This window comes from Tursiops truncatus, chromosome X, assembly GCF_011762595.2.
Source record: "Tursiops truncatus isolate mTurTru1 chromosome X, mTurTru1.mat.Y, whole genome shotgun sequence".
NCBI lineage: Eukaryota > Metazoa > Chordata > Mammalia > Artiodactyla > Delphinidae > Tursiops > Tursiops truncatus.
In genome coordinates, this window is record NC_047055.1 from 77,751,111 (window position 1) to 78,007,594 (window position 256,484).

General features: G+C 43.8%; 9 protein-coding genes, 1 long non-coding RNA gene and 1 pseudogene across 14 annotated transcripts in view; 7 read left to right on the forward strand and 4 right to left on the reverse strand.

The window, feature by feature from the left end:
- Nucleotides 1-56,371, forward strand: part of EDA (ectodysplasin A) — a 386,114-nt gene extending 329,743 nt beyond the window's left edge. Inside the window, exons 3-8 of one of the 5 annotated variants that reach the window (XM_033849543.2) lie at nucleotides 39,884-39,907; nucleotides 45,413-45,592; nucleotides 46,580-46,614; nucleotides 47,540-47,591; nucleotides 50,445-50,575; nucleotides 52,366-56,371. In XM_033849543.2, the coding sequence (XP_033705434.1) occupies nucleotides 39,884-39,907; nucleotides 45,413-45,592; nucleotides 46,580-46,614; nucleotides 47,540-47,591; nucleotides 50,445-50,575; nucleotides 52,366-52,617 (674 nt within the window). In that variant the 3' untranslated portion in view covers nucleotides 52,618-56,371. Of the gene's footprint in view, nucleotides 1-16,887; nucleotides 20,034-39,883; nucleotides 39,908-45,412; nucleotides 45,593-46,579; nucleotides 46,615-47,539; nucleotides 47,592-50,444; nucleotides 50,576-52,365 lie in introns of those variants that run through there. The other 4 variants (XM_033849544.2, XM_033849545.2, XM_033849546.2 and 1 more) reach the window with 4 other exon arrangements.
- Nucleotides 26,208-26,950, reverse strand: LOC101323973 (general transcription factor IIF subunit 2 pseudogene; annotated as a pseudogene).
- A 1,032-nt stretch (nucleotides 56,372-57,403) lies between the features above and the next one.
- AWAT2 (acyl-CoA wax alcohol acyltransferase 2) lies at nucleotides 57,404-73,952 on the reverse strand. The gene is given in 9 exon segments (XM_019948891.3): nucleotides 57,404-57,917; nucleotides 57,920-58,012; nucleotides 58,230-58,277; nucleotides 58,280-58,428; nucleotides 59,011-59,185; nucleotides 59,404-59,608; nucleotides 59,849-59,919; nucleotides 60,285-60,392; nucleotides 73,868-73,952. Coding segments are annotated over 9 exon segments (990 nt in total). The 3' UTR covers nucleotides 57,404-57,861.
- An 11,931-nt stretch (nucleotides 73,953-85,883) lies between these two features.
- On the forward strand, nucleotides 85,884-86,778 carry OTUD6A (OTU deubiquitinase 6A). Its single transcript, XM_004331001.3, has one exon. It carries the CDS (start codon nucleotides 85,884-85,886, stop codon nucleotides 86,757-86,759), a length of 876 nt encoding a protein of 291 aa, XP_004331049.3. The 3' UTR covers nucleotides 86,760-86,778.
- Nucleotides 86,779-94,826: 8,048 nt separating this feature from the next.
- LOC117310322 (OTU domain-containing protein 6A-like) lies at nucleotides 94,827-95,721 on the forward strand. The gene has a single exon (XM_033849725.1). It carries the CDS (start codon nucleotides 94,827-94,829, stop codon nucleotides 95,700-95,702), a length of 876 nt encoding a protein of 291 aa, XP_033705616.1. The 3' UTR covers nucleotides 95,703-95,721.
- An 8,030-nt stretch (nucleotides 95,722-103,751) lies between these two features.
- Nucleotides 103,752-104,646, forward strand: LOC117310364 (OTU domain-containing protein 6A-like). Its single transcript, XM_033849871.1, has one exon. It carries the CDS (start codon nucleotides 103,752-103,754, stop codon nucleotides 104,625-104,627), a length of 876 nt encoding a protein of 291 aa, XP_033705762.1. The 3' UTR covers nucleotides 104,628-104,646.
- Nucleotides 104,647-116,952: 12,306 nt separating this feature from the next.
- Nucleotides 116,953-117,847, forward strand: LOC117310363 (OTU domain-containing protein 6A-like). Its single transcript, XM_033849870.1, has one exon. It carries the CDS (start codon nucleotides 116,953-116,955, stop codon nucleotides 117,826-117,828), a length of 876 nt encoding a protein of 291 aa, XP_033705761.1. The 3' UTR covers nucleotides 117,829-117,847.
- Nucleotides 117,848-129,944: 12,097 nt separating this feature from the next.
- LOC141277654 (uncharacterized) lies at nucleotides 129,945-147,123 on the reverse strand. The gene is made up of 3 exons (XR_012329401.1): nucleotides 146,777-147,123; nucleotides 145,159-145,346; nucleotides 129,945-136,204 (listed from the first exon to the last, which is right to left on the reverse strand). It is a non-coding gene; the product is annotated as an uncharacterized lncRNA (long non-coding RNA).
- Nucleotides 147,124-155,651: 8,528 nt separating this feature from the next.
- Nucleotides 155,652-193,985, forward strand: IGBP1 (immunoglobulin binding protein 1). Its single transcript, XM_019948975.2, has 6 exons — nucleotides 155,652-156,082; nucleotides 156,464-156,757; nucleotides 165,118-165,313; nucleotides 166,886-166,965; nucleotides 167,678-167,790; nucleotides 193,569-193,985. Exons 1-6 carry the CDS (start codon nucleotides 155,799-155,801, stop codon nucleotides 193,706-193,708), a joined length of 1,107 nt encoding a protein of 368 aa, XP_019804534.1. The 5' UTR covers nucleotides 155,652-155,798; the 3' UTR covers nucleotides 193,709-193,985.
- Nucleotides 193,986-194,071: 86 nt separating this feature from the next.
- On the forward strand, nucleotides 194,072-228,107 carry DGAT2L6 (diacylglycerol O-acyltransferase 2 like 6). Its single transcript, XM_073798886.1, is given in 10 exon segments — nucleotides 194,072-203,642; nucleotides 215,150-215,340; nucleotides 215,595-215,625; nucleotides 215,712-215,837; nucleotides 215,840-215,857; nucleotides 216,226-216,432; nucleotides 217,833-218,007; nucleotides 227,290-227,383; nucleotides 227,385-227,514; nucleotides 227,951-228,107. Coding segments are annotated over 10 exon segments (1,212 nt in total). The 5' UTR covers nucleotides 194,072-203,551; the 3' UTR covers nucleotides 228,100-228,107.
- Nucleotides 228,108-229,742: 1,635 nt separating this feature from the next.
- Nucleotides 229,743-232,653, reverse strand: LOC117310283 (semaphorin-6B-like). The gene is made up of 4 exons (XM_073799043.1): nucleotides 232,564-232,653; nucleotides 232,340-232,402; nucleotides 231,344-231,434; nucleotides 229,743-231,000 (listed from the first exon to the last, which is right to left on the reverse strand). The coding sequence occupies exons 1-4, from the start codon at nucleotides 232,582-232,584 to the stop codon at nucleotides 230,732-230,734; spliced, it is 444 nt and encodes a 147-aa protein (XP_073655144.1). The 5' UTR covers nucleotides 232,585-232,653; the 3' UTR covers nucleotides 229,743-230,731.
- Nucleotides 232,654-256,484: the final 23,831 nt, after the last annotated feature.

Consider the following 256,484-nt stretch of genomic DNA (forward strand, 5'->3'; position numbering starts at 1 on the left):
CTCAAACGACCTAACTTTACACCTAAAGAAATTTTAAAAGAACAAACAAAACCCAAAGTTAGTAGAAGGAAACAAATCATAAAGATCAGAACAGAAATAGATGAAATAGAAACTAAAAAAGAAATAGAAAAGAGCAATGAAAATAAAAATTGATTCTTTGGAACAATAAAATAGATAAACCTTTACTCAGATTCATCAAGAAAAGTGAGGGCCAAAATCAATACAATCAGAAATGAAACAGGAGAAGTTACAACAAACATCACAGAGATACAAAGGATCATAAGAGGTTACTACAAATAGTTATATGTCAATAAAATGGACAACCTAGAAGATATGAACAAATTCCTGGAAATATACAATCTCCCAAGACTGGATCAGGAAGAAACTGAAAATAGGAACATGCCAATTACCAGTAATGAAATTGAATCAATAATAAAAACAACTCCCCAAAAACAAAAGTTTTGGACCACATGGCTGCACAGGTGAATTCTACCAAACATTTAGCAAAGAATTAACACCTGTCCTTCTCAAACTATTCCAAAAAATTGCAAGGAAGGAATGCTTCTGAACTCCCTCTACAAGACCAGCATCACCCTGATACCAAAGCCAGACAAAGATATCACAAAGAAAGAAAATTAAGGGCAATATAACTGATGAACGTAGATACAAAACTCCTCAACAAAAATACTAGCAAACCGAATTCACCAGTACATTAAAAGTATCATACACCATGATCAAGTTGGATTTATCCCAGGGAAGCTAGGATGGTTCAATATCTGCAAATCAATCAATGTGATACAGGACATTAACAAATTGAAGAATAAAAATCACATGATCATCTCAATAGATGCAGAAAAAGCTTTTGACAAAATTCAATATCCATTTACTGCCAGAACTCTCAATAAAGTGCTTATAGAGGGAACATACCTCAACATAATAAAGGCCATATATGACAAACCCACAGCTAACATCATACTTGATGGTGAAAAGCTGAAAGCATTTCCTCTAAGATCAGAACAAGACAAGGATGCATCCCATAAATTTTTAGGTGTTGTGTTTTCATTTTCATTCCATTCCGTGTGAGTTTTTTTGTTTGTTTCCTTTGAGATTTGTCTTGCTCAATGGTTGTTTGAAGGGTGTTTTTTAGTTTGCAAGTGTTAGTACATTTTCATATTTTCTTTTATTACTTATTTCTAGTCTGATTCCCTTTGCTTGGAGAACACACTGTATTCTTTCAATGCATCTAGATTTGTTGAAATTTGGTTTTTGACCCAGGATATGAATGTTCCATGAATGTCTTTGTGAATGTTCCATGGCACTTGAAAAAAAAAATGTGTATTCTGCTGTTTTGGGGGGAGGGTGTTACATAAATGGAAATGAGACCCTGTTGGATTATTCTAGTTCTCAGTTCTGCTTTATCTTTGCTAATTTTCTGTCTAGTAGGTCTATCAATTGCTATGAGTCAGGTGTTAAAGTCCCTAACTATAATTTGGATTTGTCTCTCAGTTTTTTCAATTCTATCTTGGTTTCATGTATTTTGAAACTCTATTGTTTGGTGCATACACATTAAGGATTGCTATGTCTTCTTGATATATTCATTCTTTTATCATTTTATGTTGTCCCTTTCTGTCTCTGGGAATTTTTTTTTCTAAAGTCTACTTTATCTCATAATAATGTAGCCATTACTCCTTTTTTGATTAATATTAGCATGATATGTCTCTTTGCATCCTTTTAACCTATGTCATTGTGTTTGAAGTGAGTATTTGTTGACAGCATATAATTAGGTCATGTTATTTTTTAGTCCACTCTGCCTGCATCTGTCTTTTAATTAATATATTTAGACTGTTTATATTTTAAGTAATTGTTGATATGTTAGAGTTTGAGTATGCCATTTGTTTACTTGTTATTTTTGTTTCCTCTGTTTCTTTTCTCTTTCCTCTTTTTTTGCACATTTTTTTCTTTCCTGGAGTTTTTGCACATTTTTTAGGATCTCATAGTTCTATTTATACAGATTTTAGTATATCACTTAACATAATTTTCTTAGTGGTTGCTCTAGATATTAGTATATGTCTGTGTGTGTGTGTAAAACTTACCACAATCTACACCTATTAACAAGTTACCATTTTGAGTTAAGTATTGAAGCCTTACTATAGTTAGGACCATTTAAATCCTTCCCACTTTTTAAATATAATTGTCTCAAGTATTTCCTCTACATACATTGAGCACTGCAACAGACATTGTCATAATTTTTATTTAAACCATCAAATATGATTTAAGAAACTTGTGAAAATTAGGATAGTTTATTATATTTACCCTTATTTTTTCCCATTGCATTGTTCTTTTCTTTCTGAACTCTGAGCCTTCTGTTATCCTTTTTCCTTTTTGTTTGGAGAGCTTCCTTTAGCCATTTTAAAGGATAACTCTGCTAGCAAGAGATTCTCTTAATTTACCTTGAGAAGCTCTTTAATTTATTTTTATTCCTAAATGTTAGGTTTGCTGGATATAGAACCCATGGTTAACAGTTCTTTTCTTTCAGTATATAAATAATGTTGCACCACATCCTTCTAACCTCCATGCTTTCAGATAGGAAATTTGTTTACCCTCTGATCTGTGTTCCTTTAAAGGTAATGCTTTGATTCTCTCTAGTTGCTTTCAAAATAATTTCATTGTTTTTAGTTTTCAGAAGTTTAATTATGATGTTTATTGGTGTGGGTGTCTTTGGATATATCTTACTTGATGTTCATTCAGTTTGTTGAATCAGTATGTTTAAATCTTTCACCAAGATATGGGGAGTTGTCAGCCATTATATGTTTGAATACATTTTCAGTTCCACTCTTTCTCCTCTCCTTCTGGGCCTCCATTGATATTAACTTTAGCCATTTTGTTGTTCTACAGGTCCTTGAGGCTCTCTTCACTCTTATCAATGCATTGGTCAGATTGAATAAACTGTGTGCAGACTGAATAAACTCTACTCATCTGTCCTCAAATTCATTGTTGCTATCTTCTGTCATCTCCACTCTACTGTTGAGCCTCTTTAAAAGAGTAAGGTTCTTATTTTAGTTATTTTAATTTTTAGTTTTATAATTCCCATTTCATTCTTTTTTATAACTTTTCTTTGCTGAGGTTTTTTGTTTTTTTCATTTGTTTCAAAGGAATTTGTAATTAATTGTTGAGACAACTTTATGGTGGCTGATTTAAAACCTGTGTCAGACAGTTTCAACAATCTGATTCAGTATTATATCAGTTGATTTTCTTTTCTCACTCATATTGTGATGTTTATGGGTTTTGGTATGATGAGTTATTTTATTATATCCTTGGATGTTATATGAGAAGACTCTTGGTCCTATTTAAATCTTCTATTTTAGCAGGCATCATGCCTGGTTAGGTGTAATGTGTTCATTTTGGCCTACTACTGTGAGCTATAATTTCAACAACAATTTCATTTTCTGAGGGCTTACAGTGCTACTCTGGTCTGCTTCATGATCTAGCTCAATTTCAGCTCCTGCTTGGTCTCCACTGGTGCCACCTATGGGAGCAGAAGGTGCTTCTATGGCCCACCCAGTGTCATTAGGTAGAAGGCCAGGAATGCCAGAACTGTAGGGCAGAGAGTGTTTTCCCTTGCCTGTTCTCTGGACAGCCGGTGCTGGTGGACTCTTCACTTCATCCCTCCTGGTGCCTACAGAGGAAGAAATCACCTAACTGGGCTGCCTTATGCTGCCAGGTAGAATAGCAGGAAATACAGATTCTGTATGGGTCTTTGCCACCAGGTAGAGGTTTAGGAATTCCTGACCTTGATTCATCTTCTGCCATTCATTGAAGGGACAGGAAACACTTCGTATAGGAATGGATTTCATATTTTAAAGCTCCCTAATGTGATGCTGATGTGATATCTGCCTTTGTGTGATTTTTATCATATTGCCACCACTGGATGTTTGTTTCTTATTGAACTATCATTTTTTTCCCTGCTTTGAACCCAATATCTATTGCTTTCCAAGACTGTTACAAAGAAAGTTGTAACAAGTGGCAAAAATGAAAGATTTGGCATCAAATAACCCAAGTTTGAGTCTTGATTCTGCCTTTGACTGTGGGATACTAGACAAGTGATCTTCTCTTCCTTGAGTTTCTATTGTATTCCTTGTAAAATGGACCTACTGCCACCCACCCACAGTTAATGGAAAGATTAAGTCAAAAAATAATTGCAAATTCACTTTGTAAAATGATATGGAAAGGGGGTGGCACTTTTCTAACTCATCTGCTGTTCTCTGTAATCATTTCTGTTCTTGTCATCTCTGTACCATGAGCACCCCACTAGATGACCTTATTGTGCCAACCCTAAAGCTCTTGTTCTTAAATTCTAATCCTTGGACTGGTGCCAGGCTGACTACATAAGAATCATCTAGGGCTTGCTTTTGAAATACAGATTCCCTCGCTCTACCCCCAGATTTTATTTAGTAGATCTGAGATGAGGCCCAGATTTTTTTTTTTGCAGTACGCAGGCCTCTCACTGTTGCGGCCTCTGCCATTGCAGAGCACGGGCTCCGGACGCGCAGGCTTAGTGGCCATGGCTCACAGGCCCAGCCACTCCACGGCATGTGGGATCCTCCCGGACCGGGGCACGAACCCGTGTCCCCTGCATTGGCAGGCGGACTCTCAACCACTGTGCCACCAGGGAAGCCCCAGATTTCTTAAACTCTGTATTTCTAAAATTCTCTCCAGACAATTCTTCAGACACAGCCAGTTATGAGACCCACTTTGTCTGAAACACTTAGCACCATACCTTGCATATGGCAGACAGTCAGAAAATCATTATTAAATTAAAGAAATTCTGGAAAAGAGAAATCCATATGACTAAAAAGAAGTTGGATCTTAGAAAGAGAGGAGAAAGGAGCTAGAGTATATGAGACCAAAGAAAGGGAGACATTTCATGGCTGTTTTCTATTCCACGGTGAGTTATTTTGAAGACTCAGACAAGTTGTTCTCCATTTGTGGAATGAACTAAACAATAGACAATATGTGTAAATGATAGCAAGAGCAACTTCCATTATATATCAGGAAGAATTTATTGACCCTGGGTGGGATTCAGGGTTAAAGCAGATTACAGCAGCATGTTGCAAACTAGCCATCCATAATGTTTCAAACTCCTACCCCTCCTAGGTCAAAGGGGACCTAGCCACATGATCTCTTAACATTCCCTTCCACTTCTGTGATTCCAGCTACATCATGAGTCCTTACAAGCAAAGTAAATAAAACTAGCAATTATTGCCTTTTAAATGCTAGTGATTTTAAGAGTTTTCTTTGAAAAGTCTTAGTCAATAGGAACATAAGACTATGAATAACACCAAAATATTTAGCTGTCTATTGAAACTTATTCACAGTATCAAATAAAATGGGAACAGATGCAACTGGACCAGAGCTTGGTTAAGTAGGTAACAGATTTATTGGACTTGCTCATTTTTTAAATTAAGGTTATAAACAACATATGTCAAAAATCTTATAAAACTGCTCTGGAAATCATCTTCCTGGAAAGCCAGAATCCCTGCTAATGTTCTGAATTTGCTTTTCAGAACTGAAAGATGACATCGTATATATCTGCAGCACTGTTTGAAACAATACTTCTTTGAAACAGAGTTTACTCTGTGTGGGTGTGCATTCAGTAGCAACCCCAAAGTTTCAAACACCTGGTCTCTTCCCAGAATGTAATCCAGCCAATCCCTTGAGAGAAGACAGCTTTTCTATTTACAAATATAGGTGGTGTTGCTATGAGTTACAGTTTTCTGGAAGTTTTCATACATAGTTCATGATTTTAAAGCAAAAAGAAATCATATGAGAGTGAAATCACCAGATCTTCGGTCTATCCTGAAGGCTAGAGACTTGAGGAGAAACTCAGTTGGCTCTTTTTATTTTTGCTGTCACATATGTAAGTCTCCTGTTGAATCTCTCTGGTCCACTGTTCCCTCTAATGAAGTCATGTTCTGTGCTCAGGATAGTAATATCCTCAGAAGCAGATGTCTCCCATAAAGCATGACCTCATTCATTGGAATGGGAAGAGCGAGCAGTAGACTGCTAGGGTAAAATGGAGGGAAGGGCTTTGTTTAAAAATAGTTTTCTTAAATAATGTGTTCAACTTTTTATGAATTTCTATAAAAAGGCAAATCTAATTTGTTACAGTTTTTTGTTAGACTCATTCCTCAAATACAGAAGGGGCAACAACTAGGCCAGAAGGAACAGAGTCCTCACAGAGCAAAAACACTTCCATCCAGTTGTTTTTTATAGTGTGACAGATTTGGGTATAAAAGGGTGAAATTTGGGGTTTTCCAGATGCTAAATCTAGGCTCCGTATCGGACCCCACTGAATCACAGCCTAGATTTCAACAAGCGTTTTATAACAGCCCTGGAGCTCAGAAGAAATAAACTTAAGTGCTCAAGGAAAGTTACTGACCCAGATGCTCTCAGCAAATTAGGCAAGTGGGAACATTGCTAGAGAAGGAAAGGGTAGAGGAAAAGAGTGGACCAGTTAGAAAGATGCAGTTTGAAGCAATCCAAACTTGCTCAGGAGAATGGGCTTTCCAGGTTATTCCTGTTCCAGTTGTAGGGCAGCTCCTGAGCACTGACTTCTCAAATAATTAGGAATAATTGAAATTTATGACATCCTATAACCAGGCCTTTCAGTCACAGCCCACATGTTCTAGTGTGCTCTTTGCTTCTGTTTGTGTCTATACAGAAAGTGAGCATCCTAAGGTAAGAAGCTACAAAGAGCTACTTTCCTAGACAAAAGGCAAAGAACTTTCCACAAACAGCATCACAAGGAAATATAAGGTACTTATCATCAGAGCTCAGCATCTGTAATTTGTAAGTTTAATCACTACATTCCCAGAAGAAGTCTGTTTCGTGGAAGCTTCAAGATGGCAGAAGAGTAAAACATGGAGATCACCTTCCTCCCCACAAATACATCAGAAATACATCTACATGTGGAACAACTCCTACAGAACACCTACTGAACGCTGGCAGAAGACCTCAGACCTCCCAAAAGGCAAGAAACTCCCCACGTACTTGGGTAGGGCAAAAAGAAAAACAGAGACAAAAGAACAGGGGCAGGACCTGCACCAGTGGGAGGAAGCTGTGAAGGAGGAAAAGTTTCCACACACTAGGAAGCACCTTCGTGGGCCAAGATGGGGGAGTGGACGGGCGGGAAGCTTCAGAGCCACAGAGGAGAGCACAGCAACAGGGGTGCAGAGGGCAAAGCGGACAGATTTCCACACAGAGGATCGGTGCGACCGGCACTCACCAGCCCGAGAGGCTTGTCCACTCACCCGCGGGGGCGGACGGGGGCTGGGAGCTGCGGCTCGGGCTTCAGTCGGATCGCAGGGAGAGTGGGGTTGGCTGCATGAAAACAGGCTGAAGGGGGCTAGTGCGCCACACCTAGCCGGGAGGGAATCCGGTAAAAAGTCTGGAGCTGCCGAAAAGGCAAGAGACTTTTTCTTGCCTCTTTGTTTCCTGGTGCGCGAGGAGGGGGGATTAAGAGCACCACTTAAAGGAGCTCCAGAGACGGGCGCGAGGCGCGGCTATCAATGCGGACCCAGAGACGGGCATGAGACGCTAAGGCTGCTGCTGCCGCCACCAAGAAGCCTGTGTGCAAGCACAGGTCACTATCCACACCTCCCCTCTCGGGAGTCTGTGCAGCCCACCACTGCCAGGGTCCCATGATTCAGGGACAACTTCCCCGGGAGAACACACAGTGCCTCAGGCTGGTGCAACGTCACGCTGGCCTCTGCTGCTACAGGCTCGTCCCGCACTCCGTACCCCTCCCTGCCCCTGGCCTGAGTGAGCCAGAAGCCCCAAATCAGCTGCTTCATTAACCCCGTCCTGTCTGAGCGAAGAACAGGCACCTGAGGCGACCTACACACAGAGGTGGGTCCAAATACAAAGCTGAACCCCAGGAGCTATGTGAACAAAGAAGAGAAAGAGAAATTTCTCCCAGAAGCCTCAGGAGCAGTGGATTAAATCCCCACAATCAACTTGATGTACCCTGCATCTGTGGAATACCTGAATAGACAACGAATCATCCCAAATTGAGGAGGTGGACTTTGGGAGCAACGATATATATTTTTTCCCTTTTTCTCTTTTTGTGAGTGTGTATGTGTATGCTTCTGTGTGTGATATTGTCTGTATAGCTTTGCTTTTACCATTTGTCCTAGGGTTCTGTCTGTCTGTTTTGTTTTTTTTTTTTCCTTAGTATAGTTTTTAGCAATTGTTATTATTGGTGGATTTGTTTCTTGGTTTGGTTGCTCTGTTCTTTCTTTTTTAATATTTTCATTACTTTTTAAAAATAATTTTTAAGAATTATTTTTTATTTTAATAACTATTTTATTTTACTTTATTTTATTCTATTTTATTTTATTGTATCTTCTTCTTTCTTTCTCTTTTTTCTCCCTTTTATTCTGAGCTGTGTGGATGACAGGCTCTTGGTGCTCCAGCCAGGCGTCAAGGCTCTGCCTCTTGGGTGGGAGAGCCAAGTTCAGGGCACTGGTCCACAAGAGACCTCCCAGCTCCGCATAATATCAAACAGCAAAAATCTCTCAGAGATCTCCATCTCAACGCCAAGACCCAGCTCCACTCAACAACTAGCAACCTACAGTGCTGGACACCCTATGCCAAACATTTGGCAAGACAGGAACACAACCCCGTCCATTAGCAGAGAGGCTGCCTAAAACCGTAATAAGGCCACAAACAACCCAAAACACACCATCAGACGTGGACCTGCCCACCAGAAAGACAAGATCCAGCCTCATCCACCAGAACACAGGCACTAGTCCCCTCCACCAGGAAGCCTATGCAACCCACTGAACCAAACTTAGCCACTGGGGACAGACACCAAAAACAACGGGAACCACGAACCTGCAGCCTGCGAAAAGGAGACCCAAAACACAGTAAGTTAAGCAAAATGAGAAGACAGAAAAACACACAGCAGACGAAGGAGCAGGGCAAAAACCCACCAGACCTAACAAATGAAGATGAAATATGCAGTCTACCTGAAAAAGAATTCAGAATAATGATAGTAAAGATGATCCAAAATCTTGTAAACAGAATGGAGAAAATACAAGAAATGTTTAACAAGGACCTAGAAGAACTAAAGAGCAAACAAACACTGATGAACAACACAATAAATGAAATTAAAAATTCTCTAGAAGGGATCAATAGCTGAATAACTGAGGCAGAAGAACGGATAAGTGACCTGGAAGATAAAATAGTGGAAATAACTACTGCAGAGCAGAATAAAGGTAAAAGATTGAAAAGAATTGAGGACAGTCTCAGAGACCTCTGGGACAACACTAAACACACCAACATGCGAATTATACGGGTCCCAGAGGAAGAAGAGAAAAATAAAGAGACAGAGAAAATATTTGAAGAGATTATAGTTGAAAACTTCCTTAATATGGGAAAGGAAATAGTTAATCAACTCCAGGAAGCACAGAAAGTCCCATACAGGATAAATCCAAGGAGAAACACGCCAAGACACATATTAATCAAACTGTCAAAAATTAAATGCAAAGAAAACATATTAAAAGCAGCAAGGGCAAAACAACAAATAACACACAAGGGAATCCCCATAAGGTTAACAGCTGATCTTTTGGCAGAAACTCTGCAAGCCGGAAGAGACTGGCAGGACATATTTAAAGTGATGAAGGAGAAAAACCTACAACCAAGATTACTCTACCCAGCAAAGTTCTCATTCAGATTTCATGGAGAAATTAAATCCTTTACAGAAAAGCAAAAGCTGAGAGAGTTCAGCACCACCAAACCAGCTTTACAACAAATGCTAAAGAAACTTGTCTAGGCAGGAAAAACAAAAGAAAGAAAAGACCTACAATAACCAACCCAAAACATCTAAGAAAATGGTAATAGGAACATACATACCGATAATCACCTTAAATGTAAATGGATTAAATGCTCCAACCAAAAGACATAGACTGGCTGAATGGATACAAAAACAAGACACATATATATACTGTCTATAAGAGACCCACCTCAGACCTAAGGACACATACAGATTGAAAGTGAGAGGATAGAAAAAGATATTCCATGCAAATGGAAATCAAAAGAAAGCTAGTGTAGCGAATCTCATCACAGACAAAATAGACTTTAAAATAAAGGCTATCACAAGAGACAAGAAAGGACACTACATAATAATGATCAAGGGATCAGTCCAAGGAGAAGACATAACAATTGTAAATATTTATGCACCCAACATAGGAGCACCTCAATACATAAGGCAAATGCTAACAGCCATAAGAGGGGAAATTGACAGTAACACGATCGTAGTAGGGGACATTAACACCCCACTTTCACCAATGGACAGATCATCCAAAATGAAAATAAATAGGGAAACACAAGCTTTAAATGATACATTAAACAAGATGGACTTACTTGATATTTATAGGACATTCCATCCAAAAACAACAGAATACACATTCTTCTCAAGTGCTCAGGGAATGTTCTCCAGGTTAGATCATATCTTGGGTCACAAATTGAGCCTTCATTAATTTAGGAAAACTGAAATCATATCAAGTATCTTTTCTGACCACAATGCTATAAGACTAGATATCAATTACAGGAAAATCTGTAAAAAATACAAACACATGGAGGCTCAACAATACACTACTGAATAACCAAGAGATCACTGAACAAATCAAAGAGGAAATCACAAAATACCTAGAAACAAATGACAATGCAAACACGACGACCCAAAACCTATGGGATGCAGCAAAAGCAGTTCTAAGAGGGAAGTTTATAACCATACAATCCTACCTTAAGAAACAAGAAACATCTCAAATAAACAACCTAACCTTACACCTAAAGCAATTAGAGAAAGAAGAACAAAAGAAACCCCAAAGTTAGTAGAAGGAAAGAAATCATAAAGATCACATCAGAAATAAATGAGAAAGAAATGAAGGAAACAAAAGCAAAGATCAGTAAAACTAAATGCTAGTTCTTCGAGAAGATAAACAAGATTGATAAACGATTAGCCAGAGTCATTAAGAATAAAAGGGAGAAGACTCAAATCAATAGAATTAGAAATGAAAAAGAAGTAACAACTGTTACTGCAGAAATACAAAGGATCATGAGAGATTATTACAAGCAACTATATGCCAATAAAATGGACAACCTGAAAGAAATGGACAAATTCTTAGAAATGCACAACCTTCTGGGACTGAACCAGGAAGAAATAGCAATATGAGCAGGCCAATCACAAGCACTGAAATTGAAACTGTGATTAAAAATCTTCCAACAAACAAAAGCCCAGGACCACATGGCTTCACAGGCGAATTCTATCAAACGTTTAGAGAAGAGCTAACACCTATCCTTCTCAAACTCTTGCAAAATATAGCAGAGGTAGGACACTCCCAAACTCATTCTGCGAGGCCACCATCACCTTGATACCAAAACCAGACAAGGATGTCACAAAGAAAGAAAACTACAGGCCAATATCACTGATGAACATACATGCAAAAATCCTCAACAAAATACTAACAAACAGAATCCAACATCACATTAAAAGGATCCTACACCATGATCAAGTGGGGTTTATCCCAGGAATGCAACGATTCTTCAATATACACAAATCAATTAATGTGATAAACCATATTAACAAATTGAAGAAGAAAAACCATATGATCATCTCAATAGATGCAGAGAAAGCTTTCGACAAAATTCAACACCCATTTATGATAAAACCCTGCATAGAGTAGGGTTAGAGGGGACTTTCCTCAACATAATAAAGGCCATATATGACAAACCCACAGCCAACATCATGCTCAATGGTGAAAAACTGAAACCATTTCCACTAAGATCAGGGCAAGACAAGGTTGCCCACTCTCACCACTCTTATTCAACATAGTTCTGGAAGTTTTAGCCACAGCAATCAGAGAAGAAAAGGAAATAAAAGAATCCAAATCGGAAAAGAAGAAGTAAAGCTGTCACTGTTTGCAGATGACATGATACTATTCATAGAGAATCCTAAAGATGCCACCAGAAAACTACTAGAGCTAATCAATGAATTTTGTTAAGTAGCGGGATACAAAAGTAATGCACAGAAATCTCTTGCATTCCTATGCACTAATGATGAAAAATCTGAAAGTGAATTTAAGAAAACACTCCCATTTACCATTGCAACAAAAAGAATAAAATACCTAGGAATAAACCTACCTAAGGAGACAAAAGACCTGTATGCAGAAAATTATAACACACTGATTAAAGAAATTAAAGATGATACAAATAGATGGAGAGATATACCATTTTCTTGGATTGGAAGAATCAACATTGTGAAAATGACTCTACTACCCAAAGCAATCTACAGATTCAATGCAATCCCTATCAAACTACCACTGGCATGTTTCACAGAAGTACAACTAGAAAATCTCACAACTTGTATGGAAACACAAAAGACCCCGAATAGCCAAAGCAATGTTCAGAAAGAAAAACGGAGCTGTAGGAATCAGGCTTCCTGACTTCAGACTATACTACAAAGCTACAGTTATCAAGACAGTATGGTACAAAAACCAAAATATATATCAATGGAACAGGATAGAAAGCTCAGAGATAAACCAACGCACATATGGTCACCTTATCTTTGATAAAGGATGCAGGAATATACAGTGGAGAAAAGACAGCCACTTCAATACGTGGTGCTGGGAAAACTGGACAGCTACATGTAAAAGAATGAAATTATAAAACTCCCTAACACCATACACAAAAATAAACTCAGAATGGATTAAAGACCTAAATATAAGGCCAGACACTATCAAACTCTTAGAGAAAAACATAGGCAGAACACTCTGACAGAAATCACAGCAAGATCCTTTTTGACCCACCTCCTAGAGAAATGGAAATAAAAACAAAAATAAACAAATGGGACCTAATGAAACTTCAAAGCTTTTGCACAGCAAAGGAAACCATAAAGAAGACGAAAAGACAACCCTCTGAATGGAAGAAAATATTTGCAAATGAAGCAGCTGACAAAGGATTAATCTCCCAAATTTATAAGCAGCTCATGCAGCTCAATATCAAAAAAACAAACAACCCAATCGAAAAATGGGCAGAAGACCTAAATAGACGTTTCTCCAAAGAAAATATACAGCTTGCCAAGAAGCACATGAAAGAATGCTCAACATCGTTAATCATTAGAGAAATGCAAATCAAAACTACAATGAGATATCATCTCACACTGGTCAGAATGACCATAATCAAAAAATCTGCAAACAGTAAATGCTGGAGAGGGTGTGGAGAAAAGGGAACCCTCTTGCACTGTTGGTGGGAATGTAAATTGATACAGCCACTACGGAGAACAGTATGGAGTTTCCTTAAAAAACTAAAAATAGAACTACCATACTCCCCAGCAATCCCACTACTGGACATATACCCAGAGAAAATCATAATTCAAAAAGAGTCATGTACCAAAATGTTCATGGCAGCTCTATTTACAATAGCCAGGACGTGGAAGCAACCTAAGTGTCCATCAACAGATGAATGGATAAAGAAGAGGTGGCACATATATACAATGGAATATTACTCAGCCATAAAAGGAAACAAAATTGAGTTATTTGTAGTGAGGTGGATGGACCTAGAGTCTGTCATACAGAGTGAAGTAAGTCAGAAAGAGAAAAGTAAATACCATATGTTGACACATATATATGGAATCTTAAAAAAAGAAGGAAAAAAATGGTTATGAAGAACCTAGAGGCAAGGTGGAAATAAAGACGCAGACCTACTAGAGAATGGACTTATGGATACGGCTGGGGGAAGGGAAAGCTGGGACAAAGTGAGAGAGTGGCATGGACTTATATATACTACCAAATGTAAAATAGATAGCTAGTGGGAAGCAGCCGCATAGCACAGGGAGATCAGCTTGGTGGTTTGTGATCACCTAGAGGAGTGGAATAGGGAAAGTGGGAGGGAGGGAGATGCAAGACGTGAGAGATGTGGGGACATATGTATATGTATAAATGATTCACTTTGTTATAAAACAAAGTAACACACCATTGTAAAGCAGTTATACTCCAATAAAGATGTTTTTTACAAAAAATAAGAATAGAAATCTTTCCAAAAAAAAGTGTGTTTCAGTTACAGTTGTGTGTTAAAAAGTGAAGGCGTGCCAATTATTCTGCAAATATGAATTGATGGTGATACATACTGAAATTATATTTATTTCTCCAACTCCTCAATTAGTCATCTTGGCTGGCAACTAGCCCTCCTCCAAAGATCAATTTAAGCTCATCTCTACCATAAAGCAAACCTTCCCAGAGAAAACCTCCCAGACTTCATTTCTCATGCTCCTTGAGCCAATCCATCTCCTTCTTCCTTCCACATATCTCTCATCTTTCCCTCTAAAGGCAATGACATTGGTACCTGAAATGAAAATACACAGAAAACAGGTAAGAAGAGATCAATAGACTTTTTTCTAAGTTAGTGTGTTGGGTAAGCTGTTACAAAAAAACTGAGACTATATATCAGTTGTCCCTCAGCAAGTGCTACAAACCAGGAGTAGCTGTAAATGTTTTAAATGAAAGCTATTGTACATTTTTTTCCACCACGGAGAAAAACCACCCAATGACATCTTAGGGAATAAAAGGAGTTAGGCCCAAATCAACATATTATAGCACTGATACTTCCCTTGCTCTATAAACCTGCAAAGTAAACAAAGAGAAGGAATACTTCTCAATACAGTTAATGAAATTGGTATAACCTTGATAACAAACCCTTCCAAAAAGCAGCACCAAAAAGAAAACTAAAGTTGTCTCACATAAAAAAATCCTAAATAAACTACTACCAAATCAAACCCTGCAAAATATTTAAAGTATAACATGTCATGACCAAGTAGGGTTTGTCTTAGGAAAGCAAAGATGGTTCAATAATAGGAAATCTCTTAATATCACATTACATCATTGGCTCAAAGGATATGTTATATGATCAGTTCAGATAGATTTGATAAAAATTTAACACCGTTTTCTGATAATTCTTAGTAAACTAGGAATAAAATAAAATAAAGGGGTATTATTTAATATGATAAAGAATTTCTTGTGCTTTATAAGAAATAGCATAGTACTTACTGGCAAATATATTAGAGACTTTCCTGCCAAAATCAAATCAAATCAAAGATGCTCATTATAACTTCTGATGTTCAAATTATTCTTTTTTTTAATTCTCTTTTTAAAATTAATTTATTTATGTATTTGGCCACACCACACAGCTTTGGATTCTTAGTTCCCCAACTAGGGATTGCACCCGGGCCCCCTGCAGTAGAAGCATGGAATCCTAACCACTGGACCGCCAGGGAATTCCCTTCAACATTATTCTTGAAGTGGTAGCCAATGCAATGAGGCAAGAAACTGAAATAAGAAGTGTTAACTATTGAGCAATTATACAAGCTATCATTATTTTTACAGATATGATTCTATAGCTAGAAAACCCAAGATAGTTGATCGAAAAGATAAGACAAATTTGAGAGATCACCAAGGTGGCCAGGTCTTATATTGTCTGTTTCATGTAGTACAAATATAGTGTTAAACATCTTGTGTTCAAACAACATTTATGAGTTGAATATAATTGAAAGAATTAACTGAAAAGAAAAGAACTTTCTACAGGAAGCTGAATCCTTCAACACCATTTCATAATGTTGCTGTGCCTTAGGATTTTCACTCTGAACACTAATTTTTTTAGATTAAAGTCTTGGTTATTTGAGCTTTCTGTTTTCTTGGTTTGGGGATGAATTAAATTTATATGCTTATGAAATTTTGCAACGAACTTATATTTATTGTGTGCCTAAAGAATGTCTTGTACATGTTATTTATGTTATCTTTTATAATCCTTAAAACTCTCTAAGGTAAGTAGTAGTATCCCCATTTTACAAATGAGGGTGCACTCAGAGGGATGAAGCAATTTTCTCTGTGTCATTACAGCACTTAGTAAGTGGTGGAGCTGGAGCTTGAATGCAATTCTGTGGCTTACAATAATGTATCCAATATCCCTGCAAAGGAAAATGTATTTCCTGGAATAAAGTTCTGCAGAATACAATGTGTAGAACATGGCATGCACAATTGGGGTGGCAATACTGAAAATAGAAAAGCAAGCTCACATTTTCCATGTTGAAGGATAACCTCAGGTGAAGCCAGATAGGTATACCCTTTTTGGGAAAAAAATAAAATTGAATTGGCTCTTCCTAAATTAAAGTATTGAGCAGCACTTCCATCCTAGGGCAGGTACTAATGTAAATGACCAGAGAGTGTACACAAACTGAGCATTGGAAGTTCCCAGTTTGTCCTGTTATAAGAAGAATCCAATGTGACTCAGGTTGAGCCTTGTCTCTGATTAAAGGGACAGTATATGCACAGCAGGACAGCATCTAGCCATCTCGGACTATTCTGGGACACAGTCAAGAGCCATGTTGCATACGTGTGGTTCTCAATGTAACTGCTATGTGTGGTTTGGCTGGTCAGCTGTCATGGCTGCACTCCTCCCCAGTGAAAGGGAACCAGAGGACCACCCGCCCACCCTTAGCAACGCTGACAAAATTACTTCTGGGGATAGCACATGGCACCAGCCATCTGGGCCCATTGATGAGGTTGACCTGCCCACAGGAGGATAGGATAGCTCTGATGATTTATGTCATGCCACCAGATCAGATTCTCTCTCATTCCTCTGCTTTGCCAAACGAAAAGGTTAGGATGATAAATTGTCAGTATAACCTTTAACATGTTTAATGAGTTAACACATCTCAACTGCTAAAGCAATCCATATGATTCATGTGCATACTGCATACAACAATTTCTTGCATTTTCTTAGCACCTCACACTTTCAAAAATTTGATTCTGTTTCTATCTCATTTATCCCCAGAGCTGAAGGTTGAATGCCCCAGATTTCAAGCCCAAGTGAAGAGGAGAATGGTGCTACCGTTAACAGAAATGAAGGAAATGGCACTCAAGGCTTTACCTAGAGCACTGATTCTCAAGCTTGGCCACACATTAGAATCACCCCAGGCGCTTTTCAAAATTCTCATGTCCGTGTCCAGCTCCAAACCAGTTGCATCAGAATCTCTAGGGGTGGGGTCCAGGCATTGAGAGTTTTTGAAGTTTCCCAGGTCATTTCAATGTACAGCCAGATTTGAGAACCACTAACTTAGAAGATGAGTTCAATCTGAAGCATGTGAGTTCCAAGAAACAGGAATGTGTTCAAGAGGCAATGTCACAATGGTAGTTGGAGACATGGGCTGTGATTTAGGAAGTATGATTCTCCATAAGTGTTGAAGCCCTGGAAATAAATATACTCATGAGAGAGTATATAAGTAGAGAAAAGCAAGAGCCTGAAGGCTAACCTTTGCTATTCATAGTAAGATTTCTCTGTTAACCTAGTTTAAAAATTTTTTTTCAGCCATGTGGTTTCAAAATGAAAAAGACATACTTGACTAATAGAGGCCTTTGTGTAAGGAACTGTGCATGTATCCAAAGGTAACTAAGGGTGTAATGTATTTAGACATTAAAAAAACTTTAATTGAAGCTCTGCAGCAAAGGTTATCATGCTTTAAGTTGTGTCACCATGCACCATGCAATTAGAGGGGCCATCCTATGAAGAGGGCTTGAATGCAGGGATAAAGGGTAATGACAAGCACACATCTTACTTGGTTGGGAAGCATAAACAGTAGAGTTTCTATAATAGCTATTTCTGGTTTCATTTAACATTTTAATATATGGTCTGAATGAGAGTTTGCAGTGATATGTCTAAGTTCTTAGATGATGAATCATTTAGTCCAAACACCCATTCAAAGCTCTGCTACTTACTGGCTGTGTGACCCCTGACAAGTTACTTAACCTCTCCTGTCCTGTTTCCTCGGCTCTAAAATAATGAAATTGGACATAAACGTCTCAGCTAGAAATTCTATAGCTTAGCTTAACTTGGCTCCCCTCTCTGTATCTACAAAGAAAACAACACATAATCAAGTTCTTTAGTTGATTAGAGCAATGTTAGAGCGTGACGATTATGGGGTCAAGGATCAGAGAAAGCAATTGTTAGAATTATTCACTATACAGAGTTCATTGTAACCAGATTGGCAAAGCACTGTTTCTGCCAGCCATCTGCTGGATCATAAAAATAGCTTTGTTATACAGGACCATTGGATTTAACCTGTATCACAGATTTCTTCAACAATAAATTTATAAATCTCTTATACAGCATTTTAGAGCTGAGGTTCACAGGATTTTAGAGTAAGAGGTCACCTAGTCCATTCCTATATTTGGCAGAAGGAGAGAGAAATGCAAACAGGTGAAGTGCTTTGCCCAATGTCAGACAGCAAATAAGTCATGGAGCTATATCTCCAGGCAACTAGTCCAGTTCTCTTCTTACACTCAGTTCCCAAAGCAGTCAGAAATATAGCCATTTGTGTCCTCAGGCCCGACCTATTTTGAAGCTGTTTGGTACGCCTGTCAGGCACAGATGTGGCTTGATAATAATGGTGATGAGAAATGAATGTGATGATTATAGCTATTTCTTGAGTACCTATACATTCCAGGCATTGTGCTAAGTACTGTGCATTATCTCACTTAATCCTCCTGACATTTCTTTTGAGGTAGATATAATTGTCCCAGTTTTCATAAATGAAAAAATTCAAAGAAGTGAAGTAACTTGCCCAAGATCACACAGGCATTGAATGTTAGAACTAGAATTCCAGCCCAGTTATGAAAGAATAACAAAGCTCAAGCTCTTTCCACAATTTTAGTATTTACCAAACAGTATAATCCAGAACATTAATTCAACAAGAGATAGATAGGTCTTTTTCGAAAAACGTTCTCTGGCCAAATAGGTTTGGGAAATGCTGCATTTCATATTGCATTCTGGAGAGTCACATTTCTCGTTCGTGTATTAAAAGATTTGAGAAGTCTTCAGTGAAGAAATCTGTTTATTGTTCCTTAACCCTATTTTTTCCCAAACTCTTTTTGATCAAAGCATCCTTTTCCTGAGGACATCTGTTAATATCACACCGGACCCTGGTACTGTCTGGAACGTAGTGTAAAAACACTGCACTAGACGACACAATCCATTCCATTTATCTTTACAATCCTCCTCACAGACTGCTGCTCTTGGACCTGGCATTTTCATCCTAACCATGAAAGTGACAAAGACTTGATGTCGCAAAATATTTCTTTACCAAAAACATACGTTTGTCACTTTGGGAACATCTCTGGTGACATGAAGGAATCTATACTTCATGGAACTTTGAGAGACCATTAGGCGTCTAAAATGTCAGCAGTTAGTGTGACTGTTTTAGTGTTGCCTGAACCACAGTAATATTTTGATATTCTTGACAATATTTTTGAGTCTTTCCCAAACCAAACCAGAACTGAGCCAGAAAAGTTTCACAGCTGATCATAACTTAACTCATGGAGTCAATTGCTTTGTGGAGCCTGAGGCCTCAAGCATGAGCCTCTGCTGCAAAGGCTAGAGAGGAAATCCTTGGATGAAGAATGCAAGCCTTCTCACATCGGAAATACTTTAGAGATTGGGATGTGATGGGGTGGGGTGGGAATCAATTTGCACAGCCCTACCTTTTCTTGGCTTTTTGTCATGCTTAGAGCAGATGTTGGAACTGTAATCTGGGCTCTGAACATGGGCATTCCATGTGGTGCTCATTCAAAATTCTCACTCTTCTTTGAAGCTAATGGCTTCCATCTTCTTCAAATGTATTGAACTTGCCACATGTATTTGTGCATTCTCTCTGTTTACAATTCTTATGGCGTGAGATAGAACATGAAGTAAGCTCTTAAGGTTATAAGATTTGAAGATACAGAGTATGTTGAAGGTTGTTTTTCTTTTTTTTTTTCTTAATAAAAATTACCAATCCTCATCTGCCAGCCATTGTCCTTACTTTCCTCCTTATTGCTTATCACTGTAGAAATCTTGGCCATGTCCAGTTCTCTGGTGTAGCTCTCTATATAAAGGGAGGGAAGCATGAAAGTGGGGAGCCTACTACCTATATAACGAAAGAACAAATTAAATTAACGTTTATTGAGTACCTACTATGAGCACATCACTTTCACTTATTTAGTCTGCAAAACAACTCTGTAAATTGACTGGCAATTTTTGATGCTGTTATTGGTATTCTTAGCATGACTATGATTCAGTAGAAAGTACAATGAACTTGGAGTCAGAAGAATCTTTGTCCACTTCCTTCAGTTGTTCATTTATTCATTCAACAAACATTGTACTGAGCACTTACTATAAAAGATATGCTTTACGTGCTGGAGATACAGAGATGAATAAGGCATAGCCCTTGCCCTCAAGGAGTTAAAAATTTAGTAAATTGAACAATCACATAATCAGAAAATTATAATTTGATGGGTGCAATAGTTTATTAGGGGAACACAAAGGAATTGTGGCCTGAGCTGAGTCTTAAAGAATGAGTAGGCACTGAGAAAAAGATGGACTGAAGAAGGGCACTTCAGGCAGAGGGTATGGCATGAAGGAAGGTACAGAGGCAAGAGGTGTATGGAAGAGGGTAGGGAGGGGGCATAGTGGATATAGAGCCAGGGCTCAGAGGTCTATGTTGAACTATATGCAGTTTGGTGTTGCTTTTAAACTAGTGGATGTTTTATAAATTTATTTTCATAGTTAATAGACTATGTTTTAGAGCAGTTTTAGGTTTATAGGAAAATTGAGCAGAAATAGTCCCCATATACTCTCTCTCCCCCAACCCTTTGCAACCACTTATCTTTTTACTGTCTCCACAGTTTTGCCTTTTCCAGAATGTCACACAGTTGGAATCATGCAGTATGTAGCCTTCACAGACTGGCCTCTTTTACTTAGCAATATGCATTTAAAGTTCCTCCATGTCCTTGTGTGGTTTGATAGCTTATTTCTTTTGACTGCTGAATAATATTCCATTGTACGATGGACCAGTTTGTTTATCCATTCACCTATTTTTTTCTTTTTATTAAATTTATATATTTATTTTTGGCTGTGTTGGGTCTTCGTTTCTGTGCGAGGGCTTTCTCCAGTCGTGGCGAGCGTGGGCCACTCTTCATCGCGGTGCGCGGGCCTCTCACTGTCGCAGCCCCCCCGTTGCGGAGCGCAGGCTCCAGACGCGCACGCTCAGTAGCTGTGGCTCATGGGCCTAGTTGCTCCACGACATGTGGGATCCTCCCAGACCAGGGCTCGAACCCGTGTCCCCTGCATTGGCAGGCAGATTCTCAACCACTGCGCCACCGGGGAAGCCCCTATCCATTCACCTATTGAATGATATTTTAATTGCTTCCCATTTTTGGCAATCATGAATAAAGCTGCTATAAACATTCATATGCAGGTTTTTGTTTGAATATAAGTTTTCAACAAATTTGGGCAAACCTAAGAGTATGATTACTGGATTGTATGGTTAGACTATTTTTAGCTTTGTAAGAAACTGCCAAACTTTCTTTCAATGTGCCTATACTATTTTGCATTCCCACCCACAATGAATGAGAGTTCCTGTTGCCCTGCATCCTTGCCAGCAATTAGTGTTGTCAGTATTTTGGATTTTAGCGATTCTAGTAGGTGTGTAGTGCTAGCTCATGCTTAATTTGCATTTCCCTAATGACATATGATGTTGAGCATCATATGCTTATTTTTAATCTATATATCTTCTTTGGTGAGGTGTCTGTTTCAATCTTTTGCCCATTTCTTAATTGGATTATTCGTTTTCTGATTGTTGAGTTTTAAGTCTTCTTTTTATATACTGGATACCAGTCCTTTACCAGATATGTGTTTTGCAAATAATCTCTCCCAGTCTGTGGCTTGTGTTTTCATTTACTTAACAGTATCTTTCTCAGAGCAGAATTGTTTAATTTTAATGAAGTCCAGGATTAACAATTTTTTTCTTTCATGGATTGTGCTTTGGGAGCTTTACCTGAAAATCTACTGCCAAACCCAAGGTCAGGTAGATTTTTTTCATATGTTATTTTCTAGGAGGTTTTTTGTTTTGTTTTGTGTTTTGTTTCAAGAATAAGGAACTTTGGCTTTTTCATTCCTTTTGAGAGTTTCTGTAGTTGACTACTTTTTTCCTGCTATGCCATTCACTTTGAATCTGTATTACCTCAATTCCTCAGAGAGAAAAAGGACAAGGAGTCCTCATTTAGAAAACATTTCCTAATTTTTTTTATTTATTTATTTATTTTTTTTTGCGGTACTCGGGCCTCTCACTGTTGTAGCCTCTCCCATTGTGGAGCAAAGGCTTCGGACACACAGGCTCAGTAGTCATGGCTCACGGGCCTAGCCGCTCCACGGCATGTGGAATCTTCCCGGACCGGGGCACGAACCCGTGTCCCCTGCATCGGCAGGCAGACTTTCAACCACTGCAGCACCAGGGAAGCCCCATTTCCTAATTTTACATTTTAAAAGTTAATATTTAAAAATAAAAACCTTCTTCAACCCCAACCCCTAAGCCCATCATGAGTAATCTGGTTTAATACAAGTTAAGTCTATAAATAAATGTGTTCTTTTTCCTCAAAAATCACTTAAACAACTATACAAGAATTACTGTTTTAATAAAATTAGAAATGAAAAAGGACAAGTTAAAACAGACACCGCAGAAATACAAAGCACCCTAAGAGACTACTACAAGCAACTCTATGCTGATAAAATGGACAACCTGGAAGAAATGGACAAATTCTTAGAAAGGCATAACCTTCCAAGACTGAATCAGGAAGAAATAGAAAATATGAACAGACCAATCACAAGTAATGAAATTGAAACTGTGATTAAAAATCTTCAAACAAGGTCTTCCCTGGTGGCGCAGTGGTTGAGTGTCCGCCTGCCGATGCAGGGGACACAGGTTCGTGCCCTGCTCTGGGAGGATCCTGCATGCCATGGAGCAGCTGGGCCCATGAGCCATGGCTACTGAGCCTGCACATCCAGAGCCTGTGCTCCACATCAGGAGAGGCCACAACAGTGAGAGGCCCATGTACCGCAAAAAAAAAAAAAAAAATCTTCCAACAAACAAAACTCCAGGACCAGAGGTTTCACAGGTGAATTCTATCAAACATTTAGAGAAGAGATGCAATCTTTGGGACTTCCCTGGTGGCGCAGTGGTTAAGAATCTGCCTGCTAAAGAAGGAGACACGGGTTCAAGCCCTGGTTCAGGAAGATCCCACATGCCGCGGAGCAACTTAGCCCGTGCACCACAACAACTACTGAGCCTGTGCTCTACAGCACACAAGCCACAACTACTGAGCCCGTGTGCCACAACTACTGAAGCCCACGTGCCTAGAGCCTGTGCTCCGCAACAAGAGAAGCCACCCCAATGAGAAGCCCGCACACTACAGTGAAGAGCAGCTCCCGCTTGCCTCAACTAGAGAAAGCCCGCAAGCAGAAATGAAGACCCAACGCAGGTAAAAATAAATAAATCTATTAAGGAAAAAAAACATTTAGAGAAGAGCTAACACCCATCCTTCTCAAACTCTTCCAAAAATTTGCAGAGGAAGGAAAACTCCCAAACTCATTCTGTGAGACCACCATCACGCTGATACCAAAAGCAGACAGAGATACTACAAAAAAAGAAAATTACAGACCAATATCACTGATGAATATAGATACAAAAATCCTCAACAAAATACTAGCAAACAGAAACCAACAACACATTAAAAGGATCATACACCAAGATCAAGTGGGATTTATCTCAGAGATGCAAGGATTCTTCAATATATGCAAATCAATCAGTGTGATACACCATATTAACAAACTGAAGGAGAAAAACCATATGATCATCTCAATAGATGCAGAAAAAGCTTTTGACAAAATTCAACACCCATTTATGATAAAAACTCTCCAGAAAGTGGGCATAGAGGGAACCTACCTCAACATAATAAAGGCCATATATGACAAACCCACAGCAAACATCATTCTCAATGGTGAAAAACTGAAAGCATTTCCTCTAAGATCAGGAACAAGACAAGGACATCAACTCTCACCACTATTATTCAACATAGTTTTGGAAGTCCTATCCACGGCAATCAGAGAAGAGAAAGAAATGAAAGGAATCCAAATGGGAAAAGAAGAAGTAAAGCTGTCACTGTTTGCAGATGACATGATACTATACATAGAGAATCCTAAAGATGCCACCAGAAAACTACTAGAGGTAATCAATGAATTTGATAAAGTTGCAGGATACAAAATTAATGCACAGAAATCTCTTGCATTCCTATACACTAATGATGAAACATCTGCAAGAGAAATTAAGGAAACTCTCCCATTTACCATTGCAATAAAAAAATAAAATACCTAGGAATAAACCTACCTAAGGAGACAAAAGACCTGTATGCAGAAAACTATAACACACTGATGAAAGAAATTAAAGATGATACAAACAGATGGAGAGATATACCATGTTCCTCTACTGGAAGAATAAATATTGTAAATGACTATACTACCCAGAGCAATATACAGATTCAATGCAATCCCTATCAAATTACCAATGGCAGTTTTTATAGAACTAGAACAAAAAATCTTAAAATTTGTATGGAGAAACAGAAGACCCCAAATAGCCAAAGCAGTCCTGAAGGAAAATAACGGAGCTGAAGGAATCAGACTCTCTGGCTTCAGAGCATACTACAAAACTACAGCAAACAAGACAATATGGTACTGGCACAAAAACAGAAATATAGATCAATGGAACAAGATAGAAAGCCCAGAGATAAACCCACGCACCTGTGGTCAACTAATCTATGACAAAGGAGGCAAGGATATACAATGGAGAAAAGACAGTCTCTTCAATAAGTGGTGCTGGGAAAACTGGACAGCTACATGTAAAAGAATGAAATTAGAACACTCCCTAACATCATACACAAAAATAAACTCAAAATGGATTAGAGACTTAAATGTAAGTCCGGGCACTATAAAACTCTTAGAGGAAAACATAGGAAGAACACTCTTTGACATAAATCACAGTAAGATATTTTTTGATCCACCTCCTAGAGTAATGGAAGTAAAAACAAAAATAAACAAATGGGACCTAATGAAACTTAAAAGCTTTTGCACAGCAAAGGAAACCATAAACAAGATGAAAAGACAACTCTCAGAATGGGAGAAAATATTTGCAAATGAATCATTGGATAAAGGATTTAATCTCCAGGATATATAATCAGCTCCTGCCGCTCAATATTAAAAAAAACAAACAACCCAATCCAAAAATGGGCAGAAGACCTGAATAGACATTTCTCCAAAGAAGACATACAGATGGCCAAGAAGCACATGAAAAGCTGCTCAACATCACTAATTATTAGAGAAATGCAAATCAAAACTACAATGAGGTATCACCTCACACCAGTTAGAATGGGCATCATCAGAAAATCTACAAAGAACAAATGCTGCAGAGGGTGTGGAGAAAAGAGAGCCCTCTTCCACTGTTGGTCGGAATGTAAACTGATACAGCCACTATGGAGAACAGTATGGAGGTTCCTTAAAAAACTAATAATAGAACTGTCATACAGCCCAGCAATCCCACTACTGGGCATATACCCAGAGAAAACCATAATTCAAAAAGGCACATGCACCCCAATGTTCATTGCAGCACTATTTACAATAGCCAGGTCGTGGAAGCAACCTAAATGCCCATCGACAGATGAATGGATAAAGAAGATGTGGTACATATATACAATGGAATATTACTCAGCCATACAAAGGAACGAAATTGGGTCATTTGTAGAGACATGGATGCATCTAGAGACTCTCTTACAGAGTGAAGTAAGTCAGAAAGAGAAAAACAAATATCGTATATTAACGCATATATGTGGAACCTAGAAAATGGTACAGATGAACCGGTTTCCAGAGCAGAAATTGAGACACAGTAGTAGAGAAAAAACACATGGACACCAAGGGGGGAAAGCAGCATGGGGTGAGGGTGGCAGTTGATGAATTGGGAGATTGGGTTTGACGTGTATACACTGAGGTGTATAAAATGGATGACTAATAAGAACCTGCTGTATAAAAAAAATAAAATTTAATTTAAAAAATAATAAAATTTCATTTCAACTGTTAAAAAGAAAAAGAAGTATTGTTTTAAAAATTTACCTAGAGAAATTAAAGTACCATTCATTTTCCCCCTGTAACAGATGGTGCTCAAGGATTCACGTATCAAGGCCATTTGCTTATCTCATCACACTTTAGTTGTTCTGTTAGCAGGCAGGCTTTGAATGTGCTTAATCATTCTTTTCTCCTCCTTGATAATGTCTGTACTCTGGCTTCAGCTCTCATGTGTTTTTGTGGAGCCCTTTTACATTTTGAATACCAATTTCTTTTAAGATTTCCTTCAGGTACGACACAGGCTGTTTTGTGATGTCCACCAAGTCCTTAAGATTATAATATTGATGTTTCTCAAAAGCTGAAAACAGCATGTCTAAAATGTGTTATCAGCTCGAGCTCGTTTTCCATCTTTCTTTTTCCTTTCATATTCAATATTGTACTGATGATTAACAACAGGTTTGTAATTGGTTGTCACAGCTTTGTTCAGTTGCTGTAATAGCCTTACAGGTTTGGAAGATTCTTCTATTTGTAATCTCTTTAATCTCATGTACTTTTCACTGGCAGTGGGTCAACATTCAACTCTTTGTACCACTATTCCTTCCAGTGAAAGCTTATCCGATGAGCTCTTATTAGACACTGTTAATGCCTGTCCCCCAACACTTTGCAAGACAAATATATGTACTCTAGGAGCACTGCCTGAAGCTGATTTTCCGCCAATATCATGAATATTTGCAAGGGCCTCATTCAAAGTAAATGACACCTCCATCCTTCCTTGATTTTTGGCAATCCACAGTTTCCCAACTTCACCTCTTCCAGGACCTTTAGCCCATTGCTGTGACAAATATTTAGGAACCTTCACCAGCCACACTCTGGTGTTCTGTTTGGCGCCGGTCAGGCTGAGTTCCCCTCTTTCCTCCATGGGTCTGTCACCAACGGAGGCGTGCAGGCCACAGCAGCGGCCCCAGGAGCTGGGGGGCTACGGGGCAAGGGACCAGAGCACAGGGCAAGCCCTGGCCGGGAGCTGATTGTGAAGAGCCGGGGTCCACCTGCTCAGATGCTGGGAGCCCGGGGGCCTTCTAGGAATTTTAGAGTTTTCTGTTTTACATTGAGTTCTGTGATCCATTTTGAGTTTATTTTTGTGGAAGTTATAAGGACAGTGTCTAGATTCTTTTTTGCATGGGCATGTCCACTTGTTCCAACACCATTTGTCGAAAAAACTATTCTTTCTCCATTAGATTGCCTTTGCTCCTTTGTCAAAAATCAGTTGACTATATTTGTTTGGGTCTATTTCTGGGCTCCCTATTCTGGTCCATTAATCTATATGTCTATTATTCCACCAATACCACACTATCTTGGTTGCCATAGCTTTATGCTAAATTTTGAATCAACTTTGTTCTTATTCTTCAATATTGTGTTAAATATTGTGAGTCTTTTTCCTTTCCATATAAAATATAGAATCAGAGGTTTTTGTATCCACAAAATAACTTGCTGGGAGTTTTACTTGGGGTTACATTGAGTCTATAGATCAAGTTAAAAAGAAATGACATTTAACAATACTGAGTCTTCCTATCCATGAACACAGAATATCATTCCATTTATTTAGGCTTTTATTTCTTTCATCAGAGTTTTCCTCATATAGATCTTGTACATATTCTGTTTGATTTATGCATAAATATTTCTCCTTTTTTTGGTGCTAAAGTGTTTTTTTTTAATTTCAAATTCCAGTCATTCGTTGTTAGTATAGGAAAATAATTGACTTTTGTATATTGGGCTTGTATCTCACAGCCTTATTATATTTGCTTATTAGTTCCAGGAGCTTTTTGGTCAACACTCTGGTATTTTTCACATAGAAAATCATGTCATCTGCAAACAAAGACAGTTTTATTTCTTTCTTCCCAATCTGTATGCCTTTTCTTTTCTTGTCTTACCTTATTGCCTTAGCTAGGAGCTCCAGTGTGATGTTGAATTAGAGTGGTGAGAGAGGACATCCTTGCCTTGTTCTCAGTCTTAGGGCAAAGTCATCTAGTTTCTCAGCATAAGTATGATATTAACTATAGATATTTTTGTTGATTTTTTTATCAAGTTGATGAATTTCCCCTCTATTCCTAATTTGATGAGAGCTATTATCATGAATGGATCTTGGATTCTGTCAAATGATTTTTCTGCATCTATTGATACAATCATATCATTTTTCTTCTTAAGCCTGTTGCTCTATGATGGATTAAGTTAATTTATTTTTGAATATTGAATCAGCCTTGTGCACCAGGAATAAATTCCACTTGGTCGCGGTGTATAATTCTTTTAACATTGTTGAATTTGACTTGCTAATATTTTGTTGAGGGTTTTTGCAACTATTTTCAATGAGATGTTGGTCTGTAGTTTTCCTTTCTTATAATGTCTTTGGCTTTGGCATTAGGGTACTGCTAGTTTCATGGAATGAGTGAGGAAGTGTTCCATCTGCTTCTGTTTTCTGCAAGAGGTTGTAGAGAATTGGTATAATTTCTTCCCTAAATGTTTGGTAAAATTCACCAGTGAAACCATCTGGGCCTGGTACTTTCTATTTTAGAAGGTTATTAACTGTTGATTCAATTTCTTTATAGGCCTATTCAGATTATATAGTCAATTTCTTTAATATATAAACAAGTTATCCTTTACATATTATATATACAGATTATATATTTCTTCTTATATGAGTTTTGATAGATTGTATCTTTCACATAATTAGCCAATTTCATCTAAGTTATCAAATTTGTGGGCAGATTTGTTTTATTCATAATATTATTTTATTATCCTTTTAATGTACATGAGATCAGTAGTAATGGCCCTTCTTTTATTTCTGATATTAGTAATCTGTGTCTTCTCACTCCCTTTCTTGGTTAGCCTGGGTAAGGGTTTATCAATTTTATTCATCTTTTCAAAGAACCAGCTTTTCGTTTCATTGATTTTTTTTCTATTGCTTTCCTGTTTTCAATTTCAATTATATTTGCTCTGATTCTAATTGTTTCTTCTCTTGGGCTTACTATGAATTTAATTTGCTCTTCTTTTTCTAGTTTCCTGAAGTGGAAGCTTAGATTAAATATGTTCCAAAATCATTTAGATCTTTTTCCTGTTGTAATATATATGATTTTCCAGCTACTTTCTGTTATTGATTTCTATTTTAATTCCATTGTAATGTGAGTATATAGTTTGTATGATACCTATGCTTTTAAATTTGCTAAGGTATGTTTTATGACACATAATGTTTATCTTAGTGAATGTTCCATGTGAACTTGAGAAGACTGTATATCCTGCTATTGTTGGATGAAGTATTTTATAAATGTCAATTAGATCTAGTTGATTGATGGTGCTATTCAGCTCAATATATCCTTACTGATTTTATGCCTGCTGGATATTTCAATTACTGATTCAGGGATGTTGAAGTCTCTATAATAGTGGGTTCATCAGATTTTGCCTCAATTTTGTGACACTCTGTTGTTAGCCACATACACATTAAAGGATCTTATGTCTTGGAGAATTGACACCTCTATCACTATATAATGCCTCTCTTCCTTCCTGATCATTTTCCTTCCTCTGAAGTCAGCTTTGTCTGAAATTAGCTTGCTTTTGATTAGTGTTAGCATGGTATATCTTTCACCATTCCTTTACTTTTAATCTACCTTTATCTTTATATTTAAAGTGTGTTTCTTACAGATAACATATAGTTGGTTATTGCTTTTTTATCCACTCTGGCAGTTTCTGTCTTTTAATTGGTGTATTTATACCATTCACATTTAAAGTGATTATTGATATAGTTGGATTAATATCTACTATATTTGTAACTGTTTTCTATTCATTGTCCATTTCTTTGTTTCTTTTTCTGTCTTCCACTCTTTCTGCCTTCTCTGGTTTTAATCAAGCATTTTATATGATTCCATTTTCTTTCCTCTCTTATATCAGTTATACTTTTAAAAATTTTTAGTGGTTGCCCTAGAGTTTGAAATACACATTTATGACTTATTCAACTTTGCTTTCAAATAACATTATACTACTTCAGAGGTAGTGCAAGTACCTTATAGCAGAGTATTCCCAATTCCTCCCCCCATCCCTTATAGCATTGCTGTCATTTGTTTTACTTATCCATAAGCTATAATCACTGAATACATCTTTGCTATTATTATTTTAAGTAAACTATTATCTATTAAATCAATTAAGAATAAGTAAAATAAAAGATTTGATTTTACTTTCATGAATTCCTTCTCTAATGCTCGTCCTTTCTTTATGTAGATCCAAGTTTCTGACCTATATCATTTTCCTTTTCTGAAGAACTTCTTTTAACATTTTTTATAAGGCAGGTCTCCTGGCAACAAATTCAATCAATTTTTGTTTGTCTGAGAAAGTCTTTATTTCAACTTCATTTTTGAAGAATAATTTTGCTGGATACAGAATCCTAGCTTGGTGTTTTTTTCTTTTAACACTTTAAATATTTCACTGCGCCCTCTTCTTGCTTGAATGTTTTCTGAAGAGAAACCAATGTAATTTTTATCCTTTTACCCCCCTCTAGCTTCTTTAAAGATTGTCTCTTTGTCTTTGATTTTCTGCAGTTTGCATATGATATGCCTAGGGGTCAACTTTTTGGTATTTGTCCTACTTGATATTCTCTGAGCTTCCTGTATCTGAAGTTTGGTGTCTGTCATTACTTTTAGAAAACTCTTATTTGATATTACTTCAGATATTTCCTTTGTTCCTTCCTCTCTTTCTTCTTCTGGTATTCCCATTACGTGTATATAACCTCATTTGTAATTGTACCACAATCTTTGGACATTCTGTTCCATCTTTTTCATTCTTTTTTTTCAATCTTTGCATTTCATGTATAAAGTTTCTGTTGACATCTTCAAGCTCACTAATTCTTTACCATCAAAGGCATTCTTTTATAGTGCGTTGGGTTTTTTTTGATAGCCAACTTTTTATCTTTTAATTCAATGTATTTAAACTTTAAAAAAGTTCACCCATTTCTCCCACCCCCCAACCCTCACCTCTGGCAGCCACCAGTCTGTTCTCTGTATCTATGAGCTTGGTTTGTTTGTTTGTTTATCTATCTACCTTTTTAAATTCTGCATATAAGAGAGATCATACACATGGTATTTGACTTTCTCTGTCTGACTTATTTCACTTAGAATAATGCCCTCAAGGTCCATCTATGTTGTTGTAACTGACAAGATTCCATTCTTTTTTATGGCTGAGTAATATTCCATTGTGTATGTTATACCACATCTTCTTTATCCATTCATCTATTGATGGGCATTTAGGTTGTTTCCACATCTTGGCTATCATCAGTAATGCTCCAATGAACATGGGTGTGTGTGTGTGTGTGTATATAAATATATATATATATATATATATATGTTAGTGTTTTCTTTTTCTTCAGATAAATAGCCAGGAGTGGAATTGCTGGATTAATTGGTAGTTCTATTTTTAATCTCTTGAGGGACCTCCATACTCTTTTCCATGGTGGCTGCACCAATTTATATTCCCATCAACAGTGCACAAATGTTCCCTTTTCTCCACATCCTCGCCAACACCTGTTATTTCTTGTCTTTTTGATAATAGCCATTCTAACAAGTGTGAGGTGGTATTTCATTGTGGTTTTGATTTACATTTCCCTGATGATAAATGATGTAAAGCATCTTTTCATGCACTGCTTGGCCATCTGGATGTCTTTGGAAAAAAATGTCTATTCAGATGTCCTGCCCATTTTTAAATTGGGTTGTTTGGGTATTTTGCCATTGAGTTGGATGAGTTCTTCATATATTTTGGATGTTAGCCCTTATCAAATATATGACTTGAAAATATTTTCTCCCATTCAATAGGCTGCCTTTTCATTTTGTTGATGGTTTCCTTTGCTGTGTAGCAGCTTTTTAGTTTGATGTAGTCCCACTTGTTTATTTTTGCTTTTGTTTCATTTTCTTTTGGTGTCAGATTCAAAAAATTGTCACCAAGACTTATGTCAAGTAGCTTACTACCTATGTTTTCTTCTAGGAGTTTTATGGTTTCAGGCTTTCAAGTCTTTAATCCATTTTGAATTAATTTTTGTGTATGATGTAAGATAGTGCTCTGGTTTCATTCTTTTGCATGTGATTGTTCAATTATACCAACACTATTTATTGAAGAGACTATCCTTTTCCCATTGCATATTCTTGGCTCCATTGTCATAAATTAATTGACCACATATGTGTGGGTTTATTTCTAGGCTCTCTATTCTGTTCCACTGAGCTATGTGTCCATTGTTATGCAATACCATACTGTTTTAATTACTATAATTTTGCAATATAGTTTGAAATCAGGGAGTACGATGCCTCCAGCTTTTTTCTTCTTTCTCAACATTGCTTTGGCTATTTGGAGTCTTTTATGGTTCCATACAAATTTTGAGGTTGCTTGTCCTATTTCTGTGGAAAAAATGCCATTGAAATTGTGATAAGGATTGCACTGAATCTTATATTTCTTTGGGCGGTATGGACATTTTAACAATATTAATTCTTCCAATCCATGAGCATGGAATCTCTTTCCATTTATTTGTGTCTTCATTTTCTTTCATTAATGTCTTTTAGTTTTCAATATACAGGTCTTTCACCTCCTTGGGTTTGTTTGTTTATTTTTGTGGTATGCGGCCTTCTCACTGTTGCAGCCTCTCCCGTTTTGGAGCACAGGCTCCAGATGCACAGCCCCAGCGGCCATGGCTCACGGGCCCAGCCGCTCTGCGGCACGTGGGATCCTCCCGGGCCGGGGCACGAACCCACGTCCCCTGCATCGGCAGGCGGACTCTCAACCACTGCGCCACCAGGGAAGCCCTCCTTGGGTTTTTTTAAATGAAAAAATACTTTATTGCTGAAAAATGCTAACCACCATCTGAGCCTTCTGAGTGAGTCACCACCTCCTTGTTTTAACTTATTTTTAGGTATTTTATTCTTTTTAGTGCAATTTTAAATGGAATTGTTTTCTAAATTTCTCTTTCTGATAGTTCATTATTAGTGTATAGAAACAGAAGTGATTTTTGTGTATTGATTTTTGTATCCCGCAACTTTATTAGCTCTAAGAGTTTTTTGATGGACTCTTCAGGGTTTTCTATATATAATATCATATCATGTACAAATAGTGATAGTGCTGCTTCTTCCTTTCCAATTTGGATGCCTTTTATTTATTTATTTATTTTGCCTAATTACTGTGGCTAGGACTTCCAATACTGTGTTGAATAAAAGTAGCAAGAGTGGGCATCCTTGTCTTTTTCCTGATTTTAGAGGAAAAGCTTCCAGCTTTTCACCATTGAGTATGAAGTTAGCTGTGGACTTGTCAGCTAACTTGTCAGCTAATATGGCCTTTATTAAGTTGAGGTAACACACTTTTTGAGAGTTTTATCATGAATGGATGTTGAATTTTGTCAAAATTTTTTTCTTCATCTATTGAGATGATCATATGGTTTTTATTGCTCATTTTGGTAATGTGGCATATCACATTGACTGACTTGCAAATGTTGAATCATCCTTGCATTCCTGGAATAATTCTCACTTGATCATAGTGTATATGATCTTTTTAATGTATTGTTGCCTGGTTTCCTATTATTTTGTTGAGGACTTTTGCATCTATGTTCATAAGGAATATTGTCTTGTTTTTTTTTTTCTTATGACATCCTCATGTGACTTGGATATCAGGGTAATGCTTGCCTCGTAAAATGAGTTTGGGAGAGTTCCTTCCTCTTCAAATTTTTGGAAGAGTTTGAGAAGGATAGCTATTAATTCAATTATCTTTGAATGTTTGGTAGAATTCACCAGTTAAGCCTTCTTTTCCTGGACTTTTGTTTGTTGGGAGGTTTTTGATTACTAATTTAATTTCCTTCTAGTAATCGGTCTGTTCAGATTTTCTATTTTATCATTATTCAGTCTTAATACATTGTATGTTTCTAGGAATTCACTCATTTCTTCTAGGTTGTCCAAATTGTTGGCACGTAATTGTAGTCTCTTAAGATCCTTTTGTGTTTCTGAGGTATCAGCTGTAATATCTCCTCTTTCATTTCTGAGTCTGGTTCTGATGCTTGGTTTATCTCTCCAGACTGTATTTCTAGCCTTTTAATATGCCTTGTAATTTTTGGCTGAAAACTAGACATGATATACTGGGTAAAAGTAACTGAGGTAGGTAGGCCAGTAATGTAAGGTTTTATGCTCATCTAAGAGTTAAGCTGTGTTTACTGTTTGCTGTAAATGTGGTGTCAGAGGCTAAAATTGTCTCCATAGTTCTTGTCTTAGTCTCTTCATGTGGTCTTTGGATGTCCCTGGAAACTTCTTAAGTAGGGTCTGAGACTTGCAGTGTTTTTGTTTGTTTGTTTTTGTTTGTTTAACATCTTTAATGGAGTATAATTGCTTTATAATGGTGTGTTAGTTTCTGCTTTATAACAAAGTGAATCAGCTATATATATACATATGTCCCCATATCTCCTCCCTCTTGCGTTTCCCTCCCATCCTCCCTATCCCACCCCTCTAGGTGGTCACAAATCACTGAACTAATCTCCCTGTGCTATTCGGCTGCTTCCCACTAGCTATCTGTTTTACATTTGTTAGTGTATATATGTCCATGCCACTCTCTCACTTCATCCCAACTTACCCTTACCCCTCCCCGTGTCCTCAAGTCCATTCTCTCTACATTTGCGTCTTTATTCCAGTCCTGCCCCTAGGTTCTTCAGAACCTTTTTTTTTCTTTTTTTGGATTCCATATACATGTGTTAGCATACGGTATTTGTTTTTCTCTTTCTGACTTACTTCACTCTGTATGACAGACTCTAGGTCCATCCACCTCACTACAAATAACTCAATTTAGTTTCTTTTTATGGCTGAGTAATATTCCATTGTATATATGTGCCACCTCTTCTTTATCCATTCATCTGTTGATGGACACTTAAGTTGATTTCATGTCCTGGCTATTGTAAATAAAGCTCTGGCAGTGTTTTTAGCTGTAATGCCGTTATACAGGAGTGCTGTTAATGTGGTGATAAAGTGTGGGTAGAATGGAAGCATTCATGAGTCTTATGATTAATTCTCAATCTTTTAGTGTGCCTGAGTTGGGTATTTCCTATCCCCCAGGTCAGTTCAGCTCTGGTAAAACCCCAGTCAGTTAGGCTCTGATAAAAGTTTTCCTTGAGGGCAGGCCTTGTTAAAGAGAATAGAGAGGTCGGGATATATTTCAAAATGGCTGCTTTTCCTCTCCCCTTACTAGAAGGACAAGAGAATTTTTCTCCCATCTTCACTGTGAGAACCTGGTAGCGCTCTTGAAGGTAAAATGCATGAACGTGTGGAGAACCCCCTAAGGCTGGGCCCACTGGGGATTTTTAGCCCTTGAGCTAGTCCACACTGAGCATCTAGCAATTTGTCAATTACAGTTTTAAAGTCTTCTTACTGATACTGGCTTCAGCTTCAGGCTTCTTCACCCAGTCTGCTATGAGTCTCCATATCCACCGGTCTGTCTCTCCATATTACAGAACAGCAGTTTGCCTTGTGACCTCAGTTCTCTGATGGATCTAAGAAGTGATTTTAAGTTTGCTCAGCTTTTTTCTTATTGTGAGTATGGGAGTGATGGCTTTCAAGCGCTTGACACGTGAAGCCAGAAATTGGAAGTATATACATTTATTTTTTAATTTTCAAAACACATCTAGAAAAACATGAATCTTTCTGAAGTTTCAGCTTACCTGAAAATATTTACAGGCTGTGTGGCTTTGTGCAATTTAATCCATCTCTTCATCTATAAAATAAGCATAATAATAACTACTTTGCTGGATTGTTTAAGACCTAAATGAGATATGTAAAGCATCTAGCAAAGTGCATGGCTCATATATATTCAATAAATGTTAGCTTTAGTTATGGTGTCATTTATCTTCATCAGAACCCTAGGCTTGAATAGAGACAAAGTGTACAAAGTATTCCCTAATTTAGAAGATGAAGAATCAGAAGAAAATGGCCCACTTGCCTTATTGTCAGTTTGTGACTGAGTCAGGACCAGACTCAGGCTAGGACTGCTGCTGGCTTCCATGGCCCTGATGCTATTACAAGACCCCTTTTCTTAATATCAGATCGCAAACAGCCTGGCCACATAGATCAAAACCTGTCAGATCTCAAATTTACTACTATAAAAGCAGTCCCAGGGACTGCACATCTGTCCCACCCTGATGTATTTGTGGGGTTTGCCTGCAGAAAGCATGATGATTACAAATAGAGGGTATTAGAATGATAGAAAAATGTAGCCTGTTACCACGGAAACAGACATGTGACAGTGGTAGTGCCCTGAGTAGGTATGAAAAAGGTTCTGAAGCATATAGAGAAAATAAATCAATATATCTAAAATGTTATAGAACTCAGCAGATGTTACTGCTTTTGCTCTGGTCAAGATGCTCATATCTAATATGGGAGAGTTCTAGCTCCCTGATATTTTCTCTCTAGAAGACGGGAAACCACAATGGCCTCAAACAAAAGAAATGAGAATGGCGGATATAGAACCAGGGCTTAGGGGACCATGCTGAAACTCATAAGAATTATTTACTGGCCATGGTGGTTTTCCATCTTCTAGAGAGAAAATACCAGGGAGCTAGAATTCCTATACTGCTGAGATGATGTACTCACTAGCCCCTATGAGAAGTGCGATACAATTTAAGGATAATCTTGTCCATATTTTTTCATCCTCATTTTTTTCTGAGGGATATGCCAAATGTCCACTGAATAGATGGAAGCTCCCTGGGAGCCCTTCTGTGACACAAGAAGAAGTGGAAGATAGGGCTTTGAGCCCCTGTTATTCTCAGCACTCTTCATGGCATGGCCATTTTGGAAAATAAAGATAAAAATTTTAGTTAGCTCCTTGCCTCCCGCTGTATACCAAATCTATACCAGATTAATTAAAGATTTAAATATGAAAAATGAAATCATGAAAGAACTAGAAAAAAATATAAAGAACTACCTATATAATGCTGTTGTATCCAAATTTAAAATGATAATGTAGAAATGTAGCTATTGACATAGAAGAAAGTTATCAAACAACATTTTTATTTGATCACATTTTGTAAAAATACATATTTATATGCATAGGAAATTTCTAGATATGCAGAAAATGTTAATAGTGGTTATTTGTGAGTAGTTTTTTTAAGCTATTTTTTTCCTTTTTGCTCCCCTTTTCTATGTATGTAGGTGTGCATGCATTTAAGTATGTATAATGAGTAGTATTTCTGGTATAAAAATAATAAAAGTTAACAAAATTTTTTTAACATCTTTATTGCAGTATAATTGCTTTACAATGGTGTGTTAGTTTCTGCTGTATAACAAAGTAAGTCAGCTATACGTATACATATATCCCCATATCCCTTCCCTCTGCATCTCCCTCCCACCCTCCCTATCCCACCCTTCTAGGTGGTCACAAAGCACCAAGCTGATCTCCCTGTGCTATGCGGCTGCTTCCCACTAGCTATCTATTTTACATTTGGTAGTGTATATATGTCCATGCCACTCTCTCACTTCATCCCAGCTTACCCTTTCCCCTCCCCGTGTCCTCAAGTCCATTATCTACGTTTGCGTTTTTATTCCTGTCCTGCCCCTAGGTTCATCAGAACCATTTTCTGTTTAGACTCCATATATATGTGTTAGCATACGGCATTTGTTTTTCTCTTTCTGACTTACTTCACTCTGTATGACAGACTCTAGGTCCATCCATCTCATAAAAGTTAACGAAAAATGTTTAACTTCCCTTTCCCTCTTTTCCCTTGTAGATATAGGTCAAACTTCCCTTGTAGATATAGGTCAGACTTCCTCCAGGAATTTATTTTTCCTCAACTAGCCAGTATAATTCCTTAAGTCTCCCCCCTTTAGTACTTTCCTATTCAACTGTAAGTTCTCTGAGGATAGAGTTGTGTTTCATTATTTACTGTGCCTTCCCTAGGTGTGCTCAATAAGGACTAGGTGCATGGTGATCGTCTGATTTCCTCAAAGCCTGCTTTGAAGTCTGATGTAATAGTACTTACCCTTTAACCAGCTGAAATGGTCAGCAACTTGGCCAGGGCTAACACAATCTGTCTGTGAGGCCAGTGGCTGCAATGGCTGTCATCTCACTGCTTTCCCAGGCTGAGGTGGCTGACTGGTTGGCTGGTAGCTGGTTGATGGGGTTATAGGCCTTTCTGTGTAAATCCTTCCCCAGACAGCTTTCTGGTTCAAGGAGGTGGCCCTTCTCAGGCTGTCTCTTAGTCAGTAGTATCTGTGTAGCTGTGCTTCCTTGCCAGAACCTCTGTGTACATTCTCAGGAGCTCTCAGTGTTGTTAAAAACATACAAGATCGGCAGTAAAGAAAGAAGACCAAGAACTGGGAGGAGAGAAAGAGAGAAAAAAATGAGGATAAAAGAGTGGAGGATCATGACCTTAAGTGCAGCAGGTTGCTTAACCCAACCATAAACATCCCCTGCGCATAATAATACCTACTGTTGCACGTGAAATTACTTTGCCAGGGAAGTCTACACAGACATTGGTTTTCGAGGGACCTGTGCAAGCTCTGATGGCCACGCTGGCAGCCCTCCAAGTTAGAGACTTTACTGACTTCTGATTGAAGTCTGCTCAGACAGAATCTTTGATAGAGCCTGCTCTTATAGGTAAAGACCATTCCAAGCTTGTTGCAAGAATAAAATGAGATGATAAATGGAAATAGATTTTTTAGTCTATAAAAGAGTATACAGGGGCTTCCCTGGTGGCGCAGTGGTTGAGAGTCTGCCTGCTGATGCAGAGAACACGGGTTCGTGCCCCGATCCGGGAAGATCCCACATGCCGCGGAGCGGCTGGGCCCGTGAGCCATGGCCGCTTGGGCCTGCGCGTCCGGAGCCTGTGCTCCGCAACGGGTGAGGCCACAACAGTGAGAGGCCCGCATACCGCAAAAAAAACAGTATACAAATGCTGGTCTTTTTGTGAGCTCCTGAGGGCACTGACAGGGGTTTATTATTGTCCAGTAGGGTCTTCATGGGAGTTTGGAACAGATTTTTAAATATGTGCGCCTAAAGAAAATCAAATCCACCTACAGAATGAAGTGAATTGAGTCCCCAGTAGGGAAAAACATGCCTGCATGTCTGGGAGACACCTAAATTGTGTATGTCTGAGGAGTGATTGTTACCTAACTATATGAGAAAAGCCTTGGGTTTTCTGAGTGCCCTCAATTGATTAGAAATGTTTTCTTTAGAAGTAATTCCCCAGAAAATGCTTGTGATTTCATTGTCAATGAAACTGTTGGCACTTCTTTTAAAGTGTCTGTTAACTTATGTTAAATTACAGTGGGAATGCATGTGGCCCCCAGATGAATGTATTATGGTTGCACTGTTTTAATAACTAACGATTTGAATAACGATAAGGAAGTGACTAAAAAGTAAACTGCCGCTGCTCTGCTCCTTCCATGAAAATGACCCTTTTCTCCTTCCAGCTTCAACACATGAGACTTCACATCACTTCCTGACCTGAATGCGTGACTCTTCAATCTCAGGACTTGCATAATTAATGGAATGCCGTCCTAAGGTTGTTGAGTTCTGCATTTCTGGGCATTTCATCTTTATGGCGAAGTACCCATTCCCTCACTCCAAAGACTAAGCCTGAAATATTTTTCTTCCTAGGGAAGAATCTTCCTTGTAACTTTATTGTTACAACAGTCAGAGACAGATTGGGGAGGTTTGATAGTTGGGCGATACCTTGCCAATAACCTGACCCTTAGCATGGGGCTCCCTCAAATTTGCAGTGTCTTGGGGATTCCTCCTGTGACTGTCTTGAAGAATAAACACTTTATGTTAATTTCCAGTGACTTAGTTTTCCATTTTCTCTTTTTAACAGGTCCAGTTAAAAACAAGAAAAAGGGTAAGTCAAGCTCCTGATTTTGTAAAATTGCTGTCATGTCTTTTCTAAAATTAGAAGAAAAAATCAAGGGAGAAGGATTTTTATATTCGTTCAATGCTGGATGTCCATTATTTTACTCAATCATGTGTGATCTTCTTGAGTATTGTAGCTTCCAAGGAATAAGAAATATATATCATTTTTCAGTGATGATCCATGAAAGATAGAATTGCTTCCTAGCAACATGTGAAAGTTGTTTTTGCTTTTCTTCCTTGTTCCCTCTTCCATACAATTCATTTTACATCTCTTTCCTTCATTCTTCCTTACTCTTTCCCCTGCCCTTCTCCTTTCTCCTTTTTTCCCCCTCCTTTATCAAATCAGTGGCCAGGTATGAATGAAGTCCTGAGACTGCTTGTAGGGACTAGGTATACTACCTCTTGAGAGATGTCAGTACCCTATTTTTTGGCCTAAAAGCTATCCCTCTCCTATTTCTCAGAGAGTCAGGGAAGGTATTTCTTGCTCTGGGGTTTCAATATCATTTTCTCTGTGATGGAAAAACCTCAGCTGTAGTAGTACCCTGATCATTTAGTCTTTTCCAAGAATCTCCTAGTTGAGTGGATCCATTGTGCCACTGTTGGGTCTGTAAGTCTCCAGTGTACTTGCAATGGGAATGGCCCACGAGTTTGTACAAGTGCTTGCCTGCCTGAAGAGGAGAAACCAAAGACAGAACAGGTTCCAAAAGACAGGACCAGGGAATGTGGTCCACTCCTTAGGACTAAAAGAACCAACCACGAAACGAGTATTTTAAGTACCTATTTTTTTCTGTGTTCTGACCTGGGAGGAAAATAGAGTGAAATTCATGAGTTTTCATTAAAATGCTCTAAGCGAAATGATTCTGTCTGTTAACATTTCCGGAGCTTTACAGAGTAGATTATCAATCCCAGACTAGGCCCGAAAGACTGGCTTCAGCTGCCTCCTGCCACTTCTCTGAGTACTAGGGTACTCTGGTGGCTTGAGATGCCGTGGACCACATGGGAAACCTGTGTCCCTGTTGTAAAGAAGCTGAAGAATGGCCTGGCCCCTAAGGACCTGAGCTGAGCAAAATTGGAAAATAGCCAGAGAACTGGAGTCAGTGAGGAAACCTTTCTTTGTGGAGCCTGGGCATTCACCAAGCTATTCTGTCTTTTAAGAAAGTAAATGTGACTTTTTTAAAAAATAAATTTATTTATTTATTTTTGGCTGTGTTGGGTCTTTGTTGCTGCGCACGGGCTTTCTCTAGTTGCAGCGAGTGGGGGCTACTCTTCGTTGCGGTGCACGGGTTTCTCATTGCGGTGGCTTCTCTTGTTGCAGAGCATGGGCTCTAGGCACGCGGGCTTCAGTAGTTGTGGCTTGCAGGATCTAGAGCGCAGGCTCAGTAGTTGTGGCACACGGGGCTTAGTTGCTCCGCGGCATGTGGGAACTTCCCGGACCAGGGTTCGAAGCCATGTCCCCTGCATTGCCAGGCGGATTCTTAAACACTGCGCCACCAGGGAAGCCCAAATTTGACTTTCAAGTGTGTAGTTTTCTGTTCTTATCACATCCCTTTAAGACAGAAATTTTAACAAACCTAGAAAGCTCCCCTGGCCTGGACAAGGACACTCTCTGCTCCTAGCACAAGCCCAGGGATGACTTCCTTTATTTCTTGCTTTTTTTTAATAAATTTATTTATTTATTTATTTATTTATTTATTTATTTATTTATTTCTGGCTGCATTGGGTCTTCGTTGCTGCACGCAGGCTTTCTCTAATTGCAGCGAGCGGGGGCTATTCTTCGTTGCAGTGCGTGTACCTCTTATTGCAGTGGCTTCTCTTGTTGCAGAGCATGGGCTCTAGGCATGCGGGCTTCAGTAGCTGTGACACGCAGGCTTCAGTAGTTGTGGTGCACTGGCTTAGTTGCTCCATGGCATGTGGGATCTTCCCGGACCAGGGATCGAACCTGTGTCCCTTGCACTGGCAGGTGGATTCTTAACCACTGCACCACCAGGGAAGTCCCCTTCCTTTCTTTCTTAATAGGTAGACTTGAGAGCACTTTCTAATGACAGCTACTAAGTTTTTTTTTCCACTCACTCATTCACTAGACAGTGAATAAGCATCTTGTAATTGTCAGGAAGAGAGATACAGAGATGAAGAAAAATGGTTACTGCCCTCCAAAATCTCCCGGTATAGTTGGAGTCATGGAAACACACACAAATAATTGAAGTACAGTATTTTAAAAAGTGCAATTATAGAAGCATGAGCTTCCCATGCTTGGTCCCACATCTCAGAGAAAACATTATCTAACCTAGACTTTGAAGGATGAGGCAAAAAGAAGGGGAAGAATATTCCAGCAAAGAAAACTACATACTGAAATCTCTCAGAGGCATGAAAGAACATGTCATGTCTGGGGGAACAGCAAGTAGGCTAGTGATTTACCCAAATATAGGGCATGTGTGTGGTGGGGAGCAGCACCCATTTGAAGTGTCATCCAAGGGGTGAGCACCGAGAGAACACACTTGCTGGTGGTAATGGAAGGCAGCTTTCTAGGCGAGAAGCTCTGAAATTACAAACTCAAGAGATCCCAGTGCCTCTGGTAGTGACTTGGATCACTGCCCAGCACTGCTACCTTGTATGTGGGCCACTATTGGGAAGAGAATGCACATAGGCTTTAAACATTTGCCTTGGCTGAAAGCGATTTAGAAGCCATTTAATACTGATTTCCATGGACACAGTGAATAGACACATGCCTGAAGAGGTAATTGAGTTGTTCATTTAATTTCCATCCTTTAATGGAATTTTCCCCCTCCCATAACTTTCTCTCCCTCTCTCTCTCTCTCTCTCTCCCTCCCCCCCCATCTCTTGCTTTTAGTTCATTCTTTCAACAATTTGAGCTTCACTAAAAGAACGCGTGTATTCTTGCATCTAAGACTACACAGGGTAACTTGATAAGTACAAAAGTCTCTGGGCTTTTGTATCGTGGGGTACTCTGTTAGAGTAAGGAAATCCAGAGAAGGAATACAGTCCTCTAAAGTCATCTTCTTGGTCCAGGGGCCATTTTGTACATGCTCCTCTGTGGGCCAACTTTCTGTAAGGATGCAAGGATGACAAGCACAGTTACTTAAACCTGGTTGCAGAGGAGCAAAGAGGACCAGCTGCAGAACTAGATCCCAGCAGGAGCTTGTTCTCAGATGCCTTCTAGCATTTTCATAAGTGAACATTCTCTGTTTACACTGCAACCATTATTCACTTTCACTGCAGGAGTTTCTGGCTCTAATTCTTCCAAAATTACATTAACAATCACAGGAGACTCACAATCTTGACACTAAAGTTCACACTACCCACAGAAGCCCCTCTAGCTCAAAAATCACTGTTAGGCCTGGACATTCTGGGACAGAGGACAGCCTACTATGCACCATCCCCTGTGTCTGTGCCACTCAGAGAAGAATGAGAGAGAAGCAGACTTTATAACCAGGCTAGGGAAGTTTCCTGACTGCCAGGGGTACGCCAATCCTCCTTATGGAACCTCAGTCTTGGGAGGAAACTTAGAGAAATCATTGAGGCCAAGCTCCTTGTTTTACCAATGGAGAAACTAAGGCTCAAGGAGAGGAAGGGATTTACCCGAAGTATACATCCGTGGCAGAGCTGAGGCTTACAGCCTTATCTCCTGACTACAGATTCCTTGTTCTCTCCACTACACTAGCCGGAATTGAAACTTGGGCGCTGAATAAGCCTGACTTGGAAGCTGCCCAAATCTGAAGGGAGATGGCTTTCCTGTTCGGCATCTTAAAATTTGCTAGATCTCGAAACTGGGCAGATTCAGTCTTCTGCTGCTAAGTGCAGGGAAAACGCTAAGACTCCTGTCTCTCCGTGAGAGAGAAGCTCTATGGACCTTCCTTACTTTCCTCCCTGGGGAAGGGGCCCCGCAATGACCCTGTTGTTTCATTGCAAATGCAGATGTGGTTAGACATGGACAAGTGACCTCTTGAGTGGCATTGCCATGAGGACTGGGTTTCTTGAGCACGCGGCATTCTTCTTAAAAGAGGACCTGATAAATCAGAACAGGATTCTCCTCCCTGAGAGCCCAGGGAGCCAGGAGGCAGAGTCAGGAAGGAGGTATTTAAATGAGACTTGACAGGGTTATATTTAAAAAGGAAGAAAGAATCACAGGTGAAGACACCATGATGGAGTCTGGGGAAAGGCTCCCATTCCTGAGACTTCCACAAGATTGTGAAAAAGCGGGGAAGGGAGGAAGCAGTCACCCACCTGTGACCACCTGCAGTGCTTGAATTGGACTGCATGGAGCAGAGGAGGTTAAACAGGAGGAACTGGAGGGTTTGGTTCAAAACCACAGTTATGACTCTGTTAACATAGCTACATTCTGGCGGGGATGTGGGAAGGACTGGAATATGGAATAAGAAGGCTGAGACTGCTCTGAAAGGATAGCGAGGAGGAAACGGGGAGGATCTGGTGGCTTGATTAATAATACATTCAAGAATAGGGCCTCTGAGAAAAGACTTTGGGAAGCCAGATTATTTAGCCTATAAAAATAGAGGTTGATAGATGACTTAATGTCTTTGAGCACATGAGGGTTATTGTGTGCATGATGGTAGCTATTCTTCTCTATCTATACAAACAATAGAATAAGAGCTTAAACTGCCACAGGAGGAATTTCAGTTCAATATACAGAAGAACTTCCTAACAGTGAGGGGGTAATAAACATTGGAACATGTTACCAAGGGAGTTTGAAGAATTTCCTTTCCCAGAGATCTTTAAAACTAGGGTTTAGAGGGGTCAGCTGAGAAAGCAAAAACCTGCCTGCTGCTTCCTCCTCAGCTCAGCTCTGTGCTCTCCACTGCCCCTTCTTTCCTTATGGTGCTCTCTGTCTCTCTCTCACTCTCTCTCTCTCTCCCCCCCTTCCCTCCCTCGCCCTCCCCTCCCCCACCTCTCATCTCCCAGACTCCTTCCAATCCCACATTCCCACCTCCATCCCAAGCCCAAGTCCCTGTACATCCCGACTCCTATAGGAAACCTTCCTGGAGCCAATATTCTTCCTAAGGTCAGGCCTGGACAATAAATGTGAAAGCCACACTCTTCAACAATAGCCCAGTTCTCAATTCTAAAAAGTGACCCATAGGTCTAGCCACTTGGCAATTCTGATCCTTTGGACTTAGCCGAACTGTAACCTCCTTTTTGAAGCCTTCCCTGACCTCTCCAGCATTTTGTCCCTACCACTAATGCAGCACTTCTATCGTGTGACTGTGTCTGTTTCCCCACTAGACTGAGCTCCTTGAGGGCCATTATATCTTCAAACCCAACCTGTAAATGATTATTCATGAAACAGGGTAGGGAGTGTGTGTGTGTGTGTGTGTGTGTGTGACGTATGATAAAAGTATCCACCTCTTTAAGAGCAGGAACTCCCAGAGGGCCGACTTTGTGTCATTAGAAGGCTGAGGAACTCCTGACAGTACATTCTCAGTCAATAACTACAAATGTAATACCTAATCTTGTCTTTCAGGAAAGAAGGCAGGACCTCCTGGGCCCAATGGCCCCCCAGGACCTCCAGGACCTCCAGGACCCCAAGGACCCCCAGGGATTCCAGGGATTCCTGGAATTCCAGGAACAACTGTTATGGGACCACCTGGCCCTCCAGGTCCTCCTGGTCCTCAAGGACCCCCTGGTCTCCAGGGACCTTCTGGTGAGTTCTTCCATCTCTCCACCCTCCTAGGCTCCTTAAAAGTTCTCTAATAGAGCAAGAGTGGGTGATCCCAAGAGCATTTTCAAATGGTGGTGTACACTGGTGTGCACTATATCCTTCCCCCCACCACATTGCCCATTTGAAGAGCATTTAATCTCTTTGCATCTTTCCCTTTGGGCCCAGAAGGGCATCCAAAAGATATAGATCCAGATCCAAACCTGCCTAATTGAAGTTGACAGGAGTCAGACTACCTGGGCTTAGGTCAGTTGTTATTTCCTTCTCCTATTCCCCTCTTGTATCTTGGGGCTTTACAGAAATGGAGTCTTTACGGCTGATTTCTCTGGGTCTTTACTGCCACAAGACTCAGATTTTTTGACTCATAGTTCAAACAGGGCTAATCCGTGTCACCGTGGCCCCAAGAGATGCAGTTAGGGTTTTTTTTCCCATCCAATCTTTCCACAAATATTAATTGAGCACTTTCTATGTGCAAGAGATATATTGATAAGTGGTCCCTGTTCTCGTGGAATTTATGTCCTACAGGAGGAGAGAGACAAGTAAAGAAGCAAGGTATTTACAAATGGCAATGCGCTCTGTGAAGGAAATTAATAGAAAGGGAGCAAAAGGTTAAAGAAGCGAGCACCGTCGTCTCGGGGTCACGTGGTGGCAGGAAAACACTCTTCTCTGTCTCCATAGGTGCTCGGTGGTACTTCCCTTAGACCAGCGTTGGTGAGAGGCCAGTTTCCCTGCTGGTTGCTAGGCCCACTGAAGATGCAGGTCGGGAGCAAGTAAGAGAAGGAAGGAGTGTCCTCTCCTACCCCAGTGCCCTGCATCACACCCTGACTCTCCCTCCATTTCTGAGCCCTGGAAAATAACACTCAGACAGGGCTTCACTTACAGGGAGCAAAAGCTCAGTGCCACTGGCTGCCTAGGTGAGGAGTAAAGGAAGTAGAAAGAGACGCCCTCTGACTGGCCTGTCCTATTTTGCAGGTGCTGCTGATAAAGCTGGAACTCGAGAAAACCAGGTTGGCTGGGAATTGCTCTCTTGCTGGAGAGGAGGGAAGACCACAGGCTAGAGCCACCCTTGAGTTTGCTCCCTATTCAATTTGCTGAGGCTTTATCTTGTGAGGAGACCCTGGAGGTTCTGAGGTTCTTCATTCACAGCCTCCTCCATCTCTATGAATAGAAAAGCTTTGCCCCAGGGCCTGCCTTTAGCAAGGGAACTGAGTCTTGTCATGGCCATTTTTCCCCATTCCCCAGGAGACAGAGGGTCACCATTGCCAAACCCAATAGTCAGCTGCCAGTCAGGCCTATTCACCTGGATCTCTGCCTCCCCGGCCACCCCAGACACCTTGTCGGCCCTCAGACCACCTGACATCAGCAGCTTAGAAGTTTAAGAGTATGTCCTTGAAAATCAGCCAACCAGCTCTGGGTCAAGCCCAGCCTAGACTTCTGCCTTCACGGCCTGAAGGACTCCTCCCTAGTCTCTGAGCTTCCTGATCCGTCTATACTGGCAGGTTCCGCCGCCTCGCCTTGTCTCATCTCAGCCTCCCTCACTACAGCTGTTTGGTCACGGCGATCAATCTACACAGTTGCACGGTGCTTGACGGCTTGCAGGGCATTTTATATTCATCACCTCAGTTGATCTTCAGACATCCCTGTGAGAGAGGTCAGACAGAGATTCTCATGATCCCCATTTCACAGTTAGCGAAATGAGGCTCAGAGGCATAACATTTGGCCGAGGTCACACAGCTATGAAGTGGCAGAGCTACAAAATCATATTACCCTCTAGTAGAAATGTGGCCACTCGCATCCCAAGAAAGGGGAGAGGGATCAGAATTGGGATACAAATGAAGACTAGAAACCAGAGGTGGAATCCTGGCAACTGGTGGCTGAGCAAGCAGCCATTTCTCACAGTGACTACTCTCTCTGTCCTTCTTATCCTCCCAGCCAGCCGTGGTGCATCTACAGGGCCAAGGGTCAGCAATCCAAGTCAAGAATGGTAAGAGTCAAAGTAGGCTCTCTCCCTAAGGAGAGTTTCTCCTCCCCTTACCCCCAGCCTTGTTCCTCCCAGGCCCCTGAGGTACCCTTGACATTAGGGGCCATTCTCTACTCCATTTTGCCCTCTGCTGGCTGTCCTGAGTAATTGCTTGCCCTAAGGTTGCTACAAATTGCATTTAGAATCGCTGATGAGGAAGCTGAAAGGGACTTGAGACATTGTCTAAACCAGGGATTCTTGCGAGGTGGAGGCTGAATCAGAGTCACCCTTGGGGATATGTGTAGTTTTATCACCATTTTCACAATACAAATTAGAGAAAGTAGAACGACATAAAATCGAATCTTCTTGTCTGATGGGTCTACACAGAAAATGGGTGGAGGAGGCATTTCTCTCAGGGAAGTGGGGGGCATGTTGAGATGCTAGTGTCTATGAAAAAGGGGGGTGGATTTCAGGAGGTTAGAAACCCTAATTTAGTGTAATCCCTGCATTTAAAAGGTGGGGAAACAGAGTGCCAGACAAATTGGACAACACCATACTAAATCTACTGCCTTATATCTGTATGGTACTTTAGAGTTTTCAACATACTTTCTTTGTCTTTGATTTGATTTGATCCTCACGACAAAGGTAGGCATTAGCTCCTTTTTACAGAGACAGAAACTGAAGCTCAGAGAAGTTAATTAACTGGCCCAAGGTTTCCGTTAAGTGTAGGAGCTGGGATTCAAAACCACATCTGTTTGACTCTCTCCACCGCACTATGCCACTTCAGAGATGTGTGTGTATACTCCACTGAATGATTAGCTTCATTTTCTTCCTCAAAGAGACATGAACGTTCATTAAAGAACGGCGCTTTGAAATAATGTCCGGTCCCCAGGGTGCACAAAGCCTAAAATGCGTGAACCCCCAGGAGCCTCGGGAAGCAGCAAGCCAGCCAAGATGCCAGACGCTTACTGGGAGGGGCTGTGAGTACAGAAACAGTAAATGAAGGTTCAGAAACCTGCTGCATGGGGACAGCTTCTAAGAGCCCAGTCAGTCCTGAACTGGCTGTGCTCTGCTTCCTTAATGATCGGGCTTGGCTACATCCTGGAGTGCCACCAGAATGCCTGACTCAATCACCTCAGAAATATAAGTAGGAACAGAATGGCACCAAAACCTAAGCAGTCCTGCTGGGACCAAGTACCTTGGGCCCCAAGGCCCTGGATGGGCCATGATCACCATCTGTCCAGAGAAGGGTGAGACAGGCAGGAAATAGATTTGTTTGGGTGTCTCGATGGGTGGCCTCAATGTTATGCCAGAAGCTACTGATTTTGCTCCCACCACATAACAAGACTGGTTCCAACCCTTCTGGGCCAATCCCTAGTAGTATATGCTGATCTTTAGTTCCAACAGAAGCAAGAGTGAGAGCATCAGGGCTTCCCTGGTGGCTCAGTGATTAAAAATCCACCTGCCAATGCAGGGGACACGGGTTCGAGCCCTGGTCCGGGAAGATCCCACATGCTGTGGAGCAACTAAGCCCGTGCGCCACAACTGCTGAAGCCTGTGTGCCTAGAGCCTGTGCTCCGCAACAAGAGAAGCCACCGCAATGAGAAGCCCACGCACCGCAACACAAAAAAGTGTAGCCCCCGCTCGCCGCAACTAGAGAAAGCTCGCGTGCAGCAACAAAGACCCAACACAGCCAAAACTAAATAAATTAAAATTTAAAATAAAGAGTGAGGGCATCAGGGGTAGCAAGATACCATGCAGAGCGGTCCTCCGTGAGGGGCAGAGCCAGGGCATCTCCTCCAAACTCCTATCCCATCTGCTTATCACCTTAAGGGAAGACGGGCACCTTTTCTAGAAGGCCAGTTTCCTTACACCTCAGAAAGGCAGACCTCCTGAGACTAGCCAAGGATGGACTTTCAAAACATATTTTCTTGAATGAAGAATGGATGATTTTGAGGCTAGAAGGCTCCTTAGGCCTGGACTCCCTCCTCTTGAGGTGGGAAGGAACATCCCCCTTGCTGCAGGATGGAAAGGGAAGCTTTTCCTCCTCCCTCACATGCCAGCCCCCACCGTCCAGCCAAGGTGGAGTGACTGACCCTCCACCCCATATGGTGTATTACTGAGAGACATGCTTTGCTGGGGTGCCTCAGTGCCCAGACACCCTCTCCATCCCTTTGGTTGGTTCTAGTGCTGCGTTGCGGTCTATCCCTCACTCTCGTAAGGATCCCTCTCCCCTACCGGGCTTTATTACTGGTGGTCACTTGCTCCGGCTGCCATGAAGTCTGACTCACACCTGATCCCTAAGGTTCTCCGGGTAGACAGTTCCTTGGGCTGAGTGGTTTCCTGGGGGCCCAGCGAGGCTTTCCAGAAAGGAGTGGGTGTGGAGGTACTATAGAAAGGAATCTCTTAAGGACAAGGAGAAAACCCATGAACCTATAAGACAGGAGAGGGATTCAGGAGCTATAGCTGGTGAGATGAAATGGAATAATAAGACCTAGCCTGCCCCTCAGTGTCTGGATTTTGCCTGTGCAGGCCCCAGAACAACAAAGAAAATAGGGCAGCGTGCCCGCCCTCTTCTTACCTCCCCCCCAATTCCAGCTAGAAGATGTTGGTTAAATATCGTTCCAGACAGAGGGGTCAGGAAAGGAGAGAAGAAGAAGGACAGGCAGACCCCACGGGCCTGAGGCAGGCCTAGCTGCCACTTTACAAACAGACTGCTTTCTCTGCTTCCAGATGCTGTTCTTAAAGCTTGGCATCCTGGGCTATCCAGGTTGTATTGGGATGGGGCTGGGGGTTGTGTATGGCTTGATATTTCTTGTGTTTATTGCCCAGATAGTTCTGACATGTACTGAGTGACTGCCCTTCTCTCATACTGAGATCTTTCAGGTGGAGTGCTCAATGATTGGTCTCGGATCACCATGAACCCCAAGGTGTTTAAGCTACACCCCCGCAGTGGGGAGTTGGAGGTACTGGTGGACGGCACCTACTTCATCTATAGTCAGGTAGAAGTGAGTACGGTCTCAGGCCTAACTCTTCTTATATCCAGAATGCAGATCTCGTGCAGGCCACAGGGGGGCACTGTGGAGCCAGCCCAGCCCAGCCAATGGCTAACGTCCTGCTTTGGCGGGGGAGGGAGGGGAGCGGGCAGGGCGCACTGGGAGGGAGTTGAAAAGAGGGAGGAAAGAGAGAGGGGGCTGTCTGGGGTTTTTTCCTAGCCAGATATGACTGAAAAACTGAAAAGAGGCCCATCCCACGCCCTGCCATGTGATTCCCTCCTACGGAGCCCCAGGCCCTAGTTTCCCCACTGAGTTGTTTGGTTCTACTGCCAAACTTGAACTCTGCCTTAGTATATATTCTTTGCAAGTCAGTTCCAGGGCTGCTGAGGACCCCTTCCTCCCACACTACTGGCTTTATAATGAAGACTGAGAGTGCCCCTCCGGACCTTCTCTCCACCTCAAAAAGATTTCTGTCTTTCCTTCTTCTTTCTCCCATTTGTTTCTCTACCTTTCTGCTTCTCTGTCATTCTTGCCTTCCCCCTGCTGTCGTTCTCCAAGCCCTTTTCGCCCTCTGTTTTTGTCCTCGTCCTGGCCCAGGGCCCACTCGCCAGGTCAACCAATGCCCATCCACTTCCACCCCTGTTGTTTGTCTCCAATGGGGTGGCTCCTCAGAGCGAGCGGTGGGCGAGCCTTGAGGCCGGGGCTTCTGAGGGGCGGGCAGCAAGCAGGTGGATGGACAGAAGGACGCTGGAGCCGGCAGAAGGGTCTCCCAGGAGAGTGGCCGGAGAAGGTGGGTTCACGAGCATTTGCTGAGCCTACTGAGCATCTTGGCACAGCTTGGGTCCTGACCCAAGAAACTGTATGGCGTCTGAATACACTGCAGCCTCCTGAACAGGCTGTGGTGGGAACAGCCTTCCACAAAGTGAGTTAGGGCAACAGATGAGTGTCCCAGTCCCCAGGGGTATGATCCCAACGTCCTAAGTGCCATTTGGTGGGGGTGGGGATCAAAGCTGGGAGTGGGGTGTGAAGGATAAGGGTAGTGAAGAAGAGAAAAATTAATTTTCTGGGCCTGGTATAGAACTGGGAGTGGCCTCAGGCCTTGTACCCCACGCAAACTGGGAAAATGCCCTGGACATCATGCCACTGAACACAGCTTAGCACTTCCTTCTGGCCACGAAGTTAGTTTTGCCCTTCCACATTCTTTATCTCATTTGTGATGGATAGTTCTCCATCCCTCTGCATCTGTTTCCTCAATCATCAGACGAGAGCGCCAAGGGGCACTGGGAGAATCAGTGAGAGAAATTCAGCCGCAGGGGAGCAGGGTGTAAGCGGAGAGAACTGAAGAACTCGCAGATTGTTCCTGTGCCCTCTCTGGGGAATCAGTAACTGCTAAGTTTATCTACAAATGGTCCCTGGGGCTGGAAATTGGAAATTGATTCGCCTTCGTTTGTGTCTGTAGCACTGATCCAGCACCTAATGTGTGCCGAGAACTGTGCTGGAGGGCAGGGGGCAGGGAGGGGGCGCTGGGGGAGGTAAAGGGGTGAATGAGGCATGGTTCTGGCTCTTGCAGAGTCTCCCACCCGTGTGCTGTTGAAAGAGGTTTGCTTAACCCCCTGAGCCCAGTGGAGGGGAGGCAGGACAGCGAATAAGCCTGTCGCCCCGCCCGTCCTGCTGGCCGGCTAGCGTGCCTTCAAGAGGTGCAGTGGCAGCTCGCGTGAGCAGGTCGCGTCTGCTGGTCACCGGGGAGGGCCCACCCTCTCCTTCCGCTCGCCCCCAATCCCTTCTCGTTGCCTCTCCCCCAGGTATACTACATCAACTTCACTGACTTTGCCAGCTATGAGGTGGTGGTGGACGAGAAGCCCTTCCTGCAGTGCACCCGCAGCATCGAGACAGGCAAAACCAACTACAACACGTGTTACACGGCGGGCGTCTGCCTTCTCAAAGCGCGGCAGAAGATCGCCGTGAAGATGGTGCACGCCGACATCTCCATCAACATGAGCAAGCACACCACCTTCTTCGGGGCCATCAGGCTGGGCGAGGCCCCTGCATCCTAGATTTCCCCCCCCAATCCCGTTTTGCCCCTGCCCGTGCTCCTACCCCAGGTTAGGGAGCCGGGACTTCCAGAACCTAAGTGCTGCTGTGGAGTGAGGTGTGTGGGTGTAGCAGCCACAGAGAAAAATGCCCTAGTGCTATTTATTCCCCGGTGACTTCAGGATGACAAGGTCTGCTTGACTTTCCAGAATGACCTTGAGTGAACAGGACATGAAGCAGAACCTTCCTCCTTGGCTCCGTGTTGACTGCTTCCGGCATGACTCTTCAACCTCGAGGTCCCGGGTGTCATTTTGTTGCACTAAAGTGAGGGGCTCAGGCAGCAGGCGAGAATTAGCAAAGGTGCAGCCCAGACTGTGGGGCAAGCCTCTGACCCCGAAGGGCGGGGCGGGGGCGGGGCAGGAGGGGAGCATTGCAACCTAAAGAGAGGGGCAGGGACGGAAAGGCAGGTGCTTGTGGCAGAGCCCAGGGGAGAAACCTGCCAGATGGTTTTCCCACTCTCACTGAGCCGCGTCCCGGCAGCTGGCAGGGCTTTGAGGACAGGAGGTTTGCTTTTCCTTGGAGCAATTGCAGGGCATGGCCAGAAACCTGCCTGCATAAGAAACAGAGGCCGTGCTTGGGGCCACATGTCTTTCACTTTGTTTACAGCTGTGCTCCAAGCTCAGAAGACTCCTTGGGTCCCCCCGCAATTGTCCCCTTCCCAACCTGGCGAGAACCTCCGTTTTCTTCCTCCCCAGAGCCTACCTCTGTCTGAGACAGGTGCCTATCCTGGGACCTGGGTTTATGTGAGTCTGGGATACTCTTTAGATTACCTGGGCACAAAGAAAATTTTCCATTTATTAAGCAACACAAATATTCATCTAGTCGAGTCGTGTCTGGGGGCAAAGGGTTGGACTGGATGACCTCCAGAAGTTCCTTCAAATTCTAATATTTAGGCAGCTGCCAGGCTAGCCTGCTAACATTCCCAAACCCTAGACTGACCCTGGGCCTCGGCAAGACAGAGCTTTTCTACCTGACCTGGAAAGGGTAAGAGCTGAGGCTAGGACAGGGTTTTCTTCAAGTGTGTTGCAACCCAAGTGGTCATTAGCCCAGGCCTTGTCCGAAAGGACAGCAGCTGATGCCCTACTAACCACATTCCCCTTTCTTCTCTCTGGCTCCGGAAAACCACAGCACAGCAGAGTCACCATAGACTCCAGGGCTGCTCCCCTGAATCCAGGCTCAGCAGGAGGCAGCGTCTAGGCACGGGGCAGGGCTCTGCCCTCTAGTCAGGCCCAAAGACACCTGCCTCCACAACCCCAAGCTTCCCATCGAATCATATGACAAGATCATTCAAGGGCCTTATTTCTAACTGCCTGGGCCCAGTCTAGGTGCTGAGTCTAACCCAAAGCTGGGAGGGCCAGTCTTGTAGAATCTGCTACTCTTACTCCTGAAACGTTTCCTTTTGAGGAGAGAGGGAATAAGCTCCTTCAGGCAGCTGAAATCCACCAAGAACAAGAGGTACTCATCTCTCTGCTGTGCCTTCCCTTTCTAAGCAAGTACACTGCTTGACCCTTCAAGGGTCAGGGCTAGAGGGGGTGAGCTACGCCACCATCGTCTGGTTGCTAGTGATAGCCTTGCCACCCCAGCTGAGGCAAACTTGAGGCATGTGTTTGGCCCTAGCTCCTAGAAAGTGCCTTAGACAGTCCTCAGTTATAGCAGGATCTGATGAGAACGTCTCCTTAAAGTCTGTAAAGTGCTTTCTCTCGTATCTCCTTTGATAATATTACCAATCCCATTGTTTAGACGAGGCTCAGAGAGGTTAAGTGCTTTGACCAGCTTAAGTCACAAACCTGGGGCTTTCAACCAGGTCTGATTACAAAGCTATTCTGTTCTGCCCCAGCATTGTGTTGAATTTGGAATCTAGAGAGAACCAATAAAAATGGTAATATGGAGCTCAAATCCTTGAGGGACCTAGGGAGAAACCCAAAGAGGCTAGTTTTCATTCCTTGATGGTAACGCCTCTTCTCTTGGCTGCCAGGGGCTCTGGGGCAAAAGAGTAGGCAATTTCTTTGGAAAATACCCATCAGCCTTAGAGCTCTTGTGTTCAGAAGAATCCCCTTGGTACCATGTCCAAGCAGCAAGCCTCCAGTACCCACAGAATGGATGCCCCTCATGTTCTTTCATCCACCCAATAAACCAACCAACCACTGTGTATGGAGCCCCAACTGTGGACAAGGACCTCCTCTGGTTACCCTTCAGCCAGGTTATAGGAACTAGCCACTTCCTGCAGCTACTAAGTGACTCCTTATCTCTTTCTGCCATACCACAAAGACCTCTGTACTACCAGGATCTCTCAGGGATGCAGGGAAGACCTGAGAGAGGTCTGCTTCTAAAGCCAAAAGGGTGTGAGATGAAGGAAGGAAAAGGCTTCTTAACTGTTCCCCTAAAGGAACATTCTGACATCCACCCTATTCTCCGGATACGGAGGGGATTAGAGGGGAAGTAGGATTCGCACAGGACTCCTTTATTCATTGCCACCCCTCAAAAGGAACCCTGGAGGGAGAGGGGTGATGAGGGAAGCAAGAAGTAGCCCTATTGCTGCAAGGTTATTGAAGCAGGTTACTCTTGAGAGAATGTGGAACTAGATTCCCACCTTGGAATTACACAGATGTGGCTTTTCCAGAAGGCCAAAGCTAGCATAGAGAATGGGATGAGGGCATTTGTGAGCAAGTGGACGACAGAGGTTTGAAGGAGAATTGCATGGCGGGGGCTTTGCCAGCTGCTTTGGCTTCAGCAGCCAAAGCTGACACAAAAGGCAGCTATGGCGGGCTGTTCAGCTACTGGTTCCTCAGAAAATGTTGTCTTTGCCTTATTTCCCCCTTCATCCACCCTGAGCCAAATTTCTTTTGATGAGCAGTAAAGGGCTAGGGACCCTGAAGGTGAACAAAGACTTTGAGCCACGTGTGAGTATGTGTGTTTTATGTAACTTGTGGTGGATGCAAATAGATTCAGAGAAACAGAGTTTGAGAGGCCCTTAGAGGGAGTCTAGCCCAACCTACGTTCTACCCCATGTTACTCATGTGGAAACTGAGGCCCAGAGATGGAAGGCGAGCAGCCCGAGGTGAAGGAGCCCCAACCTCCAGGCTCAGCAGGGTGAGGGGGGAACAGTCCATGTCCCACACAACCCCCTTATTTCTACCACCCACAGACTCGAGGCTGGAAGTTCTTGGCCCCCATCAGGAGCCCGGCCAGGCGGGGAAAGCATAGCCACAGCTTTGGTCAGAGTGCTTCCTTCCCCAGGGCACTCTCCCAGCTTCTGCCTCTGGATGGAAGGCTCCAGATGGGCCCAACGCCACGGAGTCCTGAGGCCACTCTGGCGCTGCCTCAGGCGCCGTCCCTGCCTGGAGGCTTCCCTAGGCCATGTGAGCACAAAGATGGAACTGGAGTTTTTTTTTTTTTTTTTTGGTAATCCTTTTCAGGGCTCTCTCCAAGTAGAGTTGGGGTATGTCATTTCTTTAGTCAAAAAGCTTCCAGCTGGGGTGTAGGGGTGGGCTTTGTGGTGAGGATGGCCTGAAGCAGGCCCAGTGCTGCTTTGGGGGTCAGCATTCAGTGTGAGATACTGTGTATATAAACTATACATAATGTATATAAACTGGGATGTAAGTTTGTGTAAATTAATGGTTTATTCTTTGCAAATAAAGCTTTTTCCCCTTGTTCTTAAGATAGCTTAAGCACTTCCTACCTGCTAGGTGCTGCTTCTTTTTTTTTGCTGTTGTTCTGGTGGTGGTGCTGGCGGTTGGCCGTGCCCTGTGGCTTGGGGGATCTTAGTTCCCCGACCAGGATTGAACCTGTACCCTCAGCAGGGAAAGCCCAGAATCCTAACCACTGGACCGTGAAGGAATTCCCACTAGGTGTTTCTTTGACACCACACATGAGCTTGGGGAAGGACCGAGGCACCCATTTCAGAAGGGGCAGCAGGAGGAAGGTGGTCTGAATTTCCTGTCAGAACATCCCGCATCTTCTCTGCGCCCCAGCTCACACGCACCCATCCCCATCACCTAGGTCTTTTCCTGTAACCGCATGTCTGATAGGCTAGAGGTCCTGCAAAAAGGAACATTGTCCTGAGGCAAAGACACAGCAGGGAGTCACCCTCAGCTTGAGACCGCAGCATCTATAACATTCTTCAGGCCTCAGCCTAAAACAGCTTTGGTAGATCCTGCCTCCAGCTCCCCATGATGTATCGTCCCATTTTGCAGATGAGGGGACCAACATTAAAGAGTTTAAGTAGCTCCCCCAAGGTCACCCAACTAGAAAGGTTACTTAAACTTTCAAACAACTGTTGACAAGATCCTACACTGTAAACTTTCTTTTTTAAAAAATAGATTAGGGATTTCCTTGGCAGTCCAGTGGTTAATTCCCCATGCTTCCAACGCAGGGGGCACGGGTTCAATCCCGGTTGGGGAACTAAGATCCCATGTGCTGCACGGCCAAAAAATAAAATCAAAAGACAAACTTTAAAAAATAAGAATAGATTAGAATGTTTTTTTAATTGGATAAACTTTCTTTTAAACATTGAGATGCCATGAAGTTTAGGGCATTGCTTGCTCAGGGACAGGAAGTGGGCAAAATGGTTGGTGGAGAATAATTTTGTGTAGCTCTCCAGTTTACAAAGTTCAATCACATTCGATATCATCATCCCACCAGCCTTTGAGGTAAGCAGGGGAGGGACTATTTGTCCCATTTTACAGATGAGGAAACAGGCTCAGAGAAGACTGATCCAAGTCACAGGGCATGAAGGTGGAGGGGCCTAAACTCAAAGCCTACTGGACCTCAAGGCCGCCAGTCCTGGAGGAGCCTTGATGCCAGAAGATGGGGCTGCTTAAGAGCTGGAGAAGAAGAGACAAGTGCAGGGATACTAGGCCCTCAGAACAGGCTGGGTGGGGCCAGGCAGTATCAGAAGGTGGGCTTTTTGTTCTGTGCCTTGTTTTCCTCAGTGCTGATGCTGAGTGGGCATGTGTGAGGGAGCTTTCAGGACCCCTCTCCCCTAGGGCCTTCCCTGGCTTTGGGGCCGTCTCCTTGTAACGCCGAGGAAAAGGCAGAGAAGAGCTAGAAGGAGAGAAATGGAGGAAGAGGGATCCAGAAAACAGCCCAACAGGCACCCACACGCACGTACCTGTCACAGTGAGGACTGGCCGAATCAGGACTTTTGTCCTCCTGTTCACCTGTTACGCTCCTTCCAACCAGGCTGAGAGACCTCGGGGGGATGTCTGTCAAGTTAGCACCAGCTCCTGGGTCTCTGCGAAGCCAAACTTGGTCTTGTGCTGGCCAGTTTGTGCAGGGCATCGATATAGACCACATGGTATTTTACCACCGTCTCCTTGCTCGGGTTCTCAATCTTGGGCAGTGGTAGAGGCTTCCCAACTGCCAGGGGAGACGGAGAAGGGAAAGGGAAAGCATCAGGATGGCTCACTCTTCAGAACAGGCCTCAGCCCTCGAGCCCGGGTTCTCCCCACGCTTCCCCCACCCCAGCGCTCATCCTGGCCAGTGACCTGCCTCTGGACATGGCCAGAGCCAAGGTTCAGCCTTGGAACTGGATCCTGTGTACCAGATGAGGCCGCCAGCACAAGGGCCAACTCACCAATGGTGGTTACAGGCCGAGCGTAGGGCAGAAGGCCCCAGGAGTTCCAATGAAGCCATGCCCGTAGAAAGCACAAGGGTAGATGTGTACCATACTCTGGAACCACTTTTGGAAGCGATTAACGAAGCCCCCGGGAGTGAAAATCTGCTTTATGTAGAGTTCTGTCTCCCCAAAGGCATAGGCAAGGATTAGAGCCACCCTGCAGAGGAAAAGCATGTTCTCTGATGGCCAGAAAGGTAGGGACCCTGCTGAAAGCCAGACACGCTGACCACTAGTGGTCCCTGGGTCTCCCTGTAAGCTCCTCAGCCCCTAACCCAGCTGGGCCCAGGTCCAGGCTAGGTGGGAGGGCCTCGTGGTCCACCCCAAGCTGCCTCTGGGGGCAAAGTAGCAGCAAGCTAAGGGAAGCGAGTCCCAGACCCTCCTGTAAACCCACAAGGTCTGAAACACTGGAAGCTAAGACCCAAGGACCATTTATTTGCGGTTTCTTCCCTTCAGCCCACACGGTAATTTTGGCTTTCTCTGAGATAGGGTTGCAGCCAGTCACCTTTCACAAAGGGACTGGTCCAGATGAGATGCTAGTCTGAGGCAGATCAGGTTCCAGTTGGCCTGCTGGCCTTTCTTCAGAAGCAGAAATGCCTCTAGAACGTGACCCAGGCTCTACTCCACCACGGAAGCGGCTTTCCCCCTCCCTCTTTATATATCATTTCCTCAAAACCTCTTCCTCCTTCCCCACTGGGCTTTTGGAACCCCTCTCCCCAGTCAGGACCAGAAGTGTCCTTACCCATGCCGAAGGGCCGTGCGTACAAAGCCGGTGAGGTTCTTCAAGACCAAGGTGGCAGATCCTGGCAGGCTGTATCTGCACTCAGCCAGGCCACTGACCACCACGATCAGCATGTTGCCTGTGCCTCTACGGGTAAGCAGGAAGTCCATGGAGGACTGGCTCACAGAGCAGGCCCCTGGTGGGCAGAAAAAAACAAAAGATCATTGGTAATCTCCCAAACCTGCTAACTTTCCTCCCTACCCTTCAAAGAGCCTCACATAAGGCAGCTGAACCTATGGTAGCTTTTCAGACCAGAGGGAATCAGAATTGGCCTTGTTCTCACCCATTCACCCAACACCTCTTTCTGGGGGAGCCATTTATTTCTTTGGCTTTACATCCTAGGAGCCAACTCACCTGTAGACATGACATATTCTCTGAGGAAAGGCTCCCAGAAAAAGGCCCCCAGTGTGAGGACATAAGGAGTGATGCCAGGAAAGATCTTGGAGAAGCCTGACTTCTCTGTGGCAAAGTGGCCAAAGCATGAGTGGGACATGAGCCCATGAGGATGGCAGGCGAGGATGTAGTTGAGGCTAGGGGAGAGATCGTGAGTCTTCAAAAGCTGTGGAGGAACGTGGAGTCAAGAGGGGTATAGCCAGGGAAGAGGACGCCTCTTCTGGCCAGAGACCTAGAAAGGAAAGGGCTGTCGTGTCTGGCTGGCCATGCGGGTAGGATAATACACAGCTCCGGGGAGCGTCATCCCCATGGGCCTCGATGTGAATGATGCCCCACCCTGACCCAGCCACTGCCACTGGAGTCGGGGCTGGGCCTGGGGCCCAAGTGGAGATCTGCAGCTCCTCACCTTGAGTGGGAAGTAATCACAGTACTGTTTCCACAGGCACCAGTGCCTTACGCAGGTAAACCGGCAGCCACCTGAGAACACAGCCAGCGTAGCTGAGCTTGGGCCACCTCCGTTGTCTCCTTCAGAGCCCTTTAAGGCCTGCCTCAGGGTGCCCTCACCCCCTGCTGTTTCCTGCCCTCTTAAGTAACACCCAGGCTGGGAATGAACATCTGGGCCAGTTTAGGACAGGCCTAGCTCTCTCCTGTACTAGCCGCCCCTCCCCTAGCCTACTCCAGTTCCTATCTGGGCCTCGCTGGTGCCTTGAAAAGACCCCTTCCCTCACCTTCTCCAGCCCAGACAAGGTCAGGCTGAAGGACTGCCCGGAATTGGCCACAGTATAAGAAGAGAAAGAAAGAGCATGTGGCGGGTGGCAACACAGCCCTCGCAGGGCCCTCACCTCGCTCAGGGATCTTCCAGTCAAAAGCCAGCCATGTGAGCAGCACAGTGACAGGCCAGTATGGTGTGAACACTACCAGGTAGAGATTGACAAGGATCACAGTGCTTACTGGAGGAAGCCCAGGCCAGAGTCAATGAACTGTGAACAGTCCCTCACACTTGCCCGCCCTCTGGGGCTCTGTCCACCCCAAGGTCACACACCCCCTCAGCCAGGCTCACGCGACACTCTTACCTCCTCACCCAGCACATGGCCTGCATGCCTGTGGCACCAGCATCCCCGCTCTGGCCTTGGGAACCTGTTTTAGGTCTAGAAGGCAAGGTGTTTTCCTCCCCCACTTTGCTCGATGCAGTTAGCCCTCTCCCCCCAGGACCTGCTCCAGCACCACTCTGGGCTGCATTCAGTGACAGGGAGCCAGCGGTGGGTCACGCTGATTTGGCCACCAAAGGTTGGGAGTCCTGGAAAGACAGAGCCAGGAATAGTCTTCCTCCAACTCACATTTCCCTCTTCACATCTCTGCAAGGCATCAGTGGAGGGAACACCAGAGAAAGAGGATACCCAACTTCAGCCAGGTTTGGAGCACACGAGTTGGCAAACAAGAAACAAAGGAGAACCCACGCTGGGCTAGAATAAGGTATGGACCATGTTAAGCTCCAACAAGGCAGGAACAATGTAGGTTAGAGTAGTTAGGACAGACTTCATGGAGATGAGTCACAGGGAGCCATGCTCAGGATTCTTACTGGACTCAGTTTTTAAAACAGCTGTGAATAAGACTGTGTGAGAGAAAGTGGGTCAAAAGAAAGTTTAGAAAAGACAGAAAATACTCCTAATTGAATGTGGCAGAATAAACACACGTTTTTATCGTGACTCCTTGCTGGAGCCTCATGAAAATTACCACAAGGATGTTTTAAAAGATAGAGATTCTGCAAGGAAAAGGAGAATCAGAGAGACGCTAACTGTGGGTGAGAGCTAGCAGCAAAATGTTTGCGTGCTGGACAGTGGACGGAAGAGGGATTAACTGAGAACCAGAAAGTTGAAATGTAGTTACCTGCAAGGGGTATGCGCACAAGAGCAAGCCTGTTTCCGCTGGAGAATCTAGGAAAGACGCAGAATTTGGAACAACCAGATGTCACAAAAAGCAGATGTGGGGCACAGGGCTTGATTGAAAGTCTATCAAAGAAGTAGTTAAAACCCCAGACCCCTTTCCCTCCGCTACACAGCTGGGTGATGGGAGGATAATTCTCTGAAAAAATGAACCAAAGAGACACTAAACTCAGATACTTACACTGGACACAGCTAAGATATTCTATATGCAGCCAAATTATTAATCAAGTATGAAGGGAGAATAAAGACAATCTCAGACATATAGTCTCAGAGAGTTTGTCTCCCATGTTCCCTTCTCAGGAAACAGCTGGAGGATGTGCTCACCATAATGAGGGAGTATAAAGCAAAACAGGATGGTATGGGATTCAGGTAAAGAAATCCAACAAAAGATGGAAGTGAGCAGGGCCAGGACTAAGGTGAGGAGAGCAAGGCGCCTAGGGCACAAAATTCAAGGAGACATTCACTCTCAGGGTCAGGCAAGTACTGATCCAACACTTGTGCAACCCTGAGAATGAATACCTTCTTAGATTGTGTACCCAAGGTGCCTCACGGGCCCTGGAGGTGACAGCGGTGCATGAGATCGGACTGTAACAGGAGGATGCTGGGCTCCAGCAGCGAGGTCCTCAAGGAAATTTTAAAAACGGTGGGGGTGGAGCAGACGAGACTTCCAGATTCTTGATGTGTTTGTGGAGAGTTTGGGTATGAATTAGTGACAACTGATAGATATCTAAGAGATAACTAAAGAAATTTAAAATGAAGCAATTATCCCAATCAAAAAATGTACAGAAGACCTAGACATTTCTCCAAAGAAGACATACAGATGGCCAAAAAGCACATGAAAAGATGCTCAAGTCCGCTAATTATTAGAGAAATGCAAATCAAAGCTACAATGAGGTATCACCTCCCACCACTCAGAAGGGCCATCATCAAAATATATACAAACAATAAATGCTGGACAGGGTGTGGAGAAAATGAACCCCCCTACACTGCTGGTGGGAAAGTAAATTCGTACAACCACTATGTACCGATTTACAGTACAGAGACTGTACAGTACAGTACATAGGACAGTATGGAGAACAGTATGGAGATTACTTAAAAAACTAAAAATAGAACTGCCATTTGATCCAGTAATCCTACTCCTGGGCATATATGCAGAGAAAAACATGGTCTGAAAGGATACATGCACCCCAATGTTCATTGCAGCTCTATTTACAATAGCCAAGACACGGAAGCAACCTAAATGTCCATTGACAGAGGAATGGATAAAGAAGATGTGTAGTACATATGTACAATGGAATATTACTCAGCCATAAAAAGGAACAAAGTTGGGACTTGACTTTTTCAAGAAATAAAGGGACGCATGGATTTGTTCCATGTATCTTTCAGGTTTTGCTTGAACCCAGACAGAGTTGGGGACATCTTGGGAGGCAGTGTGGCCTCAGGAGGGGTGCCCTGTGGTGACACAAATCCTGGATCTGCCCCTTAGCATGAGTGTGACCACAGACAAGCCGTTGAGCTTCACCAGCCAAGTGGGGATAAGCTTCCACCTTATCTTTCTCACAGACTACGTGCGAGGGTCTTCTCTCAAGGCCATTAGGGTCCAAATGGATACGATTCCATTGCAAACTCGTAGGGTGAAGAGCTGGGAAGGCTCTGAGGGACAAACCCTGCAACTGTCACCTCCTGGGAGCCCAGGCCCAGCGCTCTTCTGCCTGCTCCAGGTTACCTCTCCATACAGCCCAAAGTCGAGCTCTATTGAAGAGGCCTCGGGGACACTTCTCCGTCCTCACCCCTCTTTCAGCCACTCTCCTTCTCTGCTCCATCTGCCCCTCGTCCAACTCACACATACACCTGAACTCTCAGTCTCGCCTCCTCTCTTTCGCTCTCCCACATCTTCTGATCATCAGGTCCTTCTAATTCTACTCCAATTTCTTGAATCTCTGCTCTTCTCCCCTTCACAATTACTTCTGAGCTGGCTGAAATCACCACAATCTCTGACCTGAACTAGAGCGACAGCCGCATCCTATAATCAGTTTGTGGGACAAGGGGAAGATGGCGGAAGAGTAAGGAGATCACCTTCCTCCCCACAAATATATCAGAAATACATCTACATGTGGAACAGCTCCTACAGAACACCTACTGAACGCTGGAAGAAGACCTCAGACCGTGCAAAAGGCAAGAAACTCCCCAGGTACCTGGGTAGGGCAAAAGAAAAAAGAATAAACAGAGACAAAAGAATAGGGATGGGACCTGCACCAGTGGGAGGGAGCTGTGAAGGAGGAAAGGTTTCCACACACTAGGAAGACCCTTCACTGGCGGAGACGGGGGTGGAGTGGGGGGAAGCTTCGGAGCCACGGAGGAGAGCGCAGCAACAGGGGTGCAGAGCGCAAAGCGGAGAGATTCCTGCACAGAGGATCGTTGCCAACCTGCACTCACCAGCCCAAGAGGCTTGTCTGCTCACCCGCCGGGACGGGCAGGGGCTGGGAGCTGAGGCTCGGGCTTCGGAGGTCAGATCCCAGGGAAAGGACTGAGGTTGGCTGTGTGAACACAGCCTGAAGGGGGCTAGTGCACCACAGCTAGCCGGCAGGGAGTCCGGGGAAAAGTCTGGACCTGCCGAAGAGGCAAGAGACTTTTTCTTCCCTCTTTGTTTCCTAGTGCTCAAGGAGAGGGGATTAAGAACGCTGCTTAAAGGAGTTCCAGAGACGGGCGCGAGCCAAGGCTAAAAGCGTGGACCCCAGAGACGGGCATGAGACGCTAAGGCTGCTGCTGCCACCACCAAGAATCCTGTGTGCGAGCACAGGTCACTATCCACACCCACCTTCCGGGGAGCCTGTGCAGCCCGCCACTGCCACGGTCCCGGGATCCAGGGACAACTTCCCCGGGAGAACGCACGGCGCACCTCAGGCTGGTGCAACGTCACGCTGGCCTCTGCCGCCGCAGGCTCGCCCCGCACTCCATGCCCCTCCCTCCCCCAGGTCTGAGTGAGCCAGAGCCCCCGAATCAGCGGCTGCTTTAACCCCGTCCTGTCTGAGCGAAAAAGAAATGCCCTTCGACGACCTACACGCAGAGGCAGGGCCAAATCCAAAGCTGAGCCCCGGGAGCTGTGACAACAAAGAAGAGAAAGGGCAATCTCTCCCACCAGCCTCAGGAACAGCGGACTAAAGCTCCACAATCAACTTGATGTACCCTGCATCTGTGGAATATATGAATAGACAATGAATCATACCAAATTAAGGAGGTGGACTTTGAGAGCAAGATTTATGATTTTTTCCCTTTTCCTCTTTTTGTGAGTGTGTTAGTGCATGCTTCTGTGTGAGATTTTGTCTGTATAGCTTTGCTCTCACCATTTGTCCTAGGGTTCTATCTGTCCATTTTCTTTTTTTCTTTCTTTCTTTTTTAAAAAAATTTTGTTTTTTAATAATTATTTTTTATTTTAATAACTTTATTTTATTTTATCTTATTTTAATTTATCTTCTTTCTTTCTTTCTTTCTTTCCTTCCCTCCCTCCCTTCCTTCCTTCCTCCCTCCCTCCTTCTTTCTTCCTTTCTTTCTTTCTTCCTTTCGTCTTTCTTTCTTTCTTTCTTTCTTCTTTCTTTCTTCCTTTCTTTGTTCCTTTCTGCTTTTTCTCCCTTTTATTCTGAGTCGTGTGGATGAAAGGCTCTTGGTGCTGTAGCCAGGAGTCAGTGCTGTGCCTCTGAGGTGGGAGAGCCAACTTCTGGACACAGGTCCACAAGAGACCTCCCAGCTCCACATAATATCAAATGGCGAAAATCTCCCAGAGACCTCCATCTCAACACCAGCACCCAGCTTCACTCAACGACCAGCAAGCTACAGTGCTGGACACCCTATACCAAACAACTAGCAAGACAGGAACACAACACAACCCATTAGCAGAGAGTCTGCCTAAAATCATAAGTCCACAGACACCCCAAAACACACCACCAGATGTGGACCTGCCCACCGGAAAGACAATCTCCAGCCTCATCCACCAGAACACAGGCACTAGTCCCCTCCACCAGGAAGCCTACACAACACACTGAACCAACTTTAGCCACTGGGGACAGACACCAAAGACAACGGGAACGACGAACCTGCAGCCTACCAAAAGGAGACCCCAAACACAGTAAGATAAGCAAAATGAGAAGACAGAAAAACACACAGCAGATGAAGGAGCAAGATAAAAACCCACCAGATGTAACAAATGAAGAGGAAATACGCAGTCTACCTGAAAAAGAATCCAGAATAATGATAGTAAAGATGTTCCAAAATCTTGGAAATAGAATAGACAAAATGCAAGAATCATTTCACAAGGACCTAGAAGAACTAAAGATGAAACAAGCAAGGATGAACAACACAATAAATGAAATTTAAAATACTCTAGATGGGATCAATACCAGAATAACTGAAAAACGGATAAGTGACCTGGAAGAAAAACGGATAAGTGACCTGGAAGATAAAATAGTGGAAATAACTACTGCAGAGCAGAATAAAGAAAAAAGAAAGAAAAGAACTGAGGACAGTCTCAGAGACTTCTGGGACAACATTAAATGCACCAACATTCGAATTATAGGGGTCCTAGAAGAAGAAGAGAAAAAGAAAGGGACTGAGAAAATATTTGAAGAGATTATAGTTGAAAACTTCCCTAATATGGGGAAGGAAATAGTTAATCAAGTCCAGGAAGCACAGAGTCCCATACAGGGTAAATCCAAGGAGAAATACGCCAAGACACATATTAATCAAACTGTCAAAAATTAAATACAAAGAAAACAGATTAAAAGCAGCAAGGGAAAAACAACAAATAACACACAAGGGAATCCCCATAAGGTTAACAGCTGATCTTTCAGCAGAAACTCTGCAAGCCAGAAGGGACTGGCAAGACATATGTAAAGTGATGAAGGAGAAAAACCTGCAACCAAGATTACTCTACCCAGCAAGGATATCATTCAGTTTGATGGAGAAATTAAAACCTTTACAGACAAGCAAAAGCTGAAAGAGTTCAGCACCACCAAACAAGCTTTAAAACAAATGTTAAAGGAACTGCTCTAGGCAGGAAACACAAGAGAAGGAAAAGACCTACAATAACAAACCCAAAACAATTAAGAAAATGAGAATAGGAACATACATATCGATAATTACCTTAAATGTAAACGGACTAAATGCTTCCGGCAAAAGACACAGGTTGGCTGAATGGATACAAAAGCAAGACCCATATATATGCTGTCTACAAGAAACCCACTTCAGAACTAGAGACACATACAGACTGAAAGTAAGGGGATGGAAAAAGATATTCCATGCAAATGGAAACCAAAGGAAAGCTGGAGTAGCAATTCTCATATCAGACAAAAGAGACTTTAAAATAAAGACTATTAGAAGAGACAGAGAAGGACACTACATAATGATCAAGGGATCGATCCAAGAAGAAGATATAACAATTGTAAGTATTTATGCACCCAAAATAGGAGCACCTCAATACATAAGGCAAATGCTAACAGCTATAAAAGGGGGAAATCGACAGTAACACATTCATAGCCCCACTTTCACCAATGGACAGATCATGCAAAATGAAAATAAATAAGGAATCACAAGCTTTAAATGATACGTTAAACAAGATGGACTTAATTGATATTTATAGGACATTCCATCCAAAAACAACAGAATACACTTTTTTTTCAAGTGCCCATGGAACATTCTCCAGGATATATCATATCTTGGGTCACAAATCAAGCCTTGGTAAATTGAAGAAAATTGAAATTGTATCAAGTACCTTTTCTGACCACAACGCTATGAGACTAGATATCAATTACAGGAAAGATCTGTAAAAAAATACAAACACATGAAGGCTAAACAATACACTACTTAATAATGAAGTGATCACTGAAGAAATCAAAGGGGAAATAAAAAATACCTAGAAACAAATGACAATGGAGACACGACAACCCAAAACCTATGGGATGCAGCAAAAGCAGTTCTAAGATGGAAGTTTATAGCAATACAATCCCACCTTAAGAAACAGGAAACATCTCGAATAAACAACCTAACCTTGCACCTAAAGGAATTAGAGAAAGAAGAACAAAAAAATCCCAAAGTTAGCAGAAGAAAAGAAATCATAAAGATCAGATCAGAAATAAATGAAAAAGAAATGAAGGAAATGATAACAAAGATTAATAAAACTAAAAGCTAGTTCTTTGAGAAGATAAACAAAATTGATAAACCATTAGCCAGACTCATCAAGAAAAAAAGGGATAATACCCAAATCAATAGAATTAGAAATGAAAAAGAAGTAACAACTGACACTGCAGAAATACGAAAGATCATGAGAGATTACTACAAGCAACTCTATGCCAATAAAATGGACAACCTGGAAGAAATGAACAAATTCTTCGAAATGCACAACCTGCCAAGACTGAACCAGGAAGAAATAGAAAATATGAACAGACCAATCACAAGCACTGAAAATGAAACTGTGATTAAAATCTTCCAACAAACAAAAGCTCAGGACCAGATGGCTTCACAGGCAAATTCTATCAAACATTTAGAGGAGAAATAACACCTATCCTTCTCAAACTCTTCCAAAATATAGCAGAGGGAGGAACACTCCCAAACTCATTCTATGAGGCCACCATCACCCTGATAACAAAATCAGACAAGGATGTCACAAGGAAAGAAAACTACAGGCCAATAACACTGATGAACATAGATGCAAAAATCCTCAACAAAATACTAGCAAACAGAATCCAACAGCACATTAAAAGGATGATACACCATGATCAAGTGGTGTTTATTCCAGGAATGCAAGGATTCTTCAATATACGCAAATCAATCAACGTGATACACCATATTAACAAATTGAAGGAGAAAAACCATATGATCATATCAATAGATGCAGAAAAAGCTTTTGAAAAAATTCAACACCCATTTATGATAGAAACCCTGCAGAAAGTAGGCGTAGAGAGAACTTTCCTCAACATAATAAAGGCCATATATGACAAACCCACAGCCAACATCGTCCTCAATGGTGAAAAACTGAAAGCATTTCCACTAAGATCAGGAACAAGACAAGGTTGCCCACTCTCACCACTCTTATTCAACATAGTTTTGGAAGTTTTAGCTACAGCAATCAGAGAAGAAAAAGAAATAAAATGAATCCAAATCGGAAAAGAAGAAGTAAAGCTGTCACTCTTTGCAGGTGACATGATACTATACATAGAGAATCCTAAAGATGCTACCAGAAAACTACTAGAGCTAATCAATGAATTTGGTAAAGTAGCAGGATACAAAACTAATGCACAGAAATTTCTGGCATTCCTATACACTAATGATGAAAAATCTGAAAGTGAAATCAAGAAAGCACTCCCATTTACCATTGCAACAAAAAGAATAAAATATCTAGGAATAAACCTACCTAAGGAGACAAAAGACCTGTATGCAGAAAATTATAAGACACTGATGAAAGAAATTAAAGATGATACAAATAGATGGAGAGATATACCATGTTCTTGGATTGGGAGAATCAACATTGTGAAAATGACTCTACTACCCAAAGCAATCTACAGATTCAGTGCAATCACTATCAAACTACCACTGGCATTTTTCAGAGAACTAGAACAAAAAATTTCACAATTTGTATGGAAACACAAAAGACCCCGAATAGCCAAAGCTATCTTGAGAACGAAAAAACGGAGCTGGAGGAATCAGGCTTCCTGACTTCAGACTATACTACAAAGCTACAGTAATCAAGGCAGTATGGTACTGGCACAAAAACAAAAAGATAGATCAATGGAACAGGATAGAAAGCCCAGAGATAAACCCACGCACATATGGTCACCTTATCTTTGATAAAGGAGGCAGGAACGTACAGTTGAGAAAGGACAGCCCTCTTCAATAAGTGTTGCTGGGAAAACTGGACAGGTATATGTAAAAGTACGAGATTAGATCACTCCCTAACACCATACACAAAAATAAGCTCAAAATGGATTAACAACCTAAATGTAAGGGCAGAAACTTTCAAACTCTTAGAGGAAAACATAGGCAGAACACTCTATGACATAAATCACAGCAAGATCCTTTTTGACCCACCTCCTAGAGAAATGGAAATAAAAACAAAAATAAACAATTGGGACCTAATGAAACTTTGAAACTTTTACACAGCAAAGAAACCATAAACAAGACCAAAAGACAGCCCTCAGAATGGGAGAAAATATTTTCAAATGAAGCAACTGACAAAGGATTAATCTCCAAAATTTATAAGCAACTCATGCAGCTCAATAACAAAAAAACAAACAACTCAATCCAAAAATGGGCAGAAGACCTAAACAGACATTTCTCCAAGGAAAATATACAGACTGCCAACAAACACATGAAAGAATGCTCAACATCATTAATCATTAGAGAAATGTGAATCAAAACTACAATGAGATATCATCTCACACCGGTCAGAATGGCCATCATCAACAAATCTAGAAACAATAAATGCTGGAGAGGGTATGGAGAAAAGACAACACTCTTGCACTGCTGGTGGGAATGTGAATTGGTACAGCACTATGGAGAACAGTATGGAGATTCCTTTAAAAACTGCAAATAGAACTACCATATAACCCAGCAATCCCACTACTGGGCATATACCCTGAGAAAACCATAATTCAAAAAGAGTCATGTACCAAAATGTTCATTGCAGCTCTATTTACAATAGCCCAGAGATGGAAACAACCTAAGTGTCCATCATTGGTTGAATGGATAAAGAAGATGTGGAACATATATACAATGGAATATTACTCAGCCATAAACAGAAACGAAATTGAGCTATTTGTAATGAGGTGGATGGACCTAGAGTCTGTCATACAGAGTGAAGTAAGACGGAAGGAGATGGACAAATACCGTATGCTAACACATATGTATGGAATTTAAGAAAAAAAATATCATGAGGAGCCTAGGGGTAAGACAGGAATAAAGACACAGACCTACTAGGGAATGGACTTGGGGATATGGGGAGGGGGAGGGGTGGGCTGTGACAGGGCGAGAGAGAGGCATGGACATGTATACACTACCGGACGTGAAGTTGATGGCTGGTGGGAGGCAGCCGCGTGGCACAGGGAGATCATCTCAGTGCTTTCTGACCGCCTGGAGGGGTGGGATGGGGAGGGTGGGAAGGAGGGAGACACAGGAGGGAGGAGATATGGGAACGTGTGTTTATGTATAGCTGATTCACTTTGTTGTGGAGCAGAAGCTAGCACACCATTGTAGAGCAATTATACTCCAATAAAGACGTAAAAAAATTAATTAATTAAAAAAAATCAGTTTGCTACCCAGAAATAACTGTAGTGATCTCTCAAAAACACCAATCTGATGCTGTTGCCCTGTGCCCAGCCCAGTTATGGCTCCACATGGAAAAAGTCCAAACACTTTTCCATGGTTGACAATGGCCTACACAATCTGTCCCCTGCCTCTTTTGCCAGTCTCCTCTGTCTTCTCTCTCCCATTCATTCATTCACTATGTATTGAGCGTCAGTTCTGTGCCTCTTACCCCCTCATCCCACTTAACCACTGGCTACTTCTTGAATGCTTTATGCTCTCCCCTCATCCCAGCCTTGTCAGCTGTTGCCCGGTCTCTGCCCTGAACACTCTTCCTTCTTCATTTATTTCTTATTTGTCCTCTAAGAGTCAATTGAAATTTAATAGAAAAATGGACAAAGGTCATGAATGGGCCCTTAACAGAAAAAGAAATACTAATTGCTGATAAATACATGAAAAGATCTCAACCTCATAATTAATGAGGTTCAGAATAAGGCTCATTGTTGTTTACACCTGCCGTTCTGCTGGTGGCAGAAAGGAGTGTGCATGAGGCCTCTGTTCCCTTTCCTGCCAACTTGGTGGTCATCTCTGAAGCTGCATTTTGCAGCCTCACAATTTGGCGGGGCCTCCATCAGCCTGAACATTTGTGTCCACAGAGAGCAGAGATTCCCACCAACCTGTGTTGGATGTGTAACATGAGCAAGAAATAAGCATTTGTTGAGTTAAGCTGCTGAGATCTCCACATTACTTGGTTACACAGCGTACATGGGCCAGCCCAATTAATACACTCTCACACTTCATTTTACAAATGAAGAAAACAAGATTCAGAGAAAATCAATAACCTGCTAAAGGAACACAGATAGTAAGGAGTAGAGCTGGAATTTGAACACAGGCAGTCTGGCTCAAAGACTGTGTTGGGTTTTTTTGTTTGGTTTTTTTTGTTTTTTGTGGTACACGGGCCTCTCACTGTTGTGGCCTCTCCCATTGCGGAGCACAGGCTCCGGACACGCAGGCTCAGCAGCCATGGCTCACGGGCCTAGCCCCTCCGCGGCATGTGGGATCTTCCCGGATCAGGGCACGAACCCGCGTCCCTTGCATCGGCAGGTGGACTCTCAACCACTGCGCCACCAGGGAAGCCCAAGACTGTGTTTTTAACATCCATATTTTTCTGCCCCTTGGCTATATGTGTATGTGCATGCACACGCATGCATGTGGTGAAATATATATATTTTTATATCCATAATCTCTGGCTACATACACACAAACTATTAACAGTGGTTACCTCTGAGGAGCAACATTCTGGACAAGACTGAGGAAGGGGAACTACCAGTCTAAAGGCTCCAGGCCCCAACGTGGGCCTGGCCTGGGCTGGCCGTCCATAATGGTCATACTTCTCCCTCAACGCAGTGTCAGCTCCTAGGCCTTGGGGACTCTTCTCTCTCATGGGAACATGGTGGCAGTGAGGGGAGGCAGTGGTAATGAGGCAAGTCTGTGGAGATAGGACAAGAGCTCAAGAAAGGGAACTCAGCTCTCACTGAGGAGAGGGCCCCAAGGCCTGGGCTGCATGGAGGGAGAGAGCAGAGGCCCGGCTGGGGCCCTGGTCCTCAGCAAGAGGCCATTCGGAGCTGACCTTTTTCCCCTTTCAGTCGAGAATGTTTACATACGCAGAAGGCCTGGCTTCCTCCTTCCTCTCTGGCCTAACATGTACTCTAGGGCCACGTCCACACCCAGCCTCCCAGTCAGCAGTAAGTAAGGAGATGCAGGAGCTAGGGACAGGAGCTCATAGGCCAGAATCAGGCCCCTTGTGGATTCAGCTCCCAGGCCAGCTCTTCCACTTGCTAACTATGCAGTCTTGGATGGCCCACTTGTACTGCATGTACCTCAACTTCCTCATCTGTACAATGGAGATGATTAAGCATGTCAGATGCTTAGAAGAGTATCTGGCATGAAAAAAAAAGTGCAGTAGATGTTAGCTAATACTATATGAGTGCAAGCTATCATTATGTGTGTGTGTAGCTATTAGTTGTATTATTATGCATAACAATAGCTTCTACCTCATAAGGTTGGCAGCAGGCTAAAATGAAACCATAGGTATGCAAATGCCTGGCACAAAGTAAGTAGCTGGTACATATGAATTCCTTTCTCCTGGTCTCTTCCAGCTCTGATTGCCCATAATTCCTAGGTTAACACTGATCTTTTTAGCATTCAGGCATCCTGATACCCACCGCAGGCAGGCACCTGAGCCCCCCAATCCCTGTTCTCCAGCTCACTCTCCCTATTGACTGGTAAGTCTCAGGCTCCCAGAGCCCACCTGCATTCTTCCTTCCCAGATACCTTCCAAGGTCATTTAGGTCATGACCCTGCCTCCAGACAAGTACTCACCTAAACCACTTAAAAAATGAGAATTTTGGGCTTCCCTGGTGGCGCAGTGGTTGAGAGTCTGCCTGCTGATGCAGGGGACACGGGTTCGTGCCCCAGTCCGGGAAGATCCCACATGCCGCAGAGCGGCTAGGCCTGTGAGCCATGGCCGCTGAGCCTGCGCGTCCGGAGCCTGTGCTCCACAACGGGAGAGGCCACAACAGTCAGAGGCCCGCGTACCAAAAAAAAAGAGAGAATTTTGTTCCAGGCCCCCCCTCCCATAGGGATGGTTTGCTTCAGCACCTACAGTACCATAGCCAGCATCTAAAGAACTTTCACAAAATATTTGTGGTGTGGATAGAAGGGGAAAACGGATGGATAAATGGATGAATTCTTTTGGACAAGAGGTTTTCAGAGCTCCCTCTGCCACCAGGACAACTGTCTCACACCGATGGTCTGCTCAGGTCCCCAAGGTTGCAGCTAAGCCCATTTCCTTGGCAAGCCTCAGTGGACCTGCTCCCCATCTCCCCCAGACATGCCTTCCAGGCCCCACTGACGACCCAGGAGGGCTCACTACACACACCGGCCACAGGGCTGGCTCACACACACGTGCACACACATTCCTGCACAGGCAGGCACCCATACCCATGTGCGCACTCACAGATTCCACGTGGACCATGCCCAAGTGCGTCAGGCTAGAGGCCCGGGTGGCCAACTGTCCTGCTTTGCCTGAGATAACGCAGATTTCAGCATCGAGAGTCCCGCTAAACCCTATAAGCTCTCAGTCCCAGGCAAACCAGGACTTTTGGTCACCCTGCCAAAGGCCGAAGACTCACCGATAACCAATGCGCTGAGGGCCCACTGGAAAAGAGCAAAGACCTCCAGGGCGGTCTTGAGGTCCTTCTTGGAGGGCAAGAGCATTACGGCCAGGGTCCCAGTGGCTCCCGGTAAGTGCAGTTAGGCTGGCCAGTCCCACGTGCTCAGGGGCTGGTGGGGTTTCCTCCCTTTGTGCTTTCTTCTTCAGCCCCTGCCTAGTCTCCACCCCTGTCTAGTCTCCACCCCCTGCCTAGTCTCCACCCCCTGCCTAGTCTCCACCCCCTGCCTAGTCTCCACCCCCTAACCTGCCCTCCCCCCACCACAGGACCACAGGACTACACTCTGCGGCTGCTTGTCCAGTTCCTTCCAACCGTCTACCCACCTGCACTTTACCCACTTGGGCATGGCCCGGGCTATGATTGTGACACCCTCTTGCACACTTGTGCAGAGAAGTGTAGATGGAGCTCTGGTGTGGGAAGTGAGTGGAGGTGAGGATGGGGCTGCTGAGAGGCCTCCAGAGCCAGTGTGGATGAGGGGAGAGGGGGCAGGGAGGAGCCCATGGCACACATGGCACCCCGAGTCTACATTTCGGTTTATGAGGCCCAGCTGTCTATGGTCTTTCGGTGACAATGTGATTGGGGAGGAGGAGGTCACAGGTGGGGTGTGCCTGGCAGGTGCGGAGGAGCAGAAGCCTGGAGCTGAGTGAGTGAAAGGAGCTGAGGAGGTGACGTCAGAGAGCTTGACAGGGCCAGAGGGTGTAAGGCCTTGGCCTTCTCCTCTGACTGAAATGGGGTGTCACTGTGGGGTTTTGAGCAGAAAGAGGAAAGGATTGCCTTCCGGTTTTAAAGGGCCATGGAAGAAGAAGGAGCCTTTTGAGGGAGGATGGCAATAATCCATGCAGATATGACGGTGGCTCAGGGCAGACTGGCGGGAGTCAGGATGGTGGGAAACGTTTGGATTCTGGGTGTCTCGTCTGATGCAGAGGCCCCACGTAAGCACTGTCCTCTCTGAGGCTCAGAAGCCTCTACAGGGGAGCCTCGCTGGTGAGCAGCCACCATGCACTCCACCTTGGCCTGCAAACCTTCCTTGCTTTCAGTTTCGTCCCATCCAGTCCTTCAGGAAATGTGTGGAAGGGTGTTGAATGGTGGTGAAGGGGCTGCTGGGAAGGGAGGCTGAAAAGGGCAACGGAGACAATTTCTGAGTCAGGACACGGGGATGAGGAGTTTGGGCTTAATCCTGGGGACCAGGACGAGGTGCCATCAGCTTCTGACCAGGGATGGTGACTTGTGCCAAATGCCACAGGACGACTGTCAGGCCCAGGGTGACTGTCAGGGCCCAGGGACCTAGTTGCCCCCATGATAGACACACAGGCCCATCCCCCTCCTCCTCTCTAATACCTACTTGCAGGCCCAGTTCTGCAGCCACATAATGTAAGTGCATGGGCTCATGGGGACTTTCCCCAGCGCTGCAAGGCCTGCTGGCCCACATCTCTCGCCCTGCTAGACTGACTTCATTGTTTGGGGTAAGGGCAGCCCACTCCTTAGTCCACCTCCTGTTGGGGAAACTTCCTGAGACTATCCCCCAACGGGGAACAAAGCTCCATAAACACTGAACACAGACGAGAAGCAAGGGACAGAAACAGCTCTGGCAGGTAAGAAACAGTCCCCCTAGGAGTTTAGGATTAACAGATACACACTACTATGTATGAAGCAGATAACCAACCAGGACGTACTGGACAGCACAGGGAACTCTACTCAATATCTTGTAACAACCTATAATGGAAAAGAATCTGAAAAAGGATATATATGCATATATATATGTATATACATGTAATATATGTATACATATGTATCTATATATACCCACATATAACCAAATCACTTTGCTGTACACCTGAAACTAACACAACATTGTAAATCAACTATACTTCAATAAAAATGTCTTAAATTAAAATTAAGAAAAAAAGAAAAGAAACAGTCCTGCCTGGGCCTCTGGTGTGGAGGGGGTGGGGGATAGGAGTCACTGGTAATGGCCAAGGTTCTGACTCGGTCTCTGGATGGATAGCAGGGAAGGAAATGCAAGAGGACGAGACTTCTTGCAAGGCTGACAGAGCAAATTAGAAGCTTAGCTCGGGCCACCATCTGTGAGAGGTGCCTGTGGGGCAAGCAGGCCCTGTGATGTCACATGAAGCCGGCTGCCGGTTTCTAAAGTGTGTTCTGCTGACCCTGGGCTTCCAGAGACCTGCTGCCGGGGCAACTGCAGCGGGGGCTGAGCAAAGGGCTCTGGAGTTGCCAGCTCCCACTTGAAAGAGAGCACTAGCTCTCTTTTACTCTGCTTCCAATTGGAATTCCAGGAAAGATTCTACTGGACAAAAGGATGGGGGTGGGGGCGGGGAAGGAGAAGCCTCCGCGAGGCCCTGGGGAGCCTAGCAGGGAAAAGATCTGCACTTCCCTGCCAAGGAGAAGCTGCCTCCGTCTGGCCCAGGTGGGCTGTGGGCCAAATGCACGGGGCCCAGGGACACGTCCAGGGACAGAGCCAAGGCAGCAAGTGGAGACTGCAGCCAGCCCGAAAAGAGAGGACCCTCTGCCCGCCACAGAGGAAGAATGCCTGGCTGCTGAGTGGTCTCTGTCTCCACAGAGCTGGCCCTGAGGGGGATCCTCACTCGTACTCAGCCAGCCCTGAGGACTTGGGTTTTGTTATTCTTGCCTCTTCATGCATCTGTCCATCCACTGACCTTGACTCCTCCACCTCCCACCCTGGTCTGGGAGCTCTCAGGGGCAGAAACTGGGTGGTACTGGGTCTTACTCTTCTCACGTGCTCAGCCCCTAACACAGGCTACATGGCAGGCACGCACTGGTGTTCATTATAAAAATTCCTGAGCGGGTGGAGGCCTGACCCATTTGCCTGGCACTGGGCAAATCTCTGGGGTTTGTCTTCCTCAAATGTAAATAGGAGATGAATACTCCCTCTCGGACTTGTGAGAATCCACATAAGGAACAGATGGTCAGTCACTTTGTGAGCTGTGAAATGGTGTCCACATGTAGGTTGCTGCTGCCACTGTCCTTAAGAGGAGGGGATGGGCACTGAAGAAAGAAAGCCCAGAGTCTGGGCCTGCCCTGGGATGGGTTTCCCTCCAAGCAGTGTTACCTTGGAAAATGGGTGTCAAAAACGTAAGAGCAGAATCAATGACAGCAAGAGTGTTTGGAATATTATAGAAACTCTGACTTCCCATCTGCACAGAGAAAGCCATGTGCCCAGCTGATGCATCTGCATGCATCCCACCATCCTAACACCAAAGAGAAAAATGGTGAAGGCTCTTTGGGGGCTTCTAATTCTTAGTCTTATCCTCCTCCATCATCTCCCCACCCCATCCTTTTAAAATCCCTAGAGATTCTGAGGCTCACAGACTGTCAGAGCTGGAAGGACTCTCCAAGGTTTCTAATTCCAAGTTACTCATGGAGGGCTCCTCATGGCTGTCATCGAGTGCCCTGCCAGTGAAATCCTTCTTCCTGCTCTCAGACCGAGGCCCGGCTCTCCACTGGTCCTACTCTACTCCCCTGGAAACAGACAAAAAAAACAAAGTTAGTCCTTCCCTAACATAGCAGTTTTTACCCCACCCTCATAGGGTTCCCAGATAGAATACAGGATGCCAGTTAAATCTGAATTTCACATAAACAACGAATAATGTTTTAGTATAAGTATGCCCCAAATATTGCATGGGACATACTTATACTAAAACATTCACTGTTCACCTGAAATTCAAATTTAATGGTGTCTTGTGTCTTTATTTGCTAAACTTGGCAACCCTCAGTCCCAGGATCATGTGGTCAGCAGTTGACTTTTTCTGTCACATCCAGAGAGCAGACCCCACTCAGTGACCTAGGGAGGCCCGTGGGTCACCTCCAATTTCTCAGCTGACCCAGAGATCATGGTAGCTCCCATCTTCTGCACTTAATGGTTTAGTCAAATTCTTTCAAAGGTGTCCTCACTATGCTAGGGGGTTTTTCCTGCACACTTCACACCCACACCCATCCCATCCAACTCTTCTGCTTGTTGGGCAGGGCTTTCTGGTTCAAGTTCCAGTCTCCCTTTCTCACAGCTGGCAAACTAAGAATGATCAGGAGGTGGAGGCTGACCAAGAAACCAAAACAGAACGTTAGGGATGGGGGCAGGAAAGGCCAAGACTGACTCAGCTGGAAGGTGCCAGAGGACTGGAGATGGCTGCTCTCCTCTGCCCTGGTGGGCAACAGGGACCTTTCCTATTTCCAAAGGGACCCCAGGATTTGGGGGGCTCACATGGCCATTTTTCCCAGAAGACTCACCCTTACATCTAACCTCATGCCACTGGTGACAGTAACGAGTCTCACACTCTCCTACATGAACGCATGTGATCCCTTAGCAGATGGGGAAGGAGAAGCTACACTGAGTATATAGACCATTGATAAGGAGGAAAAAAGGAAGAAACAGGGCTGGGACCCTAGTCAAGAGCAAGATTGTTCCAAAGCTCAGCTTTAATTTTGCATGCCATTCTGCAGTTCCTTGTTTTTTGTTTTGTTTTGTTATTTTAGGTACAGTTCTTATTTTATTGCAAGGCACACAATCATATATACAATGCATAATTATCACCTTCTAAGTACAAGATATAAAGAATATACATTAAAGACTATATGGATATGCTTCTGTTTCAGAGAAGAAAACTGCCTTAGGGCAAGCAGGTTCAAGCCCTTTTGGGAACAGATTTTCATATTTATGCTGAATCTTCCAAACAGTTCTTGCTTAGAAAATAAATCTCACTGAGTGGACATACAATCTTGTCACAGTTTTCTCCTTAAAAAGCTCTAATTTAAAGCCAGCCAATGTATTCCTGTTATTCCAGTTATTCTTCTTATGTCCCAGTACTAGATAAAACACCTATAAATTGCCTGATAACAGTTATACAGATTTAAGAACTTTATTTCTCAGTAATGCATCACAGAATGAAACCATTTTCTTAAGACTTATGTGAATTTTCCTTGATTTTTTCAAAACTATCTTTCCAAACTATGCTTCCTTTTTAGTATTAAGTCTGGAGTTTTGACTTAAACTCTACATAGGGGATACATCCAGATTCATAAGAGTAAAACAAGACGCTAACAGTAGTTCTACTCTTCTTCCAGTCGGAATTATGATTTTTCATCCTCATTGCCGCCTTCTGCACAGTTTTATTTCTCTGCAATTTTCTGACCCCTCACTAGGTCCTGTTTTCCAGTTCTTGCCAGGGACGGGAGAAGGGACTCATGAAGGAAGCTGAATTCAAGGCTAGATACGTGCAGTTCTGGTCCCAAAGAGACACAATGGACAGTACACTCCTTGCTGTGACTGGAGAACAGGAACATGACGAGATGGGACACAGACACACACTCTCACACACTGTGCATGCACACAGTATCCACACATGCACACACACACACAATGCACACGCACACATACACTCAACTCTCACACACACGCATACACACCTTTGACAAAGAAATATATTTGTGTAAGAGATATTTTTCCTAACATACATGATTCACTTTAACATCCTTTAAAGTACTGCCCTAAAATGACCCTAAAATTACATACCCGTCCTCTCGTCTTCTGCTTTGGGGTCTCTGGTGCTTCCAACAATGGAGAAGCTTGGAACACCGTGACCTCACGGGCACTGAGAGCTGTATCTCTCTCTCCTGGGGCTGCAAACTTAGCCACGAAGAGATGCAGGACGCTCAGGTTAATCTTTAGACTGCAATAATGGCAAGATGCTATGAGGGCATGTGGAGTGTGAATTTAAAGAGATTGTCATATTTCCCACATCAACAGGGTTTGTTCCTGGAACCCTCCATTTAAATATCCCTCCCGTATGATGGCCAAAATTTTTAACCATGGGGTGAATGTCAACCAGTATTTAAGCCATGCCTATGTACTTTTAGTTATAAGAATACAAGGACACCTAAGAAAATCAATGAAATGTAAGAAATGCTCAAAAGAGCACTTCATTTTCATCAGGGAAAACCTTGCCCCGCTGCCTTCACTCAGCTGTGCTAGGTGCCATGAAAATCTGCAAAGTAGACAAACATCATCACAGTAAAATTCTGAAACCACGTACAAACTCTCCCATGCAAGGTATGTTTCCAAAAGGAAAGAATACACACACAAGAGAGAAAGTACTCGGTGAACAGAACCTATCGATGTAGTGATGGCGGTAGTTATATAGTCTATACATTTGATTTTCCTATAAGTTCCAGAGGATGCTGCCCTAATAACATACGAGCTTAAAGAAGAGATGGCTGTTATTTCTAAATTAGCCCTTTCTTCTGCCCAGGCAAATTGCAGAAAAAGCCATTACCTTGAAACCATACGTTTCTGCAGTTCCTTGTTTTTTGACTGTCTTCCCCTACTTGGCTATAAGCTCCTTGAGGTTAGGGATCTTTGTCTACTGTGTTCATGGTTATATCCACAGTGCCTAGCACAGTGCCTGGCATCTCGTAGGACTGATAAATGGTGGCTGACCGAATGAGAAAAGCAGTTCAAGCATAGGAGTACAGTCAAGGACAAGGCTGGGGTCAGTATAGAAACCCAGCATGAACAGAGCAGGAAACTCTTATGACCTTAGAGCCTGAAGGGACAGGTGGGAGGGTGAGGAAAGAACAAATCCTCAGAAAGATACCCAAAATACCTTCAGTGAGGTTGGCTTCCTGTTGCTCAATCTCCCGGCCTCCTTACTCACACTCCAACACCTATACCCCAGCGATATAATCCTGCATCTCCGAGTGCTGGGGATTCTCCAGATGCATAGGAGCTGTGAGCATCTGTAGCATCCAAGATGAGATGATTTCCTCACATCTTCTCTCTTTACACCAAAATATCATTGTATGCTATTGTTTCTAATTAGGAAAACTTGAATATAATGGCTTGTGTTTGACAATTTCTCAGCAGCCCTTGAGCTCACTGGAAATCTCCCTCTGATGTGAGCTAGGAACCCAGTCCAGGCAGACACTTAAGGACCAATAAACTCTGAACTAATGAGTATGCTGATTACCATGGAAACTGCTGTCTCTACTGGCCTATGAAGGGCAGGAGGACTGGCGGTGATGAAATGAAATGGGGAGGATGTGTGAGAATGGAGTGGGGGCAGGAGCTGGGAGGTAGGGACTGGGGTAAGGTAGAGGAAAGGAACTTCCATTTATTACTGTCTTCCTCGGAGCCGGACACTGAACTGGGTGCCTGACATACATTTGATCATCACAGCCCCCTGCAAGACAGGCATTAATTCTTTTCCCCTCCCACCTCACCAACGGGCAAAGCATATGCTGTTGATCAACAAGATGACCTATCACCATTCCCAATGCTTCTTATTGGAAAAGATAGCCTTGAACTCCCTGCCAACTAATCCTTATCAAAAACTCAGCTGTGGACGTTACTGAGCTCTGCCGACCAGAGCAACAGCCAGCTCTACACACCACCATTCTCTCCCATCAGGAAACTTGCACAAGCCTCTTAGATAGCCTCATCCACCAGAGGGCAGACAGCAGAAGCAAGAAGAACTACAATCCAGCAACCTGTGGAACAAAAACCACATTCAAAGAAAGATAGACAAGATGAAAAGGCAGAGAGCTATGTACCAGATGAAGGAACAAGAGAAAACCCCAGAAAAACAACTAAATGAAGTGGAAATAGGCAACCTTCCAGAAAAAGAATTCAGAATAATGATAGTGAAGATAATCCAGGACCTCAGAAAAAGAATAGAGGCAAAGATCGAGAAGATGCAAGAAATGTTTAACAGAGACCTAGAAAAATTAAAGAACAAAAAAGCAGAGATAAACAATACAATAACTGAAATGAAAACTACACTAGAAGGAATCAATAGCAGAATAACTAAGGCAGAAGAACGGATAAGTGACCTGGAAGACACAGAGATGGAATTCACTGCTACGGAACAGAATAAAGAAAAAAGAATGAAAAGAAATGAAGACAGTCTAAGAGACTTCTGGGACAACATTAAGCTCAATAATGTTCACATTATGTTGTGAATAGGGGTCCCAGAAGGAAAAGAGAGAAAGGACCGAAGAAAATATTTGAAGAGATTATACTTGAAAACTTCCTTAACATGGGAAAGGAAATAACCACCCAAGTCCAGGAACTGCAGAGACTCCCATAAGGGATAAACACAAGGAGAAACAAGCGAGGCACATAGTAATCAACTTGGCAAAAATTAAAGACAAAGAAAAATTATTGAAAGCAGCAGGGGAAAAACGACAAATAACGTACAAGGGAACTCCCATAAGGTTAACAGCTGATTTCTCAGCAGAAACTCTATAAGCAAGAAGGGAGTGGCATGACATATGTAAAGTGATGAAAGGGAAGAACCAACAACCAAGATTATTCTACCCAGCAAGGATCTCATTCAGGTTCGATGGAGAAATCGATTAGCCCCACAACTATAAAGGAAAACAATTTTGTAATTTTAATGCTCCCCCAACAGCAATCTTTTGGCCCAGATGTTTTCACTGAAGAATCCCACCAAACACTGAAAGCATTAACTCTGTTACATAATCTCTTCTAGAAAAACAGAAGAGGAAGGAAGACTTCCAAATTCATTTTATGAAGCTAGTATTACCCTAATATCAAAACCAAACAAAACAGTACTGAAAGAGAAACCTACAGGCAAATATCTCTCATGAAGGTAGATTTTTAAATCCCTAATAAAATCTTAGCAAATAGAATTGAGCGACGTATATAAAGAATTGTAAACCATGACCAAATGGGGTTAATTTCAGGGATGCAAGACTGGTTCAATACTTGACAGTACATCAACGTAATCCACCATATTAATAAGCTAAAGAAGAAAAATCACACAAACAATTCAATTGATACAGAAAAAAATATTTGACAAAATTCAATACCCATTCATATTACAAAAAAAAAGTCTCAGAAAAATAGAGAGGGAATTTCCTCAACTTGATAAAGATCATCTACCAAGAAAACCCAAGAAAACCCTGCAGCTAATTCATACTTAATGTTGAAAGATGAAATGCTTTCCCCCAAGACCCAGAACAAAGCGAGCCTGCCCGCCCTCACCACTCTTATTCAATATAGTGCTAGAAGTTATAATCAGTGCAATAAGGCAAAAAAGGGAAATGAAAGGATACAGACTGGAAATATGAAATAAAACTGTCCCTATTCACAGGCAACATGATTCTCTACATAGAAAATTCCAACGAATCTACCAAAAAGAAATAAAATATAAAACACCTAGAAATAGTAAGTCAGTTGAACAAGGTCATAGAATACAAGATGAACATACAAAAGTCAACTGTATTTCTGTATGCTAGCAATGCACATGTGAACACCAAAATTAAAAACACAATACCATGTACAATCACTCAGAGAATGAAATGCTTAAATGTAAATCTAACAAAATATGTGCAGGACATATATGCTGAAAATTATAAAACATTCATGAAAAAAATCAATGAAAATTTAAATAAATGGAGATACATACCCAGGTGTTCATGGATTGGAAAACTCAACGTAGTAAAGATGTCAATTCTCCTCAAATTAATATATGGCTCTAACACAATTCCTATGAAAATCCCAGAAAGATTTGTTTGTAGATATAGACAAGATTATTCTAAAATTTATATGGAAAGACAAAGAATTAGAATAGCTAAAACAATTTTGAAAAAAGAATAAAATTGAAGGAAAGGGTCTACCTATATTCAAGATTTATTCCATAGTAATCAAGACTATGGTGTTGGAGGAGGGATAGACACATTGATCAATGGGAAAGAACAGAGAATCCAGAAATAGACATACACAAACATGCCTAACTGATTTTTGACAAAGATGCGAAACCAATTCAATGGAGGAAGCATAGCATTTCCAGCAAATGATGCTGGAGGAATTGGACCACCACAGGCAAAAGAATGAACCTTGGCTTAAGCCTCAAACTTTACATGAAAATAAACACAAAACAGATCACAGGTTTCAACTTAAAACGCAAAACTATAAAACTTTTAGTAAAAAAAAAAAAAAGGACAAATTCTTTGGTATCTAGAGTTAGACAAAGAGTTCTTGACACCAAAACCATGACTTAGAGAGGAAAAAATGGATAAATTGGACTTCATCGAAATTTAAAACTTTTGCTCTGAGAGACACCAAGAGATGAAAAGACAAGTTACAATGTGGGAGAAAATACTTGCAAAGCACATATCCAACAAAGAACAAGTATCTAGAATATAGAAAGAAGTCTCAAAACTCAGTGGTAAAAAACAGTCCAGTTATAAAATGGGCAAATGACGTGAAGATTTTACCCAAGAGGATACAGCACAGATGGCAAATGGGCACATGAAAAGATGAACATGATTAGCCACCAGGGAAACACAAATTAAAACCACAGTGAGATGTCACTACACATCTATCAGAATGACTAAAAATAAAAAATTATGACAACACCAAATGCTGGTGAGGATGCAGAGAAACTGGATTCCGCATACACTGCTGGTGAGAATGCACAATGGTACAATCACTCTGGAAAATAGCTTCTTAAAAAACTAAACATACACTTATAATATGACCCAGAAATTGCACTCCTGGGCATTTTTTCCCAGAGAAATGAAGCCCTGTGCTCACACAAAAAACCTGTATATGGGTGTTTATAGCAGGGATTGTAACAACCCCAAACTGGAAATAACCCAGAGGTCCTTCAACAGGTGAATGGTTAAATGAACTACAGTACATCCATATCATGGAATACTATGTAGCAATAAAAACGACTGAAGTTTTGATATATGTAAAAACTTGGACAAATGTCCACTTTCCTCCTTTGTAACAAGGAGGAGGTTGTCTCAAGAGCCTTCCCGTTTGGGAGTTCAAGATACAGATGAGCAGAGTGGGGCAGGATGAGAGCATGTTTGAAAGAGCTTAGGGATTTTATTTTACTTTATTTTATTTTATTTTTTAGAACTTTTAGAGATTCAAAATAATCAGAAGGAAGTGGCTTGATGAAGGTCAACTGCCGTGCTTCATGGGAGCCCATTTTGGAAGCTGGGAACCCAGGAGAAGGGGAGTTTAGGGTAGGTGCATTCTGTTGGCACAAGACGAAGTCTGCTCAGCTGTAGTGAACTTTCAGGTTGTTGCTTTCTCACACTGAGATGGGACAGGGTGGATTTGAGACCTAAACTGAAAGGATTCTGTGTTCCCAGGTACATAAGGAAATATCTTTGTTCTGATACACAAAATTAAGGGTTCAGGGCTTCCCTGGTGGCACAGTGGTTGAGAGTCCGCCTGCCGATGCAGGGGACACGGGTTCGTGCCCCGGTCCGGGAAGATCCCACGTGCCGCGGAGCGGCTGGGCCCGTGGGCCATTGCCACTGAGCCTGCGCGTCCGGAGCCTGTGCTCCGCAACGGGGGAGGCCACGACAGTGAGGGGCCCGCGTACCACACACACACACACAAAAAAAATTAAGGGTTCATCAGTCAAGGCAGCTAAAGAACTGGAGAGAGCCACATTACCTCCTGAACACTGGGAACAATGACAAGTCCAGTGTCAGAGCACATTCAGCTGGTGTAACAGTATTTGTCATGTGATTCTCAAGCAGGACCAGTGTCTGCATTGTGTTCAGGCTAGGAAGTGAAGTACGCAGTTCAGAGTCCACGAAAACCTCCACAAGCTCAGTTGCTGCACATAACGCACAAAGGTGGGATTGTACATCCGGGACAGGAACCCCGCTGAAACCGGAAGCACGTATTGCCACGTGGTCTAATGGGAGCATAGGTAGGGTCTCCCAACAGCCAATCCTAGTGCCAGGAGTGTTTAGGAGGCGTAGCCGCGGAGAGACAGCGGCCAATGGCAGAGAGGTCCGTTAATAGAGTGAGGGCAACGGCGGGTGAGGGGAACAGAGTACAGCCGCCAGGGGAGGCTGAGGAGCTCTAGGCAGTTCGGTGGTCAGACTGTTCACGTGAAGTGTAGCGGTACTTCAGCCACCAAACTTCGATTCTCGCCCGCCCTTAAACATCATGGGAGATTCACAGAGTGAGCATCAGCGGATGTTACGACGCCACAGCCGCGAGAAGACAGAGCTGCAGGCCCACATTCAGGGCATGAAGAGCTCGATCCCCAAGAGCGACAAGCAGAGAAGAAAGCAGTTGCTCCTCGATGTGGCTCGCCTCGAGGCCGAGATGGAGCAGAAGCACCAGCAGGAGCTGGAGAAGTTCCAGGAGAGTTTCCCTGATAACAGCAGCCTCGATTCTGTCACTGAAGATCTGGCCAAGCTGGATCTCGAGAACAAGCCTCCTCACCTCTGGAGGGCACAGAGAAAGCACAAAAGAAAGGAGGCCTTCAATAGAGAAAGCCAGGATTGGATGGACAAGGCTGAGAGGGAGCATCTGGCCAGCTTGCGCCATGACGAGGAAATGAAGCTCGGCGCCATCCTGCGGGCCAAGCATCTGGAGGTGAAGGATATCCCGGCCGACGACCACTGCATGTACCGCGCCATCCAAGACCAGCTGGTGTTCTCCGTGACCGTGGGGAGCCTGCGGAGGCGCACCGCCGAGTACATGCGGCAGCATGTCGACGACTTCCTGCCCTTCTTCAGCAACCCCGAAACCGGCGACGCCTGCAGCCGCGACGACTTCTTGAGCTACTGCGACGACATCGTGTTCAGCGCGTCGTGTGGAAGCCAGCTCGAGCTGAGGGCCCTGTCGCACGTCCTGCAGACCCCCATCGAGGTGATCCAGGCCAACTCGCCCGCCGTCGTCATCGGAGAGGAGTACACCAAGAAGCCGCTCACCCTGGTCTGCAAGCAGTACTCCTACAGCAGCGCGGAGCACTACAACTCGGTGAAGCCACTCGACACCGGCTCCGGCGGGAGCGTGGCCCGGCGTCTCATCTAGGCCCGCTGCCGCCATCGCCGTGGCGGCCGCCGTTGGAGCCGAATCTGCCGCCGCCGCGTCTCCTCAGCAGGCTCCGCTTTTTTCCTTCGGTTTTCTCAAGGTTTTGTTTATTCATTTTACTTAGAGCTCACCCCTCTCTCCTCCCCCGCCCCCCCTTCTTCCTCCCTCGCTCTTCTATCCTCCTCGATCGTCCCTGGGTTGCTTCTTTCACGGGGTAGGGGGACCGGAGGCCGGTGACCAGGAAGAGATCTGTACCGTGCTACCCTAGCGGAGTGAGTTTGCCAAGTTCTCACCTTTCTTGCCCTGAAGGGTCTCTGCGCCCGCACCCATGAGAACTGGTCACGTTGCAAGTAACTTTGGGGTTCAAAAAATGGCAACTTGGTTTGATGCGTTCTTCACTTGGGGAAAAAAATCAGTTTAGCTCAGAATCTTCCGGTTGCCCCGTGAATGTATTCATTACTTAAAGTTGGAGTTGATGTGAATGAAATGATTTGGGAATGCCTTTTGCTTAGTTCTTTGGGGAAAAAAATGTATTGTGGGCTGTTTGGGGGTTTTGCTTTCCACTTCAACAGGGCTACTCAGGAGACGTCTCAAGTTACAAACAAGACCTCCTCTAGTTTTTTTCTTTTTTTTTTTTTTGGCTGCACTGGGTCTTCCTTGCAGTGTGGGGGCTCTAGGCGCGCGGGTTCCAGTAGTTATGGTGTGTGGGCTTAGTAGTTGTGGCTTGCAGGCTCCAGAGCGCAGGCTGAGTAGCTGTGGCTCACAGGCTTAGTTGCCCCGCGGCATGTGGGGTGGGGTCTTCGCTGACCAGGGCTTGAACCTGTGTCCCCGGGATTCTTAACCACTGAGCCACCAGGGAAGCCCTAGTATTTTATTTTGTTTTTTCATAAAACCTTGTATGGTTGCAAATTAATTACAATTGTTTAGATGTTTCCTGAATTCTAAATAATGTTTGTTAACTTTAGAAGTTAAATGTAAGCGTTAAATGTAGAAAGTACATTTACCTAAACTGATAGGCTAGATAAGGCTTGCTCTAAGATGTGAAAGATCTCAATTTAATTTCCTTTATTAAATATAAGAAAGGACATGACTTTATTCAAGTAGTTGATTCATTTCATTATATCTGCAACTGATGTGAACTAAGAAGAGGCAAACTGATAGGTAGTTTAACTTGCCGTGAGGGGTGACATCAACTACTAAGTTTCCTTTATTCTCAGACATAAAAGGGTATAACGTTGTTCAAGCAGTTGGTCCACTTTGTTCTATCTACAACTGGTATGAATGTGAAAGATCTGAACTTAGTCGTTTTCCTTAATTCTTAGAGATAAAAAGTATTTAAAGAGAGATTTTAAAAAGTATTAAAGTAGTTGATTCATTTTGTTATATCTGCAACTGGTATGAAGCAAAAAAAAAGTGAGCAATAAACTTTTGTTGATATTTGAGACTTGTTGATACCTTGAATTTGCCAAAAAATGTAAAAGTGAAATGATTTGCAGTAAACAATTTAAAAAATTTAACCTTTAGATCCTATATTTCAGTGAGATTACTTAAATTCATTTAAAAATTCTTTGTACACACCAAATGTTCTAAAATGAAATATACAAAGGGGAAAAGGGGAACCGTAGTTTGTTTAAAGAATAAAAGCAGTTTAAAAAAATACCCGGTTTTCCATTTTTGTATAGCTGACTTAGTTCATATAGAGTTTGTATCCCAGGATCGACTTCAGCAAAGGAATCCTGGAGGGTTAGGGAGCAGGAGTGAAGGGGGAGGACACAGTGACAGATGAGGCTTTTGGAAGGAGGAATGGGCCTGCAGTCTTGATGGTGGCCTGGAGTGGAATATCTCCCAGGGAAGGATTTAGGGAGTAACAAGATAGTTGAAGCTATCCTGACTTGATGTTTCACTCAGTGCAAACATCATGAAATGGCTTCAGTTAAGGATGTTCTCATTGCTATGCATGAAAAAGAATTCTCACTTTCAAAAACTTGCCAGTCCAGGGCTAGTTGCAGGAGGAAAAGAAGTGCCACTGTTTTTTTTTTCTTGAAGGCAGGGGGTGGGGGGGGTAATCTGTTTTCAAAATACAAATATAGAAATCCTGCCAGATAGCTCACTGTGTAAATGTGTGCATCACATACATTTTCAGATAGCCAGCTGGCTGAGAAGAGGAAGTCCCTGAGAAAACTAGGTATTTGGATGCATTGTGAGAAGAGAGCCTTTTATAGGGATGAGAATGCTGGCTGGGGAAGGAAGAATAGGCCAGGAAGGGAGGCATAATCTGTAGAAGGGGGCCTGGCTGGGAAAAAGGGTGAAAACTGGGGAAGGGGTCAATCTAGGGGGATGAATGGGACGTGGCAGGGGAAAGGGGAACAGGCAGAAGAAGGGGAGACGGCTAGGTAAGGACACCTGTGTGGACTGGGGCACAGGGTGAAGAAGGAGGCCAGGCTAGGAAGGGGATCATGGAGTGCGGGCTGCCTATGGAAGGAGGACTTGGCTGGTCAAGGGAAAGAGGCTTAGTTGAGTTAGGAGGCAAAGGATGAGAAAGGAATCCTTGACTGTTCAAGGGGGAAAAGCCTGGGGAATGGCACCTGAGCAGGGAAAGAGATCTGGCTGGGAAAGTAGGCTTAAGCTGGGGAAGAGGGTGAGGCTGGGGAAGGGGCCTGGATGTGGGAAGGGGCCTGTCTTGGAAAAGGAGCACAGACTTGATAGGGTGGCACAAGCTGAGGATGGGAGACTGGCTGGGCTGGGGGAGATTGGGGGGTGAAAATATCCTGGCAGGGAAAGGTGGCCTGCCCGGGGAGGGGCTCTGGCAGGGGAATGGGGCCTGGGAGGGAGGCACAGGCTAGGAAAGGAACCTGGTGGCGGGAGACGTACGAATGCTGAGACCGACATAGGCTGGGCATGGGATAATAGGTGGGTTGATGGACCTGGCTGGAAGAGGGGCATTAGCAGGTGGAGAGGGCCTGCTAGGGCAGGGATCCTGCCTGGGAACGAAGGCGTGTGTCCTGGCTGAGGGAGGGCACGTGGTTGAGGAAAGGGACCTAGCTGGGGCCACAGGCTAGGGATGGGGAGAAGGTCTGGCTGAGGAGGGGGAATAAGCTAGGGAAGGGCTTTGGTTGAGGAAGAGGTATACCGGTTGAGGAAAGGTACCTTACTGGGAAGGAGGCCCGCCTGGGAAAATGAGCTTAGACTGGGGGAGAGGCTGTTAGGTCCCTGGGTGAAGAGAACCTGGCTGTGGGGAGGAGTCTGGCTGGGAAAGAGTTCCCAGCTGGGGGCATGTGTGAGTGAAGGTGTGCTGCCAGGGAAACATCACATGGTTGGGGAGGAGACTTTACTGGTGATGGAGAGCTGAGAGAGGAGGCTGCGTGGCCAGGGAAGGAGGCACTGGCTATGAAAGGCCAGTGAAGGGGGAACTCCTTGGAAAAGTGGTCCAGCTGAAAAGGGAAAAGGCTGGGCACAAGCACCTGGCTGTCAGAAGGAGGCCTTTTCTGGAGAAGGGGTCCCGTGAGGGCAAGGGAACAAAGGGTTGCAAAGGGGCTTTGCCCGGGGAAGGGTAGCCTGGCTAAGGAGGCTGTCAACAGGGTCTCAGGTCGGGGAACAGGCCCTGGCTGGGTGAGGGACCTGCGAGCAGAAGGGTCCTGCATGGGGAATAAGACAGGCTGGGGTTGAGGCCTGCCTGGGGAGGGGAGGCTGGCAGCATAGGATGGTAAAGAGGCTGGGCTGTGGCCCAGGGTGGGAAAACTTCCAGACAAGTGGCTAGAGGCTGGAGAGTTGGACACAGGCTGGTAAGATGGCTGGTTTAGAAAGGGGGCCAATCCAAAGAAGGAGGCATAGGCTGAGGAAGAGGCTCTGGCTGGGGAAAGGGGCCTGGCTGGGCAAGGGGACATAGGCTGGGGAAGGAAAACCAAGTTGGGTCCGGGAGCCTGGGCACGGGCTGGTGGCGGTGGGTGGGTAACAAGCTGGGGCAGGGGCCTGGGTAGGGTTGCTGCAAAAGAGGATACTGGCTGGGAATGTGACTCCGCTGGGGTGAGGGTCTAGGTGGGTATAGGGGAAGCCTGCCTAGGAGGGGAAGGGAACCAGGCTGGGGAGCTAGCCTTGGCCAGGGAAGGGGGCATAGGTAGCTGGGGAGGCAGGTATAAACGGACAAAGAGAGCCCGGCTGAGAAGAGGGCCTGGCTGGCTTCGAAGCACAGGCAGGTTAAGGGTTTCTGATGGGGGAGGGGCTTATCTGCTGGGGCAGGGTGCATAATGTGGGGAAATGGGACTACCTGGGGAAGGAGGCTTGGCTCCAAGAGGGTATAGAAAACGACAAATAACGTACAAGGGAACTCCCATAAGGTTAACAGCTGATTTCTCAGCAGAAACTCTATAAGCAAGAAGGGAGTGGCATGACATATATAAAGTGATGAAAGGGAAGAACCAACAACCAAGATTATTCTACCCAGCAAGGATCTCATTCAGGTTCGATGGAGAAATCGATTAGCCCCACAACTATTAAGGAAAACAATTTTGTAATTTTAATGCTCCCCCAACAGCAATCTTTTGGCCCAGATGTTTTCACTGAAGAATCCCACCAAACACTGAAAGAATTAACTCTGTTACATAATCTCTTCTAGAAAAACAGAAGAGGAAGGAAGACTTCCAAATTCATTTTATGAAGCTAGTATTACTCTAATATCAAAACCAAACAAAACAGTACTGAAAGAGAAACCTACAGGCAAATATCTCTCATGAAGGTAGATTTTTAAATCCCTAATAAAATCTTAGCAAATAGAATTGAGCGACGTATATAAAGAATTGTAAACCATGACCAAATGGGGTTAATTTCAGGGATGCAAGACTGGTTCAATACTTGACAGTACATCAACGTAATCCACCATATTAATAAGCTAAAGAAGAAAAATCACACAAACAATTCAATTGATACAGAAAAAAATATTTGACAAAATTCAATACCCATTCATATTACAAAAAAAAAAGTCTCAGAAAAATAGAGAGGGGAATTTCCTCAACTTGATAAAGATCATCTACCAAGAAAACCCAAAAAAACCCTGCAGCTAATTCATACTTAATGTTGAAAGATGAAATGCTTTCCCCCAAGACCCAGAACAAAGCGAGCCTGCCCGCCCTCACCACTCTTATTCAATATAGTGCTAGAAGTTATAATCAGTGCAATAAGGCAAAAAAGGGAAATGAAAGGATACAGACTGGAAATATGAAATAAAACTGTCCCTATTCACAGGCAACATGATTCTCTACATAGAAAATTCCAACGAATCTACCAAAAAGAAATAAAATATAAAACACCTAGAAATAGTAAGTCAGTTGAACAAGGTCATAGAATACAAGATGAACATACAAAAGTCAACTGTATTTCTGTATGCTAGCAATGCACATGTGAACACCAAAATTAAAAACACAATACCATGTACAATCACTCAGAGAATGAAATGCTTAAATGTAAATCTAACAAAATATGTGCAGGACATATATGCTGAAAATTATAAAACATTCATGAAAAAAATCAATGAAAATTTAAATAAATGGAGATACATACCCAGGTGTTCATGGATTGGAAAACTCAACGTAGTAAAGATGTCAATTCTCCTCAAATTAATATATGGCTCTAACACAATTCCTATGAAAATCCCAGAAAGATTTGTTTGTAGATATAGACAAGATTATTCTAAAATTTATATGGAAAGACAAAGAATTAGAATAGCTAAAACAATTTTGAAAAAAGAATAAAATTGAAGGAAAGGGTCTACCTATATTCAAGATTTATTCCATAGTAATCAGAACTATGGTGTTGGAGGAGGGATAGACACATTGATCAATGGAAAAGAATAGAGAATCCAGAAATAGACATACACAAACATGCCTAACTGATTTTTGACAAAGATGCGAAACCAATTCAATGGAGGAAGCATAGCATTTCCAGCAAATGATGCTGGAGGAATTGGACCACCACAGGCAAAAGAATGAACCTTGGCTTAAGCCTCAAACTTTACATGAAAATAAACACAAAACAGATCACAGGTTTCAACTTAAAACGCAAAACTATAAAACTTTTAGTAAAAAAAAAAAAAGGACAAATTCTTTGGTATCTAGAGTTAGACAAAGAGTTCTTGACACCAAAACCATGACTTAGAGAGGAAAAAATGGATAAATTGGACTTCATCGAAATTTAAAACTTTTGCTCTGAGAGACACCAAGAGATGAAAAGACAAGTTACAATGTGGGAGAAAATACTTGCAAAGCACATATCCAACAAAGAACAACTATCTAGAATATAGAAAGAAGTCTCAAAACTCAGTGGTAAAAAACAGTCCAGTTATAAAATGGGCAAATGACGTGAAGATTTTACCCAAGAGGATACAGCACAGATGGCAAATGGGCACATGAAAAGATGAACATGATTAGCCACCAGGGAAACACAAATTAAAACCACAGTGAGATGTCACTACACATCTATCAGAATGACTAAAAATAAAAAAATTATGACAACACCAAATGCTGGTGAGGATGCAGAGAAACTGGATTCCGCATACACTGCTGGTGAGAATGCACAATGGTACAATCACTCTGGAAAATAGCTTCTTAAAAAACTAAACATACACTTATAATATGACCCAGAAATTGCACTCCTGGGCATTTTTTCCCAGAGAAATGAAGCCCTGTGCTCACACAAAAAACCTGTATATGGGTGTTTATAGCAGGGATTGTAACAACCCCAAACTGGAAATAACCCAGAGGTCCTTCAACAGGTGAATGGTTAAATGAACTACAGTACATCCATATCATGGAATACTACTTAGCAATAAAAACGACTGAAGTTTTGATATATGTAAAAACTTGGACAAATGTCCACTTTCCTCCTTTGTAACAAGGAGGAGGTTGTCTCAAGAGCCTTCCCGTTTGGGAGTTCAAGATACAGATGAGCAGAGTGGGGCAGGATGAGAGCATGTTTGAAAGAGCTTAGGGATTTTATTTTACTTTATTTTATTTTATTTTTTAGAACTTTTAGAGATTCAAAATAATCAGAAGGAAGTGGCTTGATGAAGGTCAACTGCCGTGCTTCATGGGAGCCCATTTTGGAAGCTGGGAACCCAGGAGAAGGGGAGTTTAGGGTAGGTGCATTCTGTTGGCACGAGACGAAGTCTGCTCAGCTGTAGTGAACTTTCAGGTTGTTGCTTTCTCACACTGAGATGGGACAGGGTGGATTTGAGGCCTAAACTGAAAGGATTCTGTGTTCCCAGGAACATAAGGAAATATCTTTGTTCTGATACACAAAATTAAGGGTTCAGGGCTTCCCTGGTGGCACAGTGGTTGAGAGTCCGCCTGCCGATGCAGGGGACACGGGTTCGTGCCCCGGTCCGGGAAGATCCCACGTGCCGCGGAGCGGCTGGGCCCGTGGGCCATTGCCACTGAGCCTGCGTGTCCGGAGCCTGTGCTCCGCAACGGGGGAGGCCACGACAGTGAGGGGCCCGCGTACCACACACACACACACAAAAAATTAAGGGTTCATCAGTCAAGGCAGCTAAAGAACTGGAGAGAGCCACATTACCTCCTGAACACTGGGAACAATGACAAGTCCAGTGTCAGAGCACATTCAGCTGGTGTAACAGTATTTGTCATGTGATTCTCAAGCAGGACCAGTGTCTGCATTGTGTTCAGGCTAGGAAGTGAAGTACGCAGTTCAGAGTCCACGAAAACCTCCACAAGCTCAGTTGCTGCACATAACGCACAAAGGTGGGATTGTACATCCGGGACAGGAACCCCGCTGAAACCGGAAGCACGTATTGCCACGTGGTCTAATGGGAGCATAGGTAGGGTCTCCCAACAGCCAATCCTAGTGCCAGGAGTGTTTAGGAGGCGTAGCCGCGGAGAGACAGCGGCCAATGGCAGAGAGGTCCGTTAATAGAGTGAGGGCAACGGCGGGTGAGGGGAACAGAGTACAGCCGCCAGGGGAGGCTGAGGAGCTCTAGGCAGTTCGGTGGTCAGACTGTTCACGTGAAGTGTAGCGGTACTTCAGCCACCAAACTCCGATTCTCGCCCGCCCTTAAACATCATGGGAGATTCACAGAGTGAGCATCAGCGGATGTTACGACGCCACAGCCGCGAGAAGACAGAGCTGCAGGCCCACATTCAGGGCATGAAGAGCTCGATCCCCAAGAGCGACAAGCAGAGAAGAAAGCAGTTGCTCCTCGATGTGGCTCGCCTCGAGGCCGAGATGGAGCAGAAGCACCAGCAGGAGCTGGAGAAGTTCCAGGAGAGTTTCCCTGATAACAGCAGCCTCGATTCTGTCACTGAAGATCTGGCCAAGCTGGATCTCGAGAACAAGCCTCCTCACCTCTGGAGGGCACAGAGAAAGCACAAAAGAAAGGAGGCCTTCAATAGAGAAAGCCAGGATTGGATGGACAAGGCTGAGAGGGAGCATCTGGCCAGCTTGCGCCATGACGAGGAAATGAAGCTCGGCGCCATCCTGCGGGCCAAGCATCTGGAGGTGAAGGATATCCCGGCCGACGACCACTGCATGTACCGCGCCATCCAAGACCAGCTGGTGTTCTCCGTGACCGTGGGGAGCCTGCGGAGGCGCACCGCCGAGTACATGCGGCAGCATGTCGACGACTTCCTGCCCTTCTTCAGCAACCCCGAAACCGGCGACGCCTGCAGCCGCGACGACTTCTTGAGCTACTGCGACGACATCGTGTTCAGCGCGTCGTGTGGAAGCCAGCTCGAGCTGAGGGCCCTGTCGCACGTCCTGCAGACCCCCATCGAGGTGATCCAGGCCAACTCGCCCGCCGTCGTCATCGGAGAGGAGTACACCAAGAAGCCGCTCACCCTGGTCTGCAAGCAGTACTCCTACAGCAGCGCGGAGCACTACAACTCGGTGAAGCCACTCGACACCGGCTCCGGCGGGAGCGTGGCCCGGCGTCTCATCTAGGCCCGCTGCCGCCATCGCCGTGGCGGCCGCCGTTGGAGCCGAATCTGCCGCCGCCGCGTCTCCTCAGCAGGCTCCGCTTTTTTCCTTCGGTTTTCTCAAGGTTTTGTTTATTCATTTTACTTAGAGCTCACCCCTCTCTCCTCCCCCGCCCCCCCTTCTTCCTCCCTCGCTCTTCTATCCTCCTCGATCGTCCCTGGGTTGCTTCTTTCACGGGGTAGGGGGACCGGAGGCCGGTGACCAGGAAGAGATCTGTACCGTGCTACCCTAGCGGAGTGAGTTTGCCAAGTTCTCACCTTTCTTGCCCTGAAGGGTCTCTGCGCCCGCACCCATGAGAACTGGTCACGTTGCAAGTAACTTTGGGGTTCAAAAAATGGCAACTTGGTTTGATGCGTTCTTCACTTGGGGAAAAAAATCAGTTTAGCTCAGAATCTTCCGGTTGCCCCGTGAATGTATTCATTACTTAAAGTTGGAGTTGATGTGAATGAAATGATTTGGGAATGCCTTTTGCTTAGTTCTTTGGGGAAAAAAATGTATTGTGGGCTGTTTGGGGGTTTTGCTTTCCACTTCAACAGGGCTACTCAGGAGACGTCTCAAGTTACAAACAAGACCTCCTCTAGTTTTTTTCTTTTTTTTTTTTTGGCTGCACTGGGTCTTCCTTGCAGTGTGGGGGCTCTAGGCGCGCGGGTTCCAGTAGTTATGGTGTGTGGGCTTAGTAGTTGTGGCTTGCAGGCTCCAGAGCGCAGGCTGAGTAGCTGTGGCTCACAGGCTTAGTTGCCCCGCGGCATGTGGGGTGGGGTCTTCGCTGACCAGGGCTCGAACCTGTGTCCCCGGGATTCTTAACCACTGAGCCACCAGGGAAGCCCTAGTATTTTATTTTGTTTTTTCATAAAACCTTGTATGGTTGCAAATTAATTACAGTTGTTTAGATGTTTCCTGAATTCTAAATAATGTTTGTTAACTTTAGAAGTTAAATGTAAGCATTAAATGTAGAAAGTACATTTACCTAAACTGATAGGCTAGATAAGGCTTGCTCTAAGATGTGAAAGATCTCAATTTAATTTCCTTTATTAAATATAAGAAAGGACATGACTTTATTCAAGTAGTTGATTCATTTCATTATATCTGCAACTGATGTGAACTAAGAAGAGGCAAACTGATAGGTAGTTTAACTTGCCGTGAGGGGTGACATCAACTACTAAGTTTCCTTTATTCTCAGACATAAAAGGGTATAACGTTGTTCAAGCAGTTGGTCCACTTTGTTCTATCTACAACTGGTATGAATGTGAAAGATCTGAACTTAGTCGTTTTCCTTAATTCTTAGAGATAAAAAGTATTTAAAGAGAGATTTTAAAAAGTATTAAAGTAGTTGATTCATTTTGTTATATCTGCAACTGGTATGAAGCAAAAAAAAAGTGAGCAATAAACTTTTGTTGATATTTGAGACTTGCTGATACCTTGAATTTGCCAAAAAATGTAAAAGTGAAATGATTTGCAGTAAACAATTTAAAAAATTTAACCTTTAGATCCTATATTTCAGTGAGATTACTTAAATTCATTTAAAAATTCTTTGTACACACCAAATGTTCTAAAATGAAATATACAAAGGGGAAAAGGGGAACCGTAGTTTGTTTAAAGAATAAAAGCAGTTTAAAAAAATACCCGGTTTTCCATTTTTGTATAGCTGACTTAGTTCATATAGAGTTTGTATCCCAGGATCGACTTCAGCAAAGGAATCCTGGAGGGTTAGGGAGCAGGAGTGAAGGGGGAGGACACAGTGACAGATGAGGCTTTTGGAAGGAGGAATGGGCCTGCAGTCTTGATGGTGGCCTGGAGTGGAATATCTCCCAGGGAAGGATTTAGGGAGTAACAAGATAGTTGAAGCTATCCTGACTTGATGTTTCACTCAGTGCAAACATCATGAAATGGCTTCAGTTAAGGATGTTCTCATTGCTATGCATGAAAAAGAATTCTCACTTTCAAAAACTTGCCAGTCCAGGGCTAGTTGCAGGAGGAAAAGAAGTGCCACTGTTTTTTTTTTCTTGAAGGCAGGGGGTGGGGGGGGGGAATCTGTTTTCAAAATACAAATATAGAAATCCTGCCAGATAGCTCACTGTGTAAATGTGTGCATCACATACATTTTCAGATAGCCAGCTGGCTGAGAAGAGGAAGTCCCTGAGAAAACTAGGTATTTGGATGCATTGTGAGAAGAGAGCCTTTTATAGGGATGAGAATGCTGGCTGGGGAAGGAAGAATAGGCCAGGAAGGGAGGCATAATCTGTAGAAGGGGGCCTGGCTGGGAAAAAGGGTGAAAACTGGGGAAGGGGTCAATCTAGGGGGATGAATGGGACGTGGCAGGGGAAAGGGGAACAGGCAGAAGAAGGGGAGACGGCTAGGTAAGGACACCTGTGTGGACTGGGGCACAGGGTGAAGAAGGAGGCCAGGCTAGGAAGGGGATCATGGAGTGCGGGCTGCCTATGGAAGGAGGACTTGGCTGGTCAAGGGAAAGAGGCTTAGTTGAGTTAGGAGGCAAAGGATGAGAAAGGAATCCTTGACTGTTCAAGGGGGAAAAGCCTGGGGAATGGCACCTGAGCAGGGAAAGAGATCTGGCTGGGAAAGTAGGCTTAAGCTGGGGAAGAGGGTGAGGCTGGGGAAGGGGCCTGGATGTGGGAAGGGGCCTGTCTTGGAAAAGGAGCACAGACTTGATAGGGTGGCACAAGCTGAGGATGGGAGACTGGCTGGGCTGGGGGAGATTGGGGGGTGAAAATATCCTGGCAGGGAAAGGTGGCCTGCCCGGGGAGGGGCTCTGGCAGGGGAATGGGGCCTGGGAGGGAGGCACAGGCTAGGAAAGGAACCTGGTGGCGGGAGACGTACGAATGCTGAGACCGACATAGGCTGGGCATGGGATAATAGGTGGGTTGATGGACCTGGCTGGAAGAGGGGCATTAGCAGGTGGAGAGGGCCTGCTAGGGCAGGGATCCTGCCTGGGAACGAAGGCGTGTGTCCTGGCTGAGGGAGGGCACGTGGTTGAGGAAAGGGACCTAGCTGGGGCCACAGGCTAGGGATGGGGAGAAGGTCTGGCTGAGGAGGGGGAATAAGCTAGGGAAGGGCTTTGGTTGAGGAAGAGGTATACCGGTTGAGGAAAGGTACCTTACTGGGAAGGAGGCCCGCCTGGGAAAAAGAGGCTGTTAGGTCCCTGGGTGAAGAGAACCTGGCTGTGGGGAGGAGTCTGGCTGGGAAAGAGTTCCCAGCTGGGGGCATGTGTGTGTGAAGGGGTGCCGGCAGGGAAACATCACATGGTTGGGGAGGAGACTTTACCGGTGATGGAGAGCTGAGAGAGGAGGATGCGTGGCCAGGGAAGGAGGCACTGGCTATGAAAGGCCAGTGAAGGGGGAACTCCTTGGAAAAGTGGTCCAGCTGAAAAGGGAGAAGGCTGGGCACAAGCACTTGGCTGTCAGAAGGAGGCCCTTTCTGGAGAAGGGGTCCCGTGAGGGCAAGGGAACAAAGGGTTGCAAAGGGGCTTTGCCCGGGGAAGGGTAGCCTGGCTAAGGAGGCTGTCAACAGGGTCTCAGGTCGGGGAACAGGCCCTGGCTGGGTGAGGGGCCTGCGAGCAGAAGGGTCCTGCATGGGGAATAAGACAGGCTGGGGTTGAGGCCTGCCTGGGGAGGGGAGGCTGACAGCATAGGATGGTAAAGAGGCTGGGCTGTGGCCCAGGGTGAGAAAACTTCCAGACAAGTGGCTAGAGGCTGGAGAGTTGGACACAGGCTGGTAAGATGGCTGGTTTAGAAAGGGGGCCAATCCAAAGAAGGAGGCATAGGCTGAGGAAGAGGCTCTGGCTGGGGAAAGGGGCCTGGCCGGGCAAGGGGACATAGGCTGGGGAAGGAAAACCAAGTTGGGTCCGGGAGCCTGGGCACGGGCTGGCGGGGGTGGGTGGGTAACAAGCTGGGGCAGGGGCCTGGGTAGGGTTGCTGCAAAAGAGGATACTGGCTGGGAATGTGACTCCGCTGGGGTGAGGGTCTAGGTGGGTATAGGGGAAGCCTGCCTAGGAGGGGAAGGGAAGCAGGCTGGGGAGCTAGCCTTGGCCAGGGAAGGGGGCATAGGTAGCTGGGGAGGCAGGTATAAACGGACAAAGAGAGCCCGGCTGAGAAGAGGGCCTGGCTGGCTTCGAAGCACAGGCAGGTTAAGGGTTTCTGATGGGGGAGGGGCTTATCTGCTGGGGCAGGGTGCATAATGTGGGGAAATGGGACTACCTGGGGAAGGGGGCTTGGCTCCAAGGGGGTATAGAAAACGACAAATAACGTACACGGGAACTCCCATAAGGTTAACAGCTGATTTCTCAGCAGAAACTCTATAAGCAAGAAGGGAGTGGCATGACATATATAAAGTGATGAAAGGGAAGAACCAACAACCAAGATTATTCTACCCAGCAAGGATCTCATTCAGGTTCGATGGAGAAATCGATTAGCCCCACAACTATTAAGGAAAACAATTTTGTAATTTTAATGCTCCCCCAACAGCAATCTTTTGGCCCAGATGTTTTCACTGAAGAATCCCACCAAACACTGAAAGCATTAACTCTGTTACATAATCTCTTCTAGAAAAACAGAAGAGGAAGGAAGACTTCCAAATTCATTTTATGAAGCTAGTATTACCCTAATATCAAAACCAAACAAAACAGTACTGAAAGAGAAACCTACCGGCAAATATCTCTCATGAAGGTAGATTTTTAAATCCCTAATAAAATCTTAGCAAATAGAATTGAGCGACGTATATAAAGAATTGTAAACCATGACCAAATGGGGTTAATTTCAGGGATGCAAGACTGGTTCAATACTTGACAGTACATCAACGTAATCCACCATATTAATAAGCTAAAGAAGAAAAATCACACAAACAATTCAATTGATACAGAAAAAAATATTTGACAAATTCAATACCCATTCATATTACAAAAAAAAAAGTCTCAGAAAAATAGAGAGGGGAATTTCCTCAACTTGATAAAGATCATCTACCAAGAAAACCCAAAAAAACCCTGCAGCTAATTCATACTTAATGTTGAAAGATGAAATGCTTTCCCCCAAGACCCAGAACAAAGCGAGCCTGCCCGCCCTCACCACTCTTATTCAATATAGTGCTAGAAGTTATAATCAGTGCAATAAGGCAAAAAAGGGAAATGAAAGGATACAGACTGGAAATATGAAATAAAACTGTCCCTATTCACAGGCAACATGATTCTCTACATAGAAAATGCCAACGAATCTACCAAAAAGAAATAAAATATAAAACACCTAGAAATAGTAAGTCAGTTGAACAAGGTCATAGAATACAAGATGAACATACAAAAGTCAACTGTATTTCTGTATGCTAGCAATGCACATGTGAACACCAAAATTAAAAACACAATACCATGTACAATCACTCAGAGAATGAAATGCTTAAATGTAAATCTAACAAAATATGTGCAGGACATATATGCTGAAAATTATAAAACATTCATGAAAAAAATCAATGAAAATTTAAATAAATGGAGATACATACCCAGGTGTTCATGGATTGGAAAACTCAACGTAGTAAAGATGTCAATTCTCCTCAAATTAATATATGGCTCTAACACAATTCCTATGAAAATCCCAGAAAGATTTGTTTGTAGATATAGACAAGATTATTCTAAAATTTATATGGAAAGACAAAGAATTAGAATAGCTAAAACAATTTTGAAAAAAGAATAAAATTGAAGGAAAGGGTCTACCTATATTCAAGATTTATTCCATAGTAATCAAGACTATGGTGTTGGAGGAGGGATAGACACATTGATCAATGGGAAAGAATAGAGAATCCAGAAATAGACATACACAAACATGCCTAACTGATTTTTGACAAAGATGCGAAACCAATTCAATGGAGGAAGCATAGCATTTCCAGCAAATGATGCTGGAGGAATTGGACCACCACAGGCAAAAGAATGAACCTTGGCTTAAGCCTCAAACTTTACATGAAAATAAACACAAAACAGATCACAGGTTTCAACTTAAAACGCAAAACTATAAAACTTTTAGTAAAAAAAAAAAAAGGACAAATTCTTTGGTATCTAGAGTTAGACAAAGAGTTCTTGACACCAAAACCATGACTTAGAGAGGAAAAAATGGATAAATTGGACTTCATCGAAATTTAAAACTTTTGCTCTGAGAGACACCAAGAGATGAAAAGACAAGTTACAATGTGGGAGAAAATACTTGCAAAGCACATATCCAACAAAGAACAAGTATCTAGAATATAGAAAGAAGTCTCAAAACTCAGTGGTAAAAAACAGTCCAGTTATAAAATGGGCAAATGACGTGAAGATTTTACCCAAGAGGATACAGCACAGATGGCAAATGGGCACATGAAAAGATGAACATGATTAGCCACCAGGGAAACACAAATTAAAACCACAGTGAGATGTCACTACACATCTATCAGAATGACTAAAAATAAAAAATTATGACAACACCAAATGCTGGTGAGGATGCAGAGAAACTGGATTCCGCATACACTGCTGGTGAGAATGCACAATGGTACAATCACTCTGGAAAATAGCTTCTTAAAAAACTAAACATACACTTATAATATGACCCAGAAATTGCACTCCTGGGCATTTTTTCCCAGAGAAATGAAGCCCTGTGCTCACACAAAAAACCTGTATATGGGTGTTTATAGCAGGGATTGTAACAACCCCAAACTGGAAATAACCCAGAGGTCCTTCAACAGGTGAATGGTTAAATGAACTACAGTACATCCATATCATGGAATACTACGTAGCAATAAAAACGACTGAAGTTTTGATATATGTAAAAACTTGGACAAATGTCCACTTTTCTCCTTTGTAACAAGGAGGAGGTTGTCTCAAGAGCCTTCCCGTTTGGGAGTTCAAGATACAGATGAGCAGAGTGGGGCAGGATGAGAGCATGTTTGAAAGAGCTTAGGGATTTTATTTTACTTTATTTTATTTTATTTTTTAGAACTTTTAGAGATTCAAAATAATCAGAAGGAAGTGGCTTGATGAAGGTCAACTGCCGTGCTTCATGGGAGCCCATTTTGGAAGCTGGGAACCCAGGAGAAGGGGAGTTTAGGGTAGGTGCATTCTGTTGGCACGAGACAAGTCTGCTCAGCTGTAGTGAACTTTCAGGTTGTTGCTTTCTCACACTGAGATGGGACAGGGTGGATTTGAGGCCTAAACTTAAAGGATTCTGTGTTCCCAGGAACATAAGGAAATATCTTTGTTCTGATACACAAAATTAAGGGTTCAGGGCTTCCCTGGTGGCACAGTGGTTGAGAGTCCACCTGCCGATGCAGGGGACACGGGTTCGTGCCCCGGTCCGGGAAGATCCCACGTGCCGCGGAGCGGCTGGGCCCGTGGGCCATTGCCACTGAGCCTGCGCGTCCGGAGCCTGTGCTCCGCAACGGGGGAGGCCACGACAGTGAGGGGCCCACGTACCACACACACACACACACAAAAAATTAAGGGTTCATCAGTCAAGGCAGCTAAAGAACTGGAGAGAGCCACATTACCTCCTGAACACTGGGAACAATGACAAGTCCAGTGTCAGAGCACATTCAGCTGGTGTAACAGTATTTGTCATGTGATTCTCAAGCAGGACCAGTGTCTGCATTGTGTTCAGGCTAGGAAGTGAAGTACGCAGTTCAGAGTCCACGAAAACCTCCACAAGCTCAGTTGCTGCACATAACGCACAAAGGTGGGATTGTACATCCGGGACAGGAACCCCGCTGAAACCGGAAGCACGTATTGCCACGTGGTCTAATGGGAGCATAGGTAGGGTCTCCCAACAGCCAATCCTAGTGCCAGGAGTGTTTAGGAGGCGTAGCCGCGGAGAGACAGCGGCCAATGGCAGAGAGGTCCGTTAATAGAGTGAGGGCAACGGCGGGTGAGGGGAACAGAGTACAGCCGCCAGGGGAGGCTGAGGAGCTCTAGGCAGTTCGGTGGTCAGACTGTTCACGTGAAGTGTAGCGGTACTTCAGCCACCAAACTCCGATTCTCGCCCGCCCTTAAACATCATGGGAGATTCACAGAGTGAGCATCAGCGGATGTTACGACGCCACAGCCGCGAGAAGACAGAGCTGCAGGCCCACATTCAGGGCATGAAGAGCTCGATCCCCAAGAGCGACAAGCAGAGAAGAAAGCAGTTGCTCCTCGATGTGGCTCGCCTCGAGGCCGAGATGGAGCAGAAGCACCAGCAGGAGCTGGAGAAGTTCCAGGAGAGTTTCCCTGATAACAGCAGCCTCGATTCTGTCACTGAAGATCTGGCCAAGCTGGATCTCGAGAACAAGCCTCCTCACCTCTGGAGGGCACAGAGAAAGCACAAAAGAAAGGAGGCCTTCAATAGAGAAAGCCAGGATTGGATGGACAAGGCTGAGAGGGAGCATCTGGCCAGCTTGCGCCATGACGAGGAAATGAAGCTCGGCGCCATCCTGCGGGCCAAGCATCTGGAGGTGAAGGATATCCCGGCCGACGACCACTGCATGTACCGCGCCATCCAAGACCAGCTGGTGTTCTCCGTGACCGTGGGGAGCCTGCGGAGGCGCACCGCCGAGTACATGCGGCAGCATGTCGACGACTTCCTGCCCTTCTTCAGCAACCCCGAAACCGGCGACGCCTGCAGCCGCGACGACTTCTTGAGCTACTGCGACGACATCGTGTTCAGCGCGTCGTGTGGAAGCCAGCTCGAGCTGAGGGCCCTGTCGCACGTCCTGCAGACCCCCATCGAGGTGATCCAGGCCAACTCGCCCGCCGTCGTCATCGGAGAGGAGTACACCAAGAAGCCGCTCACCCTGGTCTGCAAGCAGTACTCCTACAGCAGCGCGGAGCACTACAACTCGGTGAAGCCACTCGACACCGGCTCCGGCGGGAGCGTGGCCCGGCGTCTCATCTAGGCCCGCTGCCGCCATCGCCGTGGCGGCCGCCGTTGGAGCCGAATCTGCCGCCGCCGCGTCTCCTCAGCAGGCTCCGCTTTTTTCCTTCGGTTTTCTCAAGGTTTTGTTTATTCATTTTACTTAGAGCTCACCCCTCTCTCCTCCCCCGCCCCCCCCTTCTTCCTCCCTCGCTCTTCTATCCTCCTCGATCGTCCCTGGGTTGCTTCTTTCACGGGGTAGGGGGACCGGAGGCCGGTGACCAGGAAGAGATCTGTACCGTGCTACCCTAGCGGAGTGAGTTTGCCAAGTTCTCACCTTTCTTGCCCTGAAGGGTCTCTGCGCCCGCACCCATGAGAACTGGTCACGTTGCAAGTAACTTTGGGGTTCAAAAAATGGCAACTTGGTTTGATGCGTTCTTCACTTGGGGAAAAAAATCAGTTTAGCTCAGAATCTTCCGGTTGCCCCGTGAATGTATTCATTACTTAAAGTTGGAGTTGATGTGAATGAAATGATTTGGGAATGCCTTTTGCTTAGTTCTTTGGGGAAAAAAATGTATTGTGGGCTGTTTGGGGGTTTTGCTTTCCACTTCAACAGGGCTACTCAGGAGACGTCTCAAGTTACAAACAAGACCTCCTCTAGTTTTTTCTTTTTTTTTTTTTGGCTGCACTGGGTCTTCCTTGCAGTGTGGGGGCTCTAGGCGCGCGGGTTCCAGTAGTTATGGTGTGTGGGCTTAGTAGTTGTGGCTTGCAGGCTCCAGAGCGCAGGCTGAGTAGCTGTGGCTCACAGGCTTAGTTGCCCCGCGGCATGTGGGGTGGGGTCTTCGCTGACCAGGGCTCGAACCTGTGTCCCCGGGATTCTTAACCACTGAGCCACCAGGGAAGCCCTAGTATTTTATTTTGTTTTTTCATAAAACCTTGTATGGTTGCAAATTAATTACAGTTGTTTAGATGTTTCCTGAATTCTAAATAATGTTTGTTAACTTTAGAAGTTAAATGTAAGCATTAAATGTAGAAAGTACATTTACCTAAACTGATAGGCTAGATAAGGCTTGCTCTAAGATGTGAAAGATCTCAATTTAATTTCCTTTATTAAATATAAGAAAGGACATGACTTTATTCAAGTAGTTGATTCATTTCATTATATCTGCAACTGATGTGAACTAAGAAGAGGCAAACTGATAGGTAGTTTAACTTGCCGTGAGGGGTGACATCAACTACTAAGTTTCCTTTATTCTCAGACATAAAAGGGTATAACGTTGTTCAAGCAGTTGGTCCACTTTGTTCTATCTACAACTGGTATGAATGTGAAAGATCTGAACTTAGTCGTTTTCCTTAATTCTTAGAGATAAAAAGTATTTAAAGAGAGATTTTAAAAAGTATTAAAGTAGTTGATTCATTTTGTTATATCTGCAACTGGTATGAAGCAAAAAAAAAGTGAGCAATAAACTTTTGTTGATATTTGAGACTTGTTGATACCTTGAATTTGCCAAAAAATGTAAAAGTGAAATGATTTGCAGTAAACAATTTAAAAAATTTAACCTTTAGATCCTATATTTCAGTGAGATTACTTAAATTCATTTAAAAATTCTTTGTACACACCAAATGTTCTAAAATGAAATATACAAAGGGGAAAAGGGGAACCGTAGTTTGTTTAAAGAATAAAAGCAGTTTAAAAAAATACCCAGTTTTCCATTTTTGTATAGCTGACTTAGTTCATATAGAGTTTGTATCCCAGGATCGACTTCAGCAAAGGAATCCTGGAGGGTTAGGGAGCAGGAGTGAAGGGGGAGGACACAGTGACAGATGAGGCTTTTGGAAGGAGGAATGGGCCTGCAGTCTTGATGGTGGCCTGGAGTGGAATATCTCCCAGGGAAGGATTTAGGGAGTAACAAGATAGTTGAAGCTATCCTGACTTGATGTTTCACTCAGTGCAAACATCATGAAATGGCTTCAGTTAAGGATGTTCTCATTGCTATGCATGAAAAAGAATTCTCACTTTCAAAAACTTGCCAGTCCAGGGCTAGTTGCAGGAGGAAAAGAAGTGCCACTGTTTTTTTTTTCTTGAAGGCAGGGGGGGGGGGGGGGGAATCTGTTTTCAAAATACAAATATAGAAATCCTGCCAGATAGCTCACTGTGTAAATGTGTGCATCACATACATTTTCAGATAGCCAGCTGGCTGAGAAGAGGAAGTCCCTGAGAAAACTAGGTATTTGGATGCATTGTGAGAAGAGAGCCTTTTATAGGGATGAGAATGCTGGCTGGGGAAGGAAGAATAGGCCAGGAAGGGAGGCATAATCTGTAGAAGGGGGCCTGGCTGGGAAAAAGGGTGAAAACTGGGGAAGGGGTCAATCTAGGGGGATGAATGGGACGTGGCAGGGGAAAGGGGAACAGGCAGAAGAAGGGGAGACGGCTAGGTAAGGACACCTGTGTGGACTGGGGCACAGGGTGAAGAAGGAGGCCAGGCTAGGAAGGGGATCATGGAGTGCGGGCTGCCTATGGAAGGAGGACTTGGCTGGTCAAGGGAAAGAGGCTTAGTTGAGTTAGGAGGCAAAGGATGAGAAAGGAATCCTTGACTGTTCAAGGGGGAAAAGCCTGGGGAATGGCACCTGAGCAGGGAAAGAGATCTGGCTGGGAAAGTAGGCTTAAGCTGGGGAAGAGGGTGAGGCTGGGGAAGGGGCCTGGATGTGGGAAGGGGCCTGTCTTGGAAAAGGAGCACAGACTTGATAGGGTGGCACAAGCTGAGGATGGGAGACTGGCTGGGCTGGGGGAGATTGGGGGGTGAAAATATCCTGGCAGGGAAAGGTGGCCTGCCCGGGGAGGGGCTCTGGCAGGGGAATGGGGCCTGGGAGGGAGGCACAGGCTAGGAAAGGAACCTGGTGGCGGGAGACGTACGAATGCTGAGACCGACATAGGCTGGGCATGGGATAATAGGTGGGTTGATGGACCTGGCTGGAAGAGGGGCATTAGCAGGTGGAGAGGGCCTGCTAGGGCAGGGATCCTGCCTGGGAACGAAGGCGTGTGTCCTGGCTGAGGGAGGGCACGTGGTTGAGGAAAGGGACCTAGCTGGGGCCACAGGCTAGGGATGGGGAGAAGGTCTGGCTGAGGAGGGGGAATAAGCTAGGGAAGGGCTTTGGTTGAGGAAGAGGTATACCGGTTGAGGAAAGGTACCTTACTGGGAAGGAGGCCCGCCTGGGAAAAAGAGGCTGTTAGGTCCCTGGGTGAAGAGAACCTGGCTGTGGGGAGGAGTCTGGCTGGGAAAGAGTTCCCAGCTGGGGGCATGTGTGTGTGAAGGGGTGCCGGCAGGGAAACATCACATGGTTGGGGAGGAGACTTTACCGGTGATGGAGAGCTGAGAGAGGAGGATGCGTGGCCAGGGAAGGAGGCACTGGCTATGAAAGGCCAGTGAAGGGGGAACTCCTTGGAAAAGTGGTCCAGCTGAAAAGGGAGAAGGCTGGGCACAAGCACTTGGCTGTCAGAAGGAGGCCCTTTCTGGAGAAGGGGTCCCGTGAGGGCAAGGGAACAAAGGGTTGCAAAGGGGCTTTGCCCGGGGAAGGGTAGCCTGGCTAAGGAGGCTGTCAACAGGGTCTCAGGTCGGGGAACAGGCCCTGGCTGGGTGAGGGGCCTGCGAGCAGAAGGGTCCTGCATGGGGAATAAGACAGGCTGGGGTTGAGGCCTGCCTGGGGAGGGGAGGCTGACAGCATAGGATGGTAAAGAGGCTGGGCTGTGGCCCAGGGTGAGAAAACTTCCAGACAAGTGGCTAGAGGCTGGAGAGTTGGACACAGGCTGGTAAGATGGCTGGTTTAGAAAGGGGGCCAATCCAAAGAAGGAGGCATAGGCTGAGGAAGAGGCTCTGGCTGGGGAAAGGGGCCTGGCCGGGCAAGGGGACATAGGCTGGGGAAGGAAAACCAAGTTGGGTCCGGGAGCCTGGGCACGGGCTGGCGGGGGTGGGTGGGTAACAAGCTGGGGCAGGGGCCTGGGTAGGGTTGCTGCAAAAGAGGATACTGGCTGGGAATGTGACTCCGCTGGGGTGAGGGTCTAGGTGGGTATAGGGGAAGCCTGCCTAGGAGGGGAAGGGAAGCCAGGCTGGGGAGCTAGCCTTGGCCAGGGAAGGGGGCATAGGTAGCTGGGGAGGCAGGTATAAACGGACAAAGAGAGCCCGGCTGAGAAGAGGGCCTGGCTGGCTTCGAAGCACAGGCAGGTTAAGGGTTTCTGATGGGGGAGGGGCTTATCTGCTGGGGCAGGGTGCATAATGTGGGGAAATGGGACTACCTGGGGAAGGGGGCTTGGCTCCAAGGGGGTATAGAAAACGACAAATAACGTACACGGGAACTCCCATAAGGTTAACAGCTGATTTCTCAGCAGAAACTCTATAAGCAAGAAGGGAGTGGCATGACATATATAAAGTGATGAAAGGGAAGAACCAACAACCAAGATTATTCTACCCAGCAAGGATCTCATTCAGGTTCGATGGAGAAATCGATTAGCCCCACAACTATTAAGGAAAACAATTTTGTAATTTTAATGCTCCCCCAACAGCAATCTTTTGGCCCAGATGTTTTCACTGAAGAATCCCACCAAACACTGAAAGCATTAACTCTGTTACATAATCTCTTCTAGAAAAACAGAAGAGGAAGGAAGACTTCCAAATTCATTTTATGAAGCTAGTATTACCCTAATATCAAAACCAAACAAAACAGTACTGAAAGAGAAACCTACCGGCAAATATCTCTCATGAAGGTAGATTTTTAAATCCCTAATAAAATCTTAGCAAATAGAATTGAGCGACGTATATAAAGAATTGTAAACCATGACCAAATGGGGTTAATTTCAGGGATGCAAGACTGGTTCAATACTTGACAGTACATCAACGTAATCCACCATATTAATAAGCTAAAGAAGAAAAATCACACAAACAATTCAATTGATACAGAAAAAAATATTTGACAAATTCAATACCCATTCATATTACAAAAAAAAAAGTCTCAGAAAAATAGAGAGGGGAATTTCCTCAACTTGATAAAGATCATCTACCAAGAAAACCCAAAAAAAACCCTGCAGCTAATTCATACTTAATGTTGAAAGATGAAATGCTTTCCCCCAAGACCCAGAACAAAGCGAGCCTGCCCGCCCTCACCACTCTTATTCAATATAGTGCTAGAAGTTATAATCAGTGCAATAAGGCAAAAAAGGGAAATGAAAGGATACAGACTGGAAATATGAAATAAAACTGTCCCTATTCACAGGCAACATGATTCTCTACATAGAAAATGCCAACGAATCTACCAAAAAGAAATAAAATATAAAACACCTAGAAATAGTAAGTCAGTTGAACAAGGTCATAGAATACAAGATGAACATACAAAAGTCAACTGTATTTCTGTATGCTAGCAATGCACATGTGAACACCAAAATTAAAAACACAATACCATGTACAATCACTCAGAGAATGAAATGCTTAAATGTAAATCTAACAAAATATGTGCAGGACATATATGCTGAAAATTATAAAACATTCATGAAAAAAATCAATGAAAATTTAAATAAATGGAGATACATACCCAGGTGTTCATGGATTGGAAAACTCAACGTAGTAAAGATGTCAATTCTCCTCAAATTAATATATGGCTCTAACACAATTCCTATGAAAATCCCAGAAAGATTTGTTTGTAGATATAGACAAGATTATTCTAAAATTTATATGGAAAGACAAAGAATTAGAATAGCTAAAACAATTTTGAAAAAAGAATAAAATTGAAGGAAAGGGTCTACCTATATTCAAGATTTATTCCATAGTAATCAAGACTATGGTGTTGGAGGAGGGATAGACACATTGATCAATGGGAAAGAATAGAGAATCCAGAAATAGACATACACAAACATGCCTAACTGATTTTTGACAAAGATGCGAAACCAATTCAATGGAGGAAGCATAGCATTTCCAGCAAATGATGCTGGAGGAATTGGACCACCACAGGCAAAAGAATGAACCTTGGCTTAAGCCTCAAACTTTACATGAAAATAAACACAAAACAGATCACAGGTTTCAACTTAAAACGCAAAACTATAAAACTTTTAGTAAAAAAAAAAAAAAGGACAAATTCTTTGGTATCTAGAGTTAGACAAAGAGTTCTTGACACCAAAACCATGACTTAGAGAGGAAAAAATGGATAAATTGGACTTCATCGAAATTTAAAAACTTTTGCTCTGAGAGACACCAAGAGATGAAAAGACAAGTTACAATGTGGGAGAAAATACTTGCAAAGCACATATCCAACAAAGAACAAGTATCTAGAATATAGAAAGAAGTCTCAAAACTCAGTGGTAAAAAACAGTCCAGTTATAAAATGGGCAAATGACGTGAAGATTTTACCCAAGAGGATACAGCACAGATGGCAAATGGGCACATGAAAAGATGAACATGATTAGCCACCAGGGAAACACAAATTAAAACCACAGTGAGATGTCACTACACATCTATCAGAATGACTAAAAATAAAAATTATGACAACACCAAATGCTGGTGAGGATGCAGAGAAACTGGATTCCGCATACACTGCTGGTGAGAATGCACAATGGTACAATCACTCTGGAAAATAGCTTCTTAAAAAACTAAACATACACTTATAATATGACCCAGAAATTGCACTCCTGGGCATTTTTTCCCAGAGAAATGAAGCCCTGTGCTCACACAAAAAACCTGTATATGGGTGTTTATAGCAGGGATTGTAACAACCCCAAACTGGAAATAACCCAGAGGTCCTTCAACAGGTGAATGGTTAAATGAACTACAGTACATCCATATCATGGAATACTACGTAGCAATAAAAACGACTGAAGTTTTGATATATGTAAAAACTTGGACAAATGTCCACTTTTCTCCTTTGTAACAAGGAGGAGGTTGTCTCAAGAGCCTGGGAAAGTAGGATTAAGCTGGGGAAGAGGGTGAGGCTGGGGAAGGGCCTGGATGCAAAAGGATTCACAGACTTGATAGGGTGGCACAAGCTGAGGATGGGAGACTGGCTGGGCTGGGGGAGATTGGGGGGTGAAAATATCCTGGCAGGGAAAGGTGGCCTGCCCGGGGAGGGGCTCTGGCAGGGGAATGGGGCCTGGGAGGGAGGCACAGGCTAGGAAAGGAACCTGGTGGCGGGAGACGTACGAATGCTGAGACCGACATAGGCTGGGCATGGGATAATAGGTGGGTTGATGGACCTGGCTGAAGAGGGGCATTAGCAGGTGGAGAGGGCCTGCTAGGGCAGGGATCCTGCCTGGGAACGAAGGCGTGTGTCCTGGCTGAGGGAGGGCACGTGGTTGAGGAAAGGGACCTAGCTGGGGCCACAGGCTAGGGATGGGGAGAAGGTCTGGCTGAGGAGGGGGAATAAGCTAGGGAAGGGCTTTGGTTGAGGAAGAGGTATACCGGTTGAGGAAAGGTACCTTACTGGGAAGGAGGCCCGCCTGGGAAAATGAGCTTAGACTGGGGGAGAGGCTGTTAGGTCCCTGGGTGAAGAGAACCTGGCTGTGGGGAGGAGTCTGGCTGGGAAGAGTTCCCAGCTGGGGGGCATGTGTGAGTGAAGGTGTGCTGCCAGGGAAACATCACATGGTTGGGGAGGAGACTTTACTGGTGATGGAGAGCTGAGAGAGGAGGCTGCGTGGCCAGGGAAGGAGGCACTGGCTATGAAAGGCCAGTGAAGGGGGAACTCCTTGGAAAAGTGGTCCAGCTGAAAAGGGAAAAGGCTGGGCACAAGCACCTGGCTGTCAGAAGGAGGCCTTTTCTGGAGAAGGGGTCCCGTGAGGGCAAGGGAACAAAGGGTTGCAAAGGGGCTTTGCCCGGGGAAGGGTAGCCTGGCTAAGGAGGCTGTCAACAGGGTCTCAGGTCGGGGAACAGGCCCTGGCTGGGTGAGGGACCTGCGAGCAGAAGGGTCCTGCATGGGGAATAAGACAGGCTGGGGTTGAGGCCTGCCTGGGGAGGGGAGGCTGGCAGCATAGGATGGTAAAGAGGCTGGGCTGTGGCCCAGGGTGGGAAAACTTCCAGACAAGTGGCTAGAGGCTGGAGAGTTGGACACAGGCTGGTAAGATGGCTGGTTTAGAAAGGGGGCCAATCCAAAGAAGGAGGCATAGGCTGAGGAAGAGGCTCTGGCTGGGGAAAGGGGCCTGGCTGGGCAAGGGGACATAGGCTGGGGAAGGAAACCAAGTTGGGTCCGGGAGCCTGGGCACGGGCTGGTGGCGGTGGGTGGGTAACAAGCTGGGGCAGGGGCCTGGGTAGGGTTGCTGCAAAAGAGGATACTGGCTGGGAATGTGACTCCGCTGGGGTGAGGGTCTAGGTGGGTATAGGGGAAGCCTGCCTAGGAGGGGAAGGGAACCAGGCTGGGGAGCTAGCCTTGGCCAGGGAAGGGGGCATAGGTAGCTGGGGAGGCAGGTATAAACGGACAAAGAAGAGCCCGGCTGAGAAGAGGGCCTGGCTGGCTTCGAAGCACAGGCAGGTTAAGGGTTTCTGATGGGGGAGGGGCTTATCTGCTGGGGCAGGGTGCATAATGTGGGGAAATGGGACTACCTGGGGAAGGAGGCTTGGCTCCAAGAGGGTATAGAAAACGACAAATAACGTACAAGGGAACTCCCATAAGGTTAACAGCTGATTTCTCAGCAGAAACTCTATAAGCAAGAAGGGAGTGGCATGACATATATAAAGTGATGAAAGGGAAGAACCAACAACCAAGATTATTCTACCCAGCAAGGATCTCATTCAGGTTCGATGGAGAAATCGATTAGCCCCACAACTATTAAGGAAAACAATTTTGTAATTTTAATGCTCCCCCAACAGCAATCTTTTGGCCCAGATGTTTTCACTGAAGAATCCCACCAAACACTGAAAGAATTAACTCTGTTACATAATCTCTTCTAGAAAAACAGAAGAGGAAGGAAGACTTCCAAATTCATTTTATGAAGCTAGTATTACTCTAATATCAAAACCAAACAAAACAGTACTGAAAGAGAAACCTACAGGCAAATATCTCTCATGAAGGTAGATTTTTAAATCCCTAATAAAATCTTAGCAAATAGAATTGAGCGACGTATATAAAGAATTGTAAACCATGACCAAATGGGGTTAATTTCAGGGATGCAAGACTGGTTCAATACTTGACAGTACATCAACGTAATCCACCATATTAATAAGCTAAAGAAGAAAAATCACACAAACAATTCAATTGATACAGAAAAAAATATTTGACAAATTCAATACCCATTCATATTACAAAAAAAAAGTCTCAGAAAAATAGAGAGGGGAATTTCCTCAACTTGATAAAGATCATCTACCAAGAAAACCCAAAAAAACCCTGCAGCTAATTCATACTTAATGTTGAAAGATGAAATGCTTTCCCCCAAGACCCAGAACAAAGCGAGCCTGCCCGCCCTCACCACTCTTATTCAATATAGTGCTAGAAGTTATAATCAGTGCAATAAGGCAAAAAAGGGAAATGAAAGGATACAGACTGGAAATATGAAATAAAACTGTCCCTATTCACAGGCAACATGATTCTCTACATAGAAAATGCCAACGAATCTACCAAAAAGAAATAAAATATAAAACACCTAGAAATAGTAAGTCAGTTGAACAAGGTCATAGAATACAAGATGAACATACAAAAGTCAACTGTATTTCTGTATGCTAGCAATGCACATGTGAACACCAAAATTAAAAACACAATACCATGTACAATCACTCAGAGAATGAAATGCTTAAATGTAAATCTAACAAAATATGTGCAGGACATATATGCTGAAAATTATAAAAACATTCATGAAAAAAATCAATGAAAATTTAAATAAATGGAGATACATACCCAGGTGTTCATGGATTGGAAAACTCAACGTAGTAAAGATGTCAATTCTCCTCAAATTAATATATGGCTCTAACACAATTCCTATGAAAATCCCAGAAAGATTTGTTTGTAGATATAGACAAGATTATTCTAAAATTTATATGGAAAGACAAAGAATTAGAATAGCTAAAACAATTTGAAAAAAGAATAAAATTGAAGGAAAGGGTCTACCTATATTCAAGATTTATTCCATAGTAATCAGAACTATGGTGTTGGAGGAGGGATAGACACATTGATCAATGGAAAAGAATAGAGAATCCAGAAATAGACATACACAAACATGCCTAACTGATTTTTGACAAAGATGCGAAACCAATTCAATGGAGGAAGCATAGCATTTCCAGCAAATGATGCTGGAGGAATTGGACCACCACAGGCAAAAGAATGAACCTTGGCTTAAGCCTCAAACTTTACATGAAAATAAACACAAAACAGATCACAGGTTTCAACTTAAAACGCAAAACTATAAAACTTTTAGTAAAAAAAAAAAAGGACAAATTCTTTGGTATCTAGAGTTAGACAAAGAGTTCTTGACACCAAAACCATGACTTAGAGAGGAAAAAATGGATAAATTGGACTTCATCGAAATTTAAAACTTTTGCTCTGAGAGACACCAAGAGATGAAAAGACAAGTTACAATGTGGGAGAAAATACTTGCAAAGCACATATCCAACAAAGAACAACTATCTAGAATATAGAAAGAAGTCTCAAAACTCAGTGGTAAAAAACAGTCCAGTTATAAAATGGGCAAATGACGTGAAGATTTTACCCAAGAGGATACAGCACAGATGGCAAATGGGCACATGAAAAGATGAACATGATTAGCCACCAGGGAAACACAAATTAAAACCACAGTGAGATGTCACTACACATCTATCAGAATGACTAAAAATAAAAAAATTATGACAACACCAAATGCTGGTGAGGATGCAGAGAAACTGGATTCCGCATACACTGCTGGTGAGAATGCACAATGGTACAATCACTCTGGAAAATAGCTTCTTAAAAAACTAAACATACACTTATAATATGACCCAGAAATTGCACTCCTGGGCATTTTTTCCCAGAGAAATGAAGCCCTGTGCTCACACAAAAAACCTGTATATGGGTGTTTATAGCAGGGATTGTAACAACCCCAAACTGGAAATAACCCAGAGGTCCTTCAACAGGTGAATGGTTAAATGAACTACAGTACATCCATATCATGGAATACTACTTAGCAATAAAAACGACTGAAGTTTTGATATATGTAAAAACTTGGACAAATGTCCACTTTCCTCCTTTGTAACAAGGAGGAGGTTGTCTCAAGAGCCTTCCCGTTTGGGAGTTCAAGATACAGATGAGCAGAGTGGGGCAGGATGAGAGCATGTTTGAAAGAGCTTAGGGATTTTATTTTACTTTATTTTATTTTATTTTTTAGAACTTTTAGAGATTCAAAATAATCAGAAGGAAGTGGCTTGATGAAGGTCAACTGCCGTGCTTCATGGGAGCCCATTTTGGAAGCTGGGAACCCAGGAGAAGGGGAGTTTAGGGTAGGTGCATTCTGTTGGCACGAGACGAAGTCTGCTCAGCTGTAGTGAACTTTCAGGTTGTTGCTTTCTCACACTGAGATGGGACAGGGTGGATTTGAGGCCTAAACTGAAAGGATTCTGTGTTCCCAGGAACATAAGGAAATATCTTTGTTCTGATACACAAAATTAAGGGTTCAGGGCTTCCCTGGTGGCACAGTGGTTGAGAGTCCGCCTGCCGATGCAGGGGACACGGGTTCGTGCCCCGGTCCGGGAAGATCCCACGTGCCGCGGAGCGGCTGGGCCCGTGGGCCATTGCCACTGAGCCTGCGTGTCCGGAGCCTGTGCTCCGCAACGGGGGAGGCCACGACAGTGAGGGGCCCGCGTACCACACACACACAAAAAAAATTAAGGGTTCATCAGTCAAGGCAGCTAAAGAACTGGAGAGAGCCACATTACCTCCTGAACACTGGGAACAATGACAAGTCCAGTGTCAGAGCACATTCAGCTGGTGTAACAGTATTTGTCATGTGATTCTCAAGCAGGACCAGTGTCTGCATTGTGTTCAGGCTAGGAAGTGAAGTACGCAGTTCAGAGTCCACGAAAACCTCCACAAGCTCAGTTGCTGCACATAACGCACAAAGGTGGGATTGTACATCCGGGACAGGAACCCCGCTGAAACCGGAAGCACGTATTGCCACGTGGTCTAATGGGAGCATAGGTAGGGTCTCCCAACAGCCAATCCTAGTGCCAGGAGTGTTTAGGAGGCGTAGCCGCGGAGAGACAGCGGCCAATGGCAGAGAGGTCCGTTAATAGAGTGAGGGCAACGGCGGGTGAGGGGAACAGAGTACAGCCGCCAGGGGAGGCTGAGGAGCTCTAGGCAGTTCGGTGGTCAGACTGTTCACGTGAAGTGTAGCGGTACTTCAGCCACCAAACTCCGATTCTCGCCCGCCCTTAAACATCATGGGAGATTCACAGAGTGAGCATCAGCGGATGTTACGACGCCACAGCCGCGAGAAGACAGAGCTGCAGGCCCACATTCAGGGCATGAAGAGCTCGATCCCCAAGAGCGACAAGCAGAGAAGAAAGCAGTTGCTCCTCGATGTGGCTCGCCTCGAGGCCGAGATGGAGCAGAAGCACCAGCAGGAGCTGGAGAAGTTCCAGGAGAGTTTCCCTGATAACAGCAGCCTCGATTCTGTCACTGAAGATCTGGCCAAGCTGGATCTCGAGAACAAGCCTCCTCACCTCTGGAGGGCACAGAGAAAGCACAAAAGAAAGGAGGCCTTCAATAGAGAAAGCCAGGATTGGATGGACAAGGCTGAGAGGGAGCATCTGGCCAGCTTGCGCCATGACGAGGAAATGAAGCTCGGCGCCATCCTGCGGGCCAAGCATCTGGAGGTGAAGGATATCCCGGCCGACGACCACTGCATGTACCGCGCCATCCAAGACCAGCTGGTGTTCTCCGTGACCGTGGGGAGCCTGCGGAGGCGCACCGCCGAGTACATGCGGCAGCATGTCGACGACTTCCTGCCCTTCTTCAGCAACCCCGAAACCGGCGACGCCTGCAGCCGCGACGACTTCTTGAGCTACTGCGACGACATCGTGTTCAGCGCGTCGTGTGGAAGCCAGCTCGAGCTGAGGGCCCTGTCGCACGTCCTGCAGACCCCCATCGAGGTGATCCAGGCCAACTCGCCCGCCGTCGTCATCGGAGAGGAGTACACCAAGAAGCCGCTCACCCTGGTCTGCAAGCAGTACTCCTACAGCAGCGCGGAGCACTACAACTCGGTGAAGCCACTCGACACCGGCTCCGGCGGGAGCGTGGCCCGGCGTCTCATCTAGGCCCGCTGCCGCCATCGCCGTGGCGGCCGCCGTTGGAGCCGAATCTGCCGCCGCCGCGTCTCCTCAGCAGGCTCCGCTTTTTTCCTTCGGTTTTCTCAAGGTTTTGTTTATTCATTTTACTTAGAGCTCACCCCTCTCTCCTCCCCCGCCCCCCCCCTTCTTCCTCCCTCGCTCTTCTATCCTCCTCGATCGTCCCTGGGTTGCTTCTTTCACGGGGTAGGGGGACCGGAGGCCGGTGACCAGGAAGAGATCTGTACCGTGCTACCCTAGCGGAGTGAGTTTGCCAAGTTCTCACCTTTCTTGCCCTGAAGGGTCTCTGCGCCCGCACCCATGAGAACTGGTCACGTTGCAAGTAACTTTGGGGTTCAAAAAATGGCAACTTGGTTTGATGCGTTCTTCACTTGGGGAAAAAAATCAGTTTAGCTCAGAATCTTCCGGTTGCCCCGTGAATGTATTCATTACTTAAAGTTGGAGTTGATGTGAATGAAATGATTTGGGAATGCCTTTTGCTTAGTTCTTTGGGGAAAAAAATGTATTGTGGGCTGTTTGGGGGTTTTGCTTTCCACTTCAACAGGGCTACTCAGGAGACGTCTCAAGTTACAAACAAGACCTCCTCTAGTTTTTTTCTTTTTTTGTTTTTTGGCTGCACTGGGTCTTCCTTGCAGTGTGGGGGCTCTAGGCGCGCGGGTTCCAGTAGTTATGGTGTGTGGGCTTAGTAGTTGTGGCTTGCAGGCTCCAGAGCGCAGGCTGAGTAGCTGTGGCTCACAGGCTTAGTTGCCCCGCGGCATGTGGGGTGGGGTCTTCGCTGACCAGGGCTCGAACCTGTGTCCCCGGGATTCTTAACCACTGAGCCACCAGGGAAGCCCTAGTATTTTATTTTGTTTTTTCATAAAACCTTGTATGGTTGCAAATTAATTACAGTTGTTTAGATGTTTCCTGAATTCTAAATAATGTTTGTTAACTTTAGAAGTTAAATGTAAGCGTTAAATGTAGAAAGTACATTTACCTAAACTGATAGGCTAGATAAGGCTTGCTCTAAGATGTGAACGATCTCAATTTAATTTCCTTTATTAAATATAAGAAAGGACATGACTTTATTCAAGTAGTTGATTCATTTCATTATATCTGCAACTGATGTGAACTAAGAAGAGGCAAACTGATAGGTAGTTTAACTTGCCGTGAGGGGTGACATCAACTACTAAGTTTCCTTTATTCTCAGACATAAAAGGGTATAACGTTGTTCAAGCAGTTGGTCCACTTTGTTCTATCTACAACTGGTATGAATGTGAAAGATCTGAACTTAGTCGTTTTCCTTAATTCTTAGAGATAAAAGTATTTAAAGAGAGATTTTAAAAAGTATTAAAGTAGTTGATTCATTTTGTTATATCTGCAACTGGTATGAAGCAAAAAAAAAGTGAGCAATAAACTTTTGTTGATATTTGAGACTTGTTGATACCTTGAATTTGCCAAAAAATGTAAAAGTGAAATGATTTGCAGTAAACAATTTAAAAAATTTAACCTTTAGATCCTATATTTCAGTGAGATTACTTAAATTCATTTAAAAATTCTTTGTACACACCAAATGTTCTAAAATGAAATATACAAAGGGGAAAAGGGGAACCGTAGTTTGTTTAAAGAATAAAAGCAGTTTAAAAAAATACCCGGTTTTCCATTTTTGTATAGCTGACTTAGTTCATATAGAGTTTGTATCCCAGGATCGACTTCAGCAAAGGAATCCTGGAGGGTTAGGGAGCAGGAGTGAAGGGGGAGGACACAGTGACAGATGAGGCTTTTGGAAGGAGGAATGGGCCTGCAGTCTTGATGGTGGCCTGGAGTGGAATATCTCCCAGGGAAGGATTTAGGGAGTAACAAGATAGTTGAAGCTATCCTGACTTGATGTTTCACTCAGTGCAAACATCATGAAATGGCTTCAGTTAAGGATGTTCTCATTGCTATGCATGAAAAAGAATTCTCACTTTCAAAAACTTGCCAGTCCAGGGCTAGTTGCAGGAGGAAAAGAAGTGCCACTGTTTTTTTTTTCTTGAAGGCAGGGGGTGGGGGGGGGGAATCTGTTTTCAAAATACAAATATAGAAATCCTGCCAGATAGCTCACTGTGTAAATGTGTGCATCACATACATTTTCAGATAGCCAGCTGGCTGAGAAGAGGAAGTCCCTGAGAAAACTAGGTATTTGGATGCATTGTGAGAAGAGAGCCTTTTATAGGGATGAGAATGCTGGCTGGGGAAGGAAGAATAGGCCAGGAAGGGAGGCATAATCTGTAGAAGGGGGCCTGGCTGGGAAAAAGGGTGAAAACTGGGGAAGGGGTCAATCTAGGGGGATGAATGGGACGTGGCAGGGGAAAGGGGAACAGGCAGAAGAAGGGGAGACGGCTAGGTAAGGACACCTGTGTGGACTGGGGCACAGGGTGAAGAAGGAGGCCAGGCTAGGAAGGGGATCATGGAGTGCGGGTTGCCTATGGAAGGAGGACTTGGCTGGTCAAGGGAAAGAGGCTTAGTTGAGTTAGGAGGCAAAGGATGAGAAAGGAATCCTTGACTGTTCAAGGGGGAAAAGCCTGGGGAATGGCACCTGAGCAGGGAAAGAGATCTGGCTGGGAAAGTAGGCTTAAGCTGGGGAAGAGGGTGAGGCTGGGGAAGGGGCCTGGATGTGGGAAGGGGCCTGTCTTGGAAAAGGAGCACAGACTTGATAGGGTGGCACAAGCTGAGGATGGGAGACTGGCTGGGCTGGGGGAGATTGGGGGGTGAAAATATCCTGGCAGGGAAAGGTGGCCTGCCCGGGGAGGGGCTCTGGCAGGGGAATGGGGCCTGGGAGGGAGGCACAGGCTAGGAAAGGAACCTGGTGGCGGGAGACGTACGAATGCTGAGACCGACATAGGCTGGGCATGGGATAATAGGTGGGTTGATGGACCTGGCTGGAAGAGGGGCATTAGCAGGTGGAGAGGGCCTGCTAGGGCAGGGATCCTGCCTGGGAACGAAGGCGTGTGTCCTGGCTGAGGGAGGGCACGTGGTTGAGGAAAGGGACCTAGCTGGGGCCACAGGCTAGGGATGGGGAGAAGGTCTGGCTGAGGAGGGGGAATAAGCTAGGGAAGGGCTTTGGTTGAGGAAGAGGTATACCGGTTGAGGAAAGGTACCTTACTGGGAAGGAGGCCCGCCTGGGAAAATGAGCTTAGACTGGGGGAGAGGCTGTTAGGTCCCTGGGTGAAGAGAACCTGGCTGTGGGGAGGAGTCTGGCTGGGAAAGAGTTCCCAGCTGGGGGCATGTGTGTGTGAAGGTGTGCTGCCAGGGAAACATCACATGGTTGGGGAGGAGACTTTACCGGTGATGGAGAGCTGAGAGAGGAGGATGCGTGGCCAGGGAAGGAGGCACTGGCTATGAAAGGCCAGTGAAGGGGGAACTCCTTGGAAATGTGGTCCAGCTGAAAAGGGAAAAGGCTGGGCACAAGCACTTGGCTGTCAGAAGGAGGCCCTTTCTGGAGAAGGGGTCCCGTGAGGGCAAGGGAACAAAGGGTTGCAAAGGGGCTTTGCCCGGGGAAGGGTAGCCTGGCTAAGGAGGCTGTCAACAGGGTCTCAGGTCGGGGAACAGGCCCTGGCTGGGTGAGGGACCTGCGAGCAGAAGGGTCCTGCATGGGGAATAAGACAGGCTGGGGTTGAGGCCTGCCTGGGGAGGGGAGGCTGGCAGCATAGGATGGTAAAGAGGCTGGGCTGTGGCCCAGGGTGGGAAAACTTCCAGACAAGTGGCTAGAGGCTGGAGAGTTGGACACAGGCTGGTAAGATGGCTGGTTTAGAAAGGGGGCCAATCCAAAGAAGGAGGCATAGGCTGAGGAAGAGGCTCTGGCTGGGGAAAGGGGCCTGGCCGGGCAAGGGGACATAGGCTGGGGAAGGAAAACCAAGTTGGGTCAGGGAGCCTGGGCACGGGCTGGCGGGGGTGGGTGGGTAACAAGCTGGGGCAGGGGCCTGGGTAGGGTTGCTGCAAAAGAGGATACTGGCTGGGAATGTGACTCCACTGGGGTGAGGGTCTAGGTGGGTATAGGGGAAGCCTGCCTAGGAGGGGAAGGGAACCAGGCTGGGGAGCTAGCCTTGGCCAGGGAAGGGGGCATAGGTAGCTGGGGAGGCAGGTATAAACGGACAAAGAGAGCCCGGCTGAGAAGAGGGCCTGCCTGGCTTCAAAGCACAGGCAGGTTAAGGGCTTCTGATGGGGGATGGGCTTATCTGCTGGGGCAGGGTGTGTAATGTGGGGAAATGGGACTACCTGGGGAAGGGGGCCTGGCTCCATGGGGGTATAGACTGAGAAACAGGGTTAGGGAAGTGAGGAAGAGCGAATAGGCTGGTGACAAGGACCAGGGGCCTGGTTGTTAAAGGGTATGCATTGGTATAAGGTGAAAAAGGGATTCCTGGCTTTTGGATGTGGAAGGGCTAGGGAGTGGCACCTGGCTAGGGGAGGAGGCACTCACTAGGGAAGTTATCTGCACATAAATTTGGGAGGGGCTGGATGCAGACGGGGCACTGTTGTGAGGGCAGGCTGCACTGGCCAAGGAAGGGGGCATGGGCCGGGCAGAGGCCCAGAATGGGGAGGAGGGCATAGGTTGGTGGAGAGGGCACTGCCTGGATAATGTGGGCCTTGCTGGGAGTGGGGGGAGGGCCTGGTGCTGCCCACTGAATTCTTTGGCAGAAGGCAGCAAACAAACCAGCAGAGTCCCATTTTACAGGCTTCTTTCTCCCTAAATACAAGAGAAATAACTATTTCTGTCCAGGGAGCCCTTAAGATCTCACTGGGCCTGTTCCAGCTTCCTCCACTGGGTTTGCCTTCAGCTGGAAGGATGGGGAAGAGTAAACCCAGGCCAGATTCCAACCAGGCCCAGAGCACAAGCCAAGAAGGGGCCTTCGCTGTGGGATCTGGCAGGGCATGAGGGATTTGCAGTCTGTTCCATTTTGTAACAGTGACCACAGTCACTGAGGACAGTGACTGTTCTGGGCAATTGTGTGCAAAAGCCATGGGGTACTGTTCCCAAAGGGATTCAATTCCAGAAGCAACTTTCATTCATTTACTTACTATTCTTCATTTACTACTCATTAACATGCCCTTTTGCCTTAGCAGCCAAAGACAAGGACATCTATCTGGATTTGAAGCCCAGCTCATATGCCCGCTTCCTAGCTTTGTGACTTGGATTAAGTCATCTAATCTTTCTGGGCTTCAGTTTCCTCATCAGTAACATGGGACAGTTAATGCCTGTCTTAGAGGTATCTCTTGGGATGTTAGGTACATTAAATGAAAATATGTATAAAATGTGCAATAAATGTATCATTACCTAGGAGCCTAAGACTATAACACTATCAGCTGTGGCAGCAACCACCCCTTCATTCTGTCTACAGTAACTTTTGGAGCCACTTGGCCTCTTCCCACAGGTCCTACAGTGGAAGCCAGAACTTCTTGGGCTGTAGCGTGAAAGCAAAAGCCACTGGAGCTTACCAGAGTGCCCTCTTGGGGACAGGGTGGCCTGTGTGCAGGGACTCCTCAGGCCAGTCAGTATCTTCCTTCCTTCCACGCTTTTTCTACACACACACGTAGACATGCATATTTTAAAAAACCAAACTGGTATCATTCTATCTGAACTACTTTTTTTTTTTACTTAACAATACATTATAAGCATTTCCCTCTGTCCTTAGTCTTCAATACGATGATTTTAATGCCTGCATTCTTAGCCTGTGAATGTACCATAATTTATTTGTCCTATTCTATTGCTGGACGTTTAGATTGCTTTCAATTTCTCACTGCTACAAATATGCCACTGTAATATCCTTGTAGCTGAGTCTTTGTCTATATTTCTGATTATTTCCCTTTGATAACATTTCTAGAAGTGATCTAGGTCAAAAGGAGAGGCTTTTAATGCATACTGGTAAATTGCCCTCCAGAAAGAGTGAGCCAATTTGCACTCTCAGGGTGTGAGAGTGTTATTTTCCCATATAGTTGCAAACACTGAAAATTATCATCTTTGCTAATTTGTTAGGTGAAAAATGCTGTATTAGTTGACCCTTTGTTGATCACTAGTAAGGTGGAATATTCCTCTAAGTATGTATTACCCTGTCTATTTCATTCATGCTGGAACAAATAATTCTTAATTTATTGCCTTTTCATGACATTTGCTTAATTTTCTATGGGTAAGTTTGTCTTCTTCTCATGGATTTTTAATAGGTCCTTCCACTTTTCATTCGGATTTTTTTTTTTTTTTTTTTTTTTTTTTTTTTGCGGTACGCGGGCCTCTCACTGTTGTGCCCTCTCCCGTTGCGGAGCACAGGCTCTGGACGCGCAGGCTCAGCGGCCATGGCTCACGGGACCAGCCGCTCTGCGGCATGTGGGATCCTCCCGGACCGGGGCACGAGCCCGTGTCCCCTGCATCGGCAGGCGGACTCTCAACCACTGCGCCACCAGGGAAGCCCCCAGATATTTTTTAAAAATAGTTTTTCCCATACATTATTACCCTTTCAGTGTTATTTCTGACTTTTTGCATATGCTAAAGTTTAAAATTGTAATGGAGTCTATCTATCGATCTTTTTCTTTATGGTTTCTGTCTCGGTATCTTGCTTAGAAAAGGCTTCCCCATCCCGAGGTTGGATCAATATTCGTATATACTTTAAAGTTTTTAATGCTTTCTCTTTATATTTGACACTATTTAACATATCCACCTGGAAATTACTTGGGTGTAAGATAAGGACATAAATTGATTTTCTCCAATTATGGTAATTAACCAGTTAGCCCAACACCACTTACTGAACAATCCACCATTTCACCACTGATCTGAAGTGCCACCTTCCGCATATATTACATTCTTATGAGAGGGTAAATCTCGTTTCAGCCAGTCACACAGAATGACTGCATTCCAGTGACCTCCATGTGAAACTGCCAGCTGTCCATTCATCCATTCACTCCATATTTACTGAAGAGAATGGTGATGAACAATAGAGGTAGAGAGATAAAGATCCAGTCCCAGTGCTCACCATCTAGTAGAGATGGCAGATAGGAAAATAGACAGAAATAAACAGAAAGCAGCATGACCAGTGCTGTGATGAAAGGAAGCACAGAGGAAGGACACTTCATCAGACCTGGGGTGACAGGGAGGCTTAGGAGGAGCTCGCAGAGGACAGAGCCAGAGCAAAGGCAGGAGTGAAAGAACAGGGTGTCTCCGTGTTCAGTGGAGCTGGAGGATAGAGGTGACAGGTGGGAAAGAGGCTGCAGAGGGAGGCTGGCATGGTCTCCCAGCTTTAGTAACCATCGGTTTTACTCATAATATTACAAATTAAACAAATACAAATTAAATGAGATACCATTTTTCATCAGTCAGATTAGCAAGAAGTCAAGTTTGATAATATGCTGTGTTGATGGGAGAATGCAGAAACAGGCATTCTCAAACATACTGTTTCCCTTGTACATGACTAAAGAATATATTTTAAATGATACTATTGGTTGCTTTTGAGGAGGGGAACCAAGTTGCTGGGGGAAAAGGATGGGACGGAGCTTTACACTGTGTAATCTCTTAAACGGCTGATATTTTGAACTATATGAGTTAATAAATAAATCTAAACCTAACTAACTCACTAAATAAAACGCACATAGCTTTTGAACTGGCAGTCTATATCCAGAGATCTATACTACAGATATATGTATTATACAGCAGTATATTTCAAGGCTATTCCTTAGAGTGTTGTTTGTGCAAGTAAAACTCTAGATACAACCTAAATATCCTCAGTAAGGACTAGCTGAGTAAATTTTGGATTATCCATATGAATTGTTTCCTCTAGGGAGAGGGAAAGAAATGGGTGGGTGGAAGGAGGAAGGTGTTGAGCTTTTTACTTTTAAACTATGTACTTCGATATAGTTGGATTTTTTTGTTGCAAGGCTATATATCTCCTCATTCTCTCTCCTGCCAGCCCCTGGCAACCAACACTCTACTTTCTGTCTCTCAATTTGACTACTCTGTGTACCTCATATAAGTGGAATAATACAATATTTGTCCTTTTGTGACTGGCTTATTTCACATAGCATAATGTCTTCAAGGTTCATCCATGTTGTAGCAGGTGTCAGAATTTTCTTTATAAAGCTGAATGATATTCCATTGTGTGTATATACCACATTTTGTTTATCCACAATATCATTGAATTTTTAAGTAGAAATTTGTATCTATGTATCATCTAAAAACTAGAAAAAAACTATTTCCTTTCTTCCTCTTCCTCTGGGATAATTTAAATAGCATAGGAATTATCTGCTCCTTGAAAATTTGAAATAGTCCATTCACTTGTGAAACTGCGCCTGGGCCTTTTTTTGAAGTGAGACTCTTTGACAGTCAGGTACAGTCCTTGGAAGAAAAGCTATGCTGTGTAAAACAACCATAATTTATCTAAAATAGATAGGGACAAAAATTAGACAAAAAAATCAGGAGGTAAAGAGTAAATGTGAAATTTTTCTTATCTCTCAGAGGGTGAATCAAAGATACCATTTCAGTTTTGAAGTTGAAAAACTAAGAATTATAGGCTTAAGCATGGTGCTTACCATCAAAAAAATAACCACCAGTAGAACTAAAAGCGAATTGCCTATGCTCCCATTTAGAAGATTAAAAAAAAAAGAATAAAGGAAAGAGAAAACCTAGCCCTTGGAACAACAGATAGAAAACAAAGGAAAGAGAAATAGTGAACTGGCCTTTTGTCATGGGGTCGGGGAGGGCGTGGGAGGAGCCAGGTAGCTTGTGCCTTTTTTTCCTGGTGTCTTCATTTTTACTTTGGTTTAAATTATTTTGCATATGGAGATACCAAGGTTGTGCTCTGTGTCTGTGGTCTGTTCCTAGTTTGAAAAAGAAGACATCTTCTTATCTCATTTTGATTCTTTTTTATTTCGGTGGGTATCTCCTAGGGGGATTAGGCATATGCTCATTTACTCAACCATCACTTGACTTTGAATCGGAAAAATGTGCCCCCTAAATATGTTTACTGCTCCTGAATTAATCTTGCCAAAACACTTTGTTAACCACTGACCGAGATGATCTCTGTAGGCCCTTCCAGCTCCCTCTGTGTCTGTTTTGGTTTCTCTGTCTATCTCTCTGCCTCTGTCTCTGTCTCCTTCACACACACACACACACACACACACACACACACACACAAATCTAGGACCTGTCTCTGAACATTGTGTATGACCCCACAACACTACATGGCAGAAACAATAGGGAAGCAGTCTTGGTTTGGCGTAAGAAAGAATGTTTTGATAATCAGAGCTATTCAAAGATATGGAAAACCATCTCACAAGGTGTTGAGTTCTCTGTTATTGGAGATGTGTAAGCCCAGGCTGGATAACCACCACCTCAGAGGTTTTCAGGCCATTCAAGCACCTAATGGGGATTTAGAAGAAATCTGAAAACAAAAGAGGTTTCTTTTACTTAGAGGTGGGGAGTGAGCCAGAAGAGAACCACAGAAGCCCCAGGGCATGGGGAAGCCTGGGCTGGGAGCTGGGGGAGCAGTAAAGGAGATTTGCTAGCCCTCTTTTACTCAGTTGAGTCCTCTTTCTAGAACCACAGAAATGTTCATCCCTCCCCCAGGCCCTGATCAGTCTTGAGTTTGGAAACACAACAGTATTGTGGAGCTGCAGGAATAGCCTAAGGTGGAGACACCACAGCTGCAATGTTGACTCCAGCCCTTGTTCCTAAGTGCAAAACTACTGGTTCAGCGGGCTTGGAGAGTTGCCCAAGGGACCTGTTCTAATGAATAGTCTAGAAACACTGGAATACATTCTCAAGTGTGTAAACAGTGCTTCTGACATATTTGAGGGGGCTTGAAAACAGTTTAAGTTTTAAAACAGTTTAACTGATCCTAATCAGTTCAACCAAATACACTGAGTATCTCTAATAGCAGGCACTGCTGGCTGGGTAGGGGCCCAGGAAGGCCAGGGTAGGGGCCCCAAAATAATTAAGACTGAGTTTGTGCTTTCCATGGCAGCCTCACAGCCTGGGAGATGAGAACCACACAAATCCAAGTGACTGCCAACCCAAGGCCCACCCTTAAGTGCTGTGGTCCAGTAAGAAGATGAGGAAATGAAGTAGGAATGCTCTGGGCCAGCTTGGAGTAGGGAGGAAGAGGGCAAGGGAAGCTTGGAAAGTTCATCTCAGATTTAGGGGGGAAGCCCTAAAGGGAAGAGCGTCCCAGGCTGTGAGGACCCCAGTAGGCAAACACCAGAGGTGGCAGTGGGCGAGACACGAGTAAAGAAGGGTTGTTCGCATCTCCAGCGTCTGTTTCCCTCCATTACCACAAAAGCCTCCAATCTCCTTTCTGGGGGTGCGAACCCCTGTCACCCTCTTGGGGTGACAGCGGCTCACCTCCAGGACCCTCCCCTTTCAGGTCTGCCAATCAAAGCACCGATTCTTCCAGGCTACAGTGATTGGCTCAAGGTGAATCTATGGCTTGGGCCTGCCCAATCAGAGTGAAGCCCATGAGCACACGCGCTTTGTTGCTCCTTTGAACCTGTGAGAAACAAAATCCGGAGCCCCTGCCATCTTGCGTCTGTGGGAGCTGGCGGGGGAGGGACTGCAGTGACCCGGGTGGCCGAGGTGAAGCCACCAAGGTTCATCACCAAATTGAATCACCTCCTAGAAAGAGGCTAATAAGGCCTTCCTGGAATTGGAGGTGAGTTCAGAGTTCTTGGAAAATCACGTCAGAATTTTGTTTGAAACAAAAGAAGGAAATGGGTAGCAGCAACAGTGTTTTCCCATGTCCACGAAGCCGCTTTATCTGGGTTTCTCAGCTACCTTGAAACCAAGAACGGGCTACTCGGGGTATTCTAGCCCCTGGGGAGTGGGCTCTCTAAGAAGTAAGTGAGAACTCGGGGGCCTGTGGCAGTCTGATGTGAATTAGTGTTTGTCCATTCCCAGGAATGCAAGCATCACTGAGGGGTCCTGGGAGTAACCGGTTTCTGATCCCGGTCAATGAGTTTCTGATCATGAGCTGCCTTCCCGTAGGGCCCAGATTCAGTGACCAGCCACACCCGAGAAGAGAGAATGTTTCTGCCACTTGCTCCATCCTTTGTGGAAAAAATCTTCTGTACAGAGGAGTTAGAATGTTAGCCTAGAGGCAGTAGAATCCATTAAAAGTTTGTTTTTCAGAAGGAATGAGACATCAGAGCTATGCTTTAGAGATAAGGAATCTTAGGGGAAAGAATGGATTGCAAGGAGAGAGATTGGAGGCAAGAAGATGATTTGAGAGGCTGTCTTTTAATCCATGACAGACAACGCTGACCTGGCCTGGGGCTGTGGCAGCAGGGAGAGAACAGAGGACCAAAGTGATGGACATTGGGAGTAGAATTAACATTTGTTTTATGTGGAGGGTAAAGACAAAGACAGGATCAGAGGTGATTCCCTGGTTTCTGGCTGGAGTAACTCAGGAAATGGTCCACTGAGATAGGCCCTTAAAAATCCCTTCAATTACCAGTCAAGTAGAGCGTCCTCAGTTTCACGTATACAACCTTTGTACACTAAAGCTTTTTGTACCTCTGAGCCAAACTGAAAGGAGCATGTGAGTGAGCACAGACTACCTTAGCAAGGATACACAAGAAACTCCAAGGAGACAAACTCAGCGGCTGAGAATAGGGTGTGAATGCACTGATTATTCAAAATATAAATATAGTTTAAAATTTTAACTATATAATCAAATTTTAAGAATAAAAGCAGTACGGGATTTCCCGGGTGGTCCAGTGGTTAAGACTCCACGCTTTCACTGCCAAGGGCCCGAGTTCAATCCCTGGTCAGGGAGCTAAGATTCCACAAGCCGCGTGGCACAGCCAAATAAATAAATAAATAAAAGCAGTAGCAAGACAAGCGTGTATCACCCATCAGTACTGTCACCAAGCTCAGAATTTTTCAGTTGATAATAATAAGACAGGAGCTTCAGCAGGACAAGGCAGGGAGGGCTCTACATCCTTCCTCCTGTAGTTCTCTAGTAGGTAACTATTTGACCACAGTTCACAGCCTCTCTCTTTGTCATACACACATCCCACTGCTTTCAAGGAAAGCAAATAATCCTCAGAGACAGTAAAGTCTAAATTCCACATCTTTTGGTTAAAATGGTAAATTGTATTTATTTTACTGTAATAAAAATCATATTATATATACATATGTATACATATACATTTATACAGTACATATACATACAGATACATGCATATATAAATGAAACACTAAAAAGCTACAAGCCAAATGTCAGCAGTGAATTGTGAAGTCTGAATTGTGAGATTATGAGATTTTTACTTTCTTTGCATTTTTCTGCATTTTAAAATTTTTCTATCATGAGCACATTACTTTTTTTTTTTTTTTTTTGGCTGCATTGGGTCTTTGTTGCTGCACGCGGCTTTCTCTAATTGCCCTGAGCGGGGGCTACTCTTTGTTGCATTGCAGTGTGCAGGCTTCTCATTGCGGTGCCTTCTCTTGTTGTGCAGCACGGGCTCTAGGCGTGCGAGCTTCAGTACTTGTGGCATACGGGCTTAGTTGCTCCGTGGCATGTGAGATCTTCCTGGACCAGGGCTTGAACCTGTGTCCACTGCGTTGGCAGGTGGATTCTTAACCACTGCACCACCGGGGAAGCCCAAACACATTACTTTTTCAGGGAAAAATGTGTGTTTCTTTAAATCCACTTGAGTTTGCTTGAACAGGCTCTTTGCTTTGGCCAAGGAGGAAGCAGGCCCTAGGGGCAGATGCACGTGTGTTCCACACCAGGAATTTCTCCTCTCCAGGCCTGCCCTCCACCTTTACAAGGTGATTTCAGGCTTGCAGAGCTCATAAAGAGTCTCTCGCCCACACATGGGCATTGTCGGAGGGCATGTGCAAGGTCTCTTTGAATCTCATAGATGAATTTACGGCCGTTTCACGAGGGATTCCTCCCGATGGCTCCAGAAGCTATGTTGGGACTGTTCTACCTGACTTACAGCCAACATGTCAAGGCTGCGTGTGGCAGCAGCACAGGGCAGTGGGAAAAGTGACACAGACGAGTCAGCCGTGGAATTCTGCAGGGTGACCATCAGCCCAACACTCCCCCTCTCTGGCCCTTCCTTCCTTCATTGATAAGATGAGGGGATCATTAATTCCACATTTTAAAAGCAGTATAATTTTTTCTGAAATCGGACCCACAGTGGATTTTGAGTTGTGCATCATTTGCAAAGCAGTTTCTGTTTCTTTCTTCTGCTTCTACTGATGCAGAGACCTGAGGCCCACTACAATGCCTTGTGTAAACGCAGAACCACTAAACCTTGGTGACACAAAGAAATTGCCACAGAAACTTGGAAATTTAAGAACTTTCTGTATTGCTTTGTTGTTTGTTTTTTTGATTTTTTACTTTGAGCCAGGTCAAATTTTTAGCCTTGATGTATTTCCCTCACTGATCTTTGAAGATAGAAGGGAAGTTCCCAGAGGCCAAGGTGGGGAGGGTGATAGGCAGACAGGATGGCGGGGAGCACGGCTTAGAGTTCTGTTAAAAAACAAAATTCACCTGAGTAAATTTGAAGATCAATTGGCTTTATTCAGCAATTCATAAATCGGGCAGCATCCCATCTAGCAAGTAGAGAGGAGCTCCAAGGAATTGTACAAAATGGAAGGTTTTGAAAGGCAGAGAAGGGGTGGGACAAAGAAGTCATAAACAAAATAAAGGGTTATTTCAGGTGACAAAGGTCACCTTCCTTTTGGGGAAGGCAGGGGTCTATGTGGCAGACTACCTCACTAGTGCTGGCCAGGAAATTCCAGACTGACTGGTTAAAGTCACTTTCATGGGATGGGTTAAAACTGCATTTTGGTTACATATTAAGTCTTGGTTTACTGATGTGGGGCATAGCACAAGTGACTTCATTTTGGGCCTGTTGTTTCTTTGTTTAACAGTTCTATTTGAGTAGAATAGGCATGGCAAGAATAAACACAAAATGTTAACAGAGGTTTTCTCCCAGTGGAATTATGGAATTTAATTTCTCCAGATTATTGACAGTGAGCATATACTACAGTTTTATTTTATATTGTATTTCAATAAAAACAAATCAGTGTAAAGATTCCTAGATACTGTGAGACTCATTAAAATCATTTTGTAGTATTTTTTTCTGCAAACAAAAGATGTTTTTTCAATTAAGAAAAAAATCATTTAAAATTGCAAATGGGGCTTCCCTGGTGGCGCAGTGGTTGGGGGTCCGCCTGCCGATGCAGGGGACGCGGGTTCGTGCTCCGGTCCGGGAGGATCCCACATGCCGCGGAGCGGCTGGGCCCGTGAGCCATGGCCGCTGAGCCTGCGCGTCCGGAGCCTGTGCTCTGCGACGGGAGAGGCCACAGCGGTGAGAGGCCCGCGTACCGCAAAAAACAAACAAAAAAAAGATTGCAAATGCTTTTCTTTTTTTAATGAAAAAACAATTAGCCATGATTTTTTTCCAGTGAATATAAATTTCCCTAACAGGCTTGCTCTAAATGTTAAATTAAAAAATTTCAGTATTGTAGTGCTACCTCCATACACAATAGCTAGCGTGATTAAGAGTTAAAATCTTTCTTGAAACACAGAAAATCATTATAATGAATAATTCAAATTAAAATTTTTTTAATTCATTGTTTTCCTAAAAGTAGCTTCATATTTTAAGTACTCATTAGAAAAATGAAGCTGTAAAGTAATTTGTAAAATGAGACCATGCAAGTAAATAGGTAATTTACAAGAAAATTAATTGTCCTTCTAAATTTTTAGGTGTCATATAAAAACAAAAAATGTTAAAAATAAATTTTTACAATGGCAGAAGTGTCTAAGAGAGTGGGGGGAGGCTTCTGAGGGTAATGATACTACTACTGTATTTCTTAATCTGAGCACTAGTAATACAGGTATATTCACTTGAAAAAACTCATGGAGTTGTGCCCTTATGAAATGGGCACTTTTCTGTATGTGTGTTATTCTTCAGTAAATAATATTAAAAACAAAAAGAGGGAAGTCAATCAAAATTGAAGGTCACAGAATTTCAGGATGAGGACTGAGACTAGATTTTTCACTATTGTGAATAATCATAATAGCTAGCATGTACATGGCTGATAATTATTATATTGAACACTTACCACGTGCCAGGAATTACTCAAAGCACTTTGCATATATTCATAAATTTAATCCTTCCTTATCCTATGAGGTATGTACTATCATAATCCTCATTTTACAGATGAGAAAACTAATGTAAAGAGTGGTTAAGTAACTTGTCCAAGGAGGTTATAAAGTACTCTTTCTAAAAGTGTATAGTGAATGAGAAGAGAGAACAGTAATTCATGTAGAAAGCAGAAAGGTTTTTTTTTTTCTGTTGTTCTAGGCAGGGTTGAGTGCATTTATGGTTCGAGGAGAGAAGCCAGAGAGAGTAGGGGAAAGAGAGCAAAAGTGCTCGATCCTCCCCTGGAGGCCAGAAGGGGATGGATCAAGAACCCATACTTGTACAGTTTTGCCCAGGGAAAGACACCTTCTAAGATCTGAAGAAAGGAGAGGTCTGTGCAGTGGAGAGCCGAGAGAGCCTCACATCAGGAGATGGTGAGAGCCTTTGCTGAGCCAGAAGGAGGCCCAGAGTGGGTAAAGAAAGCTGGAGAAAACCTGCAGTGAGGATTACTCAGTGTTTATGACAGTTAAAATGATGGCAATTGCTCATTTCTGCATCCCACCTCAGGCCTGCTGAATCAGACTCTGGAGGTGGAGCCCCAGTGCCTGTGTTTTTAACAAGCTCTGAAGGGGGTTCTGATAACCCCTGAGTTTGAGACATACTGGCTTATGAGATCCACAGGCCTCAGAAGATGAAGGAAAGATGCGTCCATCCACCCTGTGAGACAGCATGAAGGCATAGTTTTCCCTGGGATTGGAACTTTTTAATAGGCTCTCCAAGTGATTCTGATATAGGTGGTCTGTGGATACACTGGGGAAATTTTGCCTCTATAGTGACAGTGACTAAGCATGTGGGCTTTGGAGCTAGATTCTACATACTACTATATATCTCCCATGCCACCTTTGGCAAGTTAGTTAACCTTTCCATGCCTCAATTTACTCATCTGGAAAATGGGGCTAATAATAGATAGTACCCACTTCGTAGGGTTGTTGTGAGGATTAAATAAGTTAATGTATGTAAAATGCTTGAAACATAATAAACACTTAATGCTCAATAAATATTAGCTATTAATGTTGCTATTTTTATTATTCACCGTAGTTGGGGGGGCCCAAGGCCACTGAAAGTATGATCTATGAAAAGTAGCTTAGGCAATGGGATGTTCAAGCAGATTCATGAAAATCACCCAGAGAGTAGAAAAGACAGTCTTGTGACCAGAGAAGAGCTCACGAGGAGACAGGAGAACGGTGGCAAAATGAGGCCTGTACCCTCTCCTGGCTGGTCTTACTAGGGTTCCTGGCTGGCAAAGACAGTCACTGACCAGGTGTACTGGAGCTACATCCTACAGAGGTAGTGAAGGAAGGCGCAGTGGGGATAGTGGGAGTGGCAGAGAGATAAAAGTGCTGGTATACCCTCTCCAGGTGGATAGGAACCAGTACTGCATCAAGGACTAACTACTTAAAACCTGCCTTGTTTTGCCTCTGGTGGGAAGTAGCAGGCTCTAAAAATGTTCTCAAAAGAACAAAAGTCCTTTATTATTCAACTGACTAAAGGCCTGCTGTTAGATTCTAAGCCGAGCCTCTTGGACGTGCACTTGGATCCCTATCTTCAGCCATGGGTTTAGGCTGATGCTTAGCCTCTTGATCTCTCTTTTTGCACATTTGCACTTAATCTTGCTAAGGTTCCAGTTAAGGGGAGCCCAGACGGCTGGGGAGAGAACTGGAACCCAGGTCCCATGAGGAGCAGTTGAAGGAGCTGGAGCTGTTTAGCTTGGAGAAGAGAAGACCGAAGGCAGTGTGGTTTCCATACCTCTGAAGGGCTGTTATAGGACAGCAAGAGCAGATGGGGTACAGGCCCCAAGGGGCAGAGCCAGGACCCATAAATGGATAGAAACCGTGGGAAAGCATATTTCAGCTCAACACAAGGAATTGACTTTCTAACAGAACTGGTCACCCATGAATCAGAATAGATACCTCATGAGGTAATGAGCTCCCTGTCACTGGAGTACAAGCTGAGATTGGATGACAACTTGATAGCAGAGAACACTGAAATGTCTGGTTAATCTTTATAGCTAAAACACTTGCTCTGTGCTTGTGTTCAACAACCTGATTTCATTCCATAACCATTGGTGTTCTTAACCTTGCTTTAGTATCCGGTAACCAGGTCATATCTAAATATACTAGGGAATGGTTATTGGGGAGCACTCTGAGTTTCTCGTAGGCCCCATGTGGGTCCATGCGTGTCTCTGCCTTCTAGCTACCATCACCTCTCCCCGCCCAGACTGCCTACAAAGTCAGATACGCTGCTCGAGTTCCCAGCTTTTTTGCTGTCCCTGAAACAGACTCATAGGCTCTTTAGGATATAGGGTATAGAGTCAATGATAGAAGGTGACAAAACAGGAAACATGGCAGGTAATCCAGAGGCCCAAGAACTTTGACCAGGTTCCCATGGCAGTTGTTAATGGTCTACTAAACAAGTGCTTCTCAAGCTTTAGTGTGCATCAAATCACCTGGGATCTTGTTAAAATGTAGATTCTGGGACTTCCCTGGTGGCGCAGTGATTAAGAATCCGCCTGCCAATGCAGGGGACGCGGGTTCAATCCCTGGTCCAGGAAGATCCCACATGCCGCGGAGCAACTAAGCCTGTGCGTCACAACTACTGAGCCTGCATTCTAGAGCCCGCATGTCACAACTACTGAAGCCTGTGCACCTAGGGCCCGGGCTCCACAACAAGGGAAGCCATTGCAACGAGAAGCTTGCACACCGCAACAAAGAGTAGCCCCCGCTCGCCGCCACTAGAGAAAGCCCGTGCGCAGCAACAGAGACCCAACGCAGCCAAAATTAAATAAATAAAATGCAGATTCTGGTTCAGGGAGCCTGAGATTCTGCATTTCTAACAAGCTTCCAGGTGCTGCTGATGCTGACGGTCCATGGATCTAAATCATTATACAAATAGGAGGGTCGTTGCTGTGGTTATAGTTATCATTGTGATTATCATTCATTGTTCTGTGGCAGAGGTATAATAAGAGTTGCAAACTCAAATGCCCATCAGCATTAATATAAATGGGTGAGAGAAGGCAGGTGTAAGACAATGAATTCTAAAGTATTTGGATTGAGACCCAGCATAGCACCAAATACAGAGGTAAGCCACCAGTCCAGGAGCTCTGTGAGTCTACATCCACTCTGCATGTGTGTGTAATTCTTTGTGAGAAGCTTCTCATCTTGATGTCAGTTTGGTAGAGGTCCCAGGGGTTCTGAGAGGGAAACAAAAAGTGAAATCAGTTGCTCTTCAGGTGCCGCTGGACTCCCTGGGGCCTAGACCACCCCCTTTTTGGCCCAAGTGAAGGCCTCCTTGGTACTTTGCTCAAATTCCTCCCTTTGAAACAGAGGGCTCATTTTTCTTCATTCAACACAATGAGCAATGGGTGTCTCTATTTCAAGCCCTCCCCCTCCTACATGTACATTAAACAGAAGGTTTGCTGCAGTCATTTTTAGCCAGTAGACTACAGGATAGAACCTAGGTCAGAGGGCTAAGAGGCGAACTGGGCAAAGGCCAGAGTCAGGCTCTGGGCCACAGGAGAGTCCCAGACCAGTACTCTGTCCCTAGGTTTGGGGAGAGAAACTCCTCTGGAAAGGGACATGATGATTTCTCAAGCTGTCACTCAAGCCAGATCAAAGGATCCCTGTGAACATTTGCCTTTGCTCTGAATCTCCCAGATGGAGGAGATCTTAGAGAGTGCCATTTAGTCCAGCTCACCACTGCCACCTCCCACCCAGCAACACCTTAATGTCTTCTCTATTCCCCAAGCATATTTTTGAGTTGGCCTTTATTTTCCTGAGTGAGCTTTCTTCCCCAAACAGAATTTTATCTGCCAGGAAAACACTGTTCTTGGGCTCAGTTCTTGGGTATAAGTTAGTCTTCAGGGAGTGTGAGCTCTTTAAGATTTCAGGGCCTAATGTCTCTGTCAGGGTCAGGTGCTAGAAGTCACAGTTCTCAGTGAAAGTATTGTTCTTCCACAAGAGGCCCATCCAGTAAGAAAAATGGCAGTAGGGCAAAAGACTTAAGCCCAGGTGTATAATCAGGGATAGGAAACCCCACCTCAACCCCCTTGGTACCCTTGGGAAGTGGCCCTGGAGAGTAAAACCCAGCTTATTCTACAGAAGAGACAGGACGTTTGTTGTGCTTCATTTTCTCACACAGCCCCCAACCCTCTTTCATGATGCAAGCACCAATACCTCCCCGAAAGGGATTGTGCTGACTTTCAAGAGTGAGCATCCCATCATTGCACACGAACTGGGCACAAAGCCAAATGAGCCAAGAGTGGGAAATATGGAGGATGGCAAGAAGGGAGAAGCACTCGGAGAATTAGCTGCCTCCCCCGAGGAGAAGGAAGGCTGCTTCCAAGGCTCTAGGGCATATGCCTCTCACGCTTTGTTCTGGACACATAGGAGGAGTCTATCCCCCCAGGGGCATCAAGTGAGACCTCTACCAGCCTGTCTCTCCACACCCTTCCCCTTAACTTGCACCTCTGTGCTGGATCAAGGCTGATTAGAACTTAGAGGAGCTGAGGTCTCTGCCAGCTGGCCCTTCACAGGTGTGATGAGAATAGTGATGGCCGCCCCAGCTGGGCATGAAGGTAGGCCCCAGGATGGAGAACCAGAAGGACCCAGTTGGGTCTACTCCCAGGTGGACTGCTGCTTGGTAGGAACGTCCAGCTGTTGCAGAGAGACTGAGTTGAACTGCGGGAAAAGCTTGCTTTGGGAATCAATCCCATTATGTTGCAGTTCAGCTCCCCCACTTTCTAGCTCTGCGACCTTGACCAAGTTACTTCACTGCTCTGTGCCTCAGTTTCCCCATCTGCGAAAACAAAGAGGTACCTACCTCTTAAGTGTACCGTGAGGATTTAATGAGGTATTTGTAAAAGCACCTGACACGGAGCATGTGCTCAATAAGTGTTTCTTCCCTTTCCTTGGCTTGGCAGAATATGTTTACTGAGGACAGGTGAGATCCACAGAGGCCAGCCCTATCCCTTGGACTGTTGTCAAACTGGAGGCCTCTAGATGCCATGCCCAATAAACAAAGATAAGACCAGAAGAAGGCTAAGTAAAGCTGCTGTCTGCCTGCCTGCCAGCATAACAGTGTCCTGCCCATCAAATCCATCGTTGATCCTCTTGGATCCATCCATGGGCATGTTTGAGGGAGTAATACCTCTATGCCAGGCTTGTCATAGTCTGGTCTTCTGGTGACCAAAAGCAGTCATTTGCAAGACAGCTGGCCTGAGGAGCGGCTTTTCTATGTGAAGTTAACTAGTCCATGAAGTAGTTGGAACTTTGCTCCCTCCTGCATTGAGCCCCCACAAATCCCCACCCCACACCCTTCTCCTAGCTAACCCCTCCTCCTGCTGGCCTCGACCTGAAACATTAATTCTGCAGGGAAGCCTTCCAGACTACTAAACTAGGCCGAGTAGCTGTACTTTCCCTGAGAACTTTGCACACCGACAAGTAATGAAACAATTGCACATTTCTGTATAAAGACTGTTTTCCCCGCTAGACTGGAAGCTCCTGAGGGAGGGACAAGGCCTGTTTTGTTCAGCTCTATAACCCCAGCATCATGGTATGTGCTCAAAACATTTGTTGACTGATTAGACGATGCCTGCAGTCCCTCTCAGTCTTAGGATTCTAGGGTCACACAGGTAGGCTGTTCCTCTGCAACCCGCAATGGCAAGGCCGTGGCTAACTAGCCAGAGTCAAGTCTGAGAAGGGTTTGGGATACCCTGAAATATGACCTTTTTTTCCCCTCTTTTTCTCTCCTTTCTCATCACCATCTCTATTGAGGTGGTGACAGAATCTTGAGCAGCCATTCAGCCTCTGCCACAGTGGAGGCGCAGAATTAGCCAGCAATCCTAACAGGTCTTCTGAGCTCTGACAAAGGAGAGCAAGCCAGGATACACGCAGCACCAGCTCTGGGTGTTTCGGATCCCAGATCAAGGTCCTAAGTCCTGGGTGACAAAGATAAAGTCCCTAATTGCCCAACCTGGCATACAGTCTGTGGCTGGCAGATGTGTAGGAGAGGCCTGGATCAGAGAGTCACGATAGCTCAGACTCTGACTGCCGGGAGAAATGTGGTTTCTGGAGTCAGAGGTCAAGAAGCTTCCCTCCCGCTGAGAGCTGGAGGAGAGTTCCAGAATGAACAGGAAGTTCAGCACAGAGAGAGCCAGCCGAGAGGCAGCCCTGAAGGAGCCATCCATCAGAGGCTCAGATTGCAACTGCTCTTCTGTGCGTTGGCTTAAAAAATCAAATTCCATTCTAGACAAATTTCCTTATTGCATGCAAGCTGCTCTAATTTCAAGAATGTCAAATATGTGGCCAAACGCAATTACACTTTAAGCACAGCACTCACTTGAAGTATAGCACAAATTTCTAAACCAATTTTAATCACATTACAGAGAGGGCAGACATGCTCAGAAATCTGAAATTCCACCTTATCCAGAGAGCCTCTCCTGATTAGTTAGAAGAGTGGCCAATTTGCTGGCTCTGCCCTGCCTATTCTCTTGTTCTCTCTCTGCTGTCAGGTATGCATTTATCTATCCTTATTCTTGTACGTAATGTAGATGTGTTTGTCGATTATTCATTCTGCCCTGGTTACCTGTTGGCTTGGTTAATCACATGGCTTTATGCCTGAGCAGCCTTTTGGCTGTTTGTTTCTGGTTCCCCTCTGTGAGCCTAGGCCTGGCTGTGGATTCCTTTCATGCAGGGCTTGCCCCAGCCCCAGCCCTGCCCAGGTGTTTAATAAGGGTTCTTTGAGAATGAAAGCTCTAGGAGCCATAGACCAGACCAGGTGGTGTCTGGGCCAATACGTGGCAGTGAGTCCAAGCTCCCCAGAATGTAGGCATAGGTGATTTCTGTCTGGGCATTGGGTCCAAGCACCTTAGCATCGCTCTGGTCTTGGAGACTGGCACACTCCTTGTGGGCCACCATCACTAGAGATGCCTGTATATATTTTTCTGCCATGGGGTGGCTGGAGAAAGGACCATCTGGGTGCTCCCTACGATTCCCAACCCACTGACCAAGACCTGAAGGAATCACACTCGGGGCGGGGTGGGGGGGCGGGTGGCTGATAGTAGGGAGACCAGAAACTAGCCAGTTACAGGGTCTGCAACTGACCTTTGGAGTTCTTCCAGGTGGAAAAATCTAGGTTGCTGATCGCTGGGTTGCCCCAAAGGCTTCAGGACAATCATTCAGGTGGGAAAGGACTCCAGGCTCCACAGACAGCTTGAATCTCATGCTCACTTGTTCTTACTGGCTCGTGTGTGTGTGTGCGTGTGTGTGTGTGTGTGTGTGTGTGTGTCTGTCTGTCTGTCTCTGTCTCTCACTTGCACTCTGTTTCTGCCTTCAACTGTATGTGTGTGTGTGTGTGTGTATGTGTGTGTATACTTATATACCGTCTTCTCCTTTCTCTCTCTCTTTTCTCTCTTTCTCTGTGTCTCAGTCTCTCCTCTCTTGCTTCATTTCTATTTGTGTACATGTGTCTCTTTAGTTTCTCTGTATCACTATCTCTCGCTCTCTCTTCTCTCCCCCTGTCTCTTCCACCACCACTCATTCCTCTCTCTGTCTCCTCTCTGTCTCTTTTCATCTGTCTCTCTCTCTGTGTCTGTCTGAGTGTGTGTCTCTCTCTCCTCTCTCTCACTCTTTGTTCACTGCTTACTTCACATGCCCAGATACAGAAACACCCATTTTTTCCCTTTGACAAACCCACACATTTAAAAAGGTAATTTCACTTAGAAATGAAGGGAAAGGAATCTGACCCAAAGCACAGATGCTGCCTCAGTCAGGATGCTAAACCAAGCCCCTTAACTCTTCTTTTTCTTTTTTTTTTTTTTTTCTAGTATGCGGGCCTCTCACTGTTGTGGCCTCTCCCATTGCGGAGCACAGGCTCCGGACGCGCAGGCTCAGCGGCCATGGCTCACGGGCCCGGCCGCTCTGCAGCATGTGGTATCTTCCCGGACCAGGGCTCAAACCCGTGTCGCCTGCATTGGCAGGCAGACTCCCAACCACTGCGCCACCAGGGAAGTCCCCAACTCTTCTTCTGGTGTGTGTTGAGATCACAGGGCTTGAGCTCCCACAGAAACTGCTGTCCTCCCAGAACCTGGCTCACTGGGGTATTCACGCATTGGATGACAACTTCCTGGGGCCGGTATAATCAGATGGAGGAGTTGGGAGATGAGGGTAGACTCGATGGAGTAGATAACAGACTTTTAAAGTCCATCCCTGATGTGAGATTCTGGGATTCTGGGATTTTATGCCTGTAACTTACTTGAACCTGAAATAATCCGACAGTATTCAGTTCTGGGCTTCATACATTAAGAGGAACAAACTAGAATATGTCCAGAGGAGAGTGAGTAGACTGGAACAGGGACTCGAGACCATGTCACCATCTCACAACTGACATGAATTAAGTGTCTACTGTGTGCAAGACACTGGACTAAGCACTGGCCATACAGAGATTAATAAGGCGCAGGCTTTTGACTTCACAGAGTGACCCAATCTAGCAATATGAGTTTAATAATAATAGCCCACACTCACCAACTGCTTCCAATATGCCAGACACTGTTATAAGATTTTTGCATGTATTATCTGGTTTAGTCCCCATTTTACAGGTGAGGAAACTGAGACACAGAGAAGTTACATGTGGTGACAGTTTAGTACCTGAAGATTTATTGAAAGAGTTAGGGCTGTCTAGCCTGGAGAAGAGAAGATTCATAGGTCTCTTGTCTTCAGACTTCTGTCAGAGTCGAAGAGAATTTGGATGTGGACCCAAAGGGCAGAGCTGGAACCCAGGAATAGAAGCAGACTTGGACTCAATACAAGGAAAAAAAATCTGTCTTAGGAATCACAGTGGTCCGTGGCTAGAACAGGCTTCCTGGGGAGGGAGAGGGATGTCTAAGCAGAGGCTGCATGGCCATTCAGGAAGTGGGGAGGGGAGGATGTGTCTAAAGTTCTCTTGTAGTGCCAGTGGGCTGGCACATCTCCATTTTCTGGCTGCACAAATGTGGGGACTTCCATGGTGGTGCAGTGGTTAAGAATCCACCTGCCAATGCAGGGGACACGAGTTCGATCCCTGGTCTGGGAAGATCCCACATGCCACAGAGCAGCTAAACCCGTGCACCACAACTACTGAGCCTGCACTCTAGAGCCCACGAGCCACAACTACTGAGCCTGCACGCCACAACTACTGTAGCCTGTGTGCCTAGAGCCCGTGCTCTGCAACAAGAGAAGCCACTGCAATGAGAAGCCCATGCACCGCAATGAAGACCCAACGCAGACAAAAAAAAAAAAAAAAGACCCAAATGTGATACCTTTAAAGTCCTCTGGGAATCCACACTTCAGCTGCTAGAGAGAAACATGTCTCCCTCTGTACACAGGAAGCCCCCTGTGGCCTACTTATGGTTATCTTCCTTCACATGTTTCTCAATTCTCTTAGCCCCCTCCAAGAGGTTTGGGCCGTGCCTTGCAAAAGAATCCCACCCACAGTCTTTCCCCGTAGTTTCCTACTCAGGCCTTGGGCTGATATTGTTGCTGTGGAACTGCAGACCAAGAGCCAAGCAATGACTCTTTCTCAGTAGGGTGGTCAGACCACACCAGATGACCAACAGGCCAGTCACCACCAGCCAGGTCCACATAGCCCAAAGGCTCCCATGCCTCATACACGGTAAACTATGGTCACCCATTAGTCAAGCCCAGCAGCTGTTCTGCTACCAGGATAAATACTATGGCCTTCCTCTAAGTCTGGCCCTAAGCAGAGCATCCAGCAGTGGAGAAGATTGCTAGAAGTGGTCAAGCTCGTGAGGTGGTCAGGCACAACCCTCAGGGTCACCCCTTTCACAGCTTGCAGGCTCTGGTAATGAAGGTCCAGACTGGCCAAGGGATAGCAGCCAAGGCCCTTGGTTGGGAAGGCTGCTCAGCTTGTAGCCAGAGAAGTCAAGGCACTGAGCTCCTGTAGGCAGGGAGGCTATGCCTGGGAGTCCCTCATGCTATTGTCGTACAGAGAGAGCTTCCACGAAGAGAAGTGCAGGCCTCGGAATGTCCCTGCAGTTAAAGTCAGCCCCGTATTACCCGAGAGGTCCAGGGATCAAAGGGTGGCAGGGGCAGATTCCTGAATGTAAGACCCTGGGCTTCATCCACAAAGGCCCAGCTGCTTCACTAGGAAGACTGCCCTGAAAAGACTTTGGGCGGGGGGGCTTTTGAGGGGCTCTTCCCCCATGGCCCCATGCCTCCAACACAGGTGCAACCCCTTGTTCCCCAAGTCCATGGCTCCCAGCCTGGGCATAATCTCAAAGAACCAGGTGGGCAATGACTAAATAATATTCCCCCAGAGATCCAGAGATGTCAAGGGCAGAAGGACACTGGAAAAGTAGGGACCAGCCTCAGAACTGGTGATGCCATGGGGCAGTGGGTTATCACATTCTGGAAACAGTTCCAGGCCATTATGAGGTGCTGGAAGGGCAGGAAGCCTACCAAGGAAGTCTCCTGGGAATGCTGCCTACTTAGGTCAAGTGGGATATGCCAAGATAATGTGTTCAGGTTGGATGTTATATCATGGTACCAACTGCAACCCCCAAAGCTGGGGATAGGGGATTTGATTCTAGGAAGGCCAGGGAGTTGTCAGAGAGGTTAAAATAGAGGAGATGGTATTGGGTGGGTAGAAGCGGGAAGGTACTCAGTCAGTTATGACTCGAGTCTAATACCTGAGACTGGTGTGCCCTCAGGTATGGATAACTGCAGGCCACTGGGGCTCAAGTGGAGCTGCCACAGGTTGGGAGGCTGAAGGTGGAGATGCAATGAAGAGAATTCCTGGCCGAGATGAGCTCCTACAGCACGGACAAGCCAGCAAATTTCCAGAATGTAGCTGTTGCTCAGGTTGATGCCCAACAGAAAAGGGGATCCAAGAAGGCACCCCAAGCCAGGTGAGTCATGTGGTTGTCTGAGAGATTTAGGCTCTCCAGTGAGCTGAGTTTGGTCACCTGGTAAGCAGTCATGTCACTGATGAGGCAATTGGCTGAGAGGTCCAGAACCTGAGGGTGACACAAGAACTGGAGTGCTCTGTCGTTAGCCAGGCAGTTATGGTCCAGGAGACTGGATGCCAGGGTGAGGGAGCTGAGCCAACAAAGCTGGTCGAGGGCCTCTGAGGCCAGAACCTCCAGCTGGCTACACCTAAAGTCCAGGCTTTGGTCGGGTCTCAGTTGCACCATCCCCTCTAGGGCTTTTACAAGGTTGTGAGAGAGGTCGAGTTGTTCCACACTCACTGATAACCCTGCCAGAAAAGTTTGGAAGCCAAGGCCCTGGCAGGAAACACTCAGCCTGGCTGTCAGGGTGGAGGAGAGAAAAGAATATCCTGTGAACTAGACAGAGTGGGGTGGAGTTGGGGAGGAAGAGCCAAACCCCATTTACACACACACATACACACACACACACACACACACACACACACACACACACACACACACAAGGTCTTGAGTACCTCCCTTGGCACTGTCATATACATTACCTCACTCCAAGAAACAGGAGTAGTTTTTCCTGCTTTATAGATGATGAAAGAAGTGCAGAGAAGCAAAGTGACCTGCCCAGTGTACAGGATTTTAACCCAAGTCTGGCTGACTCAAAGCCTATGCCCTTTCCACTATTTATCTTGCCTCCTTGAGCGAATCTTTTTCTAGTTCAAAAAGCCCTTGTTCTCTATGGCAACAGGAAATTTGTTTCTATACATGAATGAACCAGGCAATCCTACAGTACAGTACAATCAATACAATCCTTGAATGTTAGAGCTGGAAGAGACCTTAGAGACCATTTCTCTCTGACAATACTCTCATTTTATAGCTGGAACAACAAAAGGCTCAGAGAGGGGAAGAGGTTTGTCCAAGGGGACAGCAAACCCGAGTCTGAGTCTGCCCGCTCACCCTGTTTTCCAGGAGCTCACCAAGTGGGGGTGAAGAAAGGAGGGAGAGGCAACAATGAATCCATGTATAGATTCCTTAGGTAGACACCGCCTACCCCTGGTTACTCTTTTTTTTTTTTTTTTTTTGGAGATGGGGCATCCACCCAGGACAGGAGAAACCTATTTCTAGCCTTTTCTCTTGGAAAAAAGGTCAACCAGGGGGGTTCTCCTCCCACCCCCCAACCCCACCCCACTCCCCACCCCAAAATAACTTACTGGGTACAAATGCATTTTGAGGTTAAAAACACATGGGTCGGGCTTCCCTGGTGGCGCAGTGGTTGAGAGTCCGCCTGCCGATGCAGGGGACACGGGTTCGTGCCCCGGTCCGGGAAGATCCCACATGCCGCGGAGCGACTGGGCCCCTGAGCCATGGCCGCTGAGCCTGCGCGTCCGGAGCCTGTGCTCTGCAACGGGAGAGGCCACAGCAGTGAGAAGCCCGCGTACCGCAAAAAAAACAAACAAACAAACAAAAAAACACATGGGTCTAATTCCTGACTTACCACTAACTAACCTAATAATCTTGGGCAAATTCTACCATTTCCCTGAGCCTCAGTTTCATCCGTAAAGTGATGACACTAATACCTCCCTCATTGGGTTGTTGTGGAGATGCAATACAATGACATCTACAAAGCACTTAACACAAAGTACCCGTATATAAGTATTCATTTGTCCCTTTCTTACCCACCACAAACTCCTATGTTTTCACCCCAGATTTGCCAGGGAGGCAAAAGTCCCCAGCATGGAGAAGATAGCAGCCTTGGGGCAGAGGGGCAGAATTTCTACCACTGCCCATGAGGTGCACAGACAGCAAGGCCAAAAGCAGGCTGAGTTCTGAATGGCCCTTGCTGTTGGACTCCTTTCGTTTTCTTCCAAACTGTGGGCCTGGGCTGGACCTTGGGTAATTTTAAATAGTCCCATGCCGAGTAGGAAGTACTGATAAAAGGTGGGAGAAGCAAGAACCAACAATTCTCCCTGGGGAAAGATAATGCAGAGAAGGGGGTGAAGGTCTTCGAAAGTGAAAAGGAAATAGAGGAGAATTGCTGGGCTCTCCTACCATATTGGCGTGCCAGCAAATGAACAAACTGGGATACCTTCTCTGACTGGCTTATAAGTTTCCCTCAGTCCTTGGGGACCATTACAGGGAAACCCCTGAAGTGGAAGGGAAATCCAGGCTCTGAGTAAATTCACCAGCCTCTCAGCGGTTGTGTCATGGGACTCCGGCTTAGGGATGAGAGGGAAGTCAGAGGATGGGGTCCACGCTGAATCTGGGATAGGCCCCTACCACTTGGCAGGTATTGGGCTAGGTGCCCCTCCCTCCAGTCATTCAATTAATTGGTGCCAGGTGCTACGGAGAATAGAAGAGCCTCAAGTCTCACCTGTATTTAAAAAAAAAAACAACTGTACCATAATTTCCTTCTCTGGACCTAGCACTCCTTCCTTTTTCAGGCAAGCTTTTAGAAAAACTTGGTTGCTGATTTCTTCCTCTGAAAAAAATCCATGGTCTTCATCCATTGTTCTCTATCCCCACTACTTCTCCAATCTAAGCCCAGCTAATCTCTAACCCGCCTCCAGTCTCTGCCCTCCTTCAGGGCAGCTGAATCTCCAAGGCAGCAAGTGTAACCATCATTTCCTTGCTTTAAATTCTTTGATGGCTCCCCACTGCATGCAGATCAGGTCCCAATCTTCTTCTCCATGAGGCCCTTTGTGATCTGGCCCCTGTCTTTCTTTCTTGTCACTTCCCCACAGGAAACATGCATTTCAGCCATATTAACTACTTACAAGTTAGTCAGGGATATACACATACTGTTTCACGCCTTTCTTTATTTGCACATACCATTCTTTCTTCCTGGGATTCTCCTTCCAGCTTGACTGTCTGGCAGATTTTGACCTGACCTATGAGCTACAGCTGAAACGTAGTCTCTTATGCAAAGACTTCCTGGATCTCTCACCTTTTCTTGGCTTCAGCCTTCTAGTCACCTAAGCGGCACCCTCCTCATACTCCCTAGTCAGTTCTTGTCATGTCAGGTCTTATTTATCCCCACCCCTGCCCCTGATTTTTCTTCAATTGAGCCTTCTTCCATACCAGGCACTCTGCTAATGTTGTATACATACATTATTCCATTGAATCTTTCTATCACCCAGTGAGTCTGGAACCATTATTATCCTCATTTTGCAGCTGAAAACACTAAAGCTTGAAGAATCTGGGTCAGTTACCCAACATCACCCAGGATACAGGGTTAATAAGCAGCACAGTAGAGATTGAAACCCAGGCTGACTCAAAAGGCTTAACCCTGGCACTAAAGTACCTAGCCTTTACCCCTTTAAGGAGTGTAGTAACACCCCTTAAGGGAGAGGCTTGCTGGGCTGGGCAGAAGTGGAGACGAAATCTCTTTAGGTCCATGTTCCCTGATGTCCTAGAGGCTGCAGACAGTGACCTTGGAGCAGCCCAGTGGCTGCTATCTATGGTTTCTTCCATTTGAGACAGAAAGCAGAGGGGGATAGGAAAGAAACTAGTACCTTTCTAAGGAGAAAAAGATGCAAAGCTTCAGGTACTAACACTGCCTACTTCAACAGCTCACACAAAATCCCCTGGCCAAGCCTTGGCAGAGAAGGTCAAACAGTCCTGGGCAAGACTGACAGGCGGCAGGGAGAAAGCTGGAGGTGGGGAGCGGGGGCGGGTGTGTGTGTGCGTGTGTGTGTGTGTGTGTGTGCGTGCGTGTGTGTGTGTGTGTGTGTGTGTGTGTGTGTGTGTGTGTGTGTGTAAGCAAATGAAGCCAGAGTTCAGGCTCCAGCTGCCACCTGGTGGTCAGCCTTAGAAAGGCAAGTAGATGGGGGCTGGCTGGAGCCCTGTCTTGGCACAAGCTACAGGGCAGAGAGACTGCTCAAGTGAGCTGGCCCTGGCTCACAGCATTCTTTCAGTCACTCATTCATCCATCCATCTGTCCACTCATTCCTTCATTCATTCAACAAAGGTGTATTGTACCAGGCACAGTGTAGGCACTGGAAATACAGCAGTGAACAAAACAAAAATGCCTGCTCTCCTTGAGCTCGTAGTCTAGTGGTGGGAGACAGACAAAGAATAAATACGTAGATGACATTGTGTATTAGACGGTGATGAATGCTGTGGAGGTAAAAACACATGGGAAAGGGGAGAGGCAAAAGCTTTGCCATTTTAAGTAAAGCCTCGCTGAGAAGATGAAATTTCAGAAAAGACTTGAAGGAGGTAAGGGAGGTAGCAATGGAGATGTCTGTGGAAAGAAGGTTGTGGGATAAGGAAATAGCCCAAGAAAGATTCTAAGGTGGGAACATATGTGATGTGATTAAGGAGCAGTTAGGAGGCCAGTGTGGCTGGAACAGAGTGAATAAGAGGAGGAGTAAGAGGAGATACGCACAGAGAGGTAGGCTGGGGTTAGATCAGGCGGGGCTCTGTAGGCCTTCTTATATACTAAGTGAGATGGGAAGTCATGGAAGGGTAACTTGCCCAGGATCACCCAAGCTAAAAACTGGCACTAGGCATTCTGTCTCAAAAGCCTGTGCTCTGCACTGACAGGGATATACACATAGACCAGTGGAAAAAAGAACCTAGAAATAGACTCATACAAATCTCCCCAGCTGAGTTTTGACAAAGGTACAAAGCAATTCAATGGAGGAAGGATAGTCTTTCCAACAAATGGTAGTAGGGCAATTGGACAACCATAGGCAAAAAATAAACCCCAATCTTATACAAAAATGAGCTCAGAATGGATTACAGACTTAAACGTAAAACATAAAATTATAAAACTCTTAGAAAAAAATGGGAGAACATCTTTTGGACCTAGGGCTAGGCAAAGAGTTTTTAGGCTTGACTTGAAAAGCACAGTCCATAAAAGTAAAAATGGATAAATTGGACCTCATCAAAATTAAACATTTTGCTCTGTGAAAGACATGTTTGACTTACACAAAAAGACATGGATGTTCATAGCAGCCTAAAACTGGAAACAATCCAGATGTCCTTCATCAGGTGAATGGTTAAACAAACCGGTACATCCGTACCATCAGATACTTACTATTCAGCAATATAAAGAATGAACTCTTGATATATGCAACAACTCGGATGAATCCCCAGGGAATTATGCTGAGTGAAAAAAACCAATTCCAAAAGGTTATATACTATATGATTCCACTTTTATAAAATTCTTGAAATAACAAAACTGTAGACATGGAGAACAGATTTATGGTTGCCAGGGATTAGGGATGAAGGGAGGGAAGTAGGTGAGTGTGGTTATAAAGGGACAACACAAGGAATTCCTTGTGGTGATTGAACAGTGCTGTGTCTTGCCTGAGGCTGTGGATACATGAATCTCCACATGCGATAAAATTGCATTAGAACTACACACACACACAAATGAGTTCATGTAAAACTGGTGAAATCTGAATAAGCTCTGTGGATTGTATCAGTGTCCATTGACTGGTTTTGATATTATACTGGTAGTTAGGATGCCAACATTGGCAGAGGTGGGATAAAGGATGCACAAGACCTCCCTGCAGCTTCCTGTGAATTACTTCAAAATAGAAATTTCAAAACAAACAAAAAACCTTAGAAGAAACCATCAGAGATTCTAAACAATAAACTTATAGAGTATTCAATCCTAAAATTTTGAAGACCTCCACTATGTCAGTTTAAAAAAACAAAAACACCTTAACAGATTTATTAGCATTCATACCTAAAAAAAATCAGTTCCTCAAGAGAAGATCAGAACTACTTATGGTCTGACATTAATAATGGGATATTCAAGGTGACAATTAGTCCAATACTGTTATTTTACAGATGGGGAAAATGAGGCTCAGAGACAGGAGGCTACTTGCCCAGGGTCATATAGGAAAGAAGAATGGTGGAAATAAAATCCTCTTGGTTCCCGGTTTCAGTGAGGATGATAAGAGGCTCAGCAGAGGAAACAAGGTCAAGTGCCTCCCCCTCTGTGAGCCTTTCTCCCTTAAACTCTGTAAAATGTCTGGTTTGAGTATGTAAAGTGCCTAGCCCAGTGCCTGGCACCTAATTGGTACTTATAAACTGTAATTTCCCTACCGCCTTTTTTGAGAGAGGGGCCCCCATGCCTTCATTCAAAGCCAGAGGGAAAGAGACAAAGACTGCAGCCACAGCAGGGAGTCACCCTCACCTTCCTTCCAGCGCCCCCTGATTTCTAGACCTCTAGTAGGGATTGATTCTGGTTATGTCCTGGGGGTAAGGTTGAGGGTCACCATGGAGATGCCTGGGGGGATGGGGACGACATTTCTGTTTCTATGGTGACAGCCTGAGAAGCAGGATGTGATTTGGAAGAAAGGTTGGGGAGAATGGAGTTCTTTCCATGGAGATGGGGAGGGGGCTCTCTGAGTCTCACCTAGGGGTGGAGGTAGGGGAATTAGAGAAGTGAAGCCACTCATCTCCATGGCAACAGATGGGGAAGGGGTGGAGTCACCTAGGGAACAGCGGGAGGTGAAGCTTTCTATCTGCGATGCTAGAAGGCTGCTAGGGGTATCGCTTAGAGATATTTAAATGTTATAAGTGGTCCTCCATGTACCACCTAAATTCATCTCTCATATCACCAGTATGCCTCCACATTTTGGAAAGCCTGACCAGTATACCTACTGTAGTCTCTGTCAGAGCTACTGTGGGGCGCAGTTAAGACATTGTCTAAGTTCTTTGGAAATAAGTGCTATACAAATGGGCATGCAGTAGTAGCTCCTGCTTGCCTTGCGATCCACAAGGGCAGGGGTTTTGTCTGTCTCATTCACTCCAGCGCCTAGAACCGTGTCTTGCACATAGCAGGCATTCAATAAATACATGTTGAATGAATTAATTACCTACCTCTTGTTGCTTCCAACTGTAAGTTCCAATAATAGTGAAATGCTTCAAGTTCCCTACACATCCTATCACCATTCAAGACTCAGTTTTGACATCATCACCTCTGAGATGTATCACTCTCAATGTATCACTAGAAAATCATATACCACTTTACATTGACTTGTTGTCTGTCTCCCTCACCTGGCAGTTAGAGCTTCGGGAAAAAAGACTATGCATCTTTACATCCCAGCAGCTAGCACAGTGGCTGGCACATAATAGGTCCTTAATAAATATTGAATTAAACCAAATGCCTCCCTATTGCTTACAGCACATCAAGTCTACCCACTTCTGGCTGACTCCACATCCTCCATAATGTGGGCCAGCCTACTGATTCAGCCTTGCTTCCTTTTACTTTTTAGCACAATCTGTTACATGTTCATTTCCCCTTTCGTTCTTCACTAGGTCTGTAACTTCCCCCCTCTTTTGTAGTATAGTATAGTGGTTAAAAGCATGGGCTCTGGAATAGGATCTGGATTCAAAGGAGTTGGGTTCAAATCCCGTGGTAAGGAAACACTAAAGGGCCAGTTACTTTAACCTCTCTGAGCCACAATTTCCTCATCTGTAAAATAAGGATATAACAACACCTATTTCTTACGGCAGTTGTAGAGAGTCATTGAGAAAATGCATATAAAATACTTACCACATGGGCTTCCCTGGTGGCACAGTGGCTGGGAGCCCACCTGCCGATGCAGGGGACGCGGGTTCGTGCCCCGGTCCAGGAGGATCCCACATGCCGCGGAGCGGTTGGGCCCGTGGGCCATGGCCACTGGGCCTGCGCCTCCGGAGCCTGTGCTCCGCGGTAGGGGGGGCCGTGGCAGTGGGTAGGCCCGCGTACCGCAAAAAAAAAAAAAAAAAAAAAATACTTAGCACAGTCATCTGGCAGGAAATAAGCACTCAAAGAAGGTAAGGTATTATTGTTTTGTAATTCATTTAACATTGAGTCCCTACCTAATGACCCCACAGCGCAAGGTGCTGTGCTGAGGTCAACAAAGTCAAACAAGACACTCTCCCTGACCTCAAGGAGCTCTCAGGCTACTGAGAGACAGCTGTGGATAAAGAAAACCATAGTCCAGTACTGTCATAAGAAGATGAATAAAGTCCTGTAAGAGCTAAGAGGAGGGTACCTCACCTGGGTAAACGATCAGGAAATGCTTCCTGGAGGAAGTGATCCTTCAGCTAAGTTGTCAGTACTAAATATAAATTTGCCAGGCAGACAAGGGAGAGAAGGACATTGCAGGCAGAAGGCACGACCCATGTAAATGCATGAAGGCCTAAGAGGACATGATAGTTTGGAGAACTAGGAGAGTCCGCTAAAGGTGGAGCTTAGGGTCCATGGGTGAACAGAATGAAAAGGATGTCAGCAGCAGGTCAGAAAGGATCAGAAAGTCAGGTATGGAGTTTGACCTTTAACAGAATGCCCCCCTCAGGGCTAAAGTTATTCCCTCCATTCTTACCAAATTCCTATTTGATTATTTGTTCACTGGTCTTTCCCATTGAACTGTGGGCCCCTTAAGGGCTCAAACCCAGTGTCTTGTTCTTTGAATTTCCAGTGCCTAGAATTTAGGTAGCACATAACTAATGTGGAAAGGAAGGGACTTCTGCAAGGTCACACAGCTACTCAGTAGCAGAGGTAGGACTCAAATATCAGTCTCCAGAGTGTTTTTAACTGTTTTACCACACTCCTCAGAGTTGGATATAAAAGTAGGAATTTAAATCTTTCATTTAATTCAGTCTTCACTGTACTGGAGTTTTTCCTTTCATGGCTTAATGAACTTCTTGCTACTAGTCAGGCAAATTCAAATCTCAGAAATACTTAGTGAAGATAGTTTGAACACTAGGGATTAAGTCATTACTCCATATATAATTTTTGGCAAGTTACAGCCTGCTCTTGGCTTTACACTGTGCACAATTTGATCTCATCTAGTGTTACTGCTGGCATTACAGGTACAAATAACAGTAGAACATTACTCACTCAAGACAAAACAGCAGTAGACCAAAGAAGGTCTAAATTGCCAAGCGCCTCAATTCGGACAGGCAGGAAAAGGTCTACTATACCATTTCTCTCATGACTCACAAAATTTATCTAAGAGAACAAATCTGTGTTGATCCAAACATGACAAATGAACATCCATCATTTCGATCGGGGAGTCACAACAGGAAATACTTGAAAGGTCATCTCATTTCTATAGCTATGCACAGATTACTTAAAATGCTTTCTACTCCTTTCCTGGACTTTAGTTTCTCCCCATTCCGACTCACTCTATATACTGTTGACCAGTTAGTCATCCTAGCTCTGCGACTTCGGACAAGTTACCTAACTTCTCAGGGTCTCAGTTTCTTCATCTGCTAAATGAGGGGGCTGTGCTAGATGAGTGCTTTTTATACTGTGTTACTTAGAGCCCTCGAGTCCCTCAGAAGTGCTTTGGTGCCTTGGGTGCCACTGCACAAGTTGGGGAAAAGATGGGCTGAGTTGGCAGGCTTCTGTGTATCTACTTCAAACACAGCAGCCCTTTTAAAAACTATGGGCCTGTCTAAAATTTGGTTTGGAAAAAGAGTTCTGCTATTACAAAAAGTTTAAGTGACATTATACTTACAAGATTTCTAAGGGCCCTTCTGGTTCCCCTAAACTAGGATTTTTTAAAAAATCTCTCATACACAACTGGGATTTAATGTGATAAAGTGTTTACACACAGAAACACAATAAATGACTCATTTTTATTATTACTTTTTTCTAACCACTTTTTAATCTTGGTATTATCTCAATAAGATGCAATTCAATATTTAAAATGATGATGTGAATATATGATATGCACTCTGAAAGTAACTGGCGATTCTCATGAGGACTGTCATTTTGAAAGCCATAGAAAAATGGCTTACAAAGTTCAAGACCAGATTCAAATTCTGCATATTTTTTTTTCTCTTAGGCAACAGTAAAGCTATGTCTTAATCCAAGCAAACGTGCAGGAACAAATTATCTTTAGTCTCACAATTACTGTTTCTAAGTCTCCTTCACAAGTACTATCTTTCTTCTTTATATTCTTGGCCAAGGCTGACCCTGAAAGTTCAGTTTACAAGACTCATTAGAAGCACCAGACAAATCAAATTGGTGATTCACCAGAGCTTCCTTTCCTCCTCAGCTTCTAAAGCAGGTTGCAAGGGAAGGCGTATTAGAATCACCTGGGAAGCTTTTTCAACCCACACTTATGCCCCACTCTCCTCTCCTTCTTGCCAAGCACTGGTTTAGCTTGGGGCTTCATTCTGTCCCACATGAAAGGCCTCTCCATCTTTTTAATTCCTACTCAATTTAAGATAGATGGAGTAAAAACAATTGAACTTAGAAGACACTGGCTTTGTCACAAATCGTTGGGCAAGTCACTTATCTGATCTCAGGTTTTTTTCCTCTGATTTTTGAGATCCTCTTCCAACTTTGAAATTCTGTGACTGCATGTCATGTCTAAGAAGCTTTCTGACTACTAACATAAAATGACTTGTCATTTCTTGGGTTTCCAGAAACCTATGCAGTACAACATATCCCCTAGTTATATACTGTCCTATATTGCCCTCTAGTTGTTTTTACATGAAAAATTTTTTCTCCTCAATGATAGTGTAAACTACATTTAGTTTAAAAGCTTATTTTCCAGGGCAGGCAACATGCATTTTACTTAAATTAAATCTCCTAGGACAACTCGGGGTGTGTCCTATGGTAATCAGTACATATTTATATTGATTTGTTCAAAGCAATGAGGTCCCTTCTTTCAAAGTCCTGGAATTATATTTTTACATCAGCGCTGTACAGTAGCTGTTAGCCACAAACGTGAACCTAATATGTAATTCTAAGTTTTCTAGTAGGCACATTATAAAAGTGAAAAGACACAAGTGAAATTAATTTTAATAATATGTTTAACCCAATATATACAAAACATTAGCATTTCAACATGTAGTCAGTGTAAAAATTATTGAGATGTTTTACATTATTTTTTCGTAATAAGTTCTCAAAATCCGGTGTATATTTTACATTGAAAGCACATCTCAATTCAAAATAGCCACGTTCAAGTGCTCAATAGCCCCATGTGGCAAGTGGCTACCGTGTTGAACAGCGCAGTTCTGCGTAATTGAGCTGCTTTCCAAACCGATCACTTATTTTTCTATTCATATAATGACACTGGGCACTTAATAAGTACCAGGCACTGGGCTAGCCGGAGAGGTGCAAAAATTAATCAGACTCATAGTGGTAAGGGAGACAGATTTGTAAGTCACTAGCTGTAATACAATGTGGTAGGTGTTCTGATAGAGATGCACAGAAAATTTTCATTTGGCGGGGGAGGCTCAAGGAAGCTTTCACAGAGGAAGTGTGTGTGTGTGTGTGTGTGTGTGTGTATAGGAGGGGTAACAGTAACTTTTGAATGTGTGTGTGTGTGTGTGTGTAAAAGGGGTTGGTAACAGTAACTTTTAAATGTGTGTGTGTGTGTAAAAGGGGTTGGTAACAGTAACTTTTAAATGTGTGTGTAGGAGGGGTGAAGCGACGGGAAAGAGAGCAGGCGAGGATTGGCTGGGAGGAACCCAGAGCTCCAGCTGCTGGGTGTACGGAAGCCGGAGGGGGGCGCTACTTGCACGACCCTGGCCGCCCCAGCCCTTCAGGCAAGGGACAGCCTTGCGAGGTAAGGCGCACGCCTGGCCGACTCCGTGGGCGCGCCCGCGCCTACCCTCTCGCGCCCGCCCTAGCTCCGAATTCAGCCTCGTCACACCCGCGCTTCAGAGCCTACGGCACTGCCCAGACCCGGATCGGCGACGAGTAGCCACGCGAAAAGCAGCACCTAGGGTTTGCTTGTTTGCGCGTTGTGTGTCTGTAACAGATGCCTACTACCGGTAATAGGCAGCCTGGTAAAATGAGTCTATGGAAACAGTTGCTCGGTTTAGCTAACAGCCGCTTCTGGCAGTTGTCCGACGCTTAGTTAACAGTGGAGCCGCTGGACCGATGCTGCGCCCCTTCCGGTTTCGTTGCTGGCAGCCCAGCCCATCTGTCCCAGGGCCGGAAGTGAGCTCTTCCCGTGTTCGTCCCTTCCCCAAGATGGCAACAGCCGGAGACGAGTTACTGCTGCCGCGGCTCCCCGAGCTGTTCGAAACCAGCAAGCAGCTTCTGGACGAAGTGGAAGTCGCGACTGAACCCACCGGCTCCCGGATTATCCAAGATAAGGTGTTCAAGGGACTGGACCTCCTGAAGAAGGCTGCCGAAATGTTACTGGAGCTCGACTTGTTCAGGTATGGCGAGAGGGTAGTATGACTGAGAACGTAGGTAATAACAGTTACCAATGGCGGAACCATTGATCCTGGGTGCAGGAGACCTTTAAAACCCGGAGCCTTTCTTTCCTACCTCCCACTGCGACCTTGTGTACATTGTTTACATTCTCCACCTCTCTTCCGAGATACTTAGTATCACACGATTGTGCTCCCTAGTGTTGGCTATTTGCATAGGCATTGGGTGTGAGCGCACAGCCACTGTCAGTGAAGAAAACTGGCAGCTGTTCCCGGTGCCTCCTCCCTTTGTCCCACCCACACCCCAGCCCTTCCCTCCCCCAGGAAGCCAGGGCCACAGTTTGAATGCCCAGCCAGACTTCACAGCCTCCTCTTTGCTCTTTCCAGCCGAAATGAAGATTTGGAAGAGATTGCTTCCACCGATCTGAAGTACCTGATGGTGCCAGCATTTCAAGGAGCATTCGCCATGAAACAAGTCAACCCCAGCAAGCGTCTAGATCATTTGCAGTGGGCTCGAGAACACTTTTTAAACTACTTAACTCAGTGCCGATACTATCATGTGGCAGAGTTTGAGCTGCCCAAAACCAAGGCCAACTCTGCTGAAAATAACACTGCTGATTCCTCCATGGCCTATCCTAGCCTCGTTGCTATGGCATCTCAGAGACAGGCTAAAATAGAGAGGTGGGTCATTTGAAGACTGCCCAATGGCAGTGCTGTTGGCGGGGAGGGGTGCATGTTTTTTTTTTCTGGGGGGGTGGGAAAAAAATGGTGTGTGTCACTCTTTGGGTTCGTATTTAGCATAGGCCCTGGTGATAGAAAACTCCTGAGTTTTTCAAGAAGCCTCTGCCTTGGTTGAAATGACTATACCTAACTGTCAGACCCCTAGCACCTTATGGTTGCCAGCAACAGCAATGTAGTTTAGCAGAGTGTCTCGCAGTCTCTCCCACATCACAGCATAGCAATACTCACATGGTACAGTGAGATAAGTATCTCTGAAGGGCACAAATATCTTGTAGCTATAGTCCATTTATGGTCAATTGATTGAGAAACTCTGTTCTAACAATATTGGATCAGGTGTATAACATCCTGAACTAATCTTAGTACTGGCATAGCTTCATTATGTGACCTTGAACACCTTGCTTACTCTCTTAGTTTAGTTTTTTAAAAAGAGTGCTCACAGTGTTTAGGAGCTATGCTAGGCACCGGGGATTCAAACTGAGTATGGGCGTTTGTATGGATATGGGTGGTGTCTGCCTTGGAGGAGCATACAGTGTGGTGAGGAAAAGAGGCATAGAAACAGTATAAATTATAAAATGATGTGATAGGGAAATGTACAAGGTATTGGGAGAGCAGACAGGAGGGGCACCTAACCAAAGAGGGAGCAGGAGAGACCAGAAGGCTCCCTGGACGAGGTGACTCCTGTGATGAGTTGTTTAAGGATGCATAGGAGTATCATCTAGAGGAAGAGGAAAGGAGGGCCAGCAGAGATAATAGCATTAGTAAAGCTACAGGGACATTGAAGACCACAGTGCTGGGGTGGGGAACAACCGTAAGCAATTAGGTGATGCTAGAACACAAAGTGGGTGGTGAAGAAGGGGAAAGAATGATGCTGAAGAATGTTGTAGGGTTCAGACCAAGGAGAGCTTGGGGTGTGAGGAAGGTGAAAGAACGACCTTGTTCCTGAGAACTTGGGAAGGGGGTTTGAATCCCAGCTCCAAAATTTAATCTTTCTGATTTTGGGTAGGTTGCTTAATCCCTCAGTGCCTTAATTTCCCCAGATGGCAAATTGGATAATCATAGGTCCTATAAAATAGAAGAGAAATGCATAAAAAGCTCTTACCACATTGTCTGATACAGTAAGCACTCAAAGTCAGCTATTGTCGTATCTTTGTAGCTGAGTACAGGTCGTGGAATGAGAGACCTGGGTTTGAGACCCAGCTTTACTTATAAGCCATTGGATTTTGGGTAACTTGTGTAACCTGTCTGAGCCTCAGGTTTCCTCATATGTGAAGTCTAAGTAACAGTGGTACCTATCTCATAGGGTTAAGAGGCATTAATAAAATAAACCACATAAAACAGCTAGCACAGTATCTGTTACATAGTAAATATTCTATAAATGTTACCTATTATTAGGCCATGCTAAAGAGCCTGAGATTTGTTTGGTGACTAGGGATCCACTGGAGGTTTTTTTTTTTTTCCTTGAAGAGTCGGAAGGTCATATTTGCATTTTAACTAGCATACTCTAGCAGCAGTTAGGAAGCATTCTGAGGGAGAAATTAGATCCAGTTAGGTCACAGAGGTGATGAGACTTTACTACTGCAATGGCAGAAGGGATGGAGGGGATATATTTATTTATAGGGTTGAATCTGCAGAAAACGATCAGTTGGTTGTGACAGGTAGGGTAGAATGAAGCAGCAAGGAAGATGTCCATGTTTCTGATGTAGGTGGGTGGCTGTGGAACTCATTGAGATGGGGGAATAGAAGAGGAAGAACAGATAGGGGAGAGTATGAATTGTATATTGAGACATGTTGCATTTAAGGTGCCTGGGAGACATCCAAGTCAAGGTATCTGTAGCATGAAGCTCAGTGGAGAGGCCTGGTCTAGAGAGCTGTAAACTGATTGATTCATTTAGCATATTTATTGAGCCTTTACTGTGTGCTGAGTAATGGAGACCCAGACAAAGTCCGTGCCCTCATGGAGCTCTTGTTTTGGTGGAGGAGACAGACAGTAAGCTAGTAAATAAAAATGTGATTTTAGGTGGTAAGGGCTTTAAAGAATAATAAAGTATGGTTAAGAGCTGGTGAGTGACAGAGAATGATTTTTGAGGAAATGGGATAGACTGATATGAAGTGGAATTCAGTATCATGTCCTTTGTGAGAAGGTAGGGGCAGCCCGTTGGCATATAACAGATAGTTTAAACAGTGAATTTGGTATCCAAATAATCATAATATATCCAAAAAAAAAAAAAAGACTGTAAATGCACTAGAGAGATACAAATGGTGTTGTGGACAAAGACCAGGGAGTGATCACATCTGGTTGGAGGGTTAAGGAAAAGGTTTCCGAATGTAGTAGCATTTGAGGTGAGACTAGAAGGATGCAAATTAAAAATGCAAATTACAGGTTAGCCTGAATGTAAAAGTAATAATACTCATTGTAGAAAGTTGGAAAACAGAACATTTTTTAAATTAAAAATAAGTCTTCATCCTAGCACTCAGATGAGCTTTGTTAACTATCTGATGTATTTCCTTCCAGATACATAGTTATTTTAGTTAATAAATTTGGAAGAATACCATAAATATAGTTTTTTATCCTTTTTTTTAAACCTAACATCCTGATTTCCCCATGTCTTTTGAAGCCATGGTATTTAATGGTTAAATAGTATTTCAGCTTACAGTCATATCATAATTATTTAAACTAATCTTTTATTGTCAAATGCTTAGCCTGTTTATGGGTTGATTTTTTATTTGCTATTCTAAGTAATGTTATGAGGAAACATAACTGCATCTGTCACTGTTCCTGTAGGACAGATTTCTAGAAGGACCAGTGCCTAAATCAAAAGGTTTGAATATTTTGACTCTTGATGGTAATTATATTGCTTTCCACAAAGTATGTCCCACTGCAATAGTACTGAATGGCAACACTTAGAAAATCCAGATGGGCAAGCAGGAAGGATACCTCATTGTTTTGATTTGCATTTCTTTGGTTAGAAAGCTTGATCTTTTTTTTTTTTTTCTGTATGCGGGCCTCTCACTGTTGTGGCCTCTCCCGTTGCGGAGCACAGGCTCCAGACGCACAGGCTCAGCGGCCATGGCTCACGGGCCCAGCCGCTCCGCGGCATGTGGGATCTTCCCGGACCGGGGCACGAACCCATGTCCCCTGCATCAGCAGGCGGACTCTCAACCACTGCGCCACCAGGGGAGCCCAGAAAGCTTGATCTTTGAATTTTTTTTTTTTTTATGCCTGACAGACGGGATACCAACACTATCTTTTCGCTAATGGCTCCCATATTTATATCACTAACCCAGACCTCTCCTGACTTTGAACACCATACGTGGATGTTTCACAGACATCTCAAACTTAACATGCCCTAAATTGAACTGCTGGCTTTTTAATCCCCCAATGTGCCCCCACACTCATGTCTTTACCATCTCAATAAACAGACCACCACTCACCCAGGTTTTAAGCTAGAAACCTAGGAGTTAGCTTCAGTTCCTCTCTTCTGAATTGCCACATCCAGTCCATCAACAAGGCCTGCCATTTCTAGCTACAAAATGTACCTTATGTCCTTCTGTTTCTCTCTTTCTCCACTATCATACCTTCATCTAGGCCACCAGCATCTCTCACCTGAAATATCCAAGCCATTAACTATAAAGACCTGGATGATCTGGCATCTGCCTCTCTCCAATCTCGTCATATATCACACTCCCCTTGTTCACTAGACTGCTGCCATAATAGCCTTCTTTCAGTTCCGAACAGATCCAGTTCTTTCTTTCTACAGAGTCTTTGTACATGTTGTTCTCTTTGCATGGAATGCTCTTCATTTATCTCTCTTTCTGGGTTTTGTCTTTCTCCCCTACTAGAATGTATACTCCATGAGAGCAGTAGCCATTTCTCTCTTGTTCTCTGTGTGGTATGTCTAGCACAGGGCTTGGTATATAGAAGGTGCTCAAAAAATATTTATTCTTGACAAGCAGTGGGGAGCAACATGAGCAAGAGCCCAAGGCAGGGTAGTTGGAGGTATGTACAGGAAATGGAGAATAGTCCGATTTGGCAGAAGGTAAGAGTAGTATGGTTGGAGGACTGTAAGGAAGTGATGTGTATGGAACATTGAAAAGGAAGAGAGGGGCAGAAAGACAAGTTAACGTGTTATAATAGTACTTCAACTGGGAAGAAGTGATAAAAATGAAGTTACAACTATCAGAGATATTACTTTTGCAAGAAGCATTTATATGATTAGAAAACAAATTGTTCAAATCCTTATTTAATTTCTGTAAGTCCTCCATCCCCCACCTCATGACTTTACACAGTGAGGCCATCCGACATAAAACACCTAAATGGTACGTCCTCTCTCTCCCTCAAAACCTGTTTCTTCACATATCTTCTCTACTCTAATTCCCATCTTTGAGGCGTAAGTGTAAGTCTTGATTAACTGTACCTACATTCTTTTTTTTTTTTGCAATACGCGGGCCTCTCACTGTTGTGGCCTCTCCGGTTGCGGAGCACAGGCTCCGGACGCGCAGGCTCAGTGGCCATGGCTCACGGGCCCAGCCGCTCCGCGGCATGTGGGATCTTCCCGGACCGGGGCACGAACCCGTGTCCCCTGCATCGGCAGGCAGACTCTCAACCACTGCGCCACCTGGGAAGCCCTGTACCTACATTCTTTTGACAGAAATGGAGAAGTAGAAGCTGGGTAAGTAATGAGTCTAGTTTTAGATTTACTGAATTTAGGTCCTAAAGTGACAACTGGACAGCCATGTCCATAGACAGATGGAAACGTGTAACTAAAACTTATCAGGCTGTTTTGCTGCTAGTGGTAAAAATTCAGGAGTGTTGCTGGGTGTGGATAGTTTGCCAAGAAAAAACATGTAGAGAGAAAAAAAAGCCAAGGATAAAACCTTGGGGCAAATTAAGGGAGAAGGAAGAGGAAAGAAAGAACAGAGGTAAGAGACTCAACAAGGTACAGGTAAAAGTACTTATAGAAAGAAGCCTGGGGAAGAGAGAGGACAAATGTCATGTCCTCTATGAAGCTTCTCTCTACCTGTCTCCCCTCCCAGATATTGTAGCACTTAGTTTATGTTACTTATCAGGCCATAACAATCTGTTATGTTCTAGACTTGGAACTTCTAAAGGTCAGAGACCTTGACTAATTATATCCTTAATATCCTAATTATATCATCATATCCTTGGTACCCAACCAGTAATTGGATCATAGTAGATACTTGAGGTATCTTTGGGAAGGACAGATAAGAGTGGTCATCAGAAAGATGGAAACAATATGGTATAGCAGAAAAAGCCTGGGCTTTGGAGTCAGACCTGGGGTGACCAGTCCAATTTCTGCCACCTAGTAGATGGGGCATCATCTAGCCCCCCTTAACCTCAATTTTTCCCATCAGATAACAATATATTGCTGCTTACAAAGCACTTCCGTGAGTATTGTTCATTTGGTCCTCTTAACAGCCCCATGAAGCAGATATTATCCCATTTTAGAAATAAGGAAATGGGCTCTGAGTACTGACTTGTCCAAAGTTACATGGCTGGTAAGTGGCCAGGCTTTAAACTTAGGTCTTCAAATTCCCAGTTCTAGTGCTGTTTAGAAAAGAGAGAAGAGTGGTCATTTGAAAAGGCAGAACATGGATTGAGGGAAGGTGTTTCTAGGATAGGGGAAAGGCACCAGTAGGGTGAAAAATTGTAACTGCTAATGACAGGGAGGATGATTGATTGAGTGAGGCTTGGAAGAGTGTGGGTGGAGACAGGATTGATAGCCAAAGTGGAATGGTAAAGACAACATAAGCTCCTTAAAGGCAAGAGGAGAGGAGGAAAGGTGAAGCTATAGAGATTTTAAGGTAAAAAGGGAAATTGAATTTCTACATTGGCTGGCCATCTGGTGAGCATGATGTTGGCATGGATCCACAAAAGATGAGCAAAAAGATAGCTGAACAAGAGTGACCGTTCCGCTGAAGTTTGATCAGATGAATTTGTAGTTGACTCATCTGACACAAATTTGTAGTTCGTTACCTCTCTTCAGCAGCTTGGGAACAGAAAAGGGGAATGAATGATGAAAGTGGCCCAGAGTCAGAAGGGTGACAAGCACTGGGGGATTCTAGGGTGATAGGGAGTGTTTGCATGCAACAGCTCACCATAGGAAATCTAGAACAGTGACAAAGGTCTAGGACAGTGGTTTACAATCTGTTCCTTCGAGCCCTAAGATTTTACCACAGTGCCTGGGTAGGGGGCATGTTGGGAGCCCTCCTCTGATTTAACCAAGGCGGATTTTATCTTTTATTACTTTCTGGAGTTCCAAATAAGCTCTCATAAGAAGAAAGGGTTCTTCTGCTAAGACAGAAAGGTTTAAAAAACACTGGCCTCAAAGAATAGGAGTTCAGGAACTTAGAAGTCCCAAAGATGACTAGGAGCAAAGTCATAGAAGCAAAGGAAGTAGAGAAGAAGGAAAGACCAGAGAGTGTGACTAGACCACATGCATGCAGAGGATGGGAAAGGAAGCACAGGAACCGAGTGGCACCAGAGTTAAATGTTCTCAAGTGATATCTGTAATAGCATTCATGAACTAGGAATTGACCTGTGTAGTGTTTTACTCAGAAGGCCACCTATGATGGTGCTGTGACAGTTATTTATAACATTACATAAAGTGCCCACTTGTTGATTAAAAGGAGCAGAAGAGCCTAAAAGTTTTTATAGTAAAGAATGTTTCCAGAGTGGAGGTTCTTGACTTTTTGTGGGTCATGGACCTCCTTAACCTCTCCCCAGTAAAAAAAAAAGAAGAAGAAACATACATGTAGAATTCTATACAAAATTTGGGGGAGTTCAAGAACACCCCTCCCTCCAAACTCTGTCCGTGGACCTCAGGTTAAGAACTTCAGATTTGGGTGAACACCCACAGAGGAGCATCTGATTCTGGAGGTCTAGAGTGGGGTTCCAGACATAGACATTTCAAGATACTTCTCTTGGGAGTTGTGGAGTTTTCCCTTGATTCCTCTCTTTGCCTCAAGACCTTACATCCAATAAACCAACAAATACTGTTATATTTTAATTATGTCCACATCTCACCACCTCCCTATTTCAAGTCGCTGTCTCTCGCCTGGATTGTGGCAATATCCTCTTAATTGATTTTCCTGCTCCACCCTTGCCTCCCACCACCCCCCACAGTCTACACACAACAGAGTAGTCCATTAAAAAAAAGTTCATTTCATGTATTCTATTTTAAAGCTTCCAGTGGCTTTCTCTTCTCAAAATATCATGACATTTGATATTTCGTGTATTCTTGGCCTACAGGATTCTACAAATTATGGCCCTGGCTATCTCTCTGACCTCACTTCCTATTATTCTTCACGCCATGCCAGCCACACTGACCTCCTTGCTATTTCTCAAACATGTCAGGCCAGCACTCTCCCACCCCAGGACCTTCATATTTGCTTTTCCCCCTTAGAACACTGTTTCAGATACCGGCATGGCTTCCATCCTTATTTCCTTGAAGTCTGTGCTCAAATGTCATCTCTTCAAAGAAGTCTCTCCTGATCACCCGTACTTTCACACCATCACTCTATCCACTTTACCTTGCTTTTTTGCTTCTTCAGAGCACTTCACCACCACCTGACTCATCTATTTCTTTTTGTCTGTCTTCTCACACTAGAATGAAAGCTTCAGGAGAGCAAGGACTTTCTTGTATGCACTGTTGTGTCTCAGGCACTGAGAACAGTACCTGTCACACAAGAGGTACTCGGTAAATAGTTGTCCAATGAGTGATAGATGACATACTAGAATGCATCTTGAAAAGGGCAGGCAGGGTAGATATGAGTCTTCAAATTATACTAGGATGAGTTAGAGAAGCTGGAAATGTTTTGCCCAGAAGAAAAGAAGAGATGACCATTTTTTAGGCTATTTCACAAGGAATTCCTGCATCAATGGCAGGTAAATGACCCCTAAGATCTTATGACTATTTGAAGCTGTAATTCCCAAGTGGACATTGTATATACTAAGCACCCAACCTAGTAAAGGTTGATGTCATAGAATTACTAAGGCACTCCCATCTCAAAATACGATGGGAAGAGTTGCTCATATCAGGTTACTTCGATTTTTTTCTGGTTTCAGGATGTATTTCTCAGCTTCTGCTGATCCCTTCCTTGCCTTGTAGTCTTGAGAGAACTGACTTGGTGGCAAATTCTGAGGTATAGAATCTGTATTTTTGCCTAAATGGAAATCGGTGTACCTGGTCATTTGTAAAGGTAAAATTGTATTGTGTCCTTCTTTTGAAGGAACACCTCTTTATTTTTAAGTTCATGGCTAATGCGTTTCTGTGGAACAGATACAAGCAGAAGAAGGAGGTGGAGCATAGGTTGTCTGCACTGAAATCTGCTGTGGAAAGTGGTCAAGCAGATGATGAGTGTGTTCGTGAATATTACCTCCTTCACCTTCGAAGGTGGATTGGTATCAGCTTAGAAGAGATTGAGAGCATTGACCAGGAGATAAAGATCTTGAGAGGAAAAGACTCTTCAAAAGAGGTAAGCCTGGTCACTGCCTATATCCCTAAAAAAGCTACTGTCAGAGATTTGGATCTTCTACAAGAGAATAATCGAATTAAAATCCTTTTAAGTCTCCATAAAATCATTGTTCTTATTAAGATTAGTGGAGGAAGGCTGAAGGTTCACTAGGATAGCTTTCTTTCTAGTTTATAGTATTGTTCCCCAGTGCTTTCTAACCTGTAACACACTTCCAGTCTTTTGTAATTTTGTGACATGCCAGGAGGGAAGGAGGCTTCTCTGAAGTGAAAATTGGTTTGGGCTGTGAGCACTCATGACTCCTGAAAGAAGGCATAGGGAGGTGGGCCTTGAAAACCTGTGCTTGACTGTAATAAACAGGAAGAGGGATAGGATGGGAATGAAGAAGAAGAGTGTAACTGGAGAAGAGAGAGAAAAGAGTAAAAAGATAAAGCAAAAGACATGGAATGTGTTTAGGTTGGGGGAGAAACCAGGATTTAACATTACACAATGATACACCCTCACACCTTAGGTCACCCAAGTATGAAACACAGCAAGGACATCTCTGCACAAAATGTCGGGCATATTGGTAAAGAAAACTTGGTGTAACCCCACTTTGGCTGTCTCTGAAGATCATAACTGTGTTTTGGAGCTGCTACTTCAAAATATTAGGCTCTGCTGCCACTTATTTTTTGGTTCAGAATATAACATGAATTGAGTTGAATTTATCAGTTAGTCACAGGCATTTAAGTCCTCAGAGAAACCTCTTGCTAATTCGATTTGCACTAATTAGCCCAGGAGCTTTTGCCTCAGGGTAACATCAACCTAGTTTCTCTGTGTGAAGGGATCAAAGAATGAACAATTAGTATTCTAAAGCCTTAAGGCCCCTTGGGCATATCTAGATGAGTGGTTTTCAAGCATCATGAGGCTGGACTCCTCTGGATCCTCCCATCTCCTTAGTTTTTTGTTTTTATGCTCTCTCATTTGGTATTGGGATTGGCTCTGGAAGTGATGGAGTTTAGAACCAAGTGAACATTTTTCTTGACCATAGTTTGTTTTGGTGTGCCCCCGGACAGCCAAGTTTCCTTGAAACATTTCTGTGCACCTATATATGAAAGATACTAACCCATTCTTCCCCCCTTGCATTTAGGAACATCCACTTCTAAAACACCCTAGGGAGCTCATGACAATTAATAGCAAAATTACATTGGACAGGGTTTTAGCAGAAGGGTCTTCATAATTCAACTTTAGCACTGAAGGCCAGGCTAAGGAAAGGGGCTTCAAATTGAGCTCAAGGGTTTTAGATGGAACATGGAAGAAGGCTTTGGAATCTTCCTCTTTGGAGGGGAGTATTTTAAAGTCAGGTAATTTTTCACTTGTGGTGAAATGATTCCTGGGAGAGCTTTCTCTTGCTCCCTTTCCAGCAAGATACTTGGGCCACCTCAGGAGAGCTAACCAACCTCCACCATTAGTATTCTGCAAATATATCTTAGAGACTGATAAATAGGGCTTTTCAAGCACCTAAAGACATAAGAGCCTGCAAAGTGGGATGGGCAGAATGACAAGTACACTTCTGATAATTAATTTCCTTTTTAGGCATCAACTTCTCACTCATCTCGTCAGGACAGGCCTCCAATGAAACCGTTTGTTCTCACTCGGAACATGGCCCAAGCCAAGTAGGTAGTATTAAAAAGTGGGTTGCCTTTGCAAGCCCCCTGCTTTTATGGTTCATTTACAGTGCATGAGTAACAGAAGGTAATGGCTTCACCTGGGGAGGCTGTTCTTGCATCAGAGGTATCTCCTCTGATACTTTCTCTGTCTGTCTTCATCAGACATTTCCCTCACAAACTTGAGCTTAAAAATAGGCTAGAAAGGAAACCAACAAAAATTAATTAATTAACTAATTAAAAACAGAAAGAAGAAAAGAATCTAAGGGAGAATTGTAGACCTTAAAATTGTTTCCCACTGTTTCCTTCAGCTGCAGTTCTCAAAAGGACATGTTTGCCTATCTAGGTTTTAATTCTGAGTTTTGGGATGCTTTTCCGTAGGGTGGCAGAAGAGTCTTCTTCCTCTGTGTATCTTTTATACCCTCCAAGTATAAATACTCCTTCCATCGTATCATCACTCCTCTGTGGGGCATTAGCCTCCAGGATTGCTTACTGGGAGATGATTCTGGGCTATTTATCTTCTCATGAAAGCTCTTGCCTTTAATTCTCCTTCCTGGATGCCTCATTTTACATATCGTAACAGGAGTTTTCACAAATCCTCAGAAGATAGCTGGGTAGGGGAGCAAGGATGAAACAGACACAGGCTTTATCACTAAAGAGAAGAGGCTTTTTAATAGAGCTCTTTATGTTTACTTTTCTAAATGCAGTGTGATTCTTGCAGAGTATTTGGAGCTGGTTATCCAAGTCTGGCATCTATGACAGTGAATGACTGGTATGAACAGCATCGGAAATTTGGAGCATTACCTGATCAGGGTATAGCCAAGAAAACATCAGGTATGGAGGGGTGGGAGGAGAGTCGTTATACTACTACACTACCGGTCCCTAACTCTCGAGCAATTAAATTCAGACCAAGTATTGTTGCCCTTTAGATGCAAAAGAAATCTGGACAAAGATTCTGAGTAATAGAAAGATTCTAGTCAGTATTTTGTTTCATTTATTATTAAATAGCACATGATTTTGGGAGGATGGGGGCAGTGGGACAGCATAGTTTTTTAATTTCTCCAAATATCATGGCATAAAAACAGACTGAGCAGCTAGACAGCAAAGCCAAACATCCATAAATAGCAGTTCTGCTTCTGGTAACAGCAGAGTAGGTTGTATCAGACCAACCCCTCCTATAGATAACAATTACAGACTGGACAGAATATATCGAAACAGCTATCTGAAGGCCCTGAGAGTGACCAAAATCAGACATAGACTGTAGGGCAGTCAACACTTATATAAGAAGGGAACGGTACTTGGAACTTCCTGAGGGCAAGGACTTTGGCTTACTGTGTTCTTGGTGCTCAGTTTGGTAATTAGATCATGGTAGGTACTTGGAGGTGTCTTTGGGAGGGAAAGGTGGAGCTGGTAGTCATTAGAAAGATGGAAGCAATATGGCATAGCAGAAAAAGCATGGACAGATCTGGAGTAACCAGTTACTCCTACCACTTAGATAGGACATCATCTAGCCCCTCTGAGCCTATTTTCCTTATCTCATGTATGATCTCACTTGATACTCTTTAACAACCCCATGAAGCAAACATTCTTATTCCCATTTTAGAATGAGGAAATGGTGTCTGAGGACTAACCCAAAGTAAACATAGCTAGAAAGTGGCCAGGCTAGGATGTTAATACAGGCCCTAAAATTCCCACTTCCAATGCTGTTTCCACTGTAGCAAAGAGAATAGTGGTCATTTGAAAAGGTTTCCTGGTTTTTTTTATAGCTTTTCACCCATGGGCAGGCTGCACTTGCTGTAATATGGAGGTGGGTAAAACTTGGATAGAAACCAGTCTTATCGTATGAGGAAGGAGAGAACTGAGTTCAGGGTGACTGTAGCAACTGAAACCTGAGAAGATATCCCAGGAGAGAACCACAGAGGAGGAGCCCTAATTGTATAAAGCCTGCCCAAATCTCTGGCAGACTACTAAGCTATACAGGATCGACTCCAAGCACCCTAGATAGAGCTAAAATAACTGAATGGATAATCCAGCTACTGCCCAATGCAGAGGAAACAGAATTTTGAATTTTCGTTCTAGACAAATGAAAACTAACTAAAATGAAAAATCAGTATGTTTTAGAGGAACAAAACGGAATTCATAATCTCTACAACATAACCATTCAAAAAGTCTGGGATTCAGTCCTCAACTACTATACGTATGGGAAAAAAAAAGAAAGAAAACGTGACTTATACTCAAGAGGAAAAGCAATCAATGAAGACCAACCCGAAGATGACTCAGATGTTGAAATTAGCAGATAAGGACTTTAAAGCAGCTTATTTCTATGCTCAAGGGCATAGGGGAAAATATACTTGTAATGAATGAAAAAGTAAGAAATCTCAGAGAAGTAGAAACTATGCACAAAAAATTCTGGAACTGAAAAATACAATATCTGAAGTTTAAAAATCAAACCAGCCTCATAGATACAGACAAAAAAACGGGTGGTTGCCACAGGAGAGGGAGGTTGGAGAGGGGAAATAGGTGAAGGGGATTAAGAGCTATAAACCTCTAGTTATAAAATAAATAAAGCCACGGGGGTGTAATATACAGCATAAGAAACGTGGTCAATAATATTGTGATAACTTTGTGTAGGCACAGATGGTTACCAGATTTATGATGGTGATCATTTCATAATGTATGCAAATGTCAAACCACTGTAATACACCTGAAACTAACATAATATTGTACATCAACTATATTTCAATTTTTTTAAATTGGATGAGATTAATAGCAGATTGGCAATGACAGGAGAAAGGGTTGGTTAACTTGAAATAAGCCAATCTGAAGAAAAAAAAAAGATTGGTTAAAAATGAAGAGCCTCAATGACCTGTGGAACAATGTAAAAAGGTCTACCTTATGTACAATTGGAATACCAGTAGGAGAGAATAAAGAGAGAGAAGGGGCCATTAAAAAAAATTGAAGAAATAATGGCTGAAATGTTCCCCAAATCTGTGAAACACAAATTTAGAAATTTAGAAATAGCAGTAAGCCCTAACTAAGCAGGTTTTAAATACAGTGAAAACCAAGCATAGAGACATCATAGTCAAACTGCCGAAAACAAAAGAAAAAGAGAATCTTAAAAGCAGCCAGAGATAAAGTACATATTACACACAGAAGAACAGTGATATGAATTGTTGTCACCTTCGCATTTGAAAGTGGGTCCCAGAGATAGTGAAGTAATGCCTCAATTAAACACCCCAATTTTATTTATTTATTTATTTATTTTTCATTGTGTTGGGTCTTCGTTGCTGTGCACGGGCTTTCTCTAGTTGCGTCGAGTGAGGGCTGCTCTTTGTTGTGGTGCGTGGGCTTCTCATTGCGGTGGCTTCTCTTGTTGCGGAGCACAGGCTCTAGGCACTTGGGCTTCAGTAGTTGTGGCACGCGGGCTCCGTAGTTGTGGCACAGGGGCTTAGTTGCTCTGCGGCACGTTAGATCTTCCCAGACCAGGGCTCGAACCTGTGTCCCCTGCGTTGGCAGGCAGATTCTTAACTACTGCGCCACCAGGGAAGTCCCTAAACACCCCAATTTAAAAATGAGTAAAAGACCTTAGACACCTCACCAAATAAGATTATAAAGAGGGGAAATAAGCATATGAAAAGATGCCCAACATCATATGTCATTAGGGAATTGCACATTAAAACAACAGTGATCCCACTACACCCCTATAAGAATGGCCAAAATCCAAAATACTGACAACACCAAATGCTGGCATGGATAATGGAGCAACAGGAACTGTCATTCATTGTTGGTGGGAATGTAAAATGGTACAGACACTTTGGAAGACAGTTTGTCAGAACTAAACATTCTCTTACCATACTATCAAGCAGTCATGCTCCTTGGTATTTACCCAAATGAGTTGAAGTTAGGTTCACACAGAAATTGCACACAAATGTTTATAGCAGCTTTATTCATAATTGCCAACATTTGGAAGCAACCAAGATGCCCTCAGTAGGCAAATGGATAAACTGTGGTACATACAGACAATGGAATAATATTCATTGCTAAAAACAAATGAGCTATCAAGACATAAAAAGACATGGAGGAACCTTAAATGCGTATTACTAAGTGAAAGAAGCTAATCTGAAAAGGCTACATACTATATGATTCCAGCTACATGACATTCTGGAAAATGCAAAACTATGGAGAGAGTAAAAGGGTCATTGGTTGCCAGGGATTAGAGGAAAAGGAGGGATGAATAGGCAAAACACAGGATTTTGGGGGCCAGTAGACTATTCAGTATGATGCTGTAATGGTGAATATATGTCATTATACATTTGCCCAAATCCATAGAATGTACAACACCAAGAGTGAACCCTAATGTAAACTGTGGACTTTGCATGATAATGATGCATCAGTGTAGGTTCATTGATTATAACAAATGTACCACTGTGGCTCAATGTTGATAGTAGGGGGGAGGCTGTGTCTGTGTGGGGCAGGGGGTATATAGGAACGCTGTGTTCTTTTAATTCAGTTTTACTGTATACCTAAAACTGCTCTAAAACTAAGATCTATTTTTTAAAAATAATGCAAAGAGAGAAAGCTATAAAGTCAATGGAGAAATTAAAAGGGAGGAAGGCAAGAAAGAATGGAGAAACAAAAAAACAGATGAGATGAACAGGAAACCAATAGCAGAATGGTAAATCCCAATCCAGCCATGTCAGTAATTATGTTAAATATAAATGGAGTAAACCTTCAAATTAGAAATCAGAGATTGATTACCAGACTCAACTGCATGCTGTCTACAAGAGGTGCATTCTATTTGGTTCTTTTTGGGTTTTTTTTTTTGCGGTGCGCGGGCCTCTCACTGCTGTGGCCTCTCCCGTTGCGGAGCACAGGCTCCGGACGCGCAGGCTCAGTGGCCATGGCTCACGGGCCCAGCCTCTCCGCGGCATGTGGGATCCTCCCGGACCGGGGCACGAACCCGTGTCCCCTGCATCGGCAGGCGGACTCTCAACCACTGCGCCACCAGGGAAGCCCCTCTATTTGTTTTTTAATTGAAGTATAGTTGATTTACAATATTAGTTTCAGGTGTACAGCAAAATGATTTAGTATTTTTGTAAATTATGCTCCATTATAAGTTATTACAAGATAATGAGTATCATTCCCTGTGCTATACAATATATCCTTGTTGATTATCTATATTATACATAGTAGTTTGTATCTGTTAATCCCATACCCCTAATTTGTCCCTCCCCACTTTCCTCTGCCCCCTTTGGTAGCCACAAGTTTGTTTTCTGTATCTGTGAGCATGTTTCTGTTTTTCATATCCGTTCATTTGTATTACTTTTTAGATTCCACATATAAGTGATATCATACAGTGTTTGTCTTTCTCTGTCTGACTTATTTCACTGAGCATAATACCCTCTAGGTCCATCCATGTTGCTGCAAATTTCAGAATTTCATTCTTTTTTATGGCTGAGTAGTAGTTCATTCTCTGTGTGTATGTATGTATACATATATACATATATATATACCACATCGTCTTTATCCATTCATCTGTTGATGGACACTTGGGTTGCTTCCATCTCTTGGCTGTTGTAAATAGTGCTGCTATAAACATTGGGGTGCATGTATCTTTTCGAATCAGTGTTTTCATTTTTTCTAGATATATACCTAGGAGTGGAATTGCTGGATCATATGGTAGTTCTATTTTTAGTTTTTTGAGGAACCTCCGTACTGTTTTCCATAGTGGCTGCACCAATTTACATTCTTACCAACAGTGTAAGAGGGTTCCCTTTTCTTCACATCCTCTCCAACATTTGTTATTTGTAGACTTTGTGATGATAGCCATTCTGACAGGTGTGAGGTAATACCTAATTTTGATTTTGATTTGCGTTTTTCTAATAATTAGTGATGTTGAGCATCTTTTCATGTGCCTGTTAGCCATCTGTATGTCTTTGGAAAACTGTCTCTTCAGGTCTTCTGCCCATTTATTGGGTTCTTTGTTTTTTTTGATGATGACTTGTATGAGCTGTTCATAATATTTTGGATAGTAATCCCTTATGGGTCACAGCAGTTGTAAATATTTGATCCCACCATCTAGGTTGTCTTTTCATTTTGTCAGTATTTTCCCTTGCTGTGTAAAAGCTTTTAAGTTTAATTATGTCCCATGTGTTTAGTTTTGCTTTTACTTCTTTTGCCTTAGGAGACAGAGCCAAAAAAAATATTGCTACGATTAAGTCAGAGTGTTCTGCCTATATTCTCTTCTAGGAGTTTTATGGTTTCAGGTCTTATATTTAGGTCTCCTAATCCATTTTGAGTTCATTTTTGTATATGGTGTGAGGGAATGTTCTAATCTCATTGTTTTACATGTAGCTGTCCAATTTTCCCAGAACCACTTGTTGAAGAGACTGTTTTTGCTTCATTGTATATTCTTGCCTCTTTTGTCATAGATTAATTGACCATAGCCTATTTCTAGGCTCTCTATTCTGTTCCATTAATCTGTATGTCTGTTTTCGTGCCAGTACCATGCTGTTTTGATTACTGTAGCTTTTTAGTATAGTCTGAAGTCTGGGGGCACTATACCTCTGGCTTTGTTCTTTTTCCTCAAGATTGCTTTGGCAATTCAGGATCTTTTGTGGTTCCATATGAATTTTAGGGTTATTTGCTCTAGTCCTGTGAAAAATATCATGCATATTTTGATAGGGATTGCATTAAATCTGTAGATTGCTTTGGACAGCATGGCCATTTTAATAACATTAATTCTTCTAATCCAAGAGCACAGGATATCTTTCCATTTCTTTGTATCATCTTTAGTTTCCTTCATAAATGTTTTATAGTTTTCAGAGTATAGGTCTTTCACCTTCTTAGTTAAGTTTATTCCTAGGTATTTTATTCTTTTTGATGCAATTTTAAGCAGGATTTTTTTTTTTACTTTCTGGCATTTTATTGTTAGTGTATAGAAATGCAACAAATTTCTGTATATTGATCTTGTATCCTACAACCTTGCTGAATTCATTTATTAGTTCTAATAGTTTTTGGGTGGAGACTTTAGGGTTTTCTAGATATAGTACCACGTCATCTGCAAATAATGACAGTTTTACCTCTTCCCTTCCGATGTGGATGCCTTTTATTTCTTTCTTGTGTGATTGCTGTGACTAGGACTTCTAATACTGTGTTGAATAGAAGTAGCGAGAATGGGCATCCTTGTCTTGTTCCAGAATTTAGCAGGAAGGCTTTCAGCTTTTCACCATTAAGTATGACATTGGTTGTGGGTTTGTCCTAAATGGCCTTTGTTATGTTGAGATATGTTCCCTCGATACCCACTTTCAGAGTTTTTATTATTAATGGATGTTGAATTTTGTCACATTGGTCTTTCTGCATCTATTGAGACGATCATGTGATTTTTATCCTTCCTTTTGATAATGTGGTGTATCACACTGATTAATTTGCATATATTGAATTACCCTTGTGACCCTAGAATAAATTCAGCTTGATCGTGGTATATGATCCTTTTTATATATTTTTAGATTTGGTTTGCTAATATTTTGTTGAGGATTTTTGCATTTATATTCATCAAATATACTGGCCTGTAATTTCCTTTTTTTGTAGTGCCACACTGTGGCATGGAGTGAGCAGGGCCAGAACATTCAGCTTGGGCTAGGGTACACACGCAGCAAAGCGGCTGTGGGAAACCCAGCAGCTCTGCTGCCATCAGAAGTCTGGGCTGCTTCTGGGGCACCTCTTGAGTAAATTCCAGCAATGGTCACCACTGCTGCCCCGCCTGGGCTCCACCCCAGAGCTGGGTCACCTCTCCATCTCAAGGTCAAGTCTCTTCCCAGGTCCTGGCCACCTTAGATCCAGTGTCATGCTTGTGGCATGAAGTGAGCAGGGCTAGAACATTCTTTCAGCTCTGGCTTGAGAGCGCAGCATGGCTGTTGCATGAAACCAGTAGCCTAGGACAGCAGGCTACTGGTTTCTCTACCCTACCTGGGGGCAGTCTACCCACACAGTACTCATGAGTGGAGCCCAGACTTCTCTGTGGACTTCTGTGTATCTTTCTTACAACCTTGGTTGTACAGGAGTCTTTCTGCCAATTTCCAGTTAGTTTTTGGTGAGAATTGTTCCACACGTTGATATATTTTTGATGTGTTCATGGGGAGAGGTGAACTCCACATCTTCTTACACCACCCTCTTGATCTCCTATCAAGAGATGCATTTAAATATAAAGGTACAGATTGGTGGAATGTAAAAAGATTTTTTAAATATACCATGCTAACAGTAAACATAAGAAAGCTGCAGTAGCTATATAATGTCAGATAAAGTAGACTTCAAGACAAAAGGTGTTACTGGACTTTCAAAAGGACATTTAGTGCTGATAAAAGGGGCAGTTTATCTGGAGGACATAGCAATCATAAACATGTTTGTGACTAATAACAACCTTCAAATTACATGAAGAAAAAATTGACAATTAAATGGAGAAATAGAGAAATCTATAGCCATAGTTAGAGATTTTCATACTTCTCTTTCAATAACTGAAAGAATTTCTGGACAGAAAATCAGTAAGGACGTAAAAGGTCTGGAGAAAACTCGCAGCCACCTTAACCTGTTTGACATTTATAGAAAAATATATCCAATAGCTGCAAAATACACCTTTTTTCAAATGCACATGGTACGTTCACTAACTTAGACCATATTCTGGGCCACCAAATAAGTGTCCATAAACTTTCTTTTTTTAATTAATTTATTTTTTTTATTTTTTTTTATTTTTTTTCTGGTACGCGGGCCTCTCACTGTTGTGGCCTCTCCCGTTGCGGAGCGCAGGCTCAGGGGCCATGGCTCACAGGCCCAGCCGATCCGTGGCATGTGGGATCTTCCCGGACCAGGGCACAAACCCGTGTCCCCTGCATCGGCAGGCAGACTCTCAACCACTGTGCCACCAGGGAAGCCCTAATTAATTTATTTTTAAAATTAATTAGTTAATTAATTTGGCTGCATTGGGTCTTAGTTGTGGCACGTGGGATCTTCATCGCGGCACGCGAGATCTTTCGTTGCGGCGTGTGGGCTCTTCATTGCAGCGCTTGGGCTTCTCTCTAGTTGTGGCGCATGGGCTCTAGAGCACGTGGGCTCAGTTCTGGCGCACAGGCTTAGTTGCCCCGTGGCAGGAGGGTTCTTATTTCCCCAACCAGGGATTGAACTCTTGTCACCTGCATTGGAAGACAGATTCTTAACCACTGGACCACCAGGGAAGTCCCTCCATAAACTTTCAAAGATTGAAATTGCCCTGTGTTCTCTGACCACAACCTAATTCAGTTAGCAATCAATGACATAGGAAGTCCCTAAATATTTTCAAATTAAACAACATACTTATAAATAACCCATCAGTCAAAGAAGAAATCACAAAGAAAATTAAGAAGTATTTTTAACTGAATGATAATGAAATACATTAAAACTTGTGGGATACAACTAAAGCAGTGCTGAGAGAGAAAGGTATAACTTTCAGTAGTTATATTAGAAAAAAGAAAGGTAAAATCAGTTACTAAGGTACTAACTTAAGAAGTTGGAGAAAACAAGAACAAAATAAGCTTAAAGTATATGGAAGAAAGGAAACAAAGATGGAGAACCTCGGGGGGGTTGGTGGTCGTAATGTTGCACAAAAGTCAAACATATGTATACCCTCATGACCTGGCAGTTTCACTCCCACGTATATACCTAAGGGGAATGAGACCATATTTCCTCAAAAGGCTTGTACAAGAATGCTCATAGCAGCATTATTTGTAATACCCCAAACTGAGCACTACTTAAATGCCCATACATAGTAGAATGGATAAATAAATTTTGGCATATTCACACAGTGAAATACTATTTAGCGATAAGGTTAAACAGACTATAGTTCTTTACTTATAAGTAACAAATATAGCTAAGTTTTACAAACATCATTTGAGTAAAAAAAGTCAGACACAAAAGAGAATAAAGTTCAGACATGGCTGAAACTTGTATATGCTGGTTAAAAGCCAGTATGGTGCTCACCCTTAGTGGGAGATCATGAATGGAACTGGACCTGAGGGGAACTTCTGAAGAGTTAGTAATGTTTTGTATCTTAATCTGGGTACCGATTACATGGATGTGTTCAGATGTGAAAATTGACTGAGCTATACTGTGTCTGTGTATTTTTCTGCATGTATGTTACATTTCAGTAAAAAGACAAAAGAAAAAATTCATGGGTAATATTTACAGCAAAACTAAGTGACAGTGTATCCCCATGAAACTCAAAATAAAAACAGTTAAGGGCAAATCATTCATAGCCACAAGATCAACAAGGAATGGACATCTGTGTAGGAGAAAGCAGAAGGAGTTGACAGACCATGTGAAAGACCTGACAAACAGGAGAATTCCAAAACAGCAAACAGGTATTCACTAAAAAGCGTGGCATTCTGACAAGTGTGAGGTGGTATCTCATTGCATTTGAGGTGGTTTTGATTTACATTTCCCTTATGATTAGTGATGTTGAGTACCTTTTCATGTACCTGTTGGCCATCTCTATGTCTTCTTTGGAAAAATGTCTATTCAGGTCTTCTGCCCATTTCTTATTCAGATTGTTTGTACTGAGTTGTATGAGTTCTTTATATATTTTGGATATTAACCCCTTAACAGACATATTGTTTGCAAATATCTTCTCCTATTCAGTTAAGTTGCCTTTTTGTTTTGCTGGTGGTTCCCTTTGCTGTGCAAGTGTTTTAGCTTCATATGGTTCTGTTTGTTTATTTTTGGTTTTGTTGCCGTTGCCTGAGAAGACAGATCAAAAAAATATTGCTAAGACCAGTTTCAAAGAGCATACTGCCTGTGTTTTCTTCTAGGTGTTTTATGGTTTCAGGTCTTACATTTAAGTCTTTAATTCGTTTTGAGTTTATTTTTGTAAATGATGTGAGAAAATGGTCTAGTTTCATTCTTTTACTTGTAGCTATCCAGTTTTCCCAACAACACTAACCCATAAAAAAGAATGAAATCTTGCAATCTGTGACAACATGGATGGACCTGGAGGGTATTATGCTAAGTGAATAAGTCAGACAGAGAAAGATAAAACAAATGAGTCCTAGGCTTCCCTGGTGGCACAGTGGTTGAGAGTCCGCCTGCCGATGCAGGGGACACGGGTTCGTGCCCCAGTCCGGGAAGATCCCACATGCCGCGGAGCGGCTGGGCCCGTGAGCCATGGCCGCTGAGCCTGCGCATCCGGAGCCTGTGCTCCTCAACGGGAGAGGCCACAACAGTGAGAGGCCCGTGTACTGCAAAATACAAGCAAACAAACAAACAAACAAAATAAATGAGTCCTAAACAACCCAGAAACAGACTCATAGATACAGAGAACAAACTAGTGGTTGAGAGAATGGGAGGATGGGTGAAATAGGTGAAGGAGATTAAGAGATACAAATTACCAGTTATAAAATAAATGGGTCACAGGGATGTAATGCACAGCACAGGGAATATAGTCAATAATATTATAATAACTTTGTATGGCACATAATTGATACAAATATAGAATCACTATGTTGTACATCTGAAACAAATATATTGTAAGTCAACTATACTTCAATTAAACATTTTTAGTGAAAAAAATAAAAGTGTGGCAGTTCAGTTTAAGAACATTAGTTGAAATGGGGAGGGGTTTTTCCCTCCAATAAAAACTGAATACAAGGAACCTGTGGTCAGAAGGTCTGAAAGGGATGGAGCAGGCTAACCCTTAATGAACTCCTGAAAATGAGCCACCAGATCTCCCTACTCATACACGGTCCCACACTGAGGAGAAATTGCTGAGAACAGAATTCAAATTGAGCAGAACAGGGACAATAAAGAATAAGGAAAGAAAAGGTCTAGATAAGAATGGCATAGAGGACCAGAACCAAGAACTCTCATCAAGCAAGTCATCCTATTCCTTTAACATACATAAAAACAGCAGAAAGGGAGCCTCTGTGAAGTTAGAAAAGCCACCCTGAACCATACTTCTTTCTAAAAGTTCAGGAAAGCTTAGTACACATAAGAATGAGCAACAGATTGTGATGATGGTTGCACAGTTCTGAATATACTAAAAACCACTGAATTGTACATTTTAAATGGGTAAATTTTATGGTATGTGAAAAATATCTCAATAAAGCTGTGAGAAAAATGAATGGAAAATTAATCAAGGTCAGATCCCACACAAAATTATTATAAGGAGAAAAAGGAGAGAATCAAAAGCATTCCATGTTCCTTATCTATTTTATGTATAGTAGTTTGTATCCGTTAATCCCATACTCCTAATTTGTCCCTCCCTCCCTCCCTCCCTCCCTCTCTGCTTTGGTAACCATAAATTTGTTTTTTATGTCTGTGAGTCAGTTTCTGTTTTGTATATAGATTCATTTGTATTATTTTTTAGACTCCACATGTAAGTGATATAAAGGATATAAACTGAAAAAATATATGTATATAACTGAATCACTTTGCTGTACACCTGAAACTAACACAGTATTGTAAACCAACTATACTTCAATTAACAAAAAAGAGAGAAAAAGGGGGGAGAAAAACATTCCAGAAAGACACACTCAAAAAACAACAAATTTAAAATATACTGTTTAAAAGTGAGTTGGAAGACATTAAGAAAATTAAATAAGACATGGAAGAACAATACAAAGCAGGATTAGAAAAACTCAGAAATGTAGTGACAACTTGGGGGAAGTAAGAAGAAAGAATCACTTTAGAAATGAAGGCTGAGGGACTTCCCTGGTGGTCAGTGGTTAAGAATCCGCCTTCCAGTGCAGGGGATGCGAGTTCGATCTCTGGTCGGGGGACTAAGATCCCACATGCCGTGGGGCAACTAAGCCCATGCACTCTAGAGCCCATGAGCCACAACTAGACAGCCCACGTGCCGCAACAAAGAGCCTGCGTGCCACAACTAAGATCCAATGAAGCCAAGTAAATTAAAAAAGAAATCAAGGCTGGGACTTCCCTGGCGGTCCAGTGGTTAAGACTCCATGCTTCCACTGCAGCAAGCGCAGGTTCGATCCCTGGTTGGGGAATTAAGATCCCACATGCCATGTGGTGTGGTCAAAAAATAAAAATAAAAACAATAGAGATGAAGGCTAAGGCAGAATGCTCTTTGACATAAATCATAGCAATATTTTTATGGATCTGTCTCAGACAAAGGAAACAAAAGCAAAAGTAAACAAATGGGACCTAATTAAACTTAAAAACTTTTGCACAGCAAAGGAAACCAACAGCAAAATGAAAAGACAACCTACAGAATGGGAGAAAATATTTTGCAAATGATATGCCCAATAAGGGGTTAATATCCAAAATATATAGATAGCTCATATAACTCAAATAAAGAAAACTTAAAAATGGGCAGACAACCTGAGTAGACGTCTTTCCAAAGAAGATATACAGATGGCCAACAGGAACATGAAAAGAGGCTCAACATTGCTAATCATCAGAGAAATGCAAATCAAAACCATAATGAGATAACACCTCACACCTCTCAGAATGGCTATCATCAAGAAGTCTACAAATAACAAATGTTGGCGAGGATGTATAGAAATGGGAACCCTAGTACACTGTTGGTGGGAATATAAATTGGCGTAGCTACTACGGAAGGCAGTGTGGCAGTTTGTCAAAAAATTGAAATAGAACTATCATATGATCCAGCAATTCTACCCCTGGGGGGTTTTGGGGTTTTTTTTTTTGCGGTACACGGGCCTCTCACTGCTGCGGCCCCTCCCACTGCGGAGCACAGGCTCTGGACATGCAGGCCCAGCGGCCATGGCTCACGGGCCCAGCTGCTCTGCAGCATGTGGGATTCTCCCGGACCGGGGCACAAACCCGCGTCCGCCGCATCGGCAGGTGGGCTCCCAACCATTGTGCCACCAGGGAAGCCCCTACCCCTGGGTTTTTATCCACAGAAAATGGAAACGCTAATTCAAAAAGATACATGCACCCCAGTGTTCATAGAATCATTGTTTACATTAGCCAGTATATGGAAGCAACCAAAGGTGTCCATCAGTAGATGAAAAGATATAGAAGATGTGGTGTATATATATACAGTGGAGTATTAGCCCTAAAAAGACTGAAACTCTGCCATTTTCAACAACATGGATGGCCCCTCGAGGGTATTAATGCTTAGTGAAATAAGTCAGAGAAAGAAAAATACTGTATGATATCATTGATATGTGGAATCTAAAAAATAATCTAATAAAAGTATAACAGAACAGAACCAGACTCACAGATATAGAGGACAAACTAGTGGATACCAGTGAGGAGAAAAAAGGGAGGGAAGGGCAAGATGATAGGAAATTGAGGTACTAGCTACTATGTATAAAATGAATAAGCTACAAAGATACATTGTACAGCACAGGGAATATAGCCATTTTTTTAACATCTTTATTGGAGTATAATTGCTTTACAGTAGTGTGTTAGTTTCTGCTTTATAACAAAGTAAATCAGTTATACATATGTCCCCATATCTCTTCCCTCTTGCATCTCCCTCCCTCCCACCCTCCCTATCCCACCCCTCTAGATGGTCAAAAATCACCGAGCTGATCTCCCTGTGCTATGCGGCTGCTTCCCACTAGCTATCGGTTTTACATTTGGTAGTGTATATATGTCCATGCCACTCTCTCACTTTGTCCCAGCTTACCCTTCCCCCTCCCCATGTCCTCAAGTCCATTCTCTAGTAGGTCTGTGTCTTTATTCCCATCCTGCCCCTAGGTTCTTCATGACTTTTTTTGTTTTAGATTCCATATATATGTGTTAGCATATGGTATTTGTTTTTCTCTTTCTGACTTACTTCACTCTGTATGACAGACTCTAGGTCCATCCACCTCACTACAAATAACTCAGTTTCGTTTCTTTTTATGGCTGAGTAATATTCCATTGTATATATGTGCCACATCTTCTTTATCCATTCATCTGTCAATGGACACTTAGGTTACTTCCATGTCCTGGCTATTGTAAATAGAGCTGCAGTGAACATTGTGGTACATGACTCTTTGAATTATGGTTTTCTCAGGGTATATGCCCAGTAGTGGGATTGCTGGGTTGTATGGTAGTTCTATTTTTAGTTTTTTAAGGAACCTCCATACTGTTCTCCATAGTGGCTATATCAATTTACATTCCCACCAACAGTGCAAGAGGGTTCCCTTTTCTCCACACCCTCTCCAGCATTTATTGTTTGTAGATTTTTTGATGATGGCCATTCTGACCGCTGTGAGGTGATATCTCATTGTAGTTTTGATTTGCATTTCTCTAATGATTAACAATGTTGAGCATTCTTTCATGTGTTTGTTGGCAAACTGTATATCTTCTTTGGAGAACTGTCTATTTACATCTTCTGCCCATTTTTGGATTGGGTTGTTTGTTTTTTTTGTTTGTTTTTAATATGTATAATTGTGATAGAAATTTTTTTAATTAATTAATTTATGGCTGTGTTGGGTCTTCGTTTCTGTGCAAGGGCTTTCTCTAGTTGCAGCGAGTGGGGGCCACTCTTCATCGCGGTGTGCATGCCTCTCACAGTTGCAGCCTCTCTTGTTGCGGAGCACAAGCTCCAGACGCACAGGCTCAGTAGTTGTGGCTCATGGGCCTAGTTGCTCCGCGGCATGTGGGATCGTCCCAGACCAGGGTTCGAACCCATGTCCCCTGCACTGGCAGGCACATTCTCAACCACCAGGGAAGCCTGGGTTGTTTGTTTTTTTGATATTGAGCTGCTTGTAAATTTTGGAGATTAATCCTTTGTCATTTGCTTCATTTGCAAATATTTTCTCCCATTCTGACGGTTGTCTTTTCATCTTGTTTATGGTTTCCTTTGCTGTGCAAAAGATTTTAACTTTCATTAGGTCCCATTCATTTTATTTTTGTTTTTATTTCCATTTCTGTAGGAGGTGGGTTAAAAAGGATCTTGTTGTGCTGTATGTCATACAGTGTTCTTCCTATATTTTCCTCTAAGAGTTTTATAGTGTTTGGCCTTACATTTAGGTCTTTTATCCATTTTGAGTTTATTTTTGTGTATGGTGTTAGGGATTGTTCGAATTTCATTCTTTTACATGTAGCTGTCCAGTTTTTCCAGCACCACTTGTTGAAGAGGCTGTCTTTTCTCCATTGTATATTCTTGCCTCCTTTATCAAAAATAAGGTGACCTATGTGCATGGGTTTATCTCTGGGCTTTCTATCCTGTTCCATTGATCTGTATTTCTGTGTTTGTGCCTGTACCATACTGTCTTGATTACTGTAGCTTTGTAGTCTAATCTGAAGTCAGGGAGCCTGATTCCTCCAGCTCTGTTTTTCTTTCTCAAGATTGCTTTGGCTATTCGGGGTCTTTTGTGTTTCCATACAAATTGTGAATTTTTTTGTTCTAGTTCTGTGAAAAATGCCAGTGGTAGTTTGATAGGGATTGCGTTGAATCTGTAGATTGCTTTGGGTAGTAGAGTCATTTTCACAATGTTGATTCTTCCAATCCAAGAACATGGTATATCTCTCCATCTATTTGTATCATCTTTAATTCCTTTCATCAGTGTCTTATAGTTTTCTGCATACAGGTCTTTTGTCTCCTTAGGTAGGTTTATTCCTAGGTATTTTATCCTTTTTGTTGCCATGGTAAATGGGAGTGTTTTCTTAATTTCACTTTCAGATTTTTCATCATTAGTGTATAGGAATGCCAGAAATTTCTGTGCATTAGTTTTGTATCCTGCTACTTTACCAAATTCATTGATTAGCTCTAGTAGTTTTCTGGTAGCATCTTTAGGATTCTCTAGGTATAGTATCATGTCATCTGCAGTGACAGCTTTACTTCTTCTTTTCTGATTTGGATTCCTTTTATTTCTTTTTCTTCTCTGATTGCTGGGGCTAATACTTCCAAAACAATGTTGAATAATAGTGGTGAGAGTGGGCAACCTTGTCTTCTTCCTGATTATAGTGGAAATGGTTTCAGTTTTTCACCATTGAGGACGATGTTGGCTGTGGGTTTGTCATATATGGCCTTTATTATGTTGAGGTAAGTTCTCTCTATGCCTACTTTCTGCAGGGTTTTTATCATAAATGGGTGTTGAATTTTGTCAAAAGCTTTTTCTGCATCTAGTGAGATGATCATATGTTTTTTATTCTTCAGTTTTTAATATGGTGTATCACATTGATTGATTTGCATATATTGAAGAATCCTTGCATTCCTGGGACAAACCCAACTTGATCATGGTGTATGATCCTTTTAACGTGCTGTTGGATTCTGTTTGCTAGTATTTTGTTGAGGATTTTTGTATCTAGGTTCATCAGTGATATTGGCCTGTAGTTTCCTTTCTTTGTGACATCTTTGTCTGGTTTTGGTATCAGTGTGATGGTGGCCTTGTAGAATGAGTTTGCGGGTGTTCCTCTCTCTGCTATAGTTTGCAAGAGTTTGAGAAGGATAGGTGTTAGCTCTTCTGTAAATGTGTGATGGAATTCGCCTGTGAAGCCATGTGGTCCTGGGCTTTTGTTTGTTTGAAGGTTTTTAATCACAGTCTCAATTTCAGTGCTTGTGATCGGTCTGTTTATATTTTCTGTTTCTTCCTGGTTCAGTCATGGAAGGTTGTACTTTTCTAACAATTTGTCCATTTCTTCCAGGTTGTCCATTTTATTGGCATATAGTTGCTTGTAGTAATTTCTCATGATCCTTTGTATTCCTGCAGCGTCAGTTTTTTCTCCTTTTTCTTTTCTAATTCTATTGATTTGAGTCTCCTTCCTTTTTTTCTTGATGAGTCTGGCTAATGGTTTATCAATTTTGTTTGTCTTCTCAAAGAACCAGCTTTCAGTTTTATTGCTCTTTCCTATTCTTTCCTTCATTTCTTTTTCATTTATTTCTCATCTGATCTTTATGATTTCTTTCTTTCTGCTAACTTTGGGGTTATTTTGTTCTTCTTTGTCTAATTGCTTTAGGTGTAAGTTTAGGTTGTTTATTTGAGATGTTTCTTGTTTTTTAAGGTAGGACTGTACTGCTATAAACTTCGCTCTTGGAACTGCTTTTGCTGCATCCCATAGGTTTTGGGTCGTAGTGTTTTCATTGTCATTTGTTTCTAGGTATATTTTGATTTCCTCTTTAATTTCTTCCCTGATCTCTTGGTTATTAAGTAGTGTATTTTTTAGCCTCCACATGTGTGTATATTTTACAATATTTTTCCTGTAATTCATATCTCGTTTCATAACGTTGTGGTCGGAAACCATACTTGATACGATTTCCATTTTCTTAAATGTACCAGGGTTTGGTTTGTGACCCAAGATATGATCTATCCTGGAGAATGTTCCAATACACTTGAGAAGAAAGTGTATTCTGTTGTTTTTGGAAGGAATGTCTTATAAATATCAATTTAGTCCATCTTGTTTAATGTATCATTTAAAGCTTGTGTTTCCTTATTTATTTTCATTTTGGATGATCTGTCCATTGGTGAAAGTGGGGTGTTAAAGTCCCCTACTATGAATGTGTTACTGTCGATTTCCCCTTTTATGGCTGTTAGCATTTGCCTTATATATTAAGGTGCTCCTATGTTGGGTGCATAAATATTTACAGTTGTTATATCTTCTTCCTGGATTGATCCCTTGATTATTATGTAGTGTCCTTCTTTGTCTCTTATAATAGTCTTTGTTTTAAAGTCTATTTTGTCTGATATGAGAATTGCTACACCAGCTTTCTTTTGATTTCCATTTGCATGGAATATCGTTTTCCATTCCCTCACTTTCAGTCTGTATGTGTCCCTAGGTCTGAAGGGGGTCTCTTGTAGACAGTATATATATGGGTCTTGGTTTTGTATCCATTCAGCCAGTCTATGTCTTTTCGTTAGAGCATTTAATCTATTTACATTTAAGGTAATTATCGGTATGTATGTTCCTATTACCATTTTGTTAATTGGTTTGGGTTTGTTATTGTAGGTCTTTTCCTTCTCGTGTGTTTCCTGCCTAGAGAAGTTCCTTTAGTATTTGTTGTAAAGCTGGTTTGGTGGTGCTGAACTCTCTCAGCTTTTACTTGTCTGTAAAATTTTAATTTCTCCGTCAAATCTGAATGAGATCCTTGCTGGGTAGAGTAATATTGGTTGTAGGTTTTTCCCTTTCAGCACTTTAAATATGTCCTGCAACTCCCTTCTTGCTTGCAGAGTTTCTGCTGAAAGATCACCTGTAACCTTATGGGGATTCCCTTGTATGTTATTTGTTGTTTTTCCCTTGCTGCTTTTAATATGTTTTCTTTGTATTTAATTTTTGATAGTTTGATAACTATGTGTCTTGGCGTGTTTCTCCTTGGATTTATCCTGTATGGGATTCTCTGTGCTTCCTGGACTTGATTAACTATTTCCTTTCCCATATTAGGGTAGTTTTCCACTTTAATCTCTTCAAATATTTTCTCAGTCCCTTTCTTTTTCTCTTCTTCTTCTGGAACCCCTGTAATTCGCATGTTGGTGCGTTTTAATGTTTTCCCAGAGGTCTCTGAGACTGTCCTCAGTTCTTTTCATTCTTTTTTCTTTATTCTGCTCTGCAGTAGTTATTTCCACTATTTTATCTTCCAGGTCGCTTATCCATTCTTCTGCCTCAGTTATTCTGCTATTGATTCCTTCTAGAGAGTTTTTAATTTCATTTATTGTGTTGTTCATTATTGTTTCTTTGCTCTTTAGTTCTTCTAGGTCCTTGTTAAATGTTTCTTGTATTTTCTCCCTTCTATTTCCAAGATTTTGGATCATCTTTACTTTCATTACTCTGAATTCTTTTTCAGGTAGACTGCCTATTTCCTCTTCATTTGTTTGGTCTGATGGATTTTTACCTTGTTCCTTCATCTGCTATGTGTTTCTCTGTCTTCTCATTTTGCTTAACTTACTGTGTTTGGTGTCTCCTTTTCGCAGGCTGCAGGTTCTTAGTTCCCGTTGTTTTTGGTATTTGCTCCCACTGGGTAAGGTTGGTTCAGTCGGTTGTGTAGGCTTCCTGGTGGAGGGGACTAGTGCCTGTGTTCTGGTGCATGAGGCTGGATCTTGTCTTTCTGGTGGGCAGGACCATGTCCGGTGGTGTGTTTTGGGGTGCCTGTGGCCTTATTATGATTTTAGGCAGCCTCTCTGCTAATGGATGGGGCTGTGTTCCTGTCTTGCTAGTTGTTTGGCATAGGGGTCCAGCACTGTAGCTTGCTGGTCGTTGAGTGGAGCTGGGTGTTGGCATTGAGATGGAGATCTCTGGGAGATTTTCGCCATTTGATATTATGTGGAGCTGGGAGGTCTCTGGTGGACCAGTGTCCTGAACTCGGCTCTCCCACCAGAGAGGCACTGGCCTGATGCCCTGCTGGAGCACCACGACCCTGTCATCCACACGGCTTAGAATAAATAGGAGAAAGAAAAAATAAAATAAAGTTATTAAAATAAAAAATAATTATTAAAAAATTTTTAAATTTTAAAAAGTAGTAAAAAAAAAAAAGAAAGAAAGAAGGAAGAGAGCAGCCAAACCAAAAAACAAGTCCACCAATGATAACAAGCACTAAAAGCTATACTAAAAAAACCCCAGAAAAACAGACAGAACCCTAGGACAAATGGTAAAAGCAAAGCTATACAGACAAAATCACACACGGAAGCATACACATACACACTCACGAAAAGTATGTATATATCATTGCTCCCAAAGTCCACCGCCTCAATTTTGGGATGATTCGTTGTCTCTTCAGGTATTCCACAGATGCAACGTACATCAAGTTGATTGTGGAGATTTAATCCGCTGCTCCTGAGGCTGCTGGGAGAGATTTCCCTTTCTCTTCTTTGTTTGCTCAGCTCCTGGGGTTCAGCTTTGGATTTGACCCCGCCTCTGCGTGTAGGTTACCTGAGGGCATCTGTTCCTGCCCAGACAGGACAGGGTTATAGGAGCAGCTGATTCAGGGCTGTGGCTCACTCAGGCCCAGGGGAGGGAGGGGTACGGATGCTGGGCGAGCCTGCGTTGGCAGAGGCTGGCGTGACATTGCAACAGCCTGAGGCGTGCTGTGCATTCTCCTGGGGAAGTTGTCCCTGGATCAGGGGACCCTGGCAGAGGCGGGCTGCACAGGCTTCCGGGGGGCGAGGTGTGGATAGTGACCTGTGCTCGCACACAGGCTTCTTGGTAGCTGCAGCAGGAGCCTTAGCGTCTCATGCCAGTCTCTGGAGTTCGCGCTGATAGCCCAGGCTCGCGCCCATCTCTGGAGCTCCTTTAAGCAGCATTCTTAATCCCCTGTCCTCGCACACCGCGAAACAAAGAGGCAAGAAAAAGTCTCTTGCCTCTTCGGCAGTTCCAGACTTTTTCCCGGACTCCCTCCGGCTAGGACTCCCTCCGGCTAGCTGTGGCGTACTAGCCCCTTCGGGCTGTGTTCACGCAGCCAACCCCAGTCCTCTCCCTGGGGTCTGACCTCCAAAGCCCGAGCCTCAGCTTCCAGCCCCCACCCGCCCCGGCGGGTGAGCAGACAAGCCTCTCAGGCTGGTGAGTGCTGGTCGGCACCGATCCTCTGTGCGGGAATCTCTCCGCTTTGCGCTCTGCACCCCTGTTGCTGCGCTCTCCTCCGTGGCTCCAAAGCTTCCCCCCACTCCACCCCCGTCTCCGCCAGTGAAGGGTTTTCCTAGTGTGTGGAAACCTTTCCTCCTTCACAGCTCCCTCCCACTGGTCCAGGTCCCGTCCCTATTCTTTTGTCTCTGCTTTTTCTTTTTTCTTTTGCCCTACCCAGGTACGTGGGGGGTTTCTTGCCTTTTGGGAGGTCTGAGGTCTTCTGCCAGCATTCAGTGGGTGTTCTGTAGGAGCTGTTCCACATGTAGATGTATTTCTGATGTATTTGTGGGGAGGAAGGTGATCTCCACTTCTAACTCTTCAACCGTTTTCCCAATATTATTAATAACTCTAAATGGAATATAATATATAAAATATTAAATCAACATGTTGTACACCTGAAACTAATATTGTAAATCTATTAGACTTCAATTTGAATAAAAGAAAAGAAATGAAAGCTAAACTAGAAGAAAACAAGAATGAGTGAATATAACAGAAAATGCCTTTCTAAAGTAAAAAGGAAAATGTTTTAAATCAAAAAGAAACAAAGATGAACAGATTTCTAGAAAAAGTGACAAATATGAAAGATAGCAAAGAAGACCTGACATGGATAATAAGATTATCTGAAGAAGAATACTGAAGCAAGGAAAAAGAAAAAAATGCTTAAAACTAATATTGGATGGACCTAGAGACTGTCATACAGAGTGAAGTAAGTCAGAAAGAGAAAAACAAATACCATATGCTAACACACATATGTGGAATCTAAAAAAACGGTACTGATAAACCTAGTGGCAGGGCAGGAATAAAGATGCAGATGTAGAGAATGGACTTGAGGACATGGGGAGGGGGAAGGGTAAGCTGTGACAAAGTGAGAGAGTGGCATGGACATATATACACTACCAAATGTAAAATGGATGGCTAGTGGGAAGCAGCCGCATAGTACAGGGAGATCAGCTCAGTGCTTTGTGACCACCTAGAGGGGTGGGATAGGGAGGGTGGGAGGGAGATGCAACAGGGAGGGGATATGGGGATATATGTATACATATAGCTGATTCACTTTGTTGTACAGCAGAAACACACAACACTGTAAAGCAGTTATACTCCAATAAAGATATTTTTTTAAAAAAACTAATATTGAGGAAACTTTAGATTGGCTTTTAAAAAGCACACCGTGTACCTACGAATTTTGACCCAGAATGACCAGCAGCAAGACACATTCTAATAAAATTACTAGACTTTTTTTAAAAAAAGAAATGCCTTGGATACTTCAGCAAAAACAGCAGGTGGGTTGTAAAGGAAGGAAAATCAGATCATCTTCAAACTTTTTGACACCAACACTTTATGCCAGAAGAAAATGAGTAACATTTAAGATACTCAAGGGGAAAAAATGTGAGCCAAGGACATTATATCTGGTAAAAGTGGCTTTTAGGTATAAAAGGTACAGGTATTTATCAACATGCAGGAACTCAGGAAATATTCGTCCCATGATCCCTTTCTGAGAAATTTGCTAGAGAATGAGCTTAAGACAACCAAAGTGATGAGAGAGACATTGATATAAGGACTATCAGTCAGCATTAAATATATAGTTACTTGTAGAACTAAGACTAAATGAGATTTGAAAGAGAGAAAGTATTAATGCTTATATGCCCAGTGCTCTGGTAATGTAGATATAGTGTAACTTTTAATGGAGAAATGGGGAAAGAATATGCAAAAAAAGAACTGTTCTCAGCAATTATATTGGTAACAGTATTAGTGTTATTCCAGGACTGTGTAACGTGAGATAATGTTAACTGAGTAATTATGAGATATTCAAATTCCATCATCCTCTGTCTTTGAGAGCTAAGACTTTTAATGTGGAAGAATACAGATGTAATTCAAAAGAATTTGAGTTAGAAACAAAACACCCCTGTAGTCCTGAATATGAACTCATGAGAAATTTTATTGAAAAGTACACACACACACACACACACACACACACACACACACACACTTTTGCTTTATCCACTGAAAAGGCTTGAAACAATGACCAGCCCAGAAGCAATGAGCACACCTAGTAACCCAGGTTCTGTTCTTGAAATACCATTCCCATTAAAAGAAACCAGGATGTCTTAGAGAAATAGCTAATTCCAAGCTTGCAGCAGGAAATAAATAAGATGAGCTTGGAACATCTTGTCATAAAGGATAGGAAAGAAGCTTTCAAAGACTACTATGGTCATATCAAAAGGACTCACAAGCCACTTTGAAGACGTTTCCACTGGCCAGAGACAGTTTGGCTTGAAAAAGGATAATTGCCAGTAGCAACGAGCACGTCTAGTGCCCAAATCTTGGTTTCTAATACTATTCTCCAATTAAAGGGCTCCTTAGAGAAATGGATAATTCTAAGGCTGGACAGGGAATATACAAGATGAACCTGAAATATTTTGTAGTACTAGAAAATAAAGAAGCACTCAAAAAACAACAACAGCAAAGAAAAAACTATTGAGGTATGTTAATGTGACACAGGGCCTTCTGAAAGAACTGTTACTGGCCAAAACTGGAAGAATATGAGCAGGAAAATAACAGTATTGGATTATAACACAAGGAATAAAATGTGTCCGTGAGTCTATAGTGATAGAAATAAATGATTACATAAATAGATGGGGGCGAAGAGACCAATCTCCCCTACAGAAAAATTCTAAATAATTTGTGTGTATACACCTGTCTCAAGGAGGTGCAGCACAACTCCTCACCCCTTAAGTGTAGGCTATGTTTAGTTACTTGCTTCCAAAGACTATAGTATAGAAGGAGGGGGGAGCAGTTGGGAACCCTACAAACACTACCTGAAGTGATCCCAGTTAACATCAGCAGTGATGTCATGTAGGTGGTGTGTAGCCTTGGTTTGATGTGATAAGGAGGAAACTTCACTGTTATTCTCTTCCAAAAGTCATAACCCTAGTCTAATTATGAGAAAAATAGGAGGCAACCCCAGGTTGAGGGACATTCTGCAAAATACCTGATGAGTCCCCCTTAAAACTGTCCAGGTCATCAAAAACAAGGAAAGTGAGAAATTCTCACAGCCAAGAGGAGACAAAGGAGACAGAGGACTAATGTAATATGGAATATTTGATGGGATCCTGGAACCAAAAAAAAACGGACATTACGTAAAACCCAAGGAAATCTGAATAAAGTATGAACTTTAGTTGTTAGTTATATATGTATCAGTATTGGTTCATTAGTTATGACACACAAACCATAGTAATGTAAGATGTTAACAATAAGGGAAATTGGGTACGGATGTATAAGAACTCTGTACTATCTTCTCAATTTTTCTGTAAATTAAAACTAAAGTTAGAAAGCTTATTTGGATATTTTTTAGAAATCATTGCAATTCATCGAAACCCATCAAATATGTTTAAATCCATGAGTTCATAACTATAGTTAAAACAAAAATTGTTCAATTTCAGAGGATGATAAGGAACCAATTTATTACCTTGAGAAATGGTAAATTAAAGCAGAAGAATCAAGCATTAATCTTGTTTTCTTTTCCTGGGTGACTAAATAGTAGTAGATGAGGGAAAGCCTCTCTTTATAAAAGCATTCTACTTAATAAAAAAAGAAATGTTAAAGAGTATCACCATTTTGAAATCCTGGGAAAATTAATGAATCTAGGCATTGAGCATCAACAGCTGCTAACATCACAACATATGAGACACAGATACTATGTGCCACCTGCTGGGGGAGGACAGCACCACCTGTATTCATGAGAAGGGATCAACCCTGAGTCATATCAAGCTCTGTGTCCACTTGCCAATCTGCAGAAATACAGAAGAACATGTTGGACTCCGTCATGACTATGCGGTCGGCAAAATCCAGATTTGGGGAAACTACAGGTCAAATGCCCCAGCCTCTTCAATAGAGAACTTGTAAGGAAAGAAAGGGATGGAAGAAGAAACCTGTAGATTAAAAATATATCAAAATATTTGAAAATGGATAAGACTAACCTCAAAAGCATTATGCTAAGTGAAAGATGTCAGACACAAAAGACCACACGTTACTTGATTGCATTTATGTGAAATGTTCAGAATAGGCAACTCTATAGAGATAGAAGGTAGATTGGTGCTTTCCAGGGAGGGAAGGAATGGGGATTAACTGCCAGTGAGCACAGGGTGTCATTTGGTAGATGCTCATGGAGAAGCTTTGGGGATGGGTACAGAAAATCTATATCTTGACCCAAGTGAAGGCTATAAAGGTATAGCCTCCTTATCAACTTTTAAGTTATATATATTTTTGTATGATTTCCAGTATCTTTTATTTTACAGTAAAAGGGTTTAAAAAAAAAGAAAAACAGAACACAAGACTCCTAAGCTGTAAGGAGAGGTCAGATTCCCCACATATTTCATTCTTTATCATGGTAATGAGAGTGTTTCTCGTGGGCAAATTCAAGGTAGCTAGGAAATGTTCCTTTACCCCACAAAGGAAAGAAAAAAATAGTGCAAAAGAGACCTAGTATTTGGTACACTGCATGACAAGTGCCATTTGGACCTCAGACCCTGTTCCAAACGTGCAAAATAACACACATTCTTTTCTGGTAGGTTCAACTGCCCCGTGATTTCCAATTTTATACACACACAGAATTGTAGAACTGTAATAAAGGAAATGGATGAAGGAGGAGAAGTCACCTATAGTCCCACCTCCCTGGCAAATCACAAATCATAAAATCATAAATATTTTTTACTTCAGTGTTTTTGTCAGGCGAGTGTGATAACCACTATACTATGGAAACACTTCAGTGTTTTTGGTTTGCTGGGGTTCTGTTGGTCAGTTGGTGTTTTCGTTTTCTGTTGTGAGGGGTTGGCCATTTTAGCAAGAATTCTTTCCCAAAATAGAATTCATTTTGAGGGGCAACTTTTATGTTTTTGCCTTCTCGTGAAAACCACTCAGGGGATCCTGTCTCACTATTATTTAACATGTCACCTGTTAAGTAATAGTAAGTACTCTCCCCAGTTCTGCTGGCCCCAGGGTAGGCAGCTAGGTATATATTCCTTGTTCTCTTGTTACGTGGTCGTATTCAGAGTGGAGCTGGGGCCCGTGACAGTCGCTCTTTCCCTCACCCCTGCTTTCTCATTTTTCCACTTGGGCAGAGTTCAAAACAGCAGCTCAGCAACAAGATCAGGAACAGGAGGAAGAGGATGATGAACAGGCAGTCCACAGAGCTCGGGAGTGGGATGACTGGAAGGACACCCATCCTAGGGGCTATGGCAACCGACAGAACATGGGTTAGTCTCCCCACAACAAGACAGGACTACAGGGGCTTCTGTCTTCCCCACCAAGGAAAGCTGTGCAGTCTTCCCCTCCCTGGGCTCCTGCTTCAGCCATGTACAACGAAGGCAGAGATGCTTAATTAATCATGCTTTGCGTTCATTAAAATGTCAATTAAGTGTGTATTTGTACCCTACATGATGAGCCAACAATCTTGTCTTGGAATTATAATCCTATCATGGTATATTCCACTTTTCTTAAGTGGAAATAAAAGAGTACTGAGAAATGGTTCTGTATAATCAATGGCTGTATGAATTCTCTTTGAAAAATGAAAGTCCCCTCTATCATGTGAGCCTGTGCAGAAATACGAGTATCAGCTGCTTTCTTCCAGGGGGTGAGAGGAGGGGGTCAGCTGTGGGTCCCTGGGCTTATGGAGAGATCCTCGTCATCTCCCTTTGATGTGGGCAGTGAGTTAGCCAGCATCAGAGCTGCCCAGACTGGCTGGAGCTTGCTTTCTCCTTTCTACCCCAGTGCTGTGAACTAACCCAACACTTGCTTTACAAGGGACAAGCACAAAAGCCAGGACTTGCCCTGCCACACGGCTCTATTTTCAGGAATTATAGCTGTAAATGAACAGAACAATCCTATCTACCCAATCTTCCTTGCTTCAGCCATGAGAAATGAGGAAACCGATAAGGCACTATGAGAGCCATCCTTGTATGAGCATCTGAGGCCAGGGCCTTTACTCTGGAACTACCTAGAACCCTGAGGGTAAGAGCAGCTCAGGCCGTAGCCTAGCTCCTAAGTGGGCTTGCTGGAAGACCATTTTGGCCCTCTTTGCCCATGCTGTGCCATACCTGGCACAGTCCCAAGCGGTCAGTGTGCCATGGCAGTCATTTTGCTAGTTAATAAGGTACCTGCAGTCATGCCAATAACTGGGAGTGGAGGAGGGGAGACAGCACAGATGACAAGGGAGGGTACCTACTTTCTGCGGTAAAGAGAAGACACGTCCTCAGCTCCCGGGTTGATACCCTAGAAAAGCAGCCATGTGTTAAAACAAACGATCTAGAAAACATACTTTTGTTCTATGTGGCTTTGGTACACTTCATTTTCTTTTAAGATGACTCAGCCTTCCTATTCTAGCTTCTGCAGCCTAGTTTAGGACAGGGGTTTGAAAAGGAGACTCAGATCCCTCTCCTTTGTAGGGTGGTAAATGGAGGGCTGTCAGACGATGAGTAGGACGTTATGTTTAGTGGAGATGACAGAAGACCACCAATAATATATTTATTGCTAAATACATACTGCTTAATAAAGGATTCATGGTACCCTCACAGCATAAGCTCCTGAAACTGGTAGAGCACAGATTAACTTCCCCACAGATTTGGGAAGCAAACATTCATTTGTAGTTCTCTTCCAGTTATTGCCAGGCTGCCTCTAGCAATGGCCTATTTCGTGCCCCTGAAACTCCACCCTGAGCTCATTCCCCAAATGGGCCAGGTTGGGGTTATCCCCTTGGCCTGAGTCTACTTAAAGATGGTCCTTCCAGAAGATCCAGCCTGATGAAGCCCCCTCACATTCTGATATCTAAGAGGCAAACTAGACAAAGTGGGTTTGAATCCTGGCTTTAAAAGTTGAAAGCTGTGTGACCTTGGGCAATATAACTTCTCTGAACTGCTCCTCTGTTTCCTCTATGTTTATAGATGAGCTGTTTCATAGGGTTGTTGTGAGAATTAAATGAATAATGGCAGCCATTATAATAGGCTGAAGAATAAGTATTTTCGTCTGAGCTCAGTGACTATGGTCTGTCCACTAGGAAGGGAAAGGAAATGGACAGGTAGGTGTTGGAAACTCTTTTCTGTGCCAGGCACCAGACCTGGCACTTTCACATGCTATTAATACTCACAATGACCCTGCAAAATAGGTAGCATTATCCCCATTTTACAGATTAGAAAACAGGCCCAGAGAAGCTGAGTGATTTCTTCAAGTTCACATTAGCAACAAGCTGTGCTGCTGTCATTTTCCATGTGCTTCCCAATTGCGTGTGCTTTTAGTTCTGCATCTTAAAGCAGCTTAAAAAGAGGGAGCAGCTTGAAAAATCCAAACCCAAACCACCACTTATACGTTATTGGAGCTCAAGAAATTTCTTTTTAGCTGACTCACCGAAGAAGAGGTTATGACAGCCCGCTTCCCCCCTGCCATTTCCCCCTCAGCTGGGGGATAAGACTGAGGCAGTGAGCAAACCCATCTCCCTCCATTTTCCTCCCCAGTTCAGGAGAAAACAAAAAGAGAACCACCTTCTTTACTCCCACCGGAACAAGGCGTTTCAGGGTCCTAGAGTGAGCTGGGTTTGATGGACTTCGGGAAGCTAGGACTCAGAGCATTCCACGGATAACAGTACTGCTTCATCGTTTGCACTATGCTTATTTCACATATGCTGCATGTTTCATTCTCACAACCCATCAGGCAGGAGATGATGCCTTCGTTTTACAGGGAAGGAAACTGGCTTGGGAAATGCAGTGAGTGACTTACTTCAGCACACAGCTAATACATAGACCATGCAAACATATCAGTGTAGCCAAAATATTTGCCCTCTGTAGCTCTCACATGGAGGCCAATTAGTTATTTGGAAAAGGTGAACGCTGGGCACTACTTCTTTTAATGCCATCATGCGGTGATTTGTCCTTTCCACTCTTATTCTTTTCAACACCCCTGTGAGAAAGACAGGGCAGGGGACCGAATGAGCTGATTTCAAGCCCAAGAAGTTGGAGTTAAGGTTTCTGAATTGAGTCTCAATCCTCAGGGCTCTGCCCCTCCCTAGCCGGGTGAGCCAGGGCCACCCAGGTCACCGGGGTCACTGCTGTCATCTAAAACAACGTGCAAAGGATAAAACTTTTGAACCTAAATCCACCTCTCTTATGGCAACTGAATTCCAAAGTCCTCCTCTGCTTACTGTGGGCCTCCGGTTTGCTCATCAGCACAACAGATACACTGCCACCCGGCTCTTTCAGACACCCAACAACAAGACGGCACTGTGACCTTCCTTTGTCTCCTTGCAAAACAGCTCCCTCCAACACCTGCACATCATTTCCTCACAGATTGCTTTTCACCCATTCATCCAAGGTTTAACCTGGCTCAGTTCACTCATGCTCCATAGCAAGGAGGTATGGGTTCTAATACCAGCTCTGTCAGTTTTAGCCCCTCCCAGATGCTGACAACATCTGGCCTACTTACCTCACAGGCCAGAGAAAGGAGCAAATGAAATCAAATATGGAAAAGGACTTCGAACAATTAGAAAACATGGCACAAATGTAAGTTTGGCGGCCAGAGGAGGGGATGCATTGTTTTTTAAATTCAGTATTTCACAACTTATTTTAACCCCTGCCCCCCTATTGCTTTCTCAGTCTTCTATCTATATCACCACCAGCGAAAAGGTTTGTGAACATGCTTTTCTTTGTGTGCTAGAGATGACCAGCTCAGGAGAGAATTGTTACATGCAGTGGAAATTGAGAACCGGTTTTTACTTATCTGCCCACCAGGCCGCCTTTGACAAATGTATGTGAAAAGATGGTAAACAAAAGATTTCAGTTTCTTGTCCCAACTGGCAATAAATCCCTCCAAGAGAGTACAACTCAGCAATGACTTAGGCCATCCTATTCCCATGTGGTAGCACAAATAACAGGAATTCGTGTATTGAGCACCTACTGTATACTAGGAGTTGACTATTTCTAATCCTCACAACGTCCCAAGGTAGATATTATTATTGCCTCAATTTGTAAATGAGGAACTTGAGGCTCAGAGAAGGGATTTCCCAAAGATCACTCAGCCCTAAGTGTCGAGCTGGGCCTGGATTCCAGGTGGGCCTGATTCCACAGGCCACGTCCTTCCAGTCTGCCACACTCCCCGGGAAGCACAAAGCACAGGGGACATAGGAAGGTGGGCGAGATACCCCGCTGGCACACTGCTCTGGGGATCACCCCTCCCCTTTCTCTGTCTAAATTTTGAGCAACGATTGTATCAGCTTTGCCGGCCAGGCCCTTTAAGGGCACATCTGAGACCTGCTCACTGGGGGAATACCCCGGACTCAGAACTCTCCCCTTCCTGGGGCCCTACATCCCTCAACCTGTAGAAGATTCCTGCTCCCAGTGCCAGGCCCACCTGTTTCCAGCCCTATCCGATCTTGGTACAAGTGAATCTTTTAAACCCTCTCTCTATTCCACCCTCTCACTTAACGGTTCCTACACATTTTCTGAGCCCGTCAAAGCCCCCGCTCTTGATCTACCAGGCCCTCCTGGACAGCTAAGACCAGACCCAGGTTGTGAGCGCATGAGACTTGGCAGCCAGGGGCTGGGAGGGAGGATTTCTGCCTGAACTCTGAGGCCCTTCCACAACTCAGCGACAGATACCGCCTCTGCTACCCTGGTGCCCTTGTCCCCGGCTCAGGGACATTGAGTGATTGGCAGAAAGACTCCTCACCCGCTTTATGGAACCTGTCTTCTCCTTTCCTTGTCTACCTTCTGCCTGGGTGAGCTCACCCCACCTCCGGCTTCCATGACTCACCACATGTATGCTGATGGCCAGTGCTAGCCCTGACCTTTCTGCTGAGCTCCCTGACCCATATCCTGTCATCTACCACACCGCTCCTCTTGATGAACAAAAACTCAAATTCAACAGCCTGGCAATGAACTCATCACACTCCCCACCCCTCTGGCTCCATTAGAGTTTCTTAGGGCCTGTTGCCTACTTAGTGCTCTTCCTGGGAAACTCAGCACTGTTTCTGGCCTTCTCCTGACAAAGCCGGCATTCAGTGTCTGCAGAATGAATTACTGAATGAATGAGTCCCATCATGAATCACGCTTCTTCGTCAGGCAGATTCACAATAATGCAGCCTCTTTCTTTTCATATTCAAACAACCTTACATAAAAGGAAACCCAGAATCCCTTCACCTTAAAGCAGCAATCATTTCTCTCTCAGACCCCCTTTCATCCTATCACGGAAGGGACCACATTTTCACAAAGTGTATTCAGTGGAGAGGTCTGCTTTATACTCTGCTTTGAAAGCTTACCATATCATATACTACAGAGTCTACCTTATAATAATTTTAATGACTGCAGATTGTCTATAAGATTGCTATATAATAGCTTACTTAGGCCCCCCCAGATTTTGACCATTTGGATCGTTTCCCGGTTTCTACTGTTATTTCCTTTATTCATTTAACAAAGCAAATTACCTTATTTGCTTGGGCACGCATAAAATTTCCCTGGAGGAGGAGGAGGGGTGTGGGATTGTTAGAGGCCAGGAGTGGGAAGGAGACTTTTCACTGAATTTCCCTATAGACCCTTTTGAATTTTGAATCATGTGAATATGCTGACTATTCAAGATATATATACCAAAAGCTTACTGTACATGAAGCATCTCACTAGAAGCTGGATATAGCAGTGGGGTCTACACTCTCAAACTAACTTCCTGATATGTGCTCTCCCAAAAGTATGTATAACGTACCTTGGGAATCCAGAGGAGAGAGCAGGGTGGAGAATCTCAGACAATGACATTTTCACAGTCACTTGAAGCATGCGTAGGACTTAGGCTGATGAGAGACCACCGTGGGCAAAGGCCCAGAATAGCAAAGGGCACTTCCTGGTTGGGAAAGGAGGCTGTATCTGGTGGGGTGTGAAAGTTATGGGAAGTGAGACTTTCAAGAAGGGCAGAAACCAGTGGAGCAAGGGCTCTGGAGGCCAGGCTCTGGGCTTCGAACTTGATCCCGGAGGCCATGGGAACCTTTGGAGGGTTAGAAACAGGGCAGAGGGTAAGAGCTGTGTTTGATAGCAATCCTCTAGCAGCAAAGGACCAAAGGAAGGTAGAGCAGCTGGGAGCAGCCTTCTGGAGTCCAGGAGACAGTGACAAAGGCCTGAACTAGGGGACCAGCTGTCCCAATGAGCCCCAAACCACCCTGGTTTTAGCACTGAAAGTCCTGCATCCCGGGCAACTCCTCAGCCTCTGGCAAATAGACATAGTCAGTCATTCTAGCCTGAACCAAGGCGCTAGATGCTGCTGTTCCCCAGAGCCTGCCTGCCCTGAGAAGTGATCCAGTGACTTCCAAGAGATTTTGAAATACTCACCCTGTTCTGTCCCACCCTCCACCTCCTCGGTCCCCACCTCCAGCCACTACTCCTGGGTTCATTTACTTCTGTAGGTTCCTTCTAGAGCTGCTGATCTGCAGACACAAAGGGATTTATGAGGAAGACATCCCCACTTACCAACGTCCAGTCTTCTTTCCTTCTGCTCCCCTCCACAAACCTGAGGCTCCCGTCAAAAGAAACTAGTCCCTGTGCCAAAGCAAACCTGCAGACTTTTGTGTCTCCCCAGCCGTCACAAGACAGATCACTCTCCCTACTTCTCTGCCTGTTGAAGCCCATTGCAAATGCCACCCCCCCACACACACAGCTGAGTACCAGTACCATGGAAAAGCTCCTGGGTGGCAGACACTGCCCGAGAACTTTTCAAACATTACCACTACTCCTCACAGCAAATAAATATGATTAGTCCCTTTTTCCAGAGGAGGAAACCAAGACTCAGAGAAGGGAAGTGTCTTGTCCAAGGTCACACAGCTACTAGCCTTCCCCTCCATCTTCTTTGTACTTCTCTGATGGCCCCAATCCTTGTATTGATGATGTGTGTACTTCTTTCACTCCCTGCCAGCCCCCTGACCCACCACACACACGATTGTCAACCTAGAATAATGCCAGGCTTGTAGTAGAACGTCAATAAAAATTTGGTAAAAGAAGGGACTATGTATGTCCCTTGTATAGTACCTAGCCCATTGACTGGCATTAAATAGGTTCTCCTGTTCAGGTATTGCTGAAATTGCAGTACCGAACCAAGTAAGAGTATGATTGAAGGGGAACGATCAGAAGAAAACACATTATGGCAAAACCTCAGCTATCCAAAGCTTTCTAGAAATGAGTCATTCTGAAGACTGAGGGTGAACCTTCAGAATCCAGGAAGAAGAATCCTAGGGCTGCTTCTTTCTCAGAGTTTACCTCGCTTCCACCCACTTCTTCTGAGCTCCCCGGTCCCCTCGCTCTCCTTTTCCTTCCAGTCTTCTTTGGTTTTCTGTTGTTCCTGCAAAGCTTCTTAGCTTCTGGTTTGGCGAGCTAATTGCAGTCTTCCCCTTGCTGTCCTTCCATGCCTTTTGCACCCTTTCTCCTCACCACAGCACCCCCGCTTCCATAGAGGCTTCCCTGCCCTCCTCAGGCTGGTGGATGCTTCTCTCGTCTGCGTCTGCACACCCCACGGCACCCCATACGGGTGTCTGTGATTCCATCCACCTCACATGCTGGACTGTGGGTTTCTTGAGGGTTAGAATCATATCAGCCCTAAATGTCTATGAATGAAATTACCAGACCCTTTTGTGCTTCTTGGCCACCTCTCCTTTGGTACTGCTTACTCCGAGGCAGCTAAGGGTTTGCTTGTTGGTTGGTTGGATTGTAATTGGGAAATCATGAGTGCTGGTTATTCAGGATTTGTCTGCTCACCTACTTCTCTTCTTCCTGCTTTTACTACATTCACTGGTGTTCATGTTATACTTGTCCAGTTGGCTCAGGAAGGCTCCAGCTCAGACAGTATGCTCTTTGTTTTGGAGGGGAAAGGGCTGGCAAATCAGGGTCATGGCCCAGCCCTGCCAGTCCATCTTGCTTAAGGAACCAGGAGACCAGACCTCATTATTTGTTCCACAAGCATTTACTTGAATGCCTACACTGTATCAGGCTCTGAGCCGGACATTAGGGAGACAGAAATGGAAATCGGTGTGTCCTTGCCCTGCATCTAGCACCCTGTGTGAGCCCTTTCTAGGCCTCTTCCATTTACCCATCTGAAAGTGAAGCGGGGTAGAGACCTGACTGGTAGGCAGCCTTGGAGCTGGCAGCACTGTGGAACTCGTCTATCCGGGATACTCTCGCCCTCCCCACATCTGTGCTTTGCCCTGGAAGAGCCCAGACCCACCTCTTTCCTCTCTCCCTTCTCCCCTGCAGATTCTGAGCAGACGTGCTCTAATACGTCTCACCCTGTATGTGGCCAACTAGCCCCCAAGAAGCAGCTTGGTAACCCCAGCTAGCCAGGGGGAAGAAAAGAAAGAGGAAGAGGAGGAGGGGTGGCATGTCACGTGGCCACGGAGGGTACACTGGGGGAGGACAGTACATCCCATGGGGCACCAAAACCGTCCCCTAAGCTCAACTCTGAAGATTCATATTAGTCAGTCTAATCGAGGAGGCCCAAGCCAGAGTGGGAGGTAGGGAGGGAGAGAGAGTTCCACTAATATTCCTGGATAAGGCTAAGGAATCAATATTTCCTTGTACTTGTAGGACACTTGATACCTTTTTGTATTTAATTTTCCCAGCAACCTTTTTGATTACATTCAGAAGATTTTTTTTGAGCACCTACATTAGAGGCCTTATGCTGAGAATTACTGGCCTTTTCCTTTAGGGCACTTATCAGAAATTCAAGTGTATAGACAGTTTTGTAAGGTTTTGTTTTGTTTTGTTTTGTTTTTTTTTGCGGTACACGGGCCTCCCACCGCTGCGGCCTCTCCCACTGCGGAGCACAGGCTCCAGACACACAGGCTCAGTGGCCATGGCTCACGGGCCCAGCCGCTCCGCAGCACGTGGGATCCTCCTGGACCGGGGCACAAACCCGCATCCCCTGCATCGGCAGGCGGACTCTCAACCACTGCACCACCAGGGAAGCCCCTTTCGTAAGTATATAATGTCTGTCTCCTCCACTAGACTGTGAGTTCAATGAAGGCAGGAATCATGCCCATCTTCTTCCCCAAAGAATCCTCAACACCTAGAACAGCACCTGGCAAACGGTAATCACTCAACAGATAGTTACCGAAAAAAGGAATCCACAGGCCTGGGACCTGGAGACAATCTTTAATTTTGAAAGGGCTGGTGTGCAGAAGCAAGCCTTTTAGCCTGAAATATAATAGATGTTCAGTAGACATTCATTTTATTAAACGAAGAATAATAATAGGAAACGCTTACAGTAATACCTCCTGTGTGCCAGGCCCAGTGCTAAGTGCTTTACATTCACCCACTCAATCCTCAGAACAACCCTATGAAGCAGGTACTATTATTATCCCCATTTTACAGTTGGGGAAACCGAGGCACGGCAGTTTGCCAACTTGTAAGTGGCAGAGCTGAGATCTAAACCCCAGCTATCTGGCTCTGAAGTCCATGCCTTTAGCCGCTAGATTGCCTCCCAACAACAGATCTAGAGAGACAGAGCGATTCCCCCACAGCGTCCGGGGAGGAACTTGGCGGAGCCAGGACCAAAAGCCAGGTCTGCTCTCTGTGCAATGCTTCTCCCATTGGCCACTGGTACAGAACCCCTGGGAACAGAGGCACAAGGAGGGATCTGAGAAGTCTAGATATTCATGCAGAAGAAGGCTCTAGTCGACTAGGTGGCTCTCAGCAGAAGACAGGAGGAGTCAGAGAGCATCCACCAGGGCAGACTGCTTTTCAGAGATCCTATTTGAGGCCTAAGCCATTCCCTTTTCCTGCACTAATATATCAGGGACCCCTCCTCACACACACACACACACACACACACACACACACACACACACAGGGCGCTAGAACCAGCCCGAGGCAATTGAGCACCTGTGGGGAAAGGATGCATATTAGAGAGATTAGAAAGTATGAGCTAAAGCCTGGTGTGTGCATAGGAAGTTGTGGGGAGAGAACAGGGAAGACTGGAGAAAAGGCTAAAACCTCCAGCAGATGAAGGGACTCAGTGATGAGATTAAAGCAAAGCACCTGCAATCAGCTCAGCTCTGGAGGCACCAGCCTTCTTATCACAACAGAACAGCACCATGGCCATGGCCTTCCTCTCCCATCTGGATCTTCAGGAAAGCCTCCAAACACTCTCTGTTTTGCAGTGGATCTCAGTCTATGTCTTTTTAGGTGAGTGAACCCCAGGGGCTGGAAAGCACAAGGGAACAGATGAAGAAAGAGACCAGGAATCTCCAGATGAGGAGGGCTCCAAAGAGATCATTTGGTTGGTCCCCTCTCTCTGGGAAGAACTGTGCCTCTCCACCCAGAGAGATGGCTACTGTTGAGTCCATTAGATTTCTCTCCTCCCATCTGAGGGGCATGAAGGCCAGGAGTGAGGCTGCAGGTTTCCTGGTTTAAAGATCACCCCAGCCCTCTCTCAGGACTGCCCCCTGTGAACTAGCTGAAAAGAGTCCTATTCGGGGGCAGGGGCAGAGTTGGTGTTACTGGGTAGATGTAAGGTGATTTTCCAGTATAAGACTATGATGAGAGAATTATGGAAAATCTGCGGGCTGCGTGAGTGACTCATTAGACAGAATTTTGAGAAAGGGCCAGTTCTTCAATGGACTCAGAGAATGACAGTCATCAGTGCCGGGCAAATGGGCTGAGAGCTCGAAGCTTTTCTCAGTCAGAAACCAGGGCTTTGTGAGCAGCCAATTACAGGGGCAAGTTTGGAAACTGGACGTGGAGAAATGTCATCCTGAAGGATGGGACAGGTTAGGAGGCTGCCAAGTCCAATCTGTGGGAGGCTATATGACCCCGTAGAGCAGTGGTTCTTAACTAGGGACCTATAGACCTAGAATGAGGCAGGGAGGGACAACGTTGAATTTGGATGGAAAAAATTACCTGTTTGTTTTCACTAACCTCATATTGAAATGATGAATGTAGGCAGCAAACCACAGAAATAACCTGTGAATTTGTCGGTAATAGACATCACAGAGATTTACATTTCACATGCCAGTTGTTGCAGTCATCTCAAAAGTTCATTTATGGGCTTCCCTGGTGGCGCAGTGGTTGAGAGTCTGCCTGCTGATGCAGAGGACACAGGTTCGTGCCCCGGTCCGGGAAGATCCCACATGCCGTGGAGCGGCTGGGCCCGTGAGCCATGGCCACTGAGCCTGCGCGTCCGGAGCCTGTGCTCCGCAACGGGAGAGGCCACAACAGTGAGAGGCCCGCGTACTGCAAAAAAAAAAAAAAAAAAAAAAGTTCATTTATGCTCGTTACCACTTCCAAATTCCAACAGTTATTGGAACTACCATTAGGCGTGGTTATTTAATGCATAAATCAAGAAGCCCATGTTACTGTACGACATTTTTGGCAATATTTTGATAACGGTGTTTTACTATGATGAGTTTCCTTTGTAAGTCTGTGTATTTTATTTTATGCATTTAAAAATACTATTCAGAAAAGGGCTTCACCAGACTGCCAAAGGGGTCCATGGCCTGTTTCCCAGTAAATACTCCTTACAGAAAAGTGTCCTTCCTTCCTTCCTCCCTCCCTTCCTCCTTCCTAATTCTTTTCTTCCTTCTTTTTCTCACCCTCTTTCCTTCATTCTTTCTGTCTTGCTCAGAGCCTCCCTCAGCGCTTTTCCTCCTTCCTGAATGATGTTCAGAATCATGGCTGATTACTGAGCACAACTGGGAGTGATGGGGGAAAACGTAGGGAAGAGGGGGAGAGAAAAGGCAGAGAGAGGGACAAGAAGGAGGAAAGAAGCGATGAGAGAAGAATGAAGAGATGGTTTGGGGGAGATGTGGAATATAAATATTCATGACCCTTGGAATTAGGCAATGCTCCTGAGAGCCCCTCTGAGGCCCAGCTTCCAGTTAAAGGATGGCTCTCCATCTGTCTCTTCTTTTCTGGGCTTGTATTGCCATCTATCTAAACTGTTGCAATATCCTCTTTCCTGGACTTCTATTCTCCACCCTCTCCCATATATTCCACTGCCTACAGCCAGAAGAGTCTTTCAAAGGCATCTTTGATTATAGCCCTCTGCTGCTCAAAAATAGCGGATTTCCCTTGCCTTCTTGATGAAGTACAAATGTGTTATTGTGGGCATTCAAGGCCCTGCTCCACTCTCTGCCTCAAACTTTTTTTTTTTTTTTTTTTTGCGGTACGCAGGCCTCTCACTGTTGTGGCCTCTCCCGTTGCGGAGCACAGGCTCCGGACACGCAGGCTCAGTGGCCATGGCTGACGGGCCCAGCCGCTCCACGGCATGTGGGATCTTCCTGGACCGGGGCACGAACCAGTGTCCCCTGCATTGGCAGGCAGACTCTCAACCACTGTGCCACCAGGGAAGCCCCCTGCCTCAAACTCTTTACCAGCTCCTCCCCCTACTCTTCCCCTAGGTGAAGCTCGTATTCCAGGCAATCTATTCACAGAACAAAAAGAGCTACCATACGACCCAGCAATCCCACTACTGGGCATATACCCTGAGAAAACCATAATTCAAAAAGAGTCATGTACCACAATGTTCATTGCAGCTCTATTTACAATAGCCAGGACATGGAAGTAACCTAAGTGTCCATCGACAGATGAATGGGTAAAGAAGATGTGGCACATATATACGATGGAATATTACTCAGAAACGAAACTGAGTTATTTGTAGTGAGGTGGATGGACCTAGAATCTGTCATACAGAGTGAAGTAAGTCAGAAAGAGAAAAACAAATACCATATGCTAACACATATATATGGAATCTAAGAAAAAAAAAAGGTCATGAAGAACCTAGGGGTAAGGCGGTAATAAAGACACAGACCTACTAGAGCATGGGCTTGAGGATATGGGGAGGGAGAAGGGTAAGCTGTGACAAAGTGAGAGAGTGGCATGGACATATATACACTACCAAACGTAAAATAGATAGCTAGTGGGAAGCAGCTTCACGGCACAGGGAGATCAGCTCGGTGCTTTGTGACCACCTAGAGGGGTGGGATAGGGAGGGTGGGAGGGAGGGAGATGCAAAAGGGAAGAGATATGGGAACATATGTATATGTATAACTGATTCACTTTGTTATAAATCAGAAACTAACACACCATTGTAAAGCAATTATACTCCAATAAAGATGTTTAAAAAAATGCCAAGGTTACTTACTCTCTCACTCCTTCACTTCTGCTCTATTTCCTACACTTAAAAGATTCCCTGGGCTTCCCTGGTGGCGCAGTGGTTGAGAGTCCACCTGCCGATGCAGAGGACACGGGTTCGTGCCCCGGTCCGGGAAGATCCCACATGCCACGGAGCGGCTGGGCCCATGAGCCGTGGCCGCTGGGCCTGCGCGTCCGGAGCCTGTGCTCCGCAACAGGAGAGGCCACAACAGTGAGAGGCCCGCATACCGCAAAAAAAAAAAAAAAAAAAAAAAAAAAAGATTCCCTGATCACCCTTCCTGGACTATCCCTGGACAACCCTTCCTTTGAGATACTGCTCAAGTCATACCTTCTCTGCAACATTGTCCTGGCAACCTGAGACTACATTATCTGTGAAAGTCCAGAGCACTTTGGAAAATTCGGTTGCATAGCAGCCTTTATACCCTTTGCCTCCTCTACCCAATAAGCTCCATGAAAACAGGAGCCACGTCTTGTCATTGTTCTATTTCTTGCAACACCAGGCTTGACACTGTTGATTCTTCCAGATTTCTTCTCCTCAGTAAAGACCTTTAAGTCCACCTCTTGTTCTTTTTTCTCTCTCATGGACATCTTTTTTTGTGTGTGTGTGGGTCTGCCTCGTATCTCTGGTTGCTGATAATACAAAAAATAGAACATACTCTTGGGAGTCAGACAGACCAGGTCTGCCATTTACTTGTTATGTGAGCTTGTGCAAGTAAGTCGTTCACCCTCTACCATTGTAGAACAGAGCTCTCAAGACCATTCTGATAATCAAAGAGGAAAGAAAACCCTCAGTCGATGTTCATTTTCTTTCTGTGATAGAAATTGACATTGGAGCCCAACCACCCCACCTCAGAAGACGTTTGATCAACAGAAGAGTGACTACCACTTCTAAGACAGGCACCTTAGACTCTGATTTCATTGCACCTTCAGGAAGAATAATGAGTAACTAGATCCTAGAAAATGAGGCAGATACTCTGATACCTTCCAAGCATTCCCACAGGCCCTTTCAAGGCATCGTTCACTTCACTATTCCCTCTCCTTCACCCCCTACATCCAGTCAACTGCAAACCCCTGAACATTCTGCCTCCATAGTATCTTTCAAATTGATTTCAGAAGTAGTAGCCTATTTCAGGTTCCCATTGCGTCTCATCTAAGTCACTGCAACTCTTAGCTGACCTCCCTGCCTACCGTTTCTCCTGCTCGCACAGTCATCTCAAATGATCTCACTGATACACAGATATGATCACGCTCTTCCTCTGCTAAGAACCATCACTGGCTTCTCATTCCATTCAGTATGGGACCTGAGCTCCCCTGCTTCCTTCCCAGTGTCATCTCCTGTTCCATGGCTTCCCATGCTCCCTGTACTTTTGCAGGTTATGGTATTACTCACAGACCTTGGACTCTTCCATCTCCAGGCCTTCGTTCGAGCTCTTCCTTGTGCGTGGAAGGCCCTTCCACCACTAATCCGTCTGTCAAAATCCTACTCTTCCTTCAAGATTCAATTTAAATCTTACCTTCTGTAAGAAGCCTTTCTAGGTTGCCCGGTAGTAAAGAATGGCCTTCTCCTTTTGTCCCCATATAATGACATTTGAACCCTAACTGTATTGTTCTCACCCTCTAGGATATATCCATTATTTATGGTATCAGTTTTCCCCTCTAGACCATGAGTTTCTCGAAAGCAGGAACTTTATTTTTTACATGTCTTAATATGACTTAAATTAATTAAGCATACACAAAGTGCTTAAAGTAGCTCTTGGTTCATAATAAAGACACAACAAATGCTACATACTTTTTTTCCCAAAGCTTGAAATGAAGATACATGACCTCTCTGAGCCTCAGTTTCTTCATATGTAAAATGGGGATAATAAAATTATCTACCTCTCAGGGTCGTGAGAAGATTAAATGAGATAATGTACATTAAGTGCTGAACAGAGTGCCTGTTGACAATAAATGCTCTATACGAGGTATCAGTAACCATACTTACATTATTTTCATCGTTTTCATACTTATGCTCTTCACCCTCCTCCTTCCAGGCCCCAAGCCTGCCCCCATTGCTTCTAGCACAGGGATTTCACACGAGGTATGCTCAGTCTATGTTTGCTGAATTACTAAATTATCTTTTTTTTACTCCCGCGGGTTCTTACATTTATAGTAATACAGATCCAATAAGTAATCACAAAGCCACAGAAATTCGTCTTTGACAAACCAGTCACGTTCTTGGATTTCTGAAGGCTTTGAGCCAACTGATTAAGACGCCAGGTTTTCGCTTTACACTAGAAATGACAGGCTGCCCATAGCCTTACACACTCATGCACACCCTGGAACCTCAGAAGGCCTTTCTTTATTTATTTGGAATAAGGGCATTGGTGGTTTCTTTCCCTGTTACCATTCACCTGCCACTTAGAGAATTTTGAAATCAAACTTCCCTGTGCTACAACTGAATGTAACAAATATATTTATCCTGAATCATCCTCCTGTGCTTGGCATTATGCTGAAGGCTGTTTTCAAGAAGCTTACTGTCTAGGGCTTCCCTGGCAGCGCAGTGGTTAAGAATCCACCTGCCAATGCAGGGGACACGGTTCGAGCCCTGGTCCAGGAAGATCCCACATGCCACGGAGCAACTAAGCCTGTGCACCACAACTACTGAGCCTGCGCTCTAGAGCCCACGTGCCACAACTACTGAAGCCCGCGTGCCTAGAGCCCGTGCTCCGCAACAAGAGAAGCCACAACAGTGAGAAGTCCATGCACCGCAAGAAGACCCAACGCAGCCAAAAATAAATTTATTAAAAAAAAAGAAGCTTACTGTCTAAAAGGCAAAGGGCCAGACATGTAAGGTGCTAACTACACAAGCAGCAAAATGAAACAGGGCCAAATAGATGCAGAAGTAATGTGCTGTGGGTGTGTAGAGGAGGGAACTCTTCATTCTGACCAGAGAATAAACAAAGATATCATCAAGGAGGTATCATTTGAGCTAAGCCTTGACGGCTGAGAGAATTTTGATATAGACAGAAAGTTGGAGAGAGAGTAGTCAGAATAAGGGAACAGCATCACCAAAGGCATGGAGAAGTGAAATTCCATGGTGGGTTGAAAGAATGGGGAGTAGACTAAGGTGGTTGGACCCCCGTTTCCCATTCTTCAGCCGTTTGCCTCCCACTTTCTGGTTCTTTCCACAGCTGAGTACCACCTGTGCTATTATTACTTAACATTTTTTCCCCAAATTGACTCATTCCTGTAAGCTAAATTAATATATTCTTTTTTTAAAAAATTATTTATTCATTCATTTATTTAATTTTTGGCTGCATTGGGTCTTCGTTGATAGGCGTGGGCTTTCTCTAGTTGCGGCGAGCAGGGGCTACTCTTTGTTGTGGTGCACGGGCTTCTCATTGCAGTGGCTTCTCTTGTTGCAGAGCACGGGCTCTAGGCACACGGGCTTCAGTAGTTGTGGCACGCAGGCTGTAGAGCACAGGCTCAGTAGCTGTGGCGCACGGGCTTAGTTGCTCCATGGCATGTGGGAACTTCCCGGACCAGGGCTTGAACCCGTGTCCCCTGCATCGGCAGGCAGATTCTTAACCACTGCACCACCAGGGAAGCCCCTAAATTAATATATTCTAACAGGAAACTTTACATTACCACCATGAATTCACTTTTATTCACTACACATTAAAATAACTTTCCATCCATGAGCCACTTCAGATCACCCCATGTCCTTACAGTGGTCTGGGTATGATCACCTCATGCTAGATCATAAGGGGTATGAGTGCCGGTGCTGAGAGATGAGGCCAAGAAGGTGTATGTGGCCGGCCCATGGAGGGCCTTAAACACCAGGCTAGGGCTTCCCTGGTGGCGCAGTGGTTGAGAGTCTGCCTGCCGACGCAGGGGACACGGGTTCGTGCCCCGGTCCGGGAAGATCCCACATGCCACGGAGCGGCTAGGCCCGTGAGCCATGGCCGCTGAGTTTGCACGTCCGGAGCCACAACAATGAGAGGCCCGCGTACAGAAAAAAAAAAAAAAAAAAACCACCAGGCTAACATGTTCAGACTTTATCCTGTCAGCAGTGGGAAAATACTGAAGGCTTCAGAGGAGGCAAACAACATTATGACTGTGCCTTAAAAATATATCTGCGGCATGGAAAATAGACTGGAGGGGAAGAGACCAGCAGGCAAGAATAGACAAAAGCCTGCAGTCCAGACCAGAGGAGATCAAGTTCTAGACCACAGCAGTGACAGTGGAGACAGAGGCAGGAGGATGAATGGGAGAGATTTTTTTTTGGAAAGGGAGAGAAGTTAAAGATAGCTCCAAAATGTTGAAACTGTGACATTTATCCTGAGGCCTGAAATATGAATAGGAGCTAGCCAGGCAACGAGCTGAGGAAAGAGTCTTCCAGGCAAAAGGGACAATATGCACAGAAGCCCGGAGGCTGGGGAACAGAATGAGTTGAAGAAACTGACAGAAGAACAGTATGGTGGCATGCAGAGAACTAGGGGGTGGCCAGGGGCTCCATCACGGAGGACCTTCAGAACCAAGTTTATGAGACTGGACTGGATCCTAAGAGTCATGGGAAGCCATGTGAGTTGTTGAATTATTGAATTACCATTAACCCCCAGAGGTTCTCATATTTATCATTAAGTTTGATCCGTTAAGTAATCACAGAGCCACAGAAATGTCTCTTTGACAAACCAGCCATGTTCTTGGTTATATGCTATAGAAGGACAGAGATTTGCATTTAACATGCTGGCTGCATCATGGCTCAAATCGAAGCAGGTAACCTGTTTAGAAGACATTGGCAGTCGGCTTAGAGAGAGAGAATGGTGGCTTGGACAGGATGGTAGCATGGAGGTGGGGAATAGAATAATTTGAAAGATGTTTGGAGGACAGAACTGACGGGAATTAACAATTGACTAAAGGAAAGCGATAATTAGAGCTCAGTGGTGAAGAGTACAGTCTCTGGAGGAAGAGTGTGAGTTCTCAACTCTGGCTCACCCACTAGCTGGCTGTGTGACCTTAAGTGGTTATTTAACTTCTCTGAACCTGGGTTCCTCATTCACAAAATGAGAATGCTTATTGTCCTAATGGGGGCTTTATGAAGATTTAATAAAATATACATGTAAAATACTTAGTTTTACATGATGAGTGTACAGTAAATGTTGGCTATTACTATATGGGGAAAGTGAGCAAGAAAGATGAATCAGAAATGATTTGAAGAAAGGACCCAGTTAGATTCATATTGGTACCATCTTTAACTTAAGCTAGTAATCATTAGTAATTGGAGGGTGTACAGGTTTACATTTATTTTTTTTAAGTCAAGACCAAGGGTGAAAAAGGATATTACATAATGGTAAAAGGGTCAATTCACCAAGAAGACATACTATCCTAAATGTCTATGCACCTAGCAATAGAGCTTTAAAATATGTGAAGTGAAAACTAACAGAACTGGAAAAAAAATAGATAAATTAACAATTACATTTGAAGACTTCCTTGAAAACCACAAACAACCAAAACTCACCCAAAATGAAACAGATAACGTGTAACTATTAACTAAATTAAATTTTAATTTTGGAAGGTTATAAACCTTCCAAAACAGAAATCTGAAGACCCAGTTGGTTTCAACGGCATATTCTTCCAAACATTTTAAAGATGATATATCACAAATTCTACACAATCTTTTTCAGAAAATAGAAGACGAAAGAACACTTGCCAACTCATTTATGAGGCCAGACCCTGATACGAAAACCAGACAAAACAGTACAAAAAAGAAAACTACAGACCAATATCCCTCATGAATATAAATGCAAAAATCCTCAAAAAAAAAAATACTAGCAAATCAAACAAATATACCATGACCAAGTGGGCTCTATCCCAGAATGCAAGGGTAAATATTTGAAAATCAATCAACGTAACCTAGCATATTAACCACCTAAGGGAGAAAAAACACACACAATTATATCAATTGATGTAGAAAAAGCATTTGACAAACTTTAATCCATGATAAAATCTCTCAGCAAACTAGGAATAGAAGGCAACTTTCTCAACTTGATAAAGAGCATCTGTAAAAAAAAAAAAAAACCCTGCAGGTAACATCATACTTAATGGTGAAAGACTGAAAGCTTTCTCTCTAAGATGAGGAGCAAAGCAAGTATGTTCACTCTCACCATTTGTATTCAACATTATACTAAAAGTCCTAGCAAGTGCAATAAAGCAAGAAGAAAAAAAAAAGAAAGAAAAGCATTCAGATTGAAAAGTAAGAAATACAACTGTCCTAATTCACAGATGACATGATCACCTGTGTAGAAAATCCCATTAAATTAAATATTTTTAAAATCTACTAAAAAAAATCCCTCTAAGGGTGTGGAGAAAAAGGAACCCTCTTGCACTGTTGGTGGGAATGTAAATTGATACAGCCACTGTGGAGAACAGTATGGAGGTTCCTTAAAAAACTACAAATAGAGTTACCATATGATCCAGCAATCACACTCCTGGGCATAAATCCGGAGAAAACCATAATTCAAAAAGACACATGCACCCCAATGTTCATTGCAGCACTATTTACAATAGCCAGGTCATGGAAGCAACCTAACTGTCCATCGACAGATTAATGGATAAAGAGGATGTGGCACATATATACAATGGAATATTACTCAGCCATAAAAAGGAACGAAATTGGGTCATTTGTAGAGATGTGGATGAATCTAGAGACTGTCATACAGAGTGAAGTAAGTCAGAAAGAGAAAAACAAATACCGTATGCTAACACATATATATGGAATCTAAAAAAAAAAAAAAGGTTCTGAAGAACCTAGGGGCAGGACAGGAATAAAGACGCAGACGTAGATAATGGACTTGAGGACATGGGGAGGGGGAAAGGTAAGCTGGGACGAAATGAGAGAGTGGCATTGACATATATACACTACCAAATGTAAAATGGATAGCTAGTGAGAAGCAGACACATAGCACAGGGAGATCAGCTCAGTGCTTTGTGACCACCTAGAGGGGTGGGATAGGGAGGGTGGGAGGGAGATGCAAGAGGGAGGGGAGGGGATCTGGGGATATATGTAAATGTATAGCTGATTCACTTTGTTATACAGCAGCAACTAACACACCATTGTAAAGCCATTATACTCCAATAAAGAAGTTGAAAAATAATTAATAATGATTCATATTTAACTTTATCTGAGTTTTCTTCTGAAGCTTACCAGCAAATTTACTCTCATCTTTTTTAAAAAATAAATTTATTAATTAATTTATTTATTTTTGGCTGTGTTGGGTCTTCGTTTCTGTGTGAGGGCTTTCTCTAGTTGCGGCAAGTGGGGGCCACTCTTCATCACGGTGCGCAGGCCTCTCACTGTCGCAGCCTCTCTTGTTGCAGAGCACAGGCTCCAGACGCGCAGGCTCAGTAGTTGTGGCTCACGGGCCTAGTTGCTCCGTGGCATGTGGGATCTTCCCAGACCAGGGCTCGAACCCGTGTCCCCTGCATTGGCAGGCATATTCTCAACCACTGCGCCACCAAGGAAGCCCCCTACTCTCATCTTTTATGAGGGTCAGAGGTAGCAAGATTTGTATCCATGGCAATCTTCCCATAAAATTCCTCCCCCTGCTATTTCCTATTTAATTAGTATGCTTACAACAACCACTTCAGCCAGCTCTTGTAAGGGGAATTCAGCCTATCACTAAGGTTTCTTCTACTCCATAACACGACTTTTTTTTTAAATGCCCATTCCATCTTTTTCCTGTTATTTTCATCTAAGCCCAAAATGCTAGAGACAAACCTGCTGGCAGGTAACTCTTGAGTTTCTTCCCCTTCTCTGAAACTTTTATCTACTATGATGTTATCTGGTCAAAGAAGTCATTCCTTTAGCTGGGTATTTTTAAATTCACAATATGTGTACTGAGCCCCTCTTTCTCATGAATGCATATTTTAAAATGGAATTCAACTCCCACTGCTGTAAGATGTACCATGTCTGCACTTCACAGCCTGCTGTGACCCTTTCTTTGCTAACAGAGATGATTTTTTCCCCTTCTGAACTTTTGAGACATTTTGAATGGGACAAAATCGAACAAAGTAAAGCAGTTTCTAATATGTGTTTTCTTCTCAGCATCAAACAGCCCGTACACTGCAGGCTGCCCCTCTCCACTGGAATGTGCTGACAGAGCAGTTCCACAAAGGAAGGAGGGCTGAGCTTTCAGAAAGAACTTCCTGAGGTCCCAGAACGGGGATGTAAGCCACCGGCCCAAGATGCTGTTTCCTTCCAATTGCCAAGTAGTGCTGTCCTTTGACCCCAGCTGAGGACCTACTCTGAGAACGTCATGGTTCTGCTGTCCTCAGTTAAGATCTCAGCCACCAAGGGGACCCAGATCCAGGGACTCAGAGGTCCTCCCGGACCACAGCAGAGCTAGGAGGGGGTTAGGGGGTCGGGGGGGATGAGGAGAGAAGAGTCTCACACCGGCCTCAACCTGCTCCTTCACTACAGAGCAGAGATCGGGGTTATGAGAGGTGTATTAAACTTGAAGGGAACTGAAGGGCATGAACCCTTTGCGTCCCCTCAGGAGCTATTCCTATTCTTCTTATACCCTACTTTTTGGTGTTCACTAAGTTCGGCATGCTGTCCGTGCTCGCCTTAGCCTGGCTCTCCTATGACGAACACCCACAGTCAAGGAAAGAAACAGGGGAAGAGTGGTGGTCCCTGTCTGTACCAAGGATGGAACCACAGGGCTGGGGTGGGGGTGGAAGGAGAGAGTGAGAGAGACAGAGGGAGAAGAGGTGGGGAGAGGAAAGAAGAGGAAAGGGAAAGGAAAGGAGGTCAGGGAGGCGAAGCGAAGGAGAGAGGGAGAGGAGCACAGGAAGGTAGAGGGAAGGGGTGGGAGACAGGAGGGCAAAGCTCAGCAAGTAACAGAGGTCTCTGCCAGGATGCCCAGGAAGAATTGAGGCTGGTTTCTGGGTGGGTGCTCCCAGCCTCCTGCTATTTCCCTCCCACCTTTCTGACTGCTCCAGAGGAGCAGGGGCTTCCTGTGTCTCCTTGAGGGTTGGATTCAGGGACAGTACCTATAGCTCTGTGCCCGATATGGAAATGTGAGAAAGAGGCCCCTCTAGTGACCTGAATGTTTTAAGAAGAACCCTCCACCTCCAGGAGAAGTAGAGGGATTGGCAAGATCTCACCCAGTCTTTCCTTCCCTTCTGTACCTGCAGGTGGTAGGCGTTCAACTTGGGTACGAAACTGGACCCTCTGGAAGTATTTCCAAATTTCTTCCCAGTAAAGATGACTACGCTTCCTCTGGGTGCCCTCAGTCCCTGTTGCCCAGACACTCCCTCCCCATTCAGCCCTATGTTTTCAAAGGCTTTGGTGGCCAGCAGTGGACATCAAGGCCCAGAGGCATAATGCAGAGCAGGGACCCAAGATGGATGGGCAGGTGGGGAGACAAATGGATAGCACCTTGCCTCAGAGTGGCAGACCCAGGTCAGCCTCTCTGAGCATCATAACCCCTGGCAATCATGTGACAGTGAAGACATCCCAGTGAATAGGGATTTGGAGCTCCCCAAGGGAAACACAGGCTACCTACCGGGATCTGAGCCCACATGTCCTCTCTTCCTTCTATCCACTACTCTGATTCAATCTCCCTCTAACAGCTGGTGAAGACTCATGACCTCTGTCCCAAACACAACTATATCATTGCCAACCACCCCCATGGCATTCTCTCTTATGGTGTCTTCATCATCTTTCCCACTGAGGCCACTGGCTTTGCTCGGATTTTCCCAGCCATCACTCCTTATGTAGGGACCTTGGAAGAGATCTTCTGGATCCCAATTGTGCGAGATTATGTGATGTCAATGGGTGAGTACAAGAAATCATTCCATTCTCTGACCTACCTCAGGGCTCCAACTTCTATAAGCCTTGTCAGTCCAGTTCTCACTCCCTGCTGGAAGAGGACTTAGTAGAAAATGAGTCCAGAACACACTGAGCCAGTAACAGGAATATGTGGCCAAGCCTCAGGTTCTGTCCAAGATCTGGGAGGCGGGGTTTGATTAGGCAGCAGGATAAGTTATAGGCATTCATAAGAGTTGCCAAGGATCCTTTCAGAAGAGGAAGCAGAAGCCTGGAGTTCAGGATCAAAGCCAAAGTGGAAAGCAGAAAGCAAAAGCCAAATATCAAAACCAAATATAAGGAAAATGAGGCATGAATGGTACAGCTCAGATGAACTTTGCCTGACTCTTGGGGGATGTCAACTGGCTTCTTTTGGCCAGTCATTTACGTAGCAGCTCTCATCTCAGGGCGTCTCAAAGACACTTTCAAGTCTTTCATACTAGCTGGTACCCTCCTGGCCCATGACCCTCATCTGCGAACCCCTTTGAACTTGCGTAAGACATCAAGGGATAAAGGATAGGCATCCGTCAGAATCCAGGACAACTTCCCCATGCCAGGCTTCAAGCCGGGGTACTGTGCCAAATGTCCTTCTCTTTGGATGAATATCCATCCTTCTTGACACCAGAAAACAACTGAAGCCAAACATTAAAAGGTAAGATACATTGATATCTGGAGGGGCCAGGTGGCACCACTAGAGTCCCAGAGGATGGTTCTGCTCCCCTCTGAGGTTGGTATGAACCTGGATCTCAAGGACTGTGGCCTGGAGCCAATGTCTTCCATCCCAGGAGGGAACAGAAGGTGAGCACAGGGCAGAGTTGGGAAGCAGAGGTGAGGAAAGACTCTGTGACTGTTGTAGAGCAGCAAGACGTCATTCCATGGTTCATCTACATTTCAATTTGGCTTGGACAGGATCCTGGGTCTGCCTACTCTCCAGAACCCGCAGCCACTGGCTTCCCTTTGCCGGGTTGCTCTAAGGAGGAAGCAGGATGGTGGTGGCTATTCCTCATTACTCCTAGGGAAGAGAACTCTGGAGAGCCTCAATTGCCATCAGCCTGGGGAGAGTGGAAGATAGCTGTAGTTCCTGGGTAGAGAAGGAAGGGATGGGCTTAAATACTATAGAGCTAAGAGAAAGTAGGCAGAAGAACTCAATGTAGCCCCAACTGTTGTAGCACAGAGCTGCAAGGCAAGCAGCTGACCCTAAGGACCAACCTCAGGGCTAACCCAGGATGTGGAGGTTAAAGACAGAAGAGTGGAAACAAGCACAGTCTGGTGACAGAAGAACTGTCTCCAGCAGGAAGACCCTGGAGGAACCCCTTACCCCGTCCTCAAGCACCAAGTTTGTTATACCACTTGACTCTTTGGTTTCACAGGTGTGTGCCCAGTGAGTGAGTTGGCCTTGAAGTATTTGCTGACCAAGAAAGGCTCGGGCAATGCTGTGGTTATTGTGGAGGGTGGATCTGCTGAAGCCCTCTTGTGCCACGCAGGAGCCTCTACCGTCCTCCTTAAACAGCATAAAGGTTTTGTGAGGTTGGCACTGAAGACAGGGTGGGTCCCTAGGTTCTGGTGCCCTATCATCAGGGTGCCATAGGTCCCCTGTAGCACCTATCCAGAAAGGTGCCCTTCCTTGGAAACCTGTTAGAGTGGGTTCCCTCTTCATTCTGACTGCTTCTCTCTACTCGCTCACACTGTGCCTTAAGGGTGTTTGGGCCTCCAGACACATTCTGGTGGGTACTTTTAAAGCTTGAAGTTAGAGAAAAAACAGTAAAAGACCTTTACCTTCTGCCCATTAGCCTGGTAGGCTGGGGGTCTGGGGAAGTGGGGCTTCAGTCTATATCAACCCATGAACTGCGAGGCCCATAGAACTTACCCAGGGCAAGGAAGGCACTGGGCTTGATGCTGTGGGGATTGCAAACATGCAAAAGACATGGATACTGCCCCCAAAGAGCATATAATCTGGTTTGAGAAATAGAATGCATTCATTCCACAGTTACTGAACAGCTACTGTGTGTCAGGCATAGTACTAGGCATTAAGGATATAAAAATAGATAAGACCTGGTCCTTGCCTTTAAGGAACTCAGAGTCCAATGGAAGACAGACATATTCACATATAATTACAAAATATTTCCAGAAGCCAGCAACTTACCATCTCAACTATCGCCCCCTGGTTTACCACCCCATCGTCTCTCCCCTGGATTATTACAACAGTCTCCTAAGTGCTCTCTCTGCTTCTACCCTTGCCTCCCTCACATCCAAGAGTCTATTCTCAACCGTGGCCAGGATGATCCTATTCAGCGTGAGTCAGATCATGTCACTACTCCAAATGCTCCAGTGGCTCCCATTTCACACCGAGCAAAACCAAAGTCTTTATAAGGGCCTGCAAGACCCTAACTTATCTTGCCACATCGCTGATCTCATCAGCCACTGCCCTCCCCCTTGCTCACTCCATTAGAGCTACACTGGCTTCCTTGCTGTCCCTCAAACAAGCCACACGCTCCTCCCTTAGGGCCTTTGTTCTACTTGTCCCCTCTGTCTGGGACATTATTCCTGCAAATAACTCTTTGGCTTATTCCTTTACCTCCTCCAGGTCCTTGCTCAAATGTCTCTTCTCAATAAGGTCTATCCTGACCATCCTGCTGGATCTTTTTCCCATTGCGCTTATCATCTCCTCATACATCATCAATTTTATTTCTTTACATATATGGTTTTCTATTTGTTCATTATTATTGTTTATTGTCTGTCTTCTCTCAATAAAAGGTAAGCTCCATGAGGACAGAGATTTTTTTTTAATCCATTCTGTTCACTGATGTGTCCCCAGGGCTTAAAAAAGTGCTGGCACGAAGAGGTGGTAGGAGATCGAGAAGATGGCGGAAGAGTAAGACGTGGAGATCACCTTCCTCCCCACAGATACACCAGAAATACATCTACACGTGGAATAACTCCTACAGAACACCTACTGAACGCTGGCGGAAGACCTCAGACCTCCCAAAAGGCAAGAAACTCCCCACGTACCTGGGTAGGGCAAAAGAGAAAAGAATAAACCGAGACAAAAGAATAAGGACGGGAGAGCGCAGGGGGAGGACTGAGGTTGGCGGCGTTAGCACAGCTGGCAGGGGGTTGGTGCACCATGGCTGGCAGGGAGGGAGTCCGGGGAAAAGTCTGGACCTGCCGAAGAGGCAAGAGACTTTTTCTTCCCTCTTTGTTTCCTGGTGCGCGAGGAGAGGGGATTGGGAACGCTGCTTGGAGGAGCTCCAGAGACGGGCGCGAGCCGCAGCTGACGGCATGGACCCCAGAGACGGGCATGAGATGCTGAGGCTGCTGCTGCCGCCACCGGGAGGCCTGTGTGCGAGCGCGGGTCGCTGTCCGCACCTCCCCTCCAGGGAGCTTGTGCAGCCCGCCAATGCCGGGGTCCCGGGATCCAGGAACAACTTCCCCGGCAGGGCGCACGGCGTGCCTCGTGGTGGTGCGGCATCCCGACGGCCTCTGCCATCGCAGGCTTGCCCCGCATCCGCGCCCCTCCCTGCCCCTGGCCTGGGTGAGCCAGAGTCCCCGAGGCAGCTGCTCCTTTGACCCCGTCCTGTCTGAGCGAAGAACAGACGCCTTCCAGCGACCTACACGCAGAGGCACAGCCAAATCCAAAGCTGAGCCCCAGGAGCTGTGCGAACAAAGAAGAGAAAGGGAAATCCCTCCCAGCAGCCTCAGAAGCAGCGGATTAAAGCTCTACAATCAACTTGATGTACCCTGCATCTGTGGAATACATGAATAGACAACGAATCATCCCAAATTGAGGAGGTGGACTTTGAGAGCAAGATTTACTATTCTTTTCCCCTTTTCCTATTTTTGTGAGTGGGTATGTGTATACTTCGGTGTGAGATTTTGTCTGTATAGCTTTGCTGTCACCATTTGTACTAGGGTTCTATCCATCCATTTTTTTTTTCTTTTTAAAAAAATTTTTTTCTTAATAATTATTTTTTATTTTAATAACTTTATTTTATCCTTTCTTTCTTTTCTTTCTTACTTGCTTCCCTCCTCCCTTCCTTCCTTCCTTCCTTGCCTCCTTCCCTCCTTCCATCCTTTCTTTCTTTCTTTCCTTCTTTCCTTTCCTTCTTTCTTTCTTTCTACTTTTTCTCCCTTTTATTCTGAGACATGTGGATGAAAGGCTCTTGGTCCTGTAGCCAGGAGTCAGTGCTGTGCCTCTGAGGTGGGAGAGCCAACGTTAGGACACCGGTCCACAAGAGACCTCCCAGCTCCACATAATATCAAACGGCAAAAATCTCCCAGAGATCTCCGTCTCAACACCAGCACCCAGCTTCACTCAACGACCAGCAAGCTACAGTGCTGGACACCCTATGCCAAACTAGAAAGACAGGAACACAACCCCACCCATTAGCATACAGGCTGCCTAAAATAATAATAAGTCCACAGACACCCCAAAACACACCACCAGACATGGACCTGCCCACCAGAAAGACAAGATCCAGCCTCATCCACCAGAACACAGACACTAGTCCCCTCCACCAGGAAACCTACACAACCCACTGAAACAACTTTAGCCACTGGGGACAGACACCAAAAACAATGGGAACTAAGAACCTGCAGCCTGCAAAAAGGAGACCCCAAACACAGTAAGATAAGCAAAATGAGAAGACAGAAAAACATACAGCAGTTGAAGGAGCAAGATAAAAACCCACCAGACCTAAGAAATGAAGAGGAAATAGGCAGTATACCTGGAAAAGAATTCAGAATAATGATAGTAAAGATGATCCAAAATCTTGGAAATAGAATAGAGAAAATGCAAGAAACATTTAACAAGGACCTAAAAGAACTAAAGATGAAACAAGCAACGATGAACAACACAATAAATGAAATTAAAAATACTCTAGATGGGATCAATAGCAGAATAACTGAGGCAGAAGAACGGATAAGTGACCTGAAAGATAAAATAGTAGAAATAACTACTGCAGAGCAGAATAAAGAAAAAAGAATGAAAAGAACTGAGGACAGTCTCAGAGACTTCTGGGACAACATTAAACGCACCAACATTCGAATTATAGGGGTTCCAGAAGAAGAAGAGGAAAAGAAAGGGACTAAGAAAATATTTGAAGAGATTATAGTTGAAAACTTCCCTAATATGGGAAAGGAAATAGTTAATCAGGTCCAGGAAGCACAGAGAGTCCCATACAGGGTAAATCCAAGGAGAAATACGCCAAGACACATATTAATCAAACTGTCAAAAATTAAACACAAAGAAACATATTAAAAGCAGCAAGGGAAAAAACAACAAATAACACACAAGGGAATCCCCATAAGGTTAACAGCTGATCTTTCAGCAGAAACTCTGCAAGCCAGAAGGGACTGGCAGGACATATTTAAAGTGATGAAGGAGAAAAACCTACAACCAAGATTACTCTACCCAGCAAGGATCTCATTCAGATTTGATGGAGAAATTAAAACCTTTACAGACAAGCAAAAGCTGAGAGAGTTCAGCACCACCAAACCAGCTTTACAACAACTGCTAAAGGAACTTCTCTAGGCAACAAACACAACAGAAGGAAAAGACCTACAATAACAAACCCAAAACAATTAAGAAAATGGGAATAGGAACATACATATCGATAATTACCTTAAATGTAAATGGATTAAATGCTCCCACCAAAAGACACAGACTGGTTGAATGGATACAAAAGCAAGACCCATATATATGCTGTCTACAAGAGACCCATTTCAGACCTAGAGGCACATGCAGACTGAAAGTGAGGGGATGGAAAAAGATATTCCATGCAAATGGAAATCAAAAGAAAGCTGGAGTAGCAATTCTCATATCAGACAAAATAGATTTTAAAATAAAGACTATTAGAAGAGACAAAGAAGGACACTACATAATGATCAAGGGATCAATCCAAGAAGAAGATATAACAATTGTAAATATTTATGCATCCAACATAGGAGCACCTCAATACATAAGGCAAATACTAACAGCCATAAAAGGGGAAATCGACAGTAACACATTCATAGTAGGGGACTTTAACACCCCACTTTCACCAATGGAAAGATCATCCAAAATGAAAATAAATAAGGAAACACAAGCTTTAAATGATACATTAAACAAGATGGACTTAATTGATATTTATAGGACATTCCATCCAAAAACAACAGAATACACATTTTTCTCAAGTGCTCATGGAACATTCTCCAGGATAGATCATATCTTGGGTCACAAATCAAGCCTTGGTAAATTTAAGAAAATTGAAATTGTATCAAGTATCTTTTCCAACCACAATGCTATGAGACTAGATATCAATTACAGGAAAAGATCTGTAAAAAATACAAACACATAGAGGCTAAACAATACACTACTTAATAACGAAGTGATCACTGAAGAAATCAAAGAGGAAATCAAAAAATACCTAGAAACGAATGACATTGGAGACGCGATGACCCAAAACCTATGGGATGCAGCAAAAGCAGTTCCAAGAGCAAAGTTTATAGCAGTACAGTCCTACCTTAAAAAACAAGAAACATCTCAAATAAACAACCTAAACCTACACCTAAAGCAATTAGAGAAAGAAGAACAAAACAACCCAAAAGTTAGCAGAAGGAAAGAAATCATAAAGATCAGATCAGAAATAGATGAAAAAGAAATGAAGGAAACGATAGCAAAGATTAATAAAACTAAAAGCTGGTTCTTTGAGAATATAAACAAAATTGATAAACCATTAGCCAGACTCATCAAGAAAAAAAGGGAGAAGACTCAAATCAATAGAATTAGAAATGAAAAAGGAGAAGTAACAACTGACACTGCAGAAGTACAAAAGATCATGAGAGATTACTACAAGCAACTATACGCCAATAAAATGGACAACCTGGAAGAAATGGACAAATTCTTAGAAATGCACAACCTGCCAAGACTGAATCAGGAAGAAATAGAAAATATGAACAGACCAATCACAAGTAATGAAATTGAAACTGTGATTAAAAATCTTCCAACAAATAAAAGCCCAGGACCACATGGCTTCACAGGCGAATTCTGTCCAACATTTAGAGAAGCGCTAACACCTATCCTTCTCAAACTCCTCCAAAATATAGCAGAGGGAGGAACACTCCCAAACTCATTCTATGAGGCCACTATCACCTTGATACCAAAACCAGACAAGGATGTCACAAAGAAAGAAAACTACAGGCCAATATCACTGATGAACATAGATGCAAAAATCCTCAACAAAATACTAGCAAACAGAATCCAACAGCACGTTAAAAGGATCGTACACCGTGATCAAGTGGGGTTTACTCCAGGAATGCAAGGATTCTTCAAAATACGCAAATCAATCAATGTGATAAACCATATTAACAAATTGAAGGAGAAAAACCATATGATCATCTCAATAGATGCAGAGAAAGCTTTCGAAAAAATTCAACACCCATTTATAATAAAAACCCTGCAGAAAGTAGGCATAGAGGGAACTTTCCTCAACATAATAAAGGCCATATATGACAAACCCACAGCCAACATCATCCTCAATGGTGAAAAACTGAAAGCATTTCCACTAAAATCAGGAACAAGGCAAGGTTGCCCACTCTCACTACTCTTATTCAACATAGTTTTGGAAGTTTTAGCTACAGCAATCAGAGAAGAAAAGGAAATAAAAGGAATCCAAATTGGAAAAGAAGAAGTAAAGCTGTCACTGTTTGCAGATGACATGATACTGTACGTAGAGAATCCTAAAGATGCTACCAGAAAACTACTAGAGCTAATCAATGAATTTGGTAAAGTAGCAGGATACAAAACTAATGCACAGAAATTTCTGGCATTCCTATACACTAATGATGAAAAATCTGAAAGTGAAATCAAGAAAACACTCCCATTTACCACTGCAACAAAAAGAATAAAACACCTAGGAATAAACCTACCTAAGGAGACAAAACACCTGTATGAAGAAAATAATAAGACACTGATGAAAGAAATTAAAGATGATACAAATAGGTGGAGAGATATACCATGTTCTTGGATTGGATTAATCAACATTGTGAAAGTGACTCTACTACCCAAAGCAATCTACAGATTCAATGCAATCCCTATCAAACTACCAATGGCATTTTTCACAGAACTAGAACAAAAAAATTCACAATTTGTATGGAAACACAAAAGACCCCGAATAGCTAAAGCAATCTTGAGAACGAAAAACGGAGCTGGAGGAATCAGGCTCCCAGACTTCAGACTATACTACAAAGCTACAGTAACCAAGACAGTATGGTACTGGCACAAAAACAGAAATATAGATCAATGGAACAGGATAGAAATCCCAGAGTAAAACCCATGCACATATGGTCACCTTATCTTTGATAAACGAGGCAGGAATGTACAGTGGAGAAAGGACGGCCTCTTCAATAAGTGGTGCTGGGAAAACTGGACAGGTACATGTAAAAGTATGAGATTAGATGACTCCCTAACACCATACACAAAAATAAGCTCAAAATGGATTAAAGACCTAAATGTAAGGCCAGAAACTATCAAACTCTTAGAGGAAAACATAGGCAGAACACTCTATGACATAAATCACAGCGAGATCCTTTTTGATCCACCTCCCAGAGAAATGGAAATAAAAACAAAAGTAAACAAATGGGACCTATTGAAATTTCAAAGCTTTTGCACAGCAAAGGAAACCATAAACAAGATGAAAAGACAACCCTCAGTATGGGAGAAAATATTTGTAAATGAAGCAACTGACAAAGGATTAATCTACAAAATTTACAAGCAGCTCATGCAGCTCAATAACAAAAAAACAAACAACCCAATCCCAAAATGGGCAGAAGACCTAAATAGACATTTCTCCAAAGAAGATATACAGACTGCCAACAAACACATGAAAGCATGCTCAACATCATTAATCATTAGAGAAATGCAAATCAAAACTACAATGAGGTATCCTCTCACACCGGTCAGAATGGCCATCATTAAAAAATCTAGAAACAGTAAATGCTGGAGAGGGTGTGGAGAAAAGGGAACACTCTTGCACTGCTGGTGGGAATGTGAACTGGTACAGCCACTATGGAGAACAGTATGGAGGTTCCTTAAAAAACTACAAATAGAACTACCATATGGCCCAGCAATCCCACTACTGGGCATATACCCTGAGAAAACCATAATTCAAAAAGAGTCATGTACCAAAATGTTCATTGCAGCTCTATTTACAATAGCCCGGAGATGGAAACAACCTAAGTGTCCATCGTCGCATGAATGGATAAAGATGTGGCACATATATACAATGGAATATTACTCAGCCATAAAAAGAAACGGAATTGAGCTATTTGTAATGAGGTGGATGGACGTAGAGTCTGTCATACAGAGTGAAGTAAGTCAGAAAGAGAAAGACAAATACCGTATGCTAACACATATATATGGAATTTAAGGGGAAAAATGTCATAAAGATCCTGGGGTAAGACAGAAATAAAGACACAGACCTACTAGAGAATGGACTTGAGGATATGGGGAGGGGGAAGGGTAAGCTATGACAAAGCGAGAGGGTGGCATGGACATATATACACTACCAAACGTAAAATAGATAGCTAGTGGGAAGCAGCTGCATAGCACAGAGATATCAGCTCGGTGCTTTGTGACCACCTAGAAAGGTGGGATAGGGAGGGTAGGAGGGAGGGAGACGCAAGAGGGAAGAGATATGGGAACATATGTATATATATAACTGATTCACTTTGTTATAAAGCAGAAACTAACACACCATTGTAAAGCAATTATACTCCAATAAAGATGTAAAAAAAAAAAAAAAAGAAGAGGTGGTAGTGTTCTTCCTCAAAAAAAAAAAAAAGTGCTGGCACATAGAAAGAACTCAATACATATTTGTTGAATGAAAGATGTGCCATAATGGATATATGTATAAAGCACTATGGGAGCACCAACTGATGGAAAGCCTTCCACCCAAAGTAGAGGTTTCATAGGTGGGTGACATCTGAACTGTGAATTGAAATATCAGTAGGCATTACCAGTTAGACCAAAAGGGAGAAAAATACAGGCATTCAGTGAGGTCCTATGATGACATGTCTGGCACTATGCCAGGCCCTGGGCTTCAAAGATGAATAAGACATAGTTCCCCCTTTTGATTAGCTTGCTGTCTACTGGGAGTCAGCCAGGCAAGGTGATGACTGTAGTACAGAGTTGGGGTAGTGTTAGTGTAGGAAAGAGGTAAGCACCAGATGAGGGAGGTGGGAGTGGGAGGAAATGGAGGGGCTCAAAGAACTGGAGGTGGTTCAGGGGATGAAATTGGAGCTGAGTAGTGAAGGGCGAAATAGAATTAGTCACGTGAAGGCAGAGGGAAGGCGTTTCTGGCAGAGGGAGCAGGATGTACTAAGGCGCATAGGCAAGCAAGAACGTAGCACACTTAGTATGGCTAGGCAGATTCTGACGAAGGGCTGAGGAGAGGGGAGGCTAGCCAGGTAGGCAAGGCTAGAGCACAAAGGCCTTGCTAAGCAGCGTGGCACAAAGTGAGGAGCTCTGGAAGAGTTTTAAAGAGAAGAGTGACATGTCCAGATACACAGTTTAGGAAGATCACTCTGGATGCTGGGTACAATAAGGGCTATTAGATTTCCTGAGATTACTTTCCTCCCATCACAAGACAAGGTGCAGCAACTCCCCTCAAAGGGTTCACTTGTGGGAGGTGGGTGTGGAGCATAGCAAGAATGAGACACAAGGCTGGAGATGCTTGGGTTCTTGGACTCTTGTCTTATAATGGGGAGATTGTAGAGGTTTCCTACCTTGGAGAGGGTTTCACTGCGGGGAGTTTCCTGGGAGAACTCACACTCCTGCACGTCTCTTTGCAGATCATACCTTGTTCCCTCCTATTCCTTTGGAGAGAATGAGGTTCACAATCAAGAGACCTTCACTGAGGGCACGTGGCTAAGGTTCTTCCAAATAAACCTTGCAGGACAGAATCAAAAAAACCCTGAGACTAAGTTTCTGTACCTTCCACGGCCGGGGCCTCACTCGAGGATCCTGGGGCTTCTTGCCTTTCAATCGGCCCATTACCACTGTTGTTAAGTTTTTCAGCATCTTTGGACCACTCTGGTTCTTGATTCCCCCCATTCAGGTCATCCCTCAAGTCTCAGGGGACCTGGCACACAGCTGGGACAGGCAATGGGAATTCCAGTGGCCGTGGTTGAGGGCAGGGTGGGGAGGACAACTAAACAGATCAGAGTTGTGGCCATTCACGGGAGGGACACAGTTCAGCAGCTGCCATGAGGGCATCATTACTCGCATACATTCCTTCAGCACTCTCTGAGTTTACTCTCATTCTCTTAAGCATGCACGAGATTAGGTATTTGGAGAACATGGGACAGTATGGGGTTGGAGCAGAGGGAAAGAACAAAGGAAGGGAAGGGGACCCAGATACTGAGTTTCAGTATGTGGCTCCCTCTGAGGAATGGGTAATTTGAGTTGGGTGGGGGGAAAGGTCTGATGCTTGTCTCTCCTCCTTCCCCACAGCTGGGGAGCCCCTGCCAATTCCCAAGATTAAGAAGCCAAACAAAAAGATGGTGGACAAGTACCACGCACTCTACATCAGGACCCTGTGCAAGCTGTTTGACAAAGTACAGTATGGCCTCCCTGAGACCCAGGAGCTGACAATCATATAATAGGAGCTGGATTTCCCCATTATTGAACCCCCAACGCATTAAGGGATCCAAGTAGGGCCACATGGAAAGTAGAATCTGGGGAGAGGGGGAGATCTCAGGGTTGAGTGAGGAGGCCAACCAAGCCAGAAAGTACTTAATGAGTCCAGCTTACAGGAAGGAACCAGAGGGATGGAGAAGAGTGGGCAACAACCCAGTTTAGTAAGCAGAGTCTTGTGAGTCCACAGATATTTTCTGCCTCCCTGACTCCAGCCAACTCTGATCAGAGGAATGAGAAGTTAAAGAACACCATGCCCTTTCCTCCTGAGCCTTAGTGACACCATCACTATTTAGGTTGAAGCTTAGAAGCCTTGTTGAGAACAAGGATGGTTTGTTTCCTCCTAGGCCCTTGGCCCTTGCCTTACAATTTGGGGGCCACCACAAGGTAAACCAGGGACCTGAGCTATGCTTTCCTGATCCAAAGCAGACACGACTCCCTCAGCTGTGTTACAGTTCTACACTGCCAAAAACTTTATTAAAAATAATTATGCCATTTCTTCTATAAAAATAAAGCTCTAGGGGCTTCCCCAGTGGCTCAGTGGTTGAGAGTCCGCCTGCCGATGCAGGGGACATGGGTTTGTGCCCCGGTCCGGGAGGATCCCACATGCCGCGGAGCGGCTGGGCCCGTGAGCCATGGCCACTGAGCCTGCGCGTCCTGAGCCTGTGCTCCGCAACGGGAGAGGCCACACAACAGCGAGAGGCCCGCGTACCGGGGGAAAAAAAATAATAAAGCTCTAGATATATAAAACAGGATATGACTATTTCCTAATTACAGTGTGGTTCACTACTGGGCTTCCCTGAAATCTAGCCAGAAAGCTGGTCTGTGGAGAGCCATTTTCCTCTTCTTTATCCACCCTTTACTCTGTAGCTGACAGAAAAGGTGGAGGAGTGGAACCAGAACTGCTGTACAGTGTAGGAGACAGGACAGAACCATGGGAACTGGCACAGGCATGCCCTGAGTAGCCCATCTCTCCTGATCCTACATAACCACCCTGGGTGAGGAGGGAGGGCACCTACAAGACCATGTACCAGCTGTGAGTCTACTTTATGTCAAAAACCTACTGCAGGGAATTCCCTGGTGGCCCAGTGGTGAAGACTCTGCTTTCACTGCCGAAGGGCTGGGTCTAATCCCTGGTCAGGGAACTAAGATCCCACAAGCTGCATGGTGCAGACAAAATAATAATGATAACAACAATAATAATAATAAAAAAGCCTACTGCATACCAGAGACTATGCCATCATTTTCTCAGCCTCTGTCTCTGAATGCTAACACAGCCCCATGAGATTGCCATCATCTCCATTTCACAGTAGCTAAAACTCCTAGAGGTGAAGTAACTTGCCCAAAGCCACAAAATCCAGGTTTTGCTAGCTCCATTCCAAAGCTCTTTCTAATTCAAAAAATCACCACACCTCTCATTCCTCATTTCTTGGAGACCTATTAATCAGCTTCATTTTCCTAAATGTGGTCCTGTGGCACCCTACTTAAATTAGCTCGTAAGTGTGGGTAAAAATTACATGGATTCTACTCCAAGTGGTCCCAGGTTAGGCCTCACGGAAAATAATGTATTAATTAAATAAACTTTTTATAGCGACAGAATGGAATTGAGAGTCGAGAAACAAACTCTACATTTATGGTCAATTGATTTTTGCCAAGGGTGCCAGGATAATTCAATGGGGGGAGGGGAGAATAGTCTTTTTAATAAATGATGCAGGGACGGATGGATGGAGGATGGCTGAGTCGGGGTGGGTGGATGGATAGGTAAGTGGTTTGACTGGAAGTGTGGGTTGGCTGAAGAACAGATAGATGGGTAGGTGAGAGGGCGGCTGAGTGGGAGAGTGAGTGGGCAGACAGATGGGCCGTTGAGGAAGGATGGATAAATGATGGTAGATGGGTGGGTGGACAGGTGAACAGCAACGGCACTGGGACTGGAATCAGGGGTGTATCTGACTTCAGACCCAGGACCCTCACCCAGGTCTGCTCCAGAAATGTCTTCAAGCCCCAGGGACCTGGACCCGGCTGGAGTGGAGGGCCCTGAGGACCAGAGGGACCCTCTTGCCCCAGGTGGAGTTTCATGGAACCACCTCTGCTCCCCACTTCCCGAGATCAGAGCCTCTCAGCTGCATGCCCCACTGCCTGGGCCTCCTTGGGAGGGGAAATAGGGCCCTACCTTTTCCAGGTAGTTAAACTCCATTGTGATCTCCCGGAAGAAAAAGTAGATGTGGCTGCCCCACTCTACCACGTGGACAAAGTAGGGCTCTGTAGGAGAGGAGGGGTCAGAACTCAGCCCATGACAGGAGAAAGGGAGTTTCTGGGGCTGGGAACACAGTAGCCTGGGTGGCTACTTTTACAGTGAAGGGGGGAATATAAGCTGATTACCCAGGCAAAATAAAGGAGACCAAAGTTTTGGGGGTTTTTGGAGGGAGTAGGTCTCAGAATCCTAAAATCACCATGTCTTCTTTCCACAGACAGCAACGTCTACTGTTTTGTCACCTTCCTCCTTCATGTGTTGAGCTGAGCTCCTACCATACCGCTCGTGCTGTTCCATTTCAGGTTGCTAAGCCACCCATTTCCAGCAAGTTCTGCTTTAGATCCAACTTAAATCTTTCCTCTAACTTTATCTTCAAAGAGGCTAGTAGGTTCCAAAGATGAGATGGGAGTTCCCTGCCTGTCTCCTCTGGGACTGTTATTCTGGTGGGGGAATTTGATGAATGCCAGCCCTACCAGGTCTGCCCCTACCACCCCACCTTTGAACCACTTGGAGTCGTGTTTCATGGTGCGCAGAGTGGGCCGGTCCCTGAGGCTGTGGTAGATGACTGCGTCGATGGCTAGGAAGTCGGTAATGGTGGCTGTGAAGAGCATCCCTTCTGGATGGGGGTGAGTCAGGGGGAGGCAGGTGAGAGATTAGATCATAGAGGCCAGAGGCTGGGTGGGTCAAAACTTGACTTCAAGACTGAGCCCTGAGCCTAAGTGAGCCCTAAGCCCCAGGCTGAGCCCCAACCCTGCCGAGGCCCTGACTTCAGGCTGATCCCCAACTCCTCAGCTCATCCCCAACTTCGGCTGAGCCCTGCCCTTGAGATTCTGCCTGTTTTATAGCTGGAGAGATGGTCTCCCAGCCGTCTTCTAAATGACCTGACTCCAAGAGTGGAAAATGCCATGTCTTGCTGTGGACTGGGGCCCCATAAGATGGTCAGAGTTGGGGCCACTCACCAGAGAAGAGGGCAACATTGGCGTGTTTGGGGTCGTATGGGCAGCTGGCCATGCCACCGATGTTGTCCCCGAGGGGCTGCAGTGTGTCCATCTGCAGGGGGGACAGGGACTGAGTGACAGAGCTCCTGTCTATACCTAGCAGCCCCTGGCTCCCCCAGCCACCCCCTCCAAGGGGAATCCTGGCGCCACCTTGGATGTTGTGTGACTTGGTCAGTCATTTAACCTCTCTGGGACTCAATTTACTGATCTGTAATAAATGGGTCTGAATCGATCCTAATTCATCCTATAACTGGTTTGTAGTTTAAGTTGCTGCAGCCTGTACAGGCCTCCTTTGGAAGCCTCCTCTGGAGCTCCGGGTGAGGGGCCTGGGAGGGCGTATCCAGTAAGGCTTCCTGTAGGAGATGATGTGGTCTGGGGATAGGGCATGACCAGTGGAGGGCCGGTGAGCAAAGGCGTGGAGGTTGAACCTGGGGCAGTCACGGCTTCGAAGAGCGATGACTCAGGCTGTAGTTGGCACACACGGGGTTGAAGGCATTGGAACCACACACGAAGAGGGTGGATCCGTCCCGAAGTAGAAGCACCTTTACAAAATTTCGACACTCGCCCTGGATTGGGGCGGCGGGAAGAGAGAAGCCAGGGTGGGTGTGGTCACGGGTGTGGGCGGGGCCAGGGAAGAGGCAGGGCGCGCAAGGAGGGGCCAGGGATGTGGGCGTGGCAAAAAATCAGGGGGCTAAACTAGGACTAGGCTGGGGGCGAGGCCATGACTAAGGGAGGGGCCCAGACAGGGAAATAGGGCACTTGAAGGGGTGGAGCTATGGCAAGACGAGGGCTAAGGGCACGGCCGCGACTGAGGACCACCTTGGGGGCGTGGCCAGGCTCTGGGAGTAGCCATGGCAACACCAGGGCCCTGGCTTAGAATGAAAGCAGAATATTTGCCCTGGGGGGTGGCCGGGACGGATTGGGGCGTGGTTGGAGGCGTGGCCAGGGCCCACTTACCTCCTGCTTGCCCTTCATCCGACACAAGCTGATGTCGCTGGGGTCGGAGCACCAGGTCAGCTTCTGGGACACAGAGAGCTGGTGAGGTGAGCGGGGTCCTTGACAGCCCTAGGAACCCTGCTAGGGAGGCCCGAATCCACCTTGCTCCCCAGCTCAGTGTCCGGGCCCCCTGGCGGGAGCCCCAAACATTGCCCCCTCCCCTCCCGCCTGCACCCGCTCCTCACCCGCTGGTACCGCAGCTCCATGGACGTGGGGGGGGCTCCAGCTCCACCCGGTACAGGTTGTCCCTAGAGGAGGGGTGTAGTTAATGAGATCGGAGAGCCTCCCCTCCCCCCCCCACTATTCTGACAGCAGACGTGAGGTCCAACACGTGCCAAACAGGGGCGTGCCAGCGCCTCTGCCATGTGCAGCTCCGCATGTGCATGCCCTAACACGCCTTCTCGTGCCCTAAAGTGAGCCAGGGGTTCTAGCACACCCCACATGCCTTACCACGCCACCTCACGCTTACACACCCCATGGCGTACACCCAACACAACGCACTGTCTGATGCCTTTACATCCGCTGTCCCCCCCCCCCTCAGTCTCCCCCAGGCTCTCACCCTTCCCCCCATGCCGAAGAAACTGCCCTAATCAAGGTCACTGGGCCCTGTTAAATCCAGCGGTCACTTCTCTGTCCTCCTCCCCCTCTCCACAGCATTTTCCCCGGCCAGTCCACCCTCGTCCTGGGAACTCCATCCTCACTGGGTCCTTGGACCCTGCACTTGCCTGGCTTCCCTCCCACCTCTCCGGGCCCTCTTCTCTCCCTGGTGGGCCCACACCTGGGTTCTCTGGCCTCTTCCCTCCCCCACCCATACCCCTCCTGGGTGCCTTGTCCACTCTCAGGGCTGGAACCACGTCTCTGCCCAGATGACACCCACAGTCCTATCTCCAGCCAGGGCCTCCCCTGAGCTCCAGATTTGGGGTCCAGCTAACCCTCAAGGTCTCCACGAGGGGGCTCAAAGGTGTCTCATACTCTGTCTCACACTCATCTTGGCCACATGGCACCCGACCATCCCCCAAATCTGCTCCCGCCCTGTCTGCCATCTCGGCTGAGACAACTCTATCCCCACGACGTGAGAGTCACCTTCAACTCCCTTCTCCTTCCCTCCCAGTGTCACCTCTGCCTTCAGTATCTAGCGAGGGTTCACCCACTTCTCACATCCTCTATGACCACCACCCTAATTCAGCCCCCATTACTGCCCACCTGGAGCAGCATTGTCCCCTCTGCCCTAGTCTAGTGGCTCCTGCCCTCACCAGTACAGGCTGTCCTCCCCCAGCCGCCGCCAGAGGGCACCTGTGAGCACCTGAGTCAGGTCCTGTCCCTCCTCTGCCCACAGCCCTCCAGGGTCCCACCTCCCTTGAGGGTAAAAGCTCAAGTCCTCCCCTGCAGCCCACAAGGCCCTGCCTTTCCTGACCCGTCCCCTCCCTGCCCTCCCCTCCTCCTCTCCCCCTCACTCACTCTGCTCCAGCCACACAGGCCTCCTTGCTATCCCTCCACCATGCCAGGCAGAGTCCGGCCCCAGGACTTTTGTGCGGGCTGTGTCCTATGCCCTGACTTCTCCCTCTCCTGCAGATTTCCTTATAGCTGGCTCCTCATCATTCAGTTCTCAACTCAAATGTCACCTTCTCAGAAAAGCCTTTGGTGTGCCACTTCAGCACCCCCTCTAGCAAAGAAAAATAAATAAATAAATAATGCAGGGACAACTGGATATTCACATGCAAAAGGGTGAAGTTGGAACCCTACCTCATACCATAGACAAAAATTAATTCAAAAAGGATCAAAGACCTACAGTGAGAGCTTAAACTGTAAGACTCTTGAAGAAAAAGTAGGGTCGTTTTCTGGCCTTGGATTTGGCAATGGTTTCTTCTGTATGACACCAAAAACACAAACAACAAAACAAAAAATAGGTAAGTTGAACTTCCTTAAAATTAAACAGTTTTGTGCTTCAAAGGACACTATCAAGAAAGTGAAAAGACAACACAGAGAACAGGAGAAATTTGCAAATCATGCATCCGATCAGAGTCTAGTATCCAGAATATATAAATAACTTACAACTCAACAACAAAAAGACAACCCAATTAAAAATGGGCAAAGGATTTGAATAGACACATTCCTCCAAATAAGATATACAAATGAAAAATGGTCAGTTAACCATTAGGGAAATATAATACAAAACTAAAATGAGATACCATTTCATACCCCCTAGGATGACTATAATAAAAAAGACAGACAATAACAAGTATTGGTGAGGATATGGAGAAATTGGAACTCTTAAGGCATTGCTGATGGGAGCATAAAATGGTACAGCCCCTTTGGAAAACAGCTTGGCATTTCCTCAAAAAGTTAAAGTTATCATATGATCTAGCAATTCCACTCCTACATATATACCCAAAGAACTGAAAACACATGGTCACACAAAAATTTGTATATGGATGACCATAGCACAGCTATTTACACAGGCATGCCTGGTTTTATTGTGCTTCACTTTATTTTGCTTTGCAGATAATGCATTTTTTACAAATTGAAATTTTGTGGCAACCCTCTGTGGAGCAAATCTATCAGCACCATTTTCCCAACAATATTTGCTCACTTCGTGTCTCTGAATCACTTTTTTGGTAATTCTTGCAATCCTTCAAGCTTTTCCTTTATTATTATGTTTGTTATGGTGATCTGTGATCAGTGATCTTTGATGTTACTACAAAAACTCACTGAAGCCTCAGATAATAGTTAGCATTTTTTTAGCAATAAAGCATTTCTTAATTAAGATATGTACATTGTTTTTTTAGACACAGTGCTATTGAATACTTAATAAACTACAGTATAGTGTAAACATAACTTTTATATGCACTGGGAAACCAAAAAAATCACATGACTCACTATACTGCAACATTTGCTTTATTGTAGTGGTATGGAACTGAACCCACAACATCTCCTAGGTAAGCCTCTAATAGCAAAAAAGTGGAAACAGCCTATAGGTTCACCAGTTGATGGATGGAGAAACAAAATGTGGTACATCTATACAATGAAATATTATTCAGCCATAAAAAGAATGAAGTACTGATACATGCCACAACAGGATGAACCTTACAAGCATTATGCTAAGTAAAAGTAGCCAGAAACACAAAGCCATATATTGCATGATTCCATTTCCATGAAATGTCCAGAATAGGCAAATATGTGGATACAGAGAAAGAGAGAGACAGAAAGTAGATTAGTCATTGTCAGGGACTGGGGAAAGAGGTGATGGGGAGTGACTGCTAATGGGTACATGGTTTCTTTCTGAGGTGACGAAAATGTTGTGAAAATAGATAGTGGTTATGGCTGCACAACCTTGTGAATATGTTAAAACCCACTAAATTGTATGCTTTAAAATGGTGAATTTTATGATATATTGTAACCAAGTTCAAGCTGATACTACTTGCTGCACAAGAGGCCACTGAGTTGAGAGACAAGGTGTTGGGGCAAGGAAAAACGACTTTATTCAGAAAGCTAGCAAACCAAGAAGATGACGGACTAATGTCCTAAAGAACCATCTTAATTCAGGGTAGAATTCAAACTTTTTTTATTGTAGGGAAGAAGGAAGCAAGAAGGGGTTAAGATCAGGAAGTGACATGTGGTCACCAGCAAGGGTCCGAGGATGGTTGTGAAAACTTTGTTCTTGGTCAGCTGACTTGGGTTGATGTGAGTCTGGTCACAATGTTCCTTTAAATCTGGACAAAACAATAGTTATTTTTTTGTTCATACTTCCTTATCTCCCTGTGGGAGACAAGTTTCAGGTGAGGGGCTGTTTGCACAAATCTTAAGCTGTAAGCAAAATTCCTTTAGTGATTAACATGTGTATGTGTAGAGCTAAGCAGAGGTTTATGACTCAGAGATTAAAGCAGCAGAAGAGATAGATACATTATGGAGTCAAAGATGCCAAGCTTCTTCTACAAATAAGATGCAGGCAGGGGACATTGTGTGGAGGGGAGTCTGTCCCCAAGAGGGCCCCACACAGTTCTGCTTTGTTACAATATGAATTATACCTCAAAGAAAAATTAGCCTTTTAGTTTAAGGGAAAAAGTGTGAGCTACATTAAAGTTTCAAAATCACAATAAAAAATTTTAATACTTTTTATTTTGAAATGAATGTAGATTCACAGGAAGTTGCAAAAATAGAGTTCATCTGACCCTTTACCCAGCTTCCCACAATGGTGACATCTTATATAATTGAAGTACAATATCAAAACAGGAAATTGACACTGGTACAATACTGTTAATTAGACTACAGGCCTTATTCAGTTTTCACCATCTTTATACACACTCATTTGTGTGTGTGTGTATGTGTGCATGTATGTGTGTCTATACAATTTGACCCCATATATAGATTTGTGTAGCCCCCATGACAGTCATGATATAGAACTGTTTCATCACCATAGAGGAACTCCCTCATACTATACCTGTATAATCACATACCTCCACCTTCGTCCCTGTCTCCTGGCAATCACTGACCTGTTCTCTATTTCTGTTGCTTTGTCATTTCAAGGATATTACCCTCAGCCTTCTGTATCCAAGGGTTCTGCATCCACGATTTCAACCATGGATCAAAAATATTTCATCAAAAATATTGTCAGATCAAAAATATTCAAAGTATTCAGAAAAAAATTCCAGAAAGTTCAAAAAGGCAAAACTCGAATTAGCCACAAGCCAGCAATTATTTACATGGCATTTACATTGTATTAGGCACTATAATATAAGTAATCTAGAGATGATTTTTAAATATATGAGAATGGGACCTAATTCAACTTAAAAGCTTTTGCATAGCAAAGGAAACCATCAACAAAACAAAAAGACAACTTACTGAATGGGAGAAAATATTTGCAAACAATATGACCCATAAAGGATTAATACCTAAAATATATAAACAGCTAATACAACTTAATATCAAAAAACAAACAACCCAATTTAAAAGTGGGCAGAAGACCCGAACAGACATTTTTCCAAAGAAGACATGCAGATGGCCAACAGGTACATGAAAAGATGCTCAACATTGCTAATCATTAGAGAAATGCAAATTAAAACCACAATGAGCTATCACCTCACACCTGTCAGAAGAGCTATCATCAAAAAGACCACAAATAACAAATGTTGGTGAGGATGTGGAGAAAATGGAACCCTCGTACACTGTTAGTAGAAATGCAAATTGATGCAGCCACTATGGAAAATAGTATGGAAGTTCCTCTAAAAACTAAAAACTAAAACTAAAAATAGAACTAAACATGATCCAGCAATTTCACTTCTGGGTATATATCCGAAGAAAAAGAAAACACTAATTCGAAAAGATACATGCACCCCAATGTTCATATCAGCATTACTTACAATTGTCAACATATGGAAGCAAACTGTGTCCATCAACAGATGAATGGATAAAGAAGATGTGGTATATTTATATACAATGGAATACTGCTCAGCTATAAAAAAAGAATGAAATTTTGCCATTTGCAACAACATGGATGGGCCTGAAAGGTATTATGCTTAGTGAAATAAGTCAAACAGAGAAAGACACATACTGTATGTTACCACTTATATGTGGAATCTAAGAAATACAACAAACTAGTGAATATAACAAAAAAGAAACAGACTCACAGATATAGAGAACAAAGTAGTGCCTACAAGTGGGGAGAGGGAAGAGGGATAGGGTAAGGGATTAAGAGGTACAAACTACTATGTATAAAATAAATAAGCTACAAGGATATATTGTACAGCACAGGGAATATAGCCAATATTTTATAATAACTATAAAAGGAATACAATGTATAAAAATTTTGAATCACTATGTTGTGCACCTGAAACTAATATAATATTATAAATCAACTATACCTCAATAAAATAAATAAATAAAATAAAATTTAAAATAGTAAAATATAAGGGAGGATATGCATAAGTTGTATGCAAATGCTACATCATTTTATATAAGGGACTTGAATATTTGCAGATTTGGGTATCTGCAGCAAGGTGGGTGGGGTCCTGGAACCAATCTCCCTCAGATACCAAGGGACAACTGTATACAAATGGAATCACACAGTATGTAATCTTTTGAAATTGGCTTTTTTCCCTAAGCATAATGTCCTTAAGATCCATCCAAGGTGTCGTATATCAATAGTTCATTCCTTTTTATTTCCGAGTAGTATTCCATGGTCTGGATGTACCAAAGTTCATTTTACCACTCACCCAATGGAAAACATCTGGATTGTTTCCAGATTTTGGCTATTACAAGTAAAGCTTCTATAAACATCCATGTACAAGTTTTTGTGTGAACATGTTTTATTTTTCTGGCATAAATGCCTAGGAGTGCAATTCATGGGCTATGTAAGTAATTTCATGTTTAGTTTTATAAGAAAGTCACACTATTTTCTAGAGTGACTGTACCACTTTACATTCCCATCAGCAATATATGAGGCAGCAAGTTTCTCTGCATCTTAGCCAGTATTTGGTATCGTCACTGTTTTTATTTCAGTCATTCTGATACATGCGTAGTGATATCTCGTTGTAGTTTTAATTTGCATTTGGGGGGGTCAGTCTCAGCCTACCAATGGTGATGCTATTAGTTAGAAATGCCTGGGGGCACTCACCTGGGCCCTACTACTTGTGGGTGAGCCCCAAGGACATTTCCCTAACCAGAGCCAATGTTGTGGCTGGATCGGCTCTCGTGGTTCTTAATTATGATTGCAAGACCATCAAGGAAATTTAGAAAAACGAGGTTCATTACTCATAAGTCCTGGATGGTACATAGCACTCTGAGGGCCACACAGAGAGGTCATGGGGAGAGAGAGAGAGAGCATGTGAACCTGGGGTTCTGCCTTTATTGGGGTTGAGGGTGGGGTGCCCAGGATTTCACGAGTTCATTCTTTATTGGTGAATTTAAAACATAAGAGTGGGAATTAAAGCATAGGAAGGGAAAAGCAGGGTCACGCATCCTTTCAGTTATCTAGGTCGCCCAGAGCTTTCTAAAAGGGGAACTACAGGAGTGGGACAGCCTGGCTCTTTATCTCATTGTGTAGCTGGCAATGTGTTTATTCAAGATGAATGTTTTTGAAATGGATGCCTCAGCAATCAAAAGCTTAATGACAGGCACTTACATTACAATAAAAAAGCTAATTATTAAGCACTTACACTACAATTTTCCTAATGGTTAATGACATTGAACATCTTTTCATGTGTTTATTTGCCATCTATCTATCCTCTTCAGTGAAATGAAGACTTTTGCCCATTTTCTAATTGGGTTGATTAGCTTTTTGCTGTTGAGAGTTCTTTATATATTCTGGATACTAGTCCTTTGTTGGATACATGGTTTACAGATGCTTTCTCCAAGTCTATACCTTGTCTTTTCATCCTCTTAACAGGGTCTTTTGCAGAGAAAATATTTTTAGTTTTGGTAAAGTCCAATTTATCAAATTTTTCTTTTATGAATTTTATCAGTTTACTATTGCAGCTATAACAAATTACCACAAACACAGTGGCTTAAAACAACTAATATATTATCTTACAGTTCTGGAGGTCAGAAGCCTGAAAAAGGCTCTCACCAGGCTAAAACAAGGTGTTGGCAAGGTTGCATTCCTTCTGGAGGCTGTAGGAGAGAATTCATTCCTTGCCTTTTCCTGCTTTTAGAGGCTGTCTGAATTCCTTGGTTCATGACCCTCCTCCAGCAAAGGTGTCACGCCAACCCCTGCTTCTGGCATCACATCTCTTTCTCTGATTCTTACCTTCCGGCCTCCCTCTTATATGGACCCCTGTGATTACATTGGGCCCACATAGATTATTCAGGATAATCTTCCCATCTCTTAATCATATCTGCAAAGTCCTCAGCCACGTAAGGTGCAAATTCACAAGTTCCAAGGATTAGGACAGGGACATTTTAGGGTCAACCATTATTCAGCCTACTACATGGATCTTGTTTTTGGTGTCATGTCTAAGAGTCCTTCACCAAGCTCTAGGTCCCCAAGATTTTCTCCCATGTGTTTTTCTAACATTTTTCTAATTTTACATTTTATATTTAAGCCCATGATCCATTTGGAATTAATTTTTGTGTAAAGTATGAGGGATTAATAAATTTTGACTATGTATAAAATGCCACCCTGAGCAAATAGAACCATTGTACTTACTCACAGAAGGCCACCAAGATGGTTCATCTCTTTCAAGTGTTTTCATTGACAGTACCTGATTAAAAACAGAGACAGCACACATGCCAAAAAAAGGAAACTACAGAATAATATCACCTACAAACAAAGATGTAAACCTCTTAAATAAAATAAGAATAAATTGGATTCAGAGTTCCCTCAACAGAATGCTCCACCGGCAAGAAAGATTTATCCCAGGAATGTAAATATGGCTAAATATTAGGAAATCTATTCCTAGGACACAATAGGTCAACAGAGAAGAACTGTATGGTCATCTTAATACTTGCTTAAAAAGCATAAAATAAAATTAAATGTCCATTCTTGATTAAAAACTCTTTAAAACCTAGGAATACAAGATACTTCCATAATATCATAAATGCTACCTATCTCAGGTCAATAGCCAGCATCATAAAATGAAACCCTATAGACATTTCCTTTAAAATCAGAAACAAACCAAGAATGTCTTTTGTCAACACAGTTACTTACTACTATTTTCAGATTCCTGGCCAAAGCAATAACAAGTAAAACAGAATTGAGAGGAATAAATATGGGAAAGAAGGCGACAGAATTATGTTTAGAGGTGATTCCTTTCTTATCACGACTAAAATCCCCACTGTAATACCCAAACTGCTATTTACACTGATACAAATTCAATTGATAATAAGCTGAGGTGTGGGTAAACAAGGAGAAGAATAAGAACAGGGTGGGAGGGGTAGGCAGGGATTCAATTACATAAGGTCTTGGAGGTCATCGTAAATATTCTGAGTGAGATGGGAAACCGCTGAAAAGTTTTGAATGAGGAAGTGACAATATCTGGTCCCCTTTATCACTTTTTTTATCAGTTTTCTTCAAATTTGAAAAAAATTTCACTTTCCCCAATATATGAGAAAAGAAATGCCAAATCAATAAAGAATTGAGACTATAACTTAAAATTGAAATATGATATTTTGACTCCATTAATGCATAATGAGCCAAGCAATAATGTGGACAAAAACATTGTCTCTCTTAAGAACACATAAAAATAAGCAGAGAGATCAAAAGAAAACATTTCATCCTGAACAAAGTACACTTCTGTTTTAATAGCTACAACAAGAAAAATTTTACTACGATATCAGAATTGGGGGAGAGGTAATCTGCAGGTCCTGGCACAGAAACATTGAAGGAGTTCTGGAAAAGTTAATTGAAATCATTGAAGAGGAAGGCTACTATTTCCATACAGGTGTCTAATATCAATAAAGCGGGAATTTTTGTAATCTAATGTTGTCACAAATCTCCAATGTCAAGAAATATAAATCAAGACCTGGCTATAAAGCAGAGGTGGTTGAATTGTTAGGTCCTCAAAGGAACTCAGCCATGAAGATTTTACTGAAATAGGAGAGCAAGGGGTCACTGTTCAAGTTGCCATAGAAATTACCCCTCTCTAAACATTTACCATGTGTCAATATGCAGCTCACTGGCAACAAAAACTTTCCAGAAGTATGACTCTATTTTAAAATGCACTTGGAAGGTCGTAAGAGTAATAAAGAATGCCTATGTTCACTTGATATTTAGCAGAAAAATATGACATCTTCATTCCAAACTTCAAGGACTATATTTTCTTTTTTAAAAGATTGGGATATACTTCACATACCACAAAATTACCCTTTTAAAGTGTACAATTCAGTGGTTTTTTCATATATTCACGATGGTCATCTTAGCCCAGCCCATGAGTAAAAATAACCTCCCCAAGAAAGAAACATTTATAATGTAGCATTTTTAATGTAGCATTAAAAGCATTTTTAATGTAGCATTTTTTTAACATCTTTATTGGAGTATAATTGCTTCACACTGGTGTGTCAGTTTCTGCTTTATAACAAAGTGAATCAGTTATACATATACATATGTTCCCATATCTCTTCCCTCTTGCATCTCCCTCCCTCCCACCCTCCCTATCCCACCCCTCTAGGTGGTCACAGAGCACCGAGCTGATCTCCCTGTGCTATGCAGCTGCTTCCCACTAGCTATCTATTTTACCTTTGGTAGTGTATATATGTCCATGCCACTCTCTCACTTTGTCACAGCTTACCCTTCCCCCTCCCCATATGCTCAAGTCCATTCTCTAGTAGGTCTCTGTCTTTATTACCTCCTTACCCCTAGGTTCTTCATGACCTTTTTTTTTTCTTAGATTCCATATATATGTGTTAGCATATGGTATTTGTTTTTCTCTTTCTGACTTACTTCACTCTGTATGACAGATTCTAGTTCCATCCACCTCACTACAAATAACTCAATTTCGTTTCTTTTTACGGCTGAGTAATATTCCACTGTATATAGGTGCTACATCTTCTTTATCCATTCATCTGTCGGTGGACACTTAGGTTGCTTCCATGTCCTGGCTATTGTAAATAGAGCTGCAATGAACATTTTGGTACATGACTCTTTATGAATTATGGTTTTCTCAGGGTATATGCCCAGTAGTGGGATTGCTGGGTCATATGGTAGTTCTAATTGTAGTTTTTTAAGAAACCTCCATACGGTTCTCCATAGTGGCTGTATCAATTTACATTCCCACCAACACTGCAAGAGGGTTCCCTTTTCTCCATACTCTCTCCAGCATTTATCGTTTCTAGATTTTTTGATGATGGCCATTCTGACCGGTGTGAGATGATATCTCATTGTAGTTTTGATTTGCATTTCTCTAATGATTAATGATGTTGAGCATTCTTTCATGTGTTAATGTAGCATTTAAAGCATTTATAATGTAGCATTTTTTTAGTGTTTTATTTAGTGTTTTGTATTACATAGTTCATAAGTATATTTTAAAAACATATATTTGGGGGCTTCCCTGGTGGTGCAGTGGTTGAGAGTCTGCCTGCCAATGCAGGGGACACGGGCTTGTGCCCCGGTCTGGGAAGATCCCACATGCCGTGGAGCGGCTGGGCCCGTGAGCCATGGCCGCTGAGCCTGCACGTCTGGAGCCTGTGCTCCGCAACGGGAGAGGCCACAACAGTGAGAGGCCCGCGTTCGGCAAAACAAAACATATATTTGGATTTTCTTTTCTTCATTTATTTTCATTATCAATTTTGGTATTTTTAATGTCAGATGAGTTTTCAGGAACAAATTACAATGTATTATACTGCACCAGTAGGATATGAATCTACCTTATGACAGCTTAATGACTGAACTTGGTCCAGGAACCAATAGGTTACAAGTTATTTGCAAACAATATGATTGTTTAATTTAAAAACTCAAGAGAATAAACTAAGAAATTGTTAGAATTGATAAGAGAGTTCAATTAAGTGGCTAAATACAAGATAATATATGCAACAATCAAATTTTCCTGTATACTAATAATAACCAATTCGAAATGTTAAAGAGAAAAACCACAGACCCAAATGGCATCACTTGTGCTAAAGCCCACGATGCCAAAACTAACCTAAACCCATGATAGCTAACCTAGTTGCAGTTTTGACCTTCCCCAGGAATGTAATCTTAATCAACCGGTCCGGAACTTTCTGGTCAGCACCAATGAGGTAACCCCTCACGTGGGCCCTCTCTATCTGCCCCACGCCCCCCAAGAGTAGGAAGAGGCAATCTGCTAGTTCCCTTCCTCACAAAAAGAAGATGTCTTGGGGGCTTCTCTGGTGGCACAGTGGTTAAGAATCCGCCTGCCGATGCAGGGGACACGGGTTCGAGCCCTGGTCCAGGAAGATCCCACATGCCGCGGAGCAACTAAGCCCGTGCGCCACAACTACTGAGCCTGCGCTCTAGAGCCCGTGAGCCACAACTACTGAAGCCCACGTGCCACAACTACTGAAGCCCACATGCCACAACTACTGAAGCCAGTGCACCTAGAGCCCATGCTCCGCAACAAGAGAAGCCACCACAATGAGAAGCCCGCGCACAGCAACGAAGAGTAGCCCCTGCTTGCCACAACTAAAGATAGCCCGCTCGCAGCAATGAAGACCCACTGCAGCCAAAAATAAATAAATAAATGAGTGAATGAATGAATAAATAAATACATAAATTTATAAAAATAAAAAAAGAAGATGTCTTGGCCCAAAATAACCCTTTCTTTTCTTTTCTTTTTTTATTTTAAATATTTATTTGGCTGTGTTGGGTCTTAGTTGTGGCATGCGGGATCTTCATTGCTGCATGCAGGATCTAGTTCCCTGACCAGTGATTGATCCCAGGCTCCCTGCATTGGGAGTGCGGAGTCTTAGCAACTGGACTACCAGGGAAGTCCCCACCCTTTCTTTTCTTTTGCTAATGACTTCCTCTCCCCAACTTCCTTTCTATAAAAGCCTTCCGTTTTGTACGGCTCCTGGGAGGTTCCTTCTGGTTGCTAGATGGGATGCTGACAGATTCATGAATCATCTAATAAAGCAAATTAGATCTTCAAATCTGCTGGGTTGAATTTTGGGTTTTGATAGGATTTAGAGTCTCTCTGCTTACAGTTCCCTCATGGTCTCTTCCCTTGGGAGAAAATGGAGGGGGTTTCCTCAGGGCCTACGAAGATTTGTCCTTGACAGTGGTGCTTTCTAGGCCAAAGCAAGACCTCGACCCAATGGCAAAACACTATTGTCTGAGTGCACAGCAAAATCAGTGGCCAAGGTCCCTCAGAATTTGTTGAGCTGAAGAATTGAATGGGGTCTCTGCACAGACATCTCTGAACAGGCTTTGTTCAAGAGTGCCACAGGCCCAAGCTCACATCTCTCCTGTGGCTGCATAACAAGAGGGTATCAAGAGGGACAATGCAAAGAGGTCAGAGGGAATACAGATGAGGGGCAGGGTTCCTTGTTGGGGGTGGGAAGAGACCCTCAGACTTACTGCTGCCCCCAGGTCCAAGGTTATCACATGGATCCTCCCACTTTTTATGCCTCCACAAAAACCGCCACAGTGTCAAGGCATAATGATTGAGGAAAAACTAAGAAATTTTAAGAGCCTAATCTCTGGTTCTCAGGACCTGGTGCTTTTTCTCAATAGGCAGTTTGCCTTTTTTCCACAGTAACTGGAAGAAAACTGAGTTTAGGGATTGCCCAGAACTGGGAACTTGTGAGTCAGAAAACAGAGCAGTCATGCTGATAGCTGGAGGGGGACTCCACCCCCTTGACAACCCAACAGCCTGGAGACACAGCCCCAAAACATCTGTGCAAACAAGTCCTCCCTAAAGACAAGCAGAGTCTGGGAGATGCCTCACTTCTTATCCCCAAGATCTCTCCCACCATATGACATATACAGAGCATCACAGCACACACTGTTCCTAGAGGATTAGCAGTTCAGCAAATGTGTCAGCATGAATTGCTATCTGTGCCATGTCACTCAGGGCTTTTAAACTGTCACGACACTATTCTTTTGCCATTTCAACAAATGTTTTATGGAGCTCCTACTATGTGACAGGCACTGCTCTAGATGCTAGGATTGGAGCACTGAGTAAAACAGAGACCTTGCCCTCACAGAATTTACATTCTAGTTAGGGGAGGCAGATTAAGCAAGCAAGCAAGCATCTTCAGATAGTGCTAAGTGCCATGAAGAAAAATAAAGCCAATAAGGGACCAGTGTGTGATGCGGAGTCCTATTTCAGCTAGGGTGGTGAGGGAGGCCTTCCCTGGAAAGGTGTTGTTGGAACAGACATTTGAATGAAGTGAGGCATCCAGTCACATTAGCATGGGGGGGGAGAACAGTTCTAACAGAGGGACCAGCAAGGACAAAGAGCCTGGCATGTTCAGGGAATAACAAGATTGCCTGGCAGACATAGAAAACAAACATATGGTTACCAAAGAGGAAAGCGGGGTTAGTGGGAAGGGGGTAGGGATAAATTAGGAGTTTGGTATTAACAGATACACACTACTCTATATAAAATAGATAACTAATAAGGACCTACTGTATAGCACAGGGAACTATACTCAATATTTTGTAATAACCTATGAGGGAAAAGAATCTGAAAAAAATAGATATAGATGTATATATAACTGAATCATTTTGCTGTACACTTGAAACTAACACAACATTGTAAATCAACTATACTTCAATTTAAAAAAATTTTTAAAAAAGATTGCCTGGTAACTGGTTGAAGTGGAATGAACAACAGGAGAATGAAAGATGAGGTGACAGAGGTAGACAGGGGCTAATCAAGTAGGACCTCATAAGAAAATGTGGTAGCATTGGATTTTCTACTAAGTGAGATGAGGAGTTGTTGGAAGGTTTAATTTGTTTTTTTTAGTGTGAAAAATTTTAAACACATACAAAACTAGAGAGAATAGTAATCATGAACTTCCATGGAAGTTCTGGATTCCACAACTATTAAGATAATGCCACTTGCTTCATCTATCCCAACTCTTTTTTTTTAAGCTGAAGCGCTTTAAAGCAAATTTCACCCTTATGTATGGCACATCTAAAAATTATGACCGGGCTTCCCTGGTGGCGCAGTGGTTGAGAGTCTGCCTTCCAATGCAGGGAACACGGGTTCGTGCCCCGGTCCGGGAATATCCCACATGCCACGGAGCGGCTGGGCCCGTGAGCCATGGCCGCTGAGCCTACGCGTCCGGAGCCTGTGCTCCGCAATGGGAGAGGCCACAACAGTGAGAGGCCTGCGTACCACAAAAAAATAAAAAATAAAAATTATGACCATTATGTAACAATAAAGCCATTATCACACCAAAAAAAATTAACTATGCTTCCTTAGTATCATCTAATACGCAGTCCACAGTCACATTTCCCTCCTTGCCTTCAAAATAGTTTTTCTTACAGTTGGTTTATGATGTTCCATCAATTATTTTAATCTAGAGCGGTCCTCTCCCCCAACCCCCCACTTTTTTCAAACCACTGACTTATTGAAGAAACTAGACCATTGTCTTATAAAAAGCCCATATTCTGGATTTGTCTGTTAGCTTCCTCATGGCGTCTTTTAAGTTGTTCCTTTATCCTTCCTATTTTCTGTAAACTGGAAGTTAGCCAGAGGCTTGTTTAGATTCAGGTTCAATTTTGAAAGTAAGAGTACTTGATGGGTACATGCTTCACATTGAGGTTATCCCCCCTTTAGTGCTTCTGAGATTAATCTGAAGTGTGGGTGGCGATAGCCTGATCTTTTCATTGTAACATTCCACATCAACCTTCACCTCATGGTTACAGCAGTCAGTGATGATCGTTACATGTCAAAATTAATTTCATCAGAAGTTGTACAAGGATGTTTTTCTATTTCTATCATCCCGTCCACACTTATTAGCTCACATAATGCAGTGTACTGATAAGCTTCACTTCCAACTCTACCCCCTCTAAACTTTTCCTTCCCTGTCTCTACGGGGAAGGTTAATTTGGTTTTTTTTTTCCTTCTAGAGTTCTTTTTCCAATTAGAAGCATTTATATGATATATTTGTATGTACACATATATATTCATATCCCTCCTCTTCTTGACTAAAGGTTGCATAGCTGTATATGCTATTCTGTATCTTACTTTTTTCACTTAAACTATATCCTGGAAATCACTTCATGTCTGTCTCGAGATCTTCCTCATTATTGGTTTTGAGCAAGGGAATGACAAAATCTGACTTATAGTTTAGAAGCCTTCCTCTAGCTGCCTTGTAAAAAATAGAATTTAAAAGGACAAATACCAGACTTCCCTGGTGGTGCAGTGGTTAAGAATCTGCCTGCCAATGCAGGGGACACAGGTTCGATCCTTGGTCCGGGAAGATCCCACATGCCGTGGAGCAACTAAGCCTGTGCACCACAACTACTGAGCCTGTACTCTAGAGCCTGTGAACCACAACTACTGAGCCCACGCACCACAACTACTGAAGCCCACGTGCTTTGGGGACCCGCGTGCCGCAACTACTGAGGCAGTGTGCTGCAACTACTGAAGCCCATGTGCCTAGAGCCCGTGCTCTGCAACAAGAGAAGCCACCTCAATAAGAAGCCCGAGCACTACAACGAAAAGTAGCCCCCGCTCACTGCAAGTAGAGAAAGCCTGCACGCAGCAATGAAGACCCAATGCAGACAAAATAAATAAATAATAAAATAAAATAAAACAATATTTTTAAAAAAAGAACAAATACCAAAGCAGAGAGGTCATTTAGAGGCTGCCATCTTGGATCATGCAAATAAAGGCAACACCTTAGGGATGGAGGGGCCTGGGCCCCTGACAACTTCACTGAGTAGCCTGGCACAATAGCCACTTCATCTTTGGGTCTGAAAGAGAGAGAAATAGATCTTTATCTTATGTAAACTACATTTTATTTTGGATCTCTGTCACATTCACTGAACCTACATCCTAATTAACAAATCATTCTTATTCTAACATGCTCTGATTATTATGACTGGAGTCAAGACAACTGACTTCTTGTCTTGACTGTATTGATCATGTGACCTTGAGCAAAGAAGAGGTGAGAGAGTGTTCTGGATAGAGGAACAGCATGAGTAAGTTTTCAGAGGCTGTGTAATTTGGCTCTTATCTCATAAGCAATAGAGGACCCCTGAAAGTGGTAGTACAGGAGGAATTCTCAAAAGATTAAGTGGGTAGTAGTATAGAAGGGAAGAGAAACCAGAGACCAGGAGACCAGAATAGGAAGCCAGCCCTAGGCCTTGCTTCTACCCAACACGTAGCCATTGATGATCCAAGATAACTTATTTCCTCAGTGACTTACCATGGTTAACCTTACCACCATCCTTCTAACTCCACTTCCTACTATTTTCTCTACTTGTTGTTAACTCCACTCCAGCCACAAGATCTGCTTGCTGTTCCTTGAATAAATTCCTTGAACAAGTATGCTCCTGCCTCAGGGCCTTTGTATTTGCTGTTCCCTCTCTCTGGAATGGCTCTTCCCCTTGATAGCCACATGCCTTCCCCGACCAATCTACCTAAAATGGCAGCCCCATCCCCATCCCCCTTACTCTGATTTCTTTTACTTCACAGAATATATCACCATTTGGCACTATATATTTATTTTGTTGTTGTTGTCATCCCTCCCTGGAATATAAGCATCATGAGGACAGGGACCTTGTTTAGTACACTGCTGAAATCCCAGCACTTAGAACACTGTATACAATAGTTGGCACACAATAAGTATTTGTTGAATGAACGAATGAGATATAAAATAGATTTTACTTATGTCATTCTATGAGTAATTGACTTTAAGAAATTTTAGAGAAAACATGAGGCTAAAGAGGTGAGGGGGGAAGGCCTAGAACGGAACACTCAGCCCTGAGGCTAAGAACATGGAGGAATGAGCTTGAAGAGGAGATAAGAGGCTTAGCCTAATCCCATTTACAAACTGAAAAGCACTCAAATCGACTTTTGTGGCGATTTTAACGTTTTCTGTAAGTAACTAAACCTGCTATTTTTGCATCTCTGTCTTTTTCCCAAAGTTATTAAATTTTTTTTAAGAACAACAAACTTTTAAAATTTTGGAAGCAAGTATAGAAAAATATCTTCATATTCTCAGATGGGGAAATTTTTATTAAAACAACGCACAAAGGATTGATACATTTACATTAAAACTAAGAACTTTTTAAAATCTTTAAAGAAAGAGAAAAGACAATCTACAAACGAGGAGAAAGATCATTCAACAAATATTATTGAGCACCTACTATGTGCCAGGCACTGTTAATGGTCCCTAGGATAAATTAGTAGACGAATCAAAACAAAATCCCTGCCCCTAAGGAACATTCTATTGAAATGCATATGTTGATTAAAAGGGGCCAGGTACCATCCTAAGTACTTTACATATATTAACTTATTTAATTGGCACAGTAACTCTGTGGGTTAGGTACTCCACGGATGAGAAAAATGAAGCTCAAAAAGGTTAAGGAAACTGAGGCACAGAGAGGTTAACTGCCTGAGATCACACAGTTGGTGAAGGGTGGAGCTGGGATTTGAACCCAGTCTGGCCCTAGAGGCCAGGTACTCTATTCCTTATTGTAAATTGGTATACTGACACTCACAGCACCCAACTGACAAAGGATTAGTATATGGACTGTGCCAAGAGCTCCTACATATCATTAAGTAAAAGATAACCAATAAAAAAAATGAGTAAAAGACATAAGCAGATATTTTCCAGAAGAAATATGGCCCATAAGTATAAGAACCGATGCTCAACTTCTTTAGTAATTAGGGAAATACAAATTAAAACTGCAACAAGGTAGCATTTGACACTAAACTGATTGGCAAGAATTTAAAAGTCAGTTAAAGCCAAGTGTTAGGATATGGAGCAATGCGTACCCACACTCTGCTGAAAGCATATGATATAATCACTTTGGGAAACAATTTAGCATGTCCTAGTAAAACCGAATATGCACAGAACCTATGACTCAGGAGTTCCACTCCTAGGCATATACCCTAGAGAAACTTTTACGCATGAGCCCTACAAGACATGGATAAGAATGTCCTAGAAACAGGGTTCATAATAGCAAAAACAAGCTGGAAACAACCCAAATGTCCATAAATAAGACCATGGATGAATAAACCATGGTACATCCACCCATATTCATACAGTGGAATACAAAAAGCAAAGTTACATATGTCAACAAAGATGAAACTCAAAATCTTAGTGTTGAGTGGAAACAATCAAGTTAGAGAGAAATACCATATATATGTGTGTATGTGTGTATATACACGCACACATATATACACAAAAGTAGGCAAAACTAAACAACATACGTGATAAAACTACAAATAAAAAAAGGGAATGACAGACAAACACATCAGCACAGAGGTTATTCAAGGTAGGGGAGGAGATGAGGGGAAGGAGATTAGGGAGAGGCACTCAGGGGCCTTCGAAGCTACTGGTAGCATATTATTTCTTTAGCTGGGTGGTAAATACATGTGTGTCCTCATTATTATATAAATATTAGTTATTATATATTATAATTATAAAAATGAATAATATAGAACAATATATCATAATAATGTCTTCATTATTATTTCAATTCTTTTATACATATGATACATCTCACAAAAACACGAAGAAAAGAAAAAGCAGACCCCTAGCCTATCTGAAAAAGATTATATATTCTTTTCAGAAACAGGAAGGTAGGGGAGGAGTAGGAAGGCCATGCCCATTTCTGCTGGTCCCCCCCGTCGCTCTGTGTAGGAGCTCTCAGTGTTAACTGGGTGTTAACTGGACTCCAAAGACTTCCTCTTGGCTCCCCACACTTGGTCTGTGTCCAGTCCTTCCCCAGTGATCACAAATGAGCAGCCCTTGGGCCAAATCTGTCTGCAGTTGTGTTTTGTTTAGACAATCCAGTTATTGTCATTTTAAAAATTTTAAATCGTTCAGAAAAAGAGAACCCACATACATATATACATACATGTGTACATAATTCCTATAGAGACAGATAAAATAAATATGTGAAATACTGACAATTGTTGACTTGAAGAGGTAGATGATATACAGGTGTGTATTATACTATTCTTTCAACTATCCTGTATGCTTGAATTTTTTTTACAAGAAAAAGTTGGAAAAACTAACTTTGAAGGCCTTTAGAAGGAGCACGCCCTCTCTAGTTCACCACAATCCCCACCATTCCCTATTATAACTCTCAGCCTGTTCCCTCATTTCTAGTACCCCTGGTTCCTAGAGACATTTGAGTTTGCAACTGGTAGCTCAGCTTGGAGGGCTTGGCCCCTCTTGCATCTCCATGTCTCCTGCATGTACGTGGTTTGTTCGGCCATTCCCACAGGCCGAACAAACCTTATGCAAAGTTTTGTTTTTAGAACAGGAGAGGACAACACAAGCTGATGTAATTCCCCACTACCCTGCAGTAGGGAGGGAAGCCCTCTTCACCCACCTCCCAGCAGCTACAGAAACTTCAGCAAGTGTACTCTACCTTATAAGACAAAGGTGGGGCCTTGAAAAAGACAAGCCACACCAGTTAGTTTCTCCTAGAAGATAAGATGAAGAATTTGATGATTCTTTATGACTCTCTGGCATCAAAGGTGAAAAGGATGGGGAAGGAAAATCTTCCAGCAACATCAGGGGGCCTGCGAGGCAAACAACTATATCAGGGATATAAAGTATGAGATAAATGTGCCTGGACTTATGAGTTAGAAAGAATCCCTTGAGGGTGCTTAGGCACCAGTTTGCAACCAATAAACCGTTCCTCTTTAGACTGATCAGTGCTTAGTCCCTCAGAGTCCAGTGGCATCGGGGAAACTGAAGCAGCTTCCTAGTTAGCATCTGCCCAGCCATGTTCGGTGATATGACAGGTTCTTTCTTTGCAAACTCTGGTTTTCACTCCCACTGCACTAAACAAATCCATGATTCCTGCCACCCACAGTTTGGCTATTTCTGCACACACCACACAGCATGAATTCATCCAATTGTTTAGCAGCAAAACAGGCTTAGAAAGGAATAGGCAGATAGCTAGAGGCAGGCAGTGCCACTTGAGGGATAAGGCCATTTTGGAATGGCCTTGCCTTTTGGTTTATTCTTGCCTTGACCTCCACACCTTGCTGACTTCCCGGATCTTAGAACTTCAACTCGTTTCTGATATCCACCTCTCCATAGGACCAGGCATCGGCTTTAGGGAATATTGATGCCTGTCCATCCTTCCCCATGACCTACTTTGGCTATTTGCCATCCACATCCTATTGTGACAGAACTCACCTAAGGATTTGATGCTGTGGTCATGAATCCTTACCAGGTCAGGGACTGAAGATAAGGAAAAGAACTCTATTACCAAAGCTGTAGCATCAAGACGATACCTTCAATATATAGAATGGATAAACAACAAGGTCCTACTGTGTAGCACAGGGAACTGTATTCAATATCCTGTGATAAACCATCATGGAAAAAAATATCAAAAAGAATATATATGTAAAACTGAATCACTTTGCTGTATAGCAGAAATTGACACAATATTGTAAATCAACTACACTTCAATAAAATAAACTAAAAGAAGAAGAAGAAGAAGAAGATACCTTCTGATGTCTGAGAAGGAAGTGAAGGTCAAGACCAGACAAGTAGCTGCTAAGTTGTGACACAGGGGCAAGACAGTACTTCTCATGTGTAGTGCTTAAGAGAGCAATTCCTACTGCAAAAGTAGATAGATAAATAGATAGACAGACAGATAGATAGATAGATAGATGATAGGTAGATAAATAGACGATAGGTAGGTAGATAGATAGATAGATAGATAAGAGGGAAGGGGGACATCCATAAACAATGAGAGTGTGTCATCAACCAAGGATTACAATTAGTACAATTCTGTGAGGTCGTGTTAAAATAAAAAAGGGTGAGGGAAGAAAAGAAAGGATCAGTGTACTTACTACCAATCAGTTCTCACATTCCCAGGTTTCCTAATTTCTTTGATACAATTCATGGTGACCAGGACCACCCACATACCAAGGAAGTCTCTGGCCTAGGGAATTGCAATCACTCTCATTCTTAGTTCAGGTGAGACTAGATTAAAAAAATTTTTTTTTCTCAAAAAGAAAAGAAAACAATATGAAAGCATAGAAACCAACGTATTGATACAACAGATTTCTTGTACTGATCTTTGCCGGATACAGGCTGATCTCAGTGATCCACACCTTTCAAGACCCTTTTTTTTTTTAATTTTTATTTTGCGGTACGCGGGCCTCTCACTGTTGTGGCCTCTCCCGTTGCGGAGCACAGGCTCCGGACGCGCAGGCTCAGCAGCCATGGCTCACGGGCCTAGCCGCTCCGCGGCATGTGGGATCTTCCCGGACCGGGGCACGAACCCGTGTCCCCTGCATCAGCAGGCGGACTCTCAACCACTGCGCCACCAGGGAAGCCCCAAGACCCATTTTTCTACACTTCACCTCAGCCCCGGACTTGGCTTGTGTTTAAACGCTCCTGAGCTTGAGCGGAGGTGAAACTAAGCAGCAGCCCTGCCAGGTCTAGTATATAGGGGGCCTTCAAGAAACCTGTTTCCTGAGCTGTTTGGAGAAGAGGGTCAAGCCCTTTCTTCAGACCTAGTCATTTCCTGGCAGAGAGAGGCCGACTCTGCTGACCACACTACCCGGTCCCTGGACCTTACCTGGGTTAACTGAGGCTTGAGGAAGTGGTCCGCTTTTTGCACCAGTAAATCCTAAAAACTGCTGGGAAAGAGGAAGCTGAGCAGTGCCCACTGAAGGGGCTGCGGGTACGTGACGGTTTCTGATCAGTAACCTTTCACCTACCATTAAAAGACCTACAAGTCTGACCAGATAGTGAAAGAGGCATGTCTAAAAATTAGTGCTTCCTCCATAATAGGAGATTGGTTAAATGAATCATGGCATATCCATACAATGAAATGACGATGTGATAGAAGAAAATTGACATGAAAAAAATGTCCATCATATACTCTTAGGTGAAAAAACAGGTTACAAAACAGTACAGAGAATATGATTTCATTTTGATTAAGAAATTATACATATAACTAACATTTATTAAGCTTTAAATATGAGCATATAAATAAACAAGGCACTGAAGAAAAAGCTTTACATTAATTACTTACCCTCATGACAACCCAATGGTATCGGTAGGTATTATACTCATCTTTTAGAGATGAGGAAACTGAGGCACTAAGCAGTTAAGTAATTTGCCATAGTTCACTTAAGTGGCAGAGCTGGGGTACAGACTGGGATCTGTTGGACTCAAGAGCCCAAACTCTTCACAGTGACACAATATTTATCTCTATATTCATACAGGAAAAAGTCAAGAAAGAGAGATGCCAGGATGTGAACAGTTAACAGTTGTTATTTCTGGATTGTGAGGTTATGAGTCACTTTTGTTTCCTTTATGTTTCCTTGTGTAGTCTGAAATTTTTATGAATTACATGGATTATTTTTATAATCAGGAAAAATAATAAATCAACCTCCATTTTGAAAAAAGCAAACAAGCCATTGTTTCTAACCTGTAAGCAGCAAACCACTGTGGGGGGCAGGGAGTAACTTAATTATTACAAGCGTTCTGGAAATTCCTATATGGCCCAAGCACTGTCTAGAATGAATAAAAAATATGCTTACACATATTTTTTTTTCAAATGTCACAATGTATACTGTCATGATGTATAGCCATAGTGCTTTCGTTGGTTATATATTTCTCAATCAATGGATATTAAAAATACAACTATTATTATATGGAAGTCTATGACATTTTAAATATTAAAATTTGAAAACAAAGGATGCGATCTGCTGTTAAAAGAAAAAAATATGTGTACAGATCAACACTCTGTAGCTTGAGTGTCTTCTCAACAACTGACCTCTTTTTTGGGGGGGGTGAGGGAGGTGGGAGGAAATAAAGGGGAAAAACTGAAAATGCACAAATTATTAAAAGTTAATCTAGGAGCAGTCCTGAGGAAGACAATTTACAAGGACGAGAGGGCATGGAGAGGGAGTTAATGTCGCCCCAGAAAATCCTATTCTGGAAAGACAGAATGCTAATCTCCCCTGTATTGCCAGGGGCTAGTCCTCACCTTCAAGCACAGGGATGTCAGCACAGATTGCAGGAGACGCTGTAATGCCTGAATGCTCAAGCTTGCTACAGGGCCGGGCTGATATTCAATTAGCAGGAAGAGCTGGAGTGGGGACAGCCCTCCAGGTGCAGAGAAGGCAAAGTATGCAGAACTCTGTCTTTCGCCAAACCGACTCAAAGGTCAACACTTGCCTTCCTTGCTCTCATTCTTCTTTTCCTGTTTTGTAATGTGCCCCTTGTCCTCTATTTCTGTACAGCCTTTTGTCCCCCAACTCATGTCCCCAGGACACACTCTTCCATAGGACTCCTGTGATTTCATTACCCAGAAGAAACCACAGACCTCAAACTAAGATACTCACTCACTGATTGTTTATTTAATACTGAGGGCCTAGGACTTTCCAGGCATTATAGGAAGATGCATTTAAAAATAAGATATGGTCCATATCCCTTTAGAAGCATACCGACTTCAGGTGTGAAAATCAAACAAAAACAAAGAAAAAAAAACCCAAAAAAGTCAACAACTCAGTTTGCTTCATTGGGCATGAAGTTATAACAAGGT

Bases quoted from the DNA above. Each gene is read 5' to 3' on its own strand.
- LOC117310283 (XM_073799043.1), bottom strand. From the start codon at position 232,584: ATGGAGCTGCGGTACCAGCGG. The intron at 232,403-232,563 runs GTGAGGAGCGGG...TCTGTGTCCCAG, and splicing joins TGGAGCTGCGGTACCAGCGG to AAGCTGACCTGGTGCTCCGA. The intron at 231,001-231,343 runs GTGAGTGGCCCC...ACCCCCATCCAG, and splicing joins CAATGTTGCCCTCTTCTCTG to AAGGGATGCTCTTCACAGCC.
- LOC117310363 (XM_033849870.1), top strand. From the start codon at position 116,953: ATGGGAGATTCACAGAGTGAGCATCAGCGGATGTTACGACGCCACAGC.
- LOC117310322 (XM_033849725.1), top strand. From the start codon at position 94,827: ATGGGAGATTCACAGAGTGAGCATCAGCGGATGTTACGACGCCACAGC.
- IGBP1 (XM_019948975.2), top strand. From the start codon at position 155,799: ATGCTGCGCCCCTTCCGGTTTCGTTGCTGGCAGCCCAGCCCATCTGTC. The intron at 156,083-156,463 runs GTATGGCGAGAG...TGCTCTTTCCAG, and splicing joins CTGGAGCTCGACTTGTTCAG to CCGAAATGAAGATTTGGAAG. The intron at 167,791-193,568 runs GTATGGAGGGGT...CCACTTGGGCAG, and splicing joins TATAGCCAAGAAAACATCAG to AGTTCAAAACAGCAGCTCAG.
- OTUD6A (XM_004331001.3), top strand. From the start codon at position 85,884: ATGGGAGATTCACAGAGTGAGCATCAGCGGATGTTACGACGCCACAGC.
- LOC117310364 (XM_033849871.1), top strand. From the start codon at position 103,752: ATGGGAGATTCACAGAGTGAGCATCAGCGGATGTTACGACGCCACAGC.